Below are 257,142 nucleotides of genomic sequence, written 5' to 3'. Positions count from 1 at the left end.
AAAATGCTGGTGAATTTTCAGGAGGATTTTTAAAAAATAAATCACTAATTGCTCGTTGTTGTTGTTGTTTAGTCATTTAGTCATGTCCGACTCTTCATGACCCCATGGACCAGAGCACGCCAGGCACTCCTGTCTTCCACTGCCTCCCGCAGTTTGGTCAGACTCATGTTTGTAGCTTCGAGAACACTGTCCAACCATCTCGTCCTCTGCCGCCCCCTTGTGCCCTCAATCTTTCCCAACATCAGGGTCTTTTCCAGGGAGTCTTCTCTTCTCATGAGGTGGCCAAAGTATTGGAGTCTCAGCTTCACCATCTGTCCTTCCAGTGAGCACTCAGGGCTAATTTCCTTAAGAATGGATGTGTTTGATCTTCTTGCAGTCCATGGGACTCTCAAGAGTCTCCTCCAGCACCATAATTCAAAAGCATCAATTCTTCGGTGATCAGCCTTCTTGATGGTCCAGCTCTCACTTCCATACATCACTACTGGGAAAACCATGGCTTTAACTATTTAGTAGGGGCCAAAGCTATAATTCACTACCTTTATGACCTTTAATGCTTCCAGACATTCTTTTCTCTCTGATAACTTTTTGTAGCTCATTCATGCAGCTTAGCAGACTTTGCCTTTCCTTCTCCCCAAAAGACTCTCAGTTTTATTCTGCAAAGTTGACATTAGTTGCCAGAAGCCTCTCACCGCTTTGTCAGTATGGCCTGGATTGTGAGGAAGTGATCTTTTTATTTCGAGTTTGCAGAGATGAGCCCATTTCTGCTTTTTCACTTCCTTGGGTGCTTATGTCTTAATCTAAGACATTACTTGAATGGCGAATTCTCTTTCACATATATTTTCTCTCTCTCTCAAGTCATTCTCCTCTCTGCAGGTGATCCCCCTCAACAGAGGAGCCAAAGCTATGAAGGATCTTGCCTATACAGTGCTGAGATGGGTGTTCTCTACCAGTAAAATTATTTTAAACTGTATTTAACAACTGAGCTTCACCATGGAGAGATTTGGCTAGGCTGGGATAGACTGACCTGAAGATTTGCAGTAAATATTTGGGTTAGGACTTCTTAGGCAATGGAAATGCTGTGGAGAAATCTAGGGAGCATTTGGAGCCACTCAATCAGTCCATGGAACTATTTAAAACCTAAAAACGACGCCTCTAAAAATCTGTCTAGAAAACGTATGGTGGTAGCATTGCCTTAGGATCCAAGTTATTTCTGTTCAAGATTGAAGATTGAATTACACAAACATCCTAAGACTGTAATCCTTTGCACGTGTATTTGAGAGTAAACCCTACTGAACGCTGTTGGGTGTCTTTCTGAGAAGACATGTCTTGGATTGCACTGAGCAATACCTGAGAAACAGTAGAAACATCTCATATTTCACAATTCGAACAAGTTACTCCATTCTTCATTAGACTTGCTCCCTGATGGGTTGGAAGTACTATACAAAGCTTCCTATATTTGGGGGAATGTTCAAATGTTGTGGTGGTAGCACCCACTTTTCTGGATATTCTAAGCTCCTTGATACTATTTCTGTTGCCCATTCTCTCCAACTGCTTCTTTGGACATTGAGCCTACTTACCCAAAATCAAGGATGAGAAATCTGTGGCCCTCCAGATGTTTTAGACTACAAGCCCCATTATTCCTGACCATTGTCCATGATGGCTGAGACTGATGGGGGTTGGAGTCCAAGAACATCTAAAGGGCCACTTTGTTCCCATCCCTAAACAAATAGATCATTAACTCCAAACTTGCAATTTGATAGCAAGCTATTTCCTCCTGGTTTTATTCAACTACCACCTCTTGGCCCACATCTGGGGGCATTCTTGTCTATCATGCCAGAATCTTTACACTGGCCCCAATTGCATAACCCGCTCTGCATGCCCAGTGGTGCTTTTAAACTTGTATTTTTCCTTCAGACATCAGCACACTTGATGCTGCATGGAAAGCTGGTTATGAAATTTGGGGAAGTTTCAAATCCGTTTCTTGTTGTTGATGTATGGGAGGCTACTGCTGAATTTTTTTAAAAAATGGTTTTCAGACAAGATAAGGGTTTTTTAAAAAACACACAGTGCTGAAACAAAAGTGCTGTTTTTGGTTTTTTTAAGGAAGCACGAACGCTACTGGTACCAGATTTATTTTTAAAAAGAAAAAGAAATTGGAGAAAGAAAAATGAAAGTATGCATTCCTTTCTACAGCTGACACCCAACAAGATGAAGGCATGCTGGCCTTCATCTTGGTCCTATCCTCGCCAGGAAAGGGGGTTTAACATGAGGGGTTTGATTTGTTTTTCTGTAGTTGAGTTTGTGGCATCACACCCCACGCTGGTTGCTAAAGCTGCCCTGAATTACTTCCAGTATTGCAAGACAAAATGTGCTGGGCAGTTTCACAAAAAAGTAGAACCCTCCTACATCACACAGGGAAGTGTTCTTTTGCCCCACAACTTTTACAGCACAGCAGGCTCCCTTTCCCCCAACAGCTGATCCAAGAAGGCCTTGTAATTTGCATTCTCCGTGTTTCGCTTCAGCTCAAGTAAATCTCCCTGCTTATGCGCTTCCTGTGAAGAAATCAGCTGTAGGCTGAAACGTAAGGCATTGAACAGGAGGGATTCTGGCATATGACGCTCCTCACATTTGTCAAGTGTGCTTGGGTTGTCTCTCCCCTGCTCTCCATTCTGTTTAATCTGGAAGAATTTTTTGGATGTTGAGCGATAGGCCAAGCTTTTTTCAAGCTTCTGCAAAGATATTTAGGATGGTTTGGAGATCATCCTTTGAGTGTGCACACACTACGTTGTTATCAGCGTATTGAAGCTCTATGATGGAAGTTACGGTAACCTTATTATTTTCTTTCAGCCTACTCAGATTGAAGAGCTTTATTCAGAGGCATAATGGATCCAACAGTGGAGGTAGAAAAGAGCCATTGTGACTAGTAGCCATGGTTAGCCTTATCCTCCATTCTCTCTCTCTCTCTAAACAAGCAGTGTGGTGGCCACCACTGCCTGTTGTGGAAGTGAATTCCATAGTTTACTGTGTTCTATGTGATGAAGTACTTGCCTGTCCTAAATTCTCCAGCTTTATTGGATGTCCCTGTTGGTGGCCACACAAACTGCAGGGTGTCAACAGCCTCACATTCTTATGTATATAGGAAGATATGTGTAAATTAGTATTGGGAGAGTATTTGTATTGTTGATGTGAGTTGGCAATGTTTATTCCTTCTTCATTTCTGTTACATTTGCAACAAAATACATATTTTTAAAAAGTAATTTTTCTTCATGAGCTCATATAAAGAAGCCAGGTGAAAGCACAGTGTGGATCACCTACCTTCAATCATTTAATACCTTTGCTCTTAGATAAGAAAACAGGAAACACCTTTAATCTGAAGTGTTCGGGAAGTCAATATGATGTCAGGGCTGCCCAACGAGAGAAGAGCATTCCTATTATAATTCCCCATGTATGGCATACTTAGCAAAAGCTTTTTTTTTTATCATCCTATCAAAAAGGAAATGTATTCTATTTTAGCCATAGGCAACCACCTGGTGTAAAATCTTCTTCTTCTTTTTGTAGCTATTGTTTTCCAAAGGAAAACTAATTAAGTAAACGACAGCAACCATTAATAAAAAAAATAAAATGCAGAGGAAGCATCCTGTCATCAAAAACTCCCCCTCCATGCAACAGCTTTTACAGGAAGGATGGAGAAACCCTTTCTTCTGCATGAGTGCTTGGAAGGGGAAACGTCAGCGTCACGTGATCAGAGGTAATTGTATTAAGACACTGGCCTTCAGCTAGTTGTTGGGATCCTAGAAAGAGGAAGAGAAGAAGGCGTCCATCTAGCTTAGTATCATCCACACTTACTGGTGTGGGGTTTCTAATGGGATCTCTACCAGCTCTACCTTGAGACATTGGCCTTGAACCAAGGACCTCCTGCATGAAAAACAGATGCTCTGCCACTGATCTGGGTTGCCATATGTGAGTGGTGCCACCAGCATTTGAGAAATAATATTGTAAGACAGAGAGAGAGCGCACAATAAAATGTAGAGGAGGACAGAACTCATTTCCAGTGCAAGTAGATAAATAGGTACCACTGTGGCGGGAAGGTAAACATCATTTCTGTGCACTCTGGTTTCCATCACAGTGTTTGGTTGTGCCAGAAGTGGTTTTGTCATGCTGGCCACATGACCTGGAGAGCTGTCTGCAGACAAACACCAGCTCCCTCGGCCTGAAAAGCGAGATGAGCGCCGCAACCCCATAGTCACCTTTGACTGGACTTAACCGTCCAGGGGTTCTTTACCTTACTTTACTTAGTAATAGTTGTAAAGAACAGGGGAAATATTGGTGGTAAGATCGATTTGACAATAAAGCTAAGCACCTAGAGGCAGAGGCTTGAGGAAGGACTTTGCTTTTTATTAGAACACCAAGATCCACCAACCAGAGCCTAGTGTGAAAGGGAAACAATTTGAATCGAAGAATTCTGAGCCAAGGAACTTGTTTTGAGCACCAGGAGTGAACTGAGTCCACCATCCACCCACAAAGAATGAAACCAAGGTGACCTAAAAGTCCCCGTCCAAGTCTTATGAGTTGGAGGCAAAATCTTCTACACCAGCCTGACAGACTGCACCTGCCTAAATTCCCAGTACGGAAGATGGCATCCCTGCCTCCATGGTAATATAAAGTGTGCTGCAAATAAATAAATATTTGCACAAGATACTTTTTTTAAATGGAAAAGCTCACTATGCACATGAAAGCAAGTTGTTTGATACATATTCAGTACCTGGAGTGAAACTTGCTCAATTGGTAGGCAAAGCCCTTGCTCAGCATGTGAGCTGTGTTGCCTGTGTTCACTAAGCGTATTTTTTTTTTTTGGTCATTTTTGGTGTGTGTGGGGTCACCCTAAAATGCTGAGTTGTAGCTTGAAATGGGACTGATGGAACTTCCAAGTTGGCAGTTAAATAAGTGTACTAATAGTATGTTGTTCTGGAAGAATAGATACCTGTTTCTAAAGGTAGCCTTATGAGTAAAAGGTAAAGAGACCCCTGACCGTTAGGTCCAGTCGCGGACGACTCTGGGGTTGCAGCACTCATCTCGCTTTACTGGCCGAGGGAGCTGGCGTACAGCTTCCGGGTCATGTGGCCAGCATGACTAAGCCGCTTCTGGCGAACCAGAGCAGCACACGGAAACGCCGTTTACCTTCCCGCCGGAGCAGTACCTTCTGATCGGCAAGCCCTAGCTCTGTGGTTTAACCCACAGCGCCACCTGCGCCCCTTATGGGAGAGAGGCACAAAATGTAGAACACAGGAGACCAAGGAAAACAAGTAGCTCCAGATGTGAGAGACCAACAAGAGGGGCATCAACTCACTTTGCATTCCTTCCTGCTTCCGAAGAGGGTGATAATGAGATTTTCTGGCAAATACTTGATAGACCCTCATGCCTTTGATTATCAACCACCCACTTGTCTCAACATGTGCATTTTAGAAAAGATTGGTTTTGTTTCATCTTTTCTTTTCTCCTCTCATACACATATTTTACATGTCAGAATATTTATATACAGCATTTAGTTATGGGGAGGGGGGAAATGGTGATAACCACTTTCTCCCCTTAATTTTTTTAATTAAATTTTCATAATTCAAAATGGTGATAATGATGTCGGTGATGTTTGCTTAATTAATCCAGCCCCATCCAGAGGGCCAGAATTGCAGGAAGGTGTAAATTCCTAATGGATGTAAATTCTCTTTTCATTTGCAGACTTCTGGACCAGTGCAGCCATTAATATTCATGTGTCCCAGAGCTTGTTTCTTGTGTTGTGCTTCTATCTCCACAGAAAAAGCACTTATGAGTAAGTGTGACAATTGAATGTGGACAGTCTCAACTTGAAAAGCTATGGCCAGTTACTTTCTCCGTGCTGGGGAAGGATCGGTTGTGAAGGGGCTTTAAAGGTATAAAGGTGATGGAGATTTTCTGGATGAGATGACACGCAGTTCTGCAAGTTAGGCGAGCGGCAAAGTCAGAAGCAAGCAAAGCTAGACGACTGTCAGCATATGGAAGGGAGTCTTTAGGTAAAGAACCCCCCCCCCCAACAGTCATGAGGTTGGGAGGGAGGAGAAAGTTTCATTGGAAACAATTATGTCCCTTGCCCTGCCCATTTAGATCCTTCAAGCACATCTTACCAGAGGTAAAGGGTAAAGGGACCCCTGACCATTAGGTCCAGGTGTGATCAACTCTGGGGTTGCGGCACTCATTTCGCTTTATTGGCCAAGGGAACTGGCAAACGGGGTGCCTTCCCATCATTCCCAGGCAGCATGGTGCTATGCTGCCTAGGGCTGATGGGGTTTAAAGGTAAGGTAAAGGGACCCCTGACCATTAGGTCCAGTCATGACCGACTCTGGGGTTGCGGCGCTCATCTCGCTTTATTGGCCAAGGGAGCCGGCGTACAGCTTCCAGGTCATGTGGCCAGCATGACTAAGCCACTTCTGGAGAAACAGAGCAGCGCACGGAAACGCCGTTTACCTTCCCGCCAGAGTAGTACCTATTTATCTACTTGCACTTGGACGTGCTTTTGAACTGCTAGGTTGGTAGGAGGGGGGACTGAGCAATGGGAGCTCACCCCGTCGCAGGGATTTGAACCGCCAACCTTCTGATCAGCAAGTCCTAGGCTCTGTGGTTGAACCAACAGCGCCACCCACGTCCCACCTTACCAGAGGTATAATGGCTTATAAACCACTTATAAACGCCATCTGCAACTCCTCGAAAGATTTCATCAACGGTGTCTCCGAAAAATTTTATACATCACTTGGGAAGACAGGCAAACTAATATCAGTGTACTGGAAGAAGCAAAGATCACCAGTGTCAAAGCAATGATTCTTCAACATCAACTTCGTTGGACTGGTCATGTTGTGTGGATGCCTGATGATCGTCTTCCAAAGCAACTACTCTATTCCAAACTTTAAACTGGAAAGCATAATTCTGGTGGTCAACAAAAGAGGTTTAAAGACTGTCTCAAGGCAAATCTTTAAAAATGTAGTATAAACACTGACAACTGGGAAACACTGGCCTGCGAGTGCTCCAGTTGGAGAGCAGCCTTTACCAAAGGTGTCATGGGCTTTGAAGACACTCGAACTCAGGACGCTAGGGAGAAACATGCTAAGAGGAAGGCACGCTTGGCAAATCCACACTGTGATCAACTCCTGCACAGAAACCAATGTCCCCACTGTGGAAGGACGTGTGGATCTAGAATGGCCTCCACAGTCACTTACGGACTCATTGTTAAAATTGTGTTTATGGAAGACCATCTTATTTGGCTATGAGTGATCGCCAAAGAAAGACAATGGCTGTGTGTTTACACAATATGTTTGAAATCTGAAGCACATTTCTCTCCCCCCGCCCCAAGATGTAGTTGCAGAGCTGCATTTCCCAGAAATTGAACTTTAACTGTATGGTGCTTATGTAGCCAATGTGTGCAGCCATAGGGAAGAGGCTGCCATACCACTGCCTAGAAGTGTGAATCGGCTTTGAAATCTAAAGAGTCCCAGGAAGTTGATTTAATGTTTCAGTGCACTAACACAGGCTGGCTGAAAGACAGGCACAACCTCAGGATGCTGTTGCCACATGAGGGCAAGGAAGGAAGGAAAGTGGTTGGTTCAAGAGTCTCCTTGACTTTCTGCGGTGGCTCAATTGCAATTCAGTGACGTAATGGGGAGCGGAGTGAAGTGCAGCACAGTGCTGGGGCTTTTTTCAGAGCGTGAATGATGACATCATCTGCCAGAGAGCCAAGGCAATTTGTGGATGCTCCTTGCTGGGGCAAGTGAACAAGGTGATAAGGAGGCTTTCAGGTTTGTGACATATTAGAGTAGAAGAATTCAGAGAATGAGAAAACAATAAACCAGGGTCTGGATACGTCTTTCCTTTGATGGGGTTCCTACTTCATGCTAGCAGTTTAAATGGCGACACTTCTTTGCAATATTGTTTGCATTATTATCATTTATTTATTTATTTATTTGCTTGCTTGCTTGCTTGCTTGCTTGCTTGCTTGCTTGCTGCCTCTTCCTCAAGAGATTGATAGTGTTAAGTAGTGGGTGAACATATCAGACGACACAGCGATTCTTCAAACAGCTCTTGCTTATTCACAGGCCAGAACTGAACTGAACTGAAGGGTTCAGCCAGCCTGCTTATACAGAGCTCCACTACAACACAACAGTAACCACTTTCTGTAACTAGCCAATCACTGAACATCACTTTCAACCCCTTATTTGCATATGTGGACCTGAGTGAAAACTATCTACAGTATCCCCCTGCTGGCCCAGGGTGAGAACTTCAGTACATAACAGATAGGATGTTTTTACTGCTTATTACTGTATTTGCTGCCCTGGGCCTTTGGGAGGAAGGACAATATATGTATTTTAATAATAATAATAATAATAATAATAATAATAATAATAATAATAATAAAGAAGAAACTAACTAAAGGTTGCATTTCAGCTGGCTAAAGATCCTTTTATTAAAGCTCAATGTGTTTTACATGTCAAACTAGTGCCTTCAGTAGTAAGAACTACTGAATTGTGCTTACTCCCAAGAAACTATGCATCCTAATAAACTAGGTATTTACACTATGCATTGCTCTGGTCTTTCTGTGTGTATAACAGTTGTAGATCACCACAACTGACTCTCTTTGGGGACATGGCAATCTGGGTTGTCATGCTCATATATTAGACTGGAATTTGGTGTGGTGCTAAGTGGGGTCTCTAGAAGCAGAATGAGGTCTGCCCGCGCAGCAGGACTTTTCCTCCCTCTCCCCGCTCCTCCCTCCAACCCTCCGGAACAGATTTAGGGGGCAACTGGGGGAAGGAGGGAGGAAAGTCCCATTGCACAAGCGGATCTTGGTTGAATCCCAGCCCCTAAACTTGATCACTTATCACTTTCACCACTTGGTCCATTTCTAGCCTCATAGGTAGCAGTACGAGAGTTCGCATAGGCTTTGGGATAATTTTTTAAAATTAGGGTTTACACCTGAACAAAGAGCTGCAAAATGTCGGCACACGTGTTACGCTTGCTGTGGGAAGGCTGCTGTAAAGAGCATTTTTCTGGGAGTGCTGAAGTCCGTGGCTATAATATATATGGCACTATTTGCCACATGTGAAATCCCCGCATGCCAGTGGACACCAGAAATGCCTGAAGAATGTGGAGGCTGACTATTGGGGGTAGCCAATGTGTGGTGCCCTCCAGATTTGTTGAACTATAACCCCCATGGGACGCGGGTGGCGCTGTGGGTTAAACCACAGAGCCTAGGACTTGCCGATCAGAAGGTTGGCGGTTTGAAACCCCGCGACGGGGTGAGCTCCCGTTGCTCGGTCCCTGCTCCTGCCAACCTAGCAGTTCGAAAGCACATCAAAGTGCAAGTAGATAAATAGGTACCACTCTGGGGGGAAGGTAAACAGCGTTTCCGTGCGCTGCTCTGGTTCGCCAGAAGCGGCTTAGTCATGCTGGCCACATGACCCGGAAGCTGTACGCCGGCTCCCTCGGCCAATAAAATGAGATGAGCGCCGCAACCCCAGAGTCTGTCATGACTGGACCTAATGGTCAGGGGTCCCTTTACCTTACCTTTAACCCCCATCAGCCCTAGGCAGCATAGCACCATGCTGGCTGGGAATGATGGGAGGGCAACCCGTTGGTTATTCCTGCACTACATAATGGTGTTTTTCCATGACCACATAGCTTTTAGCAGTACCACGATGCAAGAGAAAGAGTTTTGCTTTCCTTATTTGCTTAAGAAACCTGAATGAACTTTAAGAGATTTACAGAAGATCTCCTCTGTGCTGCTGGGATCAAAACCCTACTCTCGGAGGGTGGGTCTGCTTATCTGATGTATCTGCTTATCAGTAGTGCAGAGCAGTATCTACAGCTGAGTGTGAATGCAGCTATTACACCTTGGGCTGATTTCTGTAGTAGGGCAAGGGTTGCGCAAACCTCTTATGCAAGTGTCACTATCACGCATGTGAGCAGCGGTTGTGCAATCCGACGAAAATAAACATCCTGAAAATGGCGCCAACTCATCTTCAGCTTGTTATGTGATCATGTTCAGCTATTGGAGTGAGACTTTGCCTGATCAAGTTGGGACAGATTTAAGTTTTAAGATCAGGGACAACAGAAAGAGACAGACAGGTGGTCCAGTTTTGACACAACAAAGTGGGTTTGGTGTCAGATTCTTTGGGTAACTCCTGCTTCCTGATTAGTGTGAATGAGGTGATAGCTCACACTGATTTCAGCCGATGAGAGGAAATGCTTACATCCTGAATGCCACCAGTGAAAACATCCTGCTATGTTTTCACCTTCAGAAAACCATACAAAAATATTAGATTTTTGGTTTGAATATCTCTTGAAATTGCCAGAAAGCAGGAGCCCTAAGAATTATGAAAACGAATGCTTTCATTTATAAAAGGAAGACCTATTGTATTTATATTTTACTTATTTCGTTAACAAATTTTATAACAGTAAAATCAAGAAAGAGTTGTCACAACCATACTTTGAAACATAGAAAAGTTAAAACAGATTTAAATTATTTCAACTTTCTTAGCAAATGATCAATCTGATTGTTGGGGAGTGAATGGTTCGCATTGCCATCAGGATTATTTTTGCTGCTGCTAAAATCAGTGGGGAGTTGGGGGAAGGCAGGAAAATTTGCTAGGTGGGGAATGAATTGGCCCCTCTGAGGACTAGGCACCCCTGCATTATAGATATGCATTATGCAGGGGTGCCTAGTCCTCAGGGGGACTTGCAAAAAGCTTTAAGAATGACAGATCTGCTATGCTTTATTCCTTATACTGCTTAACAATATCTAATGTCCTGCTTTGCTCGGTATGTGTTTATATGCTTCCTTCTGCGGCAGATTTTCCAAGCCTCCTGTACACGATTTAATTTATTATCTGTGACTTATCTTGTTAAGGCTTGTGTGACATTTAAGAGCACGACAGGTTTGATAAAGCTTTGTCGTGTTCTGAGTGATATCGTAAATTTAACAGCATTGCTTTCATTTTTCTGAAGGGCAATATCTGCAGAAGGAAAGTTGGAAATCAGTTAATAAGGCAGAATGCCTTATTAGACTGCCTCTTGTGAGGTTGGCAAATGGTTCAAGTAAATGTTTTTTCATAGTGAAAATGTGCCGAGTTCAAAGCAACAGATTTCAGGATTAAATCGAATACATTCACACAGCTAGATTAAAATGTATGGATTTACTTTCCAATATCAAGGTCTCCCTTAAAAGGGTGTGGCTATGGAAGAGGACAATGAAGCTGTATGTGGAGGAGCCCAAGAAAAATAGTATGCTCCTTTTATGCATTGAAACTAGCTCGCCTTGGCTGGTGCAGCAGATAGGCAGTGTACATGGCAAACATACAGTTCTGATATAATGGCTGTCCACAGCAAGCAACCTATAGCAAGTTCACACAGTATACTTGAAGATAAACCTCTGTAAGAAGTTTTCACACTGGGTTTTATCTGGAGTTGGCCATACTTAGAGCAGAACATCTGAAATGAATATCTTTTTGTCCAAAACTCATACCAAGTACTGTGGTACCTTAAGAACTTAATTCGTTCTAGAGGTCCGTTCTTAACCTGAAACTGTTCTTAACCTGAGGTACCACTTTAGCTAATGGGGCCTCCCGCTGCCACCACGCGATTTCTGTTCTCATCCTGAAGCAAAGTTCTTAACCCGAGGTACTATTTCTGGGTTAGCGGAGTCTGCAACCTGAAGCGTTTGTAACCTGAAGCATCTGTAACCCGAGGTACAGCTGTAACAGATTTATCCTCTAATATTTCAAATGTGTTGAGTTATTGAATGGAATCTCCATGGCATTGGAAGTATTTTTCTTCAATGCGGTACATGTGAAATGGATGTAGTTTCCGTAAACCGTAAACTGATTGGTTTTCATCACTGAATGTAGATGGGCCACTGACACAACTCTTCTGTGGATTGGTTGGGATGACTGGCATGGCTTTTCTGTAGTACGGTTGGTCGAGCTGCTTTAAGTTCTGCAACCACTTCATCTGCCGGTTTCTCATACTTCTCTACTAGCGTGCTAAAAAGGTCTCTTCACTAGCTTCCTTGTATTATTCCATTACTCCCAACAATAAGTTATCTGGACAAGGCTATGACGGTTGTTCAACCATGGCAGGAAAAGAAGGTGGTGTCCAACTTTCTGTTTCCCAGTAAGAGTATTGTTGTTACTCAAATCCTTTTGGTTTCTATTCTGCCAGGTTCCTTTGGGTTTCTGTTTTTGACCACTGCGGCCCGCCCCCGATCCTCTCGAAAAACACGGCCAGTGCCAGCAGCACCCCCAACATCCTCACCTCATCACAGAGGGCACCCAAGCTCCATTGTGTATATATTGTCACTGTATTTCTACGGTTTCCAGATCTCGTAACATTTGCAGAAGTGGGATCATTAGGTCAGAGCAAGCAGCATATGTCTGAGCTGCCTGCTGGTCTAGGAAGTCTCCCCTCCAGAAGACTCTGCAGAGCAGGGAGTCTCTTGTTGGCTAGCTGCGTTTGTGTGTGCCTGTATACATTAAAATAAACAAATACATTTAGGATTCCTGGGGTGGGGGGCAAGCTCCCCTGCAGACCCCCATGCTACCAAGGCAGAATTAACATTTTTCTTGCTCAGCCCTCCTCAGTTTGAAGCCAAGTGAAAATGAAAGATAAAAGCCAGGAGACAGGTTTAGAATATTTTAATGTTCCACGGGTCCTTTTTGTTATTATTATTTTTACTTCTTTTCAAGTTTATCTGGGTCTGAGCATCCCACGTGACTTCAGGCAGGATGCATATGCTGCCTAACTTCTGCTTCAGCCAAAGAAGCATCCTTCCTGTGAGGAACTGCTTTGGTTTCACTACATGTTACTGATCTAGCAGGACTTCCATTTATGAAACCCGTTCTTTCTGTTTTATCAACCAGCTCCTCACTTTCCTTCAGATTTGCTCCAGAGAGAGGTTTTAAATAAACATTCAAATTAATGAGCACACTTGCAATTATGCTCTTTCCACTTCATTATACGCCAGACTCTGCACTGATCTGCAGATCACTAGCATTCTCAAGAAAAAAACTTATAGTCAAAAAGAAACCCCATGAGGCAGCAGCCATGTAATGCATCCACTCAGTGGAAGGATTTACACTTGTGCAATGGGAAATTCCTCCTCCTCCCTGTGCATGCCTTGAACCCTCCCCAAATCTGATCCGGAGTGTTGGCAGAACCCCTAAAACAGATGCACAGTAGGAGGAGATGGGAGTTCCACCGTGTAAGCAGAAATCCTTGCAATCAAGGCATACCTTAGTTGGATGCCGCTCATACATACAAACTTACGCATACACCATTTTGCCTTGAATAATGGTTAGTGAAAATCAATGCCTGACTTAACTCCCACTGAGTTGTATTAAGTTAAGTCATACTCACGTGAGTAGACCTATTGAAATTAATGGACGTGGCTAACTTAACTCCATTAATTTCAATGGGTTTACCTCAAGTAGAAGTTATTAGTTGAATACAACCCATTGATTTAAATGGAAATTAAGTGCAGCTTAGGCTGCAATATTAACCAGGACTACCAAAAAGTAGGTCCTAGTGAATTCAATAGGATTCCCTATTCCCATACTTTCAGCTAAGTTTTGTTATCATTAGTCTGATTTCCACCCAAAGTTCAGTTCTACATTTCAAAATGGAAGGGAACAAGAGTAACTGCACTGCTTGAGCTCAGTTTATGTACAGTAACCCTGCAACTTACACACATTTAACTTGTCCACATTCAGCTTTAAGAGTGCTGCAAAAAATATGTTTAAAAGGGCGGAAGGGCAGGGTTCTGGGAAAAATGACTTTGGCAATCCCACCCACCACTGAACCCAGTGGGTTTTTACTATACAGCAATACCTTGGTTTAAGAACAGCTTAGTTTATGAACAACTTGGATTAAGAACGCTGCAAACCCGGAAGTAGGTGTTTTGGTTTGTGAACTTTGCCTTGGAAGCAGAACATGTTTTGCTTCCTGTCAAGTGTGTTCCATTTGTAAATCGAGTCCCCCGCTGCTATTGGAAAGCACGCCTTGGTTTAAGAATGATTTGGTTTAAGAACGGACTTCCGGAACGGATTAAGTTTGTAAACCAAGGTACCACTGTACACAGTTTTGCCTTTTGGCACAATGATGACCCCCAAAACACAAACCCATGTAAGTTGTGTGCTTACTGCCCTCCAAATTCAAGATCCAGGAACTCTAGAGGGAGCCAGTTCATAGAAGTATTTCCATTCAGTGGACGAAAGCTTAAAATCATGACATAAATCTAAGACAGTGTATACATACAGCAATATCTCTGTAAATCTCTCTTGCCAGTATGACATGCCAGTTTGGTCATGTGAATTGGCTACATACCTGCCTCTTTCATAAGGTTATATATATCTCTCTGCAGTCCTGCCCTATTATGCAACCGTAGGTCAAGCTGAAATGGACTGGCTTCTAACTGGTCCTGTAGCTCAGCTTGTCTTCACTTTGAACAATAAATTCTCAAGGCCTCTAACATTAATGTTTATTCATTAATGTTTATTGAATAACACTCTATAACAATAATACTTTCCCCAAGGGGCATGATGTGAGTCACTCATATAAACATGCAAGTAATTAGGTTATTGTTGGTACTTTAATTGTTCCTTATTTGGTTTTACAGTGGTACCTTGGGTTACAGACGCTTCAGGTTACAGACACTTCAGGTTACAGACTCCACTAACCCAGAAGTAGTACCTCGGGTTAAGAACTTTGCTTCAGGATGAGAACACAAATCGTGCGGTGGTGGCACAGCAGCAGCAGGAGCCCCCATTAGCTAGAGTGGTACCTCAGGTTAAGAACAGACCTCCAGAATGATTTAAGTTCTTAACCCGAGGTACCAGTGTACTGCATAAAGGCCCTACCTTAATCTGTGCTAGGTACTTCTCCAGCATAGTTCAAAGAAGGCTGCTGCCCTCAAATAATTGAGTGTTTCATGCAAGTTCATACTCGGTGTCTTAGACTGTCCAGGCACTTCCAGACTGTCATTATTTTTGGGTTGGATTTAATCACATGCTAAAAAATTCATGTTGTACAATTATGGTTGATTGGGAGCTCTTGCACAACAGACCTGCTTCCCCCAAAAGGGGTTCCTTTCTGATAAGGAAAGCGATGGGTCAACATTTGCTTTGATGCGATTTTGCCTAACCTCTTCGAAAACAGATCGGGGTGAATGCTCATTATACAGCCAGTTGCCTAATCTCCCTGCAAACAAGTCGGGATGAATGCTCAATAAGCTGGTCACTCTGGAAGTGCCCTCAGTTCACCCTCTCCTCCAAAACTGCTTTGCCAGCATGGGTGGAAAAGAGAAAGATGAGAAGGAAGTGAAGCTAATAAGCTGCTTGGGGGAACCTGCAGCCTTTCCTGAAAAAAACATGTCCCATTCCCTATGACCTTTTTGCCTGGGAGCTGCATGTAAGAATACATACCACTGCTGTTTCTTACTTCTAGGAGCAATGATGGCCAAACTTGGCCCTCCAGCTGTTTTGGGACTACAACTCCCATCATCCCTAGCTAACAGGGCCAGTGGTCAGGGATGATGGGAATTGTAGTTCCAAAACAGCTGGAGGGCCAAGTTTGGCCATCACTGTTGAGGTATCGCAGCCTCTGTGACATTAAAGGTAAAGGTAAAGGGACCCCTGACCATTAGGTCCAGTCGTGACCGACTCTGGTGCTGCGGCGCTCATCTCGCTTTATTGGCCAAGGGAGCTGGCGTACAGCTTCCGGGTCATGTGGCCAGCATGACTAAGCTGCTTCTGGTGAACCAGAGCAGCGCATGGAAATGCTATTTACCTTCCCGCTGCAGCGGTACCTATTTATCTACTTGCACTTTGACGTGCATTGGAACTGCTAGGTTTGCAGGAGCAGGGACCGAGCAACCGGAGCTCACCCCATTGCGGGGATTCAAACCACCGACCTTCTGATCGGCAAGTCCTAGGCTCTGTGGTTTAACCCGCAGCGCAAATCCCCACCTCCCCCAGTTCTATTTGCATGTCTAGCAAGTAGTAGACTAGGGGCGAGGGCCCTGAGGCACTCCAGATGTTGTTACGCTACAGCTCCCATCACCCCTGATCATTGGCCATTGTGGCAAGGGCTTATGGGTGTTGGAGTCCAACAAAACCTGGAGGATCACAGGTGTTCCAATGCTTACAAAAACCTTACACTAAGGAAAGGGGCTATCACACCAGGAGGCAAAGGGCCAAGAGCTAATGGCATACAGAGAAGAGTAGCAATTGGCACAGCAATTCAAATTCCATATATTTGGGGGTCATTTTTCTAGTGTTTTCATAAAACACAGTGTGCTGGTTCGTTATGTTCAAAAATGTACACTTCCAATCTGATAACTTGGTCCAATGAAATTTATGGTTTTCCTGATTCAGAGTTGTAACAGACAGGACGGCCACTTTGTAGAATGGCTCTCAAACAACTGCTCTTTCAAAAGCAATATTTTCAGTGGAATAAGTTATTTGGCAACCACTTTCCCCCCTATAAGAAAGAGGAGCAATTCTGGAAAACTGAAACGAGAGCTGCACGGCAAGATGACAATATTTTCATTGGATACGTTTTCTTGAAATTCTTCATAGTCTCGTCAAAAGACATTGGTCCTATAAAAGGCTTTGCTTTATCACTCTCACTTTCTGGCAGCACTGCAACCAATACCTAAAAATGTACAAAACGTCGGTTTTAACCCAGCAAACAGAAGTGAAAACAAGCTGACTTGCCAGTTGCAATGAACTGTGCACTTCAACAGCAGAGAACGATGCTGGCCGCAGACACTTTCACAGCTGAAAACCTCATGTTGGCAAATTAAACATTTTCCGTTTTAAAGCGAAATACCTTTTGCGCAAGCTATAAAATTTCCAGACTAAAGAAAGGATTAAGTGGGTCCTTAAGCTAAATTTATTGTATTTAAGGGGAGGAGGGAATCATTCTTGCAGCTTTGAGGAATGTAGATTAACTAGGGGAACTATGGGGAGCATTCACCAGGTTAATCATGCTCATCTGAAAAGACTGATGCTTACAATTTATTTTTTATTTTTTATGCAGACCATAAATAAATGTACAGACAGAAACCTGCCTCCGTGTGTGCTTCTTCCTCAGGTTCAAATTTGGCAAGTTCCTATGCTGTTGCTACCCTAAGAACCCTTCCTCATAAACAAGTACAACATGCAAGTTTATTGCTCCCACATTTTATGTAGATCAAAGACATAACAGGATGCGGGAGGAAGGTGTCAAGTGTCCAGCTTGTTATCCCTGCATGTGAAGCAGCAGTAGCCAACATGTACTCTTCTACACAGCTCACAAAAGGTGCAAAAGAGCCCTGTTCCGCTTTGCATCTGGTCACCCAGCAAGTGTAAAGGTAAAGGGACCCCTGACCGTTAGGTCCAGTCGCGGACGACTCTGGGGTTGTGGCGCTCATCTCGCTTTACTGGCCGAGGGAGCCGGCGTACAGCTTCCAGGTCATGTGGCCAGCATGACTAAGCCGCTTCTGGCGAACCAGAGCAGCGCGCGGAAATGCCATTTACCTTCCCGCCGGAGCGGTACCTATTTATCTACTTGCACTTGGACGTGCTTTCGAACTGCTAGGTTGGCAGGAGCAGGGACAGAGCAACGGGAGCTCACCCCGTCACAGGGATTTGAACCGCCAACCTTGTGATCGGCAAGCCCTAGGCTCTGTGGTTTAACCCACAACGCTACCCACGTCCCTCAGTGTAAAGTAGGCACTACGAAAAGGATCCCTAAACTTCTTGGGATCTGCCCCATCTCTGCTGTAACCACTGTCCTCTTTCAATTGCTTTCATTTGCTCAGTTTCCCACTTCTCAGCATAAACAGAGAATGGAGGGGTTGTGGGAGGGGGTGCTGCATTTATACCCCTCCTAGTTCCATGCTCTTATCTAAGGTGAGCAACCCAAGGAGACTTGCTTTTGCATCCCTACGATGAGCATGAAGTTCACTGACCTTGGCCCAATCAATATCTCTCAGTTTAACCTACCTCATAGGGCCTTCTTGGTAGTGGCGCCCTATGGAACGCCCTCCCGTCAGACGTCAAGGAAATAAACAACTATCCGACTTTTAGAAGACATCTGAAGGCAGCCCTGTTTAGTGAAGTTTTTAATGTTTGAAGTTTTATTCTGTTTTTAATGTTCTGTTGAAAGCCGCCTAGAGTGGCTGGGGAAACCCAGCCAGATGGATGGGGTAGAAATAAATAATAATAATAAGGATAAAAGGGGGGGGGCACAATGTATGTCACCCTCAGGTCTTTGGAGAAAGGATTAGAAAGAGAAAAAGGACAGTGCAAGTACTTTTCCACAGAAACTTACACTTAAGGACTTTTTTTTGTTATAAGTTAATATAAATTCCAGAATGAAAGCATACTTTTGCTGACACTTGACACTTCCAGACACCGATGACAGCACTTCAGCAATATTAATGGATTCCCAAGACGAAACCACCATAGTGCCAGGACACCACTCCTAATTTTGGAACTGAAAATCATAAAAGGTCTTTTTTGGGAGCTACTCAGCAGCAACGTTAACAGAAAAGGTATCCACATGAAATGGTAGTGTACGGGTTGCTCAAGAAGCATTGACTGAGTGGCTTTATTCCTGCATCATCATTTCCTAAATTACAAGTTGCATCTCTCCCCCTACCCTGCTTTCATCAAGGCAAAGCTGATAAAGTAAGCTACATCTGCTTTAGAAGACACAGGTTTCTGGTTCAGTAACAGGGTGGAGGTATACTCTGGGGTGGATGGATCTTAGAAACAGAAGCCAAATCTGCAAAGGCTCTGTCTGAAATTATGCCAGAATCTCACAGCAGCTGATACCTGGCATTTGGCCCAAATAGGGGAGAAAAACAAATCTGGGTGCCTGCTTTGTTTTTTAACCCGAGGCAAAGATGAAATGAATTAATTCTGAATGCTGCAGCGTCACTGAGAATGCAACAAAAAGTTACATGAAATCAAATGCAAAGGAAATGAACAATTACATCGAGAGCCCAATTAGACCTGTTCTTCAGGGTTTACTCATAGCCTTCTCCTACTTGCTTGGGCCTGCTGCCAAAACACTCTCCCAAGTACCTGACAGGTGTTTATAGTGCAGTAGTAAAGGCAAAATTAGGTGTGGAGAACGAAAAAAAACAGGCCCCATTTTTGCTATATGTACAGTCATACCTCATGTTACGTGCGCTTCAAGTTACGTTCTTTCAGATTGCGTCCCGTTGTGGCCCGGAAGTACCGGAAAGGGTTACTTCCGGGTTTCACCGCTTGTGCATGCGCAGAAGCGATGCTGCAGGTTGCGCTCTTTTCATGTTGCGAATGGGCCTCCGGAATGGATCCCGTTTGCAACCAGAGGTACCACTGTACATTTACAGTACAGGATGAAACAGTTAAATCAGCTATGATTAAGTGGGCACAAGATATTGGTCATAACATCATGTTTGAAGACTGGGAACGGTTATGGACCACCGGTATAAAATTTACGGCATGTAATGCCTTAAAATAAAATATTATGAAAATGATTTATAGGTGGTACATGACCCCAGTCAAGCTTGCAAAAATTTACCACTTGCCTGATAATAAGTGTTGGAAATGTAAAGAGACTGAAGGTACATTCTTTCACCTTTGGTGGACGTGCCCAAGGATTAAGGCTTTCTGGGATATGATCTATAATGAAATAAAAAAGGTATTTAAATATACCTTCTTGAAGAAACCAGAGGCCTTTCTCCTGGGTATGGTCGGCCAATTGGTGCTAAAGAAGGATAGAACTTTTTTTATGTATGCTACAACAGCAGCAAGAATACTTATCGCAAAGTATTGGAAGACAGAAGAACTACCCACCGTGGAAGAATGGCAGATGAAAGTTATAGACTATATGGGACTGGCAGAGATGACTGGCAGAATCCGAGACCAGGGGAAAGAGACGGCGGAAGATTGGAAGAAATTTAAAGACTATCTTAAGAAATACTGTAAAATTGCTGAATGTTAAGACGATGTTGATTCTGAAATTAAGGGGTTGCTAGCTATAATTATTATGTAAATATGAAAAGAAAGTTTAAAAATTTAATAGAAATTAAGGGAAGGATTTGTTGAAGAGAATTAATTAGAGAATGGAATGCAGTAAGGAGAGGTATGAGGAGGTCGGGAAAGTAAGTTTCATGAACATAAGGGAATGAAGTTATACATGTGGTTTTTTTGCTTTTTTTGTATGTATTTTTGTTTTTCTTTCTTGTGTTTTTTGCGACTTTTATGTTTTATAAAATCTGTGAAAATGCCAATAAATATCTTTTTTTAAAAAACAAACAAACAGAGGTACCACTGTACATTTAAAGCAGTATCATACCACTTTGAACAGCCATGGCACCCCGCAAAGCATCCTGGGAACGGTAGGAGTAGAGAGGAAACCGCTATTGCCCTGGAAAGCTACTATTCCCAATGGAAAGAGGGATTGACATGTTTATGTTGTTGTTGTTGTTTAGTCATTTAGTTGTGTCCGACTCTTCGTGACCCCATGGACCAGAGCACGCCAGGGACTCCTATCTTCCACTGCCTCCCATAGTTTGGTCAGACTCATGTTTGTAGCTTCGAGAACAGTATCCAACCATCTCATCCTCTATCGTCCCCTTCTCCTTCTGCCCTCTATCTTTCCCAACATCAGGGTCTTTTCCAGGGAGTCTTCTCATGAGGTGGCCAAAGTATTGTAGTCTCAGCTTCACGACCTGTCCTTCCAGTGAGCACTCAGGGCTGATTTCCTTCAGAATGGATAAGTTTGATCTTCTTGCAGTCCATGGGACTCTCAAGAGTCTCCTCCAGCACCATAATTCAAAAGCATCAATTCTTTGGCGATCAGCCTTCTTTATGGTCCAGCTCTCACTTCCATACATCACTACTGGTAAAACCATAGCTTTAACTATACAGACCTTTGTTAGCAAGGTGATGTCTCTGCTTTTTAAGATGCTGTCTAGGTTTGTCATTGCTTTTCTCCCAAGAAGCAGGTGTCTTTTAATTTCGTGGCTGCTGTCAATATCTGCAGTGATCATGGAGCCCAAGAAAGTAAAATCTCTCACTGCCACCATTTCTTCCCCCTCTATTTGCCAGGAGGTGATGGGCCCAGTGGCCATGATCTTCGTTTTTTTGATGTTGAGCTTCAGACCACATTCTGCGCTCTCCTCTTTCACCCTCGTTAAAAGGTTCTTTAATTCCTCCTCACTTTCTGCCATCAAGGTTGTGTCATCTACCACTCTGGAAATTGTAGCTCTGAGAAGGGAGCATGATCTGGGTAGGGGAATGGAGGCATTACCATCTAAGGAGGCTCTGGAGCTCTGTCTGTTGGTGGAGGGACTGGGTTGCTTGATAATGAGTGTGTGCTGCCTCTAATGTGTCTGGCCCAGGTACAAAGCAAGAAGCTGACTCATGCTTGATGGCGCCCTTAATGGGGGACTTGTGGCCTTCCAGTTGTTAAGAACCTAGGAAGAGCCTGCTGGATCAGGGCAATGGCCCACCTAGTCTAGCACCAGGTTCTCACAGTGGCCACCCAGATGCCCTACCTGCAAAGGACCTGAGCACAAGAGCACTGCCCTCCTGTGGCTCCCAGCAACTGGTATTCAGAAGTGAGGCAGAGCCAGTAGCCACTGACAGCCTTATCCTTCATGAGTTTGCCCAGTCCTCTTTTAAAGCCATCCAAGTTGGTGGACATCACTGCCCCAGTGAAAGCAAGCTCCATAGTTCAACTATGTGCGAAAGTACTTGCTGTTGGACTCCAACGCCCATCAGCCGCAACCAGCACCGCCAAGAGCCAAGGGGTGATGGGAGTTGTAGTCCAGCACTGTCGTATGTCAATGGTGCTGGAGACTCCATCTCCAACCCCTTCTGCCAGCCATAATAAAAGATCTCTGTGGGTTGCCGGTGTGCCGAATCGCTACGCCTGACTTCGTAAAGCAACAACAAACTCCACCTGGGAGCACCTCCAGGAATATTCTTTCTGCGTAGCGAGTTCTTGGCACACACCATGGCTGGCTGGCGTACAATTCCGCGGCTTGCGCACACCCACCCGTGGGAACACCCGGGTCGGGAAGGGCTCCCCCCCCCCCACCTCGTGCAGCAGGCCAGGCAGTGTTTTCGCATCGCAAAATGGGATTCTGCCGCAGGAGCAAGCGCCGGCTGTTGGCCGCTGCTTCTCACGATGCGTGGGCAGAAACAAACAAAACCCAACCAAACAAGCGCGCACGGGCTCAATCGGGGAGTGGGGTGGATGTGGGAATCTCTCCCCGACGGGTTGCATCCAGCAGCCGTTTCCCCGAGGTGGCAGAGCAGCAACAGGGCGCTTGATCACAGCCCAAGTTTGCGCGCCGCTCGCTCGCTCTTGCTGCAGGGATTTGGGAACGGGCTGGCTGCGTGCAAAGCGGCTCCGGGTGACGCGCGCAGGCCACGCTCGGGGAGTCTTCCTCGCTGCCTTTGTTTCTCCCGCGCCGCCTGCCGCAGTCTCCCAACTCCTGTTTTTGCACTTGGGCTTGTCCCGCCAAGGCGCCCCGCCCCGCCCCCTGCCTCGGAGCGCCGCCCTCGCCTCGGGGGCCGGCGTCGCCTGGCCGCGCGACCCCCCGCCCCTCCTGCTGCTGCCCTCGCCACGCCCCCAGCCCTCGCGCTCTCCCCCCCCCCCCTCTCGGGCGCCGGGACTTCCCTTCCCCACTCGCGCTCCATTCAGTGCCCCTGGCGCTGCGCTTGTCGCCGCCGCTGCCGCTGTCCTCGGCATGTCCCTGAGCGGCGCTCCGGCTGCCAGTGGGAGCTCGTAGGCGGCGGGCTGGGGAAGCCCTCGCCTTGCCGTGCGTCTCGCGTGCCTCGGGGATGGAGGGCGCCGGAGGCGGGCGCCGAGCGTGAGGAGAGCGTGGTGTGCCGGGGAGCAGCAGCAGCAGCCGGCTCGGAAAGTCCGTCAAGTCAGTCGGGCAGGCAGGCAGGCGAGGAGGCAGCCACCCCGCCATGGAAGCGCAGCCGGCCGCGGCCCCCGCGGCAGCGGCTCCCCAGGTCGCGGCGGCCCCCGGCGCGGCGCCCTCGGAGCCTGCCAAGGATACGGACCGGCAGCTGCGCCTTCGGCTCTGCGTCCTCAACGAGATCCTGGGCACGGAGAGGGACTACGTGTGCACCCTGCGCTTCTTGCAGTCGGTGAGTGGCACGGGCGCGGGCAAGGGCGGGAGGGGGGCATCGGGGGCAGAGGAAAGGTCGCGCCGAGGGGCGCGAGGACGAGGGTCAGCTGAGCGACTGCGGCGCGCCGTGGACGCGCTCGGGCCGAACCGGACGCTTAGGTCGTGGAAAGGGTCGTTTCCACCCTGCACGGCGCGGACACACTTGAGAAGAGTCTCCGTGAGGATTGGAACTTTGCAGGGTTGCGTTGCTGCCTCGCGAGTTGGAGGATCGACTCCCTCTGGGTGGGCAGAAGGGATCTGTGGCTCCCCAAGGAGTTGGGAGTGTTGAGAGTTGGCCCCATCCTGCACACCGGTGGCTTGGAGGCGGGGGTAGTGGGTTCAGGCGCGCGCGGAGGGGGGGACCCAGCTCAGGATTGGTGTTTTTTTTTTGGGGGGGGGAGGGTGCCGTGCCTTGGACAGTCACATTGCCCGAAGGCAGTACCGTATGCACGCCCCCACTGCTTTTGCGCACTGAGATGGGGGTTGCATGTTCTGTTTTGAGAAGGAGCTGAGTGTTGGGAACTGTGGTGGATACCGGCATGCAACTAGAGGACGCAGCGGAGCCTTCCTGCGCTAGTGGAAAACGAGTGGATGTTTTTGCAAGCTGAGCTTGTCAAAGACGGGAGAGCGCTTCCGTCCCGCGGAACGGGAACTGAGGTGGTTGCTTGCTAGCCGTGGGGTTCCCGGTGGGTGGCTAGTGGCAACAGCCCATGCTGGGAAAACTGAGCCTTGTTGGCAGACGCTAGGTGTGGTTTTTAAATCCTCCCTTTCAATATCCAAAGGCTTTCAAGATGTTTACACAGATGATCGTTCCTGAGATAGTTCAGAAGGTGCCTGAGCTGGCAAAAGAGGGAGCCCTTTGCAAACAACAGTGACCTAGTACTAGTACGATTTTTTTTAAAAGAACAAAGTGATAAAATTACTTCCTGTCTTAAGCTTAAGCCTAAGGGTGGCTGCTGTTTTTTGAAGCTTCTATTGACATCATTCACTTGGAAGATGTTGAATAGGATGTTGTGTGCGCTTTATATTTTGCATTTTCTGTATTCCCCCACCAAACAATAATTGGCTCTCTCAGAGACCCTTTTGCTTTTAATTTGAAAGTTATTTTTTCTTCTCACTCTTGCAACCTGGCTTCCAGCAGCCTTCCTTACTTGAGTGTGGTTTCTCCCTGAGAACGTATATCTATTGCTTCATAATAGTAAATATAGATATGTTATTGCCGTGGGAGGCTGTCTGCCCATGTGGGGGTAATTCGTTTCCCCATGCAAATTGAAAAGTTTCAGGAAATGACTTTCCCATCTGGGTAGTTCTCATTTATTTTGCTGCCATGGCACTTGGAACTCATTAGCATTACACCACACTTCTCCCTTTGCACAAAACACAACCCCTTTGTGGCTAACACTATCCTCCCACTGTTCCAAAGCTCTGAGAAAGAACAGTTGATTGTGAGCATTGCCTGCAAACATCCGCAGTTGTGCTAGCTTTCTAGCTTCTTTGTTAGTAGCACAGCAAGCATGCACTGGGATAGCCTTTCTGTGAGTGCATCGTGCCCATTCTGCACTGACATCATATGCTGTTCAGGCTTGAAGAGTCAGTACCCTGGTGTGTTTATGCACAATGGCCACATCTAGATAAGACAATTGTATTGTTTTCTACGTAGGGTTGCCTTCAAACACAGTTGGGAAACTTTAAAGCAGTGCAAAATTTGGCTGCCAGAATTCAACGTCAGCGAGGCTTGGCAGTTTGACCAGATTGCACTGATTTGGATCAGTTGCATTTGTTACCCGTTTGTTTCATTTTAAGTGCTAGTGCTAATTTTTGGTGTAGGGATGGAGACTCTGTGACCTTCCAGATAGCGCTGGATTACAACTCCCATAATCCCTGATCTTTGGGCATCCTGGGTCTGATGGGAGTGGCACTTCAAGAACATCTGGATGCCCTGAGATTCCCCATCCTTGGGTGCCTTAGAACCCAGTGTATTTGAAGAACCACATATTGCCATATGAATTTGCCTGGGCTCTAAATACCACTGGAGCTGATTGGTGCCAGGGAACAGGGCCTGTTCAGTAGTGGCACCACAATTCCCTCTGCTGGGAACCTTGGCTGGCACTGTTTCTTGCAACCGGATGGTAAAGATTTGTTTATTCTGCCAAGGCTTTTTTCACTTCTATCGCTATATGTTTAATTTTTTAACTACTGTACGTGTTTAGTATCCCATTGTTTTGTTTTGAATATTTTCACTGCAATGCTGTGGGGTAGAAATAAAATATTCTGGGTTATATGCAACATACTGAAGGTACACCCACTGAAATCAATGGACTTAAGTAACATCAGGAAATGTGCATCTTTTAGAGGGTTATTGTTTATTGGAAGCATTTTTACTCTGCTTTTCAGCAGTAATAATGATAATAAAATTTACTAGAGGGGCATGCAAAGTCATAAGACAGTCCCTGCCCTCAGGCTGACAGTCTAAAAAGCATGACACGAAAGGAAAAGGAAGTAGGAAAGAGGAGAAAAGTAAATTCAGCCACTGGTACTTCTTTACAGAGTTCTTTAGTGATCTCTGCAGACTGTTCTTGCTTCAGGTAACACGTATAACCATTGTTCACAAGTTCTGCTTTTCACTCCTTAAAACAGAGATGGGGATCTGTGGCCGTTTAGCTGTTGTTGGACTCCAACTCCCATCAGTCCCAGCCAGCATAGCCAGTGGTCAGGGATGATGGGTGTTTTAGTCCAGCAACATCTGAAAGGCCGTAGATCCCCCACCAGTGCCCTAAAAAACACCTTTACTAGCTAGTAGTCTGAAGACACCACTTCCTCACTTGTCTACCATGGATCCTGCCCTGTGACAAAACGTAGATACTACCACATCATGGTACACGTGGTGCCACCCTGCTACAGTCCATTTACTTTTCCAACATCTTTCATGTGTCTCAGTGAAACTGACAGCCTGGAGGTAGGGAAAGGCATGCCAATTTTGTAAGTGCATCAGGGTGTTACTTTAAAAATTAATACAGGTACATATAAAACATAGTACTGTTCTTTCTGATACACATGCATTGCACATGCAATACACATGCAATACAGGGCCGGCCCTTTCATTAGTCAAAGTGAGGTAGCTGACTCAGGGTGGATAATAATAATACGGTAATAATAATAATAATAATTTATACCCGCCCATCTGGCTGGGTTTCCCTAGCCACTCTGGGTGGCTTCCAGAAGAATATTTTGATTCATCAAAAATTAAAAGCTTCCCTAAACAGGGCTGCCTTCAGTTGTCTTCTAAAAGTCTGATAGTTGTTTATTTCTTTGACATCTGGAAGACAGGACCACGTGTGTCAGCCGCAGCCTGTTCTGCACTCTCTGAGCTAACCATCACCCTTGGATGTAGCGGAGGATGCTAACCCATCCCCAACGTTCAGATAACATTCAAGTGCCAGACCAGTCAGCTTTTGTACAGGGAATGGTGGACATGATATCCCCTTTGCTTCAGGCTGCAAAATGTCTTGAGCTGGTCTTGGTAGGGTGGTGGAGAAAATAGCCTTGCTAGATGGCCGTGGTCATTGAAGAGAAATAAGGTCGTGACACACTATGAAGGAAACAGAAAACAAAATTGCAGGAAGGCTGAAAAGCAGTTGTAAGTCCACCTTCTTGGTAGGGGTGGGGTTGTTGGGATCCCAACTCCCATCACACCCAGCCAGCATGCAAAATGGTCAGGAATGTTGGGAGTTGTATTCCTGCCAACATCTGGAGGGCCACAAGTTCCTACTTCTGCTTTATGGCCTCAGTCAATTTCGAAATGGGGCCAGTACATTTAAAACTGCATTAATGCCATTCACACATGCACACTAACAGGGAAAGAGTAATACATTTGATATTGGATGAAGTTGCCCCTTCTGTTTTCCTCAGATTGTTTGTAAGACCACGTCTGCTGCGGGTTGCTGTGCAGAAAAGGATTTTCTTCCTCTCTGTCCCCACTGTCTACCACCATGAACTCACTGACATAACAGTTGATTGGAAAAGTTATAGTTGCTTTAAGGACTGACACCAACTTCAGTCCTGGTTTCTCTCTCTCTATCTATGGTTGAACACAAAGAGTATGTAATCTTCCAAACCTCCCAATTACAGAGGCTGCTGGCTTTGTGTTCTTGAAGTTCTGTTTTTGTGGAATGTGCTGCTATAAAAAGCGCATGTCGCTCAACCACCAAGACTGCTGTCCCACCCCAGACAAACCAAACCCAAGTTTTTCTGTCCCAAGTATTGAGTGGTTTTTGTCATCCGCAGGCTAGGCTACTGGTTATTGGTTGTTTGCCAGGAATGAGCTGAGCACATTTAACTTTGACATGTCACAGTTTGATAGATACTTGTAGGATCATTCTTCTAACTGAGAGGATGCTTCTCGTGTTCATCTGTGTGTGTATGCTCATGCTAGGACATCTTGGGAGAGAGTTGTTAAATAATCTGGATGTTTATTGGGTCAACAGTGCTTAACTAGATGGAGCAATGGTCTGATATGGTATAAAGAAAGTTCCTATGTACCTGCGTAGGTATTCTTATGGATATAGGATATATAAAAATGCCACACTTACTACATGAGCCGGCTGATTCACATGTAGGACGACCGTGTCAGAAATCAGTGTCTTGGTTGTTGTACTGATGACTTGCTAACTCTACATGCAGAGGACCAGCTCTTGTGGCAAGTGGGTTTATGCATAATGATGTGCATGCAGAACAGTTTCATAGACAAGTACTGTTGTGCTGGTTTCTGCTCTGAACATCTCACCTTAGCATTCGTTCCTGTGAGGCTCCACCTGCAGCCTGAATGGTTCATCTTAAACCTAAGTTACAGTCATCACAATGGAATGTCTATTCACCGAGGGTTGGAGTAACTGACCCATGGGGATCCCCTTCAGGGGATTTTATGATTTTTTGATCTCAGCTACATTGCTTGACTGTAGCTTGGTGGTGTTACAACGATTCACTTGTCCCAGTGTGCAAGAAGGAGAAACACACGCCGTGGAAATGGAATTAACTATGGACTAAGGCAGAGGTTTTTAAACTGTGGCTGCCAGCCTGACACCCAGGAATTTCCATGTAGTTGAAATTGAACCCATGTCCATAGTAAACATGCCCTGCACCTGGGGGATTTCAAACTGCTCTTAGGCAACTTGGCTTAGGAGGGCTACCCTATTGCCTTAAGTGGGAAAAGTATAGTTGTGAACAGCCCACAATCTCCTGTCAACTTTCGGGAATTGTAGAGTTGGAAGAGGCCCTGAGGATCATCTAAGTCCAACTGCTTGCAATGCAGGAATATGCAGCTGGCCCATATGGGGATCGAACCTGCAACTTTGGCATTATCAGAAAAATGCTCTAACCAACTTGGCTAACTCCCTGGAGTGTACTAGTGTAGGAACAGGACTGGGGTGTGTGTCCCCCACAACACTCTAGTCAACATCTCTGAGTGTTTTATTTACATAGGCCGAGTCTTTTGGTAAGCATCTGATAGAAGAAATGTGGTGTAACACATAGAGTGGACCATTGGAAAAGGACCATTTGTATTTCAAAGCAGCTTCTGGATACCTGCATACAACTGTACAAGAGCATCAATGAGGTCCAAATAGCTATATAGAGTGCCAGACTTTGACTAGAGCTCCCTGGATTCAGACTCCACTGAGCCATAAGTCTGTTGGGTGCCCTTAGGCCAGTTGCTGTCTCTCAGCACAACCCCTACATTACAGAGTTGTTGTGTTGATAAAATGTGATAACCACATGTGTGCCATTTTTGGAAAAAGGCTAGGAGACAAAGGTAATAAATAACTCTACTGAAGCCTTCACTAAGGTGGCCTTCAAATGCTGTTGGGCCACATCTTCCACCGTCCTGTGCTGGCTGGAGCCGTGGTTTAGTGGCTGGAAGACAGATGGTTGGGGAACGATGCTCCATCCTACATTACAACTCGGTCGGACATAAACCTTGTGCATAGCTGGATTCTTTTCCCCCCAGTCCTATTGTACTCAGTTTAAATCTCTTAACGTCAGTGCTTTCCCCCCTAAACATTTTGTGAATTTTTGTACTTTTGTTCATTTGCTGTGTTTATTTTTCCCAATTTGAACTATAAAATGGTGATTTTCTTGAGTAAAAATGAGAGTACCTCTAAACATTTTTTTTAAAGCACTGCTTAACGTAAAGCTCATATATGAACAGAGTGCAAGGAAGCTTTTCTTTACTCGTGCAAGATTGCCATCCTCGTGTGAAATGCAGGCTTTCCGTGTAAGTGCTGGTGATGTGTGTCTGGATTTTGTGGTTTGGGCTGGTGCCCCCTTGTTAAATATTTACCATTCAAGCTCCAGACTTCACTTAGTGCTCTCCATAAATAATGCTAAAAGAAGCAAACAGCCAAATTCAATGCGTAGTGAGGCAAGAGCTTTGCAGGGGCTTCCGGGCTTCCGTGGTAATGTAAAAGAATCCTCTTCTGTGTTTGATGCTGTAGGCTTGCTTATAAATCAGACTGTGTTACTGAGAGCATTTTCCTTTTCTTTCTTTTTTAAGGAGGGAACTTTCCTTGGAAGACTAGCATGTGGTTATGGAGAAGTTAAGGGAAAGGTTTTCTTTTGTGTGTGCCTAGAGACCTCCCCCCCCCCCGTGCTTGGTGGGGGTTCTCCCCCTCACACACAGAGGCCCCGTTTTTTATTTGCTTTGTATAAAGGATTCCACAGCCTTTATTTTACTTCTGTGGGTCAAAAGGGGGGAGTGAGAGAGGAGGGGCTGGAGGAGAGAGAGCATCTTGGAAATTACAGAATAGGACATTTTTTTTACCCCCCCCCCCCACAAGCTACAATACTTGTCACAATGCTTTCCTGAACAGTGCAGTGAAATGCTATTAAAGCCTCTTTTGTTTTATTTACAATAAAATATTTTATAGGCTTATTTGCAGAGCGATCAACAATTTACTGTGCTGAGAAGCAGGTCCGTGCTGGATTGTTTTGGACTGTAAAATTTTGAGTTTTGAAAGGCTGTATCGTGGTTTTTATCCTTGACGTGCTTCACTGAATGCCTGTTGCTGAATTCTCAGCATCTGGATGGATGGCATCCAAACAGAAGGATGCATGAGTGAGATTCAGTTCTGGGTGCTCTTGGGAAGGCAGGGGGTTCCTGCTGATCCCCCTCCATACGCGCTCCAGTCTTCTCAGGCTGCACTGTCTGTTGCTTCAGAGGGGTCTCCTGACTCTTGGGAGGAGCTTTTCAGCAGGTGCAAGGCTGCAGTGAAAGGAAGGGTGAGGAAAGCTCTCCATAGGGATGGAAGGACTCTGTGAATCCTAGCCCGTAAGTCAGAAAGGGAAATTTTGTTCTAACCAAAACATTGCATGTTACTCAGTGAAAGCAGAACATGCAACAAAAATGCTGCGGTGTGGAGGTGCTCCTGTTCTTGGTGCCAGCCAGTTATGCTCTCTTCCTGGATACTCCATTTCTCTCTCTCTCTCTCTCTCTCTCTCAATGTTTTTCAATTCATACAGTCCTCATCGATCTATTTTTTTGTACCGCCTTGCCCTCTTTCATTATTATTTTTAAATCTGCTAATATTGGGGTTTCCCAGCCCTGCTGTTCACCTCTCTCTTGTCCATGTATGGTTCAGTTTAGGCGATGTAAGGATACATAGTGCATACAAATAAGTGCACAATCAGTATATAGGACTTGATAGAAATTATACTTTAAAGCTTATTTTACTGAATAATTTTTTTTTAAAAAAACACACCATTTTTAACCCCCCCCCCCAATTGTTAACATGCTGTGCATGGCTAGGACTGCAGCTTAACAGCCCCATTTTAGCCCTGTTTACTTGGGAGGGGGCCTTTTGATTACAGTGGGATCTCCTTCCAAGTAGGCATGTTTAGGATCGTGACCCAAATGTGTTTTGTGTATCCTGGGGCTCAGCATGTCAGATAGAAAGTACTGTACAGTGGGCTAGAAAGACAAGTTTTATTGTAATAGCACATTTGGAAAAATCAGAAAAGGATTTTTCTGCCCCAAGTCAAGCCGGCTAAGCATTTTTGCCCTGAATGGTACATGCAGACCTCTTTGTCAGCCCCATTCCTACAAGAAGAGAGGAGATATTACATTCATGAGGATTTCAGCTAAGGCCCCTTTCCTCTATAATACAAAACATGTGTGGGAAGAACTTTATTATTAAGCCTGAGCATAGCCCTATAGGTGATGCTTCTGGTTGAAAACGTTCCATTAACACACCAAAATCTTTTATATAGTCGGTTTAAAATACTGAAGGAGAAGCAGCAGCCCCAGATGCTGACGCAGATAAAGAAATCTGTGAAACAAGGAAGAGATAAAAAAGAAAACAAGACAAACGTCTTAATGTCAACATTAGCGGGGAAATAAGATGCTTTTCAGTTAGATGTGGGATAGTAATTAGGAAACATCTGGTGACATCCTAAATCACAAAGCCTAGAGAATGTTACGAACCTCTTACCTTTTTTTTTTTGGACAATCAACCAGGATTGAGTTTACCACATTGTTTAAAATTAAGGTTTCTGGACGTCTCTTACATTTTACTGTGATCTTTGCAACCCTGACTTAGGATGTGCTTCCCTAGGAGGGAGTCCCGTTGAACTACTTTTGAGTTAGACATGTATAGGATTGTGTTGTCAGGGGCCTTGTTTGCACGTCATGCTGCCAAACTGTGACTTGCCATGAAAGAGCAAGCGTGCTGGTGCACAGGGAGAAAACTGCAGTTGGTTTGCTGACTCCCTCACCTGTTGTACCACTGGGAGCTAAGCTGTGGTTTGGCTTAGCATAATGTCCAAACTCAGGCTTGTCGCTTGTTCCTCACCTCCCTGGCGACTTGCTGTATGTTGACTAGAGAATCTATATTGTGAGGCGACTAATACATATAAACAACAACAACAAATAAATAAATAAATAAATAAATAAATAAATAAATAAATAATAGTATTGTTTTCTTAAAAGCTGAGTCGAACAATGCTTAGGCTAGTATCCACAGGAAGAGTGTTTTAGTTGTAGGTGCATCCTTGTCTAATTATTATGGTGGGGCGTCTTTTTGTGGTGGAATCTGCCGTTCTTTCACTACCTATTGTGTAGCACACATGCTGTCATCAGATAAAATATACCCACATCCTTTTGGCATATATCTATCTTTCTATCTATCTATCTCCAGGCACCCTGCTAAATATTTAGCTTCTTGGTATCTGTGACAACATCTGCATGTTTGAATCTCTTTTCAGAAACTTCACCCGGGTCTGTGATTGGTTCCTGTGGCTGCTAAAAGAAATCTTTGGCCCGGCTGCTTCTGGGCGATGGTTTCCTGGGCCTTGCTCTGCCCTGTGCCTCTTTTTAGGTTCCGGAGGTGCTGATAATAAAGCTTCAGCTTGCCCGGGGAAGGTTGAACCATCTGTTTTGTGTAAAAACAAGTTGTTTCTTTTCCTGCAAGGCGGAGGAAGGGAGGGAGGTGGTGAAAGAAAGAGAAGGGCAGACCTAAACGAGCCTTCCTGTTTTCGTCGCTGTTGTCGGTCAGATGCATTTGCTTGGCAATTGCCACAAGGTGTCTGTCTGAAAGGCAGCTGGGCTGGTGTATTCTCATTCTGAAAGCCGGTGCTTGTTTTCTTAGTTCAAGATGTTTCCTTCTGCAACAGCATCCTCCTCCCTTCCAGCGCTCCCTTGTGTCTAGCGGCACGGGGAAAGAGACACAGCCAAAGGGAGGGAATGTCTCTAGGAAGCAGTTTAGCCATGGGAGGCCAGTCATACATTTCCCTTGCGGAAAGCAACCTGGATGTAGGAAATGAAGGGAAAAAAGCAGGCAATTTACTCCTTTGAAACATCTGATTGCTATTCTTCAATCAGCCCCAAAGCTAATTCATTCCTGCACATGCAGATGATGGCCGTGGCTGCATAACTCTGTGCTCGCTGAGCATTTGGATCCTATTTGTTTTTTTGAGCAGAAATCCACAAAAGACTAGGGGTGCCACACACTTACCGGGAAGCGGGTCCCCGTGAACATGATGGGGTTAACGTCCAAGTAAACGTGAGTTCCGAGTAAGTGCTCATAATTAAACAACGGCATTCGATTCCACCAGAAACAGTGATGCGATGGCCGCCAGATTGGGTGGCTTTAAAAGAGGTTTAGAGAAATTCCTGGAGGATAAGGCTACTAGCTACAATTGCTGCTAGCCACAGTGGCTATACCTCCACTATCAGAGGCGGCATGGCTCTGAATACCAGTTGCTGTCAAATCATAGCTTGGGAAGTTGTGCCCGGGTCCTATGGCCACAGTACGAACGGGATGCTGGACTAAATGGGCTCCAGCTGGATTTTTATGCTGTTTGGATTGAGCTACAGGCGAAGGTTAGGGAATCGTGCAAAAACAACCAGATGCACAGATATTTTATTTTTAAAGGAGGGCGTGAATGAGGAAGTCAAAGAAAAAGCAAGTGTGAGAACTTTATAAAATCTAGCATTTCCCCCTACCCAAGGCCTACCAGCTGCAGACCACCTCTAGTTCCCAGAGTGGAAATGGTTCCTTCCCCTTCATATTTTTATTCCTTTTATTTTTTGGATTCTCCCTGCTAGGGTAATCATCCTTTGCAGTTCCGAGCACGATGGCTTTAATTTTCCTTTATGCAGCAAATAGTGTCTGTGGATGTTAATAGCCCTGACCTCTCAAGCCCCATAGAGCTTGCAGAGCTCTGTGTTTTGGGGACTGATAAGGCATCCTTAGCTTTATAATAACCACCACAGGCCTAGTTTATGATGTTTTCAATGCTCTTCCATTCACCACATTGGCCCAAAAGGGCACAGGAGTGCTTTGATCATGGAAGGATGTGCAACTTTGGACTCCTGGGTGGTGTTGCCAAGGGCCTAGGCTAGATTTCCCCCTCCCCACCTGCCAAATGGGGCAGATAATAATCCCTACCTCATGCCGTGTTACGAGCTTTTGTTAATTAAGTTTTTGTGAAAAAAAGGGCTGCAGGTTTCTCAGATTAAAGGGGAGCTGAGTAATGACTGCTCTGTAATAAAGTCGGCTCTAACGGCCTCTCGTCTCGATGGCTATAAAAGCAAAGGCCCGCTTTCGAAAGGGAGATAATGATCAGTGTTGCTGTGTGATGCGTCCTGTGGTTTTTACGGTCGCCTGCTCAGAGCTGATATTGGGCTGTTCAGCTCGTGCCTCAGGAGACCTCTTGTGTGTACCCTCCCCAAACCACATAGAGTGCCCCCCCTCCCCAGTTAAGATTGAAATGAGGGACACTGAGCTTCAGCTTAATTGTTTTTGTGTTTAACAATGGCAACGAGGACGGGAGCCATGTAGAGAAATTCTACAATTTTCTCTTGGCGGGGCTGGTCCAGTTCAGATGTTTTATTTTGGCAGAAATGCTCACTCTCCCATCTCCCTCACCCCAATACTACAAATCAGTTTGGTCAGTTGTTTTACAAGGATTATGTTATTGTTTTAAATTTGAGTTCTTGTAAGGTTCCTTCAGGTCTACATGGAGCCACGAAAAATAGATAAATATGACTAAAGCACTGAGTTTGAAATGCCATTCCTTGTCCTAGTTTTCTTGAGAAGAACAGGGGGGAAAGTATAATTTTGTCCGGAGTGTGCATTTAAGCATTCATTCCAGTATTTCAGTCTTCATGGGAAGAAAGAACCATGCTACAGTAGAACCAAAGAGGAAACGGATGTTGAGGCCTAGCATCATGACCAAAGAGAAATGAGATGTGATGCCAATATTAAAGTGGACAGCTGTGATTGGAGATAGTGGGTGGGATCCAGTGTTAGTTCTGCTCAGAGTAGAATCATTGAAATTAATGGACATGACTAACTTATGTTCGTTAATTTCAGTCCTCAAGTCTTCTTTCAGTTGGATGCAGCTTAGGTAGATACAACCAAATACATTGTGTTGTGTTTTTCATTATTTATGGCCCCAGTGAAATTGGGTACAGGACAGGGGCAACCTGAGGTTCATCCTTCAATCTTTCATTTCAGGTTTTTTTGTGAACTTCCCTTGAGAGGGCTTGACTTAGAAGTATTCTGTATTTTGTATTCTGTATTTTGAATCCTCTTACCTCACATTGCAAGGCTTGAGCTGGTTGCTTGAATTAGACATCTAGGGTCATGCTTAAGGCTGTTAAACCACTTTACAAACTTAGAAATGGAATCTCAAAGGCGCCAGTAGTTGATACAAAGCCCCTCCTTACCTTCGCTTGGCCAATAAATAAACCAACAAGAGCACAATTCATGGTGAAGTTGGACGTTGATCATGAGTACTTGCACCAGTATAGTGTTGTCTCACGTGTCAATTTTCCTTGGCCAAGTTGCTAGACTGCAGCATCTGTTTGTTTCTTTCTTGTTTTGCAGCATGGCTATTTGCTTGGCCTTTTCACTGGCTCAGGTTCAGTTTGAAACAGAGCTCCCCAAAGACTTAATGGTAGAAAAGCCTTTCTCAATCTGGCACCCTCCCAATGTTTTGGACTACAACTCCCATCAGCCTAAGTCCAAAACACCTGGGAGTTGCCAGGTTGGGGAAAGCCACTCCAAAATTTGCCTGGGATATCAGGGCTCAGACCTGGCACAGGTGACAGGGGACACAGGTGGCATTGTGGTCTAAACCACTGCGCTCTGGTTTCCATCACTGTGTTCCATTGCGCGAGTAGCTGTTTAGTCATGCTGGCCACATGACCTGGAAAGCTGTCTGTGGACAAACACCGACTCCCTCGGCCTGAAAAGCAAGATGAGCGCCGCACCCCATAGTTGCCTTTAACTGGACTTAACCGTCCAGGGGTCCTTTACCTTTTTTATCTTTGCAGGTGACATACAGTGGTACCTCTGGTTACGTACTTGGTTCATTCTTAACCTGAAACTGTTCTTAACCTGAAGCACCACTTTAGCTAATGGGGCCTCCCACTGCTGCTGCACCGCCGCTGCACGATTTCTGTTCTCATCCTGAAGCAAAGTTCTTAACCCGAGGTACTATTTCTGGGTTAGAGGAGTCTGTAACCTGAAGCGTATGTAACCTGAAGAGTATGTTACCCGAGGTACCACTGTATAAGAATCAAGACTATTTGTAAGCCCTCTACCCCAGTTCCTCCTCTGTATCTGATCAGGAGCTCCTCCAATGCCCATTAGGAAGTCTTGAACTGCTGAGGCAACTCATTTTCAATAGCAGCCTGCCTTTTGCCATTTGTTCCTGCTGCTCCTGCAGCAGCCCGGCCACCTCTAAGTACCTCAGGAGTGCCAGTTGTCTGACCATGTGTCATCATCAGCTTTGACTCTGGCAAGGGATTGGTGGAGCAGGGTGTGAGTTTGTGTGCGGTTCTTTTGCAGGCTCTCTGGTGCCTTTGCGGCTGATCTCCTTTGCAGAAGCCTTGCAGCAGCTGGAGGGAGTGCAAAGGAAGTGCAAAGACCCACATTAAAGAACCTTTACAGAGTTAAGAGAACAAAAACAGGCAGAAACACTGAACCAAGGGTGCTGCTGGCTCCTTTCCTAGGGAAATGATTTGAAAGACTCCTCTGTAGTTTTTGCACAGTTCCTGCACAGTGGCTTGACAGTTCCTGACAGTTCACTGAAATGCAGTACTCACACACAGTCCTGAATTTAAGTAGCATTTTTAATCTGTCGTAAGCAACGATAAAACCCTCCCTATTGTTGTCACTGAGTGCACTTTGCAGAGTGCATAACTTGGTGTGTTAAATTGGTTAGCATTGCTGAGTGTGGTAAAATGTGGAAGGGAAGCCTAAAAGAACAGTGTGGAACTGTGGCCTTTCTTTTTTGCAATAAAGTATTGGCTAATGTGCTCCATTTCAACAGTATTACAGCTTGGCAGACCAATAACATTTAGTTTTAAGTGCATGGATTTCTGTGGGATTCCAAAACAGAGAGATCCAAAGGGTAGAATTTGGTACTGAGTGTGTTCATCTAAACAGAGAGACTGCTAGGGTTTTGGCTAAAAAAAAGTAAGAAACTGTGCTGCTTGTATGGTCTGTGTGTTCTTCGAGCCCTTCCCTCCATCAGCAGGTGTCACCATTCTCTTTTTCCACACTTTCCCCTTGCCTTGTTTTGATTTGCGTTCTGGAATCAAATTACTACAAACATAAAAGAAACTTCCAGCCAATCTCAACATTGGCAGGAATATACACTAATACACATTGGCAGGAATATACACTAATACACAAACTTTCTAACACTAAAATAAGGGCCCACAGCATATAGAAAAACTAAATAATTTGGGTGGTAGCCAACGTTTGCCCTACTTAGAGTAGACCCATGGAAATTAATGATGCAACTTTTTGTATCCAGAGAGCTATCCTAAGACTTCCTCCATGTTATCCAGTACCCATCTGGTTTTATATAGAATAACAAAATCTTTATACCCTTAAAGTGCACATTCTAAAAGTACTTACAGATAGGATGTAACCCTAAAAGCATTTACCTGTTCTATACAGTCTCTTTTTCTAACGCCCCCCCCCCCTTTACGCACAAATACAGAGTTTATGCTTCCATTTCATGAATGTCCTAACACTTGGGTAGTTGTTCTTACCCACACATTCACAGCAGGTATGTTAAACGATAGGTGCCATCTATTATTTATTATTTTACAATGTTAAAGGCAAATAAAAGGTTTGGGAAGCCATATGACACCTGTGTGCTTTGGGGAAGGGACCACAACTCACTGGTTAGGACAGCTATTTTGCCTGCACAAGGTTCCCAGGTTCAGTCCCTGGGATCTCCTGTTAAAGGAGTCAAGGATCAGGTGACCTTAGACTGGCAACCCATTGCCAGTAATATGAGACAACACTGGCCTACAGGAACAGATAATCTGACCTGGTCTAAGGCATATTCTGGGTCCTTTATTAAGTAGGGTCTTCAGGTTCAGCTGTCCATATACAATATTTAGTCCCCTTCTTAAGAAGCTTTCAAAATATATCACCAAATATACAGCTCCCCTCCTTGTCGATTTCCTTTTATTCCCTGAGCATATTTGCAAAGTGTCATTATTTCTTGCTACGAAACCATTGACTGTCATGATGCTAAAACTCTGGCTGAGGCCATTTCCCGCCCTCCTATTGGAGGCTTGTCAGGTTCCTCCACTGCTGCCTTTTTAGCAGTGCAAAATCCAGAGCCTTTTGTTTGGGGCTTTGGATGACAGGAAAGAATGTGCAGTTCATTAGTGCTGGTCATTTACTTCCAACCACTTTTGTATTGGGGTTGGACACTTAATCCGTGTTTGCACAGCAGTCTTTTCTGTTCTGTGCCCTGAATTGGCTGAGGATCTCTTGACGGATGTAGTCTTCTGGTTGGTACTATTTCAGGGCACACGAGAGGTTTAAAATGCTGAAATGCCACCTCAAGCTTTACACTGTTTCCTCCCCTTTGGCGGTCACGGTGTTCCTTCCCCCTTCTCTCCCCTTTGCAACTTCTTCCTGTGATTCACGTCTCCTCCCCATCACTTGCAGAGATGTGCATGCATCTCCAAAACCTGGCTTTTGCTAGTTGAGTGTAAACAAGGCGAAAGTCTGGCTTGGGCAAGCTGTGGCTGTTGCATGTCTCGTTGCTAAGAGACTTGATCACAAGGGTGGGGAACCCTTTTCTACCTAAGGGACATATTCTTTCTGGGGCAACCCTGGGTGCTACGTTCAGGGATGGGCAGGACTAGAGGCAAAAGCGGGCAGCTCTTTCCATAGGCTGTACGTACAGTCTCTCACTAGGCTCTCGTTCTAGGGCTGGAGATACAAGCTGATACTGAGCTAGAAGCTGCAGTGGAGTGACTGATGCAGAAGTGAGGGGCGGGGGAACAGCGCCAGGGCTCCCTCCTCTGGGAAATGAGAAGCTTTCATAAGTAGGAACCAATCCCTCCCACCCCACAGCTGATGGCCAGATGTCAAGATGCTGATAGCAGCTGATGGGCAGCTTTTTGGATGGCAAAGAAATAGGGGGTGGACCAATCTGGCCTTTGCACTTGTCCATGTGTGAAAACTGCACACACCTCTGCAGCGTTTACAAGCCATCTGGAAGCTCAATCCATTGGGAGGTAGTGCTGGGCTCGGCTTTTAGTTTCTGTATCCCTTGAGCTTCAGAGAAAAGCAAAAGCCTTCTAGGTGTTTGGGTGGCTAAGGGGACATTGGGAATGCCAGTTCTGTGGAACAACTTGTGTTCACAGCAGCACAAGCAGAGTCCTGACTTGTAGATGAGTGTGGGATAGGCTAAGCTGTGGCAGGTTTTGCAATCCTGACTGACAGCCAGAAGTGTGGTTAGGTTGGGGAGGGGGATTAGCACTTGGCATGCATATGAATTTGTCTTGTTTTGAGTCTGGCCAGTGGTCCATCTTGCTGCAGTGGTTCATCACAGGGTCTCTGGTAGAGGCCTTTGTACCTGTGGTACGTGGGATCATTTAACCAGAGATGCCAGGAATAGAACCTTGGACCTTTGGGGATGTGGAGCTTGCATATGCTTCAGGCAGCTGTTTGCCTGTTCTAGTGTTTATTAAGAACAGGAAGGTGCACAGGAAGAGACTTCTGTTCAACAAGGCACTCCCCCTTCCTTGTATGACAGTGAAGTCAACTGTGCTGATTTCATGGCCAATGCAGATGCCAGCTGATGTCATGCTTTGGCACAGGAGCTGCTAGGAACAGTCCAGCATGGACCTTTCTAGTTAAAAGGGTCAGGTAGCAGATGATGAGTAACATCCCTGCCTGAGATCAAGGAGAGCTGCTGCCAGTCAGAGCAGATCATATTGGGCTAGATGGGCCACAGGTGTGACCTGGAATAAGGCAGTTTCCTATGCTTCTATGTTCCAGGTTTGGGGAGCAATGCAGCAGCAGCACTGTGGTGCAAGGATGCTGCAGGGCCTGGAATGGCAATGCATTTCACAGTCTTACAGAGGCTGTGTGTGCATGCGCGTGTGTGCATGTGCAGCCGAAGTGAAGCTTAGAATCTCCAGGTAGAAAAGTTCAAATGCAGATGCCTGAATTGTATGTCAACATATATCTTTCTGTAAAAAGGTAAAGGGACCCTTGACCATTAGGTCCAGTCGTGGCCGACTCTGGGGTTGCGGCGCTCATCTCGCTTTATTGGCCGAGGGAGCCGGCGTACAGCTTCCGGGTCATGTGGCCAGCATAACTAAGCCACTTCTGGTGAACCAGAGCAGTGCACAGAAACGCCTTTTACCTTCCCACCAGAGCGGAACCTATTTATCTACTTGCACTTTGACATGCTTTCGAACTGCTAGGTTGGCAGGAGCAGGGACCGAGGAACGGGAGCTCACCCCGTCGCGGGGATTTGAACCGCCGACCTTCTGATCGGCAAGTCCTAGGCTCAGTGGTTTAACCCAAAGCGCCACCCGCATCCCTATCTTTCTGTAGGCAAATTTAATAAGAGCTGGTATAGCGCAATGTCTAAGGTTGGAACCCTTAGCACACTTAATTGAGTAGAGCTTATAGGAACATAGGAGTATAGGAATCTGCCTTATACTGAACCAGACCTACTGGTCTATCTAGCTTAGTATTGTCTACACTGACTGGAAGTGGCTCTCCAGGGTTTCAGGCAGGAAGTCTCTCTCAGACCTACCTGGAGATGCCAGGGTTTGGACCTGGGACCTTCTGCATACTGATCAGATGTGCTACCACTGAGCTACGACCCTTCAAGGTTCTTGTAGTTCCTTCTGAGCTTAGGATTCGTTTGCATGAGTGTGAGCTATGAGCCAGGAAGTCCTGGGTCCAAACACTGATTCAGCCATGAATTTTTGATCTTTGACAAACGGTTCTCTTAGCTTCAGCTGCCCTATCTTTGCAGTAGGGGAAATATTCTTTACAGGTTTGCCGTAAGCATTACTGAGATAACGTATATGAAACATTCATAGCACCCCTAGAAAAACTATGCAAATAGTAAGTATTGTCAACAGCACCTAATATTAAAGCTGAGATGAGGGTTGTGCATGGGTTTTAAACAGAAAGGAAACGCCTGGTCCTTAGCATCCGGCCCAATAACCTTTCCCTTGAACCTTTGTCACAATTCTCTGCTTTGGCATGCCAGCGCTTGAGCTCTGCTTGGCATCTGTCTGCTCCACCTGCTAGAGACGGCGTTTTGTGCTATGCTCAATGAGTTCAACAGCTGTTTTACCAGGCAGCTGGAGCAGAATTAGTAGCATGACTGAGTAGTTAAGCTTTGGAGCTCCCATGCTGGAGACTGGAGTTGCTGTGGCCTCATGTCACCTCTCCGCCGACTAGTTCACACAATAAACAGACCTCCTTTGCATCCAATCTTCTTCCACCCCCTAAAGCAGGGATGGGGAGCCTCTGGCCTTTCAGATGGTGTTGGGCTTCATCAGCTCCAGCCAGCACGGCTAGTGGTCAGGGATGGTGGGAGTTGCGGTCCAGTGACATGTGGAGCTTCCCCACCTTTGCTTTAAAACCACATGCAGCCATGCTTCCAGCCACTGGCGTTTTATGTGTAAGCTGTTCTTGCAGTTTCCCTCTCATCTGAAAAACTAAGAGGCTGTGAATTCATGGAGCTTATTTCCTCACCACCTCTTTGGAGGCATTCATTTAAGATGTATATATATATATATTTTACTTTGAGGTTCCATCTCTTTTCCTTTGAAAACAGCAATGTGAAATTGTCAGGTTTGTTAAAACGCTGCTCTTTGCCCTAAAGCTTGTGCCACAATTGATTTTTAAAAGCTCTTTTTATGTTCTTCTCTTTATCAAAAATGTCTTTTAGAAAGAATTCGGAGGACGGTGGAGAGTTAAATCCATAAATGAAATCGATAATAGTAGTGGATAGGCAAATTGCTTTAGTGAAACTTTCCTCCAGGCTCTTTGGCTTAGTTGAGCTGCCATGGCCAAACTATAGGATAATGATCACCTGTACACAACTGCCTTTGCGAAGGAGGCCAGTCATTATTATTTGTGCAACCACTTTTCCTCTCTAACTCTGGCCAGGAAGGGAATCCAGAACCCGGGCAAGGTAGCCCCCATTAGCATCTTCTTGTCTCTAAAGGCTGGGGCAGCCTGCTGTCCCCATCTTTCCCCTAAGACACAAGCAGGTAGCATAACTCTGAGCAGCTTGGCAGGTAGGTAGTAAAGGATTGAAGCCTAAGGTGGCAGTCATATGTATGGACAATTACCGTATTTTTCGCTCTACAAGACGCACCTAGTTTTTGGAGGAGGAAAACAAGAAAAAAAATATTCTGAATCTCAGAAGCCAGAACAACAAGAGGGATCGCTACGCAGTGAAAGCAGCAATCCCTCTTGCTGTTCTGGCTTCTGGGATAGCTGTGCAGCCTGCATTCGCTTACTTTTTAGGAGGGGAAAAGTGAGTCTTATAGAGCAAAAATTACGGTACCTGGTCTTACTTCTGAGTGGACGTGTGTAGGATTGTGCTAAATAAAAAAATTGTTCATTAGCACATTAGAGACCAACTATGTATGTTCTGGGTATAAGCTTTCCTGTGCATGAACACAAAAGCTTATACTCAGAACATACTTAGTTGGTCTCTAAGGTGCTACTGGACAATTTATTTTGACTGTGTCAGACCAACACGGCTACCTACCTGAATCTAGGATTGTACTGTCAAAGAAACACAAATTTGTGCCTGCAAATTTCTCTTGGAGCTTGCCCCCACCTACCTGAACGAAAGTAGCTATTTATATTTCCATTTCCGCTTTAATTGAATACTTGGGTCCACTTCAGCTGTCATGACTGGAGTATCTTTGCCAGGCTGGAAAGATGCATGTTCCCAAATGCCATTTGGTTCAATTGATAACCCTTATCCACAATGGTTGTCCCTTGCTGTGGACTATCACGGCACCAAAGAGCATGATAAATGGCATTCACTATATGACAATATAGTGGAACAGTCTCCCTCGGGAGGCTGCGGACTCTCCTTCCTTGGAGGTTTTTAAGCAGCGGTTGGATGGCCATCTGTCATGGATGCTTTAGCCAAGGTTCCTGCATTGCAGGCGATTGGACTAGATAACCCCTGGGTCCCTTCTATGATTCTAAGACACTTTGTCTTTTGTGGCACACACCACTGCGATATGCAGAACAAGGCAGCCTTAACTGGCCTCTTATCCATCCCTGCAGTTAATTCACATTTTGCAATTTCCAGACACCATTTGGGTATGTATCTCTCCTGTAAGGCACGGATATTTGTGCAATGAAACGAAGCACTTTAAAAATATTATCAGAATGTGCTCTAATTCGTTAGTGAAGCTTGGAACTGTTTGCAGCTTTTCTGAAGCTTGCATTAACTGGCATTTTTTTTGTTTTAGTTTTAGGGCTTGTGCAAAGTTTCATTTAGCACTTATGGCCACCACGTTTGTTTATGTAAACCACAAATATTATAAGCAATGCTGTATACAAGAGGCAGTTTCAGTCCTAACCGCAGCTTATCTGTATCTTACTGTTTGACATAGAATCTTTATTGCTTAAAGAGTAAAGAAGATGAGGACCCATCACTGATGGTTAGTCGTTGCACACTGGAAAATTGTAGCTGTCTAAAGTTTTATCATATGTGTTTCAATGGGGGTGGGACGGGACAGAAAAGTAATTTTATAAAATGTCCTAAATGAATAATTCTGTCTGAAGCTGCTATTATGAAACCTTGAACCGTTCATGGTATCTCTTTGATGCTTGTTGCCACGCTTGCAAATAAGTGAACCTCGTTGACTCCAGGAAGACCTAGGCTAGCACAGAAGGTGTATGGTTGTCTCCGAAACTAACACCTCCCAGTCTCCTCTTCCTCCTGCAAAAATATGTGAAGGTGATGATGACACCATGTTGTGACTTTCCACTTCTCGAGGAGAAGCAGCAGACAAAGTGAAGTGGGCGGGGAAACTCTTGGTGCATGGAGGTCACAACATAACAAGTATCTTTGGCTGGAAGTTATATGGGGAGCTGAGCAGGAGGTAGGACCTTGCTGTTTTGAGTAGAAGCCACACATCCTATGTAACATCTAATATCAGCTAAGTATCTATTGCAGTACTAGACATTCTACCCTACATACCCTGATTGCATTGCCAAAGAGTTGGGTAGAATGTACTATATATATATATATATACACACACACACACACACACACACACACACACACACACACAAACACACAAAAGTATGTAGGCTCCCTAGCTCTGCAGTTGGTCTTTCCTCAGCTCAAGGGCTTCATTCTTTTCTAAACAACTTGCTAGGGGCCACAGGAGAGCCAGCGTAGTGGTAAGAGTGTTGGACTAGGACCTGGGAGAACAGGATTCAAATCCCCATTTGGCCATGAAGCTCCTGGGGTGACCTTGGGCGATTCACTCCTCCCCAGCCTAACCTGCTGCAAACGGTTCTTGTGGGGATTAAATGAGTCAGAGGAGAACCCTACATGCTGCCTTGAGCTCCTTGGAGAAAAAGTACAGTGGTACCTCGGGTTAAGTACTTAATTCATTCTGGAGGTCCGTACTTAACCTGAAACTGTTCTTAACCTGAAGCATCACTTTAGCTAATGGGGCCTCCTGTTGCTGTCGTGCCGCCGGCTTTTCTGTTCATATCCTAAAGCAAAGTTCTTAACCTGAAGCACTATTTCTGGCTTAGTGGAGTGTGTAACCTGAAGCGTATGCAACCCGAGGTACCACTGTAGTGTATAAATGCAATAAATAAATCACTGTGGTGGTCAAGCCAGAAGCAAATGTTGGCAGAGCAGTGAATGTTAACTTTACTGTTGTGCAGTGCACAGCATTTCCCCGCGCATATACACCCCTTTCTATCCTCCACCCAGACAAGCGAGAAGCATTACTAGAGTTCAATGAGATTTTCTAGCCATGCAAAAACACCGAAGTAAAGCAGGTCTGGTGAGGAGTGTGGCTTCTGAAGGGCGTGTGGCTCAGGGAGAGTCCTGAGGTCCAGATAGAAAGGGCTGGAGGGCCACATTCAGCCCCCTGGGTGTGAGGTTTGCCATCTGTGCTCTATTGAAATCGAAGGAACTTGATTCTGAGTAAGGATCAGTCTACAGGTTTGATTTAACGTGCAAGTATCACTGGGGAATGTTGAACCTTATAATGGTAGATTCACATCCAGGAGGACCCCAATCAGGAAACTGAAAAAAAGAAAAGAACTGCCTCTTTAAATCTTCAGATCTTTTTTGGTGCATCTGATGCCTGGATTTCCCCTGACTTCCCCTTGCAAAGTCCTTGCTTCTGAGTAGTTATGAAAACATTGCAACTCATTGCAACTATCCCCTCCCATGTATTTCTTGGCAACATCTCATCTTTTCCCAGTAGTGTTGGAGAAAAGGCCTACCGCCCTGCTCATTTTCTCTTATTCAGCTGTGGGTCCTGAAGAATAACAGGCCTATCATGCTTCCCTCCCCACCATATCTTATCAAATTCCTTAACAATATTTCCCAATCATTCAATCCAGTGCAAGTTTGCCCTGTTTCGGTTCCAGTGAAGTCAATGGGAATGAGATAGTCATGAAGATTCTTTCTCAAGCTTCAAGCAACACATGATGTTTAGCACATCTCTTTAAGTTCCCTGGAGATTCTTGAAAACTGAAAATAGCAGATGTGGGGAATTCCTGTCAGGATTGGGGTGGTGTGGGGTTGTGTGTGTTGCGGAGAATGTTCACTGCTTCCTCCCCATTGCAGCTGGATCCTGAAAGCTATCTGGACTAGATGGGGTTTTGGCCCTGATCCAAAATGCTCTATTGTGTTGTATTCCTGATGGCTATCTCCCATTGGAAGCTGATATTTGCAGTAGGATGCAAATAGCAATGTGTGGTGTCCCCCATGAGGACCAGGGTGTGGGTGGAAGGGATAAAGCCCCGTCCTTAGTCCTGATCAGCCCCCTCCCCAAGCTGTTGTTTACATTTGTAAAAGCATGCATGGAACTGAAAAGTGAGACACTTAGTGTCACGTATAGCATCAGGACTAGCAAAATGACCCAGGAAGCGGCAGCATACCAAATGAATGAGTTGAATGATACCAAGGAATACACCTTGATATATAGGAACACTCAATCAGATAGGAGATTCCTGGGCACTGAGCAGGAATTAGCAATGTTTTGTCGAAGATAAGCTGCTTCTTAGATTGCTCTTATACTGGTGTTTCAGCTACCGTTCAGGATAAATACTCTCAAGGCAGCTTGTGGAGATAATAGTTAAATAATAAAGAATAAATAACACCACAATGCAATAATACAAAAATTAAATGTTAAAACAATGGATAAAACTGGCAGTTGTTTATTATTATTATTATTATTATTATTATTATTATTATTATTATTTTATTAATCACCTTCTACACAAGTGACTCAAGGAGATACATAATGAAACCAACACAAAACTCCCCAGATACATTTCAGAAACCAAACAATGCAAAATAGATGCTCATGACAGAGACCCATTTGTCTTGCTTTGAAAGCCTGCCACCATCTTCACATGTTAGGAAGGAAAAGTCCATTGAGGAAGAATGTTTCCTGTTGATCAGCACTGACTTTCCAAAGTCTCAGGCACAGGCCTGGTTGTCAGGGTACAGTAAGCCAAACTGTGGCTTCCCGGGACCACATAAACATGTAAAGTCCCAGAGAGGAGCTCATGGCCACTCCGTCCTTTTTACTGCCATGCTCTGCTGAGCTAAGTCAAGGCTTAGCATAGGGCATCATCCATGAACTGTAACCAAGAACAAACCACGAACAGTCTTTCCTAGCCCTGTGCAGTGAGGTCTTGGAGATACTGGAATATTCAACCTGCATCCAAAGCTTTTGCTGTACATTTCATGACTTCCGTTAAGGTTGTCTTGCGAGCAGTACAGGGGGAAGAGTTAGAGCACAGTTTGCTTTAGCCTTCTGGGACAGAGTTGCTCTGACCTACTCTGCTTTCTTTCTCGGCCAGTTCACACATAGATGCTCATCACTTTATGACTGCAGTTTCAAGGGGTGAATGAGACACTAAAGATCAAAGACTGCAGAGAGCTTTCATATCAAGCGTATCATCCCAAACACACTGAAGACAGTTCAGACATTCAGCTGAGAGCCAGCTGGTGATGATAAGTCAAGTAGTATGTGAACCAGCTATTTGATTTGAGTCCTGAAGTATATTGCACACACAAACAGAAGCATATGAGGCAGCTCAATGGTTCCTAGGTGTCACCTGTATGCATCTATTGCTAAACACCCATACCTGCTGAATATGTCCTACAAAGAGGTTCAACGCCTGTCTTGGTTTTACTGTCTGGATTTGGGTTGCTTGGCCTTTAGAAACTATGACTGCAGTTTTCAAAGAGGGAACTGGGGCTGTTAAGGCAGCCTTGTAAATAAGTCCACAAAAGTTACTAGCCTGCCTTTTTTTTTTTAATTACCTGCTAATTGTTCCAGTTACAGATAGGTAGCCGTGTTGGTCTGCCATAGTCAAAACAAAAAAAATTCCTTCCAGTAGCACCTTAAAGACCAACTAAGTTAGTTCTTGGTATGAGCTTTCGTGTGCTTTTCGTGTGCTTTCGTGAGCTTTCGTGTACATGTATCTGAAGAAGTGTGCATGCACACGAAAGCTCATACCAAGAACTAACTTAGTTGGTCTTTAAGGTGCTACTGGAAGGATTTTTTTTTGTTCTGCTAATTGTTGGTAGAGAAAGGATTTTCCCCACAGCATCATTCTGTGCTGGGCCGTCCTCTGGTAGCTCACTTCTGTGCTGGGTGCAGAGAAGAGAGAAAGCACTTAATTCCTCCTTTGCCAGCCCACTCACACGCCTGTATGCAATACCTTGTTAACTATGGCTACTAACCTAGTGTTTAAGTACAAGGCTGACTTAAGCTGGCTCAGGAAACTATGAGTACTTTTATCCTGGATCAATATAGATCTTTGGAATGGGGAAAGCATGATTAAGCCAGGATACATAATCTGACTGTTTTACAAAGTCACTCTGATGTTTGTGTGGCGAGGCCCCGGGCCCCGCAGTTCCCACAGAAATAAACACAGAGACATGAATATGTTGGGTTAATGGGATAAATAAGGCCGCAACTTTATTGATTACAAATGTGAGTGGTTTGGCTTAGGTAATTGGGTGAAGCAAGACTATATTCTGACTCCTGCCCACCCGCAGGAAGTCTCAAAAGGGTCCACCACCGATAGGGGGAGCCCTATGATATCCATCAATTAAGAGCTCCCCCAGGGTCACCGATAGGGTCATGGCATGGCCCTAGCTCACGCCCAGGCTTCGGATAAGAACCACACCCCCGGATCCCTTTAACGAGATACCCTTAGCGTGGAGGGGCAGGTGGAGGCAACAGCCTCTCCTCCCATAACAAGGCTTACCTAACCTTACAAAGTTGTGATGATTGCTACTAGGTAGGCGAAAACCAAATGGCTGGTGCCAATTTGCCAAGTGGAAAAATTCCAACTTGGCCCCAACAACCAGGTGACCGACATTAGTCATAGCAAGGCCATAGTCAAGCAACACAAGCAAAGAGGGTGGGTGGGCTGGGAGATCCAACGAAGGAGACAAATGGAGGCCACTCCTCAGCTGTGCTGCAGTTTAAACCAGTGTTTTTCAACCTTTTGGGGGCAAAGGCACACTTGTTTCATGAAAAAAATCACGAGGCACACCACCATTAGAAAATGTTAAAAAATTTAACTCTGTGCCTATATTGACTTTATATAAACTTACCGGGCTGCTGCTGCTGCACAGGGCTGGACTCACTCGTCTCTCTCCCGAGACCCGACCATGACCGACTGGTTCCAGATGACCTCCTCACCTCACGCTGCACCTGCGGCCTGGTCTGGTTCCGGATGCGGTCTCTCTGTAGTGCCGACTCCCGCCGAGTCCTGGTCTCCGTCCGTCTCCTCCTGCTCCAGTCCTCCTGGTGACTCGAGTCGCAACGTCTTCTTCTCTCCGCTGCTGCGCACACTGTGTTCGGGCAGGAAGGAAGTCGGAAGATGATGTCCTACTGTGATAGGTCCAGGCTGGAGTCTGGACCAATCACAGCCCGGACATCAGAAAAGTGGAGGGTGTCCCCCTGAGGAGCGCCAATCGGCGCCCCTGCTGGCCAAGGGTGGGGTCAAAAACCCCACCCCCCCATACCCAGGACACAGTCCGGCGCCTGCCTAGTGGGCGAAAATTTGACATTTAAAAAAAAAAACTTTTCAATTTTCAAATTTCAATTTTTCAATTTTCCCCACGGCACACCAGGCAACATCTCGCGGCACACTAGTGTGCCGCGGAACAGTGGTTGAAGAACACTGGTTTAAACGACAAGTTGCCACGCCCCCTGGCTAACCCGATTGGTCAACCGGGGGGAGCGTGATGCGGCTGGGAGTCCAGTGACATGGGCAGCATCCCTCCGCCCACTGCTGGGTCACTGGGAGGTCCCAGATCTCCTCCCGCAACACAGCCCCCTGGAAAAGAGGAGCTGTCTTCTTGCTCATGGCTCGCAGAGGCTCCTTTCCATGCCTCTGCTTATCTCTGAGACCTGCCAGATCTGCTACCCAATTTTTACCTAGGCCAGCATTTCCCACATGAAGTGCCGGGATGCACTCACGTATATTCAGAACCACTACCCACCTGTCTATGAAGAGGTAGTCTGCTGCATCCCTGCATGATTATTTGTTCTGCTTTTGCTTTTTTCAAATAAACTGAGGCACTGACTGCCCCCGCCCTGCTCTGCACCAAATGTGGCATCGAATGGAGGGATGCTGCATAGTTAGGAGGATGCCATCGCATCCTTGCATAAACAACTGGAGGCATGCCCAGATTATGCAGGAAAAAGCTCTTCTGAAAGCTGGTTGTTGCTGCTTTCCTAAACTCTGTAAGTAAACCTTTTTTTGTGTTGTAGCAGTGAAATGTGCCTCTATTTATAATTCTGGGGGAAAAATATTTATCAACTAGTATATGCTTAACCGGATGTTGAAGAAACTTAATGAAATTTACACTTAGGTTTGCTCTGTTCCCATTTGTTTCTTCATTCTTATTTTTAATTTTAAATGGCTTATTGTGACTCTTGACCTTGCAGCAAGACTATAGAAGGCTATTTGAATGAGATTGTCTCCTGGGCTCTGCTCCTATCCTGGAAGGAGGCTGGGTGGAGTTAATCTTTTGCTCGACAAAGAAACTTTGCATCTTTCTCAAGCCATTGCACAATGAGAGCCCCAACCTTTGGTCTGCAAAGCAGGAATCAAAGCTTTACTGGATGCTGTCAGAGGAAGTGAAATTTGCAGCAAGCTTGCGGAAATCTACTTGCTGCAGCAGCACTTGGAAGTCTCAGTGTCCAGGTGGGTCTGGTATGTGGCCATTGAATCAGCATGTGGTGCCAGGAAGCAGTTTAATTCTGCTGGAAAACAAAACCTTGGGATTTCTTGGACTTGACATGAACTTCAGAGAGCATTACCACTTTGCAAACCACTTTGAGTGCCTTGGCAGGAAACTGGTATATAAATCTAGTGAATGAATTATATGTGCAGCTCTGCAAGCTGGAAAGGCAAAAAGTGGGTGGAATAACAGGTGTGACCTTTCCTTTGGTACAGCAGCCCACATTGGTTTTGTAAACCGTTTTGAGGTTTTGTTACAATCCAGCGGTGCATCAGTTTTGTGAAATAAAATAGATAAATAAATTCCAGCCATGCAAGAGTTGGAGGTTTGTACACCCCCCAACCTCTTCATCGAAGGAAGAGGCATTATCATAGCTGAAGGACACATTCCAGGAAGGCAAAGGCATCTGAGGAGGATGCAGAGCAGGGCCGGTGAGGGAACATGGCCGGCAGGAGAGAAGCCTGGGGGCCTAATTCATCTTCTAGAGATTGAACCAATGGCTCAAGGCCATTGGCGCTGCTCCCATTCATGGAAAACGAAACCAAGGAAATGGCATTGTATGCAGGCAAAGTCTTATTTAGCAGAAGGGGAAGTACAAAGGGTAGCTTTATACGTGTCTACTCAGAGGTAAGCCCCACTGGGTTCAACGGGACTTATTCCCATATATGTGTGTATAGGATTGCAGCCTTAATTCTGACAGCTGTTTGGCAGTCTGTGAGAAACAAATTGGTGGTCTCTGCCAAATTCCCATGGGCTATGTGTGGATATAACTGTTGGCATTAAATGACAGAGACTTGATTGCGTTTGCAGTAAAGAGGCCAACAAATGATTGGAATACACACACACACACACACACACACACACACACACACACTCTTCTTGGAATGGTTTGTCCTTGTTCAGAGTTGTTAAAGCTTGCTTGGACAATAGTGTTGTGTTTCTTTCCTTCTGCCCCCTATCCGGTCTCAAGAGTTATGGTTTCCCAATTCCAACTTAGAATGTGGAATGTTGAAGAGTACCACAATGCCTGAGGTTTGCTTTCTTTTGCTGGTGTGAGCATCCATTTCCATGCCTGCCCCTGCAAATCGTGCATACAGGTTTTGCAGAAGTTTGCTGAAGTGAGCATGTTCATTTCTCTGTTGCATTCAAAAAATATATTTACTATTTTTTAATCACACCCTTTCTCCAAGGAATTCAGACACGTGGTTCCCCTTAGCCAAGTTTATCCTCACAATGATCCTGTGAGGTAGGAGAGGCTAAAGGTGAATTCATCAAGGGGATTATTGTGTTGGTTTTCCTGGTTACAATGCATGCGAAATTTCATTCACAATGTTGGGTGTGGCATGGACATGTCCTCCCCCTTTATGCACATGAATCACCCATGAAGAAACTGTATGTTGGAATACCGCCCCAAATTTCATCACTTGAAAACTTTCATGAGAAATTTCACAAAAATGGAACAAAGTGCTCTTTGAACCCTTTTCACAACGACCTCAGAAATGAACCTAATAGGTTCAGGAAACTTGCAGGTTTAACTAAAAGAAAACAACCGACTTACAAATGCCTCTTTGTAGCCCTCCAGTAAGAACTGAAGTGAACTTTTAAGAAAATGGATTATAGCTACTCCCAACCACCCTTTCTTTTTAATGAAGCTTTCCTTCCCTCTGGAAAAGGGTGTTGAAAACATCTTCTTTTCCCTCCACATTTACACATCAATCAATGCTTGCAACCTTTCTGCAGCTCTTCTCTCTGATCCTGTTACTGTTCTTGATGCAATCCTTTCAATCTTCTCTGCCTCTCTGGGGGATAGGTCTGATTTTAAGAGAGGGGCCCAACTGCACAGCCGCATCAAGGTAATTGCTTAAAGTGGCGCCTAGGCACACCTAAGGGAGTTACTGTTAGTTAGTTATTAAATTTATATCCCACTCTTCCTCCCAAAGGTATCACATCTTGACTGAAGATCTTTGAGTAGGAGACTTTCCATAGCTTAGGTCCTTTTAGGTCCGTTTTATTGCAAAATCATGATGATTTGGGCTCATGATGCTCCAGTCAGTGCATATATATTTCCTGATGAAATCCTGTTAAGTTTTCGTACCGCAAATGTTCTGGTTTGGTTTGTCCTGCTTTTGTTGTGCTGTAGTCTCTCCGGACTGCAACAACATACAGTATTGCATTAGGGAAGCATCGCAGAACACATTAAAGCCAAATAAATCACTGTTATTGTGTCAAGAACATGTTGCAGAGTGCAACGCAAGGCTGGAAGTTCTCTTAGTCAAGGATCCTGCTCTCAGCGTCAGAACACAGCTCACGAATACGTGAAATGCTCCTGCACAGTACTTTAAATGCAGGATCACATTTTTAAAAAACGCACCTGTACCTACTTCTATCTCATAACACACAAGAGTGGCTATGCTAGTTGGTTTTTTTTTTTAACCAGATATATTTCACACCAAAAATGGACCTATCCTTGGCTCAGATTATCTAACATGGGTGATTTTACTTTTGTTTTATTTAACCGTGCTCATATAACACTTTATAATCAAAATATATTAAGTCGTTTACATAAAATATACATTTAAAGCTACCAGTATTTTTTACCAGGTGTAAAAAATAAATAAATGCTAGCTTGTTCTTTTCACCAAAATTGACATTTTTTTTTTAAAAAAATATACATTATAAATGTATTGCTTCTCAGCCTTTTGGCAAAGATCGGGTGTCGTACTGATACATTATAAATAAAGCTACATATTAGAATGTGCATGTCAAATGTACCTGTCTTGGTCGGCTTGCTTAAATAAGATGAAAGAGTTTTCATTGGGTGCTGAAAAAAGCAAAAGCTCCTGCCCAATATCAATGGTTATGGAGCTCCAAACTGCAGGTGCTGCTACACTGAAGGGTCAGTTCCTTAAAGTGTGTGCTGCCTGGGAAAACACTCCAAAACGTGATGTGCTACAGAGTGGGATCAAATAAAAGACTGTGCTGCAGGGAGAAAGGCTAACCCTTTTCTCCCTGCATGCCGCATTCCTTTTGCTGATCGAGGGCTTCCCAGAACAGTTATTTTTAAAGAACAAGTTTTGATAGGTCATTTAGTTTTTGGTCCTTGGGCCTAGGTGTAAGAAACTTCCCTTGGGATTTTGGCAGGACAGAGATGCCCTAAAGTCACTTTGGCTGCAACCCCGTGTGAAATTACTGGGCAATAACTCCCACTCGGATCAGTGGGACTTACCTCCAGGAAACCACAGGTAGGATTGGGTTGCACAACTAGCTGGGGAACCATTTTGGCTGAAGGATGGGTACGTAAGACTATAAAGCAAATAATAAATCAACAAGAGCACTCAGACCCACTCCTGCGCTGATGATCTCAACATGCTTCTTTCTCTCTCCTGCTAGGATCTTGTCTGCTGCGACAAATTAGTAATGCTGCTTATTCTTACTGCTCTCCTCAGTGGAGAAATTTTCATTGGGCGAGGCCAGAATGTTTATAATTGAAATAAATATTCAAACTCCTCTCTCTCTCTCTCTCTCTCTCTCTTAAAAAGACTGTCTCAGATTCTGATGAGAAGCACAACTTTACAGCAAGTTCTCTTACCACATCTTTCTTTAATCAGCGCTGAAATGAGATCTTCGTTAGATGGGCATATTCCTGCATTCCAGACCTCCCAACTTAGCCAACACACTCTCAACTAGTCTGAAGCAAAACAAGTCAGGAGTGAGGAAACTATAAAGCTGAGAAATAGCTGCTGTTTTAGGCTGGATGATTTCTTTCGGTTTTGGAAAGATACCTAACGTCATACATGTATTTTTCAACTCGCGTGATTCCAGATGCGGTAATACTCAAAGGTCAGCTCTGAATTACAAGGGGCCTGAAGTATACCTGCATTTTCCAACAGCTGGGTAACCAAACTCTGTTTCTCCCACCCCTCCCACCCCGTATTAACAGAAGAGAGAAAGACAAACTGTTAAAAGGAAGTGTAGTAATATCCTGCTGACAAGCTCATAGTGTGTTGTTTGCTACCAGGATGAAACTAACGGAACATGGGGTCATAACAAGAGACCTGCTGGATCAGACCAAAGGTTCATCCAGCCAGGGATCTTGTTTCCTACAGATGCCAACCAGATGCCACTGGAAAACTAGGACACTGCCCTTTTCCACTATTGCACCCTAGCAGATGTTGTTCAGGGACATACAGTGGATGCTCGGGTTGCGAATGTGATCCATGCGGGAGGCACGTTCGCAATCCTCAGCGTCGTATCTGTGCACGCGTGGGTTGCGATTCGGCGCTTCTGCGCATGTGCAAAGCGTGATTTAGCGCTTCTGCGCATGCGCAAGTGCCAAAACCCGGAAGTAACCTGTTCCGGTACTTCCAGGTTTCGGCGTGTCTGTAACCTGAAAACGCGCAACCTGAAGCGTCTGTGACCTGAGGTATGGCTGTACTAGCAATCTGCCTTATACCAACTTAGACCATTTGGTTCATCTGACTGGCAGCAGCTGCCCAGAATTTCAGATACAAGGTCTCTCCCAGCTGATTGTGGATTTTTGAGGGGATATTTACTGAGACCTTTTATGGAGGTACTGATGGAGATATTAACACCTGCAGGCTCCATGTTGGAGACCCCTGCAGTAAGGTGTAGGGCCTAGGAAAATGATTCAAAGGCTTCCTGGGTGAGGTAGGTTTTGAGGAGGGGCATAAGTGAACAAGGGAGCTGGTTGCATGGAGTTGCACCAGGAGGCTGTTCCAGTCACAAGGGACAACAAGGGGAAATGAGTGAAGTCATTTCAGGTGGCTGTAGATTTATGGGTATCTGTACACTGGGATGTATTACAATTTGCCTGCAGCTGGTTCCATGATATATTGCTGCCCCAGTCACTGCCTCAAGCCCGCAGTAGATCCCAGAACTTATTTAAGATTTCTCAATCTGTAAACATATATTCTGTTTAAATTCCTGTTTTTTTCCCTTCTCCAACTTTATGGCTTAGGTTCTATAGGAATATCCATTACTAAGGTACTGAATTACTCGGGACTTTTGCCAGCTATTAATATTCGTCTCTCCTGGGTTTACATTGTCGCCATAGCTTTAGATGTATAGTCCATTGATGTGCAGCTCCAACTATGAAAGCAGAGGCTAGTTTCCTGGTCCTGGAACGAATTATGAAGGGCAACCATGCGTACTTTGTCTGGAGCTAATAATATACATCATGCTACAACTCAGCCACTTCTTACTTATTTTCTTAGGATCCTGCTCTGCATGTGCAGGGAAGCTTTGAATTCAATCATGTGCCCCATCCAGAGTTAAGATGTCTCTTAGTCTTGTGTGCACAGGCAAGGGAGTGTCTTGGGTGGGACATGGCCAACACAGTTGGAGAGGTGTTATTGGGTAGAGTGCTGTTTTGCTGAAGCAGCTGACATCCCACCTTTCCTTCAAAGAGGTTGCAGTGGTGTTTATGGGTCTCCCCCTTCCCATTTTATCCTCACAGTGACCCTGTGAGGTAGACTAGGCTAAGGGACAGTGACTGGCCCCAAGTTGTGGAGTGAGCTTTACAGCTGAGGAGGGGATCTGAGTGCTGGTCTCCCAGGTTCTAATCTGACATGGCTAACTACTATACCATTTTTGCATTTTTAAGAGACAGGCTATATAAAAATAATTCCAAGATGAGGAAAGCATATATAACAGCTATTGCATTACCACTGTCTTCATTACTAATCTATCTTCCAACAGTCTGACTTCCTGCAGATTCTCATGAGAGCATCTCTAGCCCTCCGAGAGCCAGTGCAAGCAAAGCTGAGAGCTTTAAAAGCTCTTTTCACACCAAGTGAACCCAGAACCAAAGAGCTTTTAAGCTCTCGGTCTTACTTGGGACTTGACTTGCGCCACTTCAACCAGCCTGCCCTCAGCCACCAATGATCGATCATGAAGGTGAAGGACCCCTGACAGTTAAGTCCAGTTGCAGATGACTCTGGGGTTGTGGCACTCGCTTTATAGGCTGAGGGAGCTGGCATTTGTCCACAGACAGTTTTTCCAGGTCATGTGGCCAGCATGACTAAGCTGTTTCTGGCACAACGGAACACTGAAACCAGAGCAGCGCATGGAAACACCATTTACCTTCCCGCCAGAGCGGTACCTATTTATCTACTTGCACTTTTGGGCGTGCTTTCGAACTGCTAGGTTGGCAGGAGCTGGGGCCGAGCAATGGGAGCTCACTCCATCGCAGGGATTCAAACTGCGGACCTTCTGATCAGCCAGCCCTAGGCTCTGCGGTTTAACCCACAGCGCCACCCGCGTCCCCATGTCAGATCATAGATTTGTGCAATTGTATTGTTGGAAGGGATGTAAAGGATCTTCTAGTCCAACCCCCTGCAATGCAGGAATATGCAGCTGCCCCATATGGGGATTGAACCTGCAACCTTGTCATTTATCAGCACCATGCTCTTACCAACTGAGCTATCAGTTCCCTTTTAAGATGGATAAGGTATTACCACATTGTCCCAATTTACAGTTGTTAGTAAAATGCCTTGACCTGTCCCACACCCCTGGGGGTGGAGCAGAGTGTTTATAAGGAATTCTGGATCTTGTAGGATCTTCACTGCATTTCCCTCAGCTGTCGATTCCATATGGGGAGGCGAGGTGGCAGATCTGTAGGGCTTACCCTGTAGCTTCAATAGCAAACCACTATTTGTCACCCAGTGTATTTCTTCCCCTTCTCCCCTCCCAGCAGTGGCTGAAGATGTCCTGATGCATCCTGGTGTCACCCATGGACATTCTTTGGACAGGTGTTTGAGGTGTCCCACTGCTCTTTTAACTAGAGGAAAATGAGGAGACCCAAAGAGCACGCAGCAATTTCTCAAAACAAACAGGAAAACTGCGCTGATGTTGTTGGCAAATAAACCACAAAATCCAATAATAACCTAAATCTAACCCTCTTAAGTTAATTGGACACCTGCCTTGGTGTTGTTTTTGTTAGAACAAAAACTTGTGGCATTAATAAAACTAATCACCTTGCTAACACATGTAAAACATCAGCCCTCACCAACCTGGTGCCCCCCAGATGTTTGGGCTAGGATTCCCATCAGCCCCATCTAGCCGCCTGTAATACGTTATTTAGTAATAAATGGTTGGCTGTGTCTGCTTCATGTGTTGCCACAAAATGCTGCCATATGCTGCTTCTTCCTGTCTTTCACCATATTAATTATGTGGCAAACCACTTTTTTTTTTTGCAGGCTCCCCCTCCACACTTCCCTTAATCCTTCCATGAGGTCTATAAAGTGCACCACACAAGAGTTGTGCCTGCTCATTTATAGAATCATAGCATCGTTGGGAGGGACCGCAAGGGTCATCCAATCCCAACCCCCTGCAATGGAAGGAATCTTCCTTTGATTTGCTTGGTCCGGCAGTTTAGGGATCACTGAAAAGCACAAGCCTGGCAGACTGCTTGTCTTGAGTCTCGTACTTCAACCTGGAGTGGCTCAATCATCCCCACCCCCATTTTATAGAGAGGCCCAAGGTGAAACTACCAGTTCCTCCCATCACTTGGAAATTTCTACACAGCTCTTTTGGGCCGTTGCAGTGTAGCTGTACTAGAAATTGCCAGGAACAAATCCTTGCTTCCCTGCCAGACTACACCTGTGCCTCCGTTTCATCTTGAAGCCCGGTAATTTCCAGTTTCCACCTATGCTCTGATCTTTTTGGATGATGAATGGCTGCCCGATGGATCAAATGTTGAAAAAGGAGGGTTCTCGGTGAAGGTGGGAACTGAAAAACTGTGTTTCTACTAAGTATTCAGAATAGGCTTTCTGTGAGTTACATTTGCAGTTTGAAACTTAAGCATGGTTTGAAGATGTAGAACAGGGATCAGCAAACATTTTCAGCAGGGGGCTGGTCCACTGTCCCTCAGACCTAGTGGGGACCAGACTATATTTTTTGGGGGAAACGAACGAATTCCTATGCCCCACAAATAACCCAGAGATGCATTTTAAATAAAAGTACACATCCTACTCATGTAAAAACATGCTGATTCCTCGACCGTCCATGGGCTGGATTTAGAAGGCGATTGGGCTGCATCTGGCCCCTGGGCCTTAGTTTGTCTACCCATGTTGTAGAAGATCTGCATGTTATCAATGAATTGGTCTACACAGCAGCAAGATCAGCTGTTGTAGCTCCGTTCAAGCATTGTAATCCCTCACGTTATAACCACTGAAGTTGGGAGCCTTTTCTAGTCGTCGCCGGACTCCCAGCTCCCATCAACCTTGACCAGACTGGAGATGATGGGAGTTGGAATCCATCAGTATCTGGGGACCCAAGGCTGAAGATCACTTGCTAGGCTGCCTATGCCATTTTAGAATCCTGATCTTGAAGGGGTTCTAAATCAAGAGTGCAACAGGCTCCCCGCTGCAGACTCCAAGTTGTGCAGAGCTAAAAAAAAATAGTGATTGGGGACAGAGCTACTCCTTGCGCTTGCTCTTTATCATGCTGTTCTAATCACACGGGGGAATTAGAACCCCCAAATATGGCTCATCTGTCTGATAAAATCAATTTTTATTATGTTGCAAAATTGCTCAGCCAAACGACACAAGGTTTTTTGGTTGTTGTTCCTTTTTAAATTAACAACCCTGCCTTCTGTCAAGGGAATATGCCATAATTCCATTCACATAATTTTGCTCTTATACCAGTTTATATTTTGTGTGTGTGTCCTTGTAAGATTCCTCTGACTTTGGACCACATGACCGGAGAGATACTACAGATAGATTGAGCAGGGAGTGTGGAGGCTGATTAGTGCTGTTACGGGAAAAGAGAGAGACCCTCTTAATGTTCTTTGAAGGGAGATGTGTTGCACACACAGCTAAGTGGGTCACGCTAGCCAGCATATATTATCTATTCCGTTCTAATTGGTAGTAACAGAGGCCATTTATTTTAGGGAACTGTTGGTTAACTACTAATACAGAAGTGCTTGTTTTCCTCCTCTGAACAGGCGCTTCTGCTAATGCTGAGTTAGCAGACCATGAGTTTGGGTCTACCTTCGCCCCTTGGTGCATTTCTTCATATTTTGATTTATTGTCCTGCTGTTAGTTCCCATACCTTGCACTTCCCATGCACTTCCCATACCTATGTTCTTACCTGCCTTAATATGAGGCCTGGGTTTCCCAGACAGTTTGCGGCATGTACTGATATATTGGAGGATATCAGCATCCTCTTAAAGGCACAGGTACATGCTAATGTAATGTGTAGTTTGGCCTTCTGACGGAGACATCCACCAACCCATCCAAGTCTTGTCAGACGAAGAGGGGAAGTACTTCACCTGCTGAGAGATCATATCTTTCCCTAGATCTTTGTGATCCCTGCACCAGGTGTCCTGTAGCCACCACATTTTGAAAACTACTACATTAGAGGGAAGTTGAACACCTTGAAAATATTAGCTAACGCCATGAGAACTCTCATTTTCCTGCTAGGGACATTTCTTTCTTTCTTTTTTCTTTTTCTTTTGCAGTGTTGATACCCACCAGTCCACTTATGTCAACCACAGGCATTTCCTATAAAAGACCACAACCCTATAATTGGTTGCTAACCAGTTGCAGGAGGAACATGTTCTCTTTAGAATACTACTCCTTTTTGATTTGATCGATGGATTATATTTTACTTTATTACACAGTCCTCCTTCACTGACCGGTTGGCTCATGATGATAATCTGGTAAAAATCAAATTGCAAATCAGTGCATACCATAAAGCAGAAATGGGGAGCATGTGTTGACGAACTTTAAGGTTGATGGTAGTTGGAGTCAATGAACATTTGAAGGGCTGTAGGTTTCCCAGCCCTGCCATAAAGTATTATTTTATGGAAAATCAGTGTGATCTAAACATCAGGTGTAGAACTAGGCAGGTGTTGGTTCAAATCAGGCTATGGGTTTTACTGAATATTTGGAAAGATTTAAGTCTCTGTTTGGTTCCAGTTGATTGATTCAGCGTATCAGTTTTCCAAGTCTGCAGTATTATACAGTGGTACCTCAGGTTACATACGCTTCAGGTTACAGACTCTGCTAACCCAGAAATAGTGTTTCAGGTTAAGAACTTTGCTTCAGGATAAGAACAGAAATCGTGCTCCGGCGGCGCGGCGGCAGCTGGAGGCCCCATTAGCTAAAGTGGTGCTTAAGGTTAAGAACAGTTTCAGGTTAAGAACGGACCTCCGGAACGAATTAAGTACTTAACCTGAGGTACCACTGTACACATTTGCTTGGGAGTAAATCCCATTTAACTCATAAGTTTTAACTTTTGAGTAAGCATGCGTAGGATCCCAATGCTAAATCTGGTAAGTGTCACAACAGATATTGGTGAAGGATGAAGGAAATGTTTTAGACTCTGTTTTCTTGATTTATTAAGCATTAGTTTAGGAGATATTCTGATTGCCTCTGTAAAGAGTTGAATGGTGATTCAGATGCTGAGCCAACATATTACAAGCTAGTGAAGAGGAGGTTAGATAAGGTACTTGGAAGAATTGCTTGGAAGTGATAGTTTAATTAGGTCAGGCAAGGTGGTATAAGGGGCTTATTTTGCTTTGGTTGGTACTGATGCAAAAGTATTTCTAGCTTATGGTGGGAATTTGCTCTAGGGCCATAAGGCTTTGATTTAATACTCCCATATTTAGGCATAATTTTATATTCCATGCATTATTAAATAGCAATTAAAAATAGATGTTTTTCTTGCTGCCATATAAAGGATTTTATCATGACGCATTTCCACAATGCAGGGAAAGTAATCTGTACTGCAATACCTTGCTTTGTTTACTAGAGGCATACAGAATTCCATGCCCCACCAACTGTTGCTGAGCCATTTGAATGTACATGCCATTGCAGAACAAAATAGGTAGGCTGATTCTCTTTCAGTGACCCAAATACTCCTGGAGTAATATGTTGTTTACAACTTTTAGTGGGCTCCACAGCTTCTGTGTTTGTGATTATGGTTTGCAAAGCCGTCAAACTTGGCTCTGCTCTGACAGAAGACAGTCACCTCCCTCCCCTCCCTTTCTCAGGGACCCACAAAGCTACTGTTATGAAGTAGGCATTCTATGTGCTTGCAAACCTCTCAAATGATGAAGTGCCATTTTTTTCCCATGCATGCACTATAGCTGATGTGTACTGCATTTTCTGCATTAGCAAGTGCAAGTGGAACCTGCAACTAAATGATGCAGTGCACCCTTGCCTCCTAGCTGGAGTCAGCTAGCAGTTGTCCCTCTTTCCTCCAGGATACTATAAGCCAGGGGTAGCCAATGCGGTGCTCTCCAGATGTTAGCTGGCAATACCCACCAGTCCAAGATAGTAAAGACAATGGTCAGGGATGCTGGGAGTTGTAGTTCAGCAACATCTGGAGGACACCGTGTTGGCTAATCCAGCTGTGACCTGTAAGGAGCTCAAGTAGGGCATCCCACTCCATCTTCATGACTGACCATTTGTTTTTCCCCTCCAACTGATGCTCAGTATTCATTGGCTTGTCCACTCCTCATTGTCTTGTTTTGGAACTTATTGCCCCTCGGTTGCTTTGTTTATGTAAACACTTTTTAATTATGCAAACCTCAGAGTTCACCGTGATTTTTATCCATTTCTGGAGCCACCTGAGTGCTATATGAGTAAGGATGACACCATTATTTTTCTTTAGCAATTATTTCTTAAATATCAGTGAAAAGAGGGATGCCACCTGGTTAATAATGCCTGTTAATGGAACCTGCTGTTCGACAAAAACTCTGCTGTACTTTTGCTTTGCCATAGGGCAGGAGTGCAGGACCTTTTTCGCGTCAAGGGCCACATTTCATCAGGAAAAATTCTCAGGGGCCACATGGCTAAAGTGAGTGGGGACAGAGCCTAGTGGTGGTGGGCCACCTATTTTCTTTTCTTTTCTTTTCTTTTCTTTTCTTTTCTTTTCTTTTCTTTTCTTTTCTTTTCCTTCTTTCTCTTTCTCTCTCTCTCTCTCTCTCTCTCTCTCTCTCTCTCTCTCTCTCCCAGAACTGTTAGGAAAGAAAGTTCTATTTGTGCAGATCAGTCTTTTCTTCTAACCTGAATTGTCACTGGGGAGTCTTATGGGTGGGAGGGGGTGACAGCAGGGGAGGGAAAGGTTATAGGGTTACATTGCAGTAGAATAAAATTAATGAACCAACACTTTGATGTCCACCCAAAGCCTGGCTAGAAGTCCTGCATTCTCAAACTTCCCAGAGCTGGCAGGGATGTTACCGCAACTGACTATTTAGGAGAATAAATAATAGTTCCTGCAAGTGGTCTGCTCATGTGAGCGATGTTTTGTCAGGAGAGCAAGCTCACACAAGATCGCCCCTTCTGCTCCACGAACAGGAAAACCACAAATTGCATTCCCCCCCCCCTTACACACTGTTTTCCCTCTGTCTGATACCCCCACCAACTTTATAAATACATCTGTAGCATTTCCATCAGCCAGCCTTCCTGGATGGGGTTGCAAAGCTGATCCAGATGGTGCTGCTTTCTGCAGTCTGTTTCTGAAATCTGCTAGCATGATATGATCTGGTGCAGCAGATGCCTGGTCATTGGCTTTTGAGAGCATCTCACATTTCGGACCTGTGGGTAGTGGTACATTGTCAAATTCACACTTCTTCAGGGTAGGATCCTCCTTGTTATTCATGTTTTTTATACTGTATTTTATGCTGCTTTTACAATTAAGTGTTTTAAATTTGTTGTTAGCTGCCCTGAGCCCAGTTTTAGAACCAGGAAGGGTGGGGTATAAATATATTATTATTATTATTATTATTATTATTATTATTATTACATCTACTTTGATTGCTTTGTTATTTTCCAGAATTCCTTTACTGATGCATTTGCCCACAATAATTTTCAAGTGTTTTCAAAATGATACTCACTGGAATTATTGGAAATAGGAATGAGTAGCTATCCGTACTTCTCAGAATCCTGTGATTCCAAGAAATCCCCTGTGCAGTTGGTCAATCTGAATTTTAGTAAGCCTCTTTTTCAATGTCAGTATCTTGATATAATAAATAATAAATATAAACCTTTATTTTCACTATACCACCTGTGTGCAGTGAAATTAAACGAGCCCCCCCCCTATACACTCAGTCTTGTTCGCGCTCTGTGTGCTTGTTGGAAGTCAATTGCACCACTATTTTTTCCCATTCAGCAGCCCAACAGCCCACGGATAAAAACTGTTCTTTAACCTGTTGGTGAGGCTGACTATACTTCTGTATCTCCTGCCTGAAGGTAGGAGATTAAAGAGGTGCTGACCAGGGTGAGAGTTGTCCCTAAGAATTTTCCTCGCTCTCCTAAGGCAGCCGTCTCCTGCGATGTCATCTAGCAAACTCTGGGGACAGCCCATGATATCATGTGCTGTATTCACCACCCTCTGTAGGGGCTTCCTGTCTGTGGCTGTCAAACCAGCGTACCACACTGTAATACGGTATGAAAGGACACTTTCTATTGTGGCCTGGTAGAAGGTGGTCATCAATTTTTGTTTGACATTGTTCTTTCGCAAGACCCTAAGGAAATGGAGTCTCTGTTGGGCCTTCCTAACCACCTGGGTTGTATTGATTTTCCAAGTGAGATCTTTACTAAGGTAAACTCCCAGGAATTTAAAGGAAGAGACTCTCTCTACATAGCCCCTCCTGATATACAACGGGGCTAGTTCTCCTCTCTTCCTCCGAAAGTCCAACACCATCTCCTTTGTCTTGCTGATATTTACGTGCAAGTTGTTCTCTAGGCACCCATGTGGAGACTTTTTGAACCTCCTCCCTATACGCTGAATCATTTCCACCTGTAATTAGACCCATTATGGTGGTATCATCTGCAAACTTAATAATTGCAGTGGATGGATCAGATGAAATGCAGTCATATGTATACAACGAGTACAGGTAGGGACTCAGCACGCATCTCTGTGGGGTGCCAGTGCTGAGCTTCAGAGAGGTAGATGTAACAGGCCCAATCCTCACCATTTGTGTGCGATCCCTCAGAAAGCCTTTAATCCAATCACAGATTGTAGGGGAAAGGTCCAGGTCCAGGTATCCCATGCATACGTATTAGGTGTGAGGGATCACTGTGCTTCTGTTATTCTCCTGTTTAAATTTGCCTAGATGTGCATTCTATACCACAGGAGAATGGAGTGGGGGACAACAGCCCGCAAAGTTTGTGTGTTTGTTTTAAAACAAAAGGTACACAAAATGGCAGGCTGGTGCTTTAGAGGAGAGCATTTCAGCATTTTTCAAATATATGTCCATGTGTCACATGCCACTAGTTGCATCACAAGCAACATTCTGTTTCCTTATAGTCACAGTACAGCAGTCACCATAGCAATGAACCCATTTGCTGGAGGAAGAATTGCACATTCCCAGGTGCAGAATTTCGGAGCTAGGAAAACAGGACACCCCCACAGGAGGAACGCAGCCCCGAGGGAAGATGGGCAGGTTTTGCACAACAAACAAGAAGGCACTGTGCAGTCAATAAACCAATTGCACCAAAGGGCTTTTGCAAGCTATATAGAGAAACAAATAGAATCTCGATTTTCAGACAGTGTAGCTGTCTTGAATGTCACTTCCAAAATGAAAGTAATTTCTTTAACAATGCATGCACTGGGGCTGGATGTCATTATGTCACTCTGAGATCTCTTGCCCTGGACTCTCTGTGCCTGCTATCAGCTCACACCATATCCATTTCAGTCCCCTACGCCAACCTCTCTCCAAAGCCAACTCGGTGTCTCTTTGCCATTCTCAATATCCCATCCAGCTCTCTTGTTTTGTTCCTGCTGTCACGCTTATTTTATTCTGGAAGAGTGCTTAGTTCACTTGGCAGCTCCCAGCCACCAGGTTTGGCTTTCCTTGATAGAAACGTAGGAAGCTGTCTTAGACAAGTGCTGACTATTTGTTGTTTTACCCTGGTATCATCTGCTCTGACTGGCCGTGACTCTGCAAGGTCTCAGGCAGAGGACTTCCCCATCAGATGCTTCCTAACCCTGGAGATGCCAGAGATCGAATCAGAGACTTTGGGCATACAAAGCATGTACACTCCATAAGAGCATAAGGTCCCTTCTGTATCAAGCTAAAGAATTATCTACTAGACCAGCATCCCGTTTTTCCAAAGCGGTCAACCAGAAGCCAGCAAGGCAGCGACTCATTCATTGTTGCTCCCCAATGGGCGGCATTCAGAGGTTATGCTGCCTCTGATTCTGAGCTTTGGGCCCCTTTCTTAAGCATCCTCCACCATCCTATACCAATCCTCACTGCTCTTGGGTCATTCCTTGAGCTTTTGCTTTGCTTTCGTCCAGTCTCTTTTAAATTGTAATCCTAGTAGAAAGCAAGCCCCATTAATCCCAATGGGACGTACTTTTGAGAAAACATCTGCAGGATTGCTCAACTAAATGGTAAAGCCCTGGGCAGTGAAAAAGGATGCATTTGCGAAATCTTTGGAGTTACGCAGAAGAAAAAGTCTTGTTTTTTTGCGGGGGGGGGGGGGGAGCTGCGCGCCGCCAGCCAGCTCGTTGGCGGGAGCGCAACTTCCCCCGATATCGCTGCACATGGGGGGCACTTCCTGGGTCGTTTCCCATGTGCAGCGGCATCGGGGGAAGTTGTGTTTCTGCCAACCGGATGACTGACGAGAGCGAAACTATTTAGGGAGTGTTTCCTGCCCGCAGCTGCATGAGGGGAGAGGCTCAACAACTTTGGGCAATCTCCCCTTATTTTCTTAAAATTGAGTCCCCCAAAATGGGGTGGGGGTCATATACATGGGGACTGAAAAGTACAGTATATATTGAAGTTAAGTAGATTCTTCAGGGCAGTACATGCCTCTGCTATAAGTTCTTCCTGGAAGCATATTTTATCTGTATCAAGATTTCAGCCATATAAATTTGGAAGCAAGGAACATGAGCCAGACAGGAACAGGGCATGCCATTTACGACTGTAGCCATATTTCTGGTGGCGTGGAGAGCTCCAGATTGACCAAGTAATTGCGGTGCCTTCCTGGGCTTTACACCTCCTGAGACTGTCAGTTGCAAATAATGGATTTGCCAAGGAAGGATGCAGGAGAAAAGACAAATGTTACTTCTATGTTTAAAATATTTCTATGCATTATGGTTGGAGGATATATATAATCTGCCTGGTTTATTTCAGTGGGAGAAAAAGAAGAAAAATAACCAGAGAGGATAGATGGTGTTGGAATGTATCCCAGACGTCTGCTTCCTACTATTATTGCTACAATTATGAAAATTATTAGTTGCCCTATGCCAAAGCCTCTAGGTGCCACACAAGAATAATTCAATTAAAATACCTGCTGTAGTCATGTATAGCTAATAAATGTATGTGCAAACCTGCAATCATGACCAAACAAAACTAAAAAAGCTAGAGAGTCTTCCCTCCAGCAGGCAAAACCCCCGACAAATTACCTTCAGGTTAATCACAAACAAGTAAATGATGCCAAATTAATTAAATTAAAGATCCTGGGGGGAAAGAAGGGCCTTCACCAGGCAACAAATAGATATTGGTGGTGGTGGGGAACCAGATGAACCTCTTTGGGAGAGCATTTCACAAGCAAGAAGCCATTACTGAAAAAGGTCCTCTCTTGTTGCCTCTCCCATACTTTAGTAAAAGGAAGCACCTTTAAAAGGGCCTTTGTGGGTGATCTTAGGGTCTGGGTAAGCACATACAGGAACATATGTTTACTGAAATTCTAAGCCATTTCAAGATTGGCTAAAACCAACACTGAATTGGGCCTGGAAATACGCTTGGAGCCAGTTCAAGAATGTTCCAGCCTGAATACTGGTGCTGTGCTTTATGAGAGATGCTCCCCTATATAGTTTTCGTTATTTATTATGATTCTTTGCTGGTAGAAGAGCTTTTGTGCACTAGAGAGCATTCAATAGCAAATGTTCCAGGAGTGAGAATTTTTGCAGAATTCCTCATTTCTTTAGTGACACGTAAAGCAACGCCATGAAGTATCTCCTGTAATGCTCTTGGTAGGACAGTCCTACATCAGTTTCTGAAAGCTACTTTTCATATTATGATTTCGGCACTCTGAATTCTGTATAACTGTCTAGGAGACGTATTGCCTGAAAGATCCTCTGTTCATCCAGACCAAAGACAAATCTCATCAGTGGCATGTTGTTGTTGTTGTTTAGTCGTTTAGTCGTGTCCAACTCTTCGTGACCCCATGGACCAGAGCATTCCAGGCACTCCTGTCTTCCACTGCCTCCCGCAGTTTGGTCAGACTCATGCTGGTAGCTTCGAGAACACTATCCAACCATCTCGTCCTCTGTCGTCCCCTTCTCCTTGTGCCCTCCATCTTTCCACACATCAGGGTCTTTTCCAGGGAGTCTTCTCTTCTCATGAGGTGGCCAAAGTATTGGAGCCTCAGCTTCACTATCTGTCCTTCCAGTGAGCACTCAGGGCTGATTTCCTTATGAATGGATAGGTTTGATCTTCTTGCAGTCCATGGGACTCTCAAGAGTCTCCTCCAGCACCATAATTCAAAAGCATCAATTCTTCGGTGATCAGCCTTCTTTATGGTCCAGCTTTCACTTCCATACATCACTACTGGGAAAACCATAGCTTTTACTGTACGGACCTTTGTTGGCAAGGTGATGTCTCTGCTTTTTAAGATGCTGTCTAGGTTTGTCATAGACATAGACATTATCAGTGGCATAGCACCTGCTTTATATGAAAAACAACCCAGGTTCAAAAACCCTGGCATCTCCAGGAAGGCCTGGGAAAGACCCTTGTCTGAGCTGCAGCCAGTCAGCACAGGCCACAGCTGGCCACAATGTGCTGTCCTCCAGATATTTCGGACAACAATTTTCCATCATGACAATTTGCAATGCTGGCTGCAGCTGATGGGAGCTGTCGTCCAAAACAGTTGGAAGGCACCAGGGTGCTGAAAGCTGGTGTAGACAATACTGAGCAAGGTGAGCTAGTGGTCTGCCTCAATAATGGCCCATTTTCCTACAAAACGATCCTTGCAATGAATTCATGGGGCTTGTCTTCAAACCACTTGCATGTGCTGTGTTTTAGGCAGTATATCTGCATTTATTTTTCTGTATGGGTGGGAGTATCTTGCAACAGTACTCTTGAAATTGCAATGTGAGATGCATCCCTTTAGAAGTTTCCCTCCTTCTTACTCTTAACTTAGCATTCCTTGGGCAACAGTGCAGAGTCTCCCACCTCTCTGAAGGCGCAAAAGTCCTTTCCTTGATCTCTGCTCCTTTGTGGGGAATGTATTGTTGTCCAATTCAAGTCTGAGCTGCCGAACCACTGAATTACTGTTTGGCACATAAGCATGCACTGGGGCAATGTTTGATAATTGCTTTGTTCCAAATCTCTGCACAGGGGGGAAGAGCATTCCAGCAGAAACCTGGAACAAAGCTTTTTGTTCCTCTCTCTCTCTCTCTCTTTTTTGAGACAAGTGGTTAACTTTCTAAGCCCCGATATGCCTTGTATAATCGACAGTTTCAGCAAATGCATCTTTTGCCTTAACAAGACAGATTAAATCAATAACGGGCATTTGAAGGGGGCAGGGAGAGAAAGAGGGACAAGGGAGGGGATAAAGAGATTGGAGAGAGAAGATGGGGGACGCTTGCCTCCATGCCCAGAGAAATAGACAGGGAGTCGAAATGTGGACAGAGGAAGAGCTGTTTGCCTTTCTAAGGAAAGGAAGCCTTCAAGTGAAGATTACTAAGTTCAGCTATACAGGGCAGTTAATACCCATGAACTTGCAATTAAATGCGGAAGTAGCAGACAAGAGACGAGGTAAAAGAAGATATTGTCAAATGCTCTGTAGCTGAGGATGCAGGCAGAAACTAGGAGGGAATCTGCAGAGCCAGAGTCATGAATAAACACTCAGTTTTTCTGGGATTTACTGTTGATGAGATTTGGGGGTGGGGGAGTCAGAGGACTCTTGCCATTCAGAAACTTGCAGCAGCCGCAGAGGCCCTTTTGTCCTTCCCTGCTGGACAGGGCCACAAAGGGAAGCTTTATTCGGTTTCCATGCTGCCAAGCCGGCCGACCTTTTTTCTACCAGAGGGGGTTACTTCCCCAGGCCAAACTCTTTGAGAGAGAGCCTCTGTGAAGTCTGATTGTTGTTTGGCTTGGAAGTGCATTGTCTGCCGCTTGAATTTTTCTTGATCTCTTGCCTAGATAGGCTCAGCTGGTTCTTTTTATTAATTTTTTTAAATTGAAAATTACGTGCACAATGTGATGTGGGTTGTTCTCTCCCCTCCCCCCCCCATCACTGATCCCCCACCCCCATTCTCCCCCCACCCCCCATGTGATGGAGACACTTGGAAATAATCAGTCTTGTTTCTTAGCAGGGTTGCCACAGGCCCCCTTCAATGTTGTATTTTGATTTAGGTCAGAGGGTGAAAGTTCAGGGTTTCTGCCTCCCATCGCAATTGGCTCAACACTGTATGTGTCCATAGTAACTTCTGCTGATGGGGAGTGGGGTGAAATTCTCAAGCATTTTCTTCAGGCTCTGCCTACCAGAACAGATACGTTCATTGTTTTTCCATTGGGCAAAAATGGGCACAGCTTCTTCTTCTTCTTCTTCTTCTTCTTCTTCTTCTTCTTCTTCTTCTTCTTCTTCTTCTTCTTCTTCTTCTCCTTCTCACAATTCATTGGGGTGAAAAGGCACTATATGCACTTCAGGCCTTTGTCAACCATGTTCTGAATTTCCCAAAACTCTGGACAAAGAAGAATTTTAGATTTATCCTGTGTCTTGCAAAACATAATTTGTTCAAAATGGAACGAAAGTGTTAAAAATCTAACATCCAGGGTTATAATTCTCTGCCAAGTTTTTAAGTACTTTTTTCTAGGAAATTTAGAAATAGATTTTTCAATTTCAGGGTAATCCTGTCTCCCCGACATTAGTATCTATGGGAACAACTATTAATAATATGAAAATTCATCAACTTCGCCTTGTGTTCTGTAGTATCCTTACAGCACAATCCTTTGCCTGTTAACTCAGAAATAAGTCCCACTGCTATCACCAAAATTGCATGAGATTTGTTGAAGAGGAGCAAAGGCACTATTTCCCTGGCTTTTATCTCTGGTTTCCATTATCCACTTTATCAGTTTTCCTGTCAAATAACCCCTCTTAACCCTACCTTGTTCCCTTTGTGGGGTGTAGCGGAGGTAGAATTTAGCAGGTGGCTTATTTTCCCTGTTTGCCTTTCAAACTGCAATAAGGAAATAGTGTTCTGCTGTTTTTGCTTTTGAGGTGGTCAATGTCCTTGTTCCAGAGAGGAGTTGCAGGAAGGAGCTGCCTTATCAATAGGATTTTTGCTGTGACAGTCCCATTTAGGTTACTCATTGCTGCAAAGGAGACTCCCTGCTTTGAGTACTCATGGCTGAGAAGGAGACTCTTAGCTGCCTGTTAACAATTGTCAGTGAGTTATTTGCATAATGTAAGCTGCTGTCTGTCAGTGTTGCTAACTTGTGATGGAGCCAAAGCATGCAATCTGCAGTTAATTTTTTTAAAATAAAAAAACTAGCTTCCATCATCAAAGCAAGCATACCAAATGGTTAGAAAATTATATTAAAGGAGATGAGAGCTTAGTTGTTGATTAAATGATGCTGGAGTGTAAAACAAACAAACATTTAGGACTGCACCGTTGCTGGATATACATATCCCATTGCAATTTCCTACTAAGCCCTGTAAGCAATTTGGAAATTTAATGAATGCATTTCTGGGGGGAAACCCACTCAGTGGTGGATGAATGTCCAATGCTTTGAATGTCCAAAAATTGCTAGTCTTTGGCATCGCTAGTTGAAGGAAGCACCTTGCAGGTGATGGCAAAGACCTCTACCTGAGATCCTGGATAACCACAGCCAGCGAGAGCCGACAGTACAGTATTAGATAGTCTGCTTCAAAATGTAATGTGATTGCTGAAGCAAATTACAATGAAGGATAAGAGGATGGCCGGATAAAGTTAACAATGTGTGTGTGTGTGTTTATAGTGCTAAGGCAAAAGCACTGAACAGTTCTTGTTGTTGTTTAGTCGTTTAGTCGTGTCCGACTCTTCGTGACCCCATGGACCAGAGCACGCCAGACACTCCTGTCTTCCACTGCCTCCTGCAGTTTGGTCAAACTCATGTTAGTAGCTTCGTAAGCCTAGTAAAACAATTCATCATGTGCTTCGGGATATTGTCAGCAAGTCACACACTGAACTGCATCCTGAGTTGTCCCATTGAGACGCCCGCCCTCCCACGTCACTGGTCAGTCACAGCTGAGCAAGTTGTTATGAAACCAGAGCCTGAAACTCTATCAAAGAAGGAAGAGATAGTGGAGGAAGGAAGGTGACAGCGAATCCACTTCTTTCTCTGAAAAGTGGAAGTGAAGAGTTCCAACCACTTGGTACCAATGAATACCTGCTGCTGTTGCCTTTTGCCTTTCTTGTGGTCTTCCCAGAAGCATCTAGATGGCCGCTGCTGCTGGAGACGGTGGTCTCCAAAGTGCTATTATATCACTTCAAAAGTGATGGAGAATCCGGGAACTGTAGTATGTTAACACTGCTGGGAATTGTAGCTCTAAGGCCAGCTTCCTTAAATTGTCAATGACTGTGGTATAGCAGTGGTATAAATGCAATGGTTGACCAGTATGTTAGCATAGAATTTTGATCTGTTTCACTAAGGAAGGCTGCTCTTAACGTTCTTAACTTGCATTGCTGGCCACTCAAGCACCATATCAAGGTAGGCATTGGAAAAGGCCTCCCCAGCCTTTTACTGCTGTTTTTTCAAAGGCCACTTTTGTTTTGACGCTGGTGCCAAGCAATTACAAAGCCATCACAATCGCCCCTGGTGTTTGCTGCAGTCCAGGAGATCTGCCTCGCAAGGACAGAGTATTATGCCATCCCTTACAGAGTTCTCAACGAAAATAAGCTTGTTGATGGGAAACCTCATAGCTGAATAGTTTCAATATCTCTGCCACTAAATCCATATGGGAACAATGTATACAAACCAGGGCAATATTTCAAAGCAGCCTTTTATGTTTGGTGGGTTTGCAACAGAATCCACTGTCTCCATAATCTGGTTAGCTTCATAGATCAGTGGTGGGAAACTTCTGGCTCTCCAGATGTTCGGAGTCCAGCTCACATTAGTCCCAGTCAAAGAGGAATCATGGTCAGGGACTGTGGGTGGGAGAAATCAGTTCGCATTTAATGGCACTTTTTATCTTTTTTGCACTTTTTGAAACAACACAGTAGTACCTCGGTCTACGAACAGCCCTGTTAACGAACTATTCGGTATACGAACTCCGCAAAACCAGAAGTAGGTATTCTGGTTAGCAAAATTTACTTTGTTCTACGAACAGAAGCTGAGTAGTAGAAGGGCAACCAGCGGTGGGAGGCCTCATTAGGGAAAGCTCACCTCGGTTTAAGAATGGCTTTGGTTTAAGAACGGACTTCCGGAACGGATTAAATTCGTAAAACGAGTTACCACTGTACATGAATTGAAACACAGCCACCCTCCAAAATTTGTACCCTCCAGATTTTGCAGTTCTGTTCTCCAGCTAAGTAACCTGCAAAAGTGCATATAGTAGGGTAAAGTATGCATAAAAATGCACATATTGTTGAAAATAACATGCAAAAATATTGGAGCAAATTGCTTTGCAGAAATGTGCATGTTACACAGAATTTGCATAAACAACTGTACATGTTAGGAGAAAATTAAGGGTTAAGCTATATGAGATGCTAAATGCATTTTAAACCCAGTGTTTGGGATTCCCTTTTTCTTTTTAAAAATAACAGCTGCCAGAAGGACTTGATCCAGACTGAGACTGTGGGGTGGAAGATGAGGTGTTTACCCTTGTACTACTTTCCTTTAAAACCACCCCTCCAAAGCTGCTATTTGTCCCTTAATATGGCATTTGCTGCTGTTAGCAGCTTGCATATCCTGCATTGCTTCTCCATATAATTTCTTAATCCAGGTCCACATTCATCCTGGAAGTAGCCTTATCTAGCCTACTCCAGGGGCGAATTTGACCTCACTGTGCCTGGGCAGTGACAGGTGGTCACGCATCCTCAGCAGAAGTGAGGCTATATCGTTTTACCTCCTCCGGTGGCTTATAGAAATTCATAACCGCACATCACATCCTTTGTGCGTCTGATGAATTAATGGCCCCTGTGCTTATTGGCAGATTTTGCACAATTAGGAGAGTTCTCATTATGCAATCCTGTCACTGTAGAGAAAGCTTGATTGCAGGTTGGTGTTGGTTTTTTTGTTTTTTTGTTTAAGAAGTCCTACGTTTGGCATAGCTGCTGTCACTTGAGGCTGTGACGATGCCAGCGTTACCTCCGTTGTGAAGCAAAGTAGTAATTATTTCGTATGGCTTGTCTTTGACAGACAACTGTGCAACTGCAACACATACCCTATCCTCCTGCCCTCTCCTGACTAGGAACTATGCAAATGGTGTTACTTGAAGATCTGAACCAGTCATTCCCAAACTGTATGCTCAATAGTGTACTGTGGTACCTCAGGTTACAGACGCTTCAGGTTACAGACTCCGCTAACCCAGAAATAGTACCTCGGGTTAAGAACTTTGCTTCAGGATGAGAACAGAAATCGTTCAGCGGCAGTGTGGTGGCAGCAGGAGGCCCCATTAGCTAAAGTGGTACCTCAGGTTAAGAACAGTTTCAGGTTAAGAACAGACCTCCAGAGCGACTTAAGTTCTTAACCCGAGGTACCACTGTAGAAGAAGAAGAAGAAGAAGAGGAGGAGGAGGAGGAGGAGGAGGAGGAGGAGGAGGAGGAGGAGGAGGAGGAGCTTGGATTTGATATCCCGCTTTATCACTACCTGAAGGAGTCTCAAAGCAGCTAACATTCTCCTTTCCCTTCTTCCCCCACAACAAACACTCTGTGAGGTGAGTGGGGCTGAGAGACTTCAGAGAAGTGCGACTGGCCCCAGGTCACCCAGCAGCTGCATGTGGAGGAGCGGAGACGCGAACCCGGTTCCCCAGATTACGAGACTACCGCTCCTAACCACTACACCACACCGGCTCCTCCACATGCCTCACATGTACTGTGAGATGACTGCTAGTATTCCTGGATATGCAAATCCATTAGATAAGAAGCATGTTCATTTACTTTTGTAGTTCTGCATTAGGACAGGCACCCCCCCCAACTTAAACACATTCCACTCTGCATGACCGAAATCGAAGCTGTGCGAATTTCTCTAACCGGTTGGCTATATTTTGGAGAAATGTTAGGAGATCCCGCACAGAGCTACCATTCCTAGCACCAATAATCAACTACAGTTCCCAGGATTCTTTGGGGGAAACCATGACTGTTAATGTGGTATGCTACGCATTGTGACCAGTTGTGACGGCTTACAGCTTTTAGCGATAAAGATTTCATTCATTCATTCATTCAATGTGGTATGAGAGTATTTGAAATGTATGGCTTGAATGTGATCTGTTTGTGCACTGTGTGTTGTCTACTCCCAACATCTATTACCTGAACACATCCCCTGGAAACACCCAAGAGGAAATGCAGTCTTTGGAGGCTAGATCATGGGTAGGCAAACTAAGGCCCGGGGGCTGGATCCCACCCAATCGGCTTCTAAATCTGGCCCACGGACGGCCCAGGAATTGATGTGTTTTTACATGAGTAGAATGTGTGCTTTTATTTAAAATGCATCTCTGGGTTATTTGTGGAGCATAGGAATTTGTTCATTACCCCCCCCCCAAAAAAAAAATAGTCGGCCCCCCCACAAAGTCTGAGAGACAGTGGACCGGCCCCCTGCTGGAAAAGTTTACTGACGCCTGGGCTAGATCTTTGACCACCACCCCTAAGTTGATTTCAGTGGGTGTATATCAATGTAGGGCTCAAGTCAATGTGACATAGAGATTGGATACCCCAATATTCTTCTGCTGCCCCAAGGTAACTGAGGAGGCTTATGTTAATTTAATCACAGCAGCAATGTTGAGGAAGCATGAGGTTAACCTTTAGCCCTGCATTGTTGCTCCAACTCCACCTTCTCCTGAAGTTGCTATTAGACCTACCTGCACGGTAAAGCACTTGCCCCCCTTTAAAAAAAACAAAAAACTGGTTTTGCAGGAACAGAGCTGTGATTATGGAAGCCTAGAAAGCAAGCGCTAACCTTTCCTAGATATTCTGGCAAAGGTGTTGCAAGGTACTGAGCAGAAGAATTTAGGAATCCAGTGGTGCTGCATAAGAATAAATGAGTTAGAAGATCACGGCTTTGGTTTCAAGCCTTGCAAATTCATCCCAAACGTGCCCACGAAGCAGCTAATTAAATATATACAAGCATGGATATGGAGGAAAATGACTAATGTGAGAGGATTGGGGTGGGGAAGGGTGTGTGTGAGGGAGAAGCAGAGAAGACCAAATGAGCCTTGAGCGGCTTGTGAAAGCCGTGTTATTTTTCCATCTTTCCACAGCTTAAAAAAGGGTTGCAGACTGGATATTGTTGGCACATTTTTCTTAGGAATGCAAAATTTGATTATTCAAGCCTTTCATGTAAAACCTCTGTGTAGTTCTAATGCTCTAGATTTTAGAGTGACACGCAAGTCTTGTTGAATATAGTCAGATATATGCCCATCTGCTTTCAAATCATCTGAAAGGAGAACCCCCCCCCCGCCCCGCACACACCTACACTCGCAGCCAGTGAAAATGAATAAAGTGGTACAGATTGGCAGGAGGAAGAAGGTGTTGTCTCTTTCAAGGAACCAATCAGTACCAGTCAGAATTGCTAAACTAGGTTACACAAAAGGTGTTTACTAGTGAACATAACTTGGTTGCAAGGATGCAGTGGTGGCTAGAAATTGGTGTGTGTTCTTCTGTTGCTATGCTGTATTTTACATTTTAGACAACTGCTCTGCCCATCACAGGAAAGGGGTTGATCTTTATCTGGTCCGTCTTGCTGGGGCTGTTCAGAATAAGAAGGTTTTTTAAAACTGCTTCCAAGCTGCAAAGTTCTTAACTGTTCTAATGCAGGGGTCAGCAAACTTTTCCAGCAGGGGGCCGGTCCACTGTCCCTCAGACCTTGTGGGGGGCCGGACTATATTTTGAAAAAATAAAATAAAATGATGCAAGAGCACCATGAGCCCCGGTGGCTGCTTACCTGTGTCTTAGGCAGGGAGGGGAGAAGCCAGGAGGAGGGAGGGAGGAGGCACTGGTGCCGTGTGAGGGAGAGGGAGGGAGAGGGAAAGAATGCGCATGCTGGCGATCCATGCGGCGATTCCCGGACCATCCGCGTGCCAGATCCAGAAGGCAATTGGGCCTGATCCGGCCCACGGGCCTTAGTTTGCCTACCCGGGTCTAATGTAATGTAAAGAAATCTCTGCTGACCACATTTGGCATGAAACAGATGCACCAGCCATGCCAATTGAAGAGGAGCCCACTCACTAGACCCAAAATACAGTCATACCTTGGGTTAAAGTCGCTTCAGGTTGAGCGTTTTCAGGTTGCGCTCCGCGCAACCCAGAAGTAACAGAACACATTACTTCCGGGTTTCACCGCTCACGCATGTGCAGACACTCAAAATGACATCACACGCATGCACAGTAGCGGCAAATTGTGGCACACGCAGATGCGGGTTGCGTTCTGCTCTGGATGTGAATGGGGCTCCGGAATGGATCCTGTTCACATCCAGAGGTACCACTGTGTACAAGGAGGTTTTTAAAAGACAAGGTAGGGGAAAAAAAATCATCTTCTTTCTTGAGAAGTGGCGCAGTGTAATGGCCAAATGCGCGAGGTCCCTGGTTAAAGTTTCACCCTCTGTTATGAAGTCACTGAAGTACCCTTAGCACAAACTAATTTGTTCCATCATCTACAATGCAGGGATAATGGTATCGACCTACTTTAGGGGCTGTCGTAAGGATTACTGATATTACTTGTTTGAAGCCCTTGCTTAACCCTCAAAGGTGCTATGTAAAGAGTCTAAACTACAAGTTACTACAGCAGATCTGTATTAGAATGCGCTTCATAATAGACCGTGCAATAGAATGTAACTTAGTTTTGAAGCTGAAGCAGGGAGATAATTTTGCACAGAGAAGCAGAGGGAAGGGGAGGACCGAACCTTTTTGCTGCCCTCAACAACCCCTTCCTCTGGCTGCTTACCTTGTGGCAGGGCTTATTTTCAGCAGGCCTGGAGCCAGTGCTTGGCATGGTTAGACGAATGCTATGGCTTATCCAGGCTATTGCCAGTTCCTGACATCACCTTTTCCTTTGTTTTTTTGCATGGTGGTTAAAGTGTATAGCAATGTGCTGCCTGAGGCTACAGCACAATACCCCACCCCTGCAAGGGCTTCATTTCCCCAGAATGCCCCTGGTCCTGCTACATCATGATTTCGTGCAGGCAACAACCATTTTACGCGCATTCAGTATGTGCACAGCTGCGCACAGCCACAAACCCAGAAGTGACTAGAAAAATGGGCAAAAACGGCCCTAAAAGAGTGCAGAAAGGGCAAAAGCAGCGTGAAAACAGCGCCTAGCAATCCCACAAGCCTTTGCAAGTGCAATCTCAGGAGCCATTGCACCGGCCATTGAGGCCTGGAGGTAGTGATTGCTACCATTTATGCCCATCTGGTAAGCACTGCTGGTTTTTTAAAAGGGGTTTCAGAGGTACAGAGGTTGTTTTCAGGCTTTTGAAATGGGTGTTTCCAGTATATGCGATTTCACTTAAACGTGCGGTGCCTCAGAACGTAATCCCCCGTGAGCTAGGAAAAACAGAAGGAAGGAAAGAAGAGGTATGTGTTACCACCTCGGAAGCTTCATGGTGTGATGGGTACTTTTCTGTGGTGGCACCCAACCTATGAAATACCTTGCCTAGTATCCTGATGCTGCTTCAGGTGGTTGGTGAAGACTGCGCTCTTTAAAAAAGGCCCTAGATTAATCGCATCCCCCCCCGACTAGCTAAGTCCTTTGTTACTTTTGCGTCTGTTGGATCTGTTAAACAGGCAGAAAATGGTTAATTTATCAATTTGACTGTATATTGCGAGTTTTTTTAGGGATTATGTTTGTTTTATTCTGTTTTTATTGCTTGCCTTGAGCATCCTTGCAGGAAGTGGCAGAACAGAAAACTTTAAAATTAAAATATTTATTTGGAAATCAGTCTAAACATAATAAATGCAGCATACCACCAAGTAATGGTGCCTAGGAGGCAGCCTTACACCCAAAGTATTCTTAGAGTTGTGTGTGTTTCTAACATGCCGCAGAGGGATTCTTGGTGTATGGGATGAACAGGAATAATAATGCTCTCATTTTTGTCATTTCTGCAGCTGGTATAAAAGGGGCAGGGTTATCCTTTAAGATCTGAACTAATAACGTTGAAGCCATTTTTTACCCCCCAAGTGCATGTATGCATGTAGGAGTTGTCTGGCTCACTTTCTTAGATCAGCTCTTCCTGTCGCCCAGACTGCTATTGCCACAGGTAGAATTTAATTGCCATTAAATTTCACAGATCTCAGAGCTGCTCCAAGGATGGGACTGGAGCCAAGGCCCCGGGCTCTCCACCAGGACCTTTGCCCCCCTATTCCTTACGTAAGCATGCAGCACAAAGCGGAGCAGGTCTAATTGCCGAAGCAGATGTAGTGGCTTGTGCTGTCCTCAAATGTGCTTGTGCTTTGGGCACTCATGAGTATATTTAAGGCCACGTCAAAAGCTCAGTCGTAAATAGAAGGGGTTCTGGTGCCAAGAGAGCCTCTGGAGCTAACCTTAAATTAGAGGTGTGGCAGCTTCCAAAACATTGCAGAACCATTTCCAGGGGAAAGGAATGCCTTAGTAGTACTATACGGGATACCACCAGTCGTGCCTGCATAAAATATGCAAACCAGAGACAACAAGGAGGTGTGCGAATGCTTTCTAATACAGTGGTACCTTGGGTTAAGTACTTAATTCGTTCCGGAGGTCCGTACTTAACCTGAAACTGTTCTTAACCTGAAGCACCACTTTAGCTAATGGGGCCTCCCACTGCTGCCACGCCACCGGAGCACGATTTCTGTTCTCATCCTGAAGCAAAGTTCTTAACCTGAAGCACTATTTCTGGGTTAGTGGAGTCTGTAACCTGAAGCGTATGTAACCTGAAGCGTCTGTAACCCGAGGTACCACTGTATAGGAAGTGCAATTTTTTAAGTAGACTGTGGATTTCACAGATTGTGGTGGTTGCCCTCTGTAAGATGCCAAGACTGTGTCTGTACGGGGGCAATGTGTAAATTGGCACCAAGGGAACATGTCGGCAATGGCTCTGGGCATAATGTGGTTTTGCCATTTATTTCTTGCCAATTTTTCTTCCTTAGAAACTCAAGGCAACATGCATGGTTCTTCCTCCCTTTCTGTCATCACAGCCACTCTGTGAGTTAGGTTAGACTGACTCAAGATCTCCCATTGATCCAAATGGGCCAGTGACTTGACTCAGTTTAAGGCAGCTTCCCTTTCTCTATCCATGCCACTGTGGTATCTCTTGGCTAACCAGAAAGGCAAGTCACTCAGTTGTTGTTAGGGTGACGGAACCAAGAAGCCACTCTGGGCGAATTTGTGTGCGCAGCACTTTCAGCACCTTTGATCCAAAGCACGATAGTTTTCACCTCCATCCTTTCTGTGGGGTGGCATCTTGCCCTTCGTGGTTTCCCCAGCTTCCTCTGGAAACGAGTTCCCACGCTCAGCCTGCTGCCGCTAGCTAAACTGGAGAGAAGGTCCAGAAAAGAAATGCTTATGAAATGGATAAGTGAAACAGGAGTAAAACAAAATTATGAGATGATGCAGGCAAATGAGAGTGCTGTCTCAAGTGTTTCTACAAGGTTTTCTTAACTTTTTAGTAGCACTGGATTTTTGTTTGGGAGGCCATTTCCAAAGATTGTTGAGAATGAATGAAAACAGACTGCATGGAGCTAATGTGACCTCTCGGAAGTGGAGTCACTACTGTTTACTGGGGGAGAGAGAGAGAGAGAGAGAGAGAGGGAGAGAGAGAGAGAGAGAAGGAGGAGCGAGGTAAAAAAAAAGGTAAAGGACCCCTGGATGATTAAGTCCAGTCAAACGTGACTATGGGGTTACGGCGCTCATCTTGCTTTTCAGGCCGAGGGAGCTGGTGTTTGTCTGCAGACAGCTCTCCAGGTCATGTGGCCAGCATGACAAAACCACTTCTGGTGCAATGGAACACTGTGACGGAAACCAGAGCGCATGGAAACGCCGTTTACCTTCCCACCACAGCGGTACCTATTTATCTACTTGTACTGGTGTGCTTTCGAACTGGTAGGTTGGCAGGAGCTGGGACAGAACAATGGGAGCTCACCCCGCCACAGGGATTCAAACCGCCGTCCTTCCGATCGGCAAGCCCAAGAGGCTCAGTGGTTTAGACCGCAGTGCCACCCGCATCCCCTCCGGAGGAACAAAGTAGCAGGAGGTTAGCACCAAAGTGTCTTGGGTGCCATTTGAAGAAGTGGTCTGCAGTGATTTGAAATGGTGGGCCAATCTACACTTCTAAATAACAATTTATATCTATATCATACCAGTTTAATTGCCCTGGCCTTCTAGGCACCGAGAGCAAGAGATACCTAGGTACCTTCCCCTTCTCTGAACTGTAGTTTCCTAGGAATAATAATAAGAGAAATACTTCATGTCTATAGTGACATTCCCAGAACATATTCCCAGGCAAAGGAATTCAGTGGAAGAGCATCTGCTTTGCAAATGAAAGATCCCAGGTTTAATCCCTGGGGTCTCCAGGAAAATTGGGAGAGACTCCTGTCTGAAATCCTGGAGAGCTTCTGCCAGTCAGGCAATACTGTGCTAGATAGATCAATGGTATGGCTCAGTATAAAGCAGCTATTTGTTCCCTTTACATACTCTTCCCCGCCACCAATGCAAGCTTCTCTACTGATGTAATTGCAGGTCGGAATAAGGATTTTTAATGGGACTACAGTAAGGGGGAAAGGGTTAAATTCTCCTTTGTCACCCCTTGCATTTTGGATACTGCTTGGACTCCCCAAAGCTGGGTTTGTTTGTTTTTTAACATTAAAAAAAATAAAAACCATGCGCCCGTTAATTGCATTAGCATGTTTAATGCCACAACCAGTTTTTGGTTCTTTCCCTGATTCTCCACTGGCATGATCATGTTGCATAAAAGAGGATTCTGTTCTCTTTACCTCTGTGCAACACCCCTCCTCCCTTTGTGTATCTTTTGGGGGACAGTTTCCTGTTCTGGAACAGGCTTGGCAACAAATCTCTGCTTCTTCTTCTTTTTTAATACACGTAAGTGTTCAAGACTAACCTCATTGTTCAGCTCCGCTTGTAGCCTACTGAGACCTGTGGGCCATTGTCAAGGGCAGCTGCATTTGCTCATTACAAGAACCCCAGTCATTAGTGCATCAATTCAAAGCTCTTAATACAATCCCTAGTTCGCAATTATAAATCAATCTAAATATCTTTTCAAGTGAAACTGCAGCACAACTCGCCTGGGTGTATTCGCCCGGAGGGGATGCTGTGGCTTCCAGTCAATGAATATATTTGTAACAGCATTTTTTCTCCACCCCCCCACCCTCCCCTGCTCTCAAAAAGCACTACAGTACTGTACTCGTTTTTTTCAGGCTAAACTGTGGCAAGATTGCACATCTTTCCAATTAAGGGTTTTCAGCGCCAAATAAAGCAAAACTATGAAATACGTGTTTTAACCCGCTGCTTCCCGTGGAATTATTTGATTTCCTTCAGACAACCTATTGACTGAGCAGTCATCCTCATTTGCTTGCACAAAGCTTATGCAGTGGTTAGACTGTGTCCAGTCTTTTTTGAACATTTGTTCATGGGGAGGTTATACAACAATGAGTGTTTGTCCTGTGTTCATCCTGATTTTCTGGCAGGGTGTTTATACATCTTTTTATACATCTTCCTGGTAGTCACTTGTCCACTCCACACTTTCCAAACCATATAGAGTCTAATTCTTATTTTAGAGTGGATTTCTTGTGCTAGAGCAACAGCTTGCTTTAATCCCCTTTAATTGCAGAAACCTAAATTTATGGTGTGAGTTTTAATCTCTTCTGCAAAACAGTAACCAGTCTGGAGATATTCTTAGTGAGTTTTATATGTAGAAATCTTTGCAGTTAAGTATATTTATATACTTGAGTCTGAGAGAATGAGCAACCCCAAAATTAAAGCACACCAGTACCAACTCTTTAAAGTGTAGGTTTTGTTTATTTTTAGGAACTGAAAAACTGAGCAGCAATAAATCCCCACTTTGGCCTGTCCTTGGGCTTTTCAAAGGAGCTTGATCAGCAGCTCTCCATGACATGGCCATAAACAAACATCATAATCAGCTGAAGACTGCCGATTGAGCTGCTGTTTAAGGCAGAGGAGCAGAGCCTGCTAAAAAAGTTGGCAGCAAAAAGTATCTGTCTACATGTTCATTCTGCATTGTTATTAAGCCTACACTTGTTTTTGTACTGTTCCTAAAATTATTTAGCTGTTTATAAGGATATGTTTGTAAATTACTTTGGAAGATGAGTTACAAATTAATAAATAAAACTATAATAATAAGAGCATGTATTCCAGCTTGGTAGCTACAATATGTTACACAAAAAGCTTGATGGCGCTTGGCATATGATCAATTTATGCTAAGCCGTGCTTAGAGTCAACCCAGTGAGATCAATGGATTTATAAGTTATTGATGACTGACTGTTCTCCGTTTGATTTTAAAAGGTCTACTCTGAGCATGGCTAAGCTTGGATCCAACCCATTATTTCCAGTATTTCTGCCATACTTTTCCATTTGCAGCACAGCTAAGGAAACTTACAAACCGTAAAAACGTTAAATCAAACAGCAATGCCTTGACAATTAAAATAATCAAAACACAATTACGACACAATATTTAAAGCAGCAGTTAGCAATTAAAAGCCATTTAAGAAAAGGAATACCCTGAAAACACCCCCTGGAAATTTCAGTGATTGTCTGGGAGCAAGCAGTTGTGGGTGTTTGGGTGGCCAAATGTGAAAGAGGACAAGGTTCCTATGCATTTCATAATTCGGTAAAAGGGGAAATCTCAGCAGGGGTAGCTCGCTATGCTGAAATTTCCTGTTCCACACAATTATTGAAGTTGAAGGGGCAGCTGGCACAGTGAGGTGGTGACACGACCCTCCACACAGCAGAATTGGGGCTGAACACAGGCAAACTGGCAGAGCCAATTCAGTGCCCCCATCAGTGCAGCCCTGCCCTTACCACAACAATACATCACTATCCTGGTAAGTGGCAGTAATAGTGTTGTTGGGAGGGGAGCAACGTGGCGCTGCCCATTCCTACAGGAGGCCTGTCCTCCTAGCGGCCATTACTTAGGAAGGAAATTTGACTGGTTCTCTCCATCTTTCCAGGATGTACACTCACAGATAAAACAGGTAAGAGGAGAGCTAGCGCTGGCTCTATCTTCACCAGGCACACTACTGTGATTTCTCTTTTAAGTGGAGTGATCCCGGGCTGAGTTTTCTGGAAAAGCAAGTGTTTCAGGAACTACTTAGGGCGATGGCTTTCCTCTGGACCTTGAGGACCTGCCATCTGAAATGTTTATATCCACTCCCTGTAACATTTCATATTAATTCCAAGGATCTTTTCATTATACTAGGCTGCAGTGATTAAGCCTCTCACATGCATCTTGTCATCTCAAGTGCTGCCTCGTGCGTTTTGATTAGATTCACCGTGGTGAGCCCTGGTGACGACCTTGAAAAGACCTTGAAAAGAGTCGCAAGCAGAGCATTTGCTTACAAATGCAGAGAATTCAGAACTGTATTTGTAGGAGTTGATTGGTTTGGCCCTCGCTCATGTGCTTGACCAGGGTATGGTCTGGAGACACATGGGGCTACCACCTTGCTGAAGCTAAGCAGGTCTGGGTCTGGTCAGAGCCTGGATGGGAGACTTCCTGGGAAAGAACCGTATGAATACTGCCTTGAGTTCCATGATGGAAGAAAGGTGGGTTATAAAAGTGAAAAATAAAATGTAAAGATAACTAATAAAATAACTATTTTGAGCAAACGTTACTGTAGTGGTGATCTATGACCAGTTTTGTTCACTCAGTCTTGGAAGACATATATGACAAAGCATGATAGGAGGCCAACATTAAAAGCTCTAGTAAGGTAGAAAGTGTTTGTGCTAATCCCTAGTTGTAATCTAATTGCTGTGAGTCTTCTAATCCCCCTCCCCCAGAATTCAATTTACAGCTGGCATGCGTGAGGGATGTTATCGGGCTTGAGCTGATGTGAGTGATTGATTCTCCTTTCAAGTTTGCTTCTTTTTTTTTGAGATTTATAATACTCCATTCTCTGCCAATAAACAATGTACAACATGGGGGAAAATTGATTGATTGAAAATGGATTAAACCCCCCAAATCACAGTAACAGTTTAGAACAAAGCAAAAAAAAAAAAAAAACAAAAACAAACAAAAACCCTTTTATAGTTAAATCACTAACTATAAAATCAAGCAACTTATAATAAAAACACAGCTGCAGAAATGATAATAAAATTCAAGCAATAAAAGATAAGCTACTTTTTAAATCTTTCCCTAGCGCTACATGAGTCTGCCTAGCTTTCTAGTCCATTTACCTAGAATGAGTAAAAAGAGCCTGCCAACAACCAGACAAGGAATCTCTTGAGAGAAAGTGAGTGTATTGGATACTGTATTGGATGAATGGGTTCAAAGCCCACCCAGTCATTATCAGCATCGACAGATGTATTATGAAAAGAGATATGACCGTAGTGTGAACCAACAGACCAAAAGCTGATTTATCATTCTTGACCTTCTATGCTTGCCCATTTGGTCTCTGCTGCCATGACTGCAGGGTTGCCCACCTGGGAGAAGAGGCAGGAGAAGATGTAAGTCGAGATGGCAAGGCTCACCCACTTGTGTTCAGTGTTGTCTCTGGAAAAGAAGAAGCTGACAGCTTGTTCTCAGGGCTTTGAGCTCTTTCTTTTTATATTACAGTGGTCTTCAGCCTGAGTGGCCTTTCTCAAAGTTTTTGAGCGAACATGCAGATAATAATATTTTCCAGCTTTGGGAGACTCTCTTTAGAGCTGTATGGTTACTGTTTTGCAAAAATTGATGCTTCCGGGTCACTTAAAGTTAATGTTCCTTTGGCAAAAAAGCATTTCTTTCTCTGTCAAGAGGATATGAGCTTCTGGCATTCCCCTAAGCCGGTGGATACTTTGCAGGAGTGGAGTAGTTAGGCTCATTCCTTCACCTGGCAGATCTTTTAAAAAAGCTCATAGTTGTCCTCTCCAGTGCTTCGGGAATCTGATTGTCTGGATCTCATTGGCTGCAATCCTTTCTTTGCACATTTACTTTGTAGTAAGCCCCGTTAAACCGAGTGAGACTTGTATCTGAGTAAAGATGCATAATATTTTACTGTTGGAAGTATCTGTCAGTGGTGGAATTGCCCCACTTGGAGACATGTTTGGGGAAGAGCTGTAGCTCAGTGCATCTCAAGCATCTCCTGGTCAGCTGAGGACAGGGAAAGCAGGCCTGCGTTTTCCTGGGCTCTGTAGGAAGGAAAGCCTTCCTTGATGGTGTTTCATGTGGACACATTGGCCAATAAAACAACACCCCTTCTTTATCAATTAGTGACTCATATACAAGAGCTGTTGGTGAACCTCTTTCTCATTCCCATCTACCCTAAATAAAAATTGAGTTACCATCAGAGAATGCCATAACGAAACACTGAGTTTGACTCAGATCATACATTGAAAGGACAGGCAGTAATGATGCAGAAGGGAGTGATAAAGTTTTAAACGTCTGTTGAACTTAAGTGATTGAGGTTTGTACAAGTGACGCCCTAGGATCAGTTGGAGGTAGAATCTACTTTAAACCCAACCCCCCCCCCCAAAGAAAACCCTGACCCAACTTTATTAATTCAACAAGATGTATAGCCCCTACTTCTTTTACTGTTGAATCATAAAAAGACTGTGCCTCAGTCGTCTACTTTTTATATTTTTAATTGCAAACATACTACATGTTATTTTCCCTTTCACTCATTTCATTTTAAAGAACAGTTGTGTTTAAAGCTCAAAACTGCTTCAGGGATTTTTTTTGGGGTGGTGGTGGTAGAAGGAGAGCCAATTCCATGCACCAATTCTTGGTGACAGCCAATTCCATGCACAAACTGCAGCTTTTGGCCCAAAACTGCAGAAGTGTTTTTTGGGGGTTCTTTTTCTGCATAACTCGCCCTTGGAAAGGAGAACTCCCAGCCCCCACCCTGATGCACACATCTTGCACATTTTATAAAATAAAGGTTTGCTATGAGATTTGGTTAAAGGGCTCTGACTTTGTGTCATCGTCATCATTTTATTATTTTATCCCGTTTCAAGCATTTCTCTGTTTTGCTGGGCTAGGGAACCTCCCTTTGTAGCTCTCGCCAGTTCTTGGCTAAAGTGCAGTTGTAAGCAAAGTTTGTTTTCCTGACATGTTGGTTTCTTTTTGGCGTTATTAAAGCTACATCAGAGGTTATTTCCCCGCTCTAAGCTCATAAAAGAGATTGTACATTTTCATTTTTTATTTTTTATTTTTTTTAAAAGCTGTATCTTGACATTGGGGAGAAAATTTAAACTGTTTAGAAGTTATGAAATTCAATCCTTTAAACATTATGAAAGCTTTATACTATATCTTAAAATATTTTCTTTCTTGTTAGAGAGGGGATGGACTCTATGAGGCCTGTTTGGCTTCACTGCCAACTTCTTACAATTATAAGAGTTAGATTAATTGAAGCAGTGCTGTTTTAGAAGAGGAATTCTTCCTACTCCAAGATGGCGCCCGCAGTGATATATGCAAGCATTGCTGAAAAACAAAGAATTTCCCCCTTCTAAATTCTTTTTCAAAGTCATATTTCAGCCAATTAATTAACTGAACTAATTAATTCAGTGTACTACTACCATGAACCTAATATTGTGCAGGTTTAGAAAAACTTCTGTTGTCCCATTGAAAAGGTTGCAATACAAACAGACCCAGATGCTTTTGGAAATCCAGTAAGTTAAGAATTATAGACTTGAGTAATGAATATGAATTAGTGGCTTTAGTATCTTTTGTGTTCTCTGGGCCCATAAATCTTGGTTGCTTGTGATGACATTGTCTAGGGTGGGATTTTTTTTATTTTTATTTTTGTGTGTGGAGGGGAGTTGAATTGTGTTTCATCCAGGAATGCACAGAGGCCTGCCAAATCTCTGTCAGTGGTGGAGCCAGCACAGGAGCAAAGCATCAGCTCTTTTTTTTCTTCAAAATTTTAGAATATGGGACTTGACTTATTTATCTTTAAAATGTCCAAGCTGCTTCTCTTTGAGAAATATCTGAATCTATGAACCAAAGATAAAAGAGATACCTACAGGACTCAAGTAGTCAACGAAAAACAATCACAAACCAAGAGCCGAAATACCACAAGAAAAAAGAAACCTCATCACTGGAGAGGGCCCAAGACCTGAGGCAGGAAATCAAAATGGCCACCCTCCAGGTTCTGTAAATATAGAATCAACAGATTACAGTTACTGTAGTTGACTATTTATTTTCCCCTGATGGAGTCCCCAGCTGGTGGATTGACGCTGGATTTTTCAGGCTGCCTAACAGTATGACCTCCTCTGTACTGTATTTCGAAAAGCCTCCCCCTCAAAAAATAGTGTTTAGTTGGTACTGAAATGCTTAAAATGATGGCACCATTTTAATACCTAAAATGGCTGAACTGAAAAGGCTCTGACCTGTTCCATTGCAATTATCACCTCAGTAAATGAGGAAGGCCTTACATGCTAACCTGAAGAGGAGGCAGACATATCTTGGAGAATGATAAAATAAATTCTTCATCGTTGCGGTGCTTTGCCTTTCTGAAAAAGGGGACCTGTGATCTCATCATCTGGAGACTTTTTAGGGCTGAAATTTTGAAATGGGACAGGATGTAGGGATGACCCTCTTGTCTGCTTTTCTCCTGGTGACAGTCATGATAGGATCAGTTCAGCAAATACCTCCTAGGGTATGCCACTGACAAATCATAATGGGGTTGACGGGAATTTGGGTGATGCTTGGTTCCCAGCAATCATACAAATGGGAAAGGCAACAATAACTAGATTTGACCGGAAGAAAACTAAAGACCACACCGTAGCGCCAAAATACAATAAAATTCTAATGTAGTCGAAAATACTGTCTGAACAGCCTGGGGGTATTCCAATAACTGATGAGTAATTCGTTTCAAGTGGTTTTGGCATGCGGATTTATGTACTTGGGAGAGATGGTTTCAGGAAGCAGTACGAAATAAAGAAATGGGGTCTATAAGTAAGCGATCTTGATTTGAGAATATTGGTGTGGGGGGGGGTTCATGAGGAGACACCAAATCCCTGACATTCTCTGTACGTTTTAGTCCCTAATTAAAGTCATTGTATACAATTAAAAACAAAAGATTGGCTGTAAATGTGAAGCTCCCTAAAGGCTGCCGATTTCCTTATTTCTTGCTTAGAGGTGTACCTAGCTGCAGGGAAGCTCTATTGGGTTAAGAGCTGTGGCAAAATAGCATCGTTGAAATCTGTCCCTCTTTTGTTCTTGATTTAAAAATCCTAAAATTTGGAGTTTTGCTATTACGTTAACTTATAAGGCCTTTCAGCAGCCTCAGTTGTAAGGGATCGAATAGCAAAGAGCAGCTCCTAGCCTACCTGAAATGTTCAATAATTGACTAAGTAGCGGAAGCGACACGATGAAACGCTGTGTAAATTAACACTATGATAATAAGCATCTGGCACTGTCAAAGGGGAAGGAACAGTTACCTCTGCGGTTTGAGGTCAAAGCTGTCTGAGATCTCCAACACTGGCCTAGTTCACTCTGCAGGTTTTAAATATTGATCCAGCATTTAATTATTGGTAGAAAGAGAGAACATCCAGGCTAGTGACCAATATTGATAGGAGGACTTCTGTGTTGGATAAACATTTGCATAGGTAACCATTGGGGAAGGCAAAAATGAATCCAATTGAGAGTAATTTCAGCATTACAAAAACAAAACTGTATTTGTTAAGAAGAGCCCAGTAATTACTTTGTATAATTGCAGCTGTGTGTAATTATATAATTGGGTGAGCATGTAACAAATGGATAGTGACAAATTAAGTGAGTTCTTTAAAACACTCTTTAAAAATGCTGAATTGTGCATATAGAGATTACATGTGAAAAGCACACATTTGGAAATGTCTGCTACAAAAATTCCTGTTTTCGATCCTGCAGCATTTGTTGCTCTCACATACTCAAACTTCTGCAACTCTTGAGAGCCAGAAACATAAAACAAAAATAGGGCTTTCAGAAGTCTAACAAGACTTAATCGACTGCTTAGAAGTACCTCTTGTTTCTAATAAGTTTTCATGCCAGATTCTGTAATTCGGAGGAATGCAGTGTTTTGGTTTCTTTTCACAGAATCATAAAATGGCAGAGTTGGAAAGGATCCTGCAGGTCATTTATTCCAATCCCTTGCAACATAAAGCCTGATGCATAATTCTGCAGAGTGCAGCATAGTCATTTTATTTCTGTTGTGATCCTACGAGTTCCGCGTAGCCAATCGACACAGGCTATATAGATGGAGGAGGGATGGGAGAGAAAAGCAAAAGTGTGCTGTCCTCACCCGCACTTTTTTCTTCTTTTTTGAAAGACTATATATACACACCAGACACAGAGAGGGATAGCATGACTTTCATTTCCTGTCTTATAGGGACCTTGTTCAATTTCACTTCTGCTATCAAAAGTAGGGAAGTAGAGTGACAGGGCTCTTTGCACACATCTGTACGGTGGAAAAAAAATCTGGAGAAGCCTCTTAAATGGGGTGGGGGGGTTGTACAAGGGAACCCAAGAATATGTCTTTCACCTCCCACCGCCCCAATTTTGCCTTCCTACGTAAGAGAATTTAAGTAATGCGGATGGTTTCAATTTCTGCTGCAGAACTGGCTGCCATGAAAAAAGGTATTCAGGGAAAATATGGAGAAGCTCTTTTCACTCTGAAACTTCTTAATAACCTGCAATTTCTTAAAAGAGAGGGGAGGGGAAGAACAAGTCATGAACTGGCAAAGGCAATAAGGGATCTCTCATCGCTTGCCATGTTGTGTATGCGATAACTGGGGAAGTGTCCTCTGCATACTTCTTTAACTGCTAAAGTAAGACACACTCAATCCTGCTTTATATCTGAACAGAGTAGCACGTGAAAATAAGCACATATTTACCACCGTCCCATCTAGCTCAGCCCTGAACATAATGCCAGAAATAGGGAGCTGAGCATATAACATGCAGGCTATTCATCCTCCTATCCCAGTGTTTACTACTATATGACTCCCCAGGGTCTCAAGTAAAGGTCTTCCCCATAATCTGCAACCAGATCCTTTTAACCTGTGATGCAAGGGATAGAGCCTGGCACTGGCTGTATGAGAAACAGGTGACCTTCCACTGAGCTAATGAGCCTCCCAACAAGAGTTATAGCCAGTGCTTTTTTTTCCTGGGGGGATGCAGGGGTACGCATACCCCTAAACATTTTGTGAATCTTTGTACTTTTGTCCATTTACTTTATTTATTTCCCTCTGACTTGAACTATAAACTATTTTGACTTTTATCGAGTCAAAATGAGAGTACCCCCAAACATTTATTTTTATTTTGAAAAAAAGCACTGGTTATAGCATACCTGCATTTTCCACCTTAACCATTGCGCTCTAGAATTACCGGGAGAGATAAGGCAATCGGAGACAGGAAGGTTTCAAAGTGGCAGAAACTGTGTGCAGGATGCTGTTATGAAACAGCTTTTGCAGAGTTCATAGGTGGAAGTCTGCAACTAGAACAGGGAGCATCGTGTCATTGTCGCTGTACATACTCAGTCAAGGCTTCCGATAGCCTCCAGAGAAAAATGGGTCTGGCTATTGTTTTGTTTGCTTGTAAACTTTTTGTTTTCATTCTGTTTCTGCTTTGATATACACGCATACACAACTAGGGGAAGATTAATTTTATTCCTCGACATAATTAGAGAAAGTCAGATGGAGGGTGGTGGAATTTTCAAAGGGAATATATTTTTAAAGGGGGAGAAAATAGGGTGGCCTTTATTTTTTATTTTTTGGTTCGCTTTGAAATGTTCTCCAAGTTTGAAACTTCATAACAGGGTCAGTAAGTGTGATCTTTTTTTTTTTTTTTTCCTCCCTCGGATCCCTATTTATAGCTTTCAGATGTTGGCAGGGTGGAACAAGTTATCTCCTCCAGGACGTTCGTTACAGGTCTGTAACGAGAACCAGTCAAGCCTGCACTGACCTTTAAGATTGTGTGGCATTGCATCGCCTTGCAAACTCCACTCTCTTTAATAAATAAAGAAGCACTATAGGGCTATTTGTGCATCTCGCAAAGAGGGACAAAAGGGTCTACAGTTTAAAGTACTCTTTCTGCTCCAGTTGCTGAAATTTATAAGGGTGCATGTGGTCATCTTCTGAAAGTGATCATTGCTGTGCCATGGTTTGATTTCAGAAGCTTTATATCTGACCAAGAAAATGGCACTATGCTCCTCAGTGGAAGTACAGTGGTACCTCGGGTTACATACGCTTCAGGTTACAGACTCCGCTAACCCAGAAATAGTGCTTCAGGTTAAGAACTTTGCTTCAGGATAAGAACAGAAATCGGGCTCTGGCGGCGTGGCAGCAACAGCAGGAGGCCCCATTAGCTAAAGTGGTGCTTCAGGTTAAGAACAGTTTCAGGTTAAGTACGGACCTCTGGAATGAATTAAGTACTTAAGCCGAGGTACCACTGTAAATGGGAAATGTTTTCTAGCAAATGATTATATATACATATTTGAGACCTTGCATCCAAAGTGTAAGTTACTTGTTTATTATCACAGTGGGTTACAACAATAGAATATAGAGTGGCAAATACAGTTAAAACCATTACAATTAGAAAACAAGTAAAACCACTCAGAATGGATTGGGACAAATTAAATTCAGCAAAAGAGGTGGGTTCTACAAAACAAAATGCCTTAACTGATACAAACCAGTGTGCTGAAACACACATGCACACAGAAGAAGGATACTGAGAAGCTGGAATGTGTGCAGAAGAGGACAACAAAGATTATCAAGGATCTGGAAACCAAGCCTTGTGAGGAACAGTTGAAGGGGCGGGGTATGTTTAGCTTGGAAAAGCGGAGATTGAGAGGAGATATGATTGCCATCTTCAAATATCTCAAGGGGTGTGTCATGGAAAAGGGAACAATCTTGTTTTCTCCTGCTCTGGAGTGTAGGATTCGAACCAATAGCTTCAAGTTACAAGAATGGAGATTCTGACTAAACATCAGGAAGAACTTTCTGACAGTAAGAGCTGTTCAACAGTGGAATGGTCTCCTTTGGGAGGTTGTGGACTTTCCTTCCTTGGAGGTTTTAAAGCAGAGACTGGTTGACCATCTGTCTTGGAAGCTTTAGTTGAGATTCCTGCATTGCAGGGGGTTGGACTAGACAACCCTTGGGGTTCCCTTCCAACTCTACCATTCTATGATTCTGTCATATATGCCTGTAAAGGGATTTATTATATCCTGCCCTTCCTCCCCAAGGAGCAGATATACAATATGAAACAAAAACAATGCAAAAAAATATTTAAAATGCTTTAAAAACAATTACAATTAAACAAACCAACAAAAAGCAGTTACAGTTAAAAACACACTTCCATCCAATGATCTCGAGGTTGCCAGGAATGGTATTCGTCAACCACTAAACCCCTGGGTAAACAGAAATATTTTCAAATTCCTCCTGAAAGTTGAAAATGATGGAGACAGGCGCAACTCACTAGGGAAGACATTCCACAACTGGAAAACTGCCACTGAAGAGGCCTTGTGTGGGGTCAGTGTGGGGAAGCGTAGTTCCAACGGTTGAAGTGCTCCTCCTCGCCTCTTTTGACAATCTTAGGACTTGCCCTCGGCCACATCCCTCACTAGCCCTGATCTGCACCCTCCTCAAGTACTTTTGTCTGGCTGAAATGTGTCCAGCCCAGCCTCTTTACCTGCCTGAATGGGGTAAAGGTAAAGGACCCCTGGTCGGTTAAGTCCAGTCAAAGGTGACTATGGGGTTGCGGCACTCATCTCGCTTACAGGCTGAGGGAGCTGGCGTTTGTCCACAGACAGCTTTCTGGGTCATATGGTCAGCATAACTAAACTGCTTCTAGTGCAATGGAACACAGTGACGGAAACCAGAGCGCACGGAAACGCCGTTTACCTTCCCACCCATTTATCTACTTGCACTGGTGTGCTTTTGAACTGCTAGGTTGGCAGGAGCTGGGACAGAGCAAGGGGAGCTCACCTGTTGCGGGGATTCGAACCACCAACCTTCTGATCGGCAAGCCCAAGAGGCTCAGTCGTTTAGACCACAGCGCCACCCGCATCCCCCTGAATGAAGTATGGGGAGACAGAGAGAGGCACGCGAGAGAGGCACCCAGCTTTTGCATGGCTAGAATGTCACCATCCATTTTATGCCTCTGGGCCTCCCAGTCTCTGGCACATAGGCTCAGAGACTGCCCACAAAGAAGGTCCTCCACCTTTGATATACGTGAACTAGCTGCTAGCTGCTGTACCTGAAATCTGCTGGAACTTATTTATCCCCCAAAATTATACACCACTTGATTGTAATAAAACCTCTAAGTAAAACCTCTAATACTTTAACCAATAGGTTCACTGAGAGTCCTCTAGAGAGGAGCATAGTCATGGGGAAACTTTCCAAAGGAGGTGAGGAAGCCACAGCAAAACAGAGCAGGTAATTCAGCTTAGGTTTTATTCTTTCCCGTCTTGCCTGTCGCGAGGCATAGAATGAAATACGTGAGCTATAAATCAAGCTCTGCTCTAATTGTCCAGCCTTGGTCCTGCTTCATGCTGACTTTGGGAGGTGGGAGGGGAACCAGCTGGTGCAGAAGGGTCCCTCGAGTGCTGCAATGCGATGCCAGATGTGCATGCAGCAAGCAGGAGTTGGGGATAGCATCTTTTTGCTCATTTGTTGCAGCTTCAAAGCATTGTTTGTTTCTGCCCTGTTTCCTCTCTGCTTTGGGATGCCAATTTCCGGTGTCTGGTTTGTGGTCACTCAGTGGTAGATAACAGCAAGCTTTTGTTTGCATATTTGTGGCGTGGTATCTGTTCTGTAGAGCAAAGGCCTGAGCAAGTCTTGCTTTCTGAGATTCCTCCACCCTTTTCCCAATCTTCCGCCTGCTTCTGTTTGGCAGGGCTTCCTTCAATGCAGTGCACCTATTCAACTGAGCCTATATCATTTGTATCACTGTAGCTTATCCTAGATCAGGGGTCAGCAACCTAAGGCCCATGGGCCAGAAGCGGCCCACAGAGGTCGTTTGACCGGCCCACAAGCCGCTCCCGAACTGAGCGGCCTGCTCGCGCGCTGTGCTAAACCAGCGCAGCGTGGCATGGGGACTCGCTTTTGTGGCGCTGGAAATCGCGTCTGCATATGCGCATATGACGAAAATCTCAGGCGCCCACGCTCACACAATCCAGCCCACGGAGGGATCTCCGTGGGACCGATCCGGCCCAGGCAAGATAAACTTGCTGACCCCTGTCCTAGATAACTATTCAGCTCATCACAGGCAGGATAAATAAGCAGAGAGTTGAAATACAACCCCCATGAAATTAGGAAGGTGCTAGCAATTTGTTATTTTAATCACCTCCTTAAGTCTTTTTAAAACTATTATTCAGCCAGGCTTTTTCAGCTTAGCATTTTTTTGTTATTGTTTATGCTGCTTTTACTGATGGATTTAATGCACTTTCACCGTCTTAACCTTGTACAGTGGCACCTCAGGTTACATACGCTTCAGGTTACATACGCTTCAGGTTACAGACTCCGCTAACCCAGAAATAGTGCTTCAGGTTAAGAACTTTGCTTCAGGATGAGAATAGAAATCAGGCTCTGGCGTCGCGGCAGCAGCAGCAGGAGTCCCCATTAGCTAAAGTGGTGCTTCAGGTTAAGAACAGTTTCAGGTTAAGTACGGACCTCCAGAATGAATTAAATACTTAACCTGAGGTACCACTGTATTCTATTTCTTTCTTTCTTTCTTTTTTTTTGTACACTGCCACGATGTTTCTGAATGGTAGATGGCTTATACATTCTTTAAATAAAGTAAACCAAACCAACTATGGTTTGAGTGCATGTGTCCTCCTGAACAAGGGGCTCCAGCAGCCAGCCTTTAGTGTGTTGTCTCTTGCACAAGAGCTCTGAGTCTTTGACCAGGCTAGGTTCTATAGGTCAGTGAGGTCCTGCCCTGTTTGACAAATAGAGGGTGCTGACTTAACTGCATGGTTGCCAAGTGTGAAGGTGATCCATAGATTTAGACTTGTAGTTAATTTACAGTAGCTAAGCTGTTCTAACAACACGTGTTTAATCTTCGTTGTAATACCTTCTCTGGTAAGGCACCATTGCTAATCTATATGACAAAAGAAGGTGCTAATTGAAAGAGAAGGTCACACAAACAAGGAGTAAGTGGCTAGGGATTAATGCTATACTTGGAAAAATACTCATCAAGTGTGGAATTCTTTCAGGACTTGCACCTTCCAGTTGCAACAAAGTCTGAGGTAAATTAAACATTTGACCCTCCCAGGTGCGCTGGTGCCCTGAGTAGTGTGGAATGACCTAGTGGAAGGCGATCAGCTGACCTCACAAAACAACAAGGATGTCATACCCTATAACATCCTTTCTTCTAGGCTAGTGTGGCAGCCTCAGTGCCTAGCCTTCCCATGGTTTATCTGTCCAGTCTGGCATCTGACCACCAGCCTGTTCGTGACCAAACCTCCTGCCTCCATGATTGTTGACTTACCTGTGTCACACCTGGATGTTGTGGCAACCAGTTGCAAGCTGGTATGATGGTAGGGGAGCCTGATGTGACCAGGTGTCCTGAAAGTGCTATGCAGGCTGCCAGTGAGCTACTGGGCCTGAGTTCAAGGTGTTAGCACTAGCATATAAAGCCCTAAAAGCATTTAAATATCGAAAAGAGCACCTTCCCCAGTATTAACCATCTCTGACCCTGTGATCAGCAGGTGAGGCCTTGTTGGTTGTGCTGCAGCAGGAGACTGCTTGATCGGCATTGCTTTGTGACAATGCCTTTTAAGTGGCAGTTCCTCACTTGTGGAATGCCCTCCCTTGCGGGGTGTGTCTGTCTCCTCTGTTGTTGACTTTGAGGAGGAATTTTAAAACATTCCTGTAAACCCAGTCTTTTGACGGCAGAAAGATGCAGTTCTTGCCAACCATCAAATCGTTGTTTCTATCCTTGCTTTTTAAAATGTTGTAGTACTGATGTGCTTGCCACCCTAGGCTCTTTCAGGAGGAAGGGTGGTATATAAATTGAATTAATAATAATAGTAGTAGTACAGTGGTGCCTCGCAAGACAAATGCCTCGCAAGACGGAAAACTCGCAAGACGAAAGGGTTTTTTGTTTTTTGAGCTGCTTCGCAAGACAATATTTCCTATGGGCTTACTTCGCAAGACGGAAACGTCTTGCAAGTTTGTTTCCTTTTTCTTAACACCGTTAATACAGTTGCGACTTGACTTTGAGGAGCAACTCATAGCACGTGGTGTGGTAGCCTTTTTTGAGGTTTTTGAAGACTTTGGTGATTTTTGAAGCTTTTCCAAAACTTTTCCGACACCGTGCTTCGCAAGACGAAAAAAAAATCGCAAGACGACAAAACTCACGGAACGAATTAATTTCGTCTTGCGAGGCACCACTGTAGTAGTAAAAATGAATGAATGGTTATTGGAGTAAAGGAAAGATATGGAGAAGAGAACTTCCAGTTTCTCAGCTAAAATGATCAGTCATGACTCAGGTAGCTTTTAGAGGCAAACAGTTCTTCTGTGTCCACCTTAGTCACTAAGGAGATGACAATGGGAAAGTGGATGTAGACATTTCTCCACAGTTCCTGTCCTTGGCTGGTCCTTTGCGCTGCAGATAAAGTTCTGGTTTTGATCTGAGAGTGCAAATAATTGGTAGATTGCACATTGACTTGCAGTAGTTGCTCACTGATGGCAGATTTCACAAATCCGTGAGATAGCCAGTACGTTTCCAGTTTAATTGTGGGAAGTGATATTAAATCAATCTATACACTGCTCTCTGAACCTCATAGACCAGGGAGGAGGAATATGTGACTCTCTGGATGTAGTTGGACTCTAGTTCACATCAGCACCAGCCAGCTTAGCCAATGGGCAGGGATGCTGGGAATTGAAGTCTAGCAACATTTTTTTAAGATCACAGGTCCCTCCACTCTATTAGCAGAGGTTTAAAAACATCCTCCTCCTTTTTATACCATAAGACTGGGTAAAAGGAATATTTAGTATGCAAAGTGTATTATATCAGAAATAATTAGGACTCCTACACCACAGTTAGAATTCAAACATTAGGATTTCCCAGTAATTACACTGATTTTTTAAAAAAGATAAATTGTCTTCCGCAGACTGGAATAGATCAAACTTAAAGAACAGAAACACAAAAGCTTTCATTCAGCAGAAAGCCATGTGCATTTGACCTCAAGTATTGGTGGGTAGGGAATATAAAATTCCCTAAAGAATTCCACACTGGCTAAGCATTTTTCTAATTATGGCATCAATCCCCAGCCACTTACTCCTTGAATGTGTGGTCTTCCCTTTCAGTTAGCACTTTTTTTTTGGCCTATAGACTAGCAACTGTGCCTTGCAGGAAATGTATTACAGTCAGATGTCTTTCCTAGAAAAAGTACTGAAAATGGGTTCTTAGAATAACTTAGATAGCTGCTGTAAATTAACTAGAAGTCTAGTTCTAGCTGCAGCCGCACCTCCAGGAATTAATGCCCTGCGCTTAAATTAGAATCCTCTGTTCTGCAAATGAAGCAGAACCCCACTGACCATATGTCCTCCTTCTTTACAGTTAAGGGAGTGCAAGCCCTGCTAGAATTGGTTCCACTTGGAAGCTCCAGAACAGAGCTCTTGAGTGGAGCTGATTCCTGCAGAAAGCGGGGCTTGCAGTCGGCAGTAAGTTCAGCCCAGCTTTAAAATCGTTAAATCCCCCATGCAAACACACACACACCAAGCTCTTTGAAAACACTATTACACTCAATTGATAGCTGGCCTCTATTGCAATTAGAAGCAGTTCATTGCTTCCATCTATTCTGGAATCTTAGCAGAACTGTGATGTGTGAACCAAGCCAAAGAAAAAAAGCCGATGTGTGTGAAGGGGATATTTGTGGGAGGGAGACCTTGTTTGGGTTTAAAATATGAACATTGCAAAACCTTTTTATAGAGGCTCTGTGATAGGATGCACTCTTTTTCTACAACTTTTTATCTCCCCCCTCCTCTTCCAACTGCCTTGCAGTAAAGCATGGTAAGGAACGACTTCAGCAAATCAAGGCTGTTCAGGCACACAGGAAATAGGAAAAAGGGTTGATCATGATGAAAGGACTCCTCTTGGGCAGCTGTACCTGCAAAATGGAAAATAAGTCTGTGTCCTTTTGAAGGGAAGCATCTAGACCATTCCTGGCTCCAGGTCTTATCTAAACTGACCTGCCAGGATTTCCTGCAATAGCACAGGCAAAAGCAGTTCCAGGCTACCAATACTGTGTTTATGTAAGAGTCATTCAGACAGCATGGTAGATTTCTCTTAATATTGTAGGAGGGCTGTTCCATTTTTTTTAAATAAAAAAAATCACCTTAGTTGTCATTTGAGCCTACTGGTTAGATCTTCAGACTAGCTGCATCGTATACAATGCATTCCTCTCCCCCTGAAAACACACTGTGATTTTATTTTTTAAAGCCATCCTTCCTTTTGACCATATGAGTCAAAAGGAAGCTTAGAATAATTGTTTAAACAGGATTATCATAAAAATAATGACGTATTGTTTTTAAAGATCATGTAGCAAAAGGCAGCGCAGAAAGCGGCTGCAGTCAAATGCAGGCATACTTTGTTTTATCACACCGCAGATATTGCACCTTATGAGGATACAGGCAACCCTGCCGCCGCCACCCCTTTTCTAGCAACGGGAGAGGAGCTGGCTAGGTCTAAAGCCGGGTTTTCCCCCTCCTGGAGGCAGGAGTGCCTGGCTTAATAGACTGCAGTATACTGCAAACATAACTTTTATATGCACTGGGAAACAAAAATATTTGTGTGACTCACTTTATTTGCAGTATTCAATTTATTGCTGTGGTCTGGAACCGAACCCACAACATCTCCAAGGTATTCCTTTAAAATACTATTAAATGCTCCCTTCCTCCCTCTCCTCCTCCATGCCTAGGTGTCAGGACTCGGAAAGGGAGTTAATTTATTTTCTACTTTTGTTGCCTGCCTTTTCTGCAAGGAGCCCACGGTATGCAGTTCTACCTCTGTCTTCAGTTTATCCTCACAACCAGCCTGTTAGGCTGAGAGATAGTGACTGGCCCAAGGCCACCCAGTGAGTTTGTAACTGAGTGCAGGTGCATCCTAGCCTGGTACTCTGCCCACCACCCCACACAGTTCCATAGATGGGGCACCACCACTGAGAAGCCCCTGCTGCTGGCTGCCACTCACCTTTCCTCAAAAGGAGCACCTAGAGCAGGGGCTTAGTTCAAAATCGTAACTGTGGGAAGGCTTGCATGGAAACAGGTACTCCTTCAGATATAAGGATGAATGTCTTTTTATGACTTTATAGGTTAAAAATAGCGCTTTGGATTGCACATGGAGTGGGGAAAATATGGTACAGACAGCAGAGCACTGGCAAAATAGGATCAGTTCTAGCTGGCTCCGTTAACATGCCATTTTTGCCATTTTTCTAAGCTAGCTGAAGTTTCCATTGCAAAAATATAACTTCTGTCTTATCGGCAATCAAGTAGTAATGACATTCTCTGAAATTAAGAATCAGTAAGCAGCGTTCTCTGAAAGAGATTAAAAATCTATATACAGTTGGGACCTTTAATCAAAAGGAAGAGCAAAAGAGAGATAACTTTTCAAAGAGTTCCTTGATCCCTAGACATGTACCCACTCCCCTCCATCCTGCACAAATGCAGTTTTAAGGACCCTGCTTTGGGCTCTAGTTCTGCCTTCCCTCTGCTTCTGCTGTGCTTTGGCCCTGTTTTCAATTCGAAAAAAGGAAGCGATTGGTAAGCTCCCTAACAACCTGGAAGTGGCTGAAGAGCTCATCTAGTGGTTGCAAAGGCAGCTACCCATTCCTCTTGCATCCTCTCAAAACAGAGACACCCTGTTCTGGAATTGTGACCTGTGTAGGTTCTGTGTGTACACTTGCTGCATGTGTGAGCCATCCAGCAGACGGCTGGGATAGCTCAGTAGTAGAGCATGGGTTCGAGCCCCACATTGGCAAAAGGGTCCTGCACTTGGTCCTTTTACAACTCAAAAGTTCTGTGATTCTATGAAATTATTATTATTATTATTATTATTATTATTATTATTATTTATTGCTCAGCTGAGTTGGGGAAGGGCAGTGGCTTAGTGGTATAGAGCATCTGCTTTGCATGCAAAAGTTTCCAGGTTCAATTCCTGGCATCTCCAGGTATGGCTGGTAAGGAGAGCTGCTGCCAGTCAGTGTGGACAGTAATGAGCTAGGTGGAGCAGTGGTCTATACAAGTCTATACAAAGGAGCTTCCCAGGCCCCTATGTGAAGTTCTTTTTCAAAGTCTATCAGAGAAGCAACTATATACAGTGGTACCTCGGGTTACATAGGCTTCAGGTTACATACGCTTCAGGTTACAGACTCCGCTAACCCAGAAATAGTGCTTCAGGTTAAGAACTTTGCTTCAGGATGAGAACAGAAATCGTGCTCTGGCGGTGCGGCGGCAGCAGGAGGCCCTATTAGCTAAAGTGGTGCTTCAGGTTAAGAACAGTTTCAGGTTAAGTACGGACCTCTGGAACAAATTAAGTACTTAACCCGAGGTACCATTCTACTGCCCTCCCAATTCCTGGCACCCTTCCACAACACTGGTGTCATGGAACATGTTTCCCTCGTAGTCCAGTGTCAGGTCTAACCTCTGCATATTCCTACACCTTCAAATGTGTTTCAGTCAGTTGAACAAATTAATTCAGGCATTACACTGAAAATGTCGGGACTTAATTGGAGCTGTCCACTGGGAAAGCTTCCACAGTGCTGACGGCTCAGGGGCAAACAAGTTTTATAGCATCATTCATCACTCCAAAATTCTTCTCGCTACAGAATCATTAATATATTCGGTCCAGACTGGGGACCTGTGAAATTGCTCCAGCTTGGATTGCTGCTGCTTGTGAATTACAAATTAGCTCAGACCAAGTTGTTAGCTTTCTTTTAGAGGAATCTTATTTGATTAATCGTGTGAATATTAATTAATGAGCTGATCAGTTAAAGAAATACAAATAATCCTAAGGGACAATGGGACAATGAATGCTTTTGTTTTTAGATGATGGAAACATTATTATTTTTTATTAGTACATTTATATCCCAAAGTTCTTCTAAGGAGTTTAAACTTCTCTCCCCCCCCCCCCCATTTTATTATCACAACAATCTAGTGAGGTAAGTCAAGGGTGACTGTCTCAAGGCCACCTAGTAAACTTCATGGCTGAGCAGGAATTTTAATCTCCCAGGTCCTCTAGCTGCTACCACAGACTGGCTTTCAGTAAGCAGCATCTTGGGGCCAAAGTATATGCAACATTAATTGTGTCATTTTCTGTTTTGCAAATGTTTTTTAAAATAACAATAGTAGGCACTGGGGCGGGGTGGGGTGAGGTGGGGATCTGGGTTGGGACAACAGCAGGCTTTCCTGCCCTAACAAAAATTGCCCTCCTGAAGGTGCTGTGAGTCCCAGGGTAAATAAAACCTCTTACTTACACCAATGGGAACATCCGTCCTGGGGGGTTGTTTTCATTGGGAGGGTGGTGGGGAGGAAGGAAGAGGTTAACTCCACTTTTCCAGTACACTGTGGTTTTGATCCTCATTCCCTCCAATGCCTGCTACTTCCCAAGAACTTCAACTCAAGAACTTAAACAGGACCATTAGGGTTTATAGCCTCAAATATAGCAAATAGCAGCACACTAAAATTCCAAGTCATTAAATAACTATAAAATAATGGGTAAAAAAGGACTTTAAAAGATAGCAGCAGGAGATAGCATTTTTGGTAAAAAAATTTGGCACAATAGTATTAACCAAATGTAGGCTGGAACAACACCAACACCAACACCTATAAAGCTTTTCTAACAGCCAAGAAAGAATGGGTCATATGTATTTCCTGGGAAGAGTATTCCAGAGATGTGGAGCCACCACAAAAAAGGCCCTGTTTATGGTACTCACCTGACAGCTATGCACTAGAGAGCAGGCATCAGATGCTGACCTTGGACAGTTCCATAAGGGTGCACGCAGCCCGACAAGTGATAATGTATAGAGCACATAGGGCAAAAGATTCCTGTATTGGTTGGGCCAGATGGCCATCGTGGTCCCTTCCAACTCTACAATTCTATTCTGCCAGTTTCTACAGCAGGGTGGCACAACTTTTCATTCTGAGTGTGAGTTCTTCGACACAGAACCTGCAGGCTGCCCTCTGCCTTGTCACATGGGGCGGGGAGCAAGGCAAAAATTAGATGAGCTCCCCATCCCTGGCCCCTGCTCTGGGGAAGTGAGTTGTCAGGGTTTGGGAAGGAGATCCTAGAGCCCTCCCACTTCCTTCCCAAAGGCCCGGCTTTGGGAAGGCAGTGCATGGGCTGGCAGGGGTTTCAAATGTCCATGTGGTCCTTAGGCTGCATGTTGGACCACCCAGAATAGTCATGTAGTGTTTGGCATGTCCCCAAGAGTGTGAGAAAGGAGTGTAATGCCTCTTTGAAGTTGGCATCACAAACATGTCATTCTTTTGCATTCTTATACCAGATACAATTAGAATACCTTCCTCCAAATCTGCTAGTTAATCAATCAAATGCAACGTATGATTAGATCAAAATATTTTGATTACTTGGTTTCATATAACGTAATCTGACTGTGCAGTCCTGAAATTTGCTGATGCCCAGAATGCATCATCATCATCATTATTATTTTCATTATGAAACCATTTATTTAGCTGGCTATGGCTGAAAGCTTAGTTTGATGTAGGGAATTCTGAAAGGGGTTTGGTGGCTATACCACACATCCCTGGCAATCCCAGAGTGTTGCTTTTATTAAATTCAGGGGCATTTTTCCACCCTAAATATTTCATTACAAATAAAAGCACCGCTGTGTGTGAATTTGCTGTGGCTGGCACTCGGCTGAGCTCACAGCTGCGATTAGGAGGCTTGCAAAGGCTACATTCAATCCAGTGTGCAAATTGGGGAGTGAAGTGTTAAATCAGCTATTTGCCTTGGCCTGGGAAGCTCTGGTGGGAGATCTGGGGCTGGCAAGGCTATCTGGAGTTTCTTTGAGGCTGGGAGGCCAGGTGAAGAAAGGGTAGCTCAGGGGGAATGTACTGTGGGCGGCATTTGGGAGAAGATTGGGGGAAGCTGATAGCTGGAGAGGTAGTCTGAATTCTAGGATCGTCAGCATCAAAGGGGACTCCTTGTGTTCATTTCTTGGCCAGAAAGTAGGTGCTACTTGTCAGGAGCTAATGGAAGGACAGCCAGAAAGAACACAGAATAGAAAGCTAAATGAATAGGCAGCTTAGCACAGCAAGTCAGCTCAGTGCCACATTATTAGACTGCACAGTTAATGTGCTTTTTGCAGAAGGGGCTGTTCTCTATGCTGAAGTTGGGGAAGTGGGATAATAGCCCTACCTTTTTAAAATCCGTGGCTGTCAAGTAGCCTGTTTTCATGGCAAAAGATTTCGGTTTCTAGAGACCTAAAAACAGAGAGGCCCTGAACAGCTGCTATGCTTACTGTTCAGAAAAGAGTGCCGTAGGTTTGGCAGAGCAGAAAAGTTGCCATACCTTTACAGTGGGAAGGGGAAGGAGTACTTGACTGTGCATTCCAGTCAAGGCCTAATAACTTTTTGTAAAGATAGCTATATTGACTCAGAATAATAATTCCAGAATCCACATTAGGGCAATATGTTTATTTGGCCAACCAAAATGTGACAAAATGGTGTGCCTTTGAGTCCCCCAGAATTGGAGAAGTGCCTAAAATGGGTGTTGGTATTTTTCTTTCCCAGTTACCTATTGTAGCTTTAGAAGAACTGCTCACCCAGATTGAGTCTCTCTAATCTTCAAGGCTTCTAGTATCATTCTGCTAGAATGCAGGCAGGACTTCCATGATTGCATGTTCCCAGACGCAGAGAAGATTCTCTTGATATAGAAAATTGGCATTTCAGGGACAAGGCTAGATAAGAACCTTTCCCCCCTCCCAGTTTTCATTGTGGAAATCTTTTTTTTGCATGGAGGATTGTTCTGTCATGTGAGTCCCAACTTGCAGTCTGAAGTTCTACAGCCTCAACTCCGGTTTAACATTATGAAGTAGACTCTCACCCCAGCATTTCGCCTTATGTTTATTTTGTGATGCAGATTAATGTCTTTTTTTCACATTCATTCATATATTGCAATTGCATGGGTGAAGTGCCTGGCATCAGATAACCATAGCTCAGTGATATAGCACCTGCTTTGCATGCAGAAAGTCTCAAGTTCAATCCCCACCATCTCCAGGTGGGGCTGGAAGAGACCTGAAGAGCCACTGCCTGTCCGTGTAGATAGTCGATGGACCCATGATCTGACTCAGGCATAAGGCAGCTTCCTGTGTTCCTATGAGTACAATTGTGGTTGCATTTACTGCAGTGGTGTGAAGCATGTGCTGATTCAAATGAAGCTCCGAAGAAGCGCTGGTGTTATTCTGAATCAGTAATTTGCGCATGCATCCCATAGGGTGTATGAGACTTGGATTCCAGACTGGCTCCAGTGAATCACAAAGCCTGTGAAGTCACAAAAGGAACGCTGGGCTCCCTGCCAAGACATCAGAGTAAGCGACCAACAGGAGTTCCCAGAATGAGGCCAAATCTATGGGAATGCTGGAGAGGGTAGATTCTTGATTAGCATTTCATTGTAATGTACACTACCGGGCTTCTTTCCTCTTCAACTTCCTCTTCATGTTTTAAAAAAGAATGGCCTGATTCTTTTCCCTGACCCAGAGGAAACTGGCATTTGAGGCAGCATGTGATACGATTGTGTTTTTGCAAGAGCAGGCACTTGGGAAAGAAATGAAGAGAGGGAGGATAGCTTTGCTTTAATCCCTTGAAACAAAAGCAGTGGAGGGTACCGGGAAATGATTTGAACGATTTAAACAAGGAGGAGCAATGTGGAAGCCAGAGCTAAGCTGTGCATTTGTTTGGTGACCCTTTTCCACCCAAATTGCAATGGTTGTCCCAGCCAGTCAATGGCTTCCTACAGCCCATTTAGACTCAGAGGATCTACAGTATGGCAGTTGGCTTTGATCCTTTTCTCACCTTCTGGTTGTACTAGGGTTTCTGAATGGTACTTAGCTACCGTTGTCACCAGCCAAAGATAGCAAAGCCAAGGGACCTGCAGCCTGCCATTCATGTGCCTTGCAAATTCCTGTCGTACAGAATTGTCTGGCCATTGAACCAGGCATTAATTTGAAACTCAAAGTGCTTGTTTTTTGAAATTTCAGTAGCATACTGTATTCTTGTCAAGCACAACAGGCTGTTAGTAAGGTTTTTGAAGATGTTTTCTCACTTGCTATTTGCTGCCTTGATCTCCTTTGGGAGGAAGGGTGGGATATAAATATAATACATATGCTTCAGGTTACATACGCTTCAGGTTACAGACTCCGCTAACCCAGAAATAGTGCTTCAGGTTAAGAACTTTGCTTCAGGATGAGAACAGAAATCGTGCTCCGGCGGCGCGGCGGCAGCAGGAGGCCCCATTAGCTAAAGTGGTGCTTCTGGTTAAGAACAGTTTCAGGTTAAGTACGGACCTCCGGAACGAATTAAGTACTTAACCCGAGGTACCACTGTAGATAAATAAATAAAGTATCTGGTAAAAGAAAAAGGGCTGTAGCTCAGTGGTAGAGCATTCCAGGTTCAGTCTCCAGGAAGGGCTGGGAGAGACTGTTGTCTGCAATCCTGGTGAGTCCCTGATGGCATTGCTCAGTTGAGGGCCTGCAGATCTCGGAGTTTATACCAAGGAGCAGGTAGAATTGTCTTGATTCTGAGGACCTGAGCTATAATGCACAACAGCACAGTCAGACTTAATTGAGCCCCACAGACTCTGAAGATGCCCAGGCACCTTGTTCTTATTCATTCATTCATTCATTCATTCATTCACATTACCCTTCCATATCTCCCAGGAGTTCAAGGGAGCTCCTGAGATGTAGCTTAGGGTGAGGTGAGTGGAGAGACAGGCCCAGGATCAGCCAGTGAGCTTGAAGGATGAGCAGAAATTGGAAGAGGAATCTCCTCAGTTCTGGACTGGCATTGTAGTCATTACATCACCTGGCTAAGAGCAAAGATGTAGGCTGTAGGATCCTGACTAGGCCTAGGACTTATTCCAGCTTCAAAAACTTGAGCCTGCTGAACAGACTCTTGGGTTGCGGGGGTGCTTGGGGGTTTTTTTTGGGGGGGGTGGTTGTTGCTGTTGTTGGTTTTTGGTCATTTTAGATCTTGTGATTTACGTGGAAATGGTTCAGCTTGGTTCTGTATTTTTTACAAAATGTTTTATTTATTGTTTGTGACTACTTTTGCCATATTGCAGTTATGTATCTTCCCAGCCCCCCACGCCGGGTGTTGTAAGCTGCCTTGAGCATTGCTTGAACTATGGAAAGGTAAAGGTAAAGGTACCCCTGCCCGTACGGGCCAGTCTTGACAGACTCTAGGGTTGTGCGCCCATCTCACTTAAGAGGCCGGGGGCCAGCGCTGTCCGGAGACACTTCCGGGTCATGTGGCCAGCGTGACAAGCTGCATCTGGTGAGCCAGTGCAGCACACGGAACGCCGTTTACCTTCCCGCTAGTAAGCGGTCCCTATTTATCTACTTGCACCCAGGGGTGCTTTCGAACTGCTAGGTTGGCAGGCGCTGGGACCGAGCAACGGGAGCGCACCCCGCCGCGGGGATTCGAACTGCCGACCTTTTGATCGGCAAGCCCTAGGCACTGAGGCTTTTACCCACAGCGCCACCCGCGTCCCCGAACTGTGGAAAAGCAACATACAAATAAAATTATGTATTTCTGTCTGTCTGGTTGTGTTGAAAATCCCTGAGTGTTAGTTTTTGTGCACCAAGGCTGTACCGGGTGGTGAATGTTTCTTTCTAGTGTTTATATATATACAACAAGAAAAGCTCCTTTCCCAACGCAAGGAAATATATATATATTACCAGTGAATGAAGAGGTTCATATAATAGCTTCTTTTGCACAGTAGCCTGGATTTTGATTGCTTTCCCATTTACACTTAATGGGTCGATCTTTTAGCTTTCAGACACTCATACATAAACTGATTGCTGTTGTCTGCCAGTTTTCTGAGGTGGAAGAATCCACAGCAGGGCGATCTCAGTATGCATTTGGACTGCAGCCAAATGAACCATATTAAGGATACATTATCTAATAGAGAGAGGGGGAAAGGAATGTATCAGGTTCTAGATTTTCTCCCTTCAACCAGATAGAGGATGCTCCATAATCCCAGCATTGAGAAAATAAATCTTTGTGTCCACATTAAGAAAGTTCCCTGCTGCTTTGTGGCATATCTTTGGGAGAATAAATGGCTAAGGAGTAAACCCTACACAGATCTGGAGTGGAATCCCTAAGATGGTTGGATGGTGCCTTGTACACCGCCTACCAGCCACTCTCGCCTCCAAGCTCCATAAAAAGGATGGCACCATTGAGAATACCCTTTGGCCAGCTTGGTTAGAATCAGATGCTGTTATTTGGAGCAAGGCTGGCTTTAGTGCATTTGAGGTTCATAAAAAAGGGTTCTAGCTATCCTTTCCCTAACATGCAAATTTTTTCGTATGAGGGGAATTTACAGGAGTTGAAAGACTTCTCAGCTAAAGGAGGTCTGCCTTGCCTCCATTCTGAAGATGTGCTACCCAGACATTGAGTTACCCACTCCAGTGGTCCAGATCACATAGCACAGTGAATGAATTACTGTGAATGCCCCTTTATGGACTTTTTGTTTCCTTCCTACTAGTGCACAGAGGCAACAATCCATGATGCCCTGCCTTAATGCTACAGCTGTACCGAGGATTATGGTGGGTTTTTTTGTTCCAACAAACCACAGTCACTAATTCAAGAACAAACGAAACCACCCTATGCGAAGCATTGATGCCGAAGCCCCACTGAAATGTATGGGATGTGCATTAGAGCAGGTCCCGTTCATTTCAGCAGAGCTTGCCCAAGAGAACTAAACTTGTGGGATTGTGTCAACATTTTGCTGAACATAAGATGGTGGGCAAGCCCCTATCTGAATGTTGACCAATAAATCTTGGTGGAATATAATGGTTTCCACATAATATTGTGTGTGTGTGTGTGTGTGTGTGTGTCCGTCTGTCCGTCCGTCCTCTACTTCTGCCATCAAATTCTTAGTAATCGAGCATTTCATTTCCTTTTCAGAGGGTGGATCAGCTCTTTATAAAGATAAGCCACTATAGCTGTTCTTTGAAAGTAATATGATGCACAGGAAGCAAGGGTTCTCATTCTGTTTCCTGTCATAAATTACCTAGCCTTTTGCAACCTGGGGCCCTCCAGATGTTGTTGGACTCCAACTCCCATAAGCCCCAGCCGGCATAGCCAGTAGTGAAGGGTGATGGGAGTTGTAGTCTAACAATATCTGGAGGGTACCAAGTTGCAAGAAGCTGGGTAATTGAGTCCACGCTGAACATACTTACAATCCTGAACATAATTTACTTGGCAGCAAGCCTGTTTTTTTCCACAGGAACCTTGCAGATAGATTGGTTTATATAGAAATGATTTTGTCTAAAACAGTAGAACAAGGGTGCCTGCCTAACGTTTATGTAGTTGTAAAATATATACTATATATTTTATATATATTACAATATACTATATTGTAAAATATATACTAATAGTAATATCATACCAACACAGGACACTAAAAAAACAAATCAGGGCAGATATTGCTAGACTGCAGTTATGAAAGTGAAGTAATTTTGGACTAGTCTAGTGCCTTAACACTTCTCCCTTGAAGTGCACTGGAGATCACCCCCACCCCAAGCACTGACTTCCTCAGATGCAAATCTGTGCTGCATTGCTAATTAATTTCTTGTATCCATGAACGTCTTCTTCCTCTGAGACCTGGGAGGATGTCCATTAACCCTTTCCCAGTTGAAACAGCGGCAGAATGAGACTTAGAACAAACAGGGGCTTTAGCCATACCTCAATCCTATTTTAGTGTATAAAAATATCATATGCCATTGCTTTGGGTGGGAGTTGGACAGAAATTTGCAGTTAACAGCAAACAGGGGTGCTTGGCTGCAAATACTACTCCATACCTGATGAAAATGCTCCCAATACCTTGGTTTGGTTCACCTCAATTTCAAAAGTACATTTGGTATGCATGATTCACAGATACATGGCTGCTCCCTGCAGCAAGTTAGCTGATTGTAGGTTATGTCCAGGTCAGTGGACCATTTAAGTGCTCCCCTCCCCACTCCCCCTCATGCTCTGTGTTGACCTTGATGACAGGACCTAGACAACAAAAGATGACTTTGCTGAAGACCTGAAAAGCAATGCACTTAGCATTGACCGTGAATAAACAAAGTCAGGGTTGCTTCAGATTAATCTTTCCTAATTAACTCTGTTAAGAGCAATGTTGCATTCTCTGATGATGATGTACAAAGAACTGTAGGCCCCAGTTCACTGCCCCAGCTGTGGGCAGTGATGAAAGACAACGGTTTCGTTTTTGTAAGTTGCTTTAGGTCCCTGTTTGTGAAAAAAGCTAATAAGAATAAGAATACAGTAAGAATAAATATATAGTGGAGGAATGGCATGAGTCCTTCCTGTCCACAACATAGACTCCAGTATGAGCTTTGTCCTTCCTCTATGTGATAGCCTGATCACACTGAGGTATACAAATTATTATTGTTGTTGTTGTTGTTTAGTCGTGTCTGACTCTTCGTGACCCCATGGACCAGAGCACGCCAGGCACTCCTGTCTTCCACTGCCTCCCGCATTTTGGTCAAACTCATGATTATTCTTATTCTTATTCTTATTATTTCAGGAAGTTTTTAATGTTTGGTGTATTATTATGTTTTTATATTTTGCTGGAAGCTGCCTAGAGTGGCTGGAGAAACCCAACCAGATGGGCAGAGCATAACAACAACAACAACAACAACAACAACAACAACAACAACAACAACAACAACTTGGGGCTAGGGAAAGTCATATATACAAATAGTGGACTCAAGTGCATCCAAATGGCCAAATGGAGACTGCGCATGCTCGGTGACCACAGAATGTTTGTTGGGGAAGGGGATGGAAAATTGAGAGGTTGGGGGACTGGGATGTTTGGAAAGAAGGCATGGCAGCCAGCGACAACTGAACAAGACCATTCCACATTGCAATATTTTGTTGCAGGTCCTTCTTATGTCCACCTATTAGGAAGTCCCTATGCTTAGCATATCCTGCCTGGATGATGGGACGTGGCAGCTGGATTCAGAAGGGCTTAGCTATCTACTGAATACTTTCAGTCGCTGTTGAGACCACCCAATGGAAAGGAGGGGTAGATGCTGTTTGGATCCTCTGGGGTTCTTCCCTCTGTGCTAGTCAGAGAACTGCCAGTTTCGCTGCCATGTGCGGCTTTCATTGTGATGTAACTGATGTTATGAAAGGGAGTGATGGCCCAATAGCTGGCAAACGCTGAAGAAGATTGACGTTTGAAAACAGCAGGAACCATCTGTGTCTGGCAGTCTCCTTAGTCTGTAAATTCACAGTTTTTATTTTATTTTAAACCCATTGTTTGATCTTGGCTGCTTTAGATTTCTTCTGTGGAGAGTAAAACAGGGTTGGTGGTATGGGTGGAAGCCTGCCATCAGTTATGTGCTGGCAAATCCCTCTGGCTTCATTGCCGCTTGCGCATTAGAGTTTCTAGGCGCAGGATTCTAGCCTTTCAGGAGAGGAGAGAAGGACCAGAATGGGGGGAGCGGGAGTCCTTTGTAGTTCCTGTGTGAATTGGCACCCCGCCGGAAAAGTTTCAAAGCAAAGTCTCAAAGCTTGTTGATGAGCACAAAACACTGTTGTGGTGCTATGCTGTCTGTTTATTGTATGGTGATGAAAGCACAGTTAATATGTAGAGAGGAAAGCAGGTTTAATACGTAAATAATATGCTACTCTACCAAGCTAATCCTATGCAAAGGGGATTGCAAGCTTTTTTAGATATGTGTGTGTGTGGTTGCAGGTTGGGGGAGCTCACCTTATTCGAACCTGCTAATACATTGCAATATGTGCAAATTTGAAATTATATTGTAGCTCAGCTACTTAAAGCAAGAAGGAAGCTTTGTCCTGGAGGATTAAATCAAAGATTTTCTGTAAGCAGGCTAAATTTCAGTTCTAATGCAATACACAGGGGAGTGGAGTAGTATTTCTCAAGTGTTTTGAATTTGCTTCAACTTACATACTTTTTTTAGTTCTGTGTATGTTCCATCATCTATTTTCTTGGTAGATGAGTGTGTATGGATATGGCTTTTCTTTGGGCCAATGCCTTGAGCAGAATGGGGGCCCCTTTCAGTGATCCCAGTGATGAGGAGATAGTGATAGTGTTCATTCTAAAATAAGTCTTTTCAGACTCTTGCACAATGGCACAAGCTCTGCGTATTGGAATCTTACCACCCCAAATTTCATTTGACATATGAATTCATTAAGTAGCTTAGGTTCAGCACAAGCACACACCCAATGTGGAAATGATCAGATTGACCTACCTTATAAGAGTATTGTATTTATTTTTAATGATTTATTTTTTGATTAAAGTATTCAAGTTAAGAAGCAGTTCCAAGATGGAGCCACAGGCCCTAAAATGAACTCTGCCACTGGAGTTGGTGTAGTTAGTTCCTTCCCATTATCTGCAACAGAAGGGAACGTGGGAAGGAAAAAAAAGTGGAAGGATGGAAATGGAAAATGAAAAGCTGCTCTCCTCCTGCCCTGAGCACAGCGAGCCAGCTGTGCTTAGGCAGTGGAGATAGCTCTGCCATCGAATTCCCCCTCTCCACCACCATTGATAGGGTTGCTTTGGAAATCAAGGGCAGGTAAATACCTTCATCTTAGCACAGCTAAAAAGCTTTTGAACAACTTCAAAATCATAATGACTGCTATGATGCTTGTGAAAAGCCTTAAATGCTTACGAAATTTTAGATTCCTACTAAGTATTCTTGGTTTTTTTGCTATGGTACTTAAATTGACAACACTTTGCCAAGCATTGGAAAAGCTCTTTCAGTGTTTGCTTTCATTTCCCAATCAGTTATTTCTTATTTTCTCTCTGCCCTGCCCCAAAAGGCCATTACTCAAGATTTGCAGTAGTATTTTTCTTGTGCACTGTTACATATTTGACTATGTACGGTATTTTAAAAGCGCATTGCTGTGTCTCATACTGATTCCAGTACTTTCTCTCATTTCTCTCACTTTCACTCTAGTGTGCGATATTTGCTTTTTCTTTTGAGAAGCACTGTTTTATTTTATTTATTTTGGCAAGATCCTGCATTTACCGTATTTTTCGCCCCATAGGACACACTTTCCCCCCTCCAAAAATGAAGGGGAAATGTGTGTGCGTCCTATGGGGCAAATGCAGGCTTTCGCTGAAGCCTGGAGAGCGAGAGGGGTCGGTGCGCAACGACCCCTCTCGCTCTCCAGGCTTCAGGAAGCTATCCGCAAGCCTGGGGAGACCGGCGCGACTTCCCGCCCGTCTCCCCAGGCTTGCGGATAGCAGCCTGCATCCCGAAGCCTGGGGCATGCTGAACAGCGCACCCCAGGCTTCGGGCAGATATCTGCAAGCCTGGGGAGACCGGCGGGAAGTCACGCCGGTCTCCCCAGGCTTGTGGATAGCAGCCTGTTCTGGGGGCTGGGGTCCGGGGAAGCTCAGGCTTCCCCGCCCCAGCCCCGTGCCTGCCCTTAGTCCCTGGATTTTTTGAAGACTCGTCTGAGACTTCTCAGGCATTTACACCTTGTGTAAACATGCATGACATGGGAGAGAGTTAGCTCTGTCTGTGTCAGTTGGGAGACTCCCTGTACTTCGGAGCAAGTTGTAATGCACGAGTAAATATTATATTATTACAGGAGTCAGTCAGGTTTTTAAGAAAAACAAGCCTCCTTGTTTGCCTTGCAACTGGGGCATACACACAAAAGTGGAGGGGTAGCCAATGTGGTCATGCCCTTCTGTATGCTGGCCGAGGCTGATGGGATTTCTCCAGATTGAGTGAGTCTTATGTATACTTTCATAGTTAACATAAGAGGAAGACCTACTGTCTTAAGTTTAGAATCAGCCACTCACACCACCACTTTTATTAAGTAAGACTTGACTCCAGGCTTCAAGACATGTCTCACCTAAGACAGAGAACTGAGATGCATTAGCCATAGTACAGTGGTACCTTGGTTTGCAAACAGTCTAGTTTGCATACGTTTTGGATTTCAAGCATGTCAAACCCGGAAGTGCGTGTCCTGGTTTGCAAACCTTTTTTGGATAACAACCCATTTATTTATTTTTTTGATTACGAACAAATTTTTTTGGAGGCCCCATTGGTGAAAACATGCCTTGGGTTACAACCTGTTTTGGTTTACAAATGGAGCTCTGGAACAGATTATGGTTGTAAACTAAGGTACCGCTGTACAGTGGTACCTCAGGTTACATACACTTCAGGTTACATATGCTTCACGTTACGGACTCCGCTAACCCAGAAATATTACCTCGGGTTAAGAACTTTGCTTCAGGATGAGAACAGAAATCATGCAGCGGCGGTGCAGCGGCAGCAGGAGGCTCCATTAGCTAAAGTGGTGCTTCAGGCTAAGAACAGTTTCAGGTTAAGAACGGACCTCCGAGTGGAAAATTTAAGGTTATATTGTCTTAAGCTAAATTACAGAACGAAAATTGAGAAAGATGGAAAGGATTTGCCGAAATAGCTAATTGAACTAGAAAGGGAGGTGTGAGGAGGTCGATGAAACAAGTAAATGAAAGGTAAAGACACGGAATATTGGATGTGTTTTTAAATGTTTTTTTTTTTCTGGTTGTTTTGCTGTATTGTTTTTTGTTTTTTCTTTAGTTTTTTGATGTATTGTAAGGTATTGTTTTATTTTGTTTAATTTTTTATTGTTTCTTTTTTCCTTTTTCTGTAATTTTCAAACCTCTAATAAATATCATTTAAAAAAAAAAAAGAATGGACCTTCGAAACGAATTAAGTACTTAACCCGAGGTACCACTGTACTGTAATGCATTCCCCGCAGTGGATGCGATAGTGTAGGAAGAAGGCAGTGGAACACACAAATATCCATATCACAATGATTCGCAGGACCTGAATTTATATATATATCTATCTGACATCTCTCCCACCTTGCAATTCAGATGGATCCCCAAGGGGCTTTCATTAGAAGCACATCAAAGGCCATTGCATGGAGCTGTCCCCTGCCAATGAGTGCTGGTTGTGGTTGCCAGAGCAAAGGCGAGTTTGTCTAGGAACAGGGGTAAGAAACAATGGTTTGGTGCTTCTGCATAGGGACAGCTTCAGAGGAGAAATGCTTACATAACTTGGCACCAGCCACCTGAATCCCGCCCCCACCCCCTGTATTTTAAAACAATTCAAATGTAATGTGTGTGTGTAAAGCTTTTGATTTTCATGCTACTCTTCATCATGTCAAATGTAAAGGTAGCAAAATGTCAAGGGTATATATAGAAAGGACAACGGGATGCAAGAGGGAATAGACCCACAGGCCAGGTAGTGTGAGCTCTTTGCAATCCGTAAACAAGTTCTCACATCAAAACGCAAAAGGCTTAAATTTGATTTACTTGCTGCAAATAAAATCGCTTTTGCAATTGTTGGTTGCACCAAAGAACAACTGCACCCAAAACCTTTCCCACGTGGGAGTAAATAATCTCTTTTGCCCATACACAATTCCTCTAGGGCCTGGTACAAGTTCTTTGTGTAGGAGTCAATTATACAAAGCAGTTAGTGATGACAGACAGAAAAACCTGACACTCCTCCTGTTATGCCTGGATTATTTTAATTGATCCTAGCGGATTTTCTCCTTGATGGGTTTATCTGATTTCATTTTCACTTGCTATCTCTTATCTCCCTTCCCTACAGAGAGAAGAGGAGAGATGTAACATTTCATCTTCTTGGTTTTAGTCCCATAATCACTACATGCTATTTAGGGTTTAATCTTGACATTGCAAACCAGCTTCTCGAATGTCACAGCTGGTCCAATGCCTTTGGCTATTGTTTGTTTGTTCATTATTAACTATCCAGAGCCTAGAAATCTGAAGGGAGACCTAAGCATGACCCGCCTTTTACTGTGTAACAGAAAACAAGAATAGAAGAAACCAATAACCAACACTAGATTTTAAGTAAAAATATCAAAAACTAATTCTCACTGAAATAGTCTGTCACTTAATGTTCTGTCAGCTGGCAGTATTATTAATTTAGTAATGTAGTAGTTTCTGAGTATTCAAGGGGGGGGTTCACTGAGTATGAAAAAGCGTGTAAGTTGGTGTGAAAGGAAAATTAAGGGTAGGGGGAGAGAGGGAATTGACACAGTCCCTTAAAAACTTGTAATAAGCATCTTTTGTGGAGAAATAGGTTAACAACCACCACCACCACCACCACCACCACCCTTTTTTGCTTCTAGAAGGGGTGTATCTCAGTGGTGGGACGCGGGTGGCGCTGTGGGTTAAACCACAGAGCCTAGGACTAGCCGATCAGAAGGTCGGTGGTTCAAATCCCGGCGACGGGGTGAGCGCCCGTTGCTCGGTCCCTGCTCCTGCCAACCTAGCAGTTCGAAAGTACGCCAAAGTGCAAGTAGATAAATAGGTACCGCTCCGGCGGGAAGGTAAACGGTGTTTCCATGTGCTGCTCTGGTTCGCCAGAAGCGGCTTAGTCTTGCTGGCCACATGACCCGGAAGCTGTACGCCGGCTCCCTTGGCCAATAAAGCGAGATGAGCGCTGCAACCCCAGAGTCGGCCACGACTGGACCTAACGGTCAGGGGTCCCTTTACCTTTTTATCTCAGTGGTAGAAGGACCAAAGTTTAATCTCGGGCATCTCCAGGTACGGGTGGGAGAGAACTCATTCTGAAAATCTGGAGAGCTGCTTCCAATCAGTGTACTGAGTTAGATAGACCAACGGTCTGACTCAGCATAACACAGCACCTGGTATTCTTATGTATACACTGATATTTCAGGAGGAAGGTCATGAAAAAGGGTTCTTTTTCTGCTCCAAACAATGCCATCCCCACTTCTCTATGGGGAAAGAAGTTAAGAGCCTGACTCAGACAGCCATCAGGGAGGAAATCTGCTGGGATCAATTAGAACAGTCCAGGTGTGGAAGGAAGGATCGAGGAGAGGCAGGTTTTTGTTGTTGTCATCGTTATAATTTTCTATAATTGACGCCCACAAAAAGAACTTGACCCAGGCCTCGGAGGAACTATGAACAAGCAAAGGAGAGCCCCCGTAATGTGGATGAATGACAAGGGAAGACCGTTTCCTTCATGCTCCTCCGCTTGTGAGTTCACAGGAGCATCTGGTTGGCTGCTGCTTTTGAAAAACAGGATGCAGGACTGGATGGGACCGCGGTCTAACCCAGCACTTATTGCAGTCATATGTTCAGAGTGTGTGGATGAACTCGTATTAAACAAAGGCACCATTGAAAGTGAAGTGTTTGCGGAGGAGAGACTACAATCAAGTGGCTGTTTATGGGTCACGGGTGTCACCTCTCTAACATCAGGGTAAAACCGGGCAACTGCTTCTTAGCTTCAGTGTGCCTCTATTTCAGGGATGTGCCTCCTCTTTCCCACTCTTGCTCTGTTGAGCCCTTTCGCCCTTCTTCCTTGACACACATCTCTTTACATGATGAGAGCCAGGCCTCTCGCTTGCCTAATCAAGTCAGAGCAGTTCCATGTCTAGAGGAAGAAATGGGAAACCTTGGAAAGAATAAACAAACAATTGTGTCTTTTGGTGTGCTGGTACTAGGTATCTAAGTGAAAAGAGACACGGGCGCTGCTTCTTGCCAGTCGGAACCCAAACAGCTTTAAAGAAAAGCATCCCATTAGTGAAGCTATGCATTGTTGTTGTTGTTGTTTAGTCGTTTAGTCGTGTCTGACTCTTCGTGACCCCAAGGACCAGAGCATGCCAGGCACTCCTGTCTTTCACTGCCTCCCGCAGTTTGGTCAAACTCATGCTGGTAGCTTCGAGAACACTGTCCAACCATCTCGTCCTCTGTCATCCCCTTCTCCTTGTGTCCTCCATCTTTCCCAACACCAGGGTCTTTTCCAGGGAGTCTTCTCTTCTCATGAGGTGGCCAAAGTATTGGAGCCTCAGCTTCACGATCTGTCCTTCCAGTGAGCACTCAGGGCTGATTTCCTATTTTGATAGTTTGGAGCATGCAAAATGATCTGTCCTGTGTGTCAAGAAGCCTCATATTTGTATTTTGATGGTTGGATGTTATTAAAAAACCCAAAAGATAGAAGCCATATCTGTCCATGGTTGCTGGTGCTCATTATGACAGGTACCACAGGAATCGGGGAGCTCAAATAGTAAGTGGATTCAAAGCCAATGGCAGGTAAAGCTAACCAATTTGAGTTTTGTCCCCATTATCCTTCCTGCTGACTTCTACAAGGACAACGCTGAGAATATGGGGGAGGAATTGACCACCATATCTACCCCCTGGATTGGGTGTAAGCAGGCCTTTTTTTAAAGTCAGTACTCGCTGGAACTCAGTTCTGGCACTTTTCAGGTGGGCACCATTGCCATTCTAAGAGAACAAGGGTGAGTTCATGGTGAGTTCTGGCACCCCCTTTTCTAGAAAAATAGCACTGGGTATAAGCAGGCAGGCAGGCAGGTTGGTGCAGGCTGGCTGAGGGCAGACTGAGATTGGTGGGACAGTATCCCATTCACCAGTATCTATCTGACACTAACCCACTTTTTCCCTTTTTGTTCCCCATAGGCATTTCTCCACCGAATTAGACAGAGTGCTGTGGACAAAGCTGAAAAATACATAACAGAGGACAACATCAAGGTAAGTCTCTCAGAGTACCAATCTCTTTGTGAATTATTTAGAGCATGGCAACTGGTCAGTGAGTTGTTAGCCACTGCTGATGAAGGACTTCCATGTTATGTTAAATGCACAGGCATTTTTCAGCTTTGAAAGATGCAGGTAGAAAGAAACAGGTAATTTTTTTCCTAGGATGGAGATGCAACAGTGGGGAAATCTTTAGCTTATTTTCTGCCTGTTACATAGTTGTTGAAAACTGGCTGGATGATGATGATGATAATGTGTAGCAACCCTAGGCAAACATTTGCTCCCAGGGACCAATGGGAAGGTCTAACTGGATGTACCTATAGTTGTCAATATTAAATTGGTAGGCAAAGTGTTGGGGTTTCTACTGATGGATGAGCCATTTCTGGATAAATTGATAAAATTATTGGCTTGATCTCAGCCAATTCAAATTGATGTTGATGCTATCAAGGATGCAACAGGATCCAGTTATCCTACCACTATGAGACTCCAACCCTCACCCCCACCTCCTAGTCTGGCATTAAGAAATCACAATAAGGCAACTTGGAAGGGAGGTCTCTCAGCCCTCCATTTCTTGGTATGCAGCTCCACATGCCTGGGAAATACAGTCAATGAGCAGGTAGAATGGCTTTTGAAGGAATGCTAATGTGCAGGGGCTCGTGGAGAAGAGTTGAATTCATTTCTGCTTGGATTAAAAACCTGAGCTGGAGAAGAATTTCAGAGGTCATAACACTCACTCTTCTTTGACCAAAAAATTAGAAGCCTGCATTTCCAAGCTGGGAGATGTGAATCCTGACTACATATCTAGCGGTTTGTTTCCTTCTTTTGATCATCAGTCCTATTGTATGCCCCTTCTGACCATATGTTTTGAAGCATACATAAGCGCAGTCCTGCAGGTGCAGGCCAAGAGCCCATTGAGTTAAGCATGCTGTTCTCACAGTGGCCAGCCAGATCCCTGTGGGAAGCCTGCAAGTCAGACATGAATGTACCAGCACTCTTCCCACCTGCTCTTTCCAGCAACTTGCATAAGGCTTCTGATTGTGGAGGTGGAACACAGCCATCATGGCTAGCAGGTAGCCATTGTTAGCATTATTCTCCATGTATTTGTCCTCCTTTAAAGCCGCCCAAGTTGGTGGCCATCATTGCCTCCTGTCGGAGTAAGTTCTATAATGCTTTGTCTTGTTTATCTCGAATCTTCTAGCATTCAGTTTCATGGGTTCTAGTGCTACAAGAGAGGGTGGAAAACTATCCTCTTTCTCTGTGCTCTCCCCTGGAGTCCTACTCACTAGGGAGGAGAATAAAGGATCCGGGGAAACGGAGGGGAGAATTGCAGCAAAATTCAGTGTGCATAATTTAAAGGCACACACAGACTCTCTTGGGATTTCAACCTTAGATGCTGCTAGATGTTGCTGTTTTGCTCAGCAGCCAGTGAAGTTCATGCTTGCTTCCTCTCCTGGAGAGAGGAGCTGTGCATGGCATTGATGGCTCTTTCTCTAGGGTCAGATCTGGGTCGGGTGGGCAACATTTTTCTTGCAGACCTCATTCAGCTGCCTGGAGAACAAGCAAAGGTTCAGCAGGTGAAGCTTTTTTTCTGGTCTGCAGATGCAGCAGGTGATAAAATGCTAATGGATATTATTTCCATTGCTTTTATTCCAAATGATTTATCACCTCCAAAGGTGCTAAATATATCTGTCACCGCAATCACATATTACATCAGTTCATTTTCTGTTCACTACTGATTGAATGCATTTTTTGCCTGCAGCCTCTTTGTGGGTGCAGAGTGATGCTTTTGGTTTATCTCTTTGCCAAAGCACAGGGAGGATTTAAGAAGCTCTTGTAAAAATAAAGGGTCTTTTTCACTACTTGGTCATTGAAGCAAGAAGCTAACCTTTGCAATTCCATACAAGGTTATCAAGGCCCTCTCCCCACTCCTTTGGCCAGTGCTTCAATTGCAAAAGGTTTTGCAAAGAGGGGCAGCTCTACTGTTAGGCACCCTCCTCAGGTGACACCTGCTGGGAGGTTCTTAGATACCTCTGTACTCCTAGCTAGCCTGTTGACCTCAAGTGAAGTGAAGAAGATGCTGTCCCTTTGCCAGTGTTGAAATAATAATCAGCTACCAGTCCAGTTGACTTCTGTATGTAGAATGGGACAGTGTTGTTGTCTTGACTTTTGTCTCAGGCGGCAAAATGTCTTGTGCTGGCCCTTTTGGCAAATGCAACTTCTCTTCTCCCAGTTGCCCTTTTCTATATCTTTTCTTCCAGGTCTGTAATATCTTCTTTGAAGTGAATCAAAGTACACTGTACTCCTTAAGTATCCCCGCATCATAGACTCATCAAATGGATTTATGAAACTTGCTTTTTACTTTCAATCCCCTTTCTTCATCCTATCTAACACTACATTTGGCTCCATCCCCCTTGCTCTTTGGCCGATGAAAAAAATTGCTATTTCTTTTTTCATTGCTGACATTTTCAGTGAGCTCTGCTTTGTGACCACAAGATTTGCTTCCCCAGTTTTCATAACCAATTTTAAAACTGTCAAAGTCAGAATTCTTTGTTCCAGTTCTTCGTTAATGACTGTGTACATATTTACTATTGAATCTGCCATTCTGTATCTAGTTTATCCTTTTGAAACATCAAGTTTAGATAGCTTTACAAGGAGACTATACTTTCCCTCTCCATTTATTTATTATGGGTGAGATTCAAGTCAGTTGTTGCATACACAGAATGAGGTCCACTCAGGCAGCAGGACTGTCCACCTCTCTCCTCCCCTTGTGCCCCCTAAATTTGCTCTGGAGGGTTTGGGGAACAACCAGGACAGTTTATTTCTTTATTTCATAAAATTTCTATAGTGCTTGATGGAACCCTCGCCCCTCAAAGTGGTTTACAAAAAGCAGTGTAGGGGGTGACCAGGGAGAGTAAAGTGGGAAGTCCTGCATGAGGACTTTCATGAGTACGTACCTGCACTTGGCACTACATTGAATTCCACCCTACATTTTTAGTTCACTGCACATAGATCCCCATTTTGTTGTCAGAAGAGTCCTCTAAGCTAGCTTTAAGGCTGTAAGATGGCTTTTGGGTCAAGATCACACAGTGAACTTCACAACTGAGCAGAGATTTGAAAGTGCATCTCTCTGCTCCTCGTTCAGTTTCTGAACCACACAAGTTCTCACATTCTTGGGGGATAAGTCCATCAGTGAGTGTTACCCATGATCACTAAATGGAACCTCAGTGTTCAAAGGCAGTGTATATCTTAATAGCAGAAATAGTGTGGGACTGTTACTCTTGTGCCCTGCTTGTGACCTACATATGACTGTTCACTCTTTGACACAGGATGTTTTATTAGGTAATAATTGGCCAGTAGGACTTTTTTTGCGTCCTAATGCTCTTTGGAGATTGTTAGCCGCTTTGAGACTCCTTCGGGTAGTGATAAAGCGGGATATCAAATCCAAACTCTTCTTCTTCTTATGATTAACACGGACAGAACTGAGAGTGCTGAATGGGTTTGATGATGGAGGAACATCTCAACGTGTTGGATCTTTTCCTGCTCCCAGAGGGTCTATAAATGTGGTCGCTTGCCAGACAGAACATAGCCTTTTGAAATAGGCAACCAAACACTTTATTCTGTCTTCTGCCTTGGTTATTTCATAATCTGAAACTGAAACAAGCGAACAAAATGCTTAGTGCAGATCTCTGCTGCCCAGCAGTTACAATACTAATGACATAAAGGATGACAAATTAGATTTCCCTAGGGCAATCAGAACAGGTTTTAACTCCTCATTAAAACCACCCTGGTAAACACAAAGCCATCTCTGGCTTTGAGACAGCTGGCTGGATTGAGGATCACCTTCAGCAGGAAGCAAGCAGCTGAGGATAAGACAGAAGGCAGTGCGTGCCAGACAGATAATTAAGGCCCATCAGAACCCATTAACATAGCTGACCTCTGCTCTGTGGCCCAGTACATGCTGAGAAGGGGATTGCAGATATTACAAACAGTAGCATTAGAGAGGACAGTTGCTCAAATCATGGCATCCTGCTAAACCATGCTTAAGGAAGCTGAATTGACAAAAGGTTGTTTGCGATCAGGTGGCAAACCCAGATTCAGATCATGGGATGAAATGGATTTGCAAACCGTGGTTTATTGCTAACTTTAGTTTGTTGGGATGTCTGCATTGAGAGGCAACCATGATTTCACCTCCAGAGCCACTGTAGCATGAAGAAGGGGGTGCATTTTTGAATTTATGAATGCTGTGAGGATAAATAACAAAAGCAGAAAAAATGCTCCAAGCCATGGTTTGCCAGCTTTACATGTGGAAACTCAAAACCATGGTTTGTTTTACCAAGAAGTCTAGCTCATAGCTCTGCTTGCCTTTTAAGTTTGAAAATTGATGTCTCGTTGCCTCCCATGTCTTAGTGGCTTTTTGTGGGGGGTCGGGATCAGGTCAGGAGGTCTAGATAAACTCCAGAATAGTGGACAGGAGGAGGAGAGTGGTATAGTTCTGTCTGGCAAGCTGCAATACTTGCTCAGAATGAAATGTTTGTCATAGTAGTGTGACATTGAATTACATCCTGTGCATTTGTTTAAAAGATTTGTGTGTTACCGGTACTTTTTCAGGGAAGATAAACAGCAACTTAGAAACAACAAAACACGCAAACAACCATAATAAAGCATAAGAGAACAGATGAAGTATCAGGCTATGCTTTGCAAGGGCACCTGACAAAGGGCTTCTGAGTATGATCTCAGCTGCTGGGCAGGTGAATATGGGGACAAGTGATTTTTCAAGTACCCTGAGTCCAGACAGTTAAGAGTTTTAAGGTCTGTGACTCCGCTCAGATGCCACACTGAACAATGAACCATAGCTATCACAAACCATGGTTTTTAGACCCGCTGCAAACTATGGTTTCTGTTTGTGGTTTGCTGAGCAATCACAATCCATAATTTGTCAATTCAGCATTTGTGCTAACTCATAGTTAAATAGGTACAGTTTAGTGTGATGCCTCAACTGGGCTTGTATATCATCATCATCACCACCACCATCATCAAATAGTAAGGATAATAAAGATAGTTTGGGATGGATGGATCAGAATAATATTTTAAGACCCTATCATGTCTTTCATTAGCTATTATTAATGGATACTTCTTTATGTTGCAGATTTTATTTTCCAACATAGAAGATATACTTGATGTTCACAAGGACTTCCTGACGGCTCTGGAATATTGTTTGCATCCAGAACCTCAGTCTCAGCATGAACTGGGAGAAGTTTTCTTAAAATTTGTGAGTATGAGCTAAAATGCTTATTTGCAAATGTATCATTTTGATAAGGTACTTTCTCATGTCTTCTTCTTTCTCCCACACACCCACACCACACTCACAGGGGTTCAAAGCAAATGACCAAAAAGGGAAAACTCTAGTTTCTTTTAAAATTGGATCTCTCTGGCCTTAGAGGATTTAGTCTACTTTTCCCCCAGACTGTCTTTCATCCCAGAGATGCTTCTTAACCCCAGAGCACTTTGGGATAAATTCAAACAAATCTGTTGGTAAAATCACACATTAAGAAGCAGCCCTGCCGGACAGAAACATAAATAAATTGGCAAGCATATTTCCCATTGTTCAAGACATTCTGCAGGATGCTCTTTCTGAGCAATTATAAAGCACAATCCAGTTGATAAGATTGAGATTGCATTAAATATTGCATGCCCTTGATGGCCATTTATAATGCAACAGATGTGTAAATTGTCCAGGCCATTTTAAGGCACCAGGTTTGTGTGGTCATATGCTCACATGCAGCGGCGTAGCGTGGGTTGTCAGCACCCGGGGCAAGGCAAGTAATTTGCGCCCCCTAACCCGTGGATTGCGCCCCCTAACCTGTGGATTTGCGCCCCCTAACCCGTGGATTTACCCTAACCCCAGATGTTGCGCCCGGTGCGGACGGCCCCCCCTGCACCCCCCACGCTACGCCACTGCTCACATGTGATCCTGTAATTCCTTCAGTTTGTTTGGAAATATGGCAACATGTGAAGTGGCCCTAAATCAATGGGGGAGAATTTCCCGAATAAGAAAAATTCTGTTTTTAGATGGCTACGGTTAGTGACCATGATACACTTGGTAAGTGCAGGTTCAGATTTCCAAGGGTTGCACCTGCAATTATGTAACTGATAATTTCCTCATCCAGCGAAGGAACCTCAATGTCATCCAGAGAGGAAATTAAACACTTCAGGCACCGGGTAATTTGAAAGCATAGCTTTCATACTTGTGGCTCTTATGCATGAAGGGCAGCTGGGAAAGTCTTGATGAAAACCCTCTGGCGTGTATATAATTATTGAATACATTGAGCTGAGTTTTGCCAGGAGATGTCATGGTCTAAATTTAACCTCCAACAATGCTGCCAAAGTCACAGAGCTGCAATCACAATCGACAAATCGACATTGGGTCCTGTCGCCCCAGTGTCACCTCTTCTCAAATGGAAAGAGTTCAGTGATGCTGAAGGATGATATTTAAAAAACCAGTTTCCCGGTGCCCTACTCATAAGTATACCCAGAAGATGTGCATGGAGTGTCTGGAGTTCTGGGACTTGACTGTGCTGAGACTGGGACTTAGCAGGTTCAGCCCCACCTAACATGGCCAATGATCAGGGATTAAGCTGTAGTCTTAACAGCGTCTGCAGGTTGTGTATTGCCCACCCCTGGTCTAAAGAGTTATTTGGGGTTAACATAAGACAAGTCCCATTGGTTCAGACCAAAGCTTTCTAGACATGCTTCTTCTTCTTGTTCTCATAGTCATAAGAAGAGCTAGACGTTGCCCTTGAGGATGGGTCCTTAGCTAGGCTGAGATTGAACCTGCATTTGATAATGCTCATAAGGAGAGTCCTACTGGATCAGACCACTGGCCCATCTAGTCTAGCATCCTGTTTTCACAGTAGCCACCCAGATGCCTGGGGGAAACCTGGAAGCAGGACACAAGAGACCCTTCCCTCCTGTGGTTTCCAGACACTAGTATCCAGAATTATACTACCTCCAACTGATGGGAGGGCATTCCACAGAGCGGGTGCCGCTACCAAGAATGTCCCTGATCCCCCTCTCCACCTATAGTTGAATATTATTCAGCAATATTTTAGGCTGCAGAAGGTTGGCGGTTCGAATCCCCGCAACGGAGTGAGCTCCCATTGCTCAGTCCCTGCTCCTGCCAACCAAGGAGATCGAAAGCAAAGTCAAAGTGCAAGTAGACAAATAGGTACCGCTCCGGCGGGAAGGTAAACGGCATTTCCGTGCGCTGCTCTGGTTCGCCAGAAGCGGCTTAGTCATTCTGGCCACATGACCCGGAAGCTGTACGCCATCCCCCTCGGCCAATAAAGTGAGATGAGCGCCACAACCCCAGAGTCGGCCACGACTGGACCTAATGGTCAGGGGTCCCTTTACCTTTATGCCTAGGTAAGCGTAGCTGGCATTGCAGTCTTACTCATCAGTAAAGCTGCTGACATACACTTCTTAATAAACTGCCAATTCTGTAAATAGCTTTGGTCAAGGTAGCTCCCCCCCTTTTTTTTTACTATTCTCAGAAATGAAACCTTCAGCCTCTAAACATACAAAAGCAGCCCTCTTGCCGCTGAACTGTTGTCTCTCCCTATACTTCATGAAGTGGTATTTTAAGAACAAAAACTGTCCTGTTCTGTTGCGTCACCCCCCCGCCCCAAAGCCATACAGTTTCCTGCATCTGGTCACCAGGATCCTTTGCCTTTATACTGCTCAAATTTGCCTGAAACTGAATAAGCAGCTGCAATTCCAGGTGTGTAGTGTAGCAAAGGATAAGACCCGAGAGCCTGCCGCTCTCCAGCTTCTTTCCTTAATCTTTTTGTGGCTGATACTTTTATTTCCCCTGGTGGTTGTGATTGGATGGAGAAACAATGTTAAATAATGATAAATGAAGAGGCAAAAACAAATGTGTAATTAGATTATACTAAACAGAATCTTTAGGGACAACAAAAGCATCCCTTTTTAAGTGGCCTCCAGTGCTGCTTATCTGGATCCTGCCTTGTCCTTTGTAGACAGCGGATCCCTTCCATTTGGTAACAGGAAAGGAATTCACGGTTCATGGAATGTATGATCTTCTAATGAAATTGATTGGCAGTCGTTTCGGGACAGACAAAAGAAAGTACTACGTCAGGCAGCCACGTAGTCTACTTTCAGAATTTGCTGCCTCAAGGCGCAATGATGTCTGCTGCCTTTAAAGGGGATTTGATAAATTCATGAAAGATCAGTTTGTCCGTGGCGAAATGAAACGTCCAGATTCAGAGACGGCATACTTCTGATGGGGACTGACTGCAGCGGAAGTTGACTCCTAATTTTATGGGTTCCTGGGTGCCATCTGGCTGCCTTGAAATACCATGTTGCGCTAGTCCAGGGATGGGAAAGCTGTGTGGACCTTTGCATGTTGGATTCCAACTCCCATCGGCCCCAGCCAGCATGACTAATGATGATGGGAGCTGTCGGACCACATGTAGAGGGCCGCAAATTACCCATCCCTGGATTAACTGCTCAGGACTTCAATACCTCAAGGGCTGCCTCTCCCCATATAAACTCTCCCCAGGAAGGCTCACCTGGCGCCTTCATTATATATCTTTAGGCACCAGGCGGAAATGTTCCTCTTCAACCAGGCCTTTGGCTGTTGGTCTTTTAAATGTGCTTGTGGGAGGGGCAGTATTGTTTTGTTGCTTCTGCTTTAGCTATTTGCGCTTCTATCTTTTATTTTCATTGGGGGACGGGGTGGGCTGGTGTGGAGGACTCCCTGGTCCTGAATGGGGCAACTGTGCCCCTGAAGGACCAGGTGCGCAGCCTGGGAGTCATTTTGGACTCACAGCTGTCCATGGAGGCACAGGTCAATTCTGTGTCCAGGGCGGCTGTCTACCAGCTCCATCTGGTACACAGGCTGAGACCCTACTTGCCCGCAGACTGTCTTGCCAGAGTGGTGCCTGCTCTAGTTATCTCCCGCTTGGACTACTGCAATGCACTCTACATGGGGCTACCTTTGAAGGTGACCTGGAAACTGTAATTAATCCAGAATGCAGCAGCTAGACTGGTGACTGGGAGTGGCTGCTGGGACCACATAACACCGGTCCTGAGAGATCTGCATTGACTTCCAGTACGTTTCCAAGCACAATTCAAAGTGTTGGTGCTGACCTTTAAAGCCCTAAATGGCCTCGGTGCTGTATACCTGAAGGAGCGTCTCCACCCCCATCATTCAGCCTGGACACTGAGATCCAGTGCTGAGGGCCTTCTGGCGGTTCCCTCATTGCGAGAAGTGAGGTTACAGGGAACCAGACGGAGGGCCCTCTTGGTAGTGGCGCCCACCCTGTGGAACGCCCTCCCTTCATATGTGAAGGAAATAAGCAGCTATCTTATCTTTAAAAGACATCTGAAGGCAGCCCTGTTTAAGGAAGTTTTTAATATTTAATGCTGTATTGTTTTTAACACTTGATTGGGAGCCACCCAGAATGGCTGGGGAGGCGGTATACATAATGAATTATTATTATTATTATTATTATTATTATTATTATTATTATTATTAGAACTGCCCTGAGATCTTTGGATGAAGGGTGGTTTACTACTACTACTACTACTACTACTACTATAACTGAACTCAGGATCAGTGTTGAGACACCAGCATTCTTTGGCAACTGCTAAAGCTCCAGTATGCTAGCAGGGCCCATTGTTGACCCAAGCACTGTTCTCTCCCTCAAGCCATTTTAATTCTGGGGCACTGTGGGTAATTGAAATAGAAACCTGACCCAGCCACTGTTAGGGGCACTATTGCTTTCTACCTCCAGGTAAGGCCCATTGATGGAAGAGGGATACAACTCCAAGCAAGTAGTATATAGTACTAAAGTGGTATAGAGCTATACTCAGTAGCGTTTGAAGAATGTGCACACTTAGGTCCTAGGATGTGTACGGCTTGAAGTCACATGAAATTACCACCTTGCAGGTCTGGGTCTGCATAGTGCCTGGAATGGTGGCTGCCTGGGAACCATGTGTACGCTGCTGCCTTGGGCTCCATGATGGAAGAAAGGCGCAATATAAATGCAATAAAATAAAACATACAAATAAAAGTCAAATGCCAGGTGACAAGGAACTAGGTGGATATTCAGTACCTGGGACGACCTCTTGATTTTTCTACTGAAAGTCTCCTAGCATGATTGCTAGCTATCTTGCTCATCTCAGTCAGCCATGGAAGGGTTTGTTATTCCATGTCTGATTGATTCTGGCATGGAGACGGTTTTACTGCTTGTCTGAAAAACTCTCTGTGCCAATCTGCAGATGACTGTGTTTTGTAACGGGCTTAGCATGTCTGATCTTCATTCAGCAGGGGTGGGGTAGCCAACTTGAACTGTGACACAGAAAGTACATCATGTAACAGTGATGGCAGTCGCTTTTTGATGTTAGTATGTAGAGAGAATTTATTTCAGCTGGAAAATTGGAGTGTGTGCTTGTAAGCTGTTTATATCTCAGACATGTGTGTGTGTGTGTGTGTGTGTGTGTGTGTGTGTGAGAGAGAGAGAGAGAGAGAGAGAGAGAGAGAGAGAGAGAGAGAATGAACCCAGAAGGCAGCTTCATTTTTTCTTCATTTGTTCCTACCTACAAAGAGGCAAGCCGTATTTTATACTGAGTTGTGGCATGTCTCTTTGGCGCTGGAAACTGCAACATCAAAAACAAAAAGGCTGTGTCTGCAGCTGATAATGTAGTCCCCCCCGCCCCATGTACACATAACATCTTTGAATCTTGGCTGTATGATGCACTAAGATGCACTTACGTTTCTCTGGATCTCTCACAGAGTTTGCATATATTTATGAGGGTCTGACTTTGTGTGTATGTGTGTGTTGTGGCTGCATAAAAAGAATTTGTTTCCCACCCCTTACACATGCTTTTTCTTTCTTTTTCATTTACATCCTGTGTTTGTCCTTTGTCCATTTCCATACATCATGCTGAACCTTTGTTTAGTGTAATGTGAATCAGCTTAGACTCATGCATCCTTTCTTCCCATGCAGCTGGTTGGAGGTGTTTGGAAGCGTTTGCTTCTGTTTTTATTTAGCCATAGTTTGTTGTATCATTCATGCCAACAAACTGTTTCTAACATTAACTATGGTTTGGATGAAACAAGCCAACTTGGAACAATGTGCAAAATGGGTTTATTGTAACACATGGCCCTAATATTGCAGTGTCTTAAAACATACCTATATTCACTGAGAAGTTTTTCACTGAAATGTGTAATATTTAAGAAGTCAACCCAGAAACCTTGCTGCAGGACAACATAAACTTCAAAACGCAATAGATGACACATCCAACTATTTGCTCATATCTCATAATTTCCAGTGTATGTCATCTGTACACATTTAAAAGGAAATTTGATTTGTACTAATTTGAAGTAAAATGCAAAAGGTAAATGGGATGCCTTTCATTTACGTGTTTTTTTTTTCTTCCTCACCTTGCAGAAAGACAAGTTCTTTGTATACGAGGAATATTGCAGCAACCATGAAAAAGCACTCAGGCTCTTGATGGAACTGAACAAGATCCCACCCGTGAGAGCATTCCTATTGGTAAGCACTGGTGGTACCCAAACGGCACATGATGCTCAGTTATAGAAAGTTTTAAAATGCTGTATGCTTACTGATAAGAACCTGTGCTTTTCACGCAGAAGGTCTCAGGTTTAATCCCCGGCATATCCAGGTAGGGCAGAGACAGACCTCTGCCTGAAACCTTGGAGAGCTGCTGCCAATCAGTGTAGTCAGTACGGAGCTAGATGGATGGTGCTGTGGTTTAAACCACTGAGCCTCTTGCGCTTGCCGATCAGAAGGTTGGCAGTTCGAATCCCTGTGATGGGTTGAGCTCCCATTGCTCTGTCCTAGCTCCTGCCAACCTAGCAGTTCAAAAGCAAACCAGTGCAAGTAGATAAATAGGTACCGCTGTGGCGGGAAGGTAAATGGCATTTCTGTGCACTCTAGTTTCCGTCACAGTGCGCCAGAAGCTGTTTAGTCATGCTGGCCACATGACCCGGAAAGCTGTCTGTGGACAAACACTGGCTCCCTCGGCCTGAAGTGAGATGAGCGACCTCATAGTTGCTATTGACTGGACTCAACCGTCCAAGGGTCCTTTACCTTTACTTTTTTATCTAGATGGATCAGTGATCTGTCTGTATAAAGCAGTTCCTATGCCCTACACAAAAAACACACAAAGCAAAGTATAGTCATAAATACTACAGTCTGTAGCAGAAGACCACCAGCAGAGAAGGGGCTTCTTCATTCTTTCCCCTTTTAGTGGTTTTCCTCCTTAAAATCATTCCCAATCTTCTCTCAAGCCAAGAGGAAAACATACATTGGTTGAAACTTGTTCAAGAGCTATGATCTAAAATGGGTTGCAAATGCACTGCCCTCCAGACGCTGTTGTGCTACAGCTCCCATGATCCCTTACCAATGGTGGCTGAGGATGATGGGAATGGTGGACCACAGCATCTGAAGGACATTAGGTTAGCTCCTGTTGGTCCAAAGACATATTGATATAGCAGCTTTGTTGAAGGTAAGCATGTTTGAGTCTTGCCAGGTCTGGGCATCCTTTCTATGCTACTTAAGAGTTAGAAGATAAATAATGAAAACAAACTAACTGATTCAGTTGTCTTTAAACTGTTTGGGGGCTTAGTAATTTATTACTAAGTTTGGTGTGCACCTTTTGTGGTATCCTCTTCTGTTTGTTTCACAGGCTGATCCCTTCTCTCCACCCTCTTTTCAGTTCCTATTTCTGAAAAGCCTTACTTCCCATTTCTGATTAATTTGATCTGCCAAAACGTGTCACTTCTTCTGGCCCTTGTGTGCGGTCTGTGATTGTATTGTGCATGGATGGAGAATTCCTTGCCGTAAATTGCTATGACATTATTGTTGGGAATCTTAGGTGAGATAACCACATAGCTGAAGTTGGCCCCAGTTCCAGTCACCACACAGAGACAGCTTAAGGTCCAAAATAGTTTACTGCTGCAGAAGATCAGGCTTCAGTAATACAGATATGGATGTTGATACATACAGCTTGCAGGCTTTGCAGATACAGATATATACAAGTAGGGAGTATTTCTGTTGCTCCAGCAGATTCAAGCCTTAACACATACTCCGACTCATGGACAGACTCACCAACTGACTAATGTGCTGGCATGCCTTAATCACTTATATAGATGGCACTGGGCCGTTGTCATAGTAACTGGCTTAGCTGACCTTGCACCTGCTGGCTATATCTCATACATGGGGTGATTTGTGCCCATGAAAGAAATTAACCCCTTTCCCCATGTCTAATTCCCCCAACAGTTATCTCCAGATTGCTGGAATATCTAGACCAGAGGTCAGCAACCTTATCCAGTTGTGGGCCGGTCCATCATCCCTCAGACCATGTGGTGGGCTGGACTATATTTTGAAAAAAAATAATGAACGAATTCCTATGCCCCACAAATAACCCAGAGATGCATTTTAAATAAAAGCAGACATTCTACTCATGTAAAAGCACACTGATTCCTGGACCATCCGCGGGCCGGATTTAGAAGGCGATTGGGCCTGATCCGGCCCCCGGGCCTTAGGTTGCCTACCCCTGATCTAGATAGTTAGCATACCTAAGAAGAAGGTAGTAGATTGATGCTAATGTGCCTCAGAGAACCTTCCTTGGAAGCTATCACGTAGCTAGAGAAGTTCATCTTGTTCCATTTGCAAACATAAGCATCTCTGTTCAATTTTTGAGAGAGAGAGAGAGAGAGAGAGAGAGAGAGAGAGAAAGAGAGAAACTTTGAGTGCAGACATTATTCTAGAATGTTCTCTGCATCAACTAATTGGACTGGCGGAAAACAAAACTCTTCAGCAACGTCACCTCATCTTTTGACTAGGCAGGAAGGTTTGTAGACAGTGGTGCTGTTTTGTTTCTGCAAAAAATGAGATTTTGTAAGACATTTGTATGTAGGGAATATGTGGAAGGCTGGTATTTCCTTATGTTAACCTCCCCCCATTTTTCACCCTGCCCCCTTCCCCAATCCTGCCCAGCATAATAATGTCCCCATCTAATGAGGTCAAATGAGAAAATAAAAGAGTTTCTTGTGTGAGTGGAATTGGCCCTGGTGCTCTCACAGTGGCTGAAATAGAGACCTGCCTTGGAAAATGTGGGGAAACTCTGTGCTGAATTCAAAGGCCAAGACTGGAGAAAACAACAAGGGGGACAAGAATGGTTTATGATTCACACAAGAACCCTGGAAAATGGGAACGAGAGTTTTGGGAGGTAGTGGCCAGCACTGCCAGCCTGAAACAGTCTGAAAAATGTGTGCATCGAAGCCAGACTCTGTGTCTATAGAGGAAATCTAATTATTGGTGTCTGGTGAAAACATCTTTGAAGAGTGAAAATGTTCATTGTGCAAAACTCATAAGCAGTTCTGGGCAGCTGTGTCAGATGATGCTCTGGAGATCTCATGAGAACCCCAGATGGGCAAAAGCTGGCAGGCTCAGGACTTGAGAAACACCAGTTGTTACCTGACAGGTACTTACTAAGTAAGAAGAAGTCTGTGGCAGAGATGGGGGACTAGGTGCTCTCAAGAGGAACACCACCCCCATTATTAAAACCACTCTGGGAACTGAAGCTTTGCCATGCGCCCATGAGGATGTTCAGGCTGCTCTGGAATGTGCATCTGGTCTGGGTGCATTTCAGTCTGTGCTGCTGATTCACTTCTGACACTACTTCTGGCAGGAAAAGAGGGTTTGGTGACCTGTTTTGTGTTCCAAATGAACACATGATTGAAAAACTATGGTACTTGCCAAAAAGTGCAATTTTATGAAGCATGGGTTCTGGCATCACTCTGAAGTTCTGTGGAGCTTCAGGGGAAGGCTAGGATGATCACATAGAGGAGGAGGAGGATCTGAGTGATAGAGGGAATTAGGAGTTAGAAGAAATCTATTACTCAACAGGTGCTCCACCTTCCACTTAGACCGCTAGCTGTCTGAAGTAGACAGCAGTGCAGGAACCTCATCTTCCTCACCAAGTCTTTTAGTGTCTCTCTGGAGAATCTGGTTTGGCAAGTGGAGCTGGAGAACTTGACCCAGATGGAATAGAGTGCAAGTAGTGAAAATAAATTGTGATTGCTGTTACGCTCCATTCCAGGGGCCTCGTACTCGCAGGAATCTTGGGTGATAGCCACTGTTACACACACTCAAGAGTAGACCCATTGCAATGAATTATTTCAATGGGTCTACTCTGCACATGACTAGCATTGGATGTTACTCACTGTCAATTCTTTTGCATATTGAGCTTGAGAGTTTTTAAATTGTTGTCTGCTTCCAAAGGGACAAATTGAACTAATTAGCAAAAATCCAACCAGTTTGCGCAGAATCTTGGCTTTCTTGCAGTCTGATCCTATTCATGCATGCTCATAATAGAGTATCACTGAATCTAAAAGGGCCATTTATTTATTAATTTATTTAGATTAGGGGATTAATTGGATGTGATAGGATATCTTTGCCTTCCCATCCACCCCAGGGACACATTGTAAGGATGAGTGAGTGGGTTCTGCTGTTCACATATACGAAGGAGCATGTGATGGAAACCAGGAAAACACCACCTTTACATCAGCATTACCTGGCGTTGCTCCATTGCTTAGAGTAGAAGCCTGGCTTCGATACTGGAAATGAACTGGGTGAGGAGAAGAGTATTTAAAGCAATGGAGTGCAGTGAAGTTGAGTGGGGCAGGGGAGGAGAAGGGTTGCGGTCTTTGCGGTGGTGTTCCTTTTCATGAAAAGTATAGATCCATACACTGACATTATGGTTGCATTCAGGCATCGTGCTAAAGTTTAAACCATAGTTTAGCATTAGGTGAAAAGTCCTAGGCAATCCTCAGGCTTGCATATTCCTTGCCCTGGCTGTGAGGAAGAGCTCAGAAGATTTCACTTCTCTTTTCCATTAGCTGCAGTTTAGTGCTTTGTCTGAACCCTAAACTACGGTAGATGCTAACTATGGTTTGTTTAAACAAGCCATCATCATCATTTATTTGTATGCCACTTTTGCATAGTAAACCATGCCAAAGACAGCTCACATAGTCACTGTCATTGAATTCATGGTTTGGAGTTTGCTTGTTTTAAACAAACCCATAGTAACATTAACCTCAGTGACAGTGTAGGCAGTAAGCCAAAATGGCAGCAAAAGCTGCCCAACTTCCTCCTTGCAGTTGCATGATATGTGAACTTGAGGCTTGCCCAGCCTTCTAAACAATGATTTAGCGTGATATCATGTAGTTTAATGTGTCTGTCCAGTCACATCTTATTTTAGTTATGCATAGGATTACAGTGTAGAATTTGAAATTCTTAATGCAGAAGCCATATGATGCCATGAAGCCAAGCTGGTTTAGGCTTGGTCAGTGCCTGGGTGGGAGACTTCCTTGAAGTCTGTTAAGGAAAGGAAATGAATGAATAACATGTTCCTTCATTTTCTCGCATACATTGAACTGATCCTCATTTTCTGAACTCCCTGAAAGTCCCTAGGAGCTTTGAGTCAAGGGTAACATTCTTTTTATTTTCTGGTTACAGAGCTGCATGCTTTTGGGAGGCAGAAAGACCACAGACATTCCACTTGAGGGTTATCTCCTAACTCCAATCCAGAGGATTTGCAAATACCCACTGCTCCTGAAGGTAACAAAGCATTTGTCCTGAATTGTTTGTTGCACATGTGGTTTCCGACTTGCGTTTGTGGAACGTTAACACTCTTGCAAGTTTGGGTGGAAGAAGACTAGTCCGTTGTGATGTGCTTGTATAATGCTTGCTTGGAGTTCTCAAGAAGACCAAAGGTGACCTTTGACCATCCAGAAGCTGCTGGACTACCAATTCCTATCATTCTTGACCATTGGCGATGAGGACAGGGGCTGATGGGAGTTGGAGTTCATCAACATCTGGAGAGCCACAGGTTCATTATCACTGGAACAGACAATGGATCTTACTGAGCGATCTTGACTTGTTTTATTAAATTTCACATGCGTTGTGCCCTGGGACAGAAATGATCAGTGGTGAGGTGCAGCTCCTCTCAGCATGATCACACAGGAGCCTTATTTCTGTGATTCTTCCCTTTTTCCTTTATCCATGCCCATGGCCAAATCACATTGAAGGTTATCTGCCTCATGGAGGGAGGGACTGCTGCTCTTCTTCCCTGCTTCTGAAGCACTGCCTGCAGCTGAGTGTATGCGCTGTAGTTTGATAATTGGCCAAGCGAGGAATCATCATTTGTGCAAAGCAGCAGAGCACTTGAACTCAGCTTCTGATCTGATTGAAATTAAAGGGCCCTTAAGGGTAATTTGAGTTGGTCAGCTGACACAACAGGACAATTTTTCCATGTAACGTCTTGTGCTCGAACCAGGACTCACTTGGTTCATTGACGTTTACTTCTGAATTGGATTTGATTGGGAAGTTATACTGTAAGTGGCCATTCTGAAAATCCCTCTCAGTTGATGTAACCCTCAGCACAAATCATTTTTGTAGCCTAAATTGCACCTCTTTTGAGGAGAGACAAAGGTTTGTACTTTAAAATGTGACAATAAAAAATGATATGTATTTTTCTTTTAGGGACAGACATTCAAAGTATAATTTCCTCATGTATGGTTAATTAGTATTATTTTTTAAAGAGGTCTATAAGGCCCCTGCAAGAACAGCACAGAAAATGTAATAAATAGGCAACAGTGACTACACATAAGAATGAATATGATTGCTTACCTGGCTTCTGGCATAGAAGGGGGAAGTTGCTATTGTTTGTTTTTGTATTTCTTGTTATGTTCAGTTTCTGTGTGACTTCATACCATATGTGTATCATTGAAATCCAATACAGATTATTAAAATTAGGACAATTAGTATAGGTGGTAGGAATGCGGGAGAAATTCAGTTCATTTCAAATTTAAAAGTGAGTATGTCAGATTCACGGTTCCAAAGGTGTACAGGTTTACAAAATAGGTGTACATAAACACATCTATCCTTCAAATTTTGCACTTATCCACATTTTGTGATGCGGTTCTCCAACCAAATAATGTTCATAAAAATGAGGAGACAGTATGCCATATTCTAGGCCAAATAACATAAAAAGTGCCTTATATAAGGAATATTTGTTCGCAAAAATGTGTCCATGGGTCAAAACTGCATACAAAAATGTGTTTATTAGGAGAAATCTGCAGTAAAATTATGATGATAAGTTGGTACCTGGATAGCAGACGGTGCAGGCACATAGGGCACCAGTCACAGCCTTTCCCACTATGGTGAAATGTGATTTTTATTTAAAATGAAGCTGTTATTTCTAAATATGAGTATGTATAACTTACATGCATTTTCTTAAAAAAATAAAGGCACAAGAACCCACCTTAAGAAGAAATGAGCTCCCTTTGACAGCCATTAGAGCAGTGTCGGCTTTCAGATGCATAACCAGTGAAAAGCTTCCAGTTACAGATAGGTAGCCGTGTTGGTCTGCCATAGTCAAAACAAAGAAAATTCCTTCCAGTAGCACCTTAAAGACCAACTAAGTTAGTTCTTGGTATGAGCTTTCGTATGCATGCACACTTCTTCAGATACACATACCAAGAACTAACTTAGTTGGTCTTTAAGGTGCTACTGGAAGGAATTTTCTTTGTTTTGACAGTGAAAAGCTTATGAGCTAGCAATATTTCATCAGTTTGTATTATCTCAAGTAGACTGGTCCTGCATGCAGAGGCAGATTTACGGGAGTGGCGTGGAGCCTTGGGGTGGGGGGCACCAAATTTTGCACGGGGTGCCACTGAAATTTGAGACTCCAAGGTCCGTCACTGCTGGGTGGAGATAAGACACACAAGAGATGTGTGCAAAATTGCCTTTTTGGATGTAGTCCTGGACTTCTATGAATCTGTGTTTCTTAATGTTAATGAGTAGCAATACTTGAGTCGGGATTTTGCCCTATCTGTTCTGACGTAGCTAAGTCTAGGAGTCAGGCTGTGACAAATTTAGCTTTTCTTAAAATGCCGCGTCAGCTTTCACAACAAGTACGAAATAACCCCGCTCCGTGTATTTACATTGGCTCAACGTTTGAGAGGAAGTTGAAGCCTGTCAGTCCCGTGGATTTGCATTGGGATTATGCGTGACACTTGGAGGACTTCTTAAACCTCTAGGATGGGCCAACAGACCAGAGGAAATAGGGATTTGATAAATGTGGTTTGTATACATTCCTCTCCAAGGGCCTCTATAATGTTTATGCTTCCTTATATATCCACATTGGGTTGGGTTGCATAGTTGGCTTTCTGTGGCGTTTATGGGAGTGTCGAAACTCAAAGTTGAGCAAACAGGAGGGAAAGGAGATTCTTAGTGCTGACCACAGATGGAAGCCTGATTAGGTTGCAGAATTCTGAGGTAGGGACGTGACCTGTGTTACTTGAGATTGCAGGTATGGGGACCCCAAATCTACCACCTCAGGGGGAGAGATTCTAGGCCAGCACTGTTTCAACTATGTTACTTTTCCATTTGCAAAGAATTCTTTGGCGTGGAGGAAAGCACTGAAACGATGTGATCTCCCGTAATCTATTCTGCTACCACTTTCTGCTGTATGTGTAGACTAGGCCAGAGCTATGAGTTGGGATTCGATTCCTCCATCTTGCAAAGGAAATAAAGAAGATTATTTTCAGGGCCTTATATACACAGGCAACATTTTCCTTGTTTGTTCAGCCAAGGTCATAACCACCAGTTCTGTCACAGGTAAACTCCCCCTCCAAGAGTTTTCCAAACCTGGATTCAGCTTTAGGCTAGATGCCCTTCAGGACTTAATTTGAGCAAAGGCTCAGCCTTAGAACCTATTTTCCATGCTTAGGATTCAGGGGTTTTTTTTTTAAGAATAAAAAGGAGTGCTCCTGAGCACAAGCAGAGTGACATTACTTATTGCTGAGTTATCAAATCCAGCTTTCTCAAGGGTTTCAGGGTCAGGTGACCTAAATTTACTAAGGCCTGGTTTGTGTTCAGTGCTAAGCCATACCATGACAAAATATGGACTAACATGAGAGTGCATCAATGAAAGCCACAGCTGCTTTGCTCCAGATAAACCACAAACTGTGGGGAAGGGCCCTAGCTCAATGGTAGAGCATCTGCATTGCCTGCATCCCACTCCCAGTCCATGGCATCTCCAAGCAGGGTTGGGACTGCCCTCTGTCTCAAAGACTGAAAATCCCTATCAGTGTAGATGATATTAAGCTAGATGGAGCAATAGTCTAACTTTGTATAGTGGTACCTCAGGTTACATACGCTTCAGGTTACATACGCTTCAGGTTACAGACTCCGCTAACTCATAAATAGTACCTCGGATTAAGAACTTTGCTTCAGGATGAGAACAGAAATCGCGTGGCGGTGGTGCGGCAGCAGCAGGAGGCCCCATTAGCTAAAGTGGTGCTTCAGGTTAAGAACAGTTTCAGGTTAAGAACGGACCTCCGGAACGAATTAAGTACGTAACCAGAGGTACCACTGTATAAGGCATCTTGCTATGTAGTCAAGATTTCAGTAGTTTACTGCCATAAGTGTTAATCCAGCCCTGGTCCCTTCTACACTGTGCTAATGCATAGTGGAAATTGAAGCCCAAGCACCAAAAGAACTGTTTCCCTTTAGAAAGGGCAGCTTCCATGAGCTCAGGTGGCTGGTGGTTGTAGTGGTGCAGTGATCATGTGTTAATCATATCCTTAGGGTGGGAATTAAATGCACTTACCTCTGTTCTCTTGCCCCCTAACATTATCGGCATATGTAGGTCACAGCAGCACACCCTCAGAGTCACCTGATTGATGACTTCGTGGTGTGGGGATTATGGATGCTTGCTGTGATTTTTGACCCTTGCACCCAGGATTTTGCAGGTATCTGGCTACAGTTCAAGCCGGCATTATTTTGGTTTCCATGCCTTGCAGCAATGTGAGCCACTTGAAAGCCACATTTGATAATTATAGGCTGCATCCTTGGTTGGGAGATTCCTGTGCTTCTGAGAAAGGATAACCTGGAGGCAGGAGCTGAGTTGCCAGACTCCAAATCCACTTGAAAGGTAATGCAAAACAGCATGGTGCTTTGCAAGCCTTAATGATGGTAGGTGTCAGAAATTTGAAATGGAAAGCAGTGCCTATAAGAAGTGTGATGGAAATCTGACAAGGTGCCCTTTATTCCCCCTTCGGGATTGTTAAAAGAGGATAGTGCTAATTAGCTAGAGGTTAAGGTGCTAAAATATTTCCCAACTCAAGATTTATGGTGAAGTCTGTGTGTGAGCTCACAGCCCTATAGGAAAATTAAAACCTGCTTCTTCTTCATTCTTAAAAATCAGTTTTCAGCCTAAAATAATACTGGCTTATTGTTGAAAATAGCTTAAGTGGGAGAGCAATATTTTTGTGCATGCAGAAGCTGACAGGTTTCATTCCTTCCTTCTTCAAGGATGAAAGCTGATGATGGGAAAGACCTCTGCTTGCAGGCCAATCTACAGAATATACAGTGGTACCTCGGGTTAAGAACTTAATTCATTCCGGAGGTACATTCTTAACCTGAAACTGTTCTTAACCTGAAGCACCACTTTAGCTAATGGGGCCTCCTGCTGCTGCCATGCCGGTGCCACGCGATTTCTGTTCGCATCCTGAAGCAAAGTTCTTAACCCTAGGTATTACTTCTGTGTTAGCGGAGTCTGTAACTTGAAGCGTATGTAACCTGAGGTTGTCCTTCCTTCCTTCCTTCCTTCCTTCCTTCCTTCCTTCCTTCCTTCCTTCCTTCCTTCCTTCCTTCCTTCAAAGTGTACTTAAATTGGCTGCATTTACTTTGAAGCAATTATGGGACCCTAATTTGAAACTTGTTGCCTCCCATTTTAGGAGACATGGACTGTGGTAGTACAGGGGAAGCAGGGCTTCTACTGTGTCATCACATCTGAGGAGCATAATTTGACCTATTCAGGCTAGAGACGTGCTGGCATTCTAGGCTCCTTTGGGTGCAGGAACTGGTTTTGGGCCAGTTTAGGAACATCAACAGCAGCACCATTTTCCAGTTGGCTTTTGACGTGGGGCATTTCAATGCCACGCAGGGCAAAGCTGGATGAGCCTGCCCAACTTGCAAAGCTCCCTGGGACATAGCTGTTCCTACAGTGAATCTTTAGGGCAGGGGTGGCTAATTTAAGCAGTCTCTATGAAGCAGGGTCTGGTGATTCAGCCTGAAAATGGGGATAAATAGTTTTCACATGATTCCAGCTGAAGGCATCATCTGGTATATCACAAGGAAACATGACCAATTAGGAGCTCACAACACCATGTACCAGTATTGTTGAAATAGTAATGAAGCAATGCAAAAGATAAATATAAAAAAGTTATCCAAAGCATGGGAAGAAACACGAATCATATTCATTGGCTATCATGGCTCTCTGTTTATGAACATCTGAAGCTGCCTTATCTGGAGTCTTGACCATTTGTTCATCTAGCCCAGCTTGACAGGGGCCCTCTAATAGCATCTCTCACCTGTGCTACCTGATATCCTTTTAACTGCAGAGGTCATGGAGTGAACCTCAGACTTTGTGTATGCAACGCATGTATTTTATCACTGAATTACAGGCTCTTATCTAGGATTTGTTTGGCTATGCCCTGCTTGGATTTATTTCCAGAATCTGCATTCTGCTGCCGGACTCATTAAATTTGCTGTTAAAAAATCCCACTGCACTCATGAGGATGACAGGAAACGGGATTGATTGGTGCAATCTCTCGCCTGCTATTAGTCCTAGGTTTTCCATAAATCTGTTCTGCAAGAACAAACCGCGTTTCATCATGCAGAGTAAAAAAGTCAAGAGTTAACATTCTGTTGTATAAAGTATCTCACAGGCTTTCCTCGAAGGGAGTGTTCTGAAAATTCAAGAGGGTGGAGCAAGGGAATACTTTTATGTGGATTGTTGTAATTTTCATCAGCAAAAGTATGTGCCTTGCTCCCTGTTTTAAGTATACAAACGAAGATGTTTAATCTGGTGTGGAGGATAATGAAGTGGGCGGTGGCAGGGCGGTGAGACGAAAACAAGACCAGTTTCTGTACAACAACATCCTTTCTTCGAGGAAATGCTAGAGCTGGGTTTGGTTTCAAGATGTTGTTTTGTAAAGATGCTCTCTTCTTTCCATCCTCTCTATTCTGCTGTGTGCTCATTTCTGTTCTCCTGGCATGACCAAGAAAAGGCCTCTTTGCACTTCGAATCTGCCCTGTCAGGAATTCCACCTGAACATTGCTTTGTACTTGGGATGGTGCAGGTCAGGTTTGGACCTCGGTACATTTCAACCTATGTGCGTGTGTGCATACTTCAGTTGCATCTTAAACCCTCGGACTAGCAGCTTGTCACTCTGGGCTTAATTCTCCATACTGGGCTTAATGTTTGCACACGCACTCCTGTCCACTGGCCTGCTTTCTCATCTTGCCTTTCCCTCCTATCTCATAACCACACACCAGTTTTGCTAGGCCATCATCTCCATACCATTTCCCTTGCTCGTTTCATATAATACTGACCTTGGCCTGACTATAAAATTGGACGTATGCAGGACTGAAATTGATTTGGGTAGAATCCATTTGAATATGCATGCATACCTATAATTTCTTAGGTTGTCTGCATCAAATGATGCAGATACTTGTTTGCAGTACCTCCTCTCTCAAGTATGTAGGTATGTGCACCCTTAGTCTCGGAGCAATGAGAGGGTTTGGACTCTTAAGCAGTCTTTTTATTGGCACAACCCAGTATGCAGGTATAAAATCACAGGATATCAAAGCCCTTTAATCTACCCCAAGCTCATTGTTCTCCTTTTTAAAAACAGCTCCTGTAAGACACAGTTGAACAGATTACAGTGGTACCTGGCTTCTCAAACTAAATCTGTTCTGGAAGTCCGTTCCAAAACCAAAGCATTCCAAAACCAAGGTGCGCTTTCCCATAGAAAGCAATGCAAAATGGATTATTATTTTTTCTTACCTGCACTGATGATAGTCATTGTTTGGATGGGGGGCTTTTATCCATTTCTGCAGTCACACAATCGATCAATCAGTGGCTGAACTGGGTTCCACCCAGTCAGAAAAACAAATTAACCAAAAAAGCTTCAAAAACAAAAAACGCAAAATAAATAGCAAAAACAAAAGCGCCAAACTTAATCCATTCTGGAAGTTCGTTTGACTTCTGAAATGTTTGAAAACCAAGGCGCAGCTTCTGATTGGTGCAGGTGACCTGGAAACAATAGCTGACAGTCGCATTAGACGTTCGGCTTCTGAAAAATTTTCGAAAACCGGAACACTTACTTACCGGTTTTTGGCATTTGGGAACCAAGGTATTTGAGAACCAAGGTACCACTGTACAAGATTGAATCTCACATGATTAAAAGTACACACTCACAGCACAACTGTGTTTATCAGCCCCAACAGAAATCTCTATCCCTGTTCAAACCTCCAAAGTTTAAATTACGAAGAAGTCAAAACTAAAGTTCAGTAGCATACCTTAGGCTTCTTCTTTCCTGGTGCTCACAGACACTTTAAAATTCTCAACCCAAAGCCATTCTAAGCTTCACCCTCAAAAAACCTAAACATTTGTGTTGCAGTGAATCTTAAAACATTCCTAATCCTCCTTCAGAAAGCTATGAGGGCACCTCTAAAAAAATAGCAAAGCAGTCTCGCCTTTAGCAATACAGAGAAAACAAAAGCAATTTAAAAAACAATGTAGAAAAACTATCTAAATAATTCCTGAAAACCAATAAACATTTCTTAGTCTTATCATCCTTAGCAGGCAAAGAAAACAAATAATAAAACCAAAACGGTGATACAGCAACCAGTATATTAATCTCAAACCAGATCCAGAAATTAAGCCTTTGTAATGTACTTGGGTGTTTTTCTTTTTGGTCTTTTCTTAGGTTGTGGATCAGGGCCTCCAGATTCAGGGTTCAGTTCTGTAGCAATCTTCGGGACTGCACAGAAAACTTCAATGTGCCTCTCCAAAGAGATTGAGCAAAGCTCCCGGTCATTCTGTCGCTCTGTGTTCCTGCCCTGGAACTGAGTTCTGGGCTAGTCCACTACACCCCCTGACTCAAACTGCAAATCAGAGTTGCTGAACCATTCATGCTGGTAGCAAGAAATGTCCCTCTGTGCTTTAAATGACAATTCTGGATCACAGCTAGGATTGTCTTGATGGTCTTGCTCTCATTTTGAAAAGACATCTAGCCATATGCTGCAGTGAATGAATGATTATACTATACTGTACTGTACTGTACTGTACTGTACTACACCAAAATGTTTAAATTGTCCTCTCCTACCATACTTGTGGGACACGGGTGGCACTGTGGGTTAAACCACAGAGCCTAGGACTTGCCAATCAGAAGGTCGCTGGTTGGAATCCCCGCGACAGGGTGAGCTCCTGTTGCTCGGTCCCTGCTCCTGCCAACCTAGCAGTTCGACAGCACGTCAAAGTGCACGTAGATAAATAGGTACCGCTCTGGCGTGAAGGTAAACGGCGTTTCCGTGTGCTGCTCTGGTTTGCCAGAAGCGGCTTAGTCATGCTGGCCACATGACCCAGAAGCTGTACGCCGGCTCCCTCGGCCAATAAAGCGAGATGAGCGCCGCAACCCCAGAGTCAGTCACGACTGGACCTATTGGTCAGGGGTCCCTTTACCTTTAACTTACCATACTTGTGTGGTGCGCCACACCTTTTGATAACCACTGCTTGAAATGTGTGATTGAGCAGTAAGGCAAACTTTCCAAGATTTTAGCTGCTGGGTGAAATTTCCCCCTGAAATGGTTATCATAGAAACTAGCCGATGGGGTTGCAGCTTCCAGGAGCCTGCAAGTTTCACTTTGTAAAAATTACATTGCCGCAGAATCAGTGGATTCTGACCAGACATGATAAAAGAGGGCGCTCTTGTTCTCACTGAGGAAGCAGAGAGCATTCCTAACATCTAATCAAAAGTACCCTTAACCTTTTTAATGCAGTCCTTCGTTTGTATTTTTTGTTGTTGTTGTTTATTTCTTTCCATTATCAAAATTATAATGTGCTTATAGGAGGGGGGAGGGCATTAGGTTTTTAATTTTCCTTTTTAAGCATTAAGAGGAAGAATATAATTAGAGGCTCAATAGACAGTGGTTGCCGTGTTGTTGTTTTTTACCTGATTATGTGAGCACTTCTGGGTTACTGGCATGAACAGTGGGTTTCTCGGGTGAAGTAGAAGGACCCAGTGCAGGATGCATGTTGACTCAGGCCAAACAAAACATGTCATCAATGCTGTTAAGGCAGCAGGATAGTCACATGCCAAGTGTGACACATCTGTACTGTTGATGGATTGTGATACCTTTTCCATGCCCTGGCAGTCGTAGCTTCGCTTCACCCTGCATGGCCTCGCAATCTGTTGCTCATTTTCTTTTCTAAAGTGCTAGCAAAATTTAGTTGCATTTTAAAAGCTGGGGGTGGGAAGCTTTATCTGACTCCGGGCACATTTTGTCAGCTCTTTCCCGGAACCTAAAAAATTGGTTCAGGCAGTTTTGCATGCCTATTCCAGGTTGTTGTTTTGCAGGTTTAATAATAATCACGTGATATATGTTCAAGAAGAGTTTCTCCTGATCCAGACAAGGAGAGCTCATTGTAAGCAACTTGCTTTGATGGTATCTGGGCGCCAACTGAAACCTGAAATACCACAGTTGTGTGTGCATGTGTCTTTTCTGCAGAGTCCACATCCCTAAAGGGTTGGGGTGCCTTTGGATTCTAGCTCCCTCCAGCCCCAGCCAGCATGTGGTTAGTGGTCACTGATTATGGGAATTGCTGGCCAGCAACACCTGGAGGGCTATAGGTTCCCACCTCTGAAATAAACCTTGACACCCATCACAAAGACATGCATTTTGCTAGCAATAAGTAAAAGAGCGAGGGACGCGGGTGGTGCTGTGGGTAAAAGTCTCAGCGCCTAGGGCTTGCCGATCGAAAGGTCGGCGGTTCGAATCCCCGCGGCGGAGTGCGCTCCCGCTGCTCGGTCCCAGCACCTGCCAACCTAGCAGTTCGAAAGCACTCTCGGGTGCAAGTAGATAAATAGGGACCGCTTACTAGCGGGAAGGTAAACAGCGTTTCCGTGTGCGGCTCTGGCTCGCCAGAGCAGCGATGTCATGCTGGCCACGTGACCCGGAAGTGTCTCCGGACAGCGCTGGCCCCCGGCCTATAGAGTGAGATGGGCGCACAACCCTAGAGTCTGTCAAGACTGGCCCCGACGGGCAGGGGTACCTTTACCTTTACCTTTAAGTAAAAGAGCAACACTAATGGTCTGCTTGACAAAGGTCTGTTATAGAAGCTTATAGAATCAGAGTAGCAAAATGAAACAAGCAAAACCTGTACATGCAGTCATCACCATGCGTTTTGTTGACAGAATTTGCTGTTTCTTGGGACAGGAGTTGATAATCGTGACTCAGAAAGAACGTAGATTCCTTTTCTCTCTCCTTCTTTTGTTTACTTATGCTCGGAAAATACACCAGCCTGGTTACAGATCTGGTGCTGCATTTCCAGTTGCATTGAAATTCACTCCATTTAAGCTGCCTCTCTGGAAACGTGGAAGGAGGCAGCTGTGCAGCGGTTTTGCCATTGGGTCACAGAGCTAAAAGCTATCAGAGCTAAATATAAGAAGCAAATAGGAGTATTGGAAGAATGTGAAACATTCCAGACAGGCTAAAAATGTCACATTTTAAACACCCTATTATGTACCAGGAGGAAACGAACAAGTTTAGTAAGGCTTTATTGAAAGGATCTTTTATCCAAATGGGGTTGGCTGTAAAAGGTCTGAAAAAGATGATTAATTTTAAGTAGACACGGGCTACGCTCTTTGCCAAACCCAGGTCATTGTTGATTACCATCTGTTTCCAGAGTCTTCCCAGAGTTGCTTTTCATAGCAAACCTAACCTAGTTTCTCTGCTCTGGTCTGAACCACACAAATTGTAGTCTTATTTTGGTGTTTGGAACCATTGGGAAAATGCAGGACTAGCCACCAACACCACCACATGTGCCAGGCTTGTGGTCCAGCCAGTACATGACTGATGTCAATAGTTTGACGTCACCTCTCTAGCCATATATACCTGCAGCTTAGGATAACACTTCACACACCTGATAAACTGAACTCTAGTCTATGAAAACTAATACATAATGATGGTGTTTCCTGCTTGGCAGGGGGTTGGACTCGATGGCCCTTGTGGTCTATTCCAACTCTATGGTTTTATGATTCTATGATTCTATGTATTGGTCTTCAAGCTGATGCAAGACTATTGTTTTTGAGAGTGAGTTTGGATGAATGGTGGGAAATAAGACTAGGGTGCAGGAACCTGGTGTGTTCACTGGCAGGCCTTTAAGCAGAGTGTCCTCTTCTCCCTGGGCTTCTGAGAAAACAGTGGACCTGCCAGCAACAACTCTACCCGCCTGAGAAACAGTTTCTATCCAAATTCGATTTTGGTTTTAAACGCAGTGTAAGGAGTCTCTATGGGAGTATATTGTATTTAAAAATGGGGTATCAGAGTTTTTAGGGGACTAACCAGGTTGGGATAGCTGGCTTGTTGGTTTTTGAATGTCTTATTATTTTAATGTTGTACTTAGTCTTGTTTTTAAGTTGTATTTTAATCAATTGTTTTTATACCTGGTGTTAGCTGCCCTGAGCTCAGTCTTGGCTGGGGAGGGCGGGGTATAAATAAATGTATTATTATTATTATTGATTATGATTATGATCATTATTTAGATTTTTCAATTTCTTTGTTCTGTATGGGACAACAACAATAAAGATTATCGTATCGTATCGTAATAGTACAGCAACAAAAGCAGTACCCAAGGCTGGTCCAAGGGCAGAGTCTAAGTCAGCAGAGTCACAACAAAGTGTCATGCAAGAGGCACAATGGGAGCAGAGCAGCCCATGGTCACCCTTGGTCAGGTTTGGCACAGGCAGGACTTCCATTCCCAAGCAGAGCAGAGAGCTGGTACATAGACATTGTTCCTGCAGCTCTTCCAGCCCAGCCTTGGGGTTTTTGGTCTGGAGCTGCTGGAATCATCCCCAAACCAATGCGGACTCCTATCAGCTCCCTTTTCTACAGAGGTCTCATTGAAAAGAAGGTCTTACTCCTAAGGAGACGCTTTCATATAGTTGGACACTTCTCCCGATTGGTTGGGTTTCCATCTGGTGTTTTAAGGTGCCATCTTTCCCTCAGGCTTGGGACCCATTCAGCCTTAATGTCAGAGGCTGAGCTCACTCTGGGACCCTCGTCACAGGATCCTGGTTCCTTTCCCCCAGATGGAGCCTGACCTAGGGCTTGATGTAAGGCCTCCTGGTCTTCCTCTGTTGAGGACTCCCCTGGCTAAAACATGACACAATGCTGGACCTCCACATTGCTGGTGGTCATGTTGCCTGGGGCTGAAGGGAGAGTCCAACATCTGAGAGGCCACAGGTTCCCCATCCCTGCCCTAAAGGTATCACTTCCAGAATTATAAGCATTTCAGCCCTCCAAGAAGAGACATTTACAAGTTGGAGGGTCTTATCTTGCAGTGCTTTGACATCATTTGACAGTCTTGAGCCTAATAGCTCAGTCGGTAAAGCATGAGACTCATAATCTAAGGTTTGTGGGTTCGAGCCCCACTTTGGGCAAAAGACTCCTGCATTGCAGTGGGTTGGACTAGATGACCCTCGTAGTCCCTTCCAACTCTACAGTTCTATGATTCCACAATTCTAATATCTTCCTTTGAAAGCATCAGGAGTGGGGAGTTGGTGGTCCTCTAGGAATTGCTGGATTCCAGCTCCCATCATCCCTGACTAAGGGCCGGGCTGTCTGGGGCTGATGGGAGATGGAGTCCAACAGCAAATGCAGGGCTACTGATTTCCCATCCCTGAATGTGTACGCAACTTTGCTTCAACACATTCCTTGATGTTGCTTCAACACCACAGTTGCATTTCCCATCTCCATAATATCACCTGAGGCTACCTTGTGCTGTCGGAAGTTGATTTCTTTCTCCCCCTCTTTCTTTCTAGGAGCTCGCCAAGAGGACACCCAGCAAACATGCAGATTATCAGGCAGTGCAGAATGCATTACAGGCAATGAAAGCAGTCTGCACCAATATCAATGAGACCAAGAGGCAGATGGAGAAGCTGGAAGCCCTTGAGCAGCTGCAGTCTCACATTGAAGGATGGGAGGTACGATGGCTGGAGGAACAATGAGCCTGCAATCTTGCCTCCAGCTGTTTTGGGACTGCAAGTCCCATCATCCCTAGCTAACAGGACCAGTGGTCAGGGATGATGGGAATTGTAGTCCCAAAACAGCTGGAGGACCAAGTTTGGCCATCATTACTTTACATGTTTGTGTGCATGAGAAAATCCCATTGAACACTATGGGACTTACATCCAAGTGCATATGCATAGTTTGGGCTGCTTGACATGGTGGCAGGTTTTTGCAAATAGTACATTCTGGTTTTTTTGAAATGTCATGTATGGATTTCCCCCTCATTGGTCTTAAGTGATGTATGGTAAGATTAAGTAGCTGTAAAAATTACACTAGAAAGTTTTTAAGGAGAGCTGTTTTCTTAAATAATGTTTTTCTAAAAGTACAGCATTCCATACAAATTATGAAAGGCAACAATTACCATTGCACTAAAATGTACTATTCATAAGATACTAATAAAAGTAGAAAATGAAGATTATTCATCAATTGGAAAATATTAATTCTATCTGAGTATGTATTTCAGAACCATTCTAGGTAAAGAAAAAAAGGTAAAACCATTATATCAACCATTATATAATATAATGATATAACCATTATATCAATGATATAACCATTATATCAGTGATATAACCAATTATATCAGAACCATTATATCAAGCACCAAACAGGGCAAACAAACCAAATCCCTGTAGAAAACTATATACACTATCTCTAAAATGAATTCTAAAGTTAAATTTAATAATCTTAAAATGATCTTTATTTTACATAAACATTCATTTATTGTTGGAATATATATATATGTGTTCTGTGTGTGTTTGCTTTGCTAAAATCAACTACTTTCAAATGCAGGGGAGCTTTTTTATGTGGTCAACAGAATTACCTAGGGTTCAGCGTTAAGAGAGATAAAGAACAGGCACTTAGATGATTCTTTGTATGGAAAAAGGATGAAACTGGGGTGCATGCTATTGGCCTGGGGTTCTGATTGCATAAGGCAGCCTCTGCCAACCTGGTGCCTTCCAGGTGTTTTGGACAACAACTCCCATCAGCCCCAGCTAGCACATGGTGAAAGCTGGTATAACTAAGTGCACTGATGGGATGATAAAGGAAAATAAAGACCTTTCCAATTTGCAAAAGAATGTTCCCTGCCTGATTGCCTAGAGATGCTTCACCACAGGAGACCAAATGATTGGCTATTTATAAGCTTGACAAAGAGGAAAATTTAGCAGAGATGCCTCTTGTGATAGAAGCTAGTAATCAGGGGTGCAGCCTTTAATTGAAATTCAATTAAAAGCCTTCTTTATAAGCTCGAAAATGCATCCCTAATTAAACAGACGTGATTTTTAAAAGTGTTGCATGGCTTTTAGAAGCATTGGTAAATGCCAATTTAGGAGTGGCATTCTCTTCTTCTTTCGAGGGGGAAATTTCTCTGGTTCAAGGATGGACAGCCAGATGTTGTTGGGTAACAACCCCCGTCATTCCTAACTACTTGATCACGTTGTCTGGGGCTGTTTAGAGTTGAAGTCCAACAACACCTCGAGGGTCACAGATTTTGCTTCCCCGCTCTCATTCTAAGACAGAGCCTGCCACAATCTATGCATGTAACATCTAAAAACAAATATTCCCCTCTCAAAGTGATTGCTTTAACCATATATAAATTTATGCATACGTATTTAAAAATACGATTAATGAAAATGTATTTGATCAGTAGTACAGTATTTCTTTGATCAGCCCAGCTAGTAAGGGATTCTGCAACTGCTTGGCAGATATGGAAGTTGGACATCTGTAGCAGAGGCTGTTAGTGGAAGTAGAGACTTTAGGGAGAGAAGAGTACGTCTTTTATTCCACTATATGGTGCTGTGATTGCTAAATGACTTCATGGATGTATTGGTGCCGGGAGAACAGTGGGCCTGACAGTTAAATTATCCAGCCTGATGGTTGCCAGCTGAGGATTCCTCCACTGAAGCCATCTTTCAAGAGGTCATGTAAACTTCCTCATATTCAGACTATTGGGCGTACTCCACAATTGCCGTTGTTGTTTTGTTTTAAGGCCTGCTCATTTTTCCCTTCAAAGATGTTCTTGGCATCCAACTTGAGCCACTTGAACAGCCCAAGATAATCCAGCTGTGTGTGTGTTTTTGGATAGCCAGCTCGGCAAACAAAGCTCTGAGGCCGTGTTTAGTGCAGCGAGACTCCAGGCTCAGTTGTAATACCATTCTGGACTTGATATGACTTGGGGCTTTTGAGAGGGGTGGGTGGTAAGTTGGGCTGGAAGTCCGAAACCTCAGTTGCCATTTTGCCAGGACATCCATGGGAGGTGGTGTTTTATTAAACAAAACCATGATCAGGCTTGATTTTGTAGGGTTGAAATGTCCCACAGTGAGCATTCTGGGAAAGAAAACTGTTTCTGATATGTTTATTGGTGGTATTTTACAAAAAAGCGCTGTCCACCATAATTCATTCTATTACTTGGAGAGTTCAAAAGGTAAAATCAGCATTTGTCACCATTAAACAAAACCATCAGAATGTACATATAAGTTTGCCTCTATTAGGAGCTTATCTTGGGTCGATGTAGTTTTGAAATTGTTGTAACCTGCAGGTGACCTAGGAATATATAGGCAAATGTTGTGTTTGGATAATAGTCTGATTGCTTTTTTAAATACTTTAAAAGGTCTGCAAAACAAGTTCCAAAGATGTGTAGATATGTGTGTTGCCCTGGGAGTTAATCATAGTAATTAAATTGTTCCTACTCCTTTGCTTTCTCTCTAATCATCTCCTCCTTTTGCCTCACTGATCAGGTGCTAGCACAGCCTTCCCCAAGCTGGTGCCCTCCAGATGTTTTGGACTACAGCTCTTGTCATTCCCAGTAGGAGCTGTAGTCCCAAACAGAAAATTATTTACTGATGTGGAAAAGACCACAGAGATTACAGCAGCCAGCCTCTCTGGGAGGCTGCCACTACCAAAGAGCCCTCCTCTTTAACATTACCTTAATCAATAATATTTAGGCTTTTATCCTCCTCAGAGTAAGCCCACTGAAATAAATGGTGATGTCCATTAATTTAAACGAGTCTGTTCTGAGCAGAACTAATATTGGATACAACGCTTGATCATTAATATTAAAATGGTGATCTGCAACAGGCCTAGGCAAACTCCGGCCCTTCAGATGTTTTGGAACTACAATTACCATTATCCCTAGCTAGCAGGGCCGGAGTTTGCCTATGCCTGATCTACAAGGATGGGAAATAGTTAGGCAGTTTGCTACAAGCAAACATGTTGGGACCCAGTGTGGTATAGTGGTTAGAGTGTCGGACTAGGACCTGGGAGATCCAAATCCCCACTCTGCTGTGAAGCTCACTGGGTGTCAAGGACCATGCTGAGGAGGGCTGGACTGAGGTGGAATGGTGGGAGCTTCCCCCTCCCACTCCCCTTGATCAGGATCCTGAATCTTCCCAGGAACAGGAGGACAGTATAGATTTGGAACAGTGGTTTGCAGAGGGACATAGTTCAGAAGGCAGAAGCTGGGAAATACTGGATGGGGAACAGCTAGGAGAAGAAGCACTGGGAGAGAGAGAGAGTTAACAGATTCACTGTCTCTGGAAAGCATTCATCCGCTCAGCTCAAGGTCAAAAAGAGCTGATAAGGTGGCAGCACAGAAAGCACCATGGTTATGAGCTCAGGTTACAACATGTGGTAGTGACGTGGGTGACCAGGGAGGAAGTGGGTGGAACCCTTAATTGAGAGCACCGTCATTCCTAGGAAATGGATTCTTTGTTCTCTCGCTGTGATCCTTAAAGTTTCTAACTGGTAAGAAGACCCCTTTTCCTTTGTTCTGCTTATCTACTGCCAAAGGGGGGCGGCGGGCGGGGAGGAAGCTGAGTCCCTGAAGCCAAACACTTGGTGACCTTGAGCCAGTCACTGACTCTCAGCCTAACCTACTTCACAGGGTTGTCGTGGGGATCAAAGGGGGGGGGGGCATAATAATAATGTATGTCACCTTGTGCTCCTTGGAGAAGAATATGGGATATAAATGCAATATATATATATATCAGCAAGAGCACTCATTTAGAGTTAGAGGGAGGTATTTGTGGCACAGTGGCTTTGAGGCTGAGTTGAGGAAGCTCCCAGTTTAAATCTCCTTTCTGCCATGAAGTAGTTTTAGACGAGCTACTATTTCTTAGCTAAGGGTTTTTGAGATGATGTATATGTAGCACACAGCACTCTAAAGTTACATATAAATGATGGTTATTATTACTACTCTTATTAGATTTGTTGAATTGCCTATACTTTGTCCTCCCATTACCATTCTGCTGCTGAAAGTGTGAAACTGATTCAAATGTGGGCGCAGTGAAAATGGAAAGGAAGCTATTCTGCTGACAATGTGTGTTTCACAATCCCCCAATGGTTCTCTTTTTTATTCTTCCCAGAAAGACACCAGTAGGTCAAATTATCTCATTCACTTCCTTAGTCTGGTATGAACAGCAGATAAGGAAGTCACTGTTAGCATCTCCCTCCCTCTCAATCACACCACAAAGCAAGAAATATACATACAAGCACACAAACAACACATTTCTCTCTTGTGAAATGTATTCGCCAGGTGATTTGCTGGGTGTTAGTCATTGCAGTTTGGAGGATTACCTGTGTGTTTCTGCCCTTGGGAAAGCATAGCAAATGTACAAAAAAGCCACCCTGTTTCATTGGATCTGGTAAAAAATTCATTCCAGTAGTTTGGAGTAGTCATGGAAACTTTGCATCCGTTTTTCACTTATGCCTATAGACTGTATTTGCATGAAAAAGTAAACCATGGTTTGCTGTTGCATGTATGAGCAACCTCAAGCTCCTGGGCTCCTGCCTCCTCTTCTCCCACACATGCAGGGAGATTCAAAGCTTCCTTTCCTTTCCTGGTTAGTGTTAAACCATAGTTTGATTCTGGATCTAAATGTGGCAAACCATGGTTTGCAAAAGCCTTAGTTTACCCAAATATTAATATAATAATCAGGACCTTCACATTTGTGGAACTCTCTGCCCTGGGAGGTCCAACTTGCCTCCTTTTTTGTTGGTTTTCTGTTACCTTTTGAATATTTGATTTTGTTTAAGCAAGCCCTTGACCTCATAACAGTGATTCTTCCCCCTTGCTCCCTCAAAAAATGTCTTTTGTCGTTTAAAGCAACAGCAACAGCAACAGAAACAGCAGCAGTATAATTTTGCTTCTGTTGTTTTTGTTGGAACTTTATAATTATTTTACTTCTATGATTTGTTTTCATATGTTGGCTAATCACCTTCAGTGCTGTGTTCTGAAGTGGAAAAGGAGGATACAAAACTCAAAATACAAAATGGCATGGTTTACAGTTGTACTGCAGTGTCTGAATTTATATGGTGTACATACTGTACAACACTTGGCTATTTAAGTGTGCAGCAAATAGCAGGTCATATCCACCCTTACAGGTTACTCTCTCCCATGGACAGAGAGACCACACGCACGCACACACAAACACACACACACACGCAGAGAGAGAGAGAGAGCGCTTTTCCATAGGGTCATGCCCAAAGTTGGGTGCAGTAGGGTGTTGTTGAATTTGCAGGATTATTATTATTTTTAAACTGCCGTCAAGTTGAAGCTTTCACTGGTATATATCGACTTCACTGCAGAATTCCCAGATCCCATGCTTACCAGCACCATCCCTCAGCTTCTAAAGTGTGCTGACACTTCTTATCACCTTTACTGTTGTCGTGCCCAGAATGGAGGTGAGGGGAGTCTGGGATCCAGTCAAAATTCAATGGGGAAGGGAGGTATATTCAACTTCTGAGACACATTTATCAGGCAATTATTGAAGACCTTGGCACTGGTGCCAAAATACCGTATTTTTCGCTCCATAAGACACACCCGACCATAAGATGCACCTATTTTTTAGAGGGGGAATGCAAGAAAAAAAAATTCTTTAAAGGGAGCGCTGAGCAGAGCCTGTCTGCCTCCCAGGCTCTGCTCAGCGCTCCCTTTCACGAGCCACGTGAAGCGTGTGTGTGGCGCTTGCAGGCTTTTCCCCAAGGAGGGAGAAGGGCAGCCTGTCACTGATGGGCTGCTCTTCTCCCTCCTCGGGGAAAAGCCCCCAAGACCCACACATGCGCTCCACGCGGCTCTTTAAAGGGAGCGCGGTTCTTGGGGGCTTTTCCAGGAGGTGAGGAAGGGACTGAGAGGCTAAGCCAGAAGCTAGAACAGCGAGAGGGAGCGCTGCACAGCGATCCCTCTTGTTGTGCTAGCTTCTGGGATAGCCGCACGAAGCCTCCTCAGGGCAGCGGGATGAAGGCTCCCCCTGCCCTGAAGAGGCTTCGCGTGGCTAAGCCAGAAGCTAGAACAGCGAGAGGGAGCGCTGCGCAGCGATCCCTCTTGCTGTTCTGGCTTCTGGGATAGCTGCGCAGCCTGCATTCGCTCCATAAGATGCACACACATTTCCCCTTACTTTTTAGGAGGGAAAAAGTGTGTCCTATAGAGTGAAAAATACGGTAGCTATCAGTGGCTACAAACCCAGATGGCCGTGCTCTGCATTCATTCTAATGGGCAGTATGCTTCTGAATAGCACTTGCTGCAAATCACAGGAGGGGGAAAATGCTCTTGTGTGCAAGTCCTACCTGCGCGTTTCCCATAGGCATCTGGCTGGGTGCTGTGGAAACAGGATGCTGGACTGAATGGACCACTGTTCTGATCCTGAAGGAATCTCCTTATTGGTGGGTGCACTGCCACCCATTGCTGTTGTGTTGACAACCCTGACCTGGCTTATTAAAAAACAGGAGAATTCTTAGCTCTGACGATCGCTGAGAAACTACATAAAAAGGGGACATGTAGCATCTGTTTTACTGCAGTAATGTCACCTTGCAGCCCTCGAGAGATGGATGTGATAAGCATATATAAGAGTGCTAAGTAGAATTGTTGATTACCACTTCAATTAGAGGGTGAATTGATGGCACTGTGGTTTTTTTTTTCTGCTTAAGGGATCCAACTTGACAGACATCTGCACCCAGCTCTTGCTCCAAGGCACCTTGTTAAAAATCTCAGCGGGAAACATCCAGGAGAGAACCTTCTTTCTCTTTGATAACCTCCTCGTTTACTGCAAGCGGAAATCCAGGTGAGCGCACCTGTCTGTGCTGCTTCTGAAGTTCCATGATTCTTCTGAAACACAAAGAGAGAGAGAGAAGACATAATTGTGCTACGTTATCTCTGGGTGAAAAAGGAGAGGGCAGCTAAGACTCGTGCTTCCTTAAGGAAGACCCACCTCATATTTTGAGCACTAGGGCTGTAGACATACATGCTGATCAGAATCGCAGAGCCTGCTGCCCTGGCATTCGTCATTAAAATGATGATGCATTGCAGAGTCAGCTCCGTGCTGGAGGTGAGGTTTACTGCCGCAGGCCTTCTCAGAGCAGGTGGGTTTGCAGGAGCACCGGGAAGCTGGGCACATTGCCAATGACAATTTTGAGGTTTTTCCAAGCATGGCGTGAAGGAACGCAGAGGGATTCTGGTGAATACCTTAGGCAAAGAAAGCAGATGCAGAGAGAGGGAGGGGGAAACTAACAGGTGCAGTGTGCATAAAACAAGGAAGAGGTACAGCTATATCATTTGTGAAAGTAATGCTTTTTATTTATTTTTTTGCTTTCCCTTAAAAAAAACCCCTCCAACCAATATAAGCTTTTGCTATCTTTTGAAAGAGTTGGGAGCTGAGATTTCAGCAGCCCCTTCACCAACTAAAGCTTTGCCATAGTTAGCAAGGATTGATACTGACAAATTTCCTGATTAGTTTTTGTATTTCTGCCTTTTCTGTTTTACCATGGTGTGTCCTTTGTTTTCACATTCAGCTACTCATGTCCTCCTTTATCTTGAACTTATTTGCCCATTCCCCTAGACCACATGCCACTCACTCTGTTTGCTAACCATGAGCACCTTACAATTAATTCTTCAACTCCTAACACCCTTCTTTCTGATCCTGCCTATACTCTTTCCCTTATTCTTTGAGTCTTCCTGGTTCTGTTTGTAGTCCGAGTTCATGAAACCCCTCCCTTTCTGCAGGCAGTTTTCCCGGAACACTAAGTTTTAGGAAACAAAATGTTCTGTTGCCTTTTGAGAGAGTGCTCTTGTTTGTCCAGAGCAGGCATCAGTGAGCAACTCTTCTATAGTTTGGCTTGGAGTCGGATAAGACGGCTCTGACACTTTCAGCTCCCCGAAGAATCTGTGTTTATATTTCCCTAATAACCATAGCAAGCACTGCCCAGTTCTCCGGAATCTGATTTTCATTAAAAGCTAGGAGAGTCTGCAGCATGTTGCCTAATAGTGAAGGATATATTTAGACATGGCAAAGCTACTTTAATTTTTTGATGGTTCATCTGTCTGGCTGCTATTTAAATTCTGATCCAGAATGGAAATAAATGTCTGCCCACTTGTAGTAGCTATCCAGCTGCAAGCCTCAACAAGTGACACCCTAATAGGATGCAGCACTGAGAGATGGAGCTTTAACATTATGTTAATAGGATGCAGCTTTCCCCTGCTGCAGCTGTGAGCTTATGCTTTCACTTAGGCTGATTTTTAGTTATCTTGCAGCCTGTCATCCTTCAGACATCCCACTCTGAGGCCTCTTTCACAAATATCCACAGCAGTAGGCATATTCAGGCATTCACATGCTCAAAGGGTTCAGGGGGGCAGATACATTCTCATATGCACCCTTCCTAACTGACCACCCCTTAACCTTCCCATGTTGCACAAGGAAGGTCCCCATGCGGCTTCAAACAAACCATGGTCTTAGTCATAAATAGTAAACCGGATTCTGGGCTAGATACACTTTGATCTCAGAGTCCTCTTCTTCTTATGTGATTAGTTCGTGCTTTTAGCACCCGTAGCATCCAGGACTGCTGCCTAAATCAGCATTCCTCAATGTCCTCCAGATATTTTGAACTATCAACTCCCATCAGCCCCGGCCAGCATGTCTCTATAAGACATCAGGCCTTCTCCTGTTGATGCTCTGTACATTTGTGTCGCAACTATTCATGTGACGTCTGCCATTCTTCCCCCTGTTATTTATACTTTCTGCCGCAACAGAAAACGTCGCAACATAACTTAACTTGAGCAGGTTTAGGAAACTGTATAAATGTAGGTACCATGGATTAAACTTATAAACTACCCAATTCAAATCTTCTGGGGGGTGTATATTCTAAAATAATACAAATGCAATAAAGCACAGTGTAAAATTGGCAGACAAATCATTGAAGTATGAGCCGCAGCAGATCAATAAAACCCAAAGAAACCATGCAGGGCCAAACAAAATCAGCTACATTATATGCTGGGATGCCTAGACCAGTGTTTCCCAACCTTGGGCCTCCAGCTGTTTTTGGACTACAACTCCCATCATCCCTAGCTACCAAGACCAGTGGTCAGGGATGATGGGAATTGTAGTTCAAAAACAGCTGGAGGCCCAAGGTTGGGAAACACTGGCCTAGACACATAAAAAAGTCTTTGCCTGGTACAAAAGATGGGGATGTTAGAATTATTGTCTGCCAGATGAAAGTGAGAGCAGTTTACATGGCCTGAGAGTCATGGGGAATGTGACAAGCAGTTTGATGAAGAAAACATATGTGGGTTCTACACTAAGGCCACCAAGCAATGTCTTTGCATCAAAACCACCGGAAGGTCGAAAATTTATTACAAAAGTGATAATATGGCAGCTTGTTGGGGACAGGGGCAGAGTCACTGTTGCTTACTGGAAGGGAGCAGGGTGAGGTGACGGGGAAGTTGGAGCAGTGCAAACACACCAGCAGGACCACTGGATTGGCTCCGCTGCTGTGTTTGCACCACATCAATCTCTCTGCTGCTACACCTCTCACCTCTCTTTCTAAGCAGCAGCAACTCACTTGCTGGGAAGCTAGTGTAGCAGCTCTGCCCCACCAGGTGAACCTCCTCTGCTTCGAGAGAGTAGCTCTGTCAATCTTGAATGACTTCCCCCTGAAGCAAAGCAAGGAGAAACTTCGGAAATTGCCTTATCCCAAACCAGACACTTTGTCCATGTAGCCCAATACTGTCTGGTTGGCATTGGCTTTCCAAGGTCTTGGACAGATATGCCAGGGATTGAACCCAAATCCTTTTGTGCCCCAAACATGCAGCCTAATACTGTGCTATGGTTCCTCCATTCAGAGCACTAAAGCTTAGGAAGTGAAGCAGTTTCATGTTGCTTAAAACTGACAACATGACGCAGCTTTTATTGACGTGTAGCCCAACAGAGGCTCCATGCCTCATTGCAGGAATTGATGCATTTGTTAATTGAGTTTTTGCATATCCACAAAGAGCTAAATATAACATAATTGGCATGCAGATTTTTTTGTTTAGTGGGGCAGACCTATTGTCCTGCATGACAGCTAGATTGAAAGCAAGATATACAGTATCAGCTACTTCCCTTTATTTTTAGGTTGTACTGGCAACATTATGAATCAATCAGTTCACTTGTGCCACACTAAATTAACCTGCAAAACAAGGTTGCTTAGCATGTTTATAGACTGAAACTAAGGTAAAAATGCATACAAGCATCTTTAAAATGTGCAATGAATCTTTATTCCACTTCTTCATTCTGAAAACTTGGGGATGAATGGGACATTCTCGAGGGATGATGAAGAAGTAGAATGAATGCGTATTTGTGGGAGAAGGCACTATTAAAGATAGTAAAAAAAGCACATTTCTATTTACATAGTGAACAGACATTTTTCTTAACAACGCTTTTCCTTCCTGCAGAGTTGCTGGGAAAAAGACATCCAAACGCACCAAGTCCATCAATGGCTCCCTCTACATCTTCAGGGGCCGAATAAACACGGAAGTCATGGAGGTTGAGAATGTGGAAGATGGGACAGGTAAGGAACCAAAGAACCTTTTCTCAGAGAGAAGAGAGCACAGTTGCCTTCTTTATTGGATAAAACAAGAGTAGGCAGATTTCAAGCTTTGTGATATCTCTGTTAGTCCACTACCCCCTGTGGTGCAGACATAGACATAATTAAAGAACAGGGTGCCTCTCAGCTTAGGGATTTATATTCAGTACCGAAATGAAGCTCCTTACACAGAAAAATCAATTTCTGTTTTTGTTTCAGCACCCTAATTTGAGGGAGGGAGTAGTTGTTGCTATCATTAAAGAATTGGGAATTAGAATGCAACGGCAGATGCTCGTCCTACCTTCTGTCCATTCCTGGAATAAGAGGCAATGGGCCTTATATCCTCACCTTGCTAGCCAAGTCTCATAACTTTGGATGCCTCTGTGTAGGAAAGGGCATTTGTGTGTCCTTTATACCTATTGCAAAGTCTGTTGACCGACTTGAAACATTTTGTAAGACTTTGTTAATCACTGGATTTGAAACAAACAAACAAACTAGAGCGAACCTTTTTTGCTGTGTGAATAGAGAGCAACACCTCCCTTTCCTTCCCCCAGCATGGCATACATCTTGTTTCGACACTACTTGGCCTCAGCATGTGCTGAGTCTCACTCGTCGTTGAGAGGAAGGGAAGGGTACCACGTCTATCTGGATGCCCTTAATCATCATTAAAAAGGCTGTAGCAGTAGATGGGAGGGGAGGCTTGCTAGAGTATATGGAAACTCCCAAGAAGGATCAGCCAACATCCCTTATCAGCAGGTAGTTTTACTGAAGGGTCACTTTGAGAATATGCCTTGAAATGTGGAGGGTGACAGGTCAGAGCCTGCACTGCCATGCTTCCATTTTGGAAGCATGATAAAACCCCAGTGTTCATTGCAATTGTGGTCTTCAGTCCCTGGCTCAGTTGTCGTTAATATCACCGGAGAGTGTCCCAGCAGGAGACAGCAGCTTAGAAATTCTGATGGAGCTTTCACAGCAGATACAATTTGCTGGCTCTGACATAAAGAAAAATGTCCAGTCTTGTCTGCCAGGTGTGCATGCCAGGTGAGTTGCTTTTCCATGAAGGCTCAGGACTTTCCACTCACAGTCTTGGCCGTACTGTTATGTATTTGCAGCCGATTACCACAGCAATGGTTACACGGTGACAAATGGCTGGAAGATACACAACACTGCCAAAAACAAATGGTTCGTCTGTATGGCCAAGACAGCAGAGGACAAACAGAAATGGCTGGATGCTATCATTAAGGAAAGGGAACAGAGAGAGAGTAAGTTATTGACTGGTTTATTTTATGTGCTGTGTGAATAATGAGACCGACTGTGTATGTGTCTGCGATTGCGGGGTTATCCATCTGAGAGAGGAACAATTATGGTTTCTTCAAGTGTCTGGGGTCGGGTTCTTAATACATAACGGCAAAAGGAGAGAGAGAGTTTTTTCCACTTGCGAAGGAGCGACTTCTCAGTGCACTCCTTGGGCACTGCAGTTGCCCACGCATCAGCATAGTTGCAGGAGTCACATTGCCAGCTCCTTTTGTGCACTGAAGTATTTTAAAGCTCTGTATTTACTAAATTGATTTGCAAGGCTCCAGTTTATAAATAGAACCCATAAGGAAAATAAGACCTTTTCTCAAGCATTGATGTCATTTCTCTTTCTTCTGAAGAGAGAACCTGTATCGTTCTTGAATAAAATTGGCAAATGAAACATCTTATAAACATCCTGCTGGATCGTTTCCTTCCCTTTTCATTCTTAAGGTGTCAGTGGAAAAACCCTGCCATGGCAGAAGTGCTCCGTGCCACTTCCAGTAATCACTGTTGTGATTAAAATTGTAATGTCAGCATAACTTAGCCTTTATGTCTGCATCTGGGGCTACGTGGGGATTACTATATATGTGGAGCCAGAAGGGGAAACTGGTGGACTGGATAAAGGGCACAAGTGAATTCTTTCTGATTCTGGGCAAGACTAAAAAATTATAATCAAAGTGTGGTAAGAAAGTTTTCTGACAGTTTCACTCCTAAGGGGAATCTGTTTTCCAGTGTTGGACTATATGACCTTTGCAACTCTACAATTCTTTGATTTTATGAATAACCTATAATAATAGTTGTTTGACATTTAGTACAAGGGAGTGCATATTAAAGAGTAGCAAGTTAACATGAAATCCAAGAACGTCTTTTTTTAATATGCATTGTCATGTGTGAGGAGTTGGTTGCTAGCCAAGGACAACAATGAAGGCAGCTTCAGTACGGGAAGCAGCCCTAGCATGGATGAAGGATGCTTCATAATTTCTGGCCTGATGCGTTTAAGAGAAAGAAAGTCCTGCAAGGCAGGCAAATCAAGGATTCTCAGTGTCTAGAAGCAGGGCTGAAGAATCTTCTCCAGCCCAAGACTACATTCTCTTCTTGGCAGCCTCGCAAGGGTCACATGCCAGTCGTGACCAATGTCAGAGGCAAAAGTGGGCAGAACAATGAATGTAAATTTTACCTTTGTGCAGTAGGGTAGTTCCTACATACAGTCCTATTGCCCGTTCTGTTCTCCATCCAGACAAGCAAGAGGCATTTTCAGAGTTCAAGGTCAGTAAGTTTCTGAAGTAAAAAGGGAGAAGAGCAGCCCCTTGGGCTCACAACAAGGTGGGGTGGGCAGTAGATGAAGCTTTCTGACACTTAGACTACAATCCTATGCCATCTTCCCTGGAATAAGCTCTACTATTGGTTCTGAGTGGACATGTGTAGGCTTTCCACCGTTAGTTTGACTAGTCTATTGTCTCCTCTGACTGGCAACAGAAATCTCTCTGATCCTTGCTATCCAAGATAAGTTAACTGGATCACTAATCCAGTCAAACAATATCATTTATCTAATATCACTTTGCTGGAGATGTCAGGGAGTGAACTTTGGACCTTCTCCATGCAAAGCGTTTAGCGTACCACAAAGCAATGGAGATTCACGTAGTCTCCTGGAGGCAATTTTTACTCACCAGAGAAGAGCAATCAATCAGTTAGATTTTAGAGGCAGATATTTCAGGCCTTTGTTGAAAAGCTCCTCCATCTGGATTCATGCACTTCCAGCAGCATCAAGCCGTTATCAGTGCTGAGGCAAGAAAGATTGGCTTTGTCCTAAAACCAGCTGAGTAGGGGATGCATTGTAATCTTTTGCTTACTTCGGAACTTGGGGAATGTGATGATGTAGCCACAAATGTGTCCTATTACACAGGCTGCTTTCTCTCCCAACCTGACTTTGCAAATTACCTTTGGCAGAACTTGTCAGCAAGTATATTTGACTAACATCGTGGTATGGAGGAAGATGGCAATCAGCCAGGATGTTTGCCCTGCCAAAATCTTTTCACCAGGCATCGGATCATGAAAACAAATGAGGGTTCTGCAAGGCAAAACATTGCATATTCTTATTTCTCCAGGCAGAGCATCAAACATCTGAAATCTGTGCCATAGACTGGACTGTAGTGTGGTGAAGATTATATGGTTCTAGTTTTCATTTGTCAAAAATCTTGTGAGGCAGGCAAAATAGTATGTCTGGGTGTTTATTGGGTGACTCTTTTCTTTTTTGCTTCAAACCTAAAAATGAGAGGTTTTTGGCCTATTGATTATTTTTCCCTTCCCCTTTATTCCATCTAACCTCTGTAACCTTCTGAATTACTTCAACATGCTTTTGGTATGCTCATCCTGAGTGACAGTCAGGGTTGACCTAAGTAGATTTCCAAGAGGATTAGCATATTTTTTGGGGGGCGGGGAGATATACAGTAACCACTGATTTTTTAAAATCAGTTCTCTTTGTGGCTGCAACATAGATAAGTAGCAGAGGAGTGGGGCATGCAGTGTGTTGTGAATGTGTCTGTTTGTGTGAAACAGAAAATGCAGTGGGTGTTAAGCAGAAATAATGCACATGTGTGTCTTTTGCTTCAGCCAACCCATTTTATAAATGTGGAATATACCTCAGATAATGGGTAATGTAGCTTTATACGAATGCAGTTTTAAAATAGTTCTAGTAACACACATTTATTAAAGTCTTATGAGCAGTTTGTGGCTGATCCACAAACAGGACCCAATGAGTATCTAGAGAAGGGGTCAGCATACTTTTTCAGCAGTGGCCAGTCCACTGTCCCTCAGACCTTGTGGGGGGCAGGACTATATTTTGAAAAAAAATAATGAACGAATTCCTATGCCCCACAAATAATCCAGAGATGCATTTTAAATAAAAGCACACATTCTACTCATGTAAAAACACTAGGCAGACCCCACAAATAACCCAGAGATGCATTTTAAATAAAAGGACACATTCTACTCATGTAAAAACATGCTGATTCCCAGACAGTCCACGGGCCGGATTTAGAAGGCGATTGGGCCAGATCCAGCCCCCAGGCCTTAGTTTGCCTACCCATGGTCTAGAGTCCTGCCTGTAGACTCTTTGTAACACAACATTTCCACACATCTGAGTCCAGGGGGACCCCATGAGCAGTAAACATGGCAGAGGGAACTGATAGTGGCAATTGGACCTCAAAATAGTTTAGCCGGAAACTAGAGTTATCGTTTTGTCATTGTCCCTTTCAGCTATGACAAGTCTTTACTTTCCCACACCTGACATTGTATATGACGGGGTACTCGAGGTGTGCATGGCCTTGCTGAAATGGCCTCTTGGGCCAAATGCGGAGGCCTGGTAGACCTAATTAGGTCTGTGGCCCAGTCCTATGAAGCCCATGTCAGCAACAAGGTCGCTGAGGGGTCACCTTGGATAGCAATGGTGGATCCCTGCCACTAAGTGCCATTTCTCCAGTATCTGTTTTCTTCCCCTGCCATTCCATGGGTTGGCAATTGGGAGAAAAAAATCATATACCTCATAGGTTTGGATTTCATCCAGAGGCCTCCAATTTCTGAGCTGAAGTAATAAATTAGGCAATTCCCCAAGTTTTCCCTACCACGTTTATTAAATTAGTTTCCAGCAAGGGTGGGTGGGGTGGGAACACGACTTGTTGGTCTTTGAGCAAATCCTTTCTTTCATCTGAGAAGCTTTTGAGGGAGACCCTGCTTCTGTATTCCAGGTCTGAAGTTGGGCATGGAGAGGGATGCGTACGTCATGATCGCCGAGAAAGGGGAGAAGCTGTATCACATGATGATGAACAAGAAAGTGAGCCTTATCAAAGACAGGAGAAGAAAATTAAGCACTGTTCCCAAGTGCTTTCTTGGCAAGTAAGTGGCTTTTGGGTTGAAAAGGCCTTTTCATTCCAATTAACGGAAAGGACCGTGGGTTTTCTGTGGACAGTATTGTGAAGCCAAATCAGATGTGCTTTGATGGGATTTAATTGGAAGGGTCTTTAACCTCCATTACAATTAGTTTATTAAAATTAATCATTCATTCCTGCTTAATGCCCTTGGACTACGCAATGACAGCAAATTCCAGTGGGGGGCGGGTAGGGGAAGACGACTTGCAAACATCAATCCAAGTCTGCAGGGAGGTTGAGAAATTATGTGCACGATGCATGCTTGAATTATGGGTTGGACATGTTTTTGACAATCCATGATCTTCCTTTGTTTTGCACGGAAGAAAATGCTTTAAAAGATACTCTTACAGGACTCAGAATTGTCGTGGCTGCCATATCAAACCCAGATGCATAAATTTAACAATGGAGTTATTGTTAAATTTATGCAGGATTTTTCCTGGGTATTCGGAAGCAATTTTGAATAGTGCAGATTTCAGCCTTGGAAAGACTTTCGAGGTGGAAGGGGAAAAGAATGCAGACAGGAGGCATTTGACAAGAAGAGATTAGATAAGATATTCACACCACCAGTATGCTTCAATGCCCCACATGAACCGGAGAGTCACAGGAAGAAATCTCAGAGGACTTTTCCAGCTTGGCCGATTAATACGGAAATGATCAGCCAGGAAGTTTGTTTTCAGGGGCATTTGTTCCATCTGTGTAAGGTTCCTTCGAACAGTTTCATGGCCATACTCTTGCTGTGTCCTTGTGCTTGATTGATGGGCAGACTTGAAGGAAGGACAAGTATTCCTAGCATGTCAGAGAAACAGCTCAAACATTGGCCTGTGTCTTAGAAGGAGAGATATTTTCAACCCTGCATTGACAGGGTTAGCAGCTTGGGTCTTCACGAACATGCCAGCTCCTCCCTGGTTCTTCTAGTTTAGCATAGCAGCTAAACCATAGTTTGGCCTAGCATGTTGCTGAACCTTAGGCTTGTGGCTAAGCTCTCCTCTTTAGCCATGAGCTGTAGCCAATAGCAGACCATGATTGCAGCTTGTGGTTAGGAAGGTGAGAGCTTAGCAATGAAATCTACACTGTGGTGGTTGGTAGCCATTGGGTTGGGCAGGGCAGAAAGCACAGAGCATCAGCAGTAGGTGGAGCCAGAGCCAATGACAGGCAGAGCCACCCCCTGATTGGTTGTAAGTGAGGTGATAGGCAGGTGGGGCACTGGCCGAGGGCAGAGGTTGGTGGGGCAGTGCCTCATTCATCCTAGTGACTCCACTGAGATGACACATGCAGAACTGAGCTAAAAGGACTGGTGAAGAACAAAGTGGTTGCCGTCTCCTACCCAGCAGGGCACACAAGTGCACTAAGCAGCAGCTTGGCTTAGCATTACGTGTGGACATGACCAATGTGAAGAGAAGTCTCCGTAGTGTTGTTGTATCCTCATAACTGTGGGAGGAACAGGGTGTCTGCTATCGATTTTGCCAATTATAGTGGCACAATTGCTTGTCCACCCTGCTTTTTAATCACATTGCTTTGGATATTTTATATATTTCATAGTGTATGCTGCTCATTTTTACCAGCCCAGCCTGGCAACAGCTGTAAAGAGGTCCATCTGTGGCTGGCTAGACACATTTCTTTACCACAGCCCCAACCCAAAGCTTGCTCCTTTCCACACTCTTGTTGCAGATGTGCATCGTGAGCTATCAGTGTGCTTTAAGCTTCCCCTGAAGCAAACTTGCTATTTCAGCCGTAGCTTCTTAATCCTTCTAAGCATGAAAAAGAAAGAAGAAAAATCTTTGTGGATTTCAAACCGTAGCAGCTCTGCTGCTATTCTGGTCCTGACCACCCAGCAGGGCTAAGCCAATGAACTTCAAAATGCACTATTGCAAACCTGTCATTTCATATCTGACCTATTCTTAGACATTCCCTCCACTTCAGACTTGAGCTGCACATTTTTTTGCTGTTTGGAACTCAAAATAGCAAAGAAGTTTCTTGTCAAACATGTCAAACTGTGCTTTTCTAGTTTGTTTTACCGTTCTGTGTGTATGCAGAACTGTCAGCCTCGCTCTTTTCTTCCTTGACCTTACTAACCTTTCCTCATGGATCAACTCAAAAGTTCTTTCTCGTGTCATATTTTGCATCCTTGTGAGCACACCTCTGCTGCGTGTCAATCAGCTCCCTATTCCTCCCTTGTTCCTTTTCCTGACAGTCGTTGTGCTGACAGGTTAAGTTCCTAAATGAAGTGCTACTAGGCTTGAGTAGTACAACAGTATGGACCATTTGCTAAGTTTTGATTTTTTTTGTTTTTCTGACACAAATAATATTGGACAGGCAGCTTGTAAGCTTGGGATGGATCCACTTGGGATGGATCCACTTGGGAACATTATCAGTGGAACATTTCTAGGGGCAACCCTTCAAACAATTGCAAAGTCTTCCATAGAACACTGAAATAATTCCCCCCCCAACCCCTGAACAGTAATAAGCCAAACCACTTTTTCATATACAAGCATCTGGTTATTGGGAGGCTTTCTGGTGCTGCACAAAGTGGGGACCCAGCATTAAGCAGGATCACTCCTTTTTCATATCAGCCAATGGGAAGGGAGAGTGATCCTGCTGAATTCAGAACTTTTTTGCCCTTCTGAAATCAGCCCTAAGCAAAATCGCCTTGTCCCCCATTGGGAGAGAAGGCAATCCTGCTTACTGCTGGCCTGGTCCTTTTAACATCACTCCATCAAAGTTTAATGGAGTGGGTTGCTTCAGAGAGCAGTTTTGCAAACTGCTTTTTGAAGCACCTCCCACCTTTCATTGAACCTTGCTGGAGCAACGTGTGTGTGTGTGTGTGTGTGTGTGTGTGTGTGTGTGTGTGCTTGCTTTCTATGGCCTGTAAAGTTTGTTCCAGGGTGTTTCAATTTTCCAACACATTAGAAACTAATGAGAGATGAATCAAATGAATGAGTAGGTTTTTCATTGGAAGCTCATTTGTTTTAATTCTTATTCATTTCAATACTGAAATGAACAGGGCTTGTTCCTTTCATTTTTCATTTATTCTCAGAAAAACATTTGCAGATCCCTTGTAACAGCTGAAATTACAAGCTGCTAAACAGCCTTCAAGCAGCCTGGTTCAGATGTACTCTTAAGTATTCTCCTAGAGACCAACTTTTTCAGCTATGCTGCCTGAACCAAAATACCCTGGTGCTACAAGTATATGCTTAAGTGTTTCAGCACACTTCTTTTTCGAATTGTAAATGAAGAAACCCTTCACTCTCACACTCTAAAAAGCAAATGTTTGATCTGTGAAAGAGTAAGGATTAGCTGTGTTCAGACAGCGGTGGAGCAAGCCAGTCAGGCGCCTGGAGCGGCGCATGGACACTCCGCGGGGCCTCCGAAGAGTCTGCCTGCCACTTAGCTGCCCTACAACTGGGGAAGTGGCGGGTGGACCCTTTGGGGCAATGTGGAGCCTGCGGGCACCCACGTCACTGCATCACTCCCAGGAGAGACGTGTGGCTCTGGCACGCTGCATGCCCGCAGTGGGTGCCGCCCGGCCTTTTGTCACCCCATCAGTGGTGACACCCGGGGCGGACTGCCCCCACTGCCCCCCTTCCTCCGCCCCTGTGTTCGGAGGACCTCTGCACTTCTGCAGGTGTTAGTGTTCTGAGTGCATCACTTGGTTGGAAAGATGAGAGTGTGGCACACTAACACAGTGACTCATGCAGAGATGCACCGGTCTTTTGAGATCAGGTAATTTTGCTGTGACTTTGCATCAGCAGTGATCAGAAATCCAATGCAGTGATGCAACAGGTAACTGTTATGGACAGAGCCACATGACCCGGAAGCTGTACGCCGGCTCCCTCAGCCAATAAAGCGAGGTGAGCGCCGCAACCCCAGAGTCTGCCATGACTGGACCTAATGGTCAGGGGTCCCTTTACCTTTTTATGTAAAAAAAGGTGTTCCGGCTTTGCCATTTTGACATGCTACTTTTCTGTGTGCAGGGGTTTTATTTGTATGGAGGAGCATTCAAGGGCAAAGCCCCAGTCTAGCTAGACTTGATTGCTCATAAAGTCAGCTTGGCTTGAAGCAAGCTGGTCACTCCCATCATGTGCTTTTGAATGTTTTAATTTCACAACCAGCCCCTTTGTTGGTTTACTCTTCTACTTTTAGAACACTAGCCTTGTAAGTCAGTTTTATTTCCTGTTTTGTGCTTCCCTGCCATGGAGTATTGAAATTGATTGTGAGAGCCATTAGCAACGAAACACTGGTTATATGCAAGCCCATTTGCAACAGCATAAAGCAATAAAACAGCAAAGCAGGGGTAAGCACCATTTTAAAAGGCATTTAAAAGTACTTCACAGCTTCCAGAGCAACAGCTCTCAAAAATCTGGTGAGCGGCGGTTATCATCTACACATTCCAGTGCAGAGTTATGCCAAATTTATAAAGTCTGATGTAGTTTTGTTAAGTCATACGGGTCTAAAGGTGCAGAAACTACTTTGAAAAGCCTTCATTTACATTCCCCTAACCCAAGCTGAAGCAACTGTAACTTTCCCTTTTCTTCTTTTAATGAACTACCTGCAGCTTAGATGAGTCAACTCTTCCTAAATACAGGCTGAAATAGGGCACCCGAGGCCGTGTAATTGGATGCATGGATGCTGGTTTTGATAAGCAACAAACCTACACAAACTGGAAGAGTTACAGCTTTTTTATTGAACACAGATTTCCTCTGCATTGCTCTGCCTTTCAGAAATCCTTTTCATGTATCGTCTGGATTTTTGTGCAGTTGTAGAATAATTGCTGCTCAAGTTGGCAAACGGCCACATCACATCAGAGCACTGACAGTGCCCCATTCATCAAGTTTATTTCTTTCTGTAATAATATTCTCATTCTCTCTCTCTCTCTCTCTCTCTCTCTCTCTCTCTCTCTCTCTCTCTCTCTCCTTCCTTCATTCATTGTTGCATTCATTTGTATTCTGTCCAGATTTGAGTTCTGGTTTGCATATTACAACACTGCACTGCAGCCATTCGTTCAGAATTAGGGTAGAATTACACCTTATAAGAAACACGGGGGTGCCACCCAATATGGCAATCCCATGTTGAGTTTCCATCTTCCCCCTGTAATGCGTAAATTAAAACAACTTATCTCATGGAAATCTTGTGTTAAATGTCTTAATTATTGTTGCAATTTATTGTACAATTGGTTGCGCTTTATTTACTTGTGAGTGAATGGGGTCTCCTAGGTCCTAGTCCTATACTCCAGCCGCTTACACTACACTAACCCTCGTGTTGACATGCGTTGATTCACTTAGACAGTTCACATCTTGTGCGTTGATCTTCTTGGCCAAAGGGAACAGAGAGTTAATTGCATTTGTTGCTCCTCTTCTCTCTACAGCGAGTTTGTATCTTGGCTCATAGAAATTGGGGAGATAAGCAAACCGGAAGAAGGGGTCAACCTGGGACAAGCTCTGCTGGAGAATGGCATCATTCATCATGGTGAGTGCTTTGCACGGCAGCAAAAGATCATAGCGGGTGTAGTAGTGTACTGAGAAGTAGTGATGGATTTTTATTTTAAGAGCACCAACCGCATGTTGTTCAGGCCTCAGCAACCAATATTTCAATGTCTCACCTTTGGGATTTTTCTCTTTATCTAACGGGAGGAGTTTTCTAAACATCAACACATTACAAATCAGTATTCACTCTAAATACTTCAGTGCAGGAGCAGACTCATAGGTATGTGTGGTGTGTTCAGAATTAGGGCCCTCTGCAGCTGACGGGCCCCAAAGTTGTTAGTACAGGTGCTGACCATTTTAGGCACATCCAATTGATGTGTGAACGCTGACATGCAGGTCTTTTGGGCCCTGAAGAGGGCGAAATGGTGGTGGGGCGCACTTAGATTGGAACCCCCATGCAAAACGGATTGCTGTTAACTGAGAGGATTCTTTTGAAACTGTGACTCCAGTGAATTGCCATTGTTGAATTCTGTTATTAGAGTTACTGCAGCGAGCCTGTGTGCCATATAGGTACATTTCTTATTGTAATATAATTCGATTCAGCTTTCTGAGTATATATTTTGTGCAAAAACAGGGCTTGCTTCAGAGTAATGTGTGAAATGGTACCCTGTTTGTTTGTTTGTAGGATGGCCAGATTGCAGGGTTTTTCTCTTTAAAGACGGGCTAGTTTTCTTCTTTTGCTTTTTATTACTATTGCAGAAAGCCATACATCCTCTTGTCATTTATGCAGCAGGGATTCCTCTTCCATCCCTCAGGTGCACATGGCTGGAAAATACACTGCAAAGCACCCATATGTTTTCTACCTCAGGTCCCAAACCTTCAGTTGCCTCAGTTTCAGAGCAAATGATCTCAACCCAATTCTTAACTGGGAAGTCATTTGATTAAGCTTGTCTGATGTCTTTGATAATATTTTTTTGTATTACAATGTCAGGGGTGTTTTTCCTACCTGTGTGAAAAAGCAAGAGAAGAGTAGTTGCTGCCTTCATTTGCTTCCAAGCCATTGTCCCAAGAACAGAATACATTACTTCATAGTTGGGGGATTTGTGGTCCTCCAGAGGTTGCTGGATTATTGTTCTGCTGCTTCAGTTTCAGATAAGCACCAGTTCAAGAATGAGCAGGTGATGTACAGGTTTCGCTATGATGATGGGACTTACAAGCCAAGGAGCGAATTGGAAGACATCATGTCCAAGGTATGTTTCTGGGTTGACGTTGTGGCATAGCCAGAGTTTGTTATAACAATGAGCTTATTCGCAATCTGCTTTGACACACTGTTCAAATTGCTATTCTGGGCCCAGTGCAATTGCACAAGAGATCAGGGAATCTAGCGGATCCTGAGTCAGCTCAACTCTGCCCTTGGAATGCCCTTTTCAGGACTTTCAGGTAGTCCTCACAGGCAGGGATGCTTCCAGCAGGCCCCCTGCCCTTGCATCTGGCAGAAGGCTGACTGAACTGGATAAACTGGGGAGAAAGAGCCTTCCGCCCAATCCATTGCTCTGGGTTGGATTGCTCTTTAAGAGACCAAAGAGATTCACTCCTTTCCCCCTCTTTCTCCATGAATATTTTCTATCTCAATCAGCAGGAAGAAGCTGCAGCAAGTTTTATGTAGCCGTACACGGAGATGTTCTGTACAGTCTATGCTAAAATAAGGTCAGATGCTTTAGAGTGGAACACCTGAAATATAAAACCTCATGATCAATAGCTGAATGAAACTAGCTTACTTTAAAGTGTGCGCACGCATGTATGTTTGTGTGTCTTTATATATAGAGTCAGCAAAACTTACATGTTTTTACATTTAGGATTGGTATGCAAAGGTCAGCAAACTGTTGCTGCATTTTAATTGTTTGTTTGTTTGTGTACGATATTTTTATCCTGCCATTTTGACCGTAAGATCCTCAAGGCTAATTATACAAGTCAAAACAGTAATTTAATAAAACACCACAAAAATCCACAAGCTTCATCAACCACCGGGTAAGAGTCAATACAAGTGCAGCAAATAAACAGCAATAAGGTGCCGCTAAATGCCTGGAGAGAAAAATTAGCCAGACTCACTGCTGCAGGTCCACCACATGTGTTTTAGATAATATTATATCTGTTTTGAAATTTCAAGCCTGCGTTCATTTCTCTCGGCAGGGTGTGAGGCTCTACTGCCGCCTCCACAGTCTTTACACTCCGGTGATAAAGTAAGTATATTATCACAATGCTTTCGTGTTTTGCCTGTCTTGCTGCTGCCTACATCACATCAGTTGAAATCTCTTCTCTTCCCTTATGTAAATGTAAAGCCCTTGTCTGCTTGGGCGATGCAGGCTGTTCTGCATGTTAGTCTGAGAGGTGCAGATCAGGGTAGCTCACATCTTTGGAGGCAGATTGCCACGTGGGACACCAAAGTCATATTCTGACCCCTGGGAATCTTATTCAAAAAAACCCCTTGGCTTTTGCCATCACAACTGCGAATACACATTCATAAGGGCATCAGAATTTCTTGGGGGGAAAGATAAAACTGAGATTCCTAAGAATTAGCCACTTCCTAGACCCACCAAGCACATCTCTTCATCCTAGATTTCACTAGTCATAATGACCAAGGATGTAGTTCCAGGTCCTCAAACTGCAACACCTGGAACTGATTCCACAGGTTGTAGCTAGATGATGCTCCAGGGACTTCCAATGGACCTGCACTAATTGTGGCATCACATTCATCATGGATGATAAATTTCTCAATTATACCACACTGGTCTGAATCCAGCTGATTTACCAGTCTATTACACCTTTGCTGTGCAGTTCACTGAGGAATATGTTGCCTTTGTCACCACCACTGCAACATAGAATCATAGAGTCAGAAGAGACCATGAGGGTCATCTAGTCCAACCCCCTGCATTGCAGGAATCCTTTGCCCAACGTGGGGCTCGAACCCACTACACTGAGATGAAAGAGTCTCATGTTCTACCAATTGAGGTATCTAATGGTAGGCTTATACCTGTGTTTGATCAAACCTCTGCTCTAGCTCAGCCTGGAATGCCTCAGAAAACCAAGGAGCCTTCTGGACTCCCCACAGCTGGGGGTTGTGGTAGCTTGCAAGTTTACATGACCCCTGGTAATGGTAATAATAATAATAATAATAATAATAATAATAATAATTGTCAGGGGTTCAGGGACAGAGGCACAGGTGAGGGAGGAGACGGAGAGCGAGGGGGAAGAATCCCAGGACAGCGAGGAAGAGGATGACAATGACTTGAGGGATTCCATGAGTCCTTCAAGTGAATCGGAGGATTCCCAGAAGGGGGCGCCTGTGGTCAGGCCAAGGGGAGTCACAGGGGGGACTCGTCAGGAGCAGGGGACCAGCAGGGGAACCCAAAGTGGGAGCTGGGAGTCGGGACCGGCTTCTCCGCCAGAGCGCAGTGAAGGGGGTGGAGATTCCAGAGTGACAGGGGAAGCAGGTCCGAAAGCAGAGAGGGAGGGGAGATCGGAGCAAGACATCCTCCCGGAAGGGGAGGGGAGTAGTGCAGGGAGTAGTGTAACTGTCAAGAGGAAGGTTAGAGGTTGCGAACGCGCGCCAAGTTCAAATGTGGAGGCGCGCGGAAGAACAGGGAGCCCGGAGGAGGAGCCAGGTCCCAAAGCATGCAGGAGGGGGAAAGAGCTGTCTGGGGATTCCGCGTCAGGGGAATCCAGGAGGGAAGAAACCCCAGGGGGCAGGAAGACCCTGCGGAAAAGGAAAGAAAGGAAGAGGTGGAGCAGCACAAGCCTCTTAAACTGGTGCAGAGGAGGGACTGACTCAGAGGGGACTTCAGCGGTCTAAGCGTAACAGACGTGGGGCTGCGCGCCTCGGCTGTGGAACGTACAATACACTGCAATAAACATCTTTGTATATAAACTGGACTTGGCGTTGGTCTCTTGTGAGCTGGGACCTGAGGCAGCCCTGACAATAATAATAATAATTTATTATTTACATCCCGCCCATCTGGCTGGGTCCCCCCAGCCACTCTGGGCGGCTTCCAACAATACACTAAAATACAATAACCTGTTAAACATTAAAAGCTTCCCTAAACAGGGCTGCCTTTAGATGTCTTCTAAAAGTTTGGTAGTTATTTTTCTCTTTGACATCTGGTGGGAGGGCGTTCCACAGGGCGGGCGCCACTACTGAGAAGGCCCTCTGCCTGGTTCCCTGTAACATAGCTTCTCGCAGTGAGGGAACTGCCAGAAGGCCCTCGGCGTTGGACCTCAGTGTCCGGACAGAACGATGGAGGTGGAGATGCTCCTTCAGGTATACTGGACTGAGGCCGTTTAAGGCTTTAAAGGTCAGCACCAACACTTTGAATTGTGCTTGGAAACGTACTGGGAGCCATTGTAGGTCTTTCAAGACTGGTGTTATATGGTCTCGGTGGCCGCTCCCAGTCACCAGTCTAGCTGCCGCATCCTGGATTAATTGTAGTTTCCGGGTCACCTTCAAAGGTAGCCCGACATAGAACGCATTTCAGTAGTCCAAGCGAGAGATAACCAGAGCATGCACCACTCTGGCGAGACAGTCAGCGGGCAGGTAGGGTCTTAGCCTGCGTACCAGATGGAGCTGATAAACAGCTGCCCTGGACACATTCACAAGGGCATCAGAATTGCTTGGGGGGAAAAGACAGTGCCAGTGGTTGCCAGTGATAGCTAGGTGCCCACAGCCCGGGGGGTTTCCCATGAAGAATGGACCATTCTGGGCAGTATAGAGCTTTGAAGGATTCTCCTTCAAAGATAAGTTATGAGCACTTAGTGGCAAAGGCCATCTCTCTTAGTCCTGTGTCCTCTACATTAACAGGAATAGGTTTAAGCTTTAGGTTCCAGTAAGCAAGAGTAGCTATGCCAATAGGTTTTTCATTTTGTATTGTTTTAATAAACTTCATTTGGTTCCGTGGCCCTCCAGATGTTGTTAGACATTCATCAGCACAGCTAATGGCCAGGGATGCTGGGAGTTTCAGTCTAACAACATCTGAAGACCATGAATTCCCCATCCCTGTCCTAGGACATCACAGCCATTATGTCAGTCATTCTTTTGTTCCTACCCTCTGAGCACAGGGTGAGATACTTGTACAACAAACTGATTCGTGTTTATGACATACACAATTATTTCCATGAATCTCCAAGCAACTCCACAGTTTGATTGGCCTCTATCTTATTTCTCACTGAGTATCCTGACTGCCATATACCAATTGCTAGTCTTTTTAAGTACTCGGATCTCAGACACATTACCAGCTTGTATTGCTGAAATTCAGCTTACTTCCACCAAACATGTTTGGTAAGACATGTTTTCTTCCTTTTATCATAACCGTACTCCAATTCAGTCAGAAACTAAAGCAACTGATATATAATATTTATGGAATAAGTGCCAGATCATTTCATTTGGTAGAACTCCAGGAATTGAGATACAATCTACTGGGTCAAAGTGAAACATTCATAGGAGGCAATCTTAGAAAATAATTCTTACTTTGGCACATTGTTTTAAACATTCTTTCCTCATATGTGTAACATTATTTGTAAAACATTCTCTGCTTATTTGAAGTATTGAAACATAACGATTCCCTGTTTTAGCTTTCAGATGGGCACTATAGCTAGCCATGCTTGAAAAAGGGATACATGGTCACATGGTCTGTTTGTTTCTTAAACCAAATGCTGCTGATCACATAAAACAAATTCTTAGGATGAGGAAAACAAGCCTTGTTGCAATGCTTGCTAAAAGGAAGAGGCTGCAACCCTCCCTCCCCTTTTTTTTGCAGTTGACCTCTTATTCCCCAGTTATGGAGCAGATGTGGTGTTGTGAGTGACAAATCATTGTCATGCAAATAGCACCTGGAGCACAAAGGCCTTTCATGAATCGGAATTCTGTTTAATTGAAGACACTGTAACCCCAGGGGAAAGTGGTGCTGGAGTGTGTTTGTGTGTGCACACTCATGCTTCCACACATGTGTATTTCATCCATTAAGCAAATGATTCATACACACTTCAAAAAATGATAATCGCTTCAGCTGAGAAAATGTTACTGACCTTGGGGCATACCATTAGGGGCTTCTTTTGAATACATCAGCTCCAACAGCATTAAGCAAACAACATGCAAGAACAAGTATTGCTTTCTGTACTAGGAAGGTGGGTAGAAATTAGTATCCAGGGAGAACTGTAAACAAAACCCTTTATTAGCTAATGATAAATAATAATAATAAATGTACATACATACCAACAAATGCTATACATACCAACAGATTTAAGACTGGTATGAATTGCCGGAGTTCAGTGGGAGCAGCCTAGTAATGTCTGGGATTCCCTGCCCTGCGTGGAATGTCCATGGGAACTGCCAAGAATTTCAGTGTGGTGATTAGCGGAACTATAAATTGCATAGTAATAATAATAATAATAATTTATTATTTGTACCCCGCCCATCTGGCTGGGTTTCCCCAGGATAGAGAAATTTCCTTTCTATAACTACTCTTTCTGCCTAAGTTACGACATTGTTCATGTTACTAACAACCACGTTGTTAATGAGCTTTCCATTTTTCTTTCTGTAGAGACCGAGACTACCACTTGAAGACCTACAAGTCAGTGATCCCAGCAAGCAAGCTGGTGGATTGGCTGATTGCTCAGGTAATGACAGCATACGCATGCTGATGTTTTGCTTCAGCTGTTGCACCTTTCACAGTTTTATTACATTGAAGCATCAGCCTCGCTAATGTGGTCCAAAGGAAAGCAGAGAAAGGTGCTTGGCACCAGCTTGGCTGCAGGAGTTGCCAAAAGGAGGCAGTACAAGGTGCCATCCAACCGTCTTAAGGGCTCCACTCCGGATTTACGTAGGGTTTACTCTATAGCCTTTTCTTCTCCTGAAGATATCCCACAAGGCAGTAGAGGTTTAGGACCAGAGTTTTCCTTCTCCTAGGTGGGCTACCTTCCCAGGTTGACGGGCCTCATCTGCCCCTCACTTCCCTTTGCAGCACATGCACAAACTTCTTGACTCTTGGACCCATTATTGGTCCCATCCATTCAATGCACCAGAGCCTGTCTTTGCATGTCGGGGAAGTCCTGCACTGAGGGTTTGAGACCCATTGGCTACCCTCACCTGGTTTAGCCAGCCAGTCGAAGCCATTCTCAGGGTGTGGCCACTTTCGCATGCTGACAGCTTATAGGAGCCACAGGTAAGAGCTGAGTGTAGGGTGGGGACCAAAGGTGGACAACTACCCAAGAACGAGCACGGTATGTCCCCCACCAGAAGTACTCTGCCTCCCCTAACACCCCATAAACCATACACACCTGTAGTGGGCTAATGCCATAGCTAACTATTAAAAATCTGCTTCTAATAGAGCCATTTTTGGATACTGAAAACTATGGAAAATACTATTATTTTTGACGCAAACTGCAGTCCTGTGCAAACTTACCTTAGAGTAAGTATGAGTGAACATAGTGGGTCTTACTTCTGAGTAAGCTTTCGTATGAATCCAGCACAAATAAATATCTTAAGTTTTCATTTTTCAAATAAGATAGCCCTATACTCGTTTAGATTTAATTGCTTGGCAGAGTTTTGAAGAACTGTTCCTTCTGTTTGTAATTTGGGCTCAAACAGCCAAGGAGATCACTTACTAATGGAAGAGTCTGGTTTTCATTTCCACATCAATATCTAAAGATCCAGAGAAGCAATCATGTAAGAGACACTTTCTGCCTTATTGAGTATATAATTTTTCGCCCATATTCACCCCCTCAATGAACTTGTTGATTTTTGTGTACAAGATATAGCCAGAGTTGAGAGAACTTTTGAAAGCAGCTATGTAATGTGAGATGACAGGGGCACTTTCTCTGTGCTTAACTTCTATAAGAGCACAGAATGGGCATCAAATATCATTAAACATGTTGGCAATGGAAGTTGTAATATATTACATAAACTTAGCATTATGTAATGTCCTCTTATTCAGAGGCTTAGCTGGGTTAGCTGACCCATTGGAGCGTCCTCATTACAGTTCATGTTGTCAGCCTAACACAAGAAAGCACGTTCAGCCACTGCACACCGTTGACGTGGGAGGAAAAAGAGAGAAATTTGGCATAGGATTGTAGCAACATGCCAACATCTGACCAGGTATAGACTATCTGAGCTGCAAGACTTGGAATTTGAACAGTTGGACCATTAATGGCCAGAGCTCATTCTTGGCTCAACCATGTTCCAGTTTTTCAAGGCTGTAAAATTGGGTGAGTGTCCCAGAGTAGAAATAACTAGTTACGATGCTATTTTTTGGACCAATATATACTGTTGGCCAGTCTTGGTCAATATTGTTGACACTTAGTGACAATAGTTCTCCAAGATTTCAGGGAATCATAGAATCGTAGGGTTGGAAGGGGACCACAAGGGTCATCTAGTCCAACCGCCTGCAATGCAGGAATCTCTTCGTCCAGGGTGGTACTTGAACCCACAACCCTGATATGAAGAGTCTCATGTTCTCCTGACTGAGCTATTCAATACTGTGTAGATGGTGGACAGTGTATAGCCATTGGCCTGGCTCAAAGCAAGTGCTGAAAAGAGCATTAAAAAAAAGGTAAAGGACCCCTGACCATTGGGTCCAGTCGCAGACGACTCTGGGGTTGCAGTGCTCATCTCACTCTATAGGCCGAGGGAGCCGGCGTTTGTCCGCAGACAGCTTCTGGGTCATGTGGCCAGAATGACTAAGTCGTTTCTGGCGAACCAGAGCAGTGCACGGAAACACCGTTTACCTTCCCGCCAGAGCGGTACCTATTTATCTACTTGCACTGTGTGCTTTCGAACTGATAAGTTGGCAGGAGCAGGGACTGAGCAACAGGAGCTCACTCTGTCGCAGGGATTCAAACCGCTAACCTTCTGATCAGCAAGCCCTAGGCTCTGTGGTTTAGACCACAGCGCCACCCGCGTCCCTTAGAAAAGAGCATTGGTGTGCCCCAAATTACATAGATACTGGAGAAAAAAATAGTCCACTAGTCAAAAGAGAAGTATCTGACCCCTATGCTGTGGCTAGAAATGTATATGGACGTGCTGCATATGTAGCAATAAGTCCTGTAACTTCTAGAAGCAGGAAACATAACTTTCCTGGGGTTTCCTGCTGTCGTGCCTTCTGGATACTTTGGTGTTCCCACATGGCCTGTAGAGTCAGCTTTCCCCTTAAATATATGCCTCCCACTCCTATTGGAAACAAGATATGTATGTATGTTCCAGGCTTCCCCTTTCATTTTCTCACGGATTAAGTTCTAAAATGTGCTTAATCTTTAATAATAAAAAAGTGAGTAACCTGGCAGGGCATGTATTGCTATTCCAGAACAAGATCACATACCTTTATATTACAACGGTGTTATATGGTCCTGCCTTTGACTTAGCAGGCAGATCAAGCTAATCAAGCTCATTTGGATTGTGGTGTCAGTCCTGTGTGCCAAGCATTGGAGAGAAAGCAACATTTTGCCATAATTGAATAGAAGAATAAGATGCTTCTTAGATGCCTACCAGCAGAATATGCAGGCAGTAGCCCTGTCCTGTTGACATTCCCAGTAGCTAGCGATCAGTGGCATACAGACTCTGCAAATAATACAACAGCACATTTTTAATCAGAAAAAAACATTGTTAAAAATGTTTTTTGTTGTTGTTGAGGCTAAGCATTAGACAAGTATTAGGATGGTATGTACTGCACTCGTTCCATTACTGTAAGGATTTACCCTTGCACAACAGAACTTCCCCTCCCTCTCCTCCCCGTGCTCTTCCAAGATCTACTTTGGAGGCTTGGGAGAACTCCCAGAAGAGATTTAGGGGTTGTATGGCGGTTGTGGTGAGTTTTGTTATACAAGGAGAAATCCTTGCACCAACGGAACAAGAGGCATAGGTGCTACATTGGATAGGTAAAGGTAAAGGTACCCCTGCCCATACAGGCCAGTCTTGACAGACTCTAGGGTTGTGCGCTCATCTCACTCTAGAGGCCGGAAGCCAGCGCTGTCCGCAGACACTTCCGGGTCACGTGGCCAGCGAGACGAAGCTACTCTGGTGAGCCAGAGCCGCACACGGAAACACTGTTTACCTTCCTGCTAGTAAGCGGTCCCTATTTATCTACTTGCACCCGGGGGTGCTTTCGAACTGCTAGGTTGGCAGGCGCTGGGACCGAGCAGCGGGAGCGCACCCCGCAGCGGGGATTTGAACCGCCGACCATGCGATCGGCAAGTCCTAGGCGCTGAGGTTTTACCCACAGCGCCACCCGCGTCCCATACAAGCCTTATTATTCAATATTATTCCAAGTATTTATATGCCACTTAATATCCAGAAATTCTAAGTGGATTTCTAAGTTACGTGCTCTCTTGCCATGTAGTCTGCAACTCCTTTGCCAATGTTCCAGCCATAGGCCCAGACTGGCTTCCAGCTGTGCTCAGATGTAAGCCATTCAAATTCTGTTATCTGAACCATTCTTAAACTTTGTTTTTGCTCTTCTTTTTCCATTTGGGAAGGCTTTGTATGGTATCTGGAGTATGCAGAGAGGATTTGCAATGTTTTATTTTTAGTCACCTCTTTGACCTGAAAGTTGCTGTTTTGCAAGAAATAATGTCCCGAGTCCAAGCTGCATTATGACGACTGCAAGCCAAGTTTGCTGGAGAAGTCATCTGCTCTAAGACTTTACGTGCAGTTGCTTGTAAGCAGATTGGATTCCCAAAGGCTTGCTTAAGAATGGTGTCAAAAACCATTTCCTCTTCGATTTAAACACAGTTTGGGGGTAGATAAAATGACATTGTGGCCCCTTGCGGATTATGAACTATTTCCCCGTTTAACTCACAGAAAGCCCTGGGGCAGGAAATTGTATGGGGGGGGGGAAAAATGTAAGTTAAGCCTAGAAATTATATTAATGTGAAAAAGTTTCATGTAGTTTGATACTACCCTCTGGTTTGCCTGTGCTGCAGGAAAATTGAGAAAGAGATCTGGTCAACACTTGCAGCATTTTGTGATGTTTGCAGTAGCTTCTGTGTTTGTTGAGTTTGTTGAAGCTGAAAGCAGTACTGGACTAGTCTTAGTGCATAAAGACAAATACAGCCTAGTCTCAGTTTTCACATATTACATGCATGGCAGCTGTTACATTTATCTCAGTTTCCTTGCACTTGTTGCAGCTATTGGTTCTAACAGCTACTACAGGCACACATTACAGCTACTACAGGCTCACATTGCAAACCTCTCCCCAGCAAGGAGAGAGTTGCTGTCGTCCATTCACCTTTCAAGTAGTACTTCTATTTCAGCAGCTAGAAACGAAAAAGGGAATTGATGCTACCAAGTTGTTTTGTTTCTTTTTGCATTGTGGCCCAACCGCTTTCCCCTTCTCTTAGTTGCAGGGAAAAGGAAGTGCTTCAACGGAAAAAGGGGAAGCAAAGCAGTCCCAGAACTTAATTTGTGTTTCTCTCCTCTCATGAGGTGAGAAGTTTCTATAGCAGCAGTTTGTACCAATAACTAAAACAGGCAGGTTTGGTGCACAGTTGTCTCAACAAGAGACATTATTATGTCCTCAGACTGATCAGATTAAGGTTCTCTTGTGTGAACTAGTTGCTGTCCTGAGCACACCCAGCCCAAGGAGGACAAACAGCTGGTAGTTTAAGTCTTTACTGACAAAGCGAACATTCACATTAGCCTATAGGAAGCCTTCAAGCAGGGCCTGAACACAGCATTGGGACCTGTGAGCACCATGATGGTGACCCCCTGAAATAAAGTGATTAGTCAGATTTTAGACCTAAGCAGAGGGACACGGGTGGCGCTGTGGGTTAAACCACAGAGCCTAGGACTTGCCAATCAGAAGGTCGGCGGTTCGAATCCCCGCAACAGAGAGAGCTCCCGTTGCTCGGTTCCTGCTCCTGCCAACCTAGCAGTTCGAAAGCACGTCAAAGTGCAAGTAGATAAATAGGTACCACTCCGGCGGGAAGGTAAACGCCGTTTCCGTGTGCTGCTCTGGTTTGCCAGAAGCGGCTTAGTCATGCTGGCCACATGACCCGGAAGCTGTACGCCGGCTCCCTCTGCCAATAAAGCGAGATGAGCGCCGCAACCCCAGAGTCAGTCACGACTGGACCTAATAGTCAGGGGTCCCTTTACCTTTTAGACCTAAGCAAGAAATATTTATGGATAGGTTGTAGCAATGCTGTTGACTGTTCCAGTACAAAATATGTTATGATAGGAGTTAAGTTTCCTTAGCTGTGTGACATAGCTATTGCTATCACCACGGAAGGGGAACGTATGTCCAGGTTTAAATGGGGATGGAGCACGAAGAAGAATCTCTTTCAGTGAGGAAGGGGAGTTCACTTAATGGTTGTAAAACTGCCTGGTACACATGGGAAAAGGCTCATATCAACAGCTTCCCTCATGGAGCTATGCCGGTGTGGTTCTACTTCAGTTGACTACCCACACAAATCAGGCACCAAAGCAAACATTTTTGTCTGCTTTTCCAGGTCAGCCAGAAACACCCATTGCATCATTCCTGGAAATATTGTACACTAACATTCATTCAAATAATGTGACTGGCAGGGGTATGGGTTATTTCTTTTTAAAGCAGACGTGGTTTTCTCTGTGGGGGGCAACAGTGTCATATAGAAATTGTATTAAAACTGGCCTTTGGGAAGTCTGAATGAGGAGTCTTCACCCTCGTTCTATCGTGGATTTGGCTTCCTCTTACTCTAAAGAGGTGTTTTATTGTCTGTAGCCAATGGGCAGTAAATTCAGACTATTGCAATTGCCAGTTAAAGAAGGTCTCTGCATTGAGGTAATGTGCTGTGTTTGTACTGTTAAAACAGCTGCTTTCCAGAGCTCTGGTCTTTGTGCTTCCAATTCCTGTGGGAGGCAAGAGGCACTATATATAGGAATGAATGGGATTCAGGCAAAGGGAGTCCCATTTTAATTGCTTACTTTTGTTTCTTTGCAAAGAGTGCCGCACTAATTTGAGAGCTGGGACCCGGTCACAGACTGGGGGGGGGGGGGAGTTCTGTGAATTAGGAAGTGGTCTGAGGTGTAACATTTGTCCTCTCTTGTTACCAGGGAGACTGTCAGACGAGGGAGGAAGCTGTCGCGCTGGGCGTTGGATTCTGCAACAATGGCTTCATGCACCATGGTAATTCATCAATATCCCCTTCTCCTAGCCAATTAACAGGGACCTCACATTGTCTCATTAACCAGGAAATGTGGCAGAACCTTCTGCTGCATAATGTTGCCACCAGTGCAGAGTACGAAACATCCACTGAACCGGGCCTGCAAGATGGAAGGAGAGCCAAAAGCCTTTAACAGTCAAACCATTTTGCCATCTGCATTAAAACTGCAAGGTGTACACAAACCTGTAGGGTATCTTCTGCTTCATGCAGAAGATTATGCAGCTGGAAGAGACCAAGGGGAGGGCCTCTACCACCGGCTCCCTGCTGATCACTGTGCATAAGCAAAGGACAGTTGTGCCACAGGAAAGTGTGCCCTGAAAATAGCCTGCAAATAACTTTGGTTGACTGATGACGGCGATAGACCTGCCAGAGTGAAACGCTCTGAGGGGCTGCATGGCAAAGAGGGAGGCCAGAGCGAAACGCTCTGAGGGGCTGCATGGCAAAGAGGGAGTCGCAAAGTGGGGAAGTGGGTGTGGCTAAAGTGTAAATATGGCCACATTCAATTAAAAAAAATAAGAACACATTTTGGGTGGATTGGGGATCGTGACATCACAGCAGGGGGCCTACAGAAGCAGTCAGATCCAAAAATAAAATAGAAATATAACAATTTAATAAAAATATAGTTATTATTTAAAAGACAAATTCTTACTTTTCAAAATCACTTTTTTTTTGGGGGGGAGGGAGTTCCTCATAAAAAAAGCCCTCTTGGGGGACGCAAGTGAATTTATGTGGTCTCTTTGCCTTGCTTATCCCCACCTTGCTGTGATACCCCCTACCCATCGTTAGCAGGTAAAAGCAGGGATGTAAAAACCAAGCGCCACCACTTCCAATTCATTTGGTTAAGTCTCTGAGGGTTGGGGGGTGTTAAATCAAGGTAGAAAGGAATTAGTAATTAATAAGAGAATTTATTTTTATTGTTCAGTTTGTTTCAATAATAATTTATTGAAAATTTACCTCAGACTTCACTTATTCTGTCTTTGCCTCTTCTGCAAAGTCTGAGGTAGATTTTGACCAGATCATCTGTCTGTGCTGGGGCATAACAGTGCTCCTCCAGTCCATTCCAAGCAACTGATAAAACATTTCTCTTCAAGCACATAAGGGAGCAAATTAGACCGAATAGGCCTCTGCCTCTGCGCCTCTCTCTCTCTCTCTCTCTCTCTCTCTCTCTCTCTCTCTCTCTCTCTCTCACACACACACACACACACACACACACAAATGCACTTTGCAAGCAATGCCCTATGTCCTGATTGCTTCCCATTCAGCAGTGAAGATCTGCCCCCAAATGAAAACTGATCTCCCCACATCCAGCCATTTCCCTACACCTTTCCTTTGTTCATGGTGCAGCTCTGAGCCCATTGTCAGGCAGCTTTTGATTAATGTCATTCATTTCCCTCTTCTTTTTCTGTCTCCACCCCTGCTATTGTATTTTAGACACTGAAGTGGCCCCAGACATCCATTTGAGAGCTATAAAAAGAAAGCTATTTCTAAAAAGGCAAACCCTACGATTTGAACCTCCATGTGTGAAAACTTAATCATTTTTACTCTTCCAAATGTTCTCTTTGAATCAAGGGTGTGTTTGTGTCTTTGTGACTAAAACTCTACATGGCTTGCAGTATGTATGTTTTAGTAAGAAGATAAGCAGGTATTAGCTGAGATTTAGTTTTCCTACATCAGTAGTGGGTGGAGTTCATTATATAAGATGTTATTGTATACTATTAGACCACTGGTTCATTTTGTCCCTGCTAACCTGCAGTTACCCTCCATGGTCTTAGGTAGGGGACCTTTCCATCAGTCCTGCCTAAGATCATTTACATTGAGATGCTGGCAGGACTGGCTCCAGGTTGGGCCCTCAAGAAAGTCTGGCAGCTGCGTTCTTGTGCCAGGCCTGTATTCTAGGAATTGAATTTAGAACTGTCTACACTCACAAACATGCACTTTCCTTCTACTCTGTTCTTTGTTCAGTTAGACCAAATGTCACAGCAATGGAGAGGTGACCACAGGGTGTGTTCATATATAGTGCTTTTGTTCAGGACGAACTCAGAAAATAAAGGGAAGAAAACAGAGAGCAGCTTGTGGTGTATGGGTGTTTCCTCCTTCTCTGGAGTGTAGGACTCAAGGCAGTGGCTTCAAGTTACAAGAAAGGAGATTCAGACTAAACATTTTTTTTTTGGGGGGGGGGACTTTCTGACAGTAAGAGTTGTTTGGCACAGACTCCCGTGAGAGGTTGTGGACTCTCCTACCTTGGAGGTTTTTAAGCAGAGGTTGGGTGGCCATCTGTCATGGATGCTTTAGCTGAGATCCCTGCATTGCAGGAGCTAACCCTTGGGCCCCTTCCAACTTGTATGATTCTGTGCTTCTATCAGGGTGCATGTACAGCCATGTTGGTGTAGTTTGGAGCAGCCCAGACCCCATGCCTGGATTCTGTTTAGAGTTAGCCCATCAACTCCATTGTGTGGCTTAGAACCAGTCCAAGGCTAAATGCCTGGAGCATGACTCACCCATCCTCCCTTTTTCTAAGGAATGTGTGTATGCGCAAAGGCAAGGCTGCATTCTGCATCATCGGCAGGAGTGTCAGGTATTCACTGAGAAGAGGTTTTCTGCTCAGTGCAAGGGATCAGCAGAGAACCTGAAGGTTACATGCTGTATGGGTTCAGTATAGTATGGTGAGCTAGCAAGGTAAAGTGCTAGTGGATCTCTCTGTATACTTGTATCCTTATAAGGTTTACTCCTAAGACCAGAAGAACTTTATTATAGTAGATTAGTTCATGATGTACCAGCTTCTCTTGAAGTTAATGTAGCTAGGGTGTTCATGCTTGTCCTTTACATAAGACAATAAACACCTTATACTTTGAACGGAACTGACATACCCTCCAACATTTCTCTAATGAAAATAGGGATGTCCTCTTCAACAACAACAACGTTATTATTCATACCCTGCCCATCTAACTGGGTTGCTCCAGCCACTCTGGGCAGCTTCTGACATATATAAAAACACAATAAAGCATTGAACATTAAAAAACTTCCCTATACAGTGGTACCTCGGGTTACAAACACTTCGGGTTACAGACTCCCCTAACCTGGAAGTAGTACCTCGGGTTAAGAACTTTACCTCAGGATGAGAACAGAAATTGCGTGCTGGCAGCGGGAGGCCCCATTAACTAAAGTGGTACCTCAGGTTAAGAACAGTTTCAGGTTAAGAACGGACCTCCAGAACGAATTAAGTTCGTAAACAGCGGTACCACTGTACAGGGCTGCCTTCAGATGTCTTTTAAAGGTTGTATAGTTACTTATCTCAGCTCGGAAGTCGCATAGTTCCATATCCTCCAACATTTCTCCAATGAAAATAGGGACATTCCAGGATCAAATCAGAAACTGGGACAACTTCTGTAAGTCCCTGTAAAATAGGGACACTTGGAGGGTCTGAACTGAGTGGGAAAGGAGTTTTCTCAACTGAGAATAGATTGGGAACTGACTACTGGAAAGCAAGAAAACTCTGATGTTCTGCTGGACCTGTGCATACTCTGCTGATCACAATGGTCCAAGTGTGGTGCAGTATCAACAACAGATGGTGGCCAAAGTCTAGCAGGTTATGGGTCAACTGACTTCAAGTCTAACAAGCCGTCTACATATTTTTATTATACTTCTTCCACACATCAGCTGTTATAGCTGCAACCTGTGGCATGGCCCCAGAAGATGAAGGAGTATATTAGGACATGACCTCTCTGGTTCAATGAATTCCAGCCAAGAAAATAGTTAAACCAAAAACAAAACACTGCTGAAGGAGAAGAGACACAGCTGAGAAGTTAATGTAGTTCTATGGCCATTCTCTTATCTTTCTATGGAGTTGGCTGGCCTTTGGAAACCTCACAATGGACCTATGTTTACTAACTGGAGTTCTTCCAAGACATGGATGAAAAGCAGCCGTTGTTTCGTGTCCTCCCTTGGATATTTCAAATTCTGTGTCAGCTACACACAGCCTAGACTCATGCCCGTCTGCAGGGACAGTGTGTCAGACCTACTGCAGAGGAGAGCATGTTTGTCCTACTGGGACTAGCAGGATAGGGAAAGCGCTATCAGAGAACTCTATGGAGGTGTTAAGAGTGGAGAGATGTTGTCAGGGGTTCAGGAGCAGAGGCACAGGAAAGGGAGGAGATAGAGACCGAGGGGGAGGAATCCGAGGGAGAGGTTAGCGATGACAGCCGCCCTAGGTCTCTAAGTCTTTCCAGTGAATCGGAAGATTCACAGAAGGAGGCTCCCGTGGTCAGAGCAAAGGGGTTGCCAAGGGGAACACCCCAGGAAGGAGGGGCCAGAGGGGACTCAGAGAGCAGCAGTTGGAAATCGGGACCAGCTTCCCCACCAAAGAGCAGTAGGGGGGAGGAGTCCCAGGTATCGGCATCAGGCAGCTCTCCGTCAGCGGAAGGACATGAGTCAGGATTGGCCACGCCTGCATCAGAGAGCGAGGAAACGGTCAAAAGGAAGGTCGGAGACTGGGCGCGCGCGCCAAGTTCAAACGTACAAGAGGGTGGCGCAGTCAGCAGCCCGGAAAGGGAGCCAGGTCCTAAAGCCCGCCGAAGGGAGGGGGAAGAGTCAGAGGGGTCCGCGTCCGAAGCGTCCAGGAAGGAAGGGACCCCGGGGGGTAGTAGGACCCAGAGGCGGAAGGAGAGACGGAAGAGGTGGAGTAAGGTTAGAGTCTTAAGCTGGTGTACAGGGGGCGGAGATTCAGACGGAGCTTCGCCGGTCTAGTCTCTAGACGTAGAGACGCACGCTAGGGCTTGAAAATGGAAACTGTACTGCAATAAAGACTTTTGTACATTACTACTGGCTAGCGTTGGTCCTCTGTGAGCTGGGACCTGGAGGCAGTCTCTGACAGATGTGATTCAGAGGTCATGACTCTTTAGCATCCATCTGGTAATCATGTTTGCCCTTTTCATATGCAAAGCAAGGTGTGATTTTTTTTACAGTGATTTTTCTTTTTAAAAAGCACCCTATTTATTGCCCTTTCAGAAAGTTCCCATTGATGAGATTTAAAAAAAAAAAAAAGCTATGTGCTTCAAAATGAGTTGCAACATGTCACCTTTAAACCAAAAACAATTCCGTCTATGTTGCAAGAGAAAAGTGGATATATAGAATCCTACCATGTAACTTCATGCATTGGGAGGATCAGACTAGTGGGCTCAATAGCTGTAAGAACAAAGAATATATGATTGTCTGTTGATGTTGGTGACCTGTTTGTCATTGTTGTTGTTGTTATTTTAAATGGCAATGTTGCTTTTATATTCCTGTTGTGCTTGGCATGTACTGACATATCTACCCGCTTTCCACTTTTTGGTTTCAAGTTCTGGAGAAGAGCGAATTCAAAGACGAGTCTCAGTATTTCCGCTTCCATGCCGATGAGGAGATGGAAGGTACAAGTTCCAAGAGCAAGCCATTGCGAAACGACTTCAAGCTGATTGAAAACATCTTAGCTAAAAGCTTGTTGGTAAGGAAGAGCTTCTGATACACTTACTTCTTTTTTTAAAGCCCATCATTATGACTGTGTGTGTATGTCTAGATTGTAGATTGTGAAGCTCTTGGGGGAAGAAGCATGTCTTTGCCAAGAGATATATTGCAGTTTCCTCTCCCTGCAATGTTAACATGTTGTTTGTCTGATCTTATGTAATCTGTGAATTGGCTATCACGTGAACAAGGAAGAGTGCTGCTGGTCCTGTCCCAACACTGTATGTGCACCTGCCTCTGACCCTTGATATCCATGCTTTCTGCAAGGGGTGCCGGCATGTGACCCACACAATCCATTTAGGCTTTCCCCATGAACAAGCTCCCTTTCCACGTGTTTAATGACTTGTTCATTGGTATCGCTTTGCAGACAACACACTGAATGGAACAGCACCGCCAGTGCAAGTTACTTTGGGAGAAGGCTCTCTCCTTCTCCAAGCAGTGGCCTTATGCATGGATAGTGGGTGCACAGGGCTGTGCTCAGAAACATATCTGGAGTGGTTAGACTCCCTAACCCCCTTGACTTCATACAGTGAGAATCAAATCTATGTGTTACTCCACCCAAACTTATGTGTTTTGGTCATTCTAGAGAGTGTCATGGAATACTGAAAACTGATAAATAGATCCACGAGCAGCTCTGTGAGATTTGGTCGTTAATGTCTCTTAAACCAGTTTCAAGTGAAAACAAGTAAGAAGAGATTACAGTGGTACCTCCGGTTGTGAATGGGATCTGTTCCGGAGCTCCGGTCAGATCCCGAGGAATTCACAACCGGAGGTGCCGATTCCTGAAGGATACGTAACCCGAGGTGAACTTAAGTAGAGGTACCGCTGTATTTTGGAACACAATGTGAGGGCATTTTCACTTACAGAACTGATGTTGATTGTGTGCTATTGCTTCTTAACCATGTGTGCACAAAGCAGTGACTTCCTTTCCACTTGTTTTCTATTCGCATCTGGATTTGTAGGTATCTCAGGTCTGTCATTCTGATTCTATAAGCTCTTGCTCCATTCTGTTGCACTTTTGAATGGATCATTTAAAAAGTCTTGATTACCTTTTTCTTTTTCTGTCTAAACAAGCTTATTTCCTGACAATGGGCCAGAGCCTGTGCCACACTCTTTGCGGATAATAGCAAAATGGAAGAGCAGTAAAGAGTGCCTGGAAAAAGCATGGGAAAGGATCCAGAGGTCCATTAAGGAGAATAAGTGTATCCCAGTGGATGGCTTCAGCTGCCCTTATGCTGCTGCTCTGTATTTTTCTTATTGCAGCAGACATTCATATCCACAGTGTTGTTTCTTTCTCCATTGCTTCGTTGCCTCTGCCCCTCCAGCCACAGATTGCAGCTAGCAAAGAGAGAAATTGAGTTTTCAAACTTGCAGTCTGTGCACTGTATCATACTACTTACTGCTGAGTCCCTTAATACCAGGAGGTTGTTAAAAGAACAGTTCCGCAATGGCCACCCACCCTTTCCTCCCAATTTGAAAAAAAATAGACATATTTCTCATTTGCTATGTATTGTCTACAGATCTGATTTATTTATATATGTTTAGAAATATTCATTGGCTGCTTTTTAAAGCCAAACCCATGCATGGTGTATGTAATTAAAACCATAAAACACTAAGAATGCAATTAAAATACACATACTGCAACAGAATATAATCATCATTTAAGAGAAGGCTTTTGTAAACAAATGGATTTTTAGAGCCTACTTCAAGGTCTGCAGTGAAGCAGGGACTCTTGGGGATTTCAAATGGAACAAGAGTTTCACAAGCATGAACCTTTTCAGCTGATGCTCTGTTTTGCCAGTTAACTGCAGGTTCTTTAAATGATCTTTGGTAGTCAATATATAAGGGGAAATATTGTTGTTCCTATTAAAAGAGTTTTCTTTTGCCTTTCCAGCGAACTGAAGTTCAGGGCAGTTAATAAAACAACAACAACAACAACAATTTGAAAGGCTTTAACTGTGCCTTTCCATCTGCAATTCAGGGCAGATTAAAAGAATTAAATAACAAACAAAAAGTCCTGTTCAAATAAGCAATTTGGAGGAATTATTGACCAATTATTTTTAGCCAGGCTTTTTTGCAAACGGGTCACAAGTCCCATTTTGTGCCACCTCACACATTACCTTTTCAGGTGTGCATCTAGGACATTCTAAGCATGTGTCCTAGAATGTAGACTGTGACAAACAGGTATTTGCAGGCAAACATGTTTGAAAACGTGCTCGTCATATACTGTAGGTACTTCACCAGAGAGCTAATTTCATCAGGGATCGCTCCCTGTTGAGTTGCATACTCTGTGGCAGATCTAGTTTGAATGCCGTCTATGCGTCTGAAGAGGCTCTTGGCAAAGTGCACTCTGGTGTGTCCTCTCCAGTGGGACCTGAACAGGAAGGAACAATTAGAATTCTTTGGTTTCTAGGCTGGGATTCTGACTTGCATTGCAGGAGCATTCGGCAATGTGGTGATTTCCACAGCTGTTCTGGCTGGGGCTGATGGCAATTGCAGTCCAAACATCTAGAGGGTACCAGGTTGGGAAAGGATGAATTACATCATCTGCACCTTTATCCATCACTACGTTCCTTCTGAATTTTAAACAAGATGGATTGTCTCAGTCGAGTGGCTTTTGAAATGCGCTATGTTTTTGGTGTTTTTTTTTGCAACAGATGCCAAATTGCATAAGGAGAAATCGACTGCCTCTCTATTCCCCCTTGTCTTTTATCCCCTGTTCTGACCTAACACTGGAAAGAACAGCTGATGTTTTCTGCCAAGTGACATGTGCAGATGCCAAAAGGCAAATTGTTCCAGTGTGAAGCAAACACTCTTCAAACAAATATTTAATTTCGTTTGCTTGTGCAATTGTTTCTGTTCATTGGCATGAAACATGAAATGCTGGAAAAACATACAAAATTCTCTACATAGTTCAGGAAAATTAAATCTTAGGCCTAATTCCAGATACTAAAAATGTACCAGTGTTAGGATATCTCTTTTGTTGTTCATAAATGATGGCTTCAGAACTGGAATGTAAAGACTCTGGGGTTGGTCTGGGAAGTTTCATCATGAAACAAATAGACCTTCTACAGAGATGGCAACTTATGTAGTATCCAGTAGCCCTGTTTATTTTTATGCATGTGTTTATTGAAAGCACTTATGATCTACCATTTAAATTAAAATACTGTAATAATAAGCCACCATAAAACATGAAGTAAAACAGCAAGGTAAAACCACAATAGAAAAATAATAATTCAGAAACAGAGTGTATTAAAGAGCCTCACTCTTAATTATTATTATTTTTGGAAAGCATGGGCAAATAAAGTGGAACCTTGGTTCCCGAACTTTATCCATTCTGGGAGTCCATTCAACTCCTGAAATGGTTTGAGAACCAAGGTGTCTTCTGATTGTCTGCAGGAAGCTCCTGTTGCCAATCAGAAACCGCAGAAGCCGTGCCCGACATTCAGCTTCCAAAAAATGTTTGCAAACCGGAACAATTACTTCTGGGTTTGTGCCGTTCGGGAGCTGATTTGTTCGGGAGCTGATTTGGGTAGATCCTCACTGAAAAGCAGATTGATGGTTACTCAACAAAACTTATTTTTTAAGGGCATAGGCATCTCCCAGCACCCCTACGCCTTGGCGGAGGACCTGATAGAAAACAGGCAACGTTACTCGGCCTTGTGGCGAATTGCTTTTCCCTTTTAACTTCCCTTTTTAAATGTGAAGAGAGGTTAAACTGTTATTTTCATTGAAACTATTTTAAGCCACAGTAAATGACCAAGACGTAGTATTAAAAGTACTTTGCTTTGTTTAGCTTGCCCAAGGGTCAAGGTTTCCTGGGGCTTTCCCCACATGAATCCAGTCAAATTGTAGAGCTAATTACAGCTCTCGCATCCCATTGCTTTGAAAAAACACTGTTGTGAGCATGCTTTTTTTCCCAGGCAGGCAGGCAATCCCCCTGTAGCCTCTCCAAATGAAAAATGGCAGGCTGGAGCAGATGAGTCCCCATCCAGTTTCAATTGGCTCCAGAACTTATGGGCACAAAGGGTGGATTGTATTGGAAGATGAAACCTGGGCCACTTGTAAGGCTAGTGCTTCACCAGTGAGCTCTTTGTAGTGAACAGACTTGCTCAGTGTTGTTTTGTAAGCAGGGTTTTTTTTCTTCTTCTTCACTGTCTCCCCTTAACTTCACCGGCTCCTGAATCGGCATTGTCTTGCTTGTTTGGAGCCAGAGGTAGTGTTGTCTTGTATATTTCAACTCCTGCCAGGAAGGAGGCTTAGTTTCCTTAATCTTCTGCCATAATGAACTGCTGCAACAAAAGGAAACTGGTGAGCTAATAGCACTGACCCACAAGTACATAATGACCTTTGTATCTTCTAAGCACTGAAAAAAGGAATGGTAGCAAACTCCTCCACCCAAACCCTAACCCAACATTCTTGTGATGCTTATTACCTAGCAGATCATGTAAAGGTTTGATGCAATTTTCAAATTTAAATTTTATTTCTTATTAGAATTTTATTATCAAATTCAACCAATCCTGCTACGCAATTTAGAAGACAAAAACACAAAACAAAGAACATATTATTTCATTATTTGTTTGTCAGTTTATATAACTTCTTAGTTGCTTAACACAAAATTTAAAAAATCTAAGCAACTTACAAAAAACTGAAGCAGAGTAGTCACCATAGATTAAGCCACCTCAGGTTAAGATTCAGTACAACCCCCTCCAGATACTGCTGAGTAGAAACACTCGTGGTGACATTTTTATAGATCTGAACTACTAGTATTCGCTATGGAGAGAGTTTTATCATGTGGGGGCCACTGCTGGAAATGCCCTGCTTATCCTCACCATCAATTTCACTTGCAGTCTTAAAGGTTAAGAGCGACACCTTAAAAAATATACAGAAATACATTGGGAGCCTTTTCCGTATGAAAACATGCAGTTTGCCTCATTTTGAATAAATGGAAGTTTCCAGGTAGTTTTCAAGAGCAGCCTCACATGGGGGCGGGCGGGCAGGGAAGGGGGATTTGGTTGGAAGTTGAAACATACATAAATGAGAAATGTTGAGGCTAGTGAATTTCTTCCTAGTCAAGGTTGGAAGTGGAATTTGGAGACTGAAGCATACCTCAAAATCAAAAAGAGCTTTAAAAGCGCCAAAATTTTTGATTTGAGCTTGTGGAGAATCCCACTGCCATCTCCACCACCCTCCCGCATCTCTCAAAGTCCACATTTCCTTCCATCCCCAAACACAAAATTACCCTTCCTTTCACTCAGAAAAGAACAGAGAACATTATCCCACTCCTTTGTCTTCTTCTTCTCTCCCTGTTACCTCATCATACTTCCCAATACCCTGATGAGGTTCAAGGGTCTAAAGGAGGTTCTTGCCCATAGTAACTCTGTCACCCTATTAGCAACAGTGATTGGTTGACAGGGAGGAAGAGAGAGAGAGAGAAAGCCTCTCCCTGCTATTGTATCCATGAACCTTCACTATTGCCCCCCACTTGGACAGTGAAGAGGGGCAGAGTGGGAAAACATGTTTATGAGAAGTTTTCCTGACTGTTTGCTTTTTGTGTGTGTAATCTGGCAAACCAAATGTAACCTGCTGGGTTTTTGAGCATCCTGTTTGTTTTTCCAGGCTCAGGCAGGTGAGACACAATACATGGCTAGTGGGCTGCATTGGGCTTAGCAGTCACGTTGGCTTACAAGTCAAAAGACTGAAGGCCAGAGCTAAATGGGGCAGGACCATTATTCATGTGTGCACCCTGCTCACATGTGAAGTCTGTGCACATCTCTCTGTGTGTGTGTTAACTGTAAAAAGATTGTGGGGGAGTGTGATGCTAACCATTCTCCCTCCTGGGCCTTAGGCTCTCTGTGGTTAATTGCTCCAGATGCAATTCTCCATTCTGTGATCTAATGCGGGAAATGAGCCAGGATTGGAGGAAAGTGCTTGAGGCAATGGACTCAGGGGAGACAAGTGGCGGAAGGGCAAAAAAGTTCTACATCTTTCTCCTTTGTGCTGCTTTTGCTATTACAATAAGACCTATTCACATCCATGTTTCAGTGAAGCACCTATCTGCCACTGTTGTATCTGGTTTGGTCCTCAATCCTGGGTGCCCATAGATTAATCCTGCATTTCAATACATGTTGTGTTGCAAGAACAACTGTGTTAGGTCTCATGTGTGTGTGTGTGTGTGTACAGTGGTACCCCGCAAGACGAACGCCTCGCAAGACGGAAAACCCGCTAGACGAAAGGGTTTTCCGTTTTGGAGGCGCTTCGCAAAACGAATTTCCCTATGGGCTTGCTTCGCAAGACGAAAGCCCATAGGGAAATCTCCGGGACAGCGGGGAAGCGCAGCGCGTCTTCCCCACTGTCCTCAGACCTCCTCCGAAGCCTGGCGGGGGGGGGCGGAGAGACCTCCTCCCGCCGCCAGGCTTCGGAAGGCTGCTCCAAAGCCTGGCGGGGGGGGGGGGCGGAGGGAAATAAAGGGGAAAAAAATTATTCCCCCACCGCCAGGCGTGGGGCTGGGGCGGGGGAAGCCCGATCTTCCCCCTCCCCCAGAACGGGACCCAGAGCCATGCCGAAGCTGCGCGCAGCTTTGGCATCACTCTGGGAGCTTGCGGGGCTGGGGGAGGAGGAAGCCCTCCGCCAGCCTCCAAACCATGTCGGGAGACAGCGGGATGGCGCGCTGCGCCTCTCCCGTTGTCCCCCGAGTTTGCGGGGCTGGCAACGGGGAGGAGCAGGCTTCTCTCCCCCGCCAGCCTTCTAGCCAAGTCGGGGGACAACGGGAATGGCGCGCTGCGCCTCTCCCGCTGTCTCCCGAGTTTGCGGGGCTGGCGACGGGAGGAGCAGGCTTCTCCCCCCGCCAGCCTTCTAGCCAAGTCGGGGGACAGCGGGAAGGGCGCGCTGTGCCTCTCCCGTTGTCCCCCAAGTTTGCGGGGCTGGCGACGGGGAGGAGCAGGCTTCTCCCCCCCGCCAGCCTTCTAGCCAAGTCGGGGGACAACGGGAATGGCGTGCTGCGTTTCTCCGCTGTCCCAGACGGCTTTCAAAAGCCTGCCTTCAAAAGCCGTCCGGGACAGCGGAGAAATGCACTGCCTTTCTCCGCTCTCCCGGGAAGGCAGGCAGGGGGGAGCAAAGACTTTTGCCCCCCGCCGGCCTTCAGAAGAGGTCCAGGACCTCTTCTGAAGGCTGGCGGGGGGCAAAAGTCTTTGTCCCCCCTGCCTGCCTTCCCAGGGGCTTTTAAATCGCCCCGGACAGGGAGAAGTCCTCCGCTGTCCCGGGCGATTTAAAAATGCCACCCGCCAGCATTTTAAGATTGCCCCGGACAGCGGAGAAGTCCTCCGCTGTCCCGGGGTTTTTTAAAATGCTGGGGGTGGGAAGAAAAGCCCTTGTCCCTTGTCAGTGTGATGGTGCTACTGAAGTGTTCTTGCTGTGTTCCTACCCCACTACTGCATCACTGGGAAACAGACGAGAGTTTAGTTTGTCATGACATCCAAACATAGATTCGTGGTTTGTTTGCTTTCTCCAAACCAACCACAAGTGGTCCAAGGTCTGTTCTTGGCTTACTGATTATGGTTTGTTTTGAGGAAACAAACCATGAGACCCTGTTTAGATATCACGACAAGCCAGCAGAAGTGGAGTGCAATGAGAACTTTACAGTAGCATGGAGCCACAAGCTGTGCGTTCACGCTGAACCATGGTTTGTTTTAAACAATGGTTTAATGTGACATGCAAACCATGCCATTGAAACCAACAATTACACAACTGAGGACCAAACTCATTGGTTGGTGAAACAGCCCACAGGTTTGTCAAAGTTATTTTTTCCTCTCTCCTCCTTTCCAAGGTTTTGCCAGAAGAGGATGACTATGGCTTCGACATAGAAGACAAGAACAAAGCCATTGTGGTGAAGTCTGTTCGTCGAGGGTCACACGCAGAGGTGAAACCTCCTGACATTTGTAAACATTTGCCTTTTCTGCATTAGGAGGTGCTTTGAAGTGCCCCAAAAATAACATACAGGAGGTTATTTCATTTTAGTAGCATCTAGAAGGCCACTGAGGATCTTCTGTGATTCCTGTTGCAGGAAACTGCTTTTGTGCATTGTTAGGTATTTAGTTCCTTTATATGGCATTCTTTCAGAGTAATTTAATTAAGTGATAAGGCAACAGGCTCCCCTCTGGCCCAGAGCGGCACACTGTGTTGCAAGACATGAAGCTAGCCACAGGGAAGCTGTTTTCAGATCAGCATCAAACAACAAGCATCTGCACATGGCTTTTTTCCTCCTGCAGAGCTAATAACTTGGGATGGGAGTAGGGAATTTAGGTCCAGAGAACAGCATAGGATGAAATGGTTAAGCATCCCCTATCCAGGACCAAATTAACAGCCCTTCATAGCTGCTTTGAAGTGAAAAACAACAGCAGCAGGAGATTCTGGTCACCAATCTCCCATGGCACAGCTAGTTGATTCCTCAAGGCAAAAGCATTTATGTCAACTGGAAATTAGTATCATCTGTATAATAGCACTAGTTTTATCTGCCTTTAACACAAGACTTCACACCAGTGATCTAGACAATAAATTAAGGAAAACCCAACACAGTGGGCCATGTTGAGAAAGTGAGAGAGCAAAAGTGCAACACAACTTATGGGGTAGTACATTTTGGTCAATAAAGCTTGTAATTTCCCCGCTTTCAAAATCTCACCAGCAGTGGCTGCAGGAATAGATTGGTGGTTAGAATGACACCTCTAAGATAGAGCCATGTGTGTGAGCATCTGTGTGATAGTGATTTTTTTGCTAGGATGCACATTTATAACAAACATGTGCAGATAATGTGGTCTTTTAAACACTGCCACCACAGTCACCGAGCAGGAGGACTATGTGCACATTGCCAAAGCACGGTGGTCTGGATTATGGAAATGAATGGGAAGAGGAGAGCTAAAACCTTCAAAGCCAGCCATGCTATCAATCTATAGTTTCCCAGGATGTTCACAATAAAGGATATGTACTTACTGACAAGAGTGGATTCATAAACGTTGGGCAGATTGATCCAGACAATATATGGCTCCTTAACTCAAGACCAGCATTGTCTGCCTTTGCCACCCACATAGTGCGTTGGTCTGATGTATTAAGGGGGGAAATGCACATAAGCCACCAATTGTTCCCCTATTATGTGAACACATTTAGAGGACAAATTTCATAAATCCACTCTTGTAATTTTGCTGGTAGATGTTCACTGTTTGCAAAAGTCGCCATTCATTGGGCAGATATACAAGTCTACAAAGTGCATTATATATTGGAGGTAGTCACACAGTGTAAATTGTGATGGTTGCATATATGCTCAGGAACAATTCAAAGATATTTCTAATTCTGCATGCATGCAGCACTCTCTCTTTTTGGCAAATGTTCCTGTTTTGCAGAAAGTTGCTAAATTTGCATTCCTTGTTTGAAACTCAGTATCTGAGGCTTGGCAGATTCTGAATATTTTGGGACATAAATATTACAGTATATGCAGTATATATGTACAGTATATACAGGTTCAGAGCCATAGGTGTGCTAGAGATCACAAGAGAGGGGAGAAATAGGCAAATTAAGCAAAAGTGGAACACTGGAGCCATTTGCAAATACTAGCTCTATGGTTTCAAATGCACACTACAGAATTTATTTTATTTTTATTTTTATTTTTATTTTTGTAATTACCAGTACTGACTACATTTAAATGTTACACTAGGCTGTGATTTAGCAGAATGCAAGCCTCTTGGTAAGCCACTGCCTGATAGATAATCCCTTCGTCATTTCCTTGGAAAGCTGCCCATAGAATATTTCAGTGTTGGGGTGGGGAGGGAAATCTCACTGTGTTCTGAGACTATAGAAGCACACAATTTGCAAAGGAATCTTTGTCTTGACCTTTGAAGAAAAACTTGCTTTGACCATTTGCCCTTCTTTCCCATTTGGCCTTAAGATACTGCTTTAAATATGAACCCAGTCCAAATCCTGGTGAACAGGAGAGCCGTCGGCTCAATTCGCGAAGATTTGAAACCTAGCAGTAATGCCTTTTATTGCATTCTTGGGCTCTTTAATTGCTTTTTGATACTACAAAGCTATCCGGCATATGGTTCCAGGCCAGCGCAGCAGCTGCAGACCATTTGGAAAACCCTCTGGTGGCCTGATGCTCTCCAGGGAGGGGAGGGGTGGGGAGAACAGGGTGCCCAATAGAAATACATTTTTGGCTCCCCCCCCCCCAGTCAGTACTGAGCTAGATGAACTAATAGTAATAGTCTGAATGTGGTAGCACCCACATTCTTATTGCTGAGCTTTTAGATTTCATTTCATTTCACTTTTAATTTTTTGTGTAAAGGTAAAGGTACCCCTGCCCGTACGGGCCAGTCTTGACAGACTCTAGGGTTGTGCGCCCATCTCACTCAAGAGGCCGGGGGCCAGCGCTGTCCAGAGACACTTCCGGGTCACGTGGCCAGCGTGACATCGCTGCTCTGGCGAGCCAGAGCCGCACACGGAAACGCCGTTTACCTTCCCGCCAGTAAGCGGTCCCTATTTATCTACTTGCACCTGGGGGTGCTTTTGAACTGCTAGGTTGGCAGGCGCTGCGACCGAACAACGGGAGCGCACCCCGCCGTGGGGATTCGAACCGCCGACCTTTCGATCGGCAAGCCCTAGGCGCTGAGGCTTTTGTATACCACCTTCCTATATTACTATACACGGTGATGGTTTACAGCAGGCGTAGGCAAACTCGGCCTTCCAGATGTTTTAGGACTACAGTTCCCATCATCCCTGACCACTGGTCCTGTGAGCTAGGGATCATGGGAGTTGTAGTCCCAAAACATATGGAAGGCCGAGTTTGCCTGTGCCTGGTTTACAGGCTGAAGACACAACAAAACAGACAGCAAAGATCACACACCTGATAACAATCTGATCCAATACAAAAAAGTGAAGCTAAAAGCATAACTTTAACATAAACAACATAAACAAAAATAAAGCAATATTCAGTAATCCATCAGAATATAATAGTAAACAAGGAAAGCATTATGAGCCGATTGAGTAATTCGCCTTTAATGCTGGAGTGGCTAGCCTTCTTTGGCCCGCGGGCCACATTCACCACTGGCCAACCCTCCAGGGGTCACCTGCCAGCAGTGGGTGTGGCCAAAGACATCCCATTCTCTCTCACACCAACATGCATGGAATATGCACAGGGTGTGCATCTATAGGCACCATCCAGATCAGCTGAGGAGGGTGGTTATGGTCCCCTCTCCACTCATCAAATAATTCAAGTGCTGTGCCTGCTTTAATTTTTGTGGGTTTTTTGCTGCTGCGGTCAAAGTCAGTGGGTTCTTGAGGGGCCAGGAAAATTTGCTTGGCAGGCCAGCTGGGGTCTCCAAATTGGGAGTCAGCCACTCTCACTTTAATCACAACAAACACGATAGAACAGAGATAAGGTTTCATGTGTGTGGACTAATTATAGATAGGGTAAAGGGGGGACCCCTGACCATTAGGTCCAGTCGCAAACGACTCTGGGGTTGCGGCACTCATCTCACTTCATTGGCCGAGGGAGCTGGTGTACAGCTTCCGGGTCATGTGGCCAGCATGACTAAGCCGCTTCTGGCAAAACCAGAGCAGTGCACGGAAACGCCGTTTACCTTCCCGCCGGAGCGGTACCTATTTATCTACTTGCACTTTGGCATGCTTTAGAACTGCTAGGTTGGCAGGAGCTGGGACTGAGAAACAGGAGCTCACTCTGTCATGGGGACTCGAACCGCCGACCATGCGATCGGCAAGTCCTAGGCACTGAGGTTTTACCCACAGCGTCACCGGTGTCCCACTAGATAGGGTAGTCCGCCCTAAACTAAAACTCAGCACCCAGGCAATGTATGCTGTGCCATAAGAAGTTCTGTGACCTGTGCAAATTATCCCAACTGTGCAAATCCGAATCACTTATCATTTATCTTACTTTCTCTGAAATGGTTCCCCCTCCCCATTATTCTGCATAATTCTGGTTTTGTTGGCGAAGGGGATGGGCAGGCACTGGAACCCCAGTTTTATTCAGTATAAATATTTTATTCAGTATAAATAAATATTTATATTTATAAATATAAATATAAATTTATATTTATAAATTCTGTGGGTTAAACCTTAGCGCCTAGGACTTGCCGATCGTCAGGTCGGCGGTTCGAATCCCCGCGGCGGGGTGTGCTCCCATTGCTCGGTCCCAGCGCCTGCCAACCTAGCAGTTTGAAAGCACTCCCGGGTGCAAGTAGATAAATAGGGACCGCTTACCAGCGGGAAGGTAAATGGTGTTTCCATGTGCTGCGCTGGCTCACCAGATGGAGCTTTGTCACGCTGGCCACGTGACCCGGAAGTGTCTGCGGACAGCGCTGGCTCCCGGCCTATAGAGTAAGATGAGCGCACAACCCCAGAGTCTGTCAAGACTGGCCCGTACGGGCAGGGGTACCTTTACCTTTACCTTATTTTATTCAGTATTATTCTGGCTTTTGAAAGTTCACCAGGCATTGCTGCACATTTTCAAGCATGTCTTTACAGCCTCAACAACTAGAAATTATTTTATTGTTTTTAAACAAAAGCTGGCATTCTTTACCTAGTACCACATTCTGCCGTTTTTCTGCAATCCCTTGGCAAACAAATTAAACACACATTCAAAGGATCTCTTTACTGCTTGCTATGTCACTCTGATTCTTCCTAATCATGCCAGGAAGATTCTTCCATAATATTTTTAAGCAATGGAAGAGTGAATATGTAAAATGTTATTTCACAATGATGAGGGCTTTTCAGGAAACATCTCAGAAGTTGACTGCAAAAAGCGTTTACAGACTTTTTGAATGAAATCCATGCAGATTTTACACTCGTGACATTCTGTTTTGTGTTTTGTGTTATTCCAAATGTACTTCTTCATGGAGCAAAAATGTGACATTGGAAGTGGCGCTCAGATTGATATCAGCCAACTCTTTGTTCTCATCTTCAGTTCTAAATTTCTTAGAAACAAATCGGCTTTTATACAAATACTATTTTCCTGAAAAAACATCTGGCCACTGTTAAAGGTCTACTATGATTTAATATATGTTCAGCTTCGTTAAGTTAGTTCTGGGTAACATGTACCCGTTTCCCTTCTGAATCTGGAAGAATTCACATATTTGTACCATAGGCACCCCATCTTCCCAGATTCTTTGACCTCTTGATCCATTGGCAACTAAAAGCTTCTAATCTGATGGAATGACTTCTCCTCTGCCACAAACTTCCTGTTTCTGTGCTTTTCTTCACTCCTTTAAGTTGAGGTGTTTGGTCTGACCAACCACCTACTTCAGGGCCAGCCCTAACATTAGGCAAAGAGAGGCAGCTGTTTAGGGCAGCAGATGGTGAGGGATATGAATTGATCAGTATACACAAGTAAATCTTAGTGGGTAAATACAACCAAAAAAGAGGAGGAGGAGAGAAAGCATGTATAAATCCATAGGATAGGCAAACTCCAGATGTTTTGGGACTACAACTCCCATCACCCCTAACCACTGGTCCTGTTAGCTAGGGATGATGGGAGTTGTAGTCCCAAAACACCTGGAGGGCTGAATTTGCCTATGCCTGGGATATACCGTGCCTTCTAGCAAATATTCAGTTAGTGTCCTGCCTCAGTTCTTTGGGTTTGAGGAACTCATATGTTGAGTTGAGTCACTTGGAAAGAAGAGGCAGGTGAGCAGTAGTGTAGATTATGTTTGGTCTACCTACCGATCTGGAACAAAATTCTTCTTTAAAGCCAATTCTGTGCTTAATCAGTGGTACTAGGAATATTGTCTGAGTTTGTGGCGGCGGTGGGCAGCATTTGCTGCTCCACCTCAGGTAGAACTAAATAATGTCAGGCAGGCCCTGAGGATGGTCTCTCAGTGCAGCTGAGCTGGATAAGACCACCACATTTGGCCACTGACTGGTGAAAGCCACTGTGTGTCTATGACCCCTTAATACTGAGGTGAGGTAGCCTAGCGCACTGTGCACTATTATCAATTTGTCCGAGGGAGTGCTGGGCACTCTTCCTTATTCTTGGTGTGTGCCGTTTGGGAAATGAGTCGTAATGAGGTGCTGGTTGGATTGGATTATCCGCAGCACCAGTGGCAGGTCCACATTGGCTATGACACATAAACAATTGAGCAGGTCTTACCTCCCTGGAGGTGGATTTTGCCACCAGTTCCTGGTATGTACCACTGACCCATTTATCAGCCCTGTCCTGGTAGCGGGCCCTTTTGTGCCCCTTAATTAACCCTGCACAAGATATTCCCCCCAGCTAATTATCCCCCTGCAGCCTTTCATCCTAGGCATCTATTGCAGACTGATGATTCCATATGTGCTGGTCCATTGCTGAGTGACATCATGGTGACAGGTTCACCTGTTGGGATATCTCAGTAGGCTGGGGACCTTCTTTTTGCTCCTGCAGCAGCATATGAAGTCTGGGTATCCACCTGTGTGTGCAGCTCCTTTATTGGGGTGCATTAAGCATCCCATCTTCCCCCATTCTGTCTCCCAAAGGTTTTGAGAAAGAAGACCCAGAGATGCAGTATTGTCTCCCTGTGCTGCCGTTGCTTAGCAACACTAGCCTGCTCCCATCTGCATAACCAAAGTCAACAACAGGCAGGTTCTGCAGATGCAAGTGATTAATCTAAAAACTGGGACTTTGGCAGGCCTCGTGGTTATCTGGAAGCCCACAAAGAGCTTAACCAAAGCAATGCTTTTTCTTAATGCGCTAGCTTATTGTGCTGGACAGGCAGACACAATGGGTAAATGAAGTTCTCTTACATGGATCTGAATTGGAACTGTTCTGGACCATGCTTCAGGTGCCAGAGAAGATAATAACAGCATTTATGTAGCACTTAGTAGTTTTTACAGCAAACCAGTAACATAGGTATTATTATCCCTGGGTGTCTGAGGCCCATATAGAAATTCAAGACTGTGAGTGACTTCAGTTCACAGCTGAGCCTTTTAAGTATTCTACTCGTTCTGTAGGCCATGCTGTATATATCTGATGCTTGCTGTTAAAACAGCACATGAAAATGTTTGCACATCTGTATTCATATGCACCACACATTAAGTGATGGGCATAGAGGCATAGGGCTCAATGTTCCATTATTTACTGCATCTCTCACTCACAACTGGACCCTGCAGCTCATGTCATAGAATCATGAAATTGTAAAGTTGGAAGGGACCCCAAGGGTCATCTAATCCACCCCCCTGCAATGCAGGAATGTTGCATCCTGATTCTTTCTTTGGAAAATGGGGGATATGTAAGAATTGGCCCCTTGCTGCTAATATATCCCTTTAACCCAAACTAATCAGTCACTTCCACAAGCTTGGCTGTGATTTTATTCTATACCGAAAAAGATTTTTTAATCAAAGCTCTCAATCAAGAAAACCTAAATTCAGACATATGATGCAAATCAGGAAATTTTGCCTGTTTTGTAAATTTTGCCTGAAGCAGTCTGCTACTTATGGAGCTACAGTATATAGGACATTGAATTCCTGACTGTCAACTTGTTAATCTTATTCTGTTTTTCTCATTTCAAGAGACATTACCCCCACAAAATTTCAAGCCTAGAAATAGTCCCGTTTTCAATGATAACAAAAAGAGACAATCTAATTGTGCGCATTTTCTGAATTGCAAAATGCTTATTTTTCATTTGTCCATGGATCAAGGGCTGCCAATCATTTTTAGGACCATGATCACACTCACAAACCAGACAAACTGCAGCACAACTTATTCTATTGCCCACAACAGAATGCCTGTTTAATGTCTAATTTCAGTATGGGAAATGGGGGAGGGGACCCTGTGGGCATCAGATAAGGCCACGGTGGGAAAATGTGCGCCCATGGGCACCATGTTGGTGACCTCTGCTGTAGATTGCTTTAATTCTATTTGAAATCTATCTACACCCATGGTGGGGAACCTCAGACCTGGGAGCCAAATGCGGCCCTCTAGACATCTCTGTCTGGCCCTCACGTCTGTCTTGGCCACCCTTCCCAATCCTCCATCCTCAAGTGCTCTTGCCTCTTGATTGACCAGATCAATATATAAGTGCAAGTGGGTAGAAACCTCTAACTTTGGCAAGAGTTACACCTGTTACTTCACCCACTTCTGCCCCTGGCTCCACACCCCTTTGCCATGTGGGCTGAACAAGGTTCCCTACTCTCGCTGCATATGGTAGAATAATTCTGTGTTTATTGCAATGCTTCATCTCTGCATGTTTTAATTATGGAACTGATTTGTGATTGATACAACCACAACATATCAGCACAGAGCAACAACAAAAGCATTCTTCCATTGGGAGGCATGTTTACTGCCATGCTTTGAAGGAACAATTGACGAGCAGATGTCTGATAATTTGCTGAGCTGTATCCAAAAGCATTTTGGCCCTTGTCCAATCGATAGATAGCTCTTGCACAAAGCCAGCATCTCATTATCCAGATAACTGTGCTCACTTATAAAGAGTAGCAAAAGCAGAGGAAATACAGAAACTAGTGTAGATCATTACTCACATTTGTTTAGGTTTTCTCTCACCCTTTGAAAGAGCATTCAGTAATCCTGATTCATAAAAAAAGGTTCTGGTGTACATTTATAGGCAGCACCTGGCTTAATTAAATCATATTTTTTGGGGTTAGGGTTCATGGGAACTGTAGCTCAGCAGCATCTGGGGGACCAAATAAAAAGCCAACCTTGTGTGGCCTAAAACACACACAGTACTCTTCTGCAGTTGACCTTGTGTGATCTAGAACACACCCAGAATGAAACACCTGACAGTCTTCTGTAGGAAAACTTGATAAGCTTCCAAGGAACTCCTGGGCTGCCCAGAACACAGCTGTAAATCCATTATCTCACATACCGTCTGCCACATGCTACTCAAATGATAAAGGATGGAATGATAAGCGTGGAGTGGTTTATAACTTTCATGTGTCATTTCAGATGGCTGGATTGCAGGTTGGGCGGAAGATTTATTCCATGAATGAGGATCTGGTGTTCCTGCGCCCATTTCAAGAGGTGGAGACCATCTTGAACCAGTCTTTCTGCTCTCGGAGACCTCTTCGGCTTCTTGTGGCAATCAAGGCAAAAGAGTAAGTCGCCAGAAAAATCCAGGTTGCTCTTGGAAGCTGATTCTGAGCAGTTAATATTATATATATTAATGCCTATCATAATGAAGGCAACGTAAACATTTTACAATTCTACACTCTAGTGCAGTCTTGAGAGCAAACGTACACATTAAACCATGTATTATAAAATCATAACTCATACCTTTCTTTTTATAGTTAATGTTCATTGTATGCCTTATGCATCAGAGTTAATAACTTTAGCATACAAATGATACTGAATTAAGGATAGCATGAATTTAGTAGTCATGAAAAACTCCCCAGCGTGACATCCCTGCTTCTGGGTGAAAGAGCTTTTAGAGCTGCTGGATTCCATTTGATTCTCATGTGATCTTATGACCCCCCCCCCATCTGACTGTTGAGCTGTGTTTGTTTGCCTATAGTCACAGAATTCCCCTTAGAATCCAAGCCCAAGACATTACTCAATAAGTGATGAAGAATAACCACATGTGCACAGAATACCAGTGATGTAACTAAGCAGGACTGTTGTCACCCACATCCCTTTTATTTTTGACAGGATTATCAAAATCCCAGATTGCAGTGAAAAGCTGTGCTTCCAGATTCGGGGAGCAGCACCACCATATGTTCATGCTGTGGGGAGAGGTGAGAAAGGGGGGATGTGAAATGTGCTCTGAACACAGAACAGGGGAGCTGTATCCTGGAAAACCGTAGTAACATATAGGATGACTCATGCCCTGTGTCTGAATTAGAACACTAATTGCCTTTTAAAAATGTTAACAAGGTACATTAAAACAAGATGCTATGTAGTGGATTGTGCTAAATTCAACACTTCACATCAAAGGTGGGGAACTGGGCCTGATTGGTGGGCTGGATCTACATCTGGCCCACCCTCCGTGGGCCATGTGATGGGTGGGTGGGGCTGTCCACCTGTCAGTCACTTCAAAGGAAGAACTGGGAGTGAACTGTAGGTTTGCTTCCGATGCTTTTTTTCTTTATTTGTGGCCTTGGCTTTAGTTCAATCCAGAGCTGCAAAGGAAGAGTCAGCTGTGCAGCTGTGGCTTGAATTCAAGCTGCAAAGATTCTTGCTGAAAATTGGACCTTGCATTCAACACCAAATCCAGCACCAACTGCAAGTCACATTTTAGGCAGGGATCAGCTCTACTTGGGAGCTCCTGAGTAGAACAAAATCCTACCAGGGCTTGTATTGGCACCATATTTAAAAGGCACAGAATGCAAGCCCCATTTGCTGGGTAAGCTCATGGGTGGGTAGAGGGCCACTGATGTCAACCTGGCTGAGGGCTTCATCAGATCTGGAGCTGGCCTTGTCAGGCACAGAGGCACCTAGAGGTCAATCCCTTCTATTCTGCAATCTCTGCAGCATCAATCCCTACTATTAGCAGGCAATATGCTGCCTCTTTATTAGTATGCCTGGAATAAATACTGGAAGCCTGGTCTGCTATGTCTGGATAACAGAGCAGGGCCTTTTCGTTGCTCTGCTTCAGGCTCCTTATTCCAGAAAAAGCCGCTGACATTGGAAGGTCTAGATTTGTTTCCAGCTTGCCGCTCCCACCGGTCTTATGATGTGTAAAGTACTATCAGTAGGAAAGGCAAGATATAAACGTATTGAATGTAGACAATCTAAAACGAAAAGTAGTTCAGTGTGCAATCCGATGATGCATGGTCACTCAGAATAAAGTCCCATTGAGTTTCAGATAAATGAGTATAGGATTGGCCTTCTAAACAGATTATAAGATCATTTGTAAAAGAACTAACCTTTCTCCCTCCCTTTTGGGGGAAAGTTCTGTAGCTCAGGGCTAGAAAAGAGGTCCCAGGTCCAATCCCGGACATATTTTGTTAAGGGTGGAAAAGTTCCTTGCCTGAAACTCTGGAGAGGTCTGACTCTGTATAATACAGCTTACACTAGAAGAACCTAAGAAGAGCCAATGGCCCATCTAGGGTTGCTTCAGAAAATCTGTCATATCCGCCACTCACTTGACCAGAAATAGCTTGTTTATTTTATTGCTTATTCTGTAGCTGTGCTTTCTAAACCCCTCTCCTATCCACCTCTCTTAAGGATCAGAAGCAAGCGCTGTGGGCCTTCACCCAGGGCAGTGTGTCTTGAAAGTGAGCGGGAATAACGTGATGAATGAAAATTACACTGAGGTTCTGGAGCACTTTGCGGCATACAGGAACAGGCAGCAGGAATATCTGGTGAGAAACGGGTTAGGGAGGTAGTTGTTTTCTTATAATACTTCTAGAGGGTAAGAAAACACTGTATCGTGCTGTTGTGCAACTGTTCTGCTGAGTAAGTGTGCTTTGAACTTACATCAACAAGGGAGGGTGTTTAGCAGGGACATGAAAGCAGAACTTTGCAAATATATCTTAGACTCAAATACTCCTGTTCAGGTGGCAAAAAGCTGCTTCTGTCTAGTTAGCAGGGACAACCCCAAGTACTAAATTAGATTTGGTTCTGAGACCTGAACACTCCCCCTTATAAAATCTCTTGACTTTTGTTGTAACCTAGATTTAAAAGCAGAGCTCTCTCCTCTAGATGCTAACATTCTTCTCACAAAATTCAGTGCACTTTACATTTCTTAGTAATTGACTCCACTCCCATCCCACTTAAACCAAAAACTGTGCTGTGGCTCTAACTGGTTAGACTAAATTTATCCAATAGGCCAGTGTTTCCCAAACATTGGGGAATCCCAACAAAAAATGTCATTTTGGGGCTTTTCTGCACAATCCTCTCAAGCCTATCTCTATTCACTGAGGACCAAAATAGATGATATCTGAAATACCTGTATGCATTTAATGTCGCTGACTTTTCTTATTTGAAGAGAAGCCACAGGGGGAAGTGTTCAAGATTGGGACTGTGGCATGGGGTGGGGCATTTGTCTTGTGTGTGGTGGGGGTTTAACCCCTATTTTTCCATGCTGCAGTCAAAATGAAAATACATCCCCCCCCCCAGCTGCTATTGCCCATATCAGGTTTCCATCTGGGGCAAACAGCAGCATTGGAGGGAGGCAGTTTTCATCAGGACCACAAGATGAAGAAAAAGCAGTGAGCAGACAGAAGACTGGAACTGATGAGTAGAGGGGAAATTATTTGGAGTGATGGGAAATAATGCAATGCCTCTTTACTTGTTGCGCTCTGGTGGACTCTGATCTGGAAGACAGGTCCCGATCCCTACTCAGGCACAGCTTTGCAGGACCACTCTAGTTCTCTGCTTCAGTTCCTCATCTGTAAAGTCATAGTCCCACAGAATTACTGCAAAGATGACCAGGTTAAAACACTATATTGGAAAGATAGAAAATAAATAAATGCATCGCAGCCTTCAGTAGTACCTTCTCAATGCTGCTGCTGTTTTAAACAAAATCAGTGTGCAGCGTCATGCTGGAAGCAGCTACACACATCTGTTCCACCTTGTGTCCACAATGAAATGAAATGGACATGTGCAGCTGTTTTAAGTATAACGTAGTACATGCTTAATCTGCTACCTCTGAAGCACGACGGTGAGTATTGCATGTTGTGATTGCACAACGCAAGAAGTGGCTGGAAGAAGGACTGAAGAACAGAGAGATAATTTTCAGGTTGCCAAAACGTATTTTAAGAACCACTTCCCCCTACCTCACGCCAAATATGTTTACATAAATAGAGTGGGAGCTTTTACTTTATAACAGTAAAAGGAACTCACAGAAGAGGGAGGAGTCAGCAAAACAGCTATTCTCCTCCATCACAAGGCTCTCTCTTCATCTGCTATATTAAAAAGGGATATCATGGTACTGTCAGGGTCAAACCAGACAATGCATTAAGCACCTCTATGCACTTAATGAGCCAGACTTGTTATTTGAATAGCAGCCATGGGTGGAGGGAGGGGAATTTAAATAGTTGCAGAGGGAAGGTGAGGTGGATCTGGACTGTGGAATGTTGGGAGTGGGGATTTAACCCTTTCTATTAGTCCAGGCCTCCTTTTTTGCTGCAAACTGTTATTTTTGCTGCAAATAAACTGTGACTACTGCCTCTCCCTGTTAAGCTAACAGAGAGGTCATGTTAGAATCTCTACACAGTTTTGGCCCAGAGTATCTTAAGGGCTCCCTTTTCCCATATGAATCTGCTCAGTTATTAAGATCATCATCTGAGGCTTTGCTTCACATCCTGCTTCAGTATGAGTCATGTGGGACCAGGCCTTATCAGCAGTACCACCCAGCTTGTGGAGCTCCCTCCCCTTGGAGGTTCATGTGGTCCCCATATTGTAAGCCTTTCACAGAGCTGTGAAGGCTGTTCCTTTTCCACCGGATGTTTGATCTTGAGTAATTCTGGCTCTATGTTGGTGGGGTTGTGGTTGCTCTGTTCAGATTTTCTCTCTAACTATATGGATTTCAGATATTTTAAATGAGATTTTCTCATATTTCCTGGTCCTGTTTACCATTCTTCTCATCTGCCTGATGTTCATCATCACCCCCATTGGCCATCCATCATTGGCCATACTCATCTCATTATTGGCCATGCTCGTCCAGAACATCTGGAGCAGACCAGGTTGCTGATACCTGTAAATCCATCCAAAAGCCAATGTCCAGTGAAACTTGGGAGACTGTCTCTCTGACATCCTTGCTTTCTTTGGAAGGGTTTTTATCAATGGGTGTACCGAACGCATGAAGACGCCGAAGAGGACAGAGCTCGGCAGTCAGCTTCCAACTCATACCTGAATGGAAGTCATTCTGAATCTTGTAAAGGAGATCTCTTTACAACCGAGGAAAATAATCCCCTTAATGACAGCCAGCAAGACGAAGGTAAGACATTCCCTGCCAATGAGGGAAATGATCTAGGAAGTGATCTGTAGCTGTCCTCTGATGGGGTTGGGGTGGGGAAGGGATAGCTTGGTGATGCAAAAGTCCTCCTGGCCCCCCTTCTTAGAAATGATCTCAAATAGTAGGTCTATAAAAGACTTTCCTGAGACCTTGAAAAGCCACTGCCATCTGAAGTACTGGGCTAGATAGACTAATGACCTGGTTCATTATAATGTAGTTTTATATTTTTGTATGATACATCAGTAGAATGGGAGCTAGATGTGCCTTTCTTCTAAGGGAAGGTGACAGAGACAATAATTTATACCTGAATCACTGTGGATGTTTAATTTGGAACAGGGGTTCTTTTCTTGTCTTCAGCAGACAGTCTTCAAGGGTTGCCACTCAACCCTTGCCTATTACAGGGACTGGAGACCGGGCATTTCCCCGGACCGTGCCAGTTTCCTGCTATGTGCTATACATGTGTGAGTCAGTGGGTGAGGCATCTGGTAGATCACTCAGGATGCCGCAAGAAGAAGCCTATGTGCAGAACTTCAATCCTGCATCTCCTCCTTTGTGGTCTCTCACACTGGTTTCATATATACAAACTTTGTCTCCAAAACAGTACATCTGTTTTTATTGACCTCTTTAGCTGTGCACTAGAGAAAATCACTGAGCCCCTGGATGCAGTGTTATAGGGAAATTGACTTGGCAGCTGCAATGTCAAGCCACAAACCCAACATAATTGCACAGTGCCTTTGCTTGTGGTTGACATATATCACACTGGGCAATGTTTTTATTTTATATTTTACTGAATTACTTGTATCCCTTGTGCCACGTAGGATGCCAGCTCAGTCTTTCTCTCAACTTGTTACCCCAAATTGGATGTGACTGACTCCTAGCTAAACTGTGGGATTCTTAATGAGAATGTTATTGAGAAAAGGGGATTCTATTTACTGACAGTGCTATATTTTGCTGAAGCTATAACACGGGGACTGACCAAGATAGCAAGACATGAGAGTATTAAGACATCTGAGTCCCATTTGATATTTTGCCTATGTAGCTTCTCTTTGAAAGGAAGTATGCTTTACTTAGCTGAACTTTCCCCACTGGGTTATTGTGAAGATAAAACTGGGTATAGCGTTGAGACCTTGAGTTTCTTCAAGCAAGAGTGGGATGCAAATATAAATAATACCTTAATAGGATATTGCATAGCACCATATTTCAGCAAAATAATGAATGAAATTAAAACATGCTTTAAAATTGAGACTGAGTATTTGCTCAATAGGATCCTAAGAGGTCTGAGAACCAGCCCCACCAGTTGTGTCTAGTACTACCTGTCAGTGTCACCCCCTCTCCCAAGACATCACAAGACTTTTAAAATTGCTTTTGATGGCTTATAATTGGCAGAAGCATCACTGCCAGAATTCCAAGTAGTTTTGTTGACTGAGCAGAAGCGAGGAGGGCTTTTAAAGTTCATCAGTGATAATCATGTTTTTAAAAGCTTTTGAATATTCATATTTGCATTGTGTGCTCTTGGCTGACTTGCAGTGTGATGGCATGTGCTTTGGCTGAATGATTGACAGTGTAATCCTAATCGTGCCTGTTCAGAAATGGAGTTCAGTGGTACTCGCTCTCAAATAAGTGTTCATATAACAGGGATAGCATTGTAGTCCCTGCCAAATGTTTTAAACGTCCACCTCCCATACACCCCAGGTTTCATGAGGCCAGAGATGATGGGAGTTGTACTTCATATACATACACACGCCTTTACGGTGGCCTTTGACACCTGAGATGTGTAGTTTCATGACCCACCCTCTTCCTGTGACTGTAATTTGTTGTAGATTTGGAAGGGTCAAGTCCTCCTTTGTGCTAAGTGGACACACCCATGAGATGGAGTGGTTTTTGTTTTTATTTTTAATGAACTCAGTAAGATCGCAGTGTTCATAAATGCCAAGAGGGCCTTTTAATTATGGCATGTTCTCACTCCTCCTGTGCATAATGGCTTTTTGTGCTGCTTCAGGGATCCTGATAATTTTTTTGATATGTGTTATGTATTATGCATAACAATTATGCCCACAATACAAGCCCTTGTTAAAGATGGCTGCCCGTGCTTCGCTGTAAAAGGCTAGATATAGCGCTGGTTGCTAATCCTACTGCTTCCACTGCCCTTAACAAAAAGGAGCGCCCGGGCTTCAACACGTGACCGCCCAGCTGGTTCCTGCTCAAACAGACCACGGAGAATTACACAGTAATTCCCTCACAGCAATCCTTCACAGTAAGCTAACGCCTTTGAGGGAATCACGGGTAAGGCAGATCGCAGCCCCCCTCTAGACAAACATCTAGGAATATCTACGCAACTTCTCCCGATCCCCGCATATGTTACCGGCTCCGGGCCAGGTCCTGGAGGGCGAGGCTTGCAATTCGCGAGGCTCGGCGCTGCAGCTGCGCCAAATAGCCTTACTTTCAGGATCCTTACTCTTCCCAACACTCAGACGGCGATAAAACAAAATAAATTCTTCGTGTACTGGGGTGGCGCTTTCCAGATCTCCTTTCGCCCGGATGGTTGAACAAGCAACCCAGCAAAATTCCCTCTATGCTGTGGCTAAAACCCTCCAAACGCGCAACCAAGCACCTCCGCCAGCCAACTGCTGCCGACCAAATCGAGCACAAAGGTGCCAGTGATTTCAGCTCTCTCCCCAGTGATTTCAGCTCTGTAGGCAGTCGGCAGCAAGCGCAAGGCAGGAGGCACGGTTCTAGAAAACGGCCAAACAAACGAAAAGGTCCCGGTCCGAAATGAAAAGGTCCCGGTCTGAAAACCGGGCAGCTGGAACGAAGCAAAGAGGGCGGTCCCCGGGCGCCCTAGCCTTAAATAGGCTAGGCCCCGCCTCCCCGCCTCGCCGATTCGTAGTCACGCCGGGTCGTAGTCACGCCTGGGGATTCCCTCTTTCTCGCGGGGGCTAAGGGCCAGCCCCCGCGTGTGTGGGGAGGGGGTGGGCCCGCAACCCCACCTCCTCTCCAGTTCGGAATTGGCTTTATGCCTACCGGCATGGTTGCTCGAGAGCGAACAGGCAAGATTCCCAGTGGTCTTTTCAAAGGCTTTATTATTGGTGCAAAAACATTTACAGTGCAGAACGTCTCAATTCCATGTTTTGCTCAGTCACTAGCAGAATCTGAGAGTGGGCGGTCCTTAAACTTTCCCCAGCAGAGTAGTCTCTTGACCCCCATCCGACGCCTCCCCTCTATGCGCGTAAACCTACTGCGCAGAGAGGGCGTGGCTAAAGGGGGACCTGCCTCGATTGTGGACAAGATGGACTGTTTCAAGGGGTGGCAGAGAGATATTTCCAAATTTGTCTGGCAGGGCAAAAAGCCCAGAATAAAATTTAAAATATTGACTGATGCTAAAGAAAGAGGGGGGTTTGCCCTGCCAGACATGAAGTTGTATTATGAATCAGCAGCATTCTGCTGGTTAAAAGACTGGCTGCTCCTTGAGAACACTGACATCTTGGATCTGGAAGGGTTCAATAATGCATTTGGGTGGCATGCATATTTGTGGTACGACAAGGTTAAAGCTCATAAAGCTTTTAAGAACCATATTGTCAGGAAAGCAGTGTTTAATGTCTGGACAAGATATAAAGATCTTTTAGAAAACAAGACCCCAAGGTGGTTGTCACCTATGGAGGCCAAGGCTTTGAAAAAACCCAATATGGAGGCCAATTGGCCAAAATATTGGGAGATATTGGAACAAAGTGGAGATACACTGAGATTGCAGAGTTTTGAGAAATTGAAAGATAAAGTGCGAGATTGGTTACATTATTATCAAATTAGAGAAACATTTAATATGGACAAAAAAATAGGCTTCCAGGTGGAAAAATCGAAACTAGAAACAGAATTGTTGGAACATAAAACTAAGGTACTTTCAAGAATGTATAACTTGCTGTTAAAATGGAATACTCAGGATGAAACGGTTAAATCAGCTATGATTAAGTGGGCACAGGACATTGGTTACAATATCATGTTTGCTGACTGGGAACGGTTGTGGACCACCAGAGTGAAATTCACGGCATGTAATGCCTTGAAAGAAAATATTATGAAAATGATATATAGGTGGTACATGACCCCAGTCAAGCTTGCAAAGATATACCATTTGCCAGACAATAAGTGTTGGAAATGTAAAGAGACTGAGGGAACATTCTTTCACCTTTGGTGGACGTGCCCAAGGGTTAAGGCCTTCTGGGAAATGATATATAATGAACTGAAGAAGGTACTTAAATATACCTTTCCCAAGAAACCAGAGGCCTTCCTTTTGGGCATTGTCGGCCAAATGGTGCCAAAGAAGGATAGAACGTTTTTTATGTATGCAACAACAGCAGCAAGAATTCTCTTTGCAAAGTACTGGAAGACACAAGATTTGCCCACTCTGGAAGAATGGCAGACGCAAGTGATAGACTACATGGAACTGGCAGAAATGACTGGCAGAATCCGAGACCTGGGAGAAGAGACAGTGGAAGAGGACTGGAAGAAATTTAAAGACTATTTACAAAAACATTGTAAAATAATTGAATGTTAAAATGATGCAGGATGTGAAGATAAGATAGCATTAGTGACAAAGTTGATAGGAATATGCAAAAATATTGTGTAAGAAACAAGGGTGAAAAAGTTAGAATAATGTTATGTCAGAATTAAATGAAGTGACATCAAGGGGAAAATTTGGTGACATAATAGTGGAAAGGTATAAAGTTCAATGAGATTTGAAAAAGGGTAAGATATTGCTGAATGTGATTTTGTAAAAGAGAACACAGAAAAGGGGGATGCGAGGAGGTCAGGAAAGAGGGTTATGAAGGTAACAATTTAAAAACAGGATCCTTTTCTTTTCTTTTTTCTTTTCTTTTTCTATTGTAGCTGTATGTATTTTCTTCTTTATTTTTTATGTTTGTTAAATCTGTTTAATTGTTTAAAATCTTAATAAATATCTTTAAAAAAAAATAAAAATAAAGGGGGACCTGCCTCCCTCCCGCTTTGCTCATGCAGGGTGTCTTGGCTCTCTCTTGCATCCTCCGAGCCCTGCATCTCTTCCCCACTAGAGGCGGGGCTTCCCTCCTCTGCTGAGGAAGTGCTGCTTCCCACGATCTTTGGAGGCTCCCTGTAATCCAGCTGCCTTTCCACCTCTCGCCTCTGAGCTGATGGCAGTTCCCTGACATATGCTACAGCTTGTGCTCTTGTCTCCATCTCTGTGCTCTTCTAATGACCGAACTTTGGTTTGCAGAATTGGCCCTTCAGACTTTTGACTCCCCGTTAATCATCAGAGAAGACACTCCTCTTATTAGCCTAACGGTGGACAATGTTCACCTGGAACATGGTGTCGTGTATGAATACGTCAGCACTGCTGGGATCAGGAGCTTTGTCCTGGAGAAGATCATTGAGCCCAAGGGGTCCTTCAGCCTCACAGCAAAGGTTTATACCGTTCGGTGTTATTCTTTAATGCATCAACCAGGCATCCACTTCTCCCTGTCCCTGAAGCTCAGTAGAGTTACAAATGTATATAGGAATGTGTTAAAATATATTGAAGTCTATTAAAATCCAGTTGTAAGATAAAGGACCCTCTGTTGACGGCAGACAACCCAATGGGAGATGGTGTACAATGAGTTAAAGAAAATCTTTAAACTTACCTTTCCTTAGAAACCAGAAACATTTCTTCTAGGTGTAATTGTGAACAAATTGCCTAAGAAAGCCCACAACCTATTCTTATATGCAACAACCAGCAGCAAGGATAGTATATACAAGAAATTGGAAATTAAGAGAAATCCCAGGGAAAGAACAACGGATATGCAAACTAATTGAATATGCCTAGCTTGCCAGTATGACATCTGAAATGAGAAACCAAGATGACAAATTGACAATGAGTGAGTGGGAGTACCTAGGGGGATATTTATTGGACCTTAAATATGACTTCCAGGTTAGGGGGTGCTTTGTGACCAACAGTTGACATTATAAAAGATAAGAGAGTGTGGAAAATTAGGTGAAGAACTAGTGTATATGCAGCCAAATAATATGTATAAAGAACTGTCATGAAACGCTGGGTGGGAAGTCAAATAGATTTATTGTATATAGTATGGAAAAGAAGATGTAACTGTAAAACTAAAGAAACTCAGAAAATAGTCAGATGGCTGCAGAGATGTTGAGACTCATTTGCTGCAGATTGCAGCTGGCAAGGATTTTTTTAAAACAGTGGCGGCGTGGGGGGGGGGCACACCAGAGAAAAACCTGTCATCCAACACCTCATTACTACATTATGGTTAATCAACCCCCACCTCTTCCAAAACATTCTTGGAAATCTGTCTACTTTCCACAGAAACAGCAGGATTTCCCTCTCACTTTTTGTGGAATGAGGGTTCCACAAAAACAAAGAACAAAATTTGAGTCACCACTTACGTTACAATTTACCTTTCCAAAGTGTTCCCTTGAAATACGCCAGGAAGCGTGTCTACCTGCCCAGTTGTCATTTTTGCCTTTGGAATTGTGCAATCCTGGCTGATGTATTTCCAATGTTTCATCTGCTTAGAGGTTTGTGGCCTGGTGTTCCAACCAAACAAGGTAATTGTTTTCTAATGCTTTAGATTTTGGAGGCCTTTGCTACAGATGACAGCTTCTTTGTGAGGAACTGCAGAAGGCTTATGTCCCTCAGCAATGCTGTGGTTACCATGCCGCAATTTGAGTGCCGGCAGATTTGCGACACAAAGTTGGAGAGCATCAGCAGAAGGGTTGCCAGTTATCAAGAGGTGAGATCATTGTGCATAACGACATCATGACACTGCAGCATAAATGGCCTCGGTCCATTTATGAAGGAGCGTCTCCTCCCCCATCATTCTGCCCGGACACTGAGGTCCAGTGCCGAGGGCCTTCTGGCGGTTCTTTCGCCTTGAGAAGCCAAGTTACAGGGAACCAGGCAGAGGGCCTTCTTGGTAGTGGCACCCACCCTGTGGAACACCCTCCCACCAAATGTCAAAGAGAAAAACAACTACCAGACTTTTAGAAGACATCTGAAGGCAGCCCTGTTTAGGGAAGCTTTTAGTGTTAAATAGACTATTGTATTTTAATATTTTGTTGGAAGCCGCCCAAAGTGGTTGGGGAAACCCAGCAAGATGGGCAGGGTATGAATAATAAATTATTTATTATTATTATTATTATTATTATTATTATTATTATTATTATTATTATGCCTTTAGATTTCAAATCCCCTTTTAAGGAGGTGGGCTGGGTGTAGGTGCGCATTACGTTATGTGTTTTAAACTTTTAGATGGCTTTCTGGTTTTATTCAGATTGCAGACTAATGTCACTGTCTGATTGTGAAACACTTGCACCATATCCAGTTAAGGGCCTTCTTCACACAGAAGCAGGCTTTCCAATCTGACATCTCGGACTGGATGCACACAGCTCATTTTACAAAGCCAAGATATGATGCCTGCAGATCAGACAGGAAGCAGGAGTAAGGGGATCCTATCTACCCTCCTCAACAAATAGCTAATTAGTGGGATTCTGGTTTTTTTAAAAAATGGGGGGGGGGGGAAATATGAGTAGCACATATCCAGAACCCACAGCTTCATTCACAGTCTTTTGGGTCAGAGCCCCAGTTTATATTATGGGATGTAAGCATTCACCTGCTATCATGGATAGCATTTCTACATCATTTCTGGTCTCTCCTGGATTCTGTGAACATCTTGAAGCATGCAATACATAGATTTATGTAGTTATTAAGGAAATACATTTTCTGTGAATTATTGGAAAGAGGACCACCGAGATTTTTTTTTTCTTCTGTGGGTGGAGGTGGTGATGGAAATAAGAAAAAAAAAGAGGAGCAGCTGTGGTAGGTAGTTCGATTTATTTATAAGTGCATAAACCCAGGGGCAAGTAGTTTGTGGATTAGTGTGCTAATACAATTGAAACATTTTTCTTTCTTTCCCTAGTTCGCAGATGAGTTGAAAACCAAGGTGAGCCCATCCTTCAAACGAGCCACAACGGAACTCCACCCTCTGAGCAGCATGGATTTCTGCCCCACCAACTGCCACATTAACCTCATGGAAGTGTCGTATCCCAAAAACACTACCTCGGTGGCTAGGTCGTTCAGCATTCGCATTGGACGGAAGCCTTCTATTATCGGCCTAGATCCAGAACAAGGTGCTCACTATTTCTTAAGAGCTTTGCATACCCATTGGAACAACACCCAGCTGTTGTTCAAGACCAAATTCAAGAAGAATGCTTCTGCTAAGATGCCTGGTCCCCTCTGAAGTTTTTATGAGAACATCTGACTCTGTCATAGGACACAGCGTAATAGTGGGAATAGGGTGGGTGGGGATGAACATAACTATCATGCTGCACATGACAGCCAAGCAGCCTTAAGCAAATTCCCCCCTTTTTCTGTATAGAAGGGATGGTTTATTGACTGGGAATGAAACCTGAAAGACTTAACAAGAGATCCATCACCATGCAAATATGTTATGGCTGCAAGGCTTGGCAGCTGTATGTAGGCAATTGAACAAGAGTGGTCTTCCACTGGTGTCTGTGCTAAAACAATATGTTGTTTTGAGGCAATTTATGATAATACAAGGAGCAACTGAGATACTGGCAACAGGGAAAGGAAGGCCAAAGGTCTAGGACTAGCTCATGGTTGCTGTTCTTGCCCCAGTATTTACAGAACTTGACAGGCTTGAGTAGAGCTATTGGCCTGCTGATAATTCCAGATAAGTAAATAAATTGCATAAGCATAGTTCTAACCTTCAGGTAAATTTTAAAGGATTTCTCTATGATGTCTACAAAGGGTTTTCTGGGGCGGGGAAATTCTTCGTAATTCCTTATTTCTTCCCATCTGTCACTTATATCTTCCCCCTTTTGGAAAACAGGTCAATAAATAACATATAAAAGAATTTGAGGTTGCTCCTTAAAAGAAGCTTTAAAGACAAGTGCTTTTTGTAACCAGAATTTTTAAATGTTTAACAGGAAGCTTAAATCCAGTCTCATATACTCAGCACTGCATAGCCAGCATGGCTGCACCATCATGGAGATGCTTGGCGCCAGAAAATGGGGACCTCAACCCACATGGACAATATGATGGTTGCTATGGCCAAGAGAATGGAGGAACTACTCAGGAGGAGAGAGGTCTCACCTTTCTGTTGAAGCAAGAAGATCGGGAAATACAGGACTCCTACTTGCAGCTCTTCAACAAACTAGAAGTAGCAGTTAAAGAAATGAAACAATACGTCTTTCAGATAAATAAGTGAGTTGGTTAACATCTTGCCTTTAGAAATCTTTGTGCTGAATCGGGGGGGGGAGGAGAGAATCAAAGTTATGATTGAATTATAACTCTCAATGCCCTACTTGACTTAGCTTTAGCATGCCTTAGAGCAGGGGTTATGCAGAGCCTCCGATTAAGGTTTTAAAAGCATGGTGAGGTTCACAGAGCGTCAGCCTACAGGTGTCCCCCATGTATGTATAGCAGAGATTACACTTCTGGCTCCTGGAGCCCTTGGCTGGTTTTTCTTCTTACCATGATACATTCTACATCTGCAGGCTTTTGTCCACCATTACTGAACCCACGGCAGCAGGATTATGTGAGCCTCCCTCCATGGAGGAGATGCCCGCCACATCCTTGGTCTCGGAAGAGAGCGATATTGACAAAGTCGAGCATGGGATGAAGAAGGTTTGTTTCAAAGTGTCTGAGGAGGACCAGGAAGATTCGGGACATGATACAATGAGTTATAGAGACTCGTACAGGTGGGTTCAGTGAGGCGCACTGCTCGGAAGCCATTTCACTTGGATACTGAGAAGATTATGCATCCATGTATCATCAAATGAATCACATACTGCTGTTAAAACTTGTGGTATCAAGAGTGCTCATGTTCTTCTGCTTGATGGCTTAATCTAGTAGCAGACTTGGGTAGTGGAGTACCTATCAGGAAGTGAAAAAAGAACCACCCCAAAATAAGTTTTTTGCATCCTTGGTGAACCCCCAGAAGTATATTTGTAAAATAAAAGAAAAATTATAGAGAGCGAGAGAGCAGAGACAGAGAAGAAAGCCCCTTGGCAACAAGATCCTAAGAGCATACAGGGTGCTGATGGTAGTTGAGAGAAAGAGAAATGTCTAAACTGCCTGAGCCCCTGACAAGTTATGAAAAGGGTCGTAGAAAGAGGGGTGATGAGGGTTGCAGGTGTGTGACCCAGGGACCCCTGACAGCTTGTTATAACTATCCTTGAGAAGAGAGATTGTGAGTTGGGTGGAAGGAGATCTAAAAACTCCCCACAACCACCCACTCTATACATGGATGTTTCAGAAGGACAGCAAAGCAAAAGGATTCATTTCCCTTTTTTCGTCCTCAAGAACGGCACCCACCCCGTATAGCTATGAAATGCTCAAATTTGTGGCCACCAGACTATATGGCACAACTGGGGGAAATCCCTGGGGAGCAGGGGAAAATTCACCCTTTTTTCTCTTTCCGACTACTGAAATTTTCCTTTCCAAAGAGATCTGAGCAGCAGTTCTATCTGACTATGCCACAAAATTGTATTTCAGGTTCTAGTTGTTAATGAATGCATTTGAGAACATGCACTAAGCTAAAAGCAGAGGTGGTTTTAGGGTAGTCCCACCGGTTCCGGGCACTGGTACTGCAGGGGGCACTGCAACAATGATGTAGAATGGAGCACGAGAGGCCGGGGGGGGGGGGCAAATTTTAGCATCGCACAGGGCACCACTGAAATTTGAGAACCCAAAGTCCACCACTGCTAGAACTGCTTATGACATGCAAGATGATGCCTTTTTGGCTGGCGCACTTCTTTATGTCATCACAAGAAAAATGTTTGTTGCACCCCAATCTGTGAATCCATTCCAGCAAATGTTAATGATGGCTAAATTAGGAGATTAGTCACAGCTAACCTTTATTAATATGTGTCCTTTGTTTCTTTAAATTGTGTCCTTTGTCTTATAGATATAGACACCTACCAATCTTACATTCTTATTCAAAGGGTTCTTGCACTTTGATAACAGAGCAGAATCATAACCCATATATTGCCCTTCTGTTTTGCTGGTTGTTTGTACATTACCACATTTTATTCTGGTATGACTTACCATATGGGAGGCCACTTGTAAGACTTTTGAACAAAAGTTAAATGTTTTGTGCAGTGATGCAGGATGAAGGGGAAAGCAATGGGGAATTGAAGTGACCCCAAATAGTCGCATTTTGACTAATGCTGTCCTCAGTGACACAGAATGTTCACAGCAACAGCTACCTACTAGCTAGCAATACCTTCTCACCATTTAGTACATCTGCATTGCAGGGTAGGAGGAATTTGTCCCTCTTCATAGGAAGGACATTCCATCACTCCAGACAAATTCAGTTGCTTTTCTCCATGGTCTATTTCTAATCTCATTCTGCCTTTAGAAGCTAAAATCCAAATGTTTTTAAATCTTACCAATTCCTTCTCTCTTTAAAAAGCACTCTGTGCTTAAAATCTGCTAACAAATGGATCATCGCTCCTTATATACTTAGGACTGTTCCCAAATGTACAGTAGAGCACATATGACGTGGGCCAGGCCCTAATCATTACTTGCACGGTACGAATTTAAGTGCATCCAGTCCAGAGTTCACAACAATTTGACATGGTGCACATGTCAGTCACAGGCTCAACTTACAGCAGGGCCTCAGTGATCAGGCAGGTCAGGTGAGGTCAGAGGGAAGAATTTTCCTCTTTATCCAGTGAAGCATTGCAGCTGGGAAGAGGGAATCTTTTGTGGGTTTTTCAGGAGTAGACGCCTGTTAGCTTCAGACTGGTTCTGCAGCTGTTGTTTGCAGAACTGTTAACTTGTTGTCTTATGTGTACAAACACACAATCTACAGAAAACACAGACTAATTGGACTTTATAACGATTACATCTACAGCAGGATTTTTTTGCATTACTCAGATCAGCAGGCACCAGTCTGAGGCACATGGAAGTAGACTGAATTAACCACAGCTCTGCTGTTTGGAAGATCTCACAAGAGATTTCAAGTAATGCGCTTTTTTTTTTTTTTTTGACTTTGTGGTTTTGTGTCCTAAGTGGAACAATTTCTGCATCATACATTAGAAGGATAGGAGAGAACAGAAAATGCTGTTTTTGAAGGGGCTGCCAACCAGCTAGAGGTTTTTTCGCTGCCTAAATCATAGCCCTTCGATGAGGGCATTACGAGACTCATATACCCTTCCCTCCCCCAAAGGTGTAAACCGACAAGTGAAGAATAGCTTGGTCCCTGTCCACTTGTTCTAACCCGGGAATCTAAAGATGCAAGGAAGTTGCCCACTCCTCTGTATTGCTGATTGAAGGAGCAAATAAGCTAAATTAGGCTCCAGCAATACAGAGGATACAAAATGGATTTACACAAGGATTTCCTCCAATAGTTCCCCCTCTCGCCAGGCACACCAACAACATGAGGTAATTAATGGCGGCGGTGGGAGGGGGAGGAGTCATTTCATAGTAGTAAAGAACCAAACCAGTTTGAACTGGCTCTTCATCTCAATTGATTTCAATCCAATACCAGAGCTAAAATTCAAATACTCTTTATTCAGTGCTTTGTGGATCACAACAATAAGGAATTAAGGCACCTGTATTATAGAACAGAAATTCCACCCAGCCATTCTGCAGGCAACACTATTTTAAAGAGACCTTTTAAGTCTGATATAGGAGCATATTTATATATTGTTCAAATTGTTGTTGTTGTTTAGTTGTTTAGTCAGGTCCAACTCTTTGTGATCCCATGGACCAGAGCATGCCAGGCACTCCTGTCTTCCACTGCCTCCTGCAGTTTGGTCAAACTCATGCTGGTAGCTTCGAGAACACTATCCAACCATCTTGTCCTCTGTCGTCCCCTTCTCCTTGTGCCCTCAAACTTTCCCAGCATTAGGGTCTTTTCCAGGGAGTCTTGTCTTCTCGTGAGGTGGCCAAAGTATTGGAGCCTCAGCTTCACGATCTGTGCTTCCAGTGAGCACTCAGGGCTGTTCAAATATCTCCTGACTTACTCCTGTCACTATGGAAATGAGTCTAGCAAATACTCAACAACTTTACTATTAGACTGCTGTAGAAAGTCAAGACTGTTTGAAAAATAGCTTTGTGCATTTCAGTTCCTCAAACGTGGTTCCCTCACTCCCTGTCCCCACCCTCTGCCTTTGTAATATAGCACTATAAAACCACAGAAGTTTTCAGGTAGCTTGGAAGCGCTTCTAGTAGCTGCAGTTACAGAGAAGTCTTTTCTATTCAAGTCTGTGAACATTGTGTTCCCAGAAGACTCAGAAGAGGAAAATAGTAAAAGAATAAAATTTCAGCTTCCCCACCCCCTTACCCTGCTTTCTTGTTTTTCAGTTGGTTTCGGAAAACTGAGATAAAAAATATTTGTGTCTGAAAATCTTGTCTTAAGGCATAAGTGACCAGCTGCTTCTCGTGGCATATATGTCACCTAGTGAAATATCAAACTGTTCAAGCTTTAAAATTTAACTATGTGGTATTTAAAATGTTTATGCACCACTTTGTGTAAATAAATCTTGAGCAGTGTATAATATAAAATTTATTTAAAAAAAACAAAGACGATGAATCAGTATAAAACCCCAAAATAGTGATATTTTGACAGATCACCCTGGTTGGTGCCAGAAGGGAAGCATAAAGCCCAATCGGAAGATCTACATTTGAAATGTATTTCTGGGGAGCCAGTGTGGTGTAGTGGTTATGAGCAGTAGATTCGTAATCTGGTGAACCAGGTTCGCGTCTCCGCTCCTCCACATGCAGCTGCTGGGTGACCTTGGGCTAGTCACACTTCTCTGAAGTCTCTCAGCCCCACTTACCTCACAGAGTGTTTGTTGTCGGGGAGGAAGGGAATGAGAATGTTAGCTGCTTTGAGACTCCTTCGGGTAGTGATAAAGCGGGGTATCAAATCCAAACGCATCTTCTTTCTTGCTGCAGTGATTCAAGCGCTAGTCGGATGGTAGCTCTTTCTCCGATACTGGACTTTCTAATCCGGGAGGAGTAACAGGGGACCCCTTCCTCTTAAACATGCAATTTAGATGTGTTCATTTCCACATACATGTCATGCCTTAGGATTGTTGTGAGCATAGTGATCCAGGTACATTGAGTATTTCTCCTGTGTTGTTGGCAAAGGAGATGGAATTTTGTGTGAAGCAGAGCTCTCAACATGACAACCAAACAAAGAAGGCTACTGAGCGGTAGCCAAAAACTGTCAAACGTTTGTAGAAAATCCCCAGCGTGTTTTGCAACCTGTGCATTAAAGAAAATAGGCCATGGCAATTCAATTAGAAGTGCTATTTCTAGCACTTCAAGTTTCCTAGTCACAGGAATTAGCATCATTTATTTCCTCTAAGAGCCGAGCATTGAACATGTAAAAAGCACATTTTGCATGGTTTAAATCCTCAGTTTTGGTTCCATAGAAAAGCTGTTGGTGGGTGGTAGGCTAATCTTTTGCTGGCAGTGTATCTTCAGGGTTTTTCTACCTACTAACAGTGGAATTTGTTTTAATGCAATAGAAATAATTTTATTCAGCTTTTCATATGACTCCTATTCCTGTGCTGGGTTTTGTTTAATGGGTTCTATAATTGAGCCTAATCTGTCCTAGATGACACAGTGAGATCAAAGGCAGATTCCCAGTGGGGCTGTCACTTGTTTCAGAATTTAAATGAAAGATGAGAGAGTTTGTTCTGTCTTACCTCTTTTAGACTCAGACGATTAAGCATACATAACCTATATAATAGCAATTCAAGAAGGAATCAAATGTGTTTTGATTGGTTTTGGTCAGAAAATGGATATCCTGGAGCTTACAAGAATGAGTAAAGCACAGCTAAGAAGATACTTAGCTGGAATTAGTCATGGTTTGTTGCACGAGATCTGATTCGGACAATCAGTTTACCTTTCATAGCCATTTGTCTCTTCCTAACATTCCTGAACATAGTGTAGTATATCCCTTTCAGAAATTAAGAGAAATAGATACCTTTGAGAACAACTTATATATTGATAGCAGAAATCAAGTGGAGCATTCTCCTTTACCCTTGTCATTTTGATAGAGATGAAACAGCTCTTGGATATACTGTGCTTATTGCATTTATTGTTTGTGTTGTTGTTACGCCGTTAAGATGCAGCAACTTGCAGATCTACACAGACAAAAATATGCCATATTATTCTCCTGCTCATCATTTTTTAATCTCCACAACCCCAAGAGGAACCCTAGGAAAGGCTGAGATGCAGTGACTGGCCCAAGGTCAACCCACTGAGCTTCATAGCCAAGTGGGGATTTGAACCCTGGTTTCCCAGGTCGTAATCCAGCACTCTGGGTATGTCTCTGTATCCAAAGAGCTAACAAGTTCTCATAAGGGCCCATTCCATAGAGAAGGCCCCTGTGGTAGCCCAGTGTATGGAGTTTCAGACTTGAATCCCACATATGTGAATTCAGGTATCACCAGACTCATGGGCTTGTGGTTCCTTGGACCTTCATTTCCCATTTTCAACATGGGAGCAGAAGAGAGCCAGTGTGGTGTAGTGGTTAAGAGCGGTAGACTCGTAATCTGGTGAACTGGGTTTGATTCCCTGCTCCTCCACATGCAGCTGCTGGGTGACCTGCCAGTCACACTTCTCTGAAGTCTCTCAGCCCCACTCACCTCACAGAGTGTTTGTTGTGGAGGAGGAATTTAAAACAAAACAAAACAAACATGGGAGCAGAAAAGACTTCCCTTGTGGGGTAGTTTTGAGCGTATTTAAAAGATTGCAATGTTCATTTAAATAGTGTTGCATAAATTATATCCTATTCAGAGAAGGTGCCTCCAGTTGCATCTGTTTGGTTTACATTCTGGCACATCAGGACCAGAGGCCAAATGCGGTCCTCCAGACCTCCCTGTCTGGTCCTTGGGATTTTCTCCAGGCCACACTCCTCAGTGGCTCTACGTCTTGGCTTCCAGAAGTGTTTTTGCCTGGCCAGAATGTGACCTTGAACTCTCATAATGCCTCTTGCTCGCCTTGGTGGACAATATAGAAGGGTGTGTTTTGAAACAAACTTATTGCACAGATGTCATATATAGATTGACTCATGCATACTCTTGCTTCTTTTCACCATTGGCATGTGACTCACTTTGACTTCTATGTAAAAGAGTAAGAATGGCTAACGAAAGTTAGAAGATAGGATAGTTACGTTAGGTCAGGAAATTAGAATTCTTTACAAATTTTGCTACTGGTTCTGCAGATTATGCTCTCTAATAAAAATGTATGTTTATGTTTAAATCTGTGTTCTGGTCTGGATGGATTCTATGGCAAGTATATCTCGCCCAACATGCTTTGTGTGGATGTACTTGAGTATGATGATTAAACCAGAGTCCTACTCCTTTCTACAAGTCAGAAGGTGGCAGTGGCAGGTAGTTTTAAGGGAAGTCTGGACTCAGCAGAATAGCTGAGTGACTGTCCTGGTGCCCATCCAGGGAGACACCTGGAAATGTCACAAAACAGGTACCGAAAACAGTGTTCCATCATTGTGCATTCTAATAAAAAACAGTGCGGTTTTAAGTCAAATCTGAACTTTAGAGAGTTCAACAGAATGTTCTTCAACAGAACATTGAAGCTCAGTGACGAAGTCCCTGCGCTCAAAGAATCAACTAAATTTGGGTTAGAATTTGAACTTCTAACCCTTGTCTTTAGTCACTGACATGAGCTCTGGTAGCAAAGAGTAATGCTACAGTTCTGCAATCTGTCTTCATCAGTGAAAGATGAAGTATTCTAGGACAGAGTTCAAAAGTTTGCTGTCACTAAAGGATAGTATCCTCTTACTGTGTTGAGTTAGGAGGGCCATTGTCCATTGTACACTACATTAAACGCTTGGAGACAGGCAGGATAGAAATGAAAGAATGCCCTTGGATATCCTCCCCCCCCCCCCAAGGTGCTAACTATGCATAGCTGGAATTCTGCATATGAAGAGTTTCTTAGTTTTTACACATTTTTCTTCCAGTGAGTGCAACAGTAACCGGGACTCTGTGCTTTCCTACACCAGCGTACGGAGTAACAGCTCTTATTTGGGCAGTGATGAGATGGGATCAGGTGAGTGAATGCTGTGCTTCTATAATGAAACCATTAGTATTAATAAAGAAGGTTTCAGCAGTGTATGGACCATAAGCCAATGCTTCAGTAGATGCCACTCTATTATTCAGCTGCTCACTTATGTTTTGTTAGTGTTCCCATAGCAATCACCCTCCTTGCAGACTTATAGAACTAAAAAAGCCCATGTCATACGCTATGTCCAAGTGGAACGAGAAACTTCAAAAATCAGTTGGGTCACCTTGTTCATCTTGGTTCTTAGAGCACTTTCAGTTTTCCTTCTTTCCTTTTCACCCCTTCAGAAAGATAGAAGGAGGGTGGTTGATCACAGCCTAAAGTAGTTGTAATTGATACTGCTGTTGTCATTATATATTAAATTTCTAGATAGGCATTTGCTCCTGACATTCTTTCCATTGCAATATATTTCCATGAGAACAAGTCCAAAGTTTTACTGTTCTCACCATTAGGTGACGAACTCCCCAATGACATGAGGATACCTTCAGACAAACAAGACAAACTGCATGGCTGCCTTGAGCATCTATTTAACCAGGTGAGTGACACAAACGCTTATGATGTAGAACAGGGAACTTCACTGCTTTTGCCATATTCTCTTAGAGTGCGTGCTCTTCAAGATGCTTAAAAAGGTAAAGGTAAAGGGACCCCTGACCATCAGGTCCAGTCGTGACTTACTCTGGGGTTGCGGCGCTCATCTCGCTTTATTGGCCGAGGGAGCCGGCGTACAGCTTCCGGGTCATGTGGCCAGCATGACTAAGCCACTTCAGGCAAACCAGAGCAGCACACGGAAATGCCGTTTACCTTCCCGCTGGAGTGGTACCTATTTATCTACTTGCACTTTGACGTGCTTTCGAACTGCTAGGTTGGCAGGAGCAGAGACTGAGCAACGGGAGCTCACCCCGTCGCGGGGATTTGAACCGCCGACCTTCTGATCGGCAAGTCCTAGGCTCTGTGGTTTAACCCACAGCGCCACCTGCGTCCCTTCCAGATGCTTAGGAACCAGTAATGTTGATTAGCAATTGGATGCTCTTTCTTGACGTTCTCTGTGATGGGGTTCAACAAATATTCTGTTGCTCATTCAGGCCATGGCTCATCTACTTGGCTTCATCTGGAGTGCCTCAGAGCATGACGGTTGTCTTCGGTTGTTTGCCCCCAGCACTTGGTGTTCAAAAATATACTCCCTCTGGTCTTGGATGCTTCATTTAGCTATTGTGATTTGGGGAGGGCATGGGGCACACATGGGGGAAGGAGCTGTGTAAGCAGAAATTCTTGCACTGATGGGATGTGTTACCACCCATGGTTTCCCCTAGGAAAAAAAACAAAAAACACCTCTCTGGAAACTCTTGGAGAATTTTCAAGACTCACTAAATGTACTTCTTTGCAGGTGGATGCCATCAATGCCCTTCTCAAAGGACCAGTAATAAACAAGGCTTTTGAAGAAACAAAACATTTTCCAATGGACCACAGTTTACAAGGTAAACTTGACAGAACATCATGTGCCCAGGATAATCTTGCTTTTCTCAGAACTTTACAGCTAGGTCCAGATGCAACTTGCTCAATCTCCAGCTGTTCCCCTTCCTTCCTTCCTTCCTTCCTTCTGATGTGTGAATTCGCTCCTCCTTTCTTGAGAGCAGGGATAGGAAAACCTGGAATGTGATTGACATCACATCATGTCATAGGGGAGATAGAAGGAAAAGACACTGTGCTGCTGCTCTCAGTGGTAGCCATTAATTCCTCATAAGATCCAGCTTCCAGCCCTATTGTATGTTTGACTTCTTTAATATATGTTTGCTTCACTGCAGGTTAGTTTTGCTGCTCTGTACAGACTCCCAGTTATTTGTATTTTAATAAAGTAAGAATAATAATTTTATTATTTGTACTCCACATTTGTACTGACTGGGTTTCCCCAGCCACTCTGGGCAGCTTAAATTTTTCATCAGAGCCAACTTTTCAGAGGGCTTGGTTCGGATTAGCACAGTATGCAGTCAGGTGCTGTTTTGAACTACTCTGGCATTTCTCAATTGCCCGGCCTAAAGTCCCTCTTCTTCTGCAGAATTTAAGCAGAAAGAAGAAACCACAATTCGGAGCAGGAACAAGATTCAAATCAGCATCCAAGAAGATCCCTGGAACCTTCCGCTCCGCATCAAGAACCTTGTGGAGACCATACAGAAATATGTGGAAGGTCTGTGAAAAGGGAGGGATGCTGGGGGAAAGCTCTTTGGTTTATTCTAGTATTATGAAAAGGGTAGTAGAGTGACCGGAGATTTATCTGGGCTACTTTTATTGCAAATCTGGGTTTCTACCCATTGGGCTGGATCAGTTTTGTGTGGGTTCACCCTTTGTACTGACATGAGCTGAAAACATTTCTGATGAGACATAATTGGCCTGTGTTTAGCAGATGAGATTTGTTCCCTATAGGCAATCCAAGTAGAGATATTTTGATGTCCCTCAGGAGGTTGTGAACTCTCCTTCCTTGGAGGTTTTTAAGCAGAGGTTGGATGGGCATCTGTCATGAATGCCTTAGCTGAGATTCCTGCATTGCAGGTGTCACGGGAATAGGGGTTGCTTGTGTGTAACCTTCTAGCTGTTCTAAACTGCTTAGGATTGTGGTGTGTCTTCCCTGACTGAGCAGCTTGGGTGCTGCTGCTGCTCAGTCGCTCGACGAATCCGTGAGTGGGCGTTTTCTAAATTTCCTCCAGCATAGAAGCTCCTTGACAGTTACTCTACGCCTCCCCTCTCTGCGCGAAACCCTTCTGCGCAGAGTGGGCGTGCCAAGGGGCGGCCCTCCACTCTCTTCACTGCCTTCAGTGCCAGAGTCTCGGAGCCTCTCCTCCAAGATGCTTTCCCTCTCTTCCTCCTTCCTGGTGTCCCCTGGACATTCTTCCCCAGATGACGTTCTCTCTCTACCCTTACTAGTTCCTTCTCCTGCAGAGTCGGGAAGCCCGCCCTCTCTCCTCTGCTCCGATGTCAGTTCCCTGACATCCACCTCCCTCCCAGGGCCCTCCCCTCCCCCCGACCTTCCCTCTGACGGAGATTCAGGGAACCCTCGGAAAGAACTCTCTTCTCCCTCTGATGGTTCAAACACCCTTCTCCACTTGCTGCTCTCTCTCTCCTCTTCCCAATCCTCCCACTCCGATTCTTCTTCGGGCCAACCCCCCCCTTCCTCGTCGGAGACAGGAAAACCCTCAAACTCTTCCTCCTCATCGGTGGTTCCAAATTGCTCCCTCCAGAATCTCTCTGGTGGTTGGGGCTTTCTCGGGTACCTCCTATGAAACTCCTCCTGCAGGTACTCATCCCTCATTTCTTCTGCTGGTACCCATGCATTTTCCTCAGTTGTTTCCCCCTCCCATGCCACCAAATACTCCACCCTCCCTCCTTTCCACCTGGAATCGAGAATCTCAGCTGCATGTCCACTGAGTTCTCTTTCCTCCATCGGTGGCTGTAAGGGTGTTCTATTTTGCTGGCCCAGACATTCCCTCCCTTCCCTGAATGGTGAAAGTAAGGACCTGTGAAACACCGGGTGCAGTTTCATGTGATATGACAATTTGAGCCTAAAGGTCACCGGATTGACTTGCTGAGTTACTTCGAACGGTCCCAGCCTCTTTGGCCGTAGTTTCTTGCATCCTCCCTTGAACGGTAACCCTTTGGTGGACAACCACACCTGGTCCCCCACCCTTATGCTTTCTCCCTCCCTGCGGTGCCGATCGGCCTGCCTCTTATACACTTCCTTGGCTCTCTCCAGGTTTAACTTAAGCTGTTGGTGTAAAGCCGCCATTTCTTCCACAAACTGCTCCGCGGCGGGAACACTCCAACTTCCCTCCCCTTCCCCTGGAAAAGCCCTGGGATGACACCCGTAATTTGCCATAAACGGGCTCATCCCTGTGGACACATGTTCTGCGTTATTGTATGCAAACTCAGCCAACGCTAATTTGTCCACCCAGTCCTTCTCTCTCTCGTGGACGTAGCATCGTAGATATTGTTGCAGCACGCTGTTCGCTCTCTCTGCCTGTCCATTAGTCTGCGGATGCCTGGCCGTAGAGAACACCACCTCCACGTCCAGCAGACTCATAAGCTTTCTCCAGAAGCGTGACGTGAACTGCCGGCCTCTGTCAGATAAAATCCTCAAGGGGGCGCCATGCAACCTGAAAACATGCTCTACAAACAATTTGGCCGTTTCTTCTGCAGTCACCGCATGCGAACACGCGATAAAATGGCACATCTTTGTCATCAAATCAACAACCACCATTACTGCCGTCTTTCCCCTGGCCTTGGGTAAATCAGTCATAAAGTCAATTGATACCACCTCCCATGGTCTCCCTGGTGTAGGTAATGGTTCCAGTAACCCCGCAGGAGCCGACCTCTCCCCCTTCGCTCTCTGGCAAACCTGGCACCCTCGTACATACTGCTTCACATCCTCCCTCACCCGTGGCCACCAAAATTCCCTGGTCACCCGTAACATGGTTTTATGTTGTCCAAAATGTCCCGCCGTGGGATTGTCATGCATCTGTTTGAGTATTCTGCTTCTCAATTCCCCCTCAGGTATGTACAAGGCCCCCCTATAGTACAATGCTCCGTCCTTGACTTCAAACTCCCCTTGAGTTTCCCCAGGGGTCCCAATCTCTCGCATCTTGGTTTGTGCATATTGATCATCCCTCGTCAACCCGGCTAGCTCTTGCCTCCCTACGAACACTCCCCCACAGACCCAATTTTCCTCTGGAATGACATGTCGTGCTACTTGTCCTCCCTCCCCCTCTTCATATTCAGGCTTGCGGGAGAGGGCGTCTGCTCTGACATTTTCCTTCCCGGGCACGTACCTAATCTCAAAATTAAACTTGGAGAACTCTTGAGCCCACCGCACCTGTCGTTGGTTGAGCACTCTGGCCGTTCTAAAATACTCCAGGTTCTTGTGGTCAGTACACACCTGGACCTTGTGCTGCGCCCCTATGAGAAAATGTCGCCACCGTCGAAACGCTTCGTGAATAGCCAGCAGTTCTCGATCGTAAACTGTGTAGTTTTGCTCTGACTTGTTAAGCTTTCTTGAGAAGAAGGCACACGGTTTCCACTCCCCATGTGCCTGCTGGAGCAATATTCCCCCCACCGCTCTGTCTGACGCGTCCGTCTCAAGCCTCATTGGCTTCCGCAGATCCACATGTAAGAGCTGCTCTTCCGACGCAAAAGCCCTCTTGAGCCTTTCAAAGGAACGCTGGGCCTCTTCCGTCCATTCGAACTTCTTCTTACTGCTGAGGCAATCCGTTATGGGTGCCGTTAGATGTGCAAAGTTCTTGATGAACTTCCTGTAGAAATTTGCAAACCCCAAGAACCTCTGCACGTCCTTCCTGTTCTTGGGAGGCTTCCATTCTAGCACTGCTTGCACCTTGCCCGGGTCCATCGCCAAGCCCTTGTCTGACAGCCGATAGCCAAGGAACTCCACCTCTTGCACGTGGAATTGGCACTTCTCCAGTTTGACCCACAGCTGGTGCTCCTGCAGTCTCTTCAGTACTTCCCTGACGTCTTTTACATGTTGCTCTTCGTTCTCTGAATAGATTAGGACGTCGTCCAGGAAGGCTACACAATTCTTGTAGAGCAATGACCCCAACACGTGGTGCATAAAACTTTGAAATGTCGATGAGCCTGATTGGAGTCCGAAGGGCATAACTAAGTACTCAAAGGCTCCCAGAGGGGTGAACATGGTGGTTTTCCATTCATCCCCCTCCCTCATCCTTATCAAGTTGTACGCCCCCCGAAGGTCCAGCTTAGTAAAGATCTTCCCCTCCCTCACCCTGGCCAAAATGTCATCAATCCTGGGCATGGGGAAGGTCACAGGCTCCGACACCCTGTTCACGGACCTGAAATCTACGACCAAGCGTAGTTCTTTGGAGTCTCTTTTGTCCACAAAGAACACTGGACTGCCCCCCACCGCCCTTGATTCACGTATAAAACCCCTCTTCAGATTCTTGTCAATGAACTTTCTCAACTCCTGCATCTCCCTATCAGACATGGCGTACAGCTTACCCACTGGTAACTGTGCCCCTGGGAGTAGATTTATCTGACAGTCAAAGGGCCGGTGAGGGGGGAGTCTATCCGCCTCTCTCTCGCTGAAGACTTCTTCCAGGTCTGCATACTGAGGTGGTACTCTCCCCTTTTCTCCCACCGCCATTCCTGCCACCCTGGCTACTGCCATCCTCGAGGTTTCCCCTCCGTGGCAGTGCTCTACGCAGTGAGCTGATCCAAACGTGACTGTCCTCTGGTGCCACCCTACTACTGGGTCGTGTAATGCCAACCAACTCATTCCCAGTATGATGGGTGGTCCTGCTAGGGTGGCTACGTGAAAGGCAATGGTTTCAGTGTGTCTGGAAACTGTCATTTTCATGGGAGGGGTTTGGTGGGTTACTTCCCCTCCCAAAAGTTCTCTCCCATCTATCGTGGTTACTTGCAGTGGATGTTCCAAAGGCACCACCTGGAGCTGGTGCTCTAGCGCAAAGTCCTTGCTAAAGAAGTTGCACGAGCTGCCTGAATCCAGCAGCGCCTTCACCTTGATGGGGTGTCCGTTTGGGAGTTCTAGTACCACCTCTATTGCAATGGCTGCTCGGGGGGGTTCTGGTTTGGGCACTTCTACTGATTGCTCGCCTGGCTGCTGTGCCCTCCTTCCTGCAGCCAAGCCTTGCCGTTTCCCGGCTCCTCCTTCTTCTCCTCCTCACTCCCCACTGCCCCCACCATTCCTTGCCACGCCTTCTTCTGAGGGCATGCTCTGGCAAAATGTCCCGGCTGCTGGCAGAGGAAACACCTCTTGCTGTTTTTCCCCTCCTTCTTGCGTACCTCGCTGGAGTTTGAAAGCCCGCGCGCGCTCACTCCTCCGATCTCCATTGGCTCCTCGGGCGGCACTGCTGACGTTGGCATGTCTGGAATCCGGTTCTCCTGCCAACGCTCTGGCCTCCCTTCCCGCCTTTCCAAAGCGCGCGTCTCTTGTCTAACTCCCACAGCGAGCGCCAACTTGGTCAGCTGATCCATCGATTGCGGGCGGGGCGAGCGGGAAAGTTCGTCTCTCACCCAAGGGGATAGCCCCTCCTCAAAAAGCATTTGAATCGGTTACGAACTCAAATCCCACCCAAGTTTATGGATCAACATAGCAAATCTCGACCAGTACTCTCTCACTGACTGGTTTCCTTGTTTGCACTGTTAGGATATTTCCGTTCCACCTTAAGAGAGAGCAGGCTTGTGAGTCACAGAGTCTGCGTATTTCCTGTTGAGGATGTTTATGTTTGCTGTTTCCTTTCGATTGCAGTCGGTCGGAGTCACTGACTCAGAACGGTCATGTTTTCCTTTGTTCTGTTCAACGCTAAATAAAGTCTGTAAATTATGCTCTCTTCTACGGTGCAAGCTTTCTGGCTGTGGTTCTGCTGATAAAGAACAGTGTGCACAAGCCTGGAATGTGGCAATCTATTTCTGAGGCTTCGTGTCGCTAACTGCTGGATCTGCCTGGCTACGGGAGATCGATGGAAGTCCGGCAGCCGGCTTGGGGCCATGATGGACTATATCTCCCTGGCAGTTTCCCAACAACAAGGTTTCGGGCCCAGATTCACAGCACCTACAGGAGAGTAAAGCTGCAACAGACTGCGTTTGAGAGGTATGTGAAAAGCGAAAGCAGCGAGAGCGGAGGCTTTTCTGTTTACCTCAACAAGGAGCCTTTGAACTCCGGCAAGGCTTAATTGGCCTGGGAGCCAAGCCAGGGAGTTCGTGATTAATGAGCTGCCGAGATAATAAGTCTTTGAAGGCATAAAGACTTGGGCTCACGTAAAGACCTGAGATGGATCTTTTACAATCCTCAGAAGTAGCTCCGTGTCCACCGAAGCTAAATGGCCACAACTATCAGACCTGGGCAAAATGGTGTGAGAGTTTGCTGCGTCAGTTTAGGGTGTGGCATACCGTGAGTGAGGCCCCCCCAGTTCCTCTGACAGAGAGATGGAAAGCCGATGATTCGAAGGCGATTGACGTAATAGTCTTATCCGTATCTCTTGAGGAAATTAAGACGCTGGCTGGCAACACCACTGCACGTGGAATGTGGTATGCTTTGATGAAAGCTCACAACTCAGTTGTCCCAGCCCAGAGTTTGACTGCATCGGAGGTCCAAGCTGTTTCCCAGAATGCGAGTGTATACAGGGATGCTGAGGGCACCGGTTGCAAGCTGCAGGGGGAGCAGACTGTGATGTCATCCCAGGCAGCATTCCAGCCTCCAGGGGGAGCCAAGGAGTCAGCAGCTGAGAGCTCTGTTTCTCGTGAGAACCAAGGTCATCGCCTTTGCAGAGGCCGGAAAGGCGTCTGCAGATGGCCCGAAGCAGAAGGGGGTGAAGAGCCCACGCCAGTGGAAAACAAGGCTTTGTTAGCTGGCACTGCTTCACCAAAGGCTAAAGGCACGTCTGCTGACCAGAAGCAGGGGGGCAAGCTGCAAAAGCCCACGCCAGTGAAAGACAAGGTTATGTCTGCTGGCACAGCTTCACCAAAGGCTAAAGGCACGTCTGCTGGCCAGGAGCAGCAGGGGGGCAAGCTGCAAAAGCCCAAGCAAGTGGAAAACAAGGGTTTGCTTGCTGTGAAGGCTGCTCCAACAGCCAAAGGCAGCTTTGTTGTTGATTCGGGCTGTACCCGCCACATCTCAAAGGATCGGCACCTCTTTATCTCCTTCAAGCCTCAGGAAGGTGAGATCCACCTGGCTGATGGAAGGACGTTGCAAATTGCAGGAGAAGGGACTGTGAAACTTGCAAGTTTGCATACAACCATCAGTAATGTTCTGTATGTTCCTGGAGCTGCAAGCAATTTGTTGAGCGTCCCGCAGCTTACTGGACGTGGTTTTCAGATTTCCTTCAAGAGGAGCGTCTGTGTCATCAGTAAAGGCAAAGAGGACTATTTGCATGCAAAGTTTATGGATGGTTTGTTCCATATAACTTATGAGGACACTGCTGTTGTATCTAATGCTGATTCTTGTTGTGTTGCACAAACTAACAAAGTTCTTCATGCAGGTTGCATTCATGAAGCGCATCGAAGGTTTGGTCACATGTCTTGGCAGGCGCTGGCCAAGATGCCTGGATTGGTTGAAGGTTTGAACATCAAACCTTGTAAGTTTCACATGAAGTGTGTATCTTGTGCAGAGAACAAGGTGAAGGTTGCTCCAAAAGGCAAAGAGTCTAGCAGGCAGGCTTCCAAGCCCTACCAGCTAGTGCACGCAGACCTGGTTGGGCCACTTACGCCCTCTTTAGGAGGAGCAAGGTTCTTCATGGTTCTAATTGATTCTTTTTCTAGGTACATTCATGTGTTTTTGCTCGAACAGAAATCGCAAGCGTTTCCGAAGTTTAAGGCATTCTGTGCTTGGTTGGAGAATGCTCACGGTAAACGTATTTCCTGTCTTTTTACCGATCGGGGCGGGGAATTCACTTCTCAGCAGTTTGAAGCTTTCCTGACTGAGAAGGGAATCCAGCATGACATGTCAACCCCCAGATCGCCATGGATGAATGGGCTTGCGGAGAGAGCAAATCAGACATTGCTGCAAGGAATGAAAACCTTGTTGCATGATGCCAATCTCCCTGATAAGTTTTGGGGGGAGGCTTTAGGGAATCTGGTTTACTCCGTTAATCGCAGATTGTCATCACCCATTGGTTGTACCCCCTATGAGAAGATGTTTGGCAAGAAACCCAACACCAAACACATGAGAATATTTGGTTCTGACATGTGGGTACGCACCCCACAAACCAACAAGCTTGGGAAGCGTGGGGCACATGGTTTGTTCATGGGGTACGAAAAAGGTGCATACAGGGTATGGATGACTGACTCTAAATCCATTAAGTTCACAAGGAGTGTTGAGTACAATCCTAAGTGGGGGGAAAATGTGGGAATTTTCCAGAGTTACCCAGAGGAGGATGAAGGTGATGTCAAGCAAGCAGCTAAAGCTGAGGAAGCTGCTGAGGATGATGAGGATGAGGATGATGATGATGATGATGATGATGATGATGATGATCAGAGTTCGGATTCCAGTTCAGTGGGCGGCGCGGCTGCTGGTGTCAGTGACAGTGATGACACAGCAGACTACCAGAGCGCAAAGGCCTCAGTCAGACCATCTGATGCGTCTGACAATGAACTGGAAGAACCACTGTTCACCATTGGTCATTTTTCTCCTAAGAAAGAGGAGATGAGTCCAGAAGACTTGCGTCTAGTACGTAGGTCTGAAAGGGCGACCAAAGGCAGACCTCCTAAGAGATTTGCTGATGAGTTTGCTAAGACTGCAACTGCTGTTCTTAGTAGCTCAGAGAAGGTGTGGGAACCTTCAAGCTTCAAAGAGGTTCAGGAGTTAACCTCTAAAGATGCTGAGCCTTGGCTGAATGCCATGAAGGCTGAAGTTGATTCCTTGAACAGGAACCAAACTTGGGAACTGGTACCGGTAGTCCCAGGTATGAGACTGGTTGGCAGCAAATGGGTCTTCAAGGCCAAGACAGACCAGAATGGCAAGGTTGTCAGACACAAAGCCAGATTGGTTGCCAGAGGTTTTTCACAGGTACCAGGACAGGATTACCACGAGACCTACTCTCCCACTGTCAAATATGAGAGCATTCGGCTGATGCTCAAGATCGCTGCGGAGGAGAAACTGCATGTTTCCCACCACGACATTAATACAGCTTTTTTGTACGGGATTTTGAACGAGGAGCTGTTTATGCTTCCACCTGACGGGATGCAGATACAGAAGGGAATGGTCTGTAAACTGCGGAAATCCTTATATGGTCTCAAGCAGAGTGCTAGGTGTTGGAACACAAAACTCACTGAAACGTTGCTTTCTCTAGGTTTTCACCAGGGCAAAGCTGATCCATGTGTGTTTGTCAAGGAGGAGGGGCAAAACAAACTGTATTGTTTATGTTTTGTTGATGATCTTCTGATGTTTTGGAAGAATCAGGCTTTCTATCAAAGCACCCTAGCTCAGCTGAAGGAGCACTTTGACATGAAGGATCTTGGTGAGGTATCCAACTATCTTTCTCTGCAGGTGGAGAAGGACCAAGCAGGTAATTTTCTGGTACACCAAACACAGAAAATTGCTGACGTATTAACCAGGTTGAATTTGGTTGATGCAAACCCAGCAGACACACCGATGGTGACAGGTTACCAGGTAGACAGTACTGCTGAAGCGTTTTCTGACACAACGCTATACAGATGCGTTCTAGGCAAGCTGAATTTCATTGCCAGATGTTCAAGACCTGACATAGCTGTAAACTGTAATCTGCTTAGCAGACATGCCAACAATCCTACGGTTCAGGATTGGAAAGCTCTGAAGCGCATAGCCCGCTATTTGAAAGGGACTATGCACTACAGGCTGAGGTTCACCAGTCAGAAGACTGGAGGTCTTGAAATCTTTGCAGATGCAAGTTTTGGAAGTGACACCACAGATGGTACAAGCACTTCTGGAGTATGCTACATGTACAACCACTGCCTGTTTGACTGGTTGTGCAAGAAGCAAACAACAGTGAGCCTAAGTTCCTGTGAAGCAGAACTCAATGCTCTGTCATTTTCACTCATGGATTGTGAATGGTTGATGCAACTGTTTAAGGACATCGGGGTTTCTGTGAAATGTCCTATACAAGTGTATCAAGACAATAGATCGTGTTTGGCTTTGCTGAACTCCGAGAGTTGCAAGCAAAGAACCAAGTACTTGCAGATTAAGCTACATCGTGCAAGAGAGTGTATTCAGAAAGGACTGATTCGGGTGTCCTACATGCCAGGAAATGAAATTCCTGCTGATCTGTTGTCTAAGGTTGTTAACAGAGAACAACTTAAGGTTTACACACAGAGGTTGCAATTGGGTGAACCACAGGTACTACAGGTTACACGGAAAGGGGGAGGATGTTAGGATATTTCCGTTCCACCTTAAGAGAGAGCAGGCTTGTGAGTCACAGAGTCTGCGTATTTCCTGTTGAGGATGTTTATGTTTGCTGTTTCCTTTCGATTGCAGTCGGTCGGAGTCACTGACTCAGAACGGTCATGTTTTCCTTTGTTCTGTTCAACGCTAAATAAAGTCTGTAAATTATGCTCTCTTCTACGGTGCAAGCTTTCTGGCTGTGGTTCTGCTGATAAAGAACAGTGTGCACAAGCCTGGAATGTGGCAATCTATTTCTGAGGCTTCGTGTCGCTAACTGCTGGATCTGCCTGGCTACGGGAGATCGATGGAAGTCCGGCAGCCGGCTTGGGGCCATGATGGACTATATCTCCCTGGCAGTTTCCCAACATGCACCCCATCAGTTCTTTGCGCGTCACACTCAGTTCCACATCACTCGAGAACATGTGGTCCATCGCGGAAAAGAACTTTCTCAGGTCCTTCAAGGCAGCATTCTCCGCTGCCATCAAGGGGCGGACCCAATCCCTGGCTCGCCCCTCCAGGTGCCCCACCACGAAAGCAACTCTCCCCCCATCGTCGGTAAAATCATGGTACTGCAGATCCAACGCATACTGCACTTCAGTCTTAAAAGCGTTATAGTCTCTGGGGTTGCCCCCAAACTTCTGCACTAGTCCCGGTACCTTTCTTGCGATGGGGGTGATCTTTCCCTGGGCGTCATGTGTCCTCCTCTCATCCAGCCGCGCCGCTAGTAGTGCCAGTTGCTGCTCCAGGTCTCGATTTCTCTCCTCAAGACTCTGCCCGCCTCTGGCTCCCTCTCCGGCGCCTGCTCCTTCTGTTTGACTCATGACTGTTCCCCAGTGCTCTAGCACACAAGCAACGTAAAGGACTCACGGATTGCTGTCACGGGAATAGGGGTTGCTTGTGTGTAACCTTCTAGCTGTTCCAAACTGCTTAGGATTGTGGTGTGTCTTCCCTGACTGAGCAGCTTGGGTGCTGCTGCTGCTCAGTCGCTCGACGAATCCGTGAGTGGGCGTTTTCTAAATTTCCTCCAGCATAGAAGCTCCTTGACAGTTACTCTCCGCCTCCCCTCTCTGCGCGAAACCCTTCTGCGCAGAGTGGGCGTGCCAAGGGGCGGCCCTCCACTCTCTTCACTGCCTTCAGTGCCAGAGTCTCGGAGCCTCTCCTCCAAGATGCTTTCCCTCTCTTCCTCCTTCCTGGTGTCCCCTGGACATTCTTCCCCAGATGACGTTCTCTCTCTACCCTTACTAGTTCCTTCTCCTGCAGAGTCGGGAAGCCCGCCCTCTCTCCTCTGCTCCGATGTCAGTTCCCTGACAGCAGGGGATTGGACTAGATGACCCTTGGGATCCCTTCCAACTTATACAATTCTATGATTCTATGTATATGTGAAACTGACACACCTCATAAGTCAGGCTCACAATAATTCCTTTCTTAGATTCCATCTAATTTTTCATTGGAATATGCTGCTCAAACTTGACTATGTGAATTTCCCCAGCAAAATCCTCCATCAGAAGAGGAAGTGCAAGGGCAGTTCTGGACAAGCACCCTGGCTACCGAATAATGTCATAATCCCTTGACTACATTCGTTTTTTGCTCATTGTGAAGTAAACTTGGGGAGTTCCCATGTTGAGCCATTTCCCTGACATTGAAATGGTCTGTGTTTTAGTCTGAATAAGGAGAGTAGTTCTGATCTGCTTTCATTAAGAAACGCAAAGATTTCTTCAAGCTGAAGAGTTTGTTGAGTCTAGAACCCCCTTGAGGCACCCAAATGAATGTGTTGACGGCTTGAACTGTTATTGGGGGCTGGGTATGCAGACATGTCTTGCCCCCACCATCCTGCCTTCAACACTTTGTGGGCAAGAACTAGGTAAGAGACATAAATCAGAATACAGAGTAGCTTCAGGTGTGTTTGATTCCAAAATATTAGTGCAAACTGTACTTATGATGGGATGTTTAACCTTTGGACCACCAAATGTTGTTGAAGTCCAGGTCTTATCACACCCAACTTGCATGGCCAATGGTCAGGGGTATTGGGAGTTGTAGTTCAATATCTGGAGGACATTGACTTAGACCACCACTTCCCCAAGTTTCTTAAGTCTACTCAAACATTAGAGTAAATACATAAGGGCTTAAACAGGGGAGGGGGCTGGGGTGTCCTGGCCAGAGGCGGAGGCAGCGTGGAGCCTGCATGTGCTCAAGCCACTGCGTCTCTCCCAGGAGAGATGTGTGGCTTGGGCACTCTGCAGGCCCTGCAATAAGTGCTGCCCGGCCTTTTGTCACCGCCTTCAGTGGTGACAACTGGGGTGGCCCGCACCCACCTCACCCCCTTCCTCCGCCCCTGGTCCTAGTACGCTGATTCCACTTCACACATTGAGCTGAACATGCTTAGAAGCTTCCCCACGATCAGGAACTTGAAATGCACAAAGATCTAAAGTGCCACCAGCATGCATAGGGACATTGAGGGTAGGGCTCATAGGTACAGTTTGCTACAGTATTTCAGATTTAATCAAGCACCCTTGGAGCTGCCCATGATGTCTGACTTTTGCCTCCTTCCTAGTTTGTGCACGTGAACAATTGTTTTCTTGGGGCCAGGATTTGTCAGGGCTCCGACCTGGAACTTGTTTTCGGTGCATTTTCTGAATGCTGGAAACTTATGAAATGATTTCAAAGAGTATGTGCAGAGCAACTTCTCCTTCCCACTAAGTAACCATATCTAGCCCATGCATAGCTGAGAAAAAGGGGCAAGGCCTTATAGATCAGTGGTCCCCAAACTTTCACCCTCATGTTCCGCTTGAAAATTGCTGGGAGTTTTGATGGACCACATTAAAGTTTTTTTTCCTGCCTGCTGTAGCAATTGCAATGTGCTGTGCTAAATTGCTGCATGATTTTTAATTGCATTTTCATTGCTTCTTTAATTTAGTACGTTGTATTTTATCGTATTACAATTGGAATGCATGGAATTCAACAGAATTCAGTTTATAAGTGCTCTTCACTGACGAGCTGCAGACCAACTAAATGAAGCTTATGGACCTCAGTTTGGGAACTCCTGTTCTAGGCTAAGGGGTGCTATTCCCAAGTCTGCTTGTATTTCAACATCACTTACTGGGACTCAGCACTTAGCTAAGTGGAATGTGATTATGCTCATTTTTTTAAAAAAAAATGTATTTTTTTCTTTCCTTTCTAGATGGCAAGAACCAGCTGCTTTTGGCATTGCTGAAGTGTACAGGTAAAACATCTCCTTGATTTGCTACTGTTTGCAAATGACCCCTTAGGTGCTATAGGGACAGGTGTGCAATTACCAGAACCTTTTCCTTCTGTTTCAGAGAAAAAGCCATTAAACGTTAAACACTGTAAATTTGATAGTTATGTGGTGTTGGCAGAACAACAGTTATTATCCTTGCATATCACGTCAGTGATAACTGGACACCCTTTTATAGGCCAACAGTCCTTCCGTTCCCATGTGCTCTGTGTTGTTGTGGGAAACTGAGCATTCCTTTGGGGGGAAACATGGATGTAGATTGGAAGCTTTCGCTGCTTGGGTTACTATGGTGCACCTTACACAGTGCACATGAAGAGAATAGGAAATATGGAACCTTTGTTGGGCATTGGGCTCATGCCATGAGGCAAATGATAACGCCTGATTCCTGTGTGTTCTCCTCTCTCTCCCAGACACTGAGCTGCAGCTGAGACGAGACGCGATTTTCTGCCAGGCTCTGGTGGCTGCCATTTGCACGTTCTCCGAGCAGTTACTGGGGGCTCTCAACTACAGATACAATAACAACGGGGAGTATGAAGAGAGCAGCAGGGAAGCCAGCAAGAAGTGGTTGGAGCAGATAGCGGCCACGGGGGTGTTGCTCAACTACCAGTCTTTGCTCTCCCCCTCTGTGGTAAGGGAGGACTACAGTTTGCCAGCTAAATAAATAAGGAACTTTACAGTCTTCTTCTTACCCATCTCCTGACCAGGTTGTTCTGCCTGCCCTGGTTACATTTTAAGGCTGTGAGAAATTTGAACTGCCTTTATTTGCTGTATATTATCGTTTCCTTTAAACATAAATGGGCCCTGGGAATGTTCTCTTATGCTACTGTGAAGGAGGCCCGGGCCAACTTTCGGTTCAAAATCTGTGCCAACTCGCTTTAGTGCTCCTAAGATGTGAGAAATATAATGGGCATGTACACGTCCTGTGAATTTGTTTTGATGGGTTGCATGTTGCTTATTCACGTGGTTCTTCAGAAGCCACGTGCATTCCAATCTGAGGTGGGTAGTATTGTGACAGTTTTATTTGTCCAGGGTTTGTCTGAGAGATAACCAGCTGCAAAGCAGAACAGAGTTAACTTTTATTTTTTAAACCAAAAAGAAAAAGAAAAATTACAAACATCAAATTCAAAATCCATATTTGTTTTCTAACATAAGCCTATTACATAGTTATCTAAATTAAAATATACCTAATTACTCTAGACTTCTCTTTGCTATATATAAATACAACACAATTGGAAATTTTATATTATAAATTTTATATTATAAATAATATTATCAATTCCCCTATACCCCCCACTCCCCTTCACCCTTGTGTGATCTCAATTTTTTACTTCTTCCGTCTTATTGTGTTGTTATAGTTTAATAATTGTTCAATTGATTCTTTTATTATTTCCTTGCTTACCCCTGCACGTTTTACACAGATAACTTTTAATAGTTAAGAGGGAATTTTAGTAAATGCAGATCAGTGGAAGGGTGTGTGCTTTGCATGCAGAATGTTCCAGATTCAATACCTGACATTTTGAGGCAAGTCTGGAATACCTCTGTTTGAAATCTATGAGCGCCACCAGTCACATGGACCAATAATGGTCTGATTAAGAATATGTCAGTTCTTACATTCCAAACCTTTTTAAAACATAAACAAAAAAACCCCTGCATTACATACTTCCATAATTCCCTATTCCATGAAACTATTAAAAGTACAGGAGGCCTGTCTCGTCTGGCTTTGGGTCACTTCTGGGACAAAAGTAAGATAGATGCGCATGTGTGGTTAGACTAAAAGTGGACCCCATGTTGCAGGTAGTACTAAAAGGTGGGCCCTGCGTCTGAAAAGGTTGAATACTGGTGCTGCGTAGAGAGCACTGCAGGAAAGGCAATGACGGGTGGCAAATTGTGTGGTGTCTTCTGTCCTCTGCTGGCGAGAAGCTGTATCTTGCGTTGCATCAAATGTGTTTGCAAGGGAGAAGTACACATCAAAAGCAGTAAGAGGGAAGAGGGAAGCATGGTTAGGCTATATAGATGGGATATATGGAAATGGAATACCTTGAAAAATGATGCTAAAATTATGGCTGGAAGGATAGTCCTCATGTTTTTAGCATAGAAATTGGTACTTCCTTGTTTGCTGGAATATTTTTCATTTTAAAAGAACAGTGATGTAGGGAAATTAAATATGCAATGTAAAAGATGGGATGAGATGCAGCCTTAACCAAAATCATGTGGCAGAAAGCACCCTTTAGCTGATACTTGTGTTGCTTAAGTTTTAGGGGGGAAATCTTTCTTCTCACGATTCCTTGGGGAAAGGGGTATGTGTGTTCTTATTTGCAGTCCGTCTAACTTTCCCTATTTATTTATTTTTCTCAATCAGAAAGAGGAACGAACCATGCTGGAAGATATTCAAGCCACTTTGTCAGAGCTGGACAAAGTTGCTTTTTGTTTCAGACAACTGGATGAGTGTTTCGTTGCAAGTGAGTTCATGCCTTTTATTTGTCCCTTATTTCCCCCACATCTTTGTATTTTTTCCTGCAGTGCACTGACATATCCCCTGTGTGTCCCATTGACTTAGTCCACAAAGACTGTGGACTTGCACTAAAAACTGCAAAAGTTGCAATTTTGGCTGAAACCCAGCAAGAGCGTTGCTAATCTTTTAAATCTATTTATTATTATTATTATTAAATTTTATTAAATACAAAAAAGAAAAGAATATCAAATAAGAAAAGAAATAAAGAAACAAATTTCATACATATACACATGAACATAATTATTTATACATCTGTAAAGCAATATTCAAAAAAAGAAGGGGAAAAAAGAGAATAAAAGAAGAAAGAAAAGTTAAAAATAGAAATTTAGAGAATAGAAAAGTGTTCACCATAAACAACAATTTCAGATCTATACTTGCATACAATTTTATATTTCCATCTTGCAAAATATCAGTCTTAATTAAAATGTTTTAAAAGACTTCCACCGTTTTCGCCGCACGTCTTTTATACATCACCATAACCTCTGTTCTTCATATCCTTCCTGCAAGTTTTCCTTAATTTCTCACTTTACATTCTTTATATTCCTCACAAGATTAGTCCAAACACAACCAAATTTTGGTAGTTGAGCCCTGGTTTTGTAAGTATTCATTTAGACAATCCCACTGTTTCTTGACCATGTTCTTGGGTTTTCTCTTTATTAAATCCGTCAGTTTAGCTAACTCCAGATAATCTTTTAAATGTAATTTAATTCAACTCTTTGCTTTGTTTTGTTGCTGGTTGTTTTATAACGTTGCTACTATAGTAATGAAGTAGAGCGTGAACAGGGCATGTTTTTCTCACCAGTAACCATCCCTCTCATATGAGCTGGATTAGGAGGCAAGAGTGATAAGACAGAGGATGGAACTTTCTGGAGAGCTTAGGCCACAGTACCTCTTATTGCACAGTGACAACTGGTCGTTAAAAAACAACAACAATTCTCTCTAAAAGCTCATTCAGTCTCCAACACCTGTCTTTTTGTTCCCCCAGATACACATGTCTTCTACCATGTTGAAGGCAACAGGCAGGTTTTGAAGGTTTTCTTTTACTTAGACAGCTACTACTTCTCCAAACTGCCTTCCCGGTTTCAGAACGGAGGGAGCCTGAAGCTGCATGCTGTGCTCTTCACAAAAGGTACAGGTGAAATTCTGTTTGTTCGGTTTTTTCCTTTAAGCCACTGACTATAATGCAATTGGGGTGGACGATGCTCGTAATTGAGACTTATGTGATAAAGATGAATGTTGCCCTCAGCTCTTGGCTCTTTGGCAGCTTATTAAATCTGCAAGGCAAAGTCTGAGACAGTGTAAATTAAATTTAAGGAAGCTCAAACCTAATCTGAAGCAGGTAAAATATGCCAGTTAGAAAACCGTTTCACAATGCTGACAGGATGAGGGTAAGCATAGGGTCAGGCACATTGAGCTTATTTTGTAATCTGCACATATGCATGAGCCTTCCATGTTATTGGACTCTCAGTCTCGGCACACCATCTGTGAAATGGGTGCAATGGCAACATGCCTCATGGGGCCATGGTGAGGGAGAATAAAGATCAGGATTGTAAACCACTTAACATTCTAAGAAGTCTAGTGTACTTTCACATTGTATAATAATGGTGGTGACAGAAGAAATAACAGAAACGGGTGAACTTTATAATGAATACATGACGTTTTTCATGAAAATCATTTCAGCCCTTGAAAATCTGGAAGGCCAGTCCCAGCCAAATGGTTCCTCTCTAGAAGAGCTCCAGCAGCAAATTAATTCCAGCTCTCTTGAGAAGGTGCAGCAGTATTATCGCAAACTCAGGTATTGTGGCATAAAAAGAATGCTGTTTGTACTCAACATTATTATTGTTATTAAGATTTTATCAGTCTGGGTGGTTCTTTACATGGTAGCATACATGAAGGCCAGTCCCTGCCCCAGGGTGCTTGCCATCTGAGCCTGTTCATTTGAGAGAAAATCCATACATTTGAATTGAGATTTTCTTAATTCAAGTTTTGTTTGGGTGTTAAATAAGAGAACCTTTTAAATGTACATAGTACAAAAAGAAAGAGAGAAAGCAATTGGAGACGGGATGCAAATGTTCTAGTAACTGATTCTGGTTTCATATGCTGGTTTGTAAACAGCACTTTAAACCATCATTTCTGAATTTGGATGGCATGCCATAGTATGGATTAACAAGGCCAGGATATAAGCATGAAAGCCAGATGGCGGAAGGGAGAATTAAAAGTGAGGGCAAAGCTCATTCTCAGGCCGATAAAACATGATTTATTGGTCCCAAGATTGTAATGTGCGAATGGGGTCATAGTTGTTTACCTGACATTTTGTGTGGGGAAACCCTACACCATGAACCCTTTAAAAGAGTAGGAGAAGCCAGTAACAGCTTCTGACTATGAGCCGGACCATGTTTAATGGAAGTAAAGAGTCTTATAATTCTGGCACCATTCCTTGGGCCACAGAAACATATTTGATAGGCCACATCTAGCCTTCCATTGACTTGTTCCTCAGCCATGCCCCTTAGGAAGAAACGCCTTATAGGAATGCTTGAAACTAGATGACCACAACCTAATACAGCTTGTTTCTTACTTTCAGGACATTTTACCTTGAGAGATCCAACCTGCCTACAGATTCCAACACCACAGCTGTGAAGATTGATCAGGTACAGAAACCACACTTCTTGGCATATGTGCAGTAAGTGCAAACTTCCAAACCGAGCTGAGGTCAGGAGCAACCAGTGCTCCTTATTTCTAGGAGAAGCTGGCTGTGCACAGCACTGGTTGGCCGGCCCATCTGGCAGTCACAAAGCCACTTCTCTCTTGGCTGCCTATCCTTCTGTGTAAAGTTGGGGTGAGCAGGCTGCAGGAGTATGGGATCGGCTAGGTTTTTTACTAGAACCGTGAGATTCAATATGCTTGCCTGGAGCATGGAGAAGGGTCATAGGAATCCACATTGGAGTCAGAGCCTGGAATATATATGATGGTAGAGGAGCAAGGACAGAGGGAAGCAGACTTCACATGGCAAAAGCCACACCTGGCGGAGATCCATCTGCCTTAGGCAGCCCTAAATCTAATATGAACCCCATTAGTTCATATCTGCAGTTTCTCAAACGTCCTCTGGACCTCTTCACACATTTAAGTGCTTCAAGTGTACATTTAAAAAGGTAAATTTGACAAACGAACAGTAGCCACAGATCCCTATTGAGTGTAGACTCAATTGCCAGTCTAGGTTTGTTGCAGTGCCTGTGTAAAATGCCGCCCTGAGTCCCCATTAACCCATTTATAAGGAGCAAACTATAATTAGTTAAGACTGCCATGTTTGGACTTCCCCACGCAGTGGCGTAGCGTGGGGGGTGCCAGGGGTGCCGGCCGCACCGGGCGCAACATTTTGGGGGGCGCGTTTGGTCGGCCCCCCTCGAGGAAGCGGGAACCTCTCCAAGGCACAGCGTGCCGTCGGTAGAGGAAAAAAGCCGCGCAGCAGTAGCAGCAGCAAAGACGGGAGGAGGAGGAGGAGGTGGAGCGAGCCTGCTAATTCCTTGCTGGGAATTAAGCGGCTCAAGACTCTCTCCACTGGCTGCCTGGGTAGTGAGCCGAGCCGAGCAGGGAGTCTGGCGAGGGGGCGGGAAGAGACTTTCCCCCCTTTTTTCCACCTCGCCTGGTCAAAAAGGAGAGCGGAGTCTCCTCAGGGCGCCCTCAGGCAGGGCAGGGAAAGGCAAGCAGAGCGAGGAGGAGAGGGGGGGGGGAGCAGCCAGGAAACGCCGCGGTGTGGAGGAGGAATCAACTTAGGAGAGAAAGCGAAAAGCCTTGGAGAAAGGGAAAAAAGGAAAGAAAAGAGGCAGCTCCAGGAGAGCGCGGGGGAAAGAGAAGCCTCGCTGCTGCTGCTTGGGAGAGTAAATTACTGTACTTGCCTTGCCCCGGGTTAGGGGGCGCAAATTACTTGCCTTGCCCCGGGTTAGGGGGCGCAAATTACTTGCCTTGCCCCGGGTGCTGATAACCCACGCTACGCCGCTGTCCCCACGTAACTTTCTGTGAAAGAACCCACAAGGCCTCCTGATTTGGACTGGGGCAGAGGCTTAACCCTTGCTGCAGCCCCAATCTAGATTTCCGCCTGAAGCTACTAATAGCTATGGGAAATAAAGCTTACAGGCTTAACATTTTAAGCTTGTAAATTTTCCCTTATGTCTCTAATAATGTAAACAAGGGGTATAATGGTTTTTTTAAAAATAGTTTTTGATAAAAGTATTTTTTTGTCACAAAATGAACAAATGAACAAGGAAAAGTATATATAGCGTCTGATGTTGCACAAGGAAAGATTTAGACACCATCTTCAACTCACCCCCATGCTCTGGCCCTGATATAGTTGCTTTTACAAAAAAGAAAACTATTCTGGGTGTGCCAGTGTAATGTATAGTTTGGCCTTAAATCCCCTGTGGCAAACAACAATTTCGACTTACCATTTTGGAAGCTGCTCTGATGAATGGTTGTTGGCATAAGCATTTAGACTGGGTATAACTGAGGGCAGGGGAGCCTGTAGGTACTGATGCTTCACTGCTGCATTCTTCCTTTGTGTTCTTTTGTAGCTTATCCGTCCCATCAATGCAATGGATGAGCTTTGCAGACTAATGAAATCTTTTGTCAGCGCAAAAGGCAGCCAGTCGGGATATTCCAGTAGTTACGTGGCAGGGGCTGGACTGCTGCCTATATCCTCTGAACTCTGTTATCGCCTCGGAGCCTGCCAGATTGTAATGTGCGGCACTGGAATGCAAAGGTGAGAGCTTTTAAATCAAAACAAATGTTGTGCTCCTCTGGAATGAACATTTTTTGAAAGTGACCTACTGGTAGATCCCTGGGCTCTGCCATTGCAAGTGGGGATTTACATGACTGAATGCTTCTTCATTCAAAAATAGAAACAATCCCTCTGCATATAAAACTTGGATGTCAGGGAGAATATAGCATCCCGTTTTCTGTGTTGTTTGCTCATGGAGAAATCATGTGAGTCACCATCTACAGACACATGTTTCAGCACTGGACCTAAGTTATTTAGGTTCATTTTCTGCTTCTCAGAGGAGGTTACTCTGGAATAAATTAGTTTATACCTTCACCTTTGGCTTGCTTGAACTTTGTATGCATGGAGTACCTTTAACATACTTACATGATTATTTGTTTCCACTACTTTACCTTTCGCTTGACTTGTCCAGAGTTCCACATTTTTGTTTCTGTTTTGCAAGCAAAGTTAAAACGCTCACCATGAAAACTGTCATGAAAACAGGATTAAAAACAGTAATGATAAACTGTAAAGCTTTTAAACCAATGCAGTTTTCAACTGGAACTCAGAGAAAGCAAGACCTTTGAAATGAAAGAACAGTTTTGAAAATTGGTTTTGCTGGTGGGTGGGGGTGGATGGAACCAATAACCTCAGATGGAACAATCCAAAGGGACAGGGAGGAATGAGGTGCAGCCGGTTGTCCTTTGAAAATAAACTACACCAGCTACAGGGCTTGCACAGCTTTTCTCCAACACTCGGGAAGAACAGGAGGCTGTTGAAACCTGCAGAGCCACAGCCCATCCTGACAGGCTTCCTTTTTGTTCTATCTGATATCAGAGTGGAGAGTGGAGATGTCCTGGATGTAGAAGAGGGTTTGTAGGTAGGCGCCTTGCAAGGTCAAATCTCCCTGTCTGAGAGTGGACCTTTCCACCCACCCTCAGATAGAGGGATCCAAAAGTCCTGTCGCCCAGGGACCCTAGGATCACCACTTTATATGAATAGGCATTTGACTCCTGAAAGTGACATTCTTTATGTTCTGTTTTTAGGAGTACGCTAAGCGTGTCCTTGGAACAAGCAGCCATATTGGCTCGAAGTCACGGACTCCTGCCTAAGTGTATCATGCAGGCAACAGACATCATGAGAAAACAAGTAAGCCTTTATGAAGGGTTGAATGCAAAAAAAAGAAAACAGGAGCTGCAAATATTTCAAACGGGGCATTTTTGTGTATATCCAAAGGATGTAGATTGTGCTTAAGTCCTAAACCCTTAGATTTTCATATGCAGAATGTCAGTATGTTCCATTATATTAATGGTATCCAAAAACAGGCATAGTAGAAAAATAAGCCCATCGCAAATATTTATGCTTAAAGGGGCAGTGGTCCATACCACGTTTGTACTCAAAGTCCCGTGCATGGTGTCCATATTCTTGTTTTCATTCTGTTTAATAATAATAAAAATAAAATAAATAAAAAATACCCAGCCACTCTGGGCGGCTTACAGCATATATATTGTGATAATCTTACAGTGTTGGGCTGGAGCAGTTGCAGAGTGCTTTGGGAATCCTTTCATCTTAAGTAAACACAGATGACTAATGGACTACCTTGGTGCTTTCCAAATCTGGTAGCTGAAGCTAGAGTGCTTTCAAAGAAAAGTAATATATTTGTCTTTCAGGGTTTTTCTCCAGGGCTGCACTCTCTTGCTCGTACTGCCAACACACCACCTAATGTTTTTTGTTTCTTTAGGGACCAAGAGTTGAAATCTCTGCAAAAAATCTGAAAGTGATGGATCAGATGCCACAGTCTGCACCCCGGTAGGTGACTCTATACAGCAAGGATTTCACCTGAAGAAATGCATCTTCAGATTTTTGTGTATATACACACATCTGATTCTGTGATATTAGGGAAAGGGGAAACGTTCATTCAGTTCCCTTTTTACGGCAGGCGAACCCCAACAAATACTCCCAGACTTGGCTGCGGATCAAAATACAAACCCCAGTTGCATTCCTCTTCCATATTTTGCTGTGTAGTTTCAGTGCAAACAAAAAAGAAAGTATTTTTCATTAGGAAGCACACAAAATGTGTGCTTTACAAATGAATGCATTGAAAAATGTGCTTCTTACATAGAGATATGTACAAAATGCATGCAGCTTAAATGAAGGGCTTTGTACTTTAAAAGGAAGGAAGGAAGGAAGGAAGGAAGGAAGGAAGGAAGGAAGGAAGGAAGGAAAGAAAGAAAGAAAGAAAGAAAGAAAGAAAGAAAGAAAGAAAGAAAGAAAGAGAAAGAAAGAAAGAAAGAAAGAAAACTGCAGAAACCAGGAAGGAATGGATCTCTGAGTTGAGCACAAGTGACATGGAATGTTGCAACTCAGTCCATCCCTAATATTACATACGCATTTAACACTGCTCCAATCTAGTGTATACTGTGCAGCAGGGTTTTTATAGCTGTTCTTCAAGTCATCTTACACTCCTCCTAGCCCTTGTGGGTAGTTCCAGGGCTTGTTTTCAGCCAGAACTCAGTTCTGACACCTCTGTTTCTAGAAAAATAGCAACGGGTAGCTCCATTTTGTATAAAATAAATTTGTGATGGTTATCTTGCGGCTGTCAGTGCATTGTCAGCTGCCTGAGGAATGGCGAGATGCTACAGTAGCAGAACTGACAACTGATAAGCAAAGATAATTCATAAGCTAATGCTTTGGCTATGGGCTACAGCAAGTTTTAAAAAGCAGTCTGATCATTAAAATGATTTATGCCAAAATGCGTTTTAAGAAGTAAGAAGCACATGGATTTTGGACTTAGAGATGTTGAAGCGCTGAAGGAAGGTTACCCAAAACAATATTAGAGGACTGAAGAATGGTTTATCCAAAGCCACCACTCATGGCTTACAAACCCAGGGGATCTGGAGTGGAGAGGCTTGCCTGTCATACTCTTCCTGTCACCAGTCCCATCCTCCTCTTTGTGTTGGCAGTGTCACTGTTGCCCTTAGATGGAAATCACTTGAAATTATTTAAACTAGTTTTGCTGCACAGTCGTACCTTGGATCCCAAACGCCTTGGTACTCGGACGTTTTGGCTCCCGAATTCCACAAACCCAGAAGTTTGCAAACATTATTTGGAAGCCGAACATCCAACGGAGCTTCTGCGGCCTTCTGATTGGCTGCAGGAGCTTCCTGCAGCCAATCAGAAGCCGCGCTTAGGTTTCCGAAGTCGAATGGACTTGCAGAACTGATTCCGTTCGACTTCCAAGGTATGACTGTATTCCACTGGCCATTAGTGTCCCTTTTGTAACATCAACTTTTTTTTTATGTCACGCCTTTACAGAATCTACAAGTTGTGTCAACCCCCTGCAGATGGAGATTTATAGAAGTGAAGGAAACTCCCATGTCCCGGAATCACAGAAGCGTTCAGCAGAGAGCGATGCTTCCTGAGCACTGATCCTACCTTTTGCCCATGGTGCTGAGTCCAGAAGAGAGAGGAGGGTTGTGGGTTCTGTGCTTCTAGGCAGTCTGGTGCACTAAAACTGCCTTTCCACGCATCTCCTGCCTTTTTATATAGGCAGGCCTGGTTGCCCTGTTTTGCGGTTGGTTGGTTGGTTGGTGCAGGAGTTCTGAAACTGAGGAATGACTTCTGCCCAGTACCAGGAAGGATATCACAGGAGGACAAAACCCTGCGATAAGGAATTGATTGCGGTGCTGACTGGACATTGTGGACTTAGCAAATCTAAGTGAAGCACATCATCTACCTGTCATGCTGTTTTGGACTCTCATCCAGTTTCCTGCACAGTGTTGGCTAGTGGCCTTTGAACAAGAGCCTGACAAACACTCTTTTTAAAAAGAAAAACACACCAACTTGCACTTTGAAATTGTGAATAGCACACATCTCTGGTTTGTTCAAAGGATTTCTCCTGGAGCCATTTTCCACTTCAGCCCAGTATGAACCAGACTCTCCTCCGCAGAGTGCACATTCCATAGGACTTTCTACGAGAATTTCCTTTTAACTTTTACTGTAAAGTTCAGGGTTTGCAATTAACACTTTTTACTAATGGTCCATTATGTATTCTGGAAATACAACAATATTTTACAAGGGAGATTTAGCAATGAAGGATTCTTTCTGAAATGGAAAGATATGATGAAAGGGGAAGCAACCACAGCTCTGTTTTCCAGTAATTTGAACAGCTGAGCATTTTTGAAGCAAGGACAAAACTATACTTATTTATGTGGAATGGAGTATCTGTTTTGGAACTTTTTTCCTTATATACAAGGTTTAAATTTAAGAAGTATTTGTTTCAAATGGGGCCAATAATGCTGGCAGATACGTAGTAGATCTCAGTTCACTGAAAATATTGTTACGTTATTTAAAACCTTGCAGTATTTAAGTAGTCTTTAATACATTTTTTTAAAGAAAAGAAAAGAAAATAGATTACAGTGGGTTGTAAGTTAAAATGAAATCATGGTTGTGTATATAATGTACTTTATTTTTCCCTGTTTTAGAATTGTTTTCTGTTTGATCAGTATTATCATTAGCAGAGTAATTTGCTTCCAAATTACTTGCCACAATGTAATGAAAAATATCAGCAATCTCAGGCCAGAAGTAACATTATTTTGGAGTGAGTGCCTTAAATGAATCATCCATGTTGACCCAGATACAAAAAAATTAAGGGGCATAAAGACAAAACTAACATTCTTCTATATCATAATAGACTAAAAAGCCATAGTCTCCTCTGAAATGCTTTTCGTTGGGCATGCATGGAAGTTCCTTAGAGTGGCTTCTGTATCTAGCACACAGAAGAGGGATATTTTGATTTTGGATTAAAATAGGGCATTTAATAAACTCCAATGTTTCCTAACAGTCCAATCCTTCATTTATTGTGTTATATTGAAAACTGTATGTTCCTACTCTGGTTGAGGAAGGCATTTAAAGCAGCAGCAGCAGCAGCAGCCTTTAGTTTTAAATGATGGAGAATGGTTACTGGAAAAAATGAACATTCAACAATAAATGAGCCTGAGACCCTGGCTTATTCCGGCAATCTCGTTGATTCCAAATAGTACAGTACATTAAAAATAAAATAAAAAGGACTGGAGTGGAGTCAGCAACCACTAGGTGGCAGCCGTAGGCTTGCCAGTGGAAATTTCTGCACAACTCTCCTAGCAAGGCTGAATTAACAAGTATATTTAGCAAACTACCGTTTGGGGCCCAGCTAAAACTAGTAGAATTATATGCTGCATTTCCCCAGCAAATTTACCCATCCTGCTTGTCACATCTTGGACGCTACAGCTTAAAAATTGTGGTTTAAAATAGCTTCAGCAGCAGGAGAACAAATGTAATAGAGAAGATTTCACAAGGAGCGTGTATTTAGGTGCAAAGCGGAGATGGAGGCTGTCTGTGAATGCTGGGATGGGAAAAAGCATGATCTGAATCAGAGATTTGCATCCATCTTCAATATTGCTTAGTTGTTGTTGTTGTTTAGTCGTGTCCGACTCTTTGTGACCCCATGGACCAGAGCACGCCAGGCACTCCTGTTTTCCACTGCCTCACCCAGTTTGGTCAGACTCATGTTTGTAGCTTTGAGAACACTGTCCAACCATCTCATCCTCTGTCGTCCCCTTCTCCTTGTGTCCTCCATCTTTCCCAACACCAGGGTCTTTTCCAAGGAGTCTTCTCTTCTCATGAGGTGGCCAAAGTATTGGTGCCTCAGCTTCAGGATCTGTCCTTCCAGTAAGCACCATTAATTGGCCTCAGCTCTTTCCATTTCATTTAGACCTCTGTGAAGACTTGAGTCATATGTTTAAGTTCAGGATCTTGTTTTCAATCCGTGGTGATGGTTTGTCACATCAAGCATAGTTTGTCATGTTTCTCAGCGACTAGACCCATTTCTGATGCTCTTTGTTACGATTAAAAGCAAATACTCCAAGATGGGCTCCTAGATGCAGCACTGCTGTTGCATCTCCCAAGAAAACAAGCTCTGCCTCTCCTTAACCCTATGCAATCATTCTTTGATCCAATGCCAGTTCAAGACATAGGAGCCAACTCCTAGGGGCTGTGCGGGCTTTGGCCCCCACAATAAAATATTTGTAAAGCTGATGGGCATTTCCATTCAATTGGGTTGTGTGCACTGCATCATGTGATCGATTATGAGGAGCAGGGCTTACCTGGGTCCCTGCAATATTTTATTGTCACCACTGGTTCAAGGTGTGTTTTTCTTTTTGTGTGTGTGTGTGTGGGGGGAGTCCTCTTGGTCAAAACATCCGTGGGACCCCACCCTCGACGCCAGTGTTGCTGCCTGTCTATTTACTAATAAGCGCCACATCTTGGAGAGTAAGGACAAGGTATGTAAAGGGCCACACTTTTCCTTGTTACTTTCAGTGCTTGTTTACTCAGAGCGCAGGTGAACTGGCAGCAAGAGTGAAGCACGGAGAAAGCTGCCTTGTATTGAATCATGCTTAGCAATGTCTGCACTAACTAGCAGTGACTCTCCAGAATTTCAATCAGAGATCTCTTCCAGTCCTACCTAGAAATGACACGGATGAAGCCTGTTATTCCAGTGAGAAGGAGGAGCAGAGAGGGTCAGGGAAGCTCCAGGGATTGGCACTGAGTCCCTAACTGGTCTTGACAGAGTCCCAACTATGCCAACTCCTGACACCAACGTTACTTTGGCCCCTCAAGAAGTACAGAAATAATGGAAGACTTCACACACAGCCACTCTCACAATAAGCTACATGGGAAATGGATGAAACCCTTTTCTTTACATCTCAAGCCAGGTGTTCCTCTTCTATCAAAAAGGAGTTCCCATATAATAATTCACTTTAGGATTGCTGGCCTTTTCACATTTTCACTCCC

The 257,142-nt window shown here is 44.3% G+C and overlaps 1 protein-coding gene and 1 non-coding gene across 2 annotated transcripts; both read left to right on the top strand.

The window, feature by feature from the left end:
• The first annotated feature begins 22,755 nt into the window (after positions 1-22,755).
• PREX1 (phosphatidylinositol-3,4,5-trisphosphate dependent Rac exchange factor 1) lies at positions 22,756-255,153 on the top strand. Its single transcript, XM_028735152.2, has 40 exons — positions 22,756-23,216; positions 118,458-118,529; positions 123,679-123,801; positions 130,007-130,111; positions 135,104-135,205; positions 148,546-148,707; positions 155,714-155,847; positions 159,489-159,604; positions 160,732-160,881; positions 164,659-164,806; positions 170,201-170,301; positions 171,405-171,508; positions 172,449-172,498; positions 176,849-176,924; positions 183,328-183,400; positions 188,774-188,916; positions 196,759-196,851; positions 205,870-206,018; positions 206,569-206,654; positions 208,087-208,223; positions 210,637-210,802; positions 216,063-216,250; positions 217,414-217,575; positions 218,761-218,971; positions 219,791-220,067; positions 220,361-220,564; positions 227,809-227,897; positions 228,362-228,444; positions 229,294-229,384; positions 229,963-230,091; positions 242,975-243,016; positions 243,460-243,677; positions 245,409-245,508; positions 246,547-246,690; positions 247,242-247,356; positions 248,143-248,209; positions 250,127-250,314; positions 251,358-251,460; positions 252,053-252,120; positions 253,627-255,153. Exons 1-40 carry the CDS (start codon positions 23,034-23,036, stop codon positions 253,667-253,669), a joined length of 4,995 nt encoding a protein of 1,664 aa, XP_028590985.2. The 5' UTR covers positions 22,756-23,033; the 3' UTR covers positions 253,670-255,153.
• On the top strand, positions 148,093-148,164 carry TRNAM-CAU (transfer RNA methionine (anticodon CAU)). Its single transcript has one exon. It is a non-coding gene; the product is annotated as a tRNA-Met (tRNA).
• Positions 255,154-257,142: the final 1,989 nt, after the last annotated feature.

This window comes from Podarcis muralis, chromosome 5, assembly GCF_964188315.1.
Source record: "Podarcis muralis chromosome 5, rPodMur119.hap1.1, whole genome shotgun sequence".
Taxonomy (NCBI): domain Eukaryota; kingdom Metazoa; phylum Chordata; class Lepidosauria; order Squamata; family Lacertidae; genus Podarcis; species Podarcis muralis.
Note: the sequence above shows the minus strand (reverse complement) of the source record. Positions and strands in the feature narration are given on the sequence as shown.

What these genes read in the sequence shown, in the direction of transcription:
- PREX1 (XM_028735152.2), top strand. Translation starts at nt 23,034, where the DNA reads ATGGAAGCGCAGCCGGCCGCGGCCCCCGCGGCAGCGGCTCCCCAGGTC. An exon ending in AATACCCACTGCTCCTGAAG is followed by an intron (nt 135,206 to 148,545) that starts GTAACAAAGCAT and finishes CTTTCTTTCTAG; the next exon opens with GAGCTCGCCAAGAGGACACC. An exon ending in GGGTTGCCAGTTATCAAGAG is followed by an intron (nt 217,576 to 218,760) that starts GTGAGATCATTG and finishes TTCTTTCCCTAG; the next exon opens with TTCGCAGATGAGTTGAAAAC.